Below are 233,347 nucleotides of genomic sequence, written 5' to 3'. Positions count from 1 at the left end.
GACAGGCCCTCCCCACCTGTGAGGGACATATCCACTCAAAAACTGCCCCATGTTCAGTGGTGTGCTGGAACCAGCTGTCAGAGCCAACTTGTAGGTTTTCAGAAATCCTGTAAGTAGGTTGTTAAACATAGTCAACTAATAAGAATCAAATTATATAAATTTACAATGAAACAAATTGTATTAAAAATGAAGGTAATCAATACTCAAAACTTATCGCTTTCTAATAATGTTACTACATTTTACTGTTATCTCTGCTCTTGAGGTTATTTAGATCTGTTGTGTCTGAATGGCATAAATTCTTTACAGTGTTATGCTTCTGTACATCCATTTCCAATTCCATGTTCAGCGATGTCACATTGGAAACTTGAAGTCAGCCAGGGAAATTAGCTAATGCGACAAATCAGGGTTTGATTCATTGTTTTGTTGATTACCTAGTTATAAGACAGTGATGGAGAAAATGCAGAATACAAATAATGCAGATTAAACTTAAGAGCGTTCATGTATCTAGTTAGCACACTGTAAATAGCAACAAAATATTTGAGGAACTAGTCAACCAGTTTTTAAAAACTATTATCCAATTCGACAAAGAAGTCACTCACGTCATTGGCAAGAGTGTAAATTCTAGCATACACCTTTAATGTTTCGTTCTTATCATTAACATAAATGAAAATACCAACCAGTATTCATGCTGAAACTGCATTATTATCAATGGCAACCATAGGCTGGCCACAGACTCAAGAGTCAGGCAAAAATCAGTGAGAGTATGTTGTGATAATCAATGGGCTATATGGAATTCACAATAAAAAAATGCCCAATATTTTAATATTACTTAAAAATTATGTGCTACCGATCTTTTATATGAGCAGAATTTATAATAAATTTAATTGTTTCCAGCCCTGGCTGGTTGTTTCAGTGTTAGAGAGTCGGTTGGGCGTGTGGAAGTCCAGGTTTCGATTCCCAGTCAGGGCACACAGAAGAAGCAACCATCTGCTTCTCCACCTTTCCTCCTCTCACTTATCTCTCTCTCTCTCTCTGTGTCTCTCTCTTTTCCCCTCTGCAGCCATGGCTCAATTGGCTTGAGCGAGTTGGTCTTGGGCACTGAGGATGGCTTTGTGGCCTCTGCCTCAGGTGCTAAAAAAAATGGCTCAACTTTCAATGGAGCAACAGCCCCAGATGGGCAGAGCATTGCCCCTAGTGGACTTGCCAGGTGAATCCCGGTCAGAACACATGCAGGAATCTCTCTTTGCCTCCCCTCCTCTCACTAAAAAATAAATTTTTAAGAGAAAATTTTTAATGTTTTCATGTGTATATATGTGATGCATTTTTTCTTGAACTCAAGCAGAAACAGCCATTACACATTTACTCACATACTAATTCCCAGATTCACCAATTCTGCATTTAACAATCCCATTGCAAACAGAAACCTCTCTTCACAACAGCTATCTATCAGTCCAGAGGAAGACTCTGATGGGGTCTGCCTGTGTCACATGTCTACAGACGCACCAAGAACAGCTACAAAGGGGTACAGTACAGGAACTGATTCAGCCTGGGGCGTGCTGAGCACTACCGCATTTGAGAATCTCACTGACCTTGGAGACAATCACCCAAAAAAGAATAAAGATGCTGAACAATAAAAAACAAGAGACAGCCACATCAGCACATACTCAATAAATGGTAGCCCCCATTGGGCAAAGCAGTTCTAACCTTTAAATCTCAGAAAATAAAATCAGCAACAGCTTACTCTGTAGTGCATCTAATATTCTAAAATTAAGTAATCTCCAACTCTTTTCAATTTTCTCCTTGCCCCAAGACATCAATAGAATTCTAGCCATTAGCTGTTTATTATTCGTCCTTTCTCTTAACCAAGGTTTCTTGAGCATCTACTTTTTAAGGAACTGGGTTATATGCTGTGGACCAACCTAAGTTTACTCTAAATTTGATAAATGGTAATCTAGCCTGATCACAAGCCCATCTGTTGTATCTCAAACATCCTATTCTGAATATGGTACCACTTCTTTAGAAAACAGTTTATGCCACCTTAGCTTCAGTAGACTAATTGAACCAAACATGTTCAAAGAAGCGAACTCTAAGAATAAATCCCCAAATGTCAGCCCTGTCTAGGCGGAATGAAGAAGCATATGGGATCCCAGCCATTTTTCAAATTATTCATGCCAAGGTGTCTGAAGGGGGCTGGGCTCCAGAGAGCAGCTTTATGCCTTCAGGAGAAGTCATATGGTCATGTAATTCTAATTGTAACCTTGAAAAAAAATTATGCATTTAAAAAGTCATCGCAAAACAGACTCAAATCATAAAGGGCCATTGTGTTACATTCCATTGAGAGTATAAAACACTGTTATAGCCTTAAAATTGGGCAAAAAATGTCCCCTGGTACAAGAACATCTTTTGCACATGAATGTGTGAATGCCATCCAACCTGTACCACACCTCGGAGATGAAGCCAGCATCTTCTCTGGAGATGACTGCAGGGGTCTTTGAAGAAACTATGGCATGCATCTTACATTCAAAAGTGAACAAATGGCTCTCATGCGGGAAGGAAATAGATCAAAGTGGCTCAGATGTGTAAACCAGAGGCAGTTGAAAAAAGAGTTTTTGTTTAAAGGATATGGGCCAAAAAGAAAACAGAAACTCAGAAAGTTAAAGAAGTCAGCTCAGCTCAGATCAAGAGAGAAAGAACAGCCTGAAATAGCCCATGCAACTCTGTGGACACTGTCCAGAATCTGCCTCATGGGCTAACGGGATGGGAGAAAGAAGCTTGGAACAGCAGGGCAAGAGCTGTCAGGGTGGTGAGGAGGCTCAAGCACTAGGATCCACACTAGCTGCTCATCATAGGCAATCACCGTTTTTCAAGACAGATATTACTTATGCCCACATTACAAATGGTGAAACTGAGACTCAGAGAAATCAGTAACGTGCTTAAGGTCACTCAGCTAATAAGCATCAGAATTAGAATTCAAATTCAGAACTATTTAGCTACAAACTCCTCCTTCCATAGGCTGGCTCTAATGAAATTGGAGGGCCAGCAGACCAAATCCGAATATCCATAGGGACAGTGGTGAGCTTGATTCCAGTGCAGGCTGCCGTTTATACCTGGGAGAGAAAGATGGCAGAAAGCTCTAGATAATGGTGATATATGTTGTCAGGTGAGTGAAGCAGGCAAGGAGGGATAAGAGGACAAGTAGAGAAGGACTCTACCTAATTAGAGACAGCACCCCAGCCAATGGCTGGGGAGGGAATGGGGAACAAGCCAAATTCCAGGAGAAGGGCTGGGATGGCTATTGTCAAGGAACGATCAGTTCTAGCTGGCAACTGAAATTCAAACTCAAACCGGAGGCAGGAGCCTCATCATAAGGAATAGGTCCTGGGGGAGGGGAGATGGAATGAAAATGGCAGTTCATTAGGCTGCAGGCACCTAGCACTCATTCCAGAGTCACTGCGCCTTGGCCGCGAGGCAGCAAGACTGCATCTGCTGGCGATGTGCTTCTGCCTCAACCTCTGAGTCGAGTTAAACCTATAGGCTGAATGTCTTCAGCACTGGTGTCCAACCATGGCTTCCAGAAGAAGACACAGACAAGGAGCCAGACAACCAAATGACAAGTAAAATATCTTCAAGTCAAAGAAGATCTAAGAAAGAAAGAGAGAGAGAGAGAGAGAGAGAGAGAGAGACTGAGACCAAAGAAAAAAATAAAGGGGGACACACTTTAGATTAAGTGCTCAGAAAAAGTCTCTCTGCGGAGGCCACCTTTAAGCTGCAAACTAGGGGAAGGAGAGAAGCCAGAAAGGAGTAGAAGGAAGAGCAGTCCAGATGCAGGGGACAGTTCACATAGCGGGCCGCACGTGGGGCACGTTTGGGATGTTAAACCCTGAGAAAGGGGGGTTGGAGTGAAGTGAAGAGAGGGAGAGGGATACAAAGCAATATAAACAACGAATGATATATAAAACATGTCATTTATTTATTAGAGAGAGACAAATTAATAACAATATTGATATGAACCCTCCCCCCCGAGAAAAAAAAATCTTTGAGAAAGATATACACCAAACTTTGAATGGCAGTTGCTTTCAGTGGTGGGATTCTGGGTTTTACTCTCTTTTTTATACTTTAATGCATTACCAGATTATTTTTACTATGGACACACATTTGTGTGTCTGTGTTTACATCTGCCTTTATACTCAGAAAGAACAAAAAACAGCCATTGCATTTAGAAAAAAGCAAACAAACAACAGTCTGAAAACTTCAGGTGGAAACCAAAAAGAGACAGGCTGGCAGCCAGCTGCCCGCCACTGCTGGCATCAAAACATAGTTTGTGTTTATTCAGTTCAGTTCAGCAAACAACTGCCCAGCACCTACTCGGGGCCAGACTCTGCTCAGATAATGGGGAAGCATAGTTGCCTCCATCTTATTCCCTGATCCCAGTATACTCACAAAGAAATAACCTGATAACCTGGCTTTAGATACACATTTCTAGAAGGTTATATTACTTGGCTAGGATTGCCATCACAAAATGCCACTAACAATTTATTTGTTCATAGTTCTGGAGGCTAGAAGTCCAGGTGAGCAAGTTTGGTTTCTCCTGAGGCTTATCTCCTTGGCTTGCACCTGGCCTCCTTCACCCTTTCTCCTCACATGATTTTTCCTCTGTGTACACACATCCCTGGTGCCTCTATGTGTCCAAATTTTCTTCTTTTTTTTTTTGTATTTTACTTAAGTGAAAAGCAGGAGGCAGAGAAACAGACTCCCACATGCGTCCAACCAGGATCTACCCGGCAAGCCCACTAGGGGGCAATGCCCTTCCCATCTGGGGCTGTTGCTCCATTGCAACTAGAGCCATTCTAGCTCCTGAGGCAGAGGCCATGGAGCCATCCTCAGCGCCCGGGACAACTTTGCTCCAATGGAGCCTTGGCTGTGGGAGGGGAAGAGAGAGACAGAGAGGAAGGAGGGGGGAGGGGTGGCGAAGCAGATGAGCGCTTCTCCTATGTGCCCTGACCAGGAATCAAACCCAGGACAGCCGGCTGACACTCTACCACTGAACCAACCAGCCAAGGCCAATTTCCTCTTTCTTATAAGGACAGCAGTCAGATTATATTAGGGCCCACCTTGAGAGCCTTTTTTTATTTATTAAATTTTTTAGTTTCTTTGTGTTAACATGGATTCAAGTAGTCCACTCAGTATAACACCCTCAACTCCCAACAATGCCTTGAGGGCCTCATTTTAACATCATCATCTTTTTCAAGACCTTATCTTTAAATATAATCATAATTCTAAGATACTAGATGCATGGATTCAAGTAGTCCACTCAGTATAACACCCTCAACCCCCAACAATGCCTTGAGGGCCTCATTTTAACATCATCATCTTTTTCAAGACCTTATCTTTAAATATAATCATAATTCTAAGATACTAGATGTTATAACTTTAACATATGAGGTTGGAGAAAACACGACTTAGCCCATAATAAGAATCCACAAAACTAAACCTTTAATAGTAAGATTTCTATTTATTTTGTGATTTACTGTTGAGGCCTTTTAAATATTCTTTGTGAAATCTGAACCACATATTCAGAAATACCTTACAAAATAATAAATATTAATCAAATAAATAAATATAAATAAAATTACTCTTGGATGACGTCAGAGAAATGATGCCGTAAGGAGTGATACTGATAAATCTCCCCAAAAATTCAACAAGATTTTCAACCAGAGACATAAAAAATCTATCCTTGGAGCCTCCAAAGGTTCCATACTAAACACAAAGGTATGATTGAGCAAAAAATTTACTAAATATATAATCAACCCTGAAGGAAATACAGAGGAAAAACACTCCGCCTTCCTCACGAACCTAAATAAGGGCTGCTTTCACTGGGAACTGAGAGTATAGGAACTAAGGCAGACATAGGGTGTGAATAGAACCAGACTGCAGCACAAACATTTGAACCAGGCTGTGGCACGGACATCCAAGCAGAGGAAAAACTGTGCTTGTGGCAACCCAGTCAACACAAGTTAACGCTCACGCCAAACCCAGACAAAGAAAGGCACTTGGGACAGCCATCCGCCCCGATCTCCTGGTCGGTGCACGCAGATAGTGGGTGAGAGATTCCTCCTAGAGCCCCGGGAGTGGGCACCCGTGTTACCGGACAGAGAGGCAGGGTCAGAGGCCTTTCTGTGGGCCGAAACCGAAGTCTAGGGGTCACCCCTGTGCCCCGAGAAGCAGCACATGGGGAGTGAGAGGGAGTGAAATTTCCTATGCTGGAACTTTTCCATGCGGGCGGGGTGCCTCACTCGGAGTGAGAGGCAGCTGGCCTGATATCCTGGTCAGTGAGCACGGATAGTGGGCAAGAGATTTCCCCAGGAGTGGCCACCCGTGTTCCTGGACAGAGGGGCAGAGTCAGAGGTATTTGTGTGGGCCGAAGCCCGGCCTGATTATACTAGCGGCTCTAGTATAATCTAGATGCATGGATTCAAGTAGTCCACTCAGCGGCTCTGACTGACTGAGCCTTACCGAGAGCCCTGCGCTGGGTGGGAATAGAATGGGGATTTGCCAGCTCTTTGAGCCTCTTACTCTCCAGGCAGAGGCAGCAGCAACCCCATAGCTGGATTATCAGGCTACTTCCGGGAATACGGACTCTCTCATTGGTGGAGCCTGCAAATGCTAATGAGCCTTGACTGCCAACGAGACTGAAGCCCAATATATGACATTGCCATAGAGACTTATCAACTGCAAACCTCTACCTAAGCGTGCCACAGGGGCAGAACCTGGGCTACAGAGTCACCGACCAGGAAGAGGGAGAGAAAAAAAAAAAACACAAGAAGATAACCTCCCAAAATCAAGAATAATCCACAAACTTTATAACCTATCCCATTTTATTATATTTGTTCATTTGTTACTCTCATCTTCTTGTCTTGATTATTTTCTTCCTCTTCCAATTTGGGCATTTAACTCTCTGCCGGTCTTACTCTCTCCTCTCCTTGCACTACACTACCCATAAGTGTTACATCTCCCATTATTTTTTCTTTCTTCTTCCTTTCTCTCTATAAGGGTTGCACTCCAAAACACTTAACTCTCTCTCTCTCTCCTTTTATTCTTTTTTCTTCTTTTTGTGTTTTCCTCTTTCTTTTCTTTTTCTCCCTCTATATTAGTTTCTTCCTTTCTCCTTTACTTTTCCTCTCATTCAATCCTCAATCACAAACAAATTACTTTACCTGGGACTCAAATTTGTCTTTGTGGCACTTTGGGGTTTTTTTTACTTTGCTTATTTAACTCACTAGCAGTGCTCCCAACCTTGGCTCTCCATTTTATCTAGTTCTTGCTCCATTAAATACAATAGTAATTTTTAAATTTTTTCCCCTTTTTCCTGTTTCCCTCTTATTCCTCTCATCATATTTCTTAGTCAACCATCACCTAAAAGCAAATCATTTTATTCTTGACTCAAATTTTTTCCTTTTTTGCATTTTGTGGGTCCATACATCCTTTTTTGCCCCTTTATCACTTCTCCCCAACTCAGGCCCTACATTATAGGTAGTTTTTGTCCTATTTAGCACAATATAATTCACAGTTCACCACAAGATTTTCTCAAGAAGGAGGGGAAAGGAGAGGAGAGGAAAAAAAGGGGGGAATAATAAATTTTTTATTTATTCTTTTTTATTTTTTTAACTCTTTATACTTTATTAATTCTCATTAATACTACCAACAAAACCACCCTCAGATGCCATTAAGCAAAAATAAATCAAATATCATGGATACAAAAGACAGAGAGGTAGCACAGATAGATGAGAAAAAACCTATGGAGAAAAAATTTAATATATTGGAAACCTTGGAGCTAAATGACAGAGAATTTAAAATACAAATCCTAAAAATACTCAGAGATATACAAGAAAACACAAAAAGGCAATTTAGGGAGCTCAGAAAACAACTCAATGAACACAAAGAATATATTACCAAGAAAATTGAAACTATAAAAACAAATCAAACAGAGATGAAAAGGCTGAAATTCACAAGCTGAAAAATGAGGTAACAAGCTTAGCTAAAAGAACAGGCCAAATAGAAGGTAGGATTAGTGAAATAGAAGACAAGCAACTTGAGGCACAACAGAGAGAAGAAGAAAGAGACTCAAAAATTTAAAAAAAATGAGAAAGCCCTACAGGAATTGTCTGATTCCATCAAAAAGAATAACATAAGAATAATAGGTATATCAGAGGGAGAAGAGAGAGAAAATGAAATGGAGAACATATTCAAACAAATAATAGATGAGAACTTCCCAAGCCTGTGGAAAAACTAAAGCCTCAAATTCAAGAAGCAAACAGAACTCCGAGTTTTCTTAACACCAACAAACCTACTCTAAGGCACATCATAATGAAATTGGCACAAACCAATGACAAAGAAAAAATTCTCAAGGCAGCCAGGGAAAATAAGAGTACAACATATAAAGGAAGGCCCATTAGATTATCATCAGATTTCTCAACAGAAATTCTACAAGCTAGAAGAGAGTAGACCCCAATATTTAAAGTCCTGAAAGAGAGGAACTTTCAGCCACGAATACTATACCCATCAAAGCTATCCTTCAAATATGAAGGAGAAATAAAAACATTCACAGATACAGAAAAGATGAGGGAATTTATCATCAGAAAACCCCCACTCCAGGAATTACTAAAGGGGGTTTTTCAACCACATACAAAGAACAAAACAAAACAAAGCCACAAGTAAAAGCTCCACCAAGAACACAATAAAACCAAATTTAAATTGTGACAACAACAAAAAAAAGGGGGGGAAGAGGATGGAGATTAACAGTACAAAAGGACGATGGAGTTCAAAAGTACTCATAAGATAGTGCACTACAATGAACAGGGTAGGAACCCTTTTCATTACTTAATGGTAACTACCATTGAAAAAATTACCACAGAAGCACATGATTTAAAAAAAAATAGCAACAGAGGAAAGATGTATGGAATACAACTAAACAAAAACAAAAGATAGAAAAACAAAAGAGAAGAATCAAACAAGACACAAAACTAACAGAAAGCAATGTATAAAATGGCAATAGGGAACTCACAAGTGTCAATAATTACACTAAATGTAAACATTGAACTCACCAATAAAAAGGCACAGAGTAGCAGAATGGATTAAAAAAGAAAATCCAACTGTATGCTGCCTACAGGAAACTCATCTAAGCAACAAGGATAAAAACAAATTCAAAGTGAAAGGCTGGAAAACAATACTCCAAGCAAATAACATAAAAAAAAAGCAGGCATAGCAATACTCATATCAGATACTGCTGACTACAAGATAGCAAAAGTACTCAGAGACAAAAAAGGTCATTTCATAATGATTAAGGGGACACTGAATCAAGAAGACATAACAATTCTTAATATATATGCACCAAACCAAGGAGCACCAAAATATATAAGACAGCTACTTATTGACCTTAAAACAAAAACTGACAAAAATACAATCATACTTGGAGACCTCAAGTCACAGCTGACGGATCTAGATTGGTCATCCGATCAGAGAATCAATAAAGATATATTGGCCTTAAACAAAACACTAGAGCACCTGGATATAATAGACATCTATAGGACATTTCATCCCAAAGTGACAGAGTATACATTTTTCTCCAGTGTACATGGATCATTCTCAAGAATTAACCATATGTTGGGCCACAAAAACAACATCAGCAAATTCAGAAAAATCAAAGTTGTTCCAAACATATTTTCTGATCATAGGGCCTTGAAACTAGAATTCAACTGCAAAAAAGAGGAAAAACACCCACAAAAATGTGGAAACTAAACAACATACTTTTAAAAAATGAATGGGTCAAAGAAGAAATAAGCGCAGAGATCAAAAGATATATACACACAAATGAAAATGACAATATGACATATCAGAATCTCTGGGATGCAGCAAAAGCAGTGATAAGAGGGAAGTTCATATCACTTCAGGCCTATATGAACAAACATGAGAGATCCCAAGTGAACCACATAACTTCACACCTTAAGGAACTGGAAAAAGAAGAACAAAGACAACCCAAAACCAGCCAAAGAAAGGAGATAATAAAAATCAGAGCAGAAATAAATAAAATAGAGAACAGTAAAACTATAGAAAAAATTAATAGAACAAGAAGCTGGTTCTTTGAAAAGATCAACAAAATTGACAAATCCTTGGCAAGACTTACCAAGGAAAAAAGAGAAAGAACCCATATAAACAAAATCCAAAATGAAAGAGGAGAAATCACACGGACACCATAGATATACAAAGAATTATTGTAGAATACTATGAAAAACTTTATGCCACTAAATTCAACAATCTAGAAGAAATGGATAAATTTCTAGAACAATACAACCTTCCTAGACTGAGTCAAGAAGAAGCAGAAAGCCTAAACAGACCAATTAGTAGGGAAGAAATAGAAAAAACTATTAAAAACTTCCCCCAAAATAAAAGTCCAGGTCCAGATGGTTATACTAGTGAAATTTATCAAACATTCAAAGAAGACTTGGTCCCTATTCTACTCAAAGTCTTCCAAAAAATTGAAGAAGAAGCAATACTTCCAAATACATTTTATGAGGCCAACATAACCCTCATACCAAAACCGGGCAAGGACAGCACAAAAAAAGAAAACTACAGACCAATATCTCTAATGAATACAGATGTTAAATTCTAAACAAAATACTAGCAAATCAAATACAACAACATATTAAAAAAATAATACATCACAATCAAGTGGGATTCATCCCAGAATCTCATGGATGGTTCAAATACATAAAACAGTTAACATAATACACCATATCAACAAAACAAAGAACAAAAACCACATGATCTTATCAATAGATGCAGAAAAGGCATTCGATAAAATACAACACAATTTTATGTTTAAGACTTTCAACAAAATGGGTACAGAAGGAAAATATCTCAACATGATAAAGGCCATATATGATAAACCATCAGCTAACATCATATTAAATGGCACTAAACTGAAGGCTTTTCCCCTTAAATCAGGAACAAGACAGGGTTGTCCACTCTCTCCACTCTTATTTAATGTGGTTCTAGAGGTTCTAGCCAGAGCAATAAGACAAGATAAAGAAATAAAAGGCATTCATATCAGAAAAGAAGAAGTGAAGGTATCATTTTTTGCAGATGATATGATCTTATACATCGAAAACCCCAAAGAATCTACAAAAAGATTACTAGAAACAATAAGCCAATACAGTAAGGTCTCAGGATACAAAATTAACATTCAGAAGTCCATAGCCTTTCTATATGCCAACAATGAAACATTGAGAACGAACTCAAAAAAAAATAATCTCCTTCACTATTGCAACAAAAAATAAATAAAATACCTAGGAATAAACATAACAAAGAATGTAAAAGACTTATATAATGAAAACTATAAACCATTGTTAAGTGAAATCGAAAAAGATACAATGAGATGAAAAAATATTCCTTGTTCTTGAATAGGAAGAATAAATATAATCAAGGTGGCCATATTACCCAAAGCAATATACAAATTTAATACAATTCCCATCAAAATTCCAATGACATTTTTTAAAGAAATAGAGCAAAAAATCATCAGATTTATATGGAACTATAAAAAAACCCAAATAGCCAAAGCAACCTAAAGAAAAAGAACAAAGCTGAGGGCATTACAATACCTGACTTCAAACTATATTATAGAGCCACGACAATCAAAACAGCATGGTATTGGCAGAAAAATAGGCACTCAGACCAATGGAACAGAATAGAAAGCCCAGAAATAAAACCACATATATATGATCAAATAATTTTTGATAAAGGGGCTAACAACACACAGTGGAGAAAAGAAAGCCTCTTCAACAAATGGTGCTGGGAAAACTGGAAAGCCACATGCAAAAGAATGAAACTCGACTACAGTTTGCCCCTTGTACTAAAATTAATTCAAAATGGATCAAAGACCTAAATATAAGACCTGAAACAATAAAGTGCATAGAAGAAGACATAGGTTCTAAACTCATGGACCTTGGTTTTAAAGAGCATTTTATGAATTTGACTGCAAAGGCAAGGGAAGTGAAGGCAAAAATAAATGAATGGGACTACATCAGACTAAGAAGTTTTTGCTCAGCAAGAGAAACTGATAACAAAATAAACAGACAGCCAACTAAATGGGAAATGATATTTTCTTTTTTTTTTTTTTTTTTTTTTTTTTTTTGCATTTTTCTGAAGCTGGAAACAGGGAGAGACAGTCAGACAGACTCCCGCATGCGCCCGACCAGGATCCACCCGGCACGCCCACCATGGGGCGACGCTCTGCCCACCAGGGGGCGATGCTCTGCCCATCCTGGGCGTCGCCATGTTGCGACCAGAGCCACTCTAGCACCTGGGGCAGAGGCCACAGAGCCATCCCCAGCGCCCGGGCCATCTTTGCTCCAATGGAGCCTTGGCTGCGGGAGGGGAAGAGAGAGACAGAGAGGAAGGCGCCGCGGAGGGGTGGAGAAGCAAATGGGTGCTTCTCCTGTGTGCCCTGGCCGGGAATCGAACCCAGGTCCTCCGCACGCTAGGCCGACACTCTACCGCTGAGCCAACCGGCCAGGGCGGAAATGATATTTTCAAACAGTAGCTCAGATAAGGGCCTAATATCCAAAATATACAAAGAACTCATAAAATTCAACAACAAACAAACAATCCAATAAAAAAAATGGGAAGAGGACATGAACAGACACTTCTCTCAGGAAGAAATACAAATGGCCAACAGATATATGAAAAGATGTTCATCTTCATTAGTTATTAGAGAAATGCAAATCAAAACTGCAATGAGATACCACCTCACCCCTGTTTGATTAGCTATTATTAACAAGACAGGTAATAGCAAATGTTGGAGAGGCTGTGGAGAAAAAGGAACCCTCATTCACTGTTGGTGCGAATGTAAAGGAGTACAACCATTATGGAAGAAAGTATGGTGGTTCCTCAAAAAACTGAAAATAGAACTACCATATGACCCAGCAATCCCTCTACTGGGTATATACCCCCAAAACTCAGAAACATTGATACATAAAGACACATGCAGCCCCATGTTCATTGCAGCATTGTTCACAGTGGCCAAGACATGGAAACAACCAAAAAGCCCTTCTATAGAAGACTGGATAAAGAAGATGTGGCACATATACACTATGGAATACTACTCAGCCATAAGAAATGATGACATCGGATCATTTACAACAAAATGGTGGGATCTTGATAACATTATATGAAGTGAAATAAGTAAATCAGAAAAAAACAAGAACTGTATTATTCCATACGTAGGTGGGACATAAAAGTGAGACTAAGAGACATTGATAAGAGTGTGGTGGTTACGGGGGTGGGGGGAGAGAGGGGAAAAGGGGGAGGAGGAGGGGCACAAAGAAAACTAGATAGAAGGTGACGGAGGACAATCTGACTTTGGGTGATGGGTATGCAACATAATTGATTGGCAAGATAACCTGGACATGTTTTCTTTGAACATATGTACCCTGATTTATTGATGTCACCCTAGTAAAATTAATAAAAAAAAAGAGTAAAATTAAATTTTTTAACACAATTGAGCTTGTTAATCTATTAAAACTCCTCCAATCACTTTGTCTTATGTACGAAGAGGTGAATCAGGCTCAAATAAAATGAGAGATTAAAAAGTTGGAACCACCTATAAGGTTTAAAATCATTTTTCCATATGTCACATTTAAAAATCCCACTCACTTTCTTCAGGAATGCTCAAAATCTATCCTGTCTTAAAGTATATTCTATATGGAAGGAAACAGAAAGTATTTCCTACTGGAGGAAAAAGCAGCTTCCTGAGGTGGCAAACACCTAACATAACGTAGCTGCCCGTGATAACAAAAATTAAATGAAAGTCTCTATGCTGAATTACAAGCAAGTTCACTCTCTCTCAACAATATTCAGGATAATACCAGCAGTACATCCTCCATAGCATACTTGAGAAAAGAACATCCCCTTCCTACCCTCTCTGCATTCTCTTTTGCCCAAGACTCTACCAGTCAATTGAGAAGACAGCCAGCAGGGCTGCCAAACAAATGGCAGCATTTCCTGTCACAGTGCCAGGTACAGAGCGAGTCCTCAGTAGATGTACAGTGTGTGTTTGTTCGTTCCTTCTCTAAAATGTATTCCTCTGGACCCCTTTCCTTTCTCAGTTGTACCCTGAGCTCCTTCGGCAGCATCCATCTCCCAACCTCAGTCACATGGGGTGGGCTGTTTTGACTGCACTGTGCTACCAATTCTAAAAGAAGGGTCGATTTAGCTTCAATCAGCATTCGCTATCCACCTTTCCATGATGACTGGTTTAAAGATGACCACATTACTTCAAACTGAAGAGCTGTGAAAAGACTTGACTGAACACTCCTGAGAAGAACAAGCTTTCTCTCTCTCACCTAGTTGGTAGATTATAAGGCCTAGAATTAAAGCAGCAATTTTGGTACCTAAAAGGGAAGGAAGGAAGGAAGGAAGGAAGGAAGGAAGGAAGGAAGGAAGGAAGGAAGGAAGGAAGGAAGGAAGGAAGGAAGGGAGGGAGGGAGGGAGGGAGGGAGGGAGGGAGGGAGGGAGGGAGGGAGGGAGGGAGGAGGGAAGAAGGAAGGAGAGGAGGGAGGGAGGGAGAAGAATCTCAGAGTCTTGTGCAAAGGTCTGGAAAGAAACAACCTGCTCTCTGTTGTTTTCTGCTTCTAAAACCAAATAGCTCTGGAAATCTTAACTCAGGTACCTTGTGGTAGTACTGTCAGTGATAAATGTATTCCCTTTATTACCTGCTCCAGTTATCATATTCTAGAAGTAAAATCATTTCTAGTTATTATGACAGCATAATAAATTATTCCAAAACTTAATGGCATAATACATTTTATCTGCTCATGGATCCCTCAATAAATTCAGTTTAATTAATTAATTTATTTTAATTTGCTCATGGATCTGTAATCTGAGCAAGTTTGGTAAAAAACAGCTCATGACTTCACTGGACATCAGCTAGGACAACCTGAAGGGCATTGGAATCATCTGGAAGCTTAGTCAATCACTTGTCCAATGGTTAATGCTGGCCGTGGACTGATACCTTAGCTGGAGATATTGGCCGGACATTGGAAATATGTGGCCTGGCTTCCTCACAACGTGGTCACAGGTTTTCAAGAGTGAACATCCTGAGAGGGTTGGAGAGACAAGAGGGAGGGAGGGGAAGAGAGGGGAAAACAGGCCTAGAGAGGCCAAGAGGGAGAGAGGAGGTGAGAAGAGTGGGGAGAGAGAGAGAGAGAACCTGTCACAGGCCCTCAGATTCTTTTGGTGTTCCTTCCAGGAGACACATTCCAGATCTCCATCTCACATCAGAGGCCTTCAGGTGAATGTAAAAGTGGCAGAAATTCATGTGGGTGATAAAATCAAATGCCAAGTGCTCTGGTTAATTTGTTATAACAACTAACAATATCAGAATGGAGGAGAATAGAATCTTCCACTAATACATAATCAATTTTGTAAAGATTTAATCACTAATTATACTGGGAGAAAGATTATATTATGAAAAGTGAGAAAATTGACAAACCTCCAGGCCTTTATTTATCCCATAAACTGTATTATGATTGTCCCTGATTTATAAGAATATTAAAACCTAGAAACAAAACCTTTCTAGAGATACTGTTAGCTTTTATGATTATGTTTATTTTAATATGAAAGATATACAAATCACTGAGATCTATTCATATTAACACATTTTATTTATGCATAAATACCCTAGGAAGGCTGAAACTCTCTCTTAATTTGTTGGTTTCATGTATTGTTCATTTATTCTATGTTTGGTAAATAGGAGAGTTCTCACAAAAGATTTGAATTAATTAAAATGTAGAGAATGCCAAATAAGCATAATTATTCCTATACACTCTCTTTTATAAAGATAAAAGAAGAGAAAATCTTTGTGTTTCCTAGTGGCCATTCCAAGAAACTCAAAACTCATTTAGACATAAAACCATCTTACTATTTTATCATAATGAATTTAGGGTTTGAATTTGGGAAAGGCAAAATCAGGAAGACGTGTCAGAAAAGGCAAGAACATAAGTCATTAGACAAAAAATAGTTACATGCCATATTTTTTTAAAGTAACTATAATTATTAATATTTTTACTTAAAAAATAAGTAAACTTTTCTTCAAAATAATTTAAGAGTATTCAAAAAGCAGAGAGTTAGAATAATTTATTAATAAAATAAATCACTTATCTGAACATAGAATAACTTTAATACATAAGAGAAAACCCAAAAAACACCCCTGTAATTCTCATTTTAGTCTTAATTAATTTAATCTATGTAACAATTTGCAGAGGGGATGTGTAAGCTTTTTTTCCTCTATGTGTAAATCCATACAAATTTTTTAATTTCTCAACACTTTTCTCATTGCTTTTAAAATCATTAGATGCAGGCATTACAAACTTATAATATGCCCTCAAATTTGTCTTTAGCTTTATCAAGATCTACATCTTTCAGAAACATAGTTACAAAATTTTTTAAAAACAACTAGCAACTAAAATCCAGCAAAACATAAAAATAAAATTACTACATGACCAAGTGGAGTTACCCTAGAAATGTAAGTTTGGTTTAACATTCAAAAATCAAATAATGATATTCATCATGTTAAAAAGAAATAAAAGAGAAAAAGCACATAATCATTTAAAACAATGCAGAAAAGCATTTAAAAGAATTCAATAGCTATGCATAATAAATCTGCAAATGAGCAAAAGAAGGGAAATTTCCTCACATAACAAGGGGCATCTGAGATACCTAACATCATATATAATTGTGAAACATTGAATGCTTTCTCCCCAAGATCAAGACCAAGACAAGAGTTTCTACTCTCACCACATTTATTCAACACTATATGGAGGTTGTTATTGCTAAATGGCAGGATTACAGCTATTTTTCTTTTCTATGGTTTGTTTATTTAGTATTGCTTTTGCACAAAGAAGTGATTTCAAATAAATGTCAACAAATTAATTCTCAAGTTTGAACTGAAATAGTGTGAGATTCAAATACTGTGAGATTAAAGAGTAAGTCTCAGAACAAATCTGCTTCTTGGAGAAGCTATCATTCCAGTGTATTATCCTCCCCTTCACACATTCATTTTTGTCATTATGCCAAAAGCTGGTGAGATTGGTTGTCACTGATATTATCCTCCACTTCACACATTCATTTTTGTCATTATGCCAAAAGCTGGTAAGATTGGTCGTCACTGATCAATGAGAGATAGAATCTACTGATCAAATATCCATGTACCAATTTTCAAGAAAATGACCATTACATTCCAGCAACCATTCCATTCATAACTTCCTCACAGCCCTGCGCTTCCAAGATCAGGTGCCTGAAAGGGCATGTGCATTAACCGAAGCAAATGGTCTGCAGAAATGTCATATCCAGGCTTTATGCTGAGACCTGAAGAACCACAGAAGACATCCTAGGGCCTTCCTGCTCACTGCTCCTCTAAGAGTTCAGCAGCCCTGGCCACAACTGATAACATAAAACATGTGCCCCTGATTGGAGAGCAGCATTTCACAAGTTGGTCAGGGACATGGGTGGAACCTGAAGCAAAGAGGTGAGCTGATCCAAGGTGCCTCTCTGAGAAATTTTAATTAGGCACTATTAAGATAATAAGGCTGCCAACGTGAGCAAAAGCTAGAACAAAGCCATGAAATCTTGTCAGGGTCATAGTGGGTCATGGAAAGTCGATGTTATGAGGCAAAAATCTCACAGTGAGAAACAAGACTCCATGAGTTGAGAGATCATGGCAGACCAGCCATGAGGATGGTGGAAGGTTTCCTCAAATCTCTAAGGTGACCTCAGTTCTTGGCTGCTTTCCTTTATCAGCTCACAGACCTCTTCATATAAACCTGGGGTGAGCAGGGCTTTGAGTGAACCTCCCAATTCCTTTAATCAAAAGAATTTCACATGCTCTCCCCAACTCACCACTGAGTAACCAGATTCCTTCCACACTCAGTATCTCTTAGGAAACAAAGTGGATTAATTCTCCAAATTAATTAAGCCCTAAGACAAGGGGCTAGAGCGTGCTTCTTCAGTGTACTCTGAAAGTGACAGTGTCCCCACTCTAGACTTTAAGGCCCTGAAGACAGCAATGTAGACCCAGCAAGATGCCTGCACACAGACCCTTTCACAAATATATTTTGAATGGAGGAATCAACAAATCATCTAACTTATTTTATTTCCACAGCAGCCCAGTGAGATACTTCTCTCTTAACCATGGCTTATTACAATGCAGTTGTTATGCATTTGTCTACTGGCCTGTGTTATACTAAATGTTTTCAGTTTCATCTGAACTGTTAAAGTCAAGAGCAAGAATAATACTAACTTTTAGTATTTCAATTAGTCCTTATAGTCATAAAAAGGGAACCAAAATAAATCTCTTGCTTACCAACAATGTGCTAAGCCATTTCTGTTCATCTAATTTTATATTTCCACCAACCACATGAAATAATATTACACTCTCACTTTATAGACAAAATCCAAGGCATAGAGGACTTACATAACCAGAGAGGAATGAAGCCAGAATTCAAACATAGGTCAGGTTTTTACATCTTAGCTCTTTCCATTTATCCTGTGCTATTTACAGAGGTCGTAGAGATCCTCTGAGTTGCCCTTTTGTCTACATGTGGGGAAACTTTTAGGAGTAAAAGCAGAACTTCTGATTTCCAACTCTTTGAGTTATGAAAATATGGATATCATTGTTCTGTAGATGAAGGACTGTGAGTACAAAAGAGGCTAAGGCCAAGATAATTCCTTATTAGAGTCACTGCAAGTTTCAAGGACCTTTCATTTCTTATCCAGGTATTAGTACCCCTTATTTCATTTTACTATTACTGTTGTTAATTTTTCTAGGTTACACGTTAACCGATAGACCAATGGGTCTGCCTCTCCATCTTTCAATATGCATCTACAATTACCCCTGCAGAGGAAGTTATTATACTTGATAGGATCAGTTCCTCTTCATTCAAGCAAAGGTAGATTTAAAATAATTTTGTAGAGTCACACGTTGTCCAGGTTATTTTATCTACATATCACTTTACTAATTTGGAACCATTAAAAAGCTTCCATTCCCCAAGTCCCTGTTTATTAAAATCTTCTGTGTAAAATCTGAGTAAGCAGGAAAAGGCCTAATCCTGACATTGTTATGCACTCATAAATCTTATTGCTTTCCAGAGAGAGATAAGTGTAGACCATTTCCAACACTGGTTCCCAAGTGCTAACTTCTAAAACTGTCTATAACTAAACCAATGGCTTCATCTCATGCTGATTACATTCACTTTATGTACTTTAAGTCCCATGGTGAATAAAAGTCACAACAGCAGGACAGAATTCCGTGGTAACTTAGACTTTTCTAAGTTCCAGTTTGCATTCTTTAGCAATGATACCCTTGCACTAGATGTCTGCAGAGGAAAACACCTTAAGACAAGTTCTCTGCTTCCAAAGTCCTATAAGGAGAATAATGCCCATTCTGGCTAAGCAGCAGTATGGACAAATGGGCAAATGTTAGACTATGTCCAAGTTTAGGTTCCTCAATGGTGTTATTGAGACATACTCAGGTTCTGAGATGCCTCAAATCTTTACTTGCAAGTTGGCAGCCTATAATCAAATACACAAACTAGATTTATACACACTGTGGTAATTTACTATAACTTGATTTTTTTAAAAAAAACATTCTTACCACAGATGGTATATTAGAAAGTTCATAAACTTCAAAGTCCAATATCTAAATTCAAATCCAAGTACTGTCATATACTAATTTATTTATGGTTCTGCTGAGACATGTTGCTAAACCTCTCTTTTTCTTGTCTTTTTTTTTTCCATTTGTATAATAAGAAGAATAATGCATTTCCTGTGGATTAATAAGATAATGTAAGTACTGCATCTAACACAGTACCTAGTACCTAGTAGTACTCAGTGAATGGTAAGCCCCTTCATCTAAGAAAAATAAAAGGCACTATGAAGTTCACAAGATATGACTTCACAAAAGTAAGCAAGCCACAGCTCATATTTGAAAAAATACTGAAGAATGTATGGAGGCAACAACATATAAGCACCTGCAAAACCACAGAGAATACTGAGAAATTCAGAACAAAATGATCTAAAGTTGAAATAACCCCTGGGTATCTTCCTATGAAAATAAATTCCAAGTTTCAGTTTCAGGTGTATCTTTCCTAGGAATTTATCCCGTTAAGGCATGGATTTAAAGAGTTCGTATTTCATCAACTTGAAACCTGTAGCATTAAGGACCTCTTAAATTCCAACAGGAACACACGAACATTATCTGTAAAACATTTTTTACAGATAAATCAACAAGAGACACTGTTCTATGAACTCACAATATTGAACATAAAAGAAAACGATGAAAGAATGCGATGGTGTTGTGACGTGTTTTATTTTCCAGTTAAGGATGACATTCTTTAGAGGATCATATAATTGTTAGGCCAGGCAGCGTCACCAGGTTACTGTGAATCTCGCTATGCCTAGGCCTGGAGTGACTTAAACCACGTCAGATAGATGGGGCCTCTATCATTTTAAAAGAGCATTGTTGTAACTGTAAAACTTCTAGAGGTTCACAAACTGAAATCATAGCACAAAATTCATAGAACAAGCTTCTTGAAGATTGCCTGAACCTGGGTGAGGACAATTGAACAAAATAAAGCAACTAGTACTGGTATAGGCATCTTTTAAAGGCCATTTTTCCTGAAAATAAATTCAAGGGGTAAACCAAGTTTAACCTTCTTGGCAGATGACTGACTTGTGCCTTTGAGGAGCTTTCTTTATACAGTGAGTACAGATAAGGGCAAATATGCTACATGGGGGACCACTTAAAGCACACAAACTTGAATGTGAAACCCATCAGTGCGGTAAAATGACAGTTTTCAAAGCTGTCAGTAAATGTAACGTCTTAAATCCAAGCTGGAGTGTTGATGATGGATCAAGTCAAATAAACTGGATCAATTTCATAAAAGTAAGCAAGTGGTTGGCATGAAGGTCACTTATTAAGAAAGATGTTTTGCCTGACCAGGCACTGGTGCAGTGGATAGAGCATTGGACTGGGACGTGGAGGACCCTGGTTTGAAACCCCGAGGTTGCCGGCTTTGGGCTCATTCGGCTTGAGCAGAGGCTCACCAGCTTGAGTGAGGGATCACTGGCTTGAGCCCAAAGGTCCCTGGTTGAAGCCCAAGGTTGCTGGCTTGAGCCCAAGGTCTCTGGCTTGAGCAAGGGGTCACTTGCTCTGCTGTAGCCCCCGGTCAAGGCACATATGAGAAAGCAATCACTGAACAACTAAGGAGCTGCAACGAAGAATTGATACTTCTCATCTCTCTCCCTTCCTGTCTGTCTGTCCCTATCTGTCTCTCTCTCTGACTCTCTGCCTCTGTCTGTCTAAAAAAGAAAGAAAGAAAGAAAGAAAGAAAGAAAGAAAGAGAGAGAGAGAGAGAGAGAAAGGAAGGAAGGAAGGAAGGAAGGAAGGAAGGAAGGAAGGAAGGAAGGAAGGAAGGAAGGAAGGAAGGAAGGAAGGAAGGAAGGAAGGGAAAGAAAGAAAGAAGGAAAGAAAGAAAGAAAGAAAGAAAGAAAGAAAGAAAGAAAGAAAGAAAGAAAGAAAGAAAGAAAGAAAGAAAGAAAGATGTTTTCACAAATCTGGACACACAAAAGGGCTGACGTGACGGGATGGGTCTTATAGTATGTGGAATAACGTAAGAGCTCCTCTTCGCTCAGACCCTTCAGTGGTGAGATATCCCCCTGAGATATATAAAGGAAGCTACCTATCGAAGCTCACACTAGAAACCAGTACTTTTTACACTGTGTGAGTTTGTTTTGTTTTTTTGTAAACATTCCATAAAGTTCAGGTAGAACTGTTCTAAAAACCAGACTGTTCAGGGAATGATAGGAACATTTAAAAAATCATTTAAAAAACTGTATTTGAATTATGCTTTAAAAACTATTTTATGTGCATAATCTCCTTTTTTTTTTTTTTTTGTATTTTTCTGAAGCTGGAAACGGGGAGAGACAGTCTGACAGACTCCCGCATGCGCCAGACCGGGATCCACCCGGCATGCCCACCAGGGGCGACGCTCTTCCCACCAGGGGGCAATGCTCTGCCCCTCCGGGGCGTCGCTCTGCCATGACCAGAGCCACTCTAGCGCCTGGGGCAGCGGCCAAGGAGCCATCCCCAGCGCCCGGGCCATCTCTGCTCCAATGGAGCCTCGGCTGCGGGAGGGGAAGAGAGAGACAGAGAGGAAGGGGGGGGGTGGAGAAGCAAATGGGCACCTCTCCTATGTGCCCTGGCCGGGAATCGAACCCGGGTCCCCCGCACACCAGGCCGACACTCTACCGCTGAGCCAACCGGCCAGGGCCCATAATCTCCTTTAAACTTCCCATAAACTTCATACATTAAATGTTATTATTTGTAAAGCCAGCAGCCAGGGCCAGGGCCACTATCACAGCCGCCTGGCCCATGCAGGTTTGCATTGGATTCGGACAGTCGGTAAAGAAACAGAGGAGCCAAAAACTGATGGGCCATAGTCTTTAATTCTAGCTTGCACCCGGCAGGCAAGTAAAAATACACACTGGGCTCCAAAACCCAGTCACATTCAGTGCTCACAAAGCCACTGACTTATCCGAGTTTCCTAGAATCAAAGGTTTCTAGCTCACCAGACTTATTCACCTCTGTTCCCCATCTCCTTCCTTCTCCCTGCACAAACTCTACACAAACTGGCATATCACTCAGCACTCCACCATCTTGGCTGCTTCTCCTGGCCTCCTCCACGTGGCCTTTCTCTGCTCTCCTCTGCTCTCTCTTCTAATGATAATCTCAGGAACCAAGAGCGAGCTCCTGTTCCACCCCTATTTTATAGTGTAGAAATCCAAACCTTTAATCCAATACACAAAATAGGGAAGTCTCTAATACAAAGTCACTTCTCTGAGGCATGATTGGATTGTACCGCCCCACATCAAAAAGGGTAGGAAAGGCTTAATCCCAAAACCAAGCCCCAGGCTACAACAATCCTGCCTGCCCCCAACACACATTAATATCACCTGGGCGACGGCCTCCATATTTAACAAAGTGAGCATAATACATTTTATCTGCCCAACATTATTCTTATTTCACAAAGAAACAAAAGTACAAGATGGTAATTAACCTGACCAAACAACACAACTGGTAAATGGCTCAGCTAACATTTCATGTTGTTCTCTGGTCCCACAAATTTATTTGAATAGCATATATAGGGCATGTTTAATAATCTCATTTAAAACTATCATAGACTAAAAATTAAAATCACATATGAAAACCCAAAAGTATAACAGAAGTACAGAGATCCTCAGTTCTATGGAGAATCATGGCCATGAAAGGCCAGCATAAGACAATTATTATTACTCATTAAGGAAAAAATAATCATCCCCTAATGATACTTCATTTACTATGATATTAATAAAGCTTTAGAAAACCTAAAGCATTGTTTATTTTGTGGAAGCAGTACACATTGCTCAAAACCAAAAAGACACTGGGAAGCCTACTTGTCTTGGTTGCTTGGCGTTTTTTTTTTGTTTTTTTTTAATTCATTGTTTTTGCTTGGCCCAGGAATTATATCTTGAAGTTTCATAGCACAGTGAAGCTAATGTAGCAAGTAAGCCAATTTCAATAGGTTTTTCACTGTTTCTCATAAAAACATGATTTGCAATTACAATGTTTTCCTTCAAACAGTGCCTTCAGTGAGCAAATTCTCCCTTCAAGAAAGAAAACAAAATCAGCCAAATTGCCACATTCTTCACCTCTACCACCACTCAAGACGTCTTATTTGCATGTTGTGATAAAGGCTTTTATTTGGTTTTATTTTTTCTTGAATCTAGACTATTTTATTGTGATCTTAAAATAAAAAGACATAATATCTCTAATGCTATGATTTTGATGATGCCCATTCTGTAGAGTTAGTGATAAGTTTGACACTTTGCCATTTTCTCAAATTACACTGTGGGACAATTTGCAAGTATTTTTTTTAAATGATTCATTTAACAAGTTAAAAAATACAGTTTTTCTCCAATACACAGCCTGAGCACCTAATGGAGCTTCTTTCTGTCTGAAATCAGTCACCCTCCCTTCCTACCTAACCAATGTAACCAAGATTCCACAATACTGAGTAGACTCATTCAAATGTAAAAGACTTATTACAAAATGAAGTGTTTTAACAGGCTGGGTAACATCTAAAGGAATGAAAAAATGCAGAAAAGAACATTTCCAAAGAGAGTTAGGGGAAAGCATTACACACACACACACACTCACACACACACTGTTGGCCTTCTCATCCTTGAGCTGAGCCTTGGAGATGCCTAAACACCAAGAAGAAGTTAACAGAACTTAGAAGACAAAAAACCATGAGAAACCTCTGTGAAGATAGAATTCAGGACCCAGGGGTGGTAAGAAATGGCCTCCAAGAGCAGCAGTGGGCACCATGGACAGAAGACAGGCTGTGGCAAGCCATTCTCCCTGGCAGGCCCTGGGAGTTCAATCAGCAGGGTCAACTGGAGATCAGCCAGCTGCAGTAGGGACCCAGTCATCACAGGGTAGGCTAGTCCTTCCTCACACCTCCATCCAACAAGCATGTGTTAGAAATGCACAGTGCCTGAGACAAAGGTGAGGGGGGTGCCCTGAGAGGGCCAGATGGATTGGGATGAGGTCTGGTGGAGGGAGCATCCCTCTCCGACAGCCAAAGGACACAGGAAGGGCTATATTGACCAAGGAAAGTTCTCTTTGCTGCTAAGTGCCCATCTTTGCCTTTTGTTTCCTTTTTTTTTCCCTCTCTGCTAGTAAGTAACTCCTTACCAGACAGAACTACCTCCTAACTTCATGTCTCACTCTGGGTCAGTGTCAGTGCAGAGCAGGGAGCACAGATGATAATGAAGATTTTAAGAAGAAGAAGAAGAAAGAAGAAGAAGAAGAAGAAGAAGAAGAAGAAGAAGAAGAAGAAGAAGAAGAAGAAGAAGAAGAAGAAGAAGAAGAAGAAGAAGAAGAAGAAGAAGAAGAAGAAGAAGAAGAAGAAGAAGAAGAAGAAGAAGAAAAGAGGGGAGAAAAGAAACAGGTAAGCCACCACCCACGATTCTTCCTGCCTCAGCTCTAGCACATCCTGCAGTTTAAGTACAGAAACCCAATCTGCTGACATTAATATAAGGTACCATATACTGGATAAGTATCATGTATCAGATTAAGTGCCACTTGCTTGACAAATAGTATATAATTCAGTACAACACCTTGGGGAAAGTATCCTTGCCCTTAATTCATAGGTGAAAAATCAAACTTTTTCTTAAAGTCTAAGCATTTGCTCATAGTCATATGGATTTCATGTATTTTCAGATCCAAGATTCAAGCCCAAGTCAGAGTGGCTCTAAAAATTATTCTCTAAGTTTAGTCTTCATCATCATTTCTAGAATTCCCTTTGAGAATGCCTAACAAACAGGAATCTACAACCGAGTGTAACTCAGATGCACCTGGAGATTACAAAGACACTCTTTCGATCACTGTCTCCCACGCAGTCAAAGGGGGCCCCTGCCCATCCTTGCCAGGGATTCTCCATAAGTGAGGCAGGACTGGGAGAGGAGGAAACAGTAAAAGAGGTTGCTTTTGTCTTTTCTAGTAACACTTACTCTAGTAACCCTTCCTGTCCTGTGTCAGAGAAAGTACGCAACCCCTTTTCTTTAATGTCTACCCAAAACACAAGGCATGAAGATCGAGTGCCATGTACACAAAATCTGAACATTAGGTATTCCCCGAAGACTAAGGCTTCTCTGTTCCCCAACTCTCCACTTCCATGAATCTTCTGAACAAGACTCAGTCCCCCTCTTTAATTTGGAAGACACATTAGCTCTCTGCTCCCTGTGACTTGGCTGGGATATAATCACTGATTTTTTTAAGATTAATGTGCTTTGCTGGATAAGGAACCACCTTCTCTAGGTTCTTTGTTTTATGTGCCCAGGGAGGACCAAGGCCCATTTTCTTCTCTTTTCTTTCCCTCTCCATCATCAGTTCCCAGATAGAGGTTTATTTCTCTCACCAATATAAATTATTCTACTTACATTAAAAGTAAGTCAGGCCTGACCTGTGGTGGCGCAGTGGATAAAGCATCAACCTGGAAATGCGCTGAGGTTGCCAGTTCGAAACCCTGGGCCTGCCTGGTCAAGGCACATATGGGAGTTGATGCTTCCTGCTCCTCCCCCATTCTCTCTCTCTCTCCTCTCTAAAATGAATATATAAAAATTAAAAAAAAAAGAAAATGTTATACAAAGACTTTGACTTTAGCCTGACCAGGCAGTGGCACAGTGGATAGAGCATCGGACTGGTATGCAGAGGACCCGGGTTCAAGACTCTGAGGTCACCAGCTTGAGTGTGGGCTCATCTGGTTTGAGGAAAAGCCCACCAGCTTGAACCGAAGGTCGCTGGCTCCAGCAAGGGGTTACTTGGTCTGCTGAAGGTCCGCGGTCAAGGCACATATGAGAAAGCAATCAATGAACAACTAAGGTGTTGCAACGCGCAACAAAAAACTAATGATTGATGCTTCTCATCTCTCTCTGTTCCTGTCTGTCTGTCCCTGTCTAACCTTCTCTCTGACTCACTCTCTGTCTCTGTAAATAAATAAATAAATAAGTAAATAAATAAAAATTAAAAAAAAAAAAGACTTTGACTTTAAAAAAATAAAAAAATAGCCCTGGCTGGTTGGCTCAGTGGTAGAGTGTCAGCCTGGCGTGCAGGAGTCCCGAGATTGATTCCCGGCCACGGCACACAGGAGAAGTGCCCATCTGCTTCTCCACCCTTCCCCCTCTCCTTCCTCTCTGTCTCTCTCTTGCCCTCCTGCAGCCAAGGCTCCATTGGAGCAAAGTTGGCCCGGGCACTGAGGATGGCTCTGTGGCCTCTGCCTCAGGCACTAGAATGGCTCTGGTTGCAACAGAGCATCGCCCCCTGGTGGGCATGCTGGGTGGATCCCGGTCAGGAGCATGCGGGAGTCTGTCTGACTGCCTCCCTGTTTCCAACTTCAGAAAAATACAAAAAATAATAATAATAAATACATAAAAATAAAAAAAATAATAAATAAATAAACAAACATTTCTGCTCCTTTTATAAAAGTAAGTCAGATGTTGCTCATTGTAATTGGGGTTTTTATTTTTACAAAGAAACTGTCTTTTGCTAACAATTTAATTATAGGTAACTTACTAACACTTTAATTGCACAGAAAACACCTGTCCTTTTTAATAGAGGTGGCAAGAAGTGCTCTTATTAATTTTCCAGAGCCACTGGCAGGCCAGTACAGTTTCTAAGTTGTAACATTTTAGAGAAAAAGTATTATATTAATCCCAGACCATGCTATTAATATACTGAGTTAATACTTTCCCACAAAAGCTTTAGCAATAACAATTTACCAATGGAAGAACTGGTGTATGTTTTAGTTACATGGGATGGGAGGGGTTCTAGAACCCCCTAGTGCAGCACTGTAGGCAGTAAGATGGCCCCAGGACATGAGGGCAACTCAGACGTGTGGCTGGAAACTGCCCAGACCCTGATTTTCAGGTTACACAGAAAGCTCGGGAAGGGGAACGAGCTCCTTTGAGAGTATAGGGCAAAGCCTTGGGGTGTCTTATTTCACCGATGCAGGAAGAGCTAAAAAAATATTTCTACTACTTCTTTTTTCTAAGTTAAGTGATTCCTGAAAATAAGATCAATGTTTTATGTAAGTTCAGGCTTCGTGGCTGCTGGAGTTTTATATCAGATATCTGTTTTCCTCCAAGTGATGTTCTTGGAACATTTTCTGAAATCTCGAAGGTCAAAGATAGAGGCAAACCAGGACCTCCAGCATTTGTTAAAAATGTTTTGTGTAATCCACCCCAGTTTATTCTGCTCCTGGGCTGACTGGTTTTAATCCTCATATGCAGTCCATTCTGACCCTCTGCCCACAAAGATAAGAGGAGTAAAGCTTTTACAATAATGGAATATCATATCTAAAAAGGATTCCGCAAATCCCCCTGTAAGATTCGTACAAAAAAATCCAATTTAGCAAAAGCTTTAAACACACAGACACACACACAATGCAGTGTACCGCCCGTCTTATATATAAAGCTCATGGTGAACAAGGGACAGGTGAGAAACAAAACCTGTATTCCCAAAAAACACACCATTCACAATGCAAGTCTTATTTCTGTGTTTTTAAAAAATGGACAAGAACTAGTTATTAGATAAATATTAAGATCTTTAGACCATCTTTTTCTTCATGCTCATTCTAAATCTGAAGATTATCGAAGTATAACATTTCTCTTTTACATTATGAACCTCCTAATTTTTTTCTATCAAAATGGCTAAGTTTGACAAAGTTGGTTTTGCTTTTTCTTCTCCTTTGTGATGCAGTGCTACGAGATTTCAGAGTAAATTCAAAAATCTTTCTTAATTTTAAGCTTGATGCTCATAGTATTATCCAGATTTAATGGAGAATTAATAAACAAACAAACACAAAAATCAGCCTAATGGTCTGCCAACCAACAGATAAAAAGCAGTTTGTTTCCCCTGGGCAGATTTTGACCAACATTATCACAATATCTTTATCCTGTAAAGTAAAGCAATCAGCTTACCCTAAAGCAGCCACCCAACTAACTACCTACTCCAGCTATTAATCTGTTTTCATTACCTACTTCTTATTCTTCTCTGCGTGTGCCCCCACCTGTCTTTGGGTTCATACCATTACAGGCGCAGGAAATGATATGTAGCAGTACAGTCCTGTGCATAGAAGGGGCGAAAACGCTAGTGCCATGTGTGGGGAGCAGACAGAAGACCTGTTTCGTATAAGAGCTGTAAAGTTGTAGAAAGGAAATTTATTAAATAAAATTCTCTCCTGTCTTTGAAGAGAGCACCTACTGCGTATCTATTCCATGGTGAGTTCTTTCCTACAACCAAGTATTATTTGGTAAAACACAGTTAACCTTCCTCTAATTCACCTGTTTTAAATGCAAGTCTTCATTGTTGGATTTCTTAGAGTGACTTTCACTTGTTTACAAATTTGGTCCTGGTCCCTTTCTGATCCCACCACATGCTCTGTGACAGTCTCAGGCCTTTCCTCGTCTTTGCACAGACAATAAACTCACATACATAATTACAAAAGCACTGTGGGTGCCTCTCACTCTTCGCTCCCATGCCCCTTCCCCGAGCATCCTCGTTCCCCACATCTCCCGACTGTAACGTCCTCTGGCTCCACATTCCACCTGGTACTGCTGTTATTAGCTTGCATGTCTCATTTGCACTACCAGATGATCATCTCGAAGGTCAGCGCGAGTCTGGCCTCATTTTTATCACCCAGAGCTTACATAATGGGTTCTGAATAATTATTTGTTGAATTTAAACTAATGTATTTCTCTCTCATCATTACCCAAGCTTCTTGTGACAGGGGTTCAAGCAAACTTCCAAGTTTCCTCTGACAGGGGTTCAAGCAAACTGAGTTAGAGCACAAAATCTAAGCACCTTATGTAACATATATGATTTACCATATACTTGCCCCTGAATCAGCCTTGTTTCTAAGCATTAATCCCTTCCATCCACCCCAAACTACGGGCCCAACCCATACCTGTTTCAAGCCACATTAATTAAGTAGCAATGTACCATATTATTTTAAAGGAACTAATTGTATAACATTTAGCAGATTATTTGTCACTGTATTTTTTCAGTGACTAATTCTATTCGGTTAATGCTAATTCCTCTTTCAATTTTTTTTTCCTCAAACCAATACCACCTTAAGCATCTGTGCTTTTGCATATTCTCCTCCTTCTCAGAATGTTCCCTGCCCTGACTACATCCCACAATATTGCCCCATTTACTCACTATTCTATGGCCACATTGTTTCTATCATAACATTCCAGGATGTCAGCTCCATCCCTGTTCCCTTCTCTACTGTATCCGCAACACCTGGGCAGTGCTTGGCACATACATGTTCAATTGCTATTTATTGAATGTAACAAAGAATAAATGGGTTTTGAGGATCATCACCTTTATACCAGAGAGCAGCTGAATCAATTATGATCCTTTTAACTGCAAGTAATGGAGGATCCAACAGCTGAGTTCTAGAAAATAAGGAATTTTATTATATCACAAAACTAGAAGAAGACCAAGGATAGGGCAGCTTTGGGTCAGCTTTGGGTCAACTATTTCAGGTACAGAATATCATCTTCAAGACTCCAGGTTCTTTCGTTCTCTCTGCTCTACATGCTCAGCACGCGTGAGCAGAAGCATCCCCGACGGTCACAAGATGACTGGAGCAGGTCAGATATCACAGGTAGATGTATAAGTACCACGTGCTAACCAATTGCATGACTGGAGCTCCTATCTCAGGGAGATGAAAACATCCAGCTAACAATAGGACTATTTCCTCTTTTCAGCTCTTTTCATGAATGAGGAAAAACTTTCCCAGGAGCTCCTCAGCAAAATTGCCTTCAGTTCTCTAGGCCAAGACTGAGTTACACGCCCTACCCATTCCTAAACAGATCACTAAGAAAGGGAGCAAGACCAGCTCAGTTAGACCAAATTACCATTTATGCCTTGGGGCTGGGAAGAAGTTCATTTTTCTTAAGCAGTAAAAGGAAAATAATAAAACAAAAACAGAGTTCTGTCAACAAAATAAAAAGTTGAGGGATAGGGAGAAATGCAATTGACAAGGAAAAGGTAACCAACGGTGTCTGCCATGAAAAACAAAACACCGTTATCATCATTATCATCAAAGTTCAGAAACACTGCTGGCCAAAACACATTTTCTCTATTTAAGTGAGTTATCAGGACTTGGGTCTATAAGCAAAGATTTAAGATTAATTCTAAAACATTTCTGGGGGAGGTAACATGATATATAAGAACACAGGTTCTGTTTACATCTGACCCAACTTCAACCAGAGCAGCTTTTTTCTGTTTAATATTTTGAGGTTCCACAAAATATTTTATTTGAGAAAAGGGTTCTATGGATAAGAAAAGGGGGAGTGGAATTTAAAAATTACTGATCTACCTGATATTTTCCAAATGAGCACCTGAGTCACAGAAAGATTATGTGATTTATTTAAGTTATATATTGACCAAATATCCCGGTAAAACAGAACATCTTTAAGAACTCAAGTCCCAAGGCAAAATGAGACACCAGATTGAAGACATCAATAACCAAAGATAATAATGATGCTTAGTAACAATTTCCTTGAGCCCAATTTTTTAGGATGGCTGGTGTTAAGATGGCAGGTGAAGCTATCACCTGGTCAGACAGCTTTGTTCAAGGATTGAGATAGGCAGCTGTTGGGCAGATAAAATATCTTATGCTCACTTTGTTAAAGATGGCACTGCCCACGTGAAAGCCTGTCACTCAGGTGATAATATTAATTGCCCTTCTTGCTAGGGCGTGATTATATTAATGTGTGTTGGGGGCGGGCTGTGGGCAGGCAGGATCCTTGTATCCTGGGGCTTGGTTTTGGGACTAAGTTTTCCCACCCTTTTCGATGTGGAGTGGTGCACTCTCATGAGGAATCCCATTATGCCTCAGACAAGTGACTTTGTATCAGAGACTTCCTTGTCTGTATATTAGATTAAAGGTTTGAATTTCTACACTATAAAGTGGGGCAGACTGGAGCTTGCTCTCTCTTGGTTCCTGAGATGAGTATTAGAGAGAAGAGCAGAGTAAGGCCACGTGGAGGAGGCCAGGAGAAGCAACCAAGATGGTGGAATGTTGAAGGAGAAGCCAGTTTGTGCAGAGAGGAGATGGGGAAAAGAGGTGAATGGGACTGGTGAGGTTAGAAACCTTTGATTCTAGGAAACTCAGGTAAGTCAGTGGCTTTGGGAGCCCTGAATGGAAAGGGAAGTGTTTTCCCACTGTGTGTATTTCTTGCCCATTGGGTGCAAGCTAGGATTAAAGCTAATGGCCCACCAGTTCTTGGCTCCATTGTTTCATTACCATCTGTCCAAATCCTGTGCGAACCTGCATGGGCCAGGTGGCTATGATGCTGGCCGTGCCTACTGGCTTTACAGCAGCAATTGTCCTATAAACCTTTTATAAAGCTTACAGCCTGTCCCCCACACCCAATGCAAACTATAAGCAAGCAAACATATATATCATATTTAAAAACTTATTTGACCAACACCTTGGTTTTCCTCTTCTCTCTAACATCCCTTCTCCACCGGTTTGTGGCCTCTTCTACATGTTTCTTAAATATTAATGTACCACAATCTCTTCTTTCTATACCTTTTGTCTCCTATGTTTTCTTTCTTCAGCTTTGACTATGAATTTTATGCTAATGAACAGAAATTTCTATCCCCAGCATTTCTCCCCCACTGCAGATTTGAATTTGCAACCACTCACTGGTGATCTCCAACTAAATATTCCACAAGCACCTCTAAATCAGCACCTTTAAAATATCACATCCAGGCCTGACCTGTGGTGGTGCAGTGGATAAAGCATCGACCTGGAAATGCTGAGGTCGCCAGTTCGAAACCCTGGGCTTGCCTTGTCAAGGCATATATGGGAGTTGATGCTTCCTGCTCCTCCCTCCCTTCTCTCTCCTCTCTCTCTCCCCCCCTCTCTCCTTTCTAAAATGAATAAATAAAAAAAATTAAAATATCACATCCAGCATCTACTGTCTCTCGCTCACTATACTTGCTCTCCCTCAGTTGTTCCCTACACCAGTAAGATATCTCCCCACCCATAAGGAACCCACGTCAGGAAGTTGGCCAGTCATGTGCCGCCCTCTTTTCCTCACCTACACATCAAAAAGTTGCCAAGGCCCTGGCCGGTTGGCTCAGCGGTAGAGCGTCGGCCTAGCGTGCGGAGGACCCGGGTTCGATTCCCGGCCAGGGCACACAGGAGAAGCGCCCATTTGCTTCTCCACCCCTCCGCCGCGCTTTCCTCTCTGTCTCTCTCTTCCCCTCCTGCAGCCAAGGCTCCATTGGAGCAAAGATGGCCCTGGCGCTGGGGATGGCTCTGTGGCCTCTGCCTCAGGCGCTAGAGTGGCTCTGGTCGCAACATGGCAACGCCCAGGATGGGCAGAGCATCGCCCCCTGGTGGGCAGAGCGTCGCCCCATGGTGGGCGTGCCGGGTGGATCCCGGTCGGGCACATGAGGGAGTCTGTCTGACTGTCTCTCCCTGTTTCCAGCTTCAGAAAAATGAAAAAAAAAAAAAAAGTTGCCAAAATTGTCATTTGCAACAACTAAATCTTTCTAACCTACTCCTTTCCACTTTGCTCCCTGCAAACAACCTTCATCACTTTTTGTCTAATTTTGTTTTTGTTTTGTTTTGTAGTAAATCCTTTGATGGTACATCTTCCACCATAGTCCATCCTCTTTCCTACAACTACAATAATATTTCTAAAACAAACCTCCAAAGTTATTTTCTTTCTTCACAGTTTTTTCCACAGCTACAGGTGGAAGTTTAGCTCCTCAGGGGGCCCAGAAACCCCATCATGATTTGTCTCTCACTTCCTCCAGACTACAAGTTATAGTCCGTACTATATACTATTTACAAGTATCTTGCAAAAGTTTTCAAAGAGGTGTGTACTCTTGCTTCCCTCTTCTTGTTTGGCTATTCATTTAGTAATCCTTGCCTTTCAGGAATGGCAAACGAGCCAACTCCAAACCAGTCTCTGTTCAAATGATATGTTATTGGCATCTAAATTAATGAGATTTGTATCTTTTTGAAAAACACCACCAGTTTAGTAGCCAACAATATTATGGGCTGGCAAGAAAAGTGATTCAGTAAAATGAGTTTACTGAGCTGGTGGACCATGCCTAATTGTCTCTACCCAGTGTTCTAAAAATTTCTGCTGCATCTCTTCTCTTCAGAGAAGCTAACTACAAACTTCAACTTTTTTACTTTGAGTAATAATTGAGAAGCTAGAGGCCCAGGTACATTGTAATAAGGACACGGCTTCACAGCTTTAATATGATGTGTGAACTGTCCATGTGCATGCTTGTTCTTTAGGGTGCCTGAAATATAGCTGAGGAGAAGCTTGCCGAATGCCAACCTCCTTGTCAGGAGTGGCAGGTGAGAGAAGCTAGGAGACACCGAGTGTGTGGGACTAGCGGCTTTCTGAGAAGCACACTGCATGGGAGGTCAAATGCAATCTACCAACCGTATATTGTTTAAAGTATTAAATAAGGACAACTTGATTTAAGAAAACTACACACAAAGTAAAAAATATTGCAGAAGTGAGTCAGTGAACCTGGTGCAAGGTAGGTTTAATTTGGGCATAAGAGGCAGGCAGAAGGTGGAGCCCAGGGCTAGTAATGCTGTGTTGACTCTTGCATCACAAAGAAGCGGGTTTTTTGATGCTTCTTTCTGACATAAACCAATTCCGGAAATCAAGAACATGGCTTCCTTCCCCTTTCGGTTACAGCTGGTAAATGTTTAATAACTAGCTCTCTGGTTGTGGTTCTGACATAAATTTTAGTTGATGTTTTGTTTATAATTAGTGAGTAAGACCAATGTAAAACAATTAAAATGCTGAAATTTCACATTTGTCACTTATGTGAACAATTTTGTTGAACTAGATGATAATTTCCTACCACTGAAAGAATATTTTCTCAATTTTTGTGCTATTCACAATGAAACAGATAAAGATGCCACACAGTTCGGTTTAATCTGAATTATTAGCATTTTCTCTATCACTTCTTTAAGTCTAGATAGACAATCAACAAAATAATAACTCTAGCCTTAATTTATAGTGTTTACTGACTTTTATGGTATAAATACTTCCACCATGGCCCCTTCCAGCTACCAACATGATATCCTTTAATGCAAAATTGGGAAGAGATACACAGTAACCTCTATTATTTAATATTCACCATACAGATTTTTTTTTACAATAGAAAGGGGAAAGAGAGAAAGAGAAGGGGGAGTTGCTTCCCGTATATGCCTTGACTGGGCAAGACCGGGATTTCAAACCAGTGACCTCAGCATTCCAGTTCGGTACTTCATCTACTGCACCACCACAGGTCAGACTATACAGTTAAAATAAATATAAATAACATCAAGAACATAGATAATAATTACAGAGTAAAATAAGAAGTGATTAGTTTTCAGTATTTTTACCTGTATTTTTAATGTAATTCATTTTATTGTAAGTTTACATAGTTTACTATTTAATTATGGTTTCATTTAATAGCCAGCTTGCAAAATTCCTGAAAACTTAACAACTGACTCTTGGGGGATAGAAGAGCTGGCTCCAACCATCACACCTCAGTCATGGCCTAAATATATAAAATACATTCCTGAGTAAGAGTAACATACAATGCACTAGTACCCTTGACCATGAGTACATGTGAGCTTTAGAGACTTCAGAGAACATGGCACTGTTGGAAAGAGGCCAGAGCCAAAACCAACCAAAAAAATTTTTTTAGAGAATATTAATAACAACCAAAAGATACAGGAATAGGTACAAGGCAGCTGGTATGTCAGAAAGGGTTGTTCCATTAAGGGTTCCATAGATGAGACTCTCAGTTACATATTCAATCCATATCTGTTTCTCCTTATAGATGAAACAGCCAGCTGCCTATCCAATACCCATTCTCCCCTTCCTTCTTACTAAAAGAACACCATTATTAAGAGGACTCATATACCCAATTAAGAAATTGTACTTTGCAGCCTTTGCAGCTAAGGGTAGCCACATGACTATTTAAGCCAATGAGAAGTAAGTGAGAGTCATTCAGTAGAGCTTCCAAGAAGGCTCTCCCAAAGGACTCATGTAGCTGGCACATGATATTTGTTTCTTGGTCTTTTTCTACTCTGTCTGGGATTCCATATCAAGGTCCTGAGTCCTTAAGACTGAGAAGCCATGTTTGAGATACTTGAGCAGAGAGACGGGTCCCTAATGACACCCTGCCATGCCTACACTCACCACCTACGTCCAACTCCATATCACATGAGAAAATAATAATTATTATTATATTGAGCTACTCTCACTTGGTTTTTCCATTACATGTAGTTAAACAAACAAAAAAGCCTAATTAATAAGGGATCAACATAACACAACTGGGAAAGATTGTCAAATGAGAATAAGATAAAGCCTATCCATCAGCATTACCATTCCAGTTTAAAAGGCATGTAAGAGTCCTTCATTAACACGCACTTAGCCTCCCATTAAATATTTCCAAGGACCAGAAAAAGAAAATTAGGGCTGACTGTTAATGTATTCTAAGAGTTTGGAAGGAATTTCAAATAATGGTTAGGTTGTTAAAGTCGAAATGAGAAATAATTGGTGACTCATGGGTCATGCTTTGTTACCAGAAGCACAAGAACTAGACTGAAAACAATGCACAGATACTTTGCCACAAAAGCTTCTTTCTTTCCAAATAAGAGAAATCCAACTCAAATTCGAATAAAAGTTCAGGTGAAGATTAATCTAGAGGATTGTATCATATCATTAAGACTCAAGTCCTCTTCATATTGTAACTGCTTTTCTTGTGTTCGCTGACTTGAATAGATCTCTGGCTCCATGTGGTGCCTCCTAGCAGCTCCAGGAACATTTTCTCTTGGGCTTAAATGCAGAACAAAACATCTATTGCTTTCTCAGCCTGGGAACATTATGTGCCATTGGCTCTGCCTTGGTCACATCCCATCTTTGAATGAATTACTGCAACCAGGGGAACATGCAATGCTCTGATTTGCCATGTCACAGCTATCTGCCTCCTCCCTAAACCTACGGGAGAGAAACTCCTTTGAAAGCGCAGAGACAGTGGGACAGCATCACTGATTGCCAGGTTCTACCCACAGGGAGAGTGAGAATATACAAAGCTACACCTCAGCCACTTTCTCAATAGATCCAATTTTCTGAGAAGGCGTAATTTGGGGAAAGTGTGCTCCAGTGAAATAATTGCTTCCCTGTTCCCACAACCTGTTAGCCCTGGAGAATAGAGTAGGGGTATTACTTTCAAACAAAATACTAAATTTGATACCAGAAAAAGAAAGACTACAAACAGGCTGGCAAAACTATGTCCACTATACCCACGATTGATTTCAGCTCAAAAATTCAGATTTTTGTGTTAATAGGAAACCTCGCAAGTCCATCTCCCATGGTGGTCATTCGCTGAGAAACCACTCTGCAGATTGCTCAAACAGTCCTGCATCTCTGTCCACACACAACGGGAGGCTGCAGCAACATCAAGGAAACAACTAGCTAGGAAGGTAGGGGAAAGAAGCATGAGGGGAGCATACTTCATCCCGAGAGGTATAGTCCTCAGTGCAAAATGTTGGAGGGTGGCAGAGAAAGGAAGGGCTTTCAGGATGAAGTGGATGCTGAGGATTATAATTTTGTATGTGTCATGGTGATTCATGAAGTCACAGGTGGCAAAAATACAATAAAATCCTGCCTCGGCAAGGCTGGGCCACATCACATGAATGCCTACCAGACACCAGGAATCAAACAGGGGGGCACTTCATGTCAAAAATAAGAGGATGAGGACGTAGTTTTCAGATATACAGAAACACAAAGTAAGCCGGGGATGCATACCCATTACAGGCAAAGACTAAAATAGCACAGAGACAAGTTTATGTTGACAAGAGAAACAAGCTACCATAAATCTTTATACATCGACTATATAGAACACTAAATAGTGTAAGAAGAAAAACTGATCAAAAATACCATTTCAAAGAGACAATAACAAAAATAAAATCACCACATGTCAAAACTTAAAGAGTAACGCAGTGTTAATATGATATAATAGAGTGTTGTTTCAGTCATTTATTCATTGAAGATACAAACTACCCCAAGACAAACATTTTAACATCATTTCTCTCTCTCCTTTTTATTATCCCAAGCAGCAACCTACCTGAAACTGAATAGTCTTGAATGCTTCTGTATTTTCACCGAATGGACTTTGTTCTACTTATTGAATTCTTTTCCTCTTCACTGACTCTTAGGCTACATTTTACTGCCACCTATCCAATTTTTTATTTAATATGACATTGTATTGACCTATTGTTTTGACTTAAATACATTTACTTTAAGGAGGGACTAGTGAACAGGAAAATACAAGACAAAGATAACAGATAGAAAGGCCCCTGTATAGGAATTAAAGGACAGGACAAGAAATGCCCTAAGAGGCAAATATTGGAAGTATACTAGTTTGACAGGGTTTTTGTAACGAAGTACCAGACTGGGTAGCTTACATCTTCACCAGCTGTTGGTTCTGTCCCCAATGGGATATCAAGGTACCTCCAGGTAACAGATATACAATAAATGTTTGTGTTTTTTTAATAACTGCTATTGGATACTGAGCATTTCGTAATGTCACTTCTTCCACACCAAATCAAGGATCAATACCCCAAAAGTACACCTTCCTTTAGACTTACATCACTACCTTTCCATCCATGTAAAGTCTTATTTCACTCTCATGTGCAAATCCCTGGTTTTTATTGAAATAGTGAGTCTCTCCAGACCAGATCAAGTATGTTGGCCCTGGTCAGACACTGCCCCCATCATGTGTATTATAACTATATTTTATGAATTAGTAGAAATTACTCAGTCTTAAAATTTAAAAAAAATGATTGAACATCCTTCAAGTCATTTTAATATCTCCTTCTCTTTAAGTCTTAATATTTTCATAAATCAAGACCTATCTTCAGAGGATCATTCCAATAGGGTAATAGGAGCCTGTGTAGTAAAGGGTTAATGCAGGCCAGATTGCTCAAGACCTGAGTTACAATGCAAAGAATAGCCTGATCTCAAGAGGAACAGCCTTTGTCTGAGACGACAACCTCTGAGCCCTTAGAATAGCCTGCCTGATAAAAAGTGTTTTGATATTCCTGAGGCCTTGGGCCAGGCTGCATCCATTTGACCAGATGATTTATGTTAACAGTGTGATAAACACCCTTTTCTGTATGCCTGAGGTCCTGGGTCATGCTGTATCATTTTGACCTCTGAGATATTGGAAACAGCAGTCACTGAGGTCAGTCACCTGGGTGCTGCATGCCTATCAGACTGATCAGAAACATAAAGCTAAAAGCCTATGGCACTGAGGCTCAGGTGCGCCCCCTGGCTAGCAGCACCTTGCACGTGTTATTACATAGCATCGCTGGGAGAATGAAGAACATCTGTAAGACTCCACTGGGAAAAGGCAACTTCAAGCATACTTCCCCAGGACTTGGCCCTTTTGCCTGTTACCTTTGCTGATTTTAAACCTGTATTCTTCCCTTGTTTTAAACCATAGCTGTTAAGTATGACAACTTTTCTAAATCTTGAATGTCTCTCTAGCAAATCAGCAAGTCTGAGTACAGTCTTGAGGAACTCTGGTTCAGAGCCTCTTTGAGTAAATAATAAAATGATTAAACGAAGCCAATTATTTTAGTTGCTCTCTACCTGTAGATTTTTGGTATTAACATTCAGGCCTTTTACATAGATCTACCCCGTTACTTCGGTTTTTACCTCTATATCAAATCCTCAAGAAGAACTGATTATACCTCGGAAAATTATAAATGTCTAAAGGCATTGACCAAAAAATTTAACCTCTCCAGATTTAGCAAAAGGAAATGCTCACAGATGTTTACATGGATAGGTATATTCATTCTAGTATTAACCTGTAAGCAAAAAATTAGAGGCAATTATATGCCCTTAAATACAGAAATGTTACACTATATAAAAAAAGTTCTTACTATGTACTGTTATGTAGCTGGGTACTTACATGGAGCACAATCCAAAAAATATTACAGAGGATAAAAAATCAGATATGCAGAATACAGCTTTATTTTTGTAAAAACAAAATAAAATCTTAACTCTTGCTTGTCTACAGACAGAAAAAAACTGGACTCTCATCATTCTGATGCCAGTGAGTGGGTACCAGGGAGCAAAGAAGGGAGGATAGAATTAAAGATTTCTTTGGTGATACTTAAATGATTTTTAACCATATGCCATTCTTGTAATTTTAACATATTTTTTAAACACCAGACACCCAACTTTTAACCACTTTGCTTATATTTATAATGCCAAAACCACCTGGCACTAGTGAGCAAAATTCAGCAATGTTAGAACTGGTGTGGCTTTTACCTCCACTCCTACACCTGGGGAAATCCCACCTAAGCTATGCTCCTGGTTTAGAGATGGAATCAAGTTCACCAGATGTGAGAACAGGTTATTGGAGGGGAACTGTCAGACACCCTGAAAGAGAATGAGGTGTCTTCATAGGTACTCATTTGACCTACTGTATCTTGTCATAAATTCTAAAAGTATGAATGCCCTAGTTTCCTTAGGTGGTAGAATATCTAGGCAGGAAGTCCTCCCATCAACCCTTTCTCTATACCCTGAGGGGATAGGGGAACTCCCTACTGTTAAAGAGCAGCCTGAGCACAGAATGTAGGTAGTGACCATTAGGAGGTGCTAATGAGCAGCTTTCCTGGGTCTATTCCTCATCAGCCAACTGTTGATAGGCCCCCATTCAAGTCCACTACTTCTTGAAATCTCAGTTTTTCTCGTCTGCACATTAAGAATCACAAATAGATCATCTCTAATGTCTTTTAGCACTTCCAGGTCTAACTCCACTATCATAATAAATTAATTCCCTTTTCTTTCACCTGGACACACCTTCACATGGCTAATACTTCCAACCTAATATTTATACATTTCTCATTCCTATCAAGAGAAGGAAAGATTAGGCTTATATAAAAGAAAACAGTGATTCTTACTGGGAAAGGATCATCACCCATCACACAACTCTTCATGTAGCGTGAGAATAAAGATTACTATATAAATTTTCACATATTTAAAATAAGGCTAGCCACTTCACAGTAGTTGTATCATAGAATTCTAATTCTCACCAGCAATTTATGTATTTTGAGGTCTATGAAAAAGATGAATTAAAACTTTGATTAATGAAAAGTACATGCTTCATATTTAAATGTCTCTTTAATTTTTTGTATGAATAAAGAGGGAACATTAATCTCTGACAAAAGAGGAAGCCTCAATGTGGAGAGACTAAGGAACAGGCTTCTGAGCTTGAGATCATTTTCAACCTCTAGGACCAAAATCCAGATATCCCCAACATTTATTTTTGTCTCTCAATTTGAAGTCTTATCAGGAAATTCAAAAAGAAAAATATTCATTTATGGTCCTCATTTCCAGAATAAATTGAGTTTCATTATAAAGCATCTACACTTTTCTACTGCAATTAATCTGCTCACAGGAAGGTTAATGATGAAAGACTAATGGAACACAAATGAGGGCTGCTTGGCATGGCAGAATGACCATCGCCCTCACCCTTGTCATGACACCAAACGACCCAGGTGCCTAGCTCTTCTATAACAGGTTGCCACATGCACACTGCACCAAGAACTCTGTCTCCAAAACAGCGTTATGAGTTTCTGAAATTCAATTTACATTCCATTTCACTTTTGCAATTATAAATGCCTGAAGTTAAAGGTCATGAGAAAATGTCAATGAAGTCTGTTCCATCACACTACAACGGCGATTGATATCAATGATGTGCGTAGCGTCCTTGGAGCAGCTCGTGTGCTTCAGACTGTTTGCTGGAGGAGTCATTTCAGGTTGGACCAATGACATCTGAAAAAAACAACCTTGAAAAATTGTACAGAAAGCAACCAAAAGGTGATATTACATGAAGCTATGATTTAGCTAGTGGGCACTTCTACGGAATAGCTGTGAACCAATAGATTCTGTTAGGATCTGAAGTGGGCGCAATAGATGACAAAGTCCTTTTCTTGAAGAAAAATATGCTACATGTGGGACCCAGAACATGAGTGATGACACTGTCATTTGGAAAAGAAAGGAATAGAGTAGTCTGAAATCACATTGAGAATGTACATACTGACAGTTATCAAAGGAAAGTGAGCAACAAGCCAGAAAGTGTTAACCATCTATAGCCAGCTACTCAGAGCAACTTGGTTAGGAGGAAGAAGCAACAAATGGAAGCAATTTTACAACACAGTAGAAAAATGGCAAAGGCTCAAGGGTGGAGATAAAAAAATTTTAAGAGGCAATAGGAATTTCAGATAGAAACATAGATAAGCAACTTCTCTTTTTTTTTTTTTTTTGTATTTTTTCTGAAGCTGGAAACGGGGAGAGACAGTCAGACAGACTCCCGCATGCGCCCCGCCGGGATCCACCCGGCACGCCCACCAGGGGTGACACTCTGCCCACCAGGGGGCGATGCTCTGCCCCTCCGGGGCGTCGCTCTGCTGCGACCAGAGCCACTCTAGCGCCTGGGGCAGAGGCCAAGGAGCCATCCCCAGTGCCCGGGCCATCTTTGCTCCAATGGAGCCTCGGCTGCGGGCGGGGAAGAGAGAGACAGAGAGGAAGGAGAGGGGGAGGGGTGGAGAAGCAGATGGGTGCTTCTCCTTGTGCCCTGGCCGGGAATCGAACCTGGGACCCCTGCACGCCAGGCCGATGCTCTACCACTGAGCCAGCCAGCCAGGGCCTGATAAACAACTTCTTAGTAGAATCTTTCTCTCATTAATGGTTTTTGAGTCAGTGCCTGGGACAATAAAAGATTAGGATGTTGTCAAAAATACTTGGACCAGATGATAGAAACAAAGATAAGGATACTGATAGTAAGTACTTGTTCTATCAGAAGATTTCAGAAACACGTAGAGTGCTTGGGGTATCCTATGTGCATATTCATCTTTGAGGTTCAGCTTTGGACACTCTAACCACTGAAAATGTAACACAACCTAGACAAATTTAAAAATAACTGCAGACATTGAAGGGGAGTGAGTACAGGGAGGATTTGAGGGGCTTTGATGAAGAAAGGAAGAAAGAAAGAAGAAAGAAAGAAAGAAAGAAAGAAAGAAAGAAAGAAAGAAAGAAAGAAAGGGAAGAAAGAGGGAGGGAGGGAGGGAGGGAGGGAGGGGGAAAAGAAAGAGGGAGGGAGGGAGGGGGAGGAAGGAAGGAAGGAAGGAAGGAAGGAAGGGAGGGAGGGAGGGAGGGAGGGAGGGAGGAAGGAAGGAAGGAAGGAAGGAAGGAAGGAAGGAAGGAAGGAAGGAAGGAAGGAAGGAAGGAAGGAAGGAAGGAAGGAAGGAAGGAGAAAGGGAGAAAAGAAAGAGGAAGGAAGGAAGGAAGGAAGGAAGGAAGGAAGGAAGGAAGGAAGGAAGGAAGGAAAAGGAGGAGAAAATGCCCGTGCGTCTTATGGAGTGAAAAATATGGTATTTTATTAAATATTTTAACACACCATTTGGTTCAGAATATTTTTTTCTTATTTTCCTCCTTAAAACCCTAGGTGTGTCTTATGGTCAGGTGTGTCTTATGGAGCAAAAAGTATGGTACATAGCTCTGATCAAAGAAATCAAAATTAGGTTAAAAAAAAAATCTAAATAAATGAAAAGAGCAACACTGTTCCTGGACTAGAAGCCTCAATAATTGTCAGTTTTCTCTAAATTAGTCTATAGATTCTACACAATCCCAGTAAAAACTCCTAGCATTTCTTTGGAGATAACAACAAGCTATTTGTAACATTTATATGAAACATAAAGGAACTAAAGCAGTCCAAATCATTTTTTTAAAGGAGAGCACTAGAGAACTGTTACCTGATTTCAAGACAACACCAAGCTCTAGAATCAAGACAATAAAGAACTGATGAAAGGACCAACAGAGACCAAAATAATAAAGTAAAAGTTTCCAGAAATAGTATCATGGAAATATAGACTTGACCAAGATGTTAAGGCAATTCAGTGAAGAAGACATAGTTTTTTAAACAATTTGTTATGTGTTTATTTTGGAAATAAAATACACTCAAAAAAACTAATTAAATTTCCATCAACAGTGGAATGAATAAACTGTAGTATATTCACACAATTGAATATTACATAGCACTAAAAAGAACAAATTACTAAATACCCAAAAAAATTTAATTTCACAGATATAAGTTAGAAGCCCACATACATAATAGCCTACATTCTATATGATTACATTTTTTATGAATGTCTAGAAATAGGTAAAACTAACCCATAAGAATAGACATCAGCCTGACCTGTGGTGGCGCAGTGGGATAAAGCGTCGACCTGGAAGTGCTGAGGTCACCGGTTCGAAACCCTAGGCTTGCCTGGTCAAGGCACATATGGGAGTTGATGCTTCCTGCTCCTCCCCCCCTTCTCTCTCTCTGTCTCTTCTCTCTCTGTGTCTCTCCCTCTCCTCTCTAAAATAAATAAATAAATAAATAAATAAATAAATAAATAATTAAAGGGCAAAATGTTAAAAAAAAAATAGACATCAAAATAGTGATTTTCCACCTGATCAGGTGGTGGTGCAGTAGATAGAGCATCGGACTGGGATGCAGAGGACCCAGGCTTGAGACACTGAGGTCGCCAGCTTGAGCTCCGGTTCATCTGGTTTGAGCAAAGCTCACACAGCTTGGACCCAAGGTTGCTGTGCCACAATGAAAAATTGATGATTCTCATTTCTCTCCCTTCCTGTCTGTCTGTTTCTATCTATCCTTCTCTCTGACACTCTCTCTCTCTGTCTCTGTCAAGAAAAAAAAAATAGTGATTTTCTTTTAGGAATACTGACTGGGAAGAGAGCAAAGGGGAGTCTTTGGGGGTGTTGATAAATTTCTATAACTTGATCTGGTAGTGGTATCATAGGTATGCATACATATGAAAAATTCAATCAGTATATATATATATCTCAATTTTAAGAAAGACAGAGAGCAGGAAAGAGAGAGGGAGACTTTACATACTTACATGCTGCTATGGTGTGATGTGATCTATAAGACATATTTACTGTCAAGTGGAAAGTCAAAACAGAGAACTATATTTATTATATGACACCTTTTATCTAAGAATAAAGGTAGGGATAAATACATATGTGTATTTACACAAAAGCAACAATTAATGAATCCACCAAAAATGATTAAAGTGTTACCCATAGGAGAGGATGAGAAAGGGTGCGAGCAGCCGGGATGAAAGCTACATCTCTGAATGTACTCTGGTTATTATTTTGATTGAGAACTACAAAGATGTTTTTACATAATTTTTTAAAATAGATATATAAAAGCATACTGTAAAAATAACAAAATAAAAGAAATCTAAAAGTATATCAGATAGTAGGAATAGATCGAGAAAAATTATTTCAAGTGATTCTAAAACATTATACTTTGAGGGTATCTTTCTCTGGGAATGCATATGAAAGACAAAAAAAACTGTCATGAAATTACAAACAGCACTTAACTGTATTATTAGTGGAAATGTTGCCAGTGTTACTTTTTAAATACAGTAAGTAAGAAATGTCACTAGGAAGTAATATCTTCAGCATAAAAGAGATATAAACATAAAATCAAAAATAATGTGTTAGTCCCAATTGTTATCCCAACATTTCTTCAAAACAACTGTTATTCATCATCAGCTGTGGCCTGGCAACAAACTTATAGGTCTGGGAAGTGGGCATTCAAGTCTGTGACCCAAATGAATCTGAGGACTAAAAGCATCCCATGTATTGATTGTGATTCTAGTGAACCACAGCCTAGAAGAACTCTGAGTCTGGTAAGTACACAGCTGCAGCTTAGTTTAGAATTTTCCTACCATAAAGAACAGCAAGGAAAATGAAAAATAAACTCATAAATTTTATTTTCAATGAAACTAGGAGACAGAGAAACCAGAAAACTTCACACTGCAAATAATTGCTGCCCAAGGATGGAGCCAGAAGAGAGGGAAGAGTGCAGAGAAGGCCTGAGGAGGGGTCGGAGAGCCAGCAAATGTAAAAATCATAAAAGCGTGAGCTGCCATGGAAGGCTTTTTGATTTCCATCTAGGTGAACCCAAGACTGGTGAGAGAAATAAGATGGGACTACACAGGAGGCTATACTTTATAAATCTTTTGCTAGGGCAGCCGAATAGAAGGTCCTTGAGCTGTGAAGCCTAGAAATCTACCCCAGCCTCACACTTCCGCAGGACCTGCTGCTAATCATCAGAAAAACCTATCATCTCATAAAATATGAGTAACAACAAAGACGTAGTCACTACATTCACACAAAGGTGCTGCAAGGAAAAATTAAAAAAAATGAAAAGACCAAGAAAGCCTTCTTAGAGACAATGAAAACACCAGAAAAATATTGACACAAAGCATGTGAAAAGGATAACCTCACATTCCAACTGAGAATTTTAAACCTTTATGCAGCAATGGGGACTATAAAAGAGAAATACCAAAACTCAGAAAAGAAACAGAAGAAAAGCCATTTCAGAAATAAAAACTAAACGATAAGGAATAAAGGAAGAATAGACACTATACAAAGTACAGTAAGGATATGGAAGATAGAAATGAGAAAATTGAAAATGCAAAATAATATAGAGTGAGAAAAGGACTACATAAAAACATCTTTTTAAGTCAGAACTAGAAGGTTATACAGCATTGTACTCACAGCCAACAGCATAGAACTCACGTTCGAATAAAGCTTATCTAACATGTATTTTCTCTATAAGGTACTTCACAGCTTTCTTGCACTTAAAAACACTAAATAGTAGTTCAGCACTATGCTTAGGGACCATTAAGTGAAACCACCAACAAAAACACAAAAATATGAAAAAGATGGTGCTAAATAGACTATAGGATGAGAGCTGAAACAAGAAGGCCAAGCGTTGTGTTGTTTGCTCTCGGTTGGTTGAGATGTGTGCATCAGGTGACAAACTGTCCCACACTGCACATCCACCAATGACTTTAAGCCACTACGAGCATGGGTTTTGCTTTACAAATAAATTTTAGCAAGCAAGCAATTCTCAAATATAGAACCTGAAAACAAGCAGAATTGGCTGAAGTTCTGAAGATTCTAAAGTTCAGGAAATACTGTTCACATGAAAGTTTCCTTAGGAAACCTGTAGAGGGCAAACTCCAGCAAACTGAAAGTAAATTAGGAAAGTGACGTCAGAGAAATGGCACTGTGAGGAGCGCTCCCGATACTCTCCCCAAAATTTCAACAAGTTCTACAACCAGAGACAGAAAAATCTATCCCTGGAGCGTCTGGAAGTCCCACACACTGAACAAGAAGGTATGATTGAGCAAAAAGTTAGCTAAATATATAATCAACCCTGAAGGAAATAAGATGGAGAACGGAACACTCTGCCTTCCTCACTAACCTGAGCAAGGGCTGCTTTCACTTGGAACTGAGAGAGAGTGGGGGCTGGGGGCATGGAGGAAGCCAGGCTGGGGCACAGACGTTCAAGCTGAGGAGAGAGTGTGCCCACGGCAACTCAGCCCACGCAAGCTAATGCTGGCGCCGGAATCCGGCAAAGGTGGATGAGCGGCAGCTGCCACTACCCCTGATATCCTGGTCGGTGAGCATGGACAGTGTGCGAGTGGTTCCTCCTAGCGCCCGGGGAATGGGTGCCCATGTTCCCGGACAAAGGGGCAGAGTCAGAGGCCTCTGCGTGGGATGCAACTAGAGTCTCAGTGTAATCCCTGCTCCCCAAACAACAGCGTGCAGGGAGTGTGCGAAAGCGGACTTCCCTACGCCTGGACTTTTCCGGGTGGGCGGGGTGCCTCACCCAGCCATTCAGGCTAACATCTCCGGGAAGAAAAAATACGGAAGCGCTAGGGGAAGGGCCTTGCAGGCAGCTTGCAGATTGTCTCTGGATCATATCTGCGGATCCAATCGCTGAAAGTAGCTTAACCCACAGTCTGCTCACTGCCCAACTGGCTTATGCAGCTCTAGTTGACAAGGTCTCTCTCAGATCAGTGATCTAAGCCAAGAGACATGATATATTTTTAGTGCCTCTTGCTCTGCATGTAGGAGCAGGGGCAACTTCCTGTCAGCCAAACAGGGTGAAAAACACATTCCTATGGAACAAACCTCAGAGAACACTGCAGAAGTTAGACAGGCTAGGCTGTAGGCTTTTTAACAAGGAAGAAGCCTGCAGAAAGCAATCCCATGGAATGCTAAGGCAAATTTAAATAGATATACCTGGGGAACCGAACAGAAGTCAACACCCCCACACACACTTGCTTAAGCTAGTGGCTCTAATTGGCATAGCTTTCATACTCAGGGCTGTGCACTAAAAAGAGGGACATGGCAGCTTTAAAGATCTCCTGTTCTGCAGGCAGTGACTAGGGCATCTTCTTCCCAACCAATACAGGTTACAAAGTGCAAAAAGCCTCAGGAAAGTAGTCCCACAGAGTGCTGAGATATACTGGACACGCCTGGAGGCTCATAGAAAAACACCTTGAGAGCAACTGGCTCCCAGCCCTGCCTGATTATGCTGGTGGCTCTGACTGACAGAGCCTTACTCAGGACCCTGCACTGAGTGGGGATACAGTGGGGATCTGCCAGGTCTTTGAACCTCTTAATCTCCAGGCAATGGCAGCAGCAGCCTCATAGCTGGATCATCAGGCCGCTAATTCAGGAAGGAAAGACTAGCAGAGAGACTCGGGGAAAATGGAGTCTCCCATTGTTGAAGCCTGCAAATGCTAACAAGCCCCAACTACCAACGAGACTGAGGCCTAGTATATGACATTGCCATAGAGACACATCAACTGCAAATCTCTACCTAAGCATGCCACAGGGGCAGAGCCTGGGGTACAGAGTCACCGACCAGAAAGAGGGAGAGGAAAGAAAAAGGAAGAAGAGAATCTCTCAAAATAAAGAAAAATCCAGTCATTAACAGTCTTTATAACTTTTTCAACTTTTTTTTTTTGTTTCTTTCATCTTCTTATCTTTTTTTTTTTTTCAACTTCTACCTTGGTTCTTTTAGTCAATGCTCATCTTATTCTTTTTTTATCATCTTGAACTACATTACCCATAAGTGTTGCATTTCCCATTTTTTTCTTTTCTTTTTTCTTTCGCTTTATGAGGGTTACACTCCAAAATCCTTAACTCTCTCCTTTTTTTCTTTTTTTTTTTTCCTTTTTATTTTCTCCTTCTTTCTTAGTTTCTTCTTTACTCCTTTACTTTTCCTCTCATTTGATCCTCACTCATGAACAAATTATTTTATTTTGGATTCAAATTTTTTCTTTGTGGCATTTTGTGTCTTTATTTCGCTTTTTAACTCATTAGCATTCCACCCAACCCCAGTTCTCCATTCTATGTAGTTTTGGTTCCACTTAATACAATAGTATTCTTTTTTTTTCTTGTTTCCCTCTTATCCCTTTCACTATATCTCTCAGTTGACCATCATTTACAAGCAAATTATTTTATTCCTGATCCAAATTTTTTTCTTTTTTGCATTTTGTGGGTCCCTACCTGCTTTTTGCCCCTTTATCACTTCTCCCCAACTCAAGCTTTCCATTATAGGTAGTTTTTGTTCCATTTAGCACAATATAATTCTCAGTTTTTCATGGTATTTTCTCAGAGAAGGAAAGAAAAAAAAGAAATAATAATAATTTTTAATTATTTTTTTTAATTTTTTTTAATTTATTCATTTTAGAGGGGGGGGAGGAGCAGGAAGCATCAACTCCCATATGTGCCTTGACCAGACAAGTGCACGGTTTCGAACCGGTGACCTCAGTGTTCCAGATCGATGCTTTATCCACTGCGCCACCCCGGGTCAGGCTAATTATTTTTTTATTGTCTAATTTTTTTACTTTTTATTATTTATTAATTCTCAAGAGTGGTATTAACAAAACCACCCTCAGATGCCATTAAGGAAAAGGAAATCAAATATCATGGATACAAAAGACAGAGATTTGGTACAGATAGATGAGGAAAAAATCTATAGAAAAAAAATTAATAGATTGGAAACCTTGAAGTTAAATGATAGAGAATTTAAAATAGAAATCCTAAAAATACTCAGAGATATACAAGAAAACACAGAAAGGCAATTTAGGGAGCTCAAAAAACAACCCGACAAAAACAAAAAATATATTAACAAGAAAATTGAAACTATGAAAACAAATCCAACAGAGATAAAAAAAAAAAACTCAATTAATGAACTGAAAAACAAGGTAACAAGCTTAGCTAATAGAACAGGTCAGATAGAAGTGAGGATTAGTGACATAGAAGACAGGCAACGTGAGGCACAACAGAGATAAGAAGAGAGAGACTCAAGAATTTAAAAAAAAATGAGAAAGCCCTACAGGAATTGTTTGACTCCATCAAAAAGAGTAACATAAGAATAATAGGTTTTTAGAAGGAGAAGAGACAGAAAATGGAATGAAGAACATATTCAAACAAATAATAGACAAGGACTTCCCAAGCCTGTGGAAAGAACTAAAGCCTCAAATTCAAGAAGCAAACAGAACACCGAGTTATCTTAACCTCAAAAAACCTAGTCCAAGGCACATCATAATGAAATTGTGACAAACCAACGACAAAGAAAAAATTCTCAAGGCAGCCAGGGGAAAGAAGAATACAACATATTAAGGAAGGCCTATTAGATTATCATCAGATTTCTCAGCAGAAACTCTACAAGCTAGAAGAGAGTGGACCCCAATATTTAAAGTTCTGAAAGAGAGGACCTTCCAGCCAAAAATACTGTCCCATCAAAGCTATTCTTCAAATACAAAGGAGAAATAAAAACATTCACAGATACAGAAAAGATGAGGGAATTTATCATCAGAAAACCCCCACTTAAGGAAATACTAAAGAGGGTTTTTCAACCAGATACAAAGAACAAAACAAAACAAAACCACAAGTAAAAGCTCCACGAAAACACAATAAAACCAAATTTAAACTGTCACAACAAAAACAAAAAAAGAAGAAAGGATGAAGATTAAAAGTAGCAAAGGATGATGGAGTGCAGAAGCACTCATCGTAGATAGTGTACAACAATGAACATGGTAGGTACCCTTTTCATTACTTAATGGTAACTACTCTGAAAAAACCATCACAGAAGCACGTGACTTAAAAAAGGTAGTAGTAGATGACGTCAGAGTAATGGCGGGGTAGGAAGCAATACCGATAAATCTCCCCCAAAACCCAACAAGATCTTCAACCAGAAACAGAAAAACCTATCCTTGGAGCTTCCAGATGTTTCGCAATATACCCAAAGGTATGATCGAGTGAAAAATTGGCTAAATATATAACCAAACCCCGAAGGGAATAGGGAGTAAGAAATGCTCCGCCTTCCTCACTAACCTAAACAGGGCGGCTTTCACTGGAAACTGAGAATATAGAAACTAAGGCGGGCAAAGGGGGTGAATAGATCCAGGCCGCGGCAAAAACGGCCGAACCAGGCTGTGGCACGGAGATCCAAGCCAAGGAAAAACTGTTCCTGTGACAACCTGGGCAATACAGCTAACACTCGTGCCAAACTCAGACAAAGAAAGACAAGTGGGGCAGCCATTTTACCCGATCTCCTGGTCAGTGCGCGCAGATAGTGGGCGAGAGATTCCTTCCAAAGCCCCGGGAGGGTGCGCCTGTGTTACCCCACAGAGAGGCAGAGTCAGAGGCGTTTGTGTGAGCCAAAAGCCTGCAGGCCACCCCAGCGCCCTGGGAGAGCCGCACATAGGGAGGGAGCGAGAACTAATTCCAATGCTGGAACTTTTCCGTACGGGCGGGGTTTTCAGTCAGAGGGTGAGGCCGCTGGTCTGATATCCTGGTCTGCGCATGCAGATAGTGAGTGAGAGATTCCTCCAAGTGCCTCGGCAGTGCCTGCCCGTGTTATCCCACAGAGGGGCAGAGTCAGGGGCCTTTGTTTGGGCCAAAAAGCGGAATCTCAGGCCGCCCCAGCGCCCTGAGGGAGCCGCGCACGGGAAGTGAGCGAGAGCTAATTCCAACACTGGAACTTTTCAGTGCGGGTGGGGGGTTTCACTCAGAGGGAAAGATTTCCGGACTGGCATCCTGGTCTGCCCGCACAGAGAGTGGGCAGGAGACTCCTCCCAGCAACTCGGGAGTGGGAGCCCGTGTTGTCCCACAGAGGGGCAGAGTCGGGGGCCTTTGTGTGGGCCAAGGGCGGAGTCTCAAGCTGCCCCAGCACCTTGAAAAAGCCGCACACGGGGATGGAGTGAGAGCCAATTCCAACACTGGAACTTTTCAGTGCGGGCGGGGGGTTTCACTCAGAGGGCGAGAATTCCGGTCTGACATCCTGGTCTGCACGCGCAGATAGTGAGCGAGAGTTTCCTCCAAGCACCCCGGAAGTGGGTGCCCGCCCGTGTTACCGGACAGAGTGGCAGAGCCAGAGGTCTTTGAGTGGGCGGAAAGCCTGCCCGATAATGCTAGTGGCTCTAACTGACTGAGCCTTACCCAGAGCCCTGTGCTGAGTGGGAATAGAGTGGGGAGTTGCCAGCTCTTTGAGCCTCTTACTATCCAGGCAGAGGCAGCAGCAACCCCATAGCTAGATTATCAGGCTACTAATTGAGGAAGGAAAGACTAAGAGAGAGGCTCCAGGAACACGGACTCTCTCATGTTGGAGCCTATAAATGCTAATGAGCCTCGACTGCCAACGAGACTGAAGCACAATACATGACATCGCCATACAGACTTATCAACTGCAAACCTCTACCTGAGCATGCCAAAGGGGCAGAACCCGGGGTACAGAGTCACCAACCAGGAAGAGGGAGAGAAAAGAAAAAGCAAGAAGATAACCTCTCAAAATCAAGAATAATCCGCAGACTTTATAACCTATCCCATTTTATTATATTTGATCGTTTGTTTCTCTTATCTTCATCCTTGATTTTTTTTTTCTTCCTCCAATTTGGTCGTTTAACTCTCTACCGGAATTACTCTCTCCTCTCCTTGAACAACAATACCCATAAGTGTTACATCTCCCATTATCTTTTCTCTCCTCTTCCTTTCTCTCTATGAGGGTTGCACTCCAAAACCCTTAACTCTCTCTCTCTCTCTCTCTCTGCTCTTTTTTCTTTTTTCTTCTTTTAGTGATTCCCTCTTTTTTTTCTCTCTCTCTCTCTTTCTTATCTCCATCTATATTAGTTTCTTCCTTTCTCCTTTACATCTCCTCTCATTCAAACCTCAACAACGAACAAATTATCTTATCTAGGACTCAAACTTATGTTTGTGGCATTTTAGGGGGTTTTTACTTCATCTTTTTAACTCACTAGCTGTGCTCCAATCCCTGGCTCTCCATTTTATCAAGATCTTGTTCCACTAAATACAATAGTAATTTTTTAATTTGTCCCACCATTTTCCTGTTTCCCTCTCATTCCTCTCATCATAACTCTTAGTCAACCAAAACCTAAACACAAATCATTTTATTCTTGATCCAAATTTTTTCATTATTTGCTTTTTGTGGGTCCATACCCCCCTTTTTTATTTTTATTTTTATTTTTTATTATTATTTTTTTCTTGCCCCTTTATTACTTTTCCCCAATTCAGGCCCTCCATTACAGGCATTGTTTGTTCTATTAAATACAATATAATTCACAGTTCACCACAAGATTTTCTCAAGAAAGAGGGGAGAGGAGAGGAGAGGAAAAAAGGAGGGGGGGAATAATTTCCTTTTTTTTAATTTTAATTTTATTTTATTTTTCTTTATTTCATTATTAATTTAAAAAAAACAAAACACAACTTTTTTAGATTATTTATTTTTTTAACTTTTTATTCTTTATTAAATCTCATTAATACTATCAACAAAACCACCCTCAGATGCCATTAAAGAAGAGAAAATCGAATATCATGGATACAAAAGAAAGAGAGGTAACACAGCTAGATGAGGAAAAATCTATGGAGAAAAAATTAAATATATTGGACACCTTGGAGCTAAATGACAGAGAATTCAAGACAGAAATCCTAAAAATACTCAGAGATATACAAGAAAACACAGAAAGGCAATTTAGGGAGCTCAGAAAACAACTCAATGAACACAAAGAATATATGTCCAAGGAAATTGAAACTATAAAAACAAATCAAACAGAGATGAAAAACTCAATTCACGAGCTGAAAAACGAGGTAACAAGCTTAGCTAATAGAACAGGCCAGGTAGAAGAGAGGATTGGTGAAATAGAAGACAAGCAACTTGAGGCACAACAGAGAGAAGAAGAAAGAGACTCAAAAATTTTAAAAAATGAGATAGCCCTACAAGAATTATATGACTCCATCAGAAAGAATAACATAAGAATAATAGGTATATCAGAGGGAGAAGAGAGAGAAAATGGAATGGAGAACATACTCAAACAAATAATAGATGAGAACTTCCCAAGCCTGTGGAAAGAACTAAAGCCTCAAGTTCAAGAAGTAAACAGAACTCCGAGTGTTCTTAACCCCAACAAACCTACTCCAATGCACATCATAATGAAATTGACACAAACCAACGGCAAAGAAAAAATTCTCAAGGCAGCCAGGGAAAAGAAGAATACAACATATAAAGGAAGGCCCATTAGATTATCATCAGATTTCTCAGCAGAAACTCTACAAGCTAGAAGAGAGTGGACCCCAATATTTAAAGTCCTGAAAGAGAGGAACTTTCGGCCACGAATACTATACCCATCAAAGCTATCCTTCAAATATGAAGGAGAAATAAAAACATTCACAGATACAGAAAAGATGAGGGAATTTATCATCAGAAAACCCCCACTCCAGGAATTACTAAAGGGGGTTCTCCAATCAGATACAAAGAACAAAAAAAAAAACAGAGCCACAAGTAAAAGCTCCAAGAAGAACACAATAAAACCAAATTTAAACTGTGACAACAACAAAAAGAAAGAGGGGGAGAAGATGGAGATTAACAGAAGCAAAGGACGATGGAGTGCAAAAGTACTCACAAAATAGTTCGCTACAATGAACAGGGTAGGGACCCTTTTCATTACTCAAAGGTAACCACCATTGAAAAAACCACGACAGAAGCACATGAGATAAAAAAGATAGCAACAGAGGAAAGATGTATGGAATACAACCAAATAAAAACAAAAGATAGAAAAACGAAAGAGAAGGATCAAACAAGACACAAAACTAACAGAAAGCAATCTATAAAATGGCAATAGGGAACTCACAAGTATCAATAATTACACTAAATGTAAACGGATTAAACTCACCAATAAAAAGACAGAGTAGCAGAATGGATTATAAAAGAAAATCCAACTGTATGCTGCCTACAGGAAACTCATCTAAGTAATAAGGATAAAAACAAATTCAAAGTGAAAGGCTGGAAAACAATACTCCAACCAAATAACATCCAAAAAAAAGCAGGCGTAGCAATACTCATATCTGATAATGCTGACTACAAGACAACAAAAGTACTCAGAGACAAAAATGGCCATTTCATAATGGCTAAGGGGACACTGAATCAAGAAGACATAACAATTCTTAATATATATGCACCAAACCAAGGAGCACCAAAATATATAAGACAGCTAATTATTGATCTTAAAACAAAAACTGACAAAAATGCAATCATACTTGAAGACCTCAATACACCGCTGACGGCTCTAGATCGGTCATCCAAACAGAGAATCAACAAAGATATAGTGGCCTTAAACAAAACACTAGAGTACCTGGATATGATAGACATCTACAGGACATTTCACCCCAAAGTGACTGAGTATACATTTTTCTCCAGTGTACATGGATCATTCTCAAGAATTGACCATATGTTGAGCCACAAAAACAACATCAGCAAATTCAGAAAAATCAAAGTTGTACCAAGCATATTTTCTGATCATAAAGCCTTGAAACTAGAATTCAACTGCAAAAGGAGGAAAAAAATCCCACAAAAATGTGGAAAGTAAACAACATACATTTAAAAAACGAATGGGTCAAAAAAGAAATAAGTACAGAGATCAAAAGATATATACAGACTAATGAAAATGACAATACGACATATCAAAATCTATGGGATGCAGCAAAAGCAGTGATAAGAGGGAAGTTTATATCACTTCAGGCATATATGAACAAACAAGAGAGAGCCCAAGTGAACCACTTAACTTCCCACCTTAAGGAACTAGAAAAAGAAGAACAAAGACAACCCAAAACTAGCCGAAGAAAGGAGATAATAAAAATCAGAGCAGAAATAAATGAAATAGAGAACAGTAAAACTATAGAAAAAATTAATAGAACAAGGAGCTGGTTCTTTGAAAAGATCAACAAAATTGACAAACCCTTGGCAAGACTTACCAAGGAAAAAAGAGAAAGAACTCATATAAACAAAATCCAAAATGAAAGAGGAGAAATCACCACGGACACCATAGATATACAAAGAATTATTGTAGAATACTATGAAAAACTTTATGCCACTAAATTCAACAACCTAGAAGAAATGGATAAATTCCTAGAACAATACAACCTTCCTAGACTGAGTCAAGAAGAAGCAGAAAGCCTAAACAGACCTATCAGTAGAGAAGAAATAGAAAAAAACATTAAAAACCTCCCCAAAAATAAAAGTCCAGGCCCTGACGGCTATACCAGCGAATTTTATCAAACATTCAAAGAAGACTTGGTTCCTATTCTACTCAAAGTCTTCCAAAAAAATTGAAGAAGAAGCAATACTTCCAACCACATTTTATGAGGCCAACATAACCCTCATACCAAAACCAGGCAAGGATGGCACAAAAAAAGAAAACTACAGACCAATATCTCTAATGAATACAGATGCTAAAATACTAAACAAAAATACTAGCAAATCGAATACAACAACATATTAAAAAAATAATACATCATGATCAAGTGGGATTCATCCCAGAATCTCAAGGATGGTTCAGCATACGTAAAATGGTCAATGTAATACACCATATCAACAAAACAAAGAACAAAATCCACATGATCTTATCAATAGACGCAGAAAAGGCTTTCAATAAAATACAACACAATTTTATGTTTAAGACTCTCAACAAAATGGGTATAGAAGGAAAATATCTCAACATGATACAGGCCATTTATGATAAACCATCAGCTAACATCATATTAAATGGCACAAAACTGAAGGCTTTCCCCCTTAAATCAGGAACAAGACAGGGTTGTCCACTCTCTCCACTCTTATTTAATGTGGTACTAGAGGTTCTAGCCAGAGCAATCAGACAAGACAAAGAAATAAAAGGCATCCATATCGGAAAAGAAGAAGTAAAGGTATCACTTTTTGCAGATGATATGATCCTATACATCGAAAACCCCAAAGAATCCACAAAAAGACTACTAGAAACAATAAGCCAATACAGTAAGGTTCCAGGATACAAAATTAACATACAGAAGTCAATAGCCTTTCTATATGCCAACAATGAAACAACTGAGAAGGAACTCAAAAGAATAATCCTCTTCACAATTGCAACAAAAAAAATAAAATACTTAGGAATAAACATAACAAAGAATGTAAAGGACTTATATAATGAAAACTATAAATCATTGTTAAGAGAAATTGAGAAAGATATAATGAGATGGAAGAATATTCCTTGTTCTTGGTTAGGAAGAATAAATATAATCAAGATGGCTATATTACCCAAAGCAATATACAAATTTAATGCAATTACCATCAAAACTCCAATGACATTTTTTAAAGAAATAGAGCAAAAAAATCATCAGATTTATATGGAACTATAAAAAACCCCGAATAGCCAAAGCAATCCTAAAGAAAAAGAATAAAGCTAGGGCATTACAATATCTGACTTCAAACTATATTATAGGGCCACGACAATCAAAACAGCATGGTATTGGTAGAAAAGTAGACACTCAGACCAATGGAACAGAATAGAAATCCCAGAAATGAAACCACATATATATAGTCAAATAATTTTTGATAAAGGGGCCAAGAACACACGATGGAGAAAAGAAAGCCTCTTCAATAAATGGTGCTGGGAAAACTGGAAAGCCACATGCAAAAGAATGAAACTGGACTACAGTTTGTCCCCCTGTACTAAAATTAACTCAAAATGGATCAAAGATCTAGACATAAGACTTGAAACAATAAAGTACATAGAAGAAGACATAGGTACTAAACTCATGGACCTGGGTTTTAAAGAGCATTTTATGAATTTGACTCCAATGGCAAGAGAAGTGAAGGCAAAAATTAATGAATGGGACTACATCAGACTAAGAAGTTTTTGCTCAGCAAGAGAAACTGATAACAAAATAAACAGAAAGCCAACTAAATGGGAAATGATATTTTCAAACAACAGCTCAGATAAGGGCCTAATATCCAAAATATACAAAGAACTCATAAAACTCAACAACAAACAAACAAACAATCCAATAAAAAAATGAGAAGAGGACATGAACAGACACTTCTCCCAGTAGGAAGTACAAATGGCCAACAGATATATGAAAAGATGCTCATCTTCTTTAGTTATTAGAGAAAAACAAATCAAAACTGCAATGAGCTACCACCTCACACCTGTTAGATTAGCTATTATTAACAAGACAGGTAATAGCAAATGTTGGAGAGGCTGTGGAGAAAAGGGAACCCTCATACAGTGTTGGTGGGAATGTAAAGTAGTACAACCATTATGGAAGAAAGTATGGTGGTTCCTCAAAAAACTGAAAATAGAACTACTTTATGACCCAGCAATCCCTCTACTGGGTATATACCCCAAAAATTCAGGAACATTGATATGTAAAGACACATGCAGCCCCATGTTTATTGCAGCATTGTTCACAATGGCCAGGACATGGAAACAATCAAAAAGCCCGTCAATAGATGACTGGATAAAGAAGATGTGGCACATATACACTATGGAATACTACTTAGCCATAAGAAATGATGACATCGGATCATTTACAGCAAAATGGTGGGATCTTGATAACATTATATGAAGTGAAATAAGTAAATCAGAAAAAAACAGGAACTGCATTATTCCATACGTAAGTGGGACATAAAAGTGAGACTAAGAGACATTGATAAGAGCGTGGTGGTTATGGGGGGAGGGGGGAAAGGGAGAGGGAAAGGGGGAGGGGGAGGGGCACAAAGAAAACTAGATAGAAGGTGACAGAGGACAATCTGACTTTGGGTGATGGGTATGCAACAAAATTGAAAGATAAGATAACCTGGACTTGTTGATCTTTGAATATATATATCCTGATTTATTGATGTCACCCCATTAAAAAATAAAATTATAATAAAATAAATTAAAAAAATAAAAAAAATAAAAAAGGTAGTAACAGAGAAAAGAAGTATGGATTACAATCAAACAAAAACAAATGATAGAAAAACAAAAGTGAAGAATCAAACAAGATACAAAACTAACAGAAAGCAATATATAAAATGGCAATAGGGAACCCTCAAGTGTCAATAATTATACTAAATGTAAATGGATTAAACTCACCAATAAAAAGACACAGAGTAGCAGAATGGATTAAAAAAGAAAATCCAACTGTATGCTGCCTACAAGAAACACATCTAAGCAAAAAGGATAAAAACAAATTCAAAGTGAAAGGCTGGAAAACAATACTTCAAGCAAATAACATCCAAAAAAAAGCAGATGTAGCAATACTCATATCTAATAATGCTGACTACAAGACAGCAAAAATAATCAGAGTCAAAAATGATCATTTCGTAATGATTGAGGGGACACTGAATCAAGAAGACATAACAATTCTTAATATATATGCACCAAACCAAGGAGCACCTAAATATATAAGACAGCTACTGACTGACCTAAAAACAAAAACTGACAAAAATACAATCATACTTGGAGACCTCAATACACTGCTGATGGCTCTAGATTGTTTATCTAAACAGAAAATCAATAAAGAAATATTGGCCTTAAATGAAACACTAGAGCAATTGGATATGATAGACATCTATAGGACATTTCATCCCAAAGTGACAGAGTACACATTGTTCTCTAGTGTATGTGGAACATTCTCAAGAACTGACCATATGTTGGGCCACAAAAATAACATCAGCAAATTCAGAAAAATTGAAGTTGTACCAAACATATTTTCTGATCATAAAGCCTTGAAACTAGAATTCAACTGCAAAAAAGAGGGAAAAAAAACACAAAAATGTGGAAACTAAACAACATACTTTTAAAAAATGAGTGGGTCAAAAAAGAAATAAGCAGAGAGATCAAAAGATATATACAGACAAATGAAAATGACAATACGACATATCAAAATCTATGGGATGGAGCAAAAGCAGTAATAAGAGGGAAGTTCATATTACTTCAGGCCTATATGAAAAAACAAGAGAGAGCCCAAGTAAACCACTTAACATCACACCTTCAGGAACTAGAAAAAGAAGAACAAAGACAACCCAAAACCAGCCGAAGAAAGGAGATAATAAAAATCAGAGCAGAAATAAATTAAAGGGAGAACAGAAAAACTATAGAAAAAATTAATAAAACGAGGAGTTGGTTCTTTGAAAAGATCAACAAAATTGACAAAACCTTGGCAAGACTCACCAAGGAAAAAAGAGAAAGGACTCATAAACAAAATCCAAAAGCACCACAGATATCAAAGATATACAAAGAATTATGTAAAATACTATGAAAAACTATATGCCATCAAATTCAACAATCTAGAAGAAATGAATAAATTTCTAGAACAATACAACCTTCCTAGACTGAGTCATGAAGAAGTAGAAAGCCTAAACAGACCAATAAGCAGGGAAGAAATAGAAAAAGCTATTAAAAACCTCCCCAGAATAAAAGTCCAGGTCCAGACGGCTATTCTAATGAATTCTATCAAACATTCAAAGAAGACTTGGTTCCTATTCTACTCAAAGTCTTCCAAAAAATTGAAGAAGAAACAATACTTCCAAATACATTTTATGAGGCCAACATAACCCTCATACCCAAACCTGGCAAGGACGGCACAAAAAAAAAAAAACTACAGACCAATATCTCTAATGAATACAGATGCTAAAATACTAAATAAAATACTAGCAAATCGAATATAACATATTAAAAAAATAATACATCATGATCAAGTGGGATTCATCCCAGAATCTCAAGGATGGTTCAGCATACGTAAAATGGGTAACATAATACACCATATCAACAAAACAAAGAATAAAAACCACATGATCCTGTCAATAGATGCAGAAAAGGCTTTTGATAAAATACAACACAATTTTATGTTCAATACATTAAACAAAATGGGTATAGAAGGAAAATATCTCAACATGATTCAGGCCATTTATGATAAACCATCAGCTAACATCATATTAAATGGCATAAAACTGAGGACTTTCCCCCTTAAATCAGGAATAAGACAGGGTTGTCCACTCTCTCCATTCTTATTTAACGTGGTGCTAGAAGTTCTAGCCCAAGTAATCAGACAAGATAAAGAAATAAAAGGCATCCATATCAGAAAAAAAGAACTAAAGGTATCACTTTTTACAGATGATATGATCCTATACATCGAAAACCCCAAAGACTCCACAAAAAGATTACTAGAAACAATAAACCAATACAGTAAGGTCGCAGGATACAAAATTAATATACAAAAGTCCATAGCCTTTCTCTATGCCAACAAAACATTAGAAAACGAACTCAAAAAAATAATCCCCTTCATGGTTGCAACAAAAAAAATAAAATAACTAGGAATAAACATAACAAAGAATGTAAAGGACCTATATAACGAAAACTACAAAGCATTGTTAAGGGAAATCAAAAAAGATACAATGAAATGGAAAAAATATTCCTTGTTCTTGGATAGGAAGAATAAATATAATCAAAATGGGCATATTACCCAAAGCAATATACAAATTTAATGCAATTCCCATCAAAATTCCAATGACATTTTTTAAAGAAATGGAACAAAAAACCATCAGATTTATATGGAACTATAAAAAAACCTCAAATAGCTAAAGCAATCCTAAGGAAAAAGAATAAAGCTGGGGGCATTACAATACCTGACTTCAAATTATATTATAGAGCCACAACAATCAACACAGCATGGTATGGTATTGGCAGAAAAATAGACACTCAGACCAATGGAACAGAATAGAAATCCCAGAAATAAAACCACATATATATGGTCAAATAATTTTCGATAAAGGGGCCAAAAACACACGATGGAGAAAAGAAAGCCTCTTCAACAAACGGTGCTGGGATAACTGGAAAGCCACATGTAAAAGAATGAAACTTGACTATAGTTTGTCCCCTTGCACTAAAATTAATTCAAAATGGATCAAAGACCTACATATAAGACCTGAAACAATAAAAGTTCACAGAAGAAAACATAGGTACTAAACTCATGGACCTTGGTTTTAAAGAGCATTTTATGAATTTGACTCCAAAGGCAAGAGAAGTGAAGGCAAAGATAAATGAAGGGGACCACGTCAGACTAAGAAGTTTTTGCTCAGCAAGAGAAACTGATAACAAAATAAACAGACAGCCAACTAAATAGGAGATGATATTTTCAAACAACAGCTCAGATAAGGGCCTAATATCCAAAATATACCAAGAACTCATAAAACTCAACAACAAACAATCCAATAAAAAAATGAGAAGAGGACATGAACAGACACTTCTCCCAGGAAGAAATACAAAGGGCCAACAGATATATAAAAAGATGCTCATCTTCTTTAGTTATTAGAGAAATGCAAATCAAAACTGCAATGAGCTACCACCTCACAACTGTTAGATTAGCTATTATCAACAAGACAGGTAATAGCAAGTGTTGGAGAGGCTGTGGAGAAAAAGGAACCCTCATACACTGTTGGTGGGAATGTAAAGTAATACAACCATTATGAAAGAAAGTATGGTTGTTCCTCAAAAAACTAAAAATAGAACTAACATATGACCCAGCAATCCCTCTACTAGGTATATACCCCCAAAACTCAGAAACATTGATATGTAAAGACACATGCAGCCCCATGTTCATTGCAGCATTGTTCACAGTGGCCAAGACATGGAAACAACCAAAAAGCCCTTCAATAGATGAATGGATAAAGAAGATGTGGCACATATATACTATGGAATACTACTCAGCCATAAGAAATGATGACATCAGATCATTTACAACAAAATGGATGGGTCTTGATAATATTATACGGAGTGAAATAAGTAAATAAGAAAAAACTAAGAACTGCAGGATTCCATACATAGGTGAGACATAATAACGAGACTAAGAGAAATGGACGAGAGTGTGGTTATGGGGGGGAGGGAGGAGAGGGAGGAAGAGGGGAAATGGGAGAGGCACAAAGAAAACCAGATAGAAGGTGACAGAGGACAATTTGACTTTGGGTGACGGGTATGCAACATAATTGAATGACAAGATAACCTGGAGACGTTTTCTTTGAACATATGTACCCTGATTTATTAATGTCACCCCATTAAAATTAATAAAAATTTATAAAAAAAAGAAAGTAAATTAGATTAATTAAGATTAGAGGGTGAACAGAAGGATAGCGGATGAGAACAGAGATTAATTTCATTACTTCTCATGTATTACCCTGTTTCCCCGAAAATAAGACATCCCCCGAAAATAAGATCTAGTGCAATTTTTATCAAGCCTAGAAATAAAATGCCTTACCTGAAAATAAGACCTAGCACATCTTCAGGAGCAAAAATTAATATAAGACACTGTCTTATTTTCAGAGAAACACAGTGCTAGTTATTGTTTTAAATAAGAGGAGCATAAGAGTATCAGGCATGGACAATCCATGGATTTCAAATGAAAGCTTTCTAAATATTAAGGGGAAAGGGCTATAATCAAAAAAGCAAAAAAAAAAAAAAAAGTACATGTAGTAAAAGTTTTTAAAACTTTTATAAATAAACCAGAAAACGTAATGTGAAATACAGAACTAAAACTAAACACACATATTCTATCAGTACCTGTATGCCAACTTAAGTTATTAAAAGGAAAAGAACTTCAGATGGAATCACAAAACAGGATCCAATTCTGTACCGTATACAAAGGACATGCCTGAAATTAATTCTAAGCAACTAAAAATAAAGGAAAACACACACACACACAAAGCAGAGGCTGTGACAGCAATATTACATGAGGTAGAATCCAGTTAAAGCATCAAAAGAGACAAAGAAATATGGTACTGTATGGCTAAAAGGGTACAATTTACAATGAAGACATAACAGTGACATGTTTTATGCCCACCAACCATGTCAGGTTTATTGACACTGTTGAAATAAGAAAGGCCATACGGCAAGTGTCCTAGTAAGTTATGCAGGGCTTATTAAGGATTGGAGGCTGTTAGGTGATTGGGAGAAGGGTTTAAGAAAGTATGGGTTAGCTTTGGATGGGTGGTATCTTCAAGTGGGAACAATTCTATGACCAGGTATCTTAATGATGTTCTAGGAGGTAAGAATTCACAACAGGGCTAAAGCTTTAATTGGTAATTGTGATGGTTAATTTTATCTGACTTGATTAGGCTAAGGGGTGCCCAGATAGCTGGTAAAATATTATTTCTGGATTTATGTATCAGTGAAGGTATTTCGTAAGGAAATTAGCATTTGAATCAGTGAACTGAGTAAAGACGACCCCCCTCACCAATGCAGGTGGGGATTATCCAGTCCATTGAAGGCCAGGATAGTATACAAAGGTAGAAGAGTGAACTTGTTCTCTGCTTCAGCTGGGACACACATCTTCTCCTGCCCCCTGACAGTGGCACTCCTGGTTCTTGGGCCTTCAGACTCAGACCTGGACTTACATCAATGGTCCCCCAGTTCTCGAGCCTGCAGATTTGGGCCAGAACTATACCACTGGCTTTCCTGGGCCTCCAGCTTACAGAAGATCACAGGACTTTTCAGCTTCCAGAGTTATGTGAGCCAATGTCTCATATTATATCTCTTTTTATACATATATCTTATTGTTTGTTTCTCTGGAGAACCCTAATACTACAGTAATGAAGCAGCTCTCACTCATGTTAGCTGGGAGGGACGGACAGGGGTGGTCATTTTTCTGATTTGTACAATGTTCTTATTTTTGCCTTTGTTCACACATGATTATGGGGTGGTCTTGTTTGGTCTTATTCTATCCTATCATGGTCAACATGTGTCTGATGTTGATATTCTGTGAAGTTGTGTGAGTACAGCAGTAGAACATCATTGCCTCGCTGTAAGAGTCTGGCCAGGTACCAACTACCAGCTATCGAGGGCGGCTTCCCCTCCCCCAATTATCTGCTCTTTTTTTCCTCAATACTTATATACATAAAAAAAGCAGAGTATCAACTTTCATAAAACAGAAAGTACAGAAGAATATAATGAGATACTAACAAAAGGAGATTTAAATTTGTTTCTCTTTGTCTAAGATCAATTTGTACAAAAATAAAAACACATAATACCTAAACAACATAATCAATAATGTACATCTGATTGATATATTACCAAACTTTGTATCTGAAACCTGAATACATATCTTATCTTCAAGTGCCCATATAACAGTCATTAAAATTGATTACATGTCCTTCTATAAGAAAAATCTTAATAAATCCTTAAGAAGTAAAAAAGAATATAGATAATTTAACTAATAATAATGAAAGAAAACCAGAAATTAATTACAAATTTAGAAAATAAAGACTCTTCTACCTAGAATAATTTCTGATCTCATAAGACAAATGGGTAATGCAAAGAGACACTATAGAATTTCTAGAAAGCAATAGTAATAAAAACACTATGTATCAAACCCTATAGGCATAATTAAAGTTATGAACAAAACAAAACTTCTGGTTTTAACATACTTACATCATAAAAACATGGAAATAAATTATGCATAGTGCTCAAAAACTTGCTTTCAAGGATGACTCAGTCCTGGTATGAATTCAGTTTTCATACCTCTATGTCTCTATTATTGGAGGTAACTCTGAAAGAAAAAGGGTTCAAGATAGTGTTATCTTGAAAGTGGAGAGAAAATGTAACAAGTACAAATAAAATGTACAAGCACTTTAGTATTTAGGTATTTGCATTGAACATGTAATTGATTTTTAGAAAACAAAGCTACAGGAAACCATTTCTCCAAGTCTCAGCCCTGTCATCAAATAGTATAGAACAAGGGGCCCTGGCTGGTTGGCTCAGTGGTAGAGTGTCAGCCTGGCGTGCAGGAGTCCTAGGTTCGATTCCCGGCCAGGGCACACACAGGAGAAGCGCCCATCTGCTTCTCCACCCCTCCCACTCTCCTTCCTCTCTGTCTCTCTCTTCTCTTCCCGCAGCCAAGGCTCCATTGGAGCAGGGTTGGCCTGGGCGCTGAGGATGGCTCTGTGGCATCTGCCTCAGGCGCTAGAATGGCTCTGATTGCAACAGAGTGATGCTCCAGATGGGCAGAGCATTGCCCCCTGGTGGGCATGCTGGGTGGATCCCTGTTGGGCACATGTGGGAGTCTGTCTGACGGCCTCCCCGTTTCCAACTTCAGAAAAATACAAAAAAAAAAAAGAAAAGAACAAGGGTCAGCAAACTTTTTCTGAAAAGTACCATATAGTAAATATTTTCAGCTTTGACAGCCATATGGTCTCAGTCACCACTACTTAACTCAGATGCTATGCTCTAAAAACAGCTTTCAGCTGAGAACATTGTTGGAGGAAATTTGGAGGTATCTATTCCAAAAGAGTTCATTGTCTACATTAATTCAAGGTCCACAAAAATGATACCTGTATATATCCTATACCACATCCTCTGCCTCGGGTGGCATATCACATAACCTGGAAAGACTTATTCATTTTTATTTCTCATTATAAATTTGTGTCTACAAAATCCTTGCATCATAGTCATATACTCTATTTCCCAGGCAATGTAATGAAAATGTAATTTCAAGAGCCACTCAATTGGGTTTAAATCCCAGCTTTTTCACTTAATAACTGCATGACTTAAAGGGAGTTTGTCCAATTTTGTAAACTTAAATCCTCATTTGTAAAATGAAAAAAATGACAAGAATATTTACAGAGTCATTGGAAAGTGGAAGGAAATCTCATATCTAAAACACCTAGGGCAACACTCAGTTCCTTTTCCTCATTCTGTTTCTAAGTTCAAAAAATATTTCAGAATGACATCAGAGTAATGGCGGGGTAGGAAGCGATTCCGATAAATCTCCCCCAAAACTCAACAAGATCTTCAACCAGAAACAGAAAAACCTATACTTGGAGCCTCCAGATGCTTCGCAATACACCCAAAGGTATGGTCGAGTGAAAAATTGGCTAAATATATAACCAAACCCTGAAGGAAATAGGGAGTAAGAAATGCTCCGCCTTCCTCACTAACCTAAACAGGGCGGCTTTCTCTGGTAACTGTGAATATAGAAACTGAGGCGGGCAAAGGGGGTGAATAGATTCAGGCCACGGCACAAACGGCTGAACCAGGCTGTGGCACGGAGATCCAAGCCGAGGAAAAACTGATCCTGTGGCAACCCGGGCAATACAAGCTAACACTCGCGCCAAACCCAAAGAAAGAAAGACAAGCGGGGCGGCCATTTTACCCGGTCTCCTGGTTGGTGTGCAGTTAGTGGGCGAGAGATTTCTTCCTAGGCCCCGAGAGTGGGTGCCCGTGTTGCCCCACGGAGAGGCAGGGTCAGAGGCCTTTCTGTGGGCCGAGGGCAGAATCTCTGGGCAGCCCCAGCGCCCTGGGAAAGCCACGCACGGGAGGGAGTGAGAACTAATTCCAACAGTGGAAATTTTCTGTGCTACTGGGGGTTTCACTCAGAGGGAAACGCGGCCGGCCTCATATCCGGGTTTGCGCGCGCAGATAGTGAATGAGAGATTCCTCCGAGTGCCTCGGCAGTGCGCGCCCGTGTTATCGCACAGAGGGGCAGAGTCAGGGGCCTTTGTGTGGGCCAAAGCGGAATCTCGGGCCGCCCCAGCGCCTTGCAAAAGCCACACACGGGGACGGAGCGAGACTCAATTCCAACGCTGCAACTTTTCCCTGCGGTTGGGGGTTTCACTCAGAGCGTGAGACTGCTGGCCGGATATCCTGGTCTGCGCGCGCAGCCAGTGAGTGAGTTTCCTCCAAGCGCCCCGGAAGTGGGCTCCCGCCTGTGTTACCGGACAGAGTGGCAGACAGAACCAGAGGTCTTTGAGTGGGCGGAAAGCCCGCCTGATTATGCTAGCAGCTCTGACTGACTGAGCCTTACCCAGAGCCCTGTGCTGAGTGGAAATAGAGTGGGGAGTTGCCAGCTCTCTGAGCCTCTTACTATCCAGGCAGAGGCAGCAGCAACCCCATAGCTGGATTATCAGGCTACTAATTGAGGAAGGAAAGACTAGGAGAAAGGCTCCAGGAACACGGACTCTCTCACTGTCGGAGCCTATAAATGCTAATGAGCCTCGACTGCCAACGAGACTAAAGCACAATATATGACATTGCCATACAGACTTATCAACTGCAAACCTCTACCTGAGCGTGCCAAAGGGGCAGAACCCGGGGTACAGAGTCACCGACCAGGAAGAGGGAGAGAAAAGAAAAAGCAAGAAGATAACCTCTCAAAATCAAGAATAATCTGCAGACTTTATAACCTATCCCATTTTATTATATTTGTTCGTCTGTTTCTCTTATCTTCATTCTTGATACTTTTTTTCCTCCTCCAATTTGGCCGATTAACTCTCTGCCGGTCTTACTCTCTCCTCTCCTTGAACTACACTACCCATAAGTGTTACATCTCCCATTATCTTTTCTCTTCTCTTCCTTTCTCTCTATGAGGGTTGCACTCCAAAACCCTTAACTCTCTCTCTCTCTCTCTCTCTCTCTCTCCTTTCTTTTTTCTTCTATTAGTGGTTCCCTCTTTTTTTTCTTTCTCTCTCTTTCTTTTCTCCCTCTATATTAGTTTCTTCCTTTCTCCTTTACATCTCCTCTCATTCAAACCTCAATAACAAACAAATTATCTTATCTGGGACTCAAACTTATGTTTGTGGCATTTTGGGGGGGTTTTACTTCACCTTTTTAACTCACTAGCAGTGCTCCCATCACTGGCTTTCCATTTTTATCTAGTTCTTGTTCCACTAAATACAATAGTAATTTTTTAATTTGTCCCCCCATTTTTCCATTTTCCTCTTATTCCTCTCATCATAACTCTTAGACAACCAACACCTAAAAGCAAATCATTTTATTCTTGACCCAAAATTTTTCCTTATTTGCTTTTTGTGGGTCCATACGCTCTTTTTTTTTCTTTTTCTTTTTTTTTTTATTACTTTTCCCCAATTCAGGCCCTCTATCACAGGCATTGTTTGTTATAATTCACAGTTCACCACAAGATTTTCTCAAGAAAGAGGGGAGAGGAAAGGAGAGGAAAAAAGGAGGGGGGGAATAATTTCCTTTTTTAAAAAATTTTTATTTTATTTTATTTTTCTTTATTTCATTATTAATTTTAAAAAAAAAAAAACAACTATTTTCGATTTTTTATTTTTTTTATTATTTTTTTAACTTTTTATTCTTTATTAAATCTCATTAATACTATCAACAAAACCACCCTCAGATGCCATTAAGGAAGAGAAAATCGAATATCATGGATACAAAAGAAAGAGAGGTAACACAGCTAGATGAGGAAAAATCTATGGAGAAAAAATTTAATATATTGGAAACCTTGGAGCTAAATGAAAGAGAATTCAAGATAGAAATCCTAAAAATCCTCCGAGATATACAAGAAAACACAGAAAGACAATTTAGGGAGCTCAGAAAACAACTCAATGAACACAAAGAATATATGTCCAAGGAAATTGAAACTATAAAAACAAATCAAACAGAGATGAAAAACTCAATTCACGAGCTGAAAAATGAAGTAACAAGCTTAGCTAATAGAACAGGTCACATAGAAGAGAGGATTAGTGAAATAGAAGACAAGCAACTTGAGGCACAACAGAGAGAAGAAGAAAGAGACTCAAAAATTAAAAAAAAAATGAGATAGCCCTACAAGAATTATCTGACTCCATCAAAAAGAATAACATAAGAATAATAGGTATATCAGAGGGAGAAGAGAGAGAAAATGGAATGGAGAACATACTCAAACAAATAATAGATGAGAACTTCCCAAGCCTGTGGAAAGAACTAAAGCCTCAAGTTCAAGAAGCAAACAGAACTCCGAGTTTTCTTAACCCCAACAAACCTACTCCAAGGCATATCATAATGAAATTGACACAAACCAACAGCAAAGAAAAAATTCTCAAGGCAGCCAGGGAAAAGAAGAATACAACATATAAAGGAAGGCCCATTAGATTATCATCAGATTTCTCAGCAGAAACTCTACAAGCTAGAAGAGAGTGGACCCTAATATTTAAAGTCCTGAAAGAGAGGAACTTTCGGCCACGAATACTATACCCATCAAAGCTATCCTTCAAATATGAAGGAGAAATAAAAACATTCACAGATACAGAAAAGATGAGGGAATTTATCATCAGAAAACCCCCACTCCAGGAATTACTAAAGGGGGTTCTCCAATCAGATACAAAGAACAAAAAAAAAAAACAGAGCCACAAGTAAAAGCTCCAAGAAGAACACAATAAAACCAAATTTAAACTGTGACAACAACAAAAAGAAAGAGGGGGAGAAGATGGAGATTAACAGTAGCAAAGGACGATGGAGTGCAAAAGTACTCACAAAATAGTTCGCTACAATGAACAGGGTAGGGACCCTTTTCATTACTCAAAGGTAACCACCATTGAAAAAACCACGACAGAAGCACATGAGATAAAAAAGATAGCAACAGAGGAAAGATGTATGGAATACAACCAAATAAAAACAAAAGATAGAAAAACGAAAGAGAAGGATCAAACAAGACACAACACTAACAGAAAGCAAGATATAAAATGGCAATAGGGAACTCACAAGTATCAATAATTACACTAAATGTAAACGGATTAAACTCACCAATAAAAAGGCACAGAGAAGTAGAATGGATTAAAAAAGAAAATCCAACTGTATGCTGCCTACAGGAAACTCATCTAAGTAACAAGGATAAAAACAAATTCAAAGTGAAAGGCTGGAAAACAATACTCCAAGCAAATAACATCACAAAAAAAGCAGGTGTAGCAATACTCATATCGGATAATGCTGACTACAAGACAGGAAAAGTACTCAGAGACAAAAACGGCCATTTCATAATGGCTAAGGGGACACTGAATCAAGAAGACATAACAATTCTTAATATATATGCACCAAACCAAGGAGCACCAAAATATATAAGACAGCTAATTATTGATCTTAAAACAAAAACTGACAAAAATACAATCATACTTGGAGACCTCAATACACCGCTGACGGCTCTAGATCGGTCATCCAAACAGAGAATCAACAAAGACATAGTGGCTTTAAACAAAACACTAGAGCACCTGGATATGATAGACATCTACAGGACATTTCATCCCAAAGTGACTGAGTATACATTTTTCTCCAGTGTACATGGATCATTCTCAAGAATGGACCATATGTTGGGCCACAAAAACAACATCAGCAAATTCAGAAAAATCGAAGTTGTACCAAGCATATTTTCTGATCATAAAGCCTTGAAACTAGAATTCAACTGCAAAAAAGAGGAAAAAAATACCACAAAAATGTGGAAACTAAACAACATACTTTTAAAAAATGAATGGGTCAAAGAAGAAATAAGTGCAGAGATCAAAAGATATATACAGACTAATGAAAATGACAATATGACATATCAGAATCTATGGGATGCAGCAAAAGCAGTGATAAGAGGGAAGTTCATATCACTTCAGGCATATATGAACAAACAAGAGAGAGCCCAAGTGAACCACTTAACTTCCCACCTTAAGGAACTAGAAAAAGAAGAACAAAGACAACCCAAAACCAGCCGAAGAAAGGAGATAATAAAAATCAGAGCAGAAATAAATGAATTAGAGAACACAAAAACTATAGAAAAAATTAATAGAACAAGGAGCTGGTTCTTTGAAAAGATCAACAAAATTGACAAACCCTTGGCAAGACTTACCAAGGAAAAAAGAGAAAGAACTCATATAAACAAAATCCAAAATGAAAGAGGAGATATCACCACGGACACCGTAGATATACAAAGAATTATTGTAGAATACTATGAAAAACTTTATGCCACTAAATTCAACAACCTAGAAGAAATGGATAAATTCCTAGAACAATACAACCTTCCTAGACTGAGTCAAGAAGAAGCAGAAAGCCTAAACAGACCTATCAGTAGAGAAGAAATAGAAAAAACCATTAAAAACCTCCCCAAAAATAAAAGTCCAGGCCCTGACGGCTATACCAGCGAATTTTATCAAACATTCAAAGAAGACTTGGTTCCTATTCTACTCAAAGTCTTCCAAAAAATTGAAGAAGAAGCAATACTTCCAAACACATTTTATGAGGCCAACATAACCCTCATACCAAAACCAGGCAAGGATGGCACAAAAAAAGAAAACTACAGACCAATATCTCTAATGAATACAGATGCTAAAATACTAAACAAAATACTAGCAAATCGAATACAACAACATATTAAAAAAATAATACATCATGATCAAGTGGGATTCATCCCAGAATCTCAAGGATGGTTCAACATACGTAAAACGGTTAATGTAATACACCATATCAACAAAACAAAGAACAAAAACCACATGATCTTATCAATAGACGCAGAAAAGGCTTTCAATAAAATACAACACAATTTTATGTTTAAGACTCTCAACAAAATGGGTATAGAAGGAAAATATCTCAACATGATAAAGGCCATATATGATAAACCATCAGCTAACATCATATTAAATGGCACTAAACTGAAGGCTTTCCCCCTTAAATCAGGAACAAGACAGGGTTGTTCACTCTCTCCACTCTTATTTAATGTGGTACTAGAGGTTCTAGCCAGAGCAATCAGACAAGACAAAGAAATAAAAGGCATCCATATCGGAAAAGAAGAAGTAAAGGTATCACTTTTTGCAGATGATATGATCCTATACATCGAAAACCCCAAAGAATCCACAAAAAGACTACTAGAAACAATAAGCCAATACAGTAAGGTTCCAGGATACAAAATTAACATACAGAAGTCAATAGCCTTTCTATATGCCAACAATGAAACAACTAAGAACGAACTCAAAAGAATAATCCCCTTCACGATTGCAACAAAAAAAATAAAATACTTAGGAATAAACATAACAAAGAATGTAAAGGACTTATATAATGAAAACTATAAACCATTGTTAAGGGAAATCGAAAAAGATATAATGAGATGGAAGAATATACCTTGTTCTTGGCTAGGAAGAATAAATATAATCAGGATGGCTATATTACCCAAAGCAATATACAAATTTAATGCAATTACCATCAAAACTCCAATGACGTTTTTTAAAGAAATAGAGCAAAAAATCATCAAATTTATATGGAACTATAAAAAACCCCGAATGGCCAAAGCAATCCTAAAGAAAAAGAATGAAGCTAGGGCATTACAATACCTGACTTCAAACTATATTATAGGGCCACGACAATCAAAACAGCATGGTATTGGCAGAAAAATAGACACTCAGACCAATGGAACACAATAGAAAGTCCAGAAATAAAACCACATATATATAGTCAAATAATTTTTGATAAAGAGGCCAACAACACACAATGGAGAAAAGAAAGCCTCTTCAACAAATGGTGCTGGGAAAACTGGAAAGCCACATGCAAAAGAATGAAACTGGACTACAGTCTCTCCCCCTGTGCAAAAATTAACTCACAATGGATCAAAGATCTAAACATAAGACCTGAAACAATAAAGTACATAGAAGAAGACATAGGTCCTCAACTCATGGACCTGGGTTTTAAAGAGCATTTTATGAATTTGACTCCACAGGCAAGAGAAGTGAAGGCAAAAATTAATGAATGGGACTACATCAGACTAAGAAGTTTTGCTCAGCAAGAGAAACTGATAATAAAATAAACAGAAAGCCAACTAAATGGGAAATGATATTTTCAAACAACAGCTCAGATAAGGGCCTAATATCCAAAATATACAAAGAACTCATAAAACTCAACAACAAACAAACAACCAATCCAATAAAAAAATGGGAAGAGGATATGAACAGACACTTCTCCCAGGAAGAAATCCAAATGGCCAACAGATATATGAAAAGATGCTCATCTTCTTTAGCTATTAGAGAAATGCAAATCAAAACAGCAGTGAGATACCACCTCACACCTGTTCGATTCGCCATTATTAGCAAGAAAGGTAATAGCAAATGTTGGAGAGGCTGTGGAGAAAAAGGAACCCTCATACACTGTTGGTGGGAATGTAAAGTAGTACAACCATTATGGAAGAAAGTATGGTGGTTCCTCAAAAAACTGAAAATAGAACTACCTTATGACCCAGCAATCCCTCTACTGGGTATATATCCCAAAAACTCAGAAACATTGATACGTAAAGACACATGCAGCCCCATGTTTATTGCAGCATTGTTCACAGTGGCCAGGACATGGAAACAACCAAAAAGCCCATCAATAGATGACTGGATAAAGAAGATGTGGCACATATACACTATGGAATACTACTCAGCCATAAGAAATGATGACATCGGAACATTTACAGCAAAATGGTGGGATCTTGATAACATGATACGAAGCGAAATAAGTAAATCAGAAAAAACCAGGAACTGTATTATTCCATACGTAGGTGGGACATAATAGTGAAACTAAGAGACATTGATAAGAGTGTGGTGGTTACGGGAAGGAGGGGGGAATGGGAGAGGGAAAGGGGGTGGGGAGGGGCACAAAGAAAACAAGATAGAAGGTGACAGAGGACAATCTGACTTTGGGTGGTGGGTATGCAACATAATTGAACGACAAGATAACCTGGACTTGTTATCTTTGAATATATGTATCCTGATTTATTGATGTCACCCCATTAAAAAAATAAAATTATTAAAAAAAAACAAACAAACAAACAAACAAAAAAACATTAATGTCCTCTAAAATTGTCAAAATATGCATCTACCCTTTTTTTTTTAGCTGTATAGTTCTTTAAAATTGTGAATCTTCCCATTCTACTGGACATCAAAAATCTCTTGAGAATTCTCATCACCAAACTGGAAAAAGCTAAGGAAAAAATATCTCTGGACATTGAAGAAACACTGATATATGGACCTCATAGCCAGTTACACTTGCCCCGCTATTCTCTCACTTGCCCCTGAGACCTCAGTATTAGAAGACAGAAGGATCTGAAGTCAGACTACCTCTGCTCAAATCTCAGCTCTTCAACTAGTAAGATAAATAATCCTGGGCAAGTTTAGCAACCTTCTCTGTGCCTCAGTTTTCTCATCCATAAAATGGGACGGAGGATAGTATTATTTCAACGGAAGGCTAATTGTAAGTACTAAATGTTCATCTCAATTTGGGTGTTCCCAAAGAAACAGAGCGTGAGACAGGATTCAGGTTTAAGCAACCTGTGTAGGAGGTGGTCCCAGGGAGCAGGGAGAATGAGGCAAGGGAGGGAGAAACACCAAACCAACCAACCATACCTCGTTGACTGGGCAAAGAGGGCGTACTCCTGCAGGGGGCCTTCTGAAGTACCTTAGAGAATGACCCAGAACTGTGCCTCTGAAGGACAGAAGCTTGAGGCATTTATCTAGTAATGCCAACTGCTCATTTGTTGAGGTTCACTCTTGGGGGCTTTAACTTCTCACACGTGGCTGGCTTGTTCACTGGCCAGCCAGCCTTCTCAGCTTCAGAGGAAGCCCTGAGGTGGGAAAGTGGAAGTGTCCTTGAAGGGAGATGAGGCAGCAAGCACAGGACTCTCCTATAGCTGCACTAAAACCGCCCTCACATAGGCAATGTGGCACGGATGCAGAAATTATCTGGTATAAAGTATAAAATGCTAAGCACAATATGTGGAAAATAGCAATTGCTTAATAAATCATAGATCTTATTAATACTAATTTTTATCAGAATCTATTCTGTGGCCCTGACTGGTTTGCTCAGTGGCTAGAGCATCACCTGGTGTCGGATGTCCTGGGTTCAATCCCAGTCAGGTCACACATAAGAGGTGACCATCTACTTCTCTTCCCCTCCCTCTCCCCCTTATTTCCCTTCCCACAGCCAGTGGCTCAGTTGGTTTGAGCATCAGCCTCAGGCACTGAGGGTAGCTCAGTTGGTCCAAGCATCGGACTCAGATGGGGGTTGTCATGTGGGTCCCGGTCAGGGCGCATGCAGGACTCTGTTTCACTATCTCCCCTCCTCTCACTTAAAAAAAAAAAAAGAAAGAAAGAATCTCTGTGCTGTAGGGAGACAAACACCACTCATTTTTTGGGTGCTGAATACTGAATAATGACACATACTCAGACAGGGAATGCAGGCAAAGTGCAAACCGCAGAAGGGCACAAAATAATGAGCTCAATTAGAATTCCACGGGGTGCTGGGTGCCTGCAGGATATCGTGGTGGAGCTATCTAGCAGACAGACAGGAATTTTGGTCTGGCACTCAGGAGAAAATGAGTGAGAGCTGGAGATAGAGACTTGGGAACCACCAGTGTCTACATTAGAGTTCAAATACTCTTGTGACTGTGGAGGAAGACAAGGTACATGGAGAAAAGAAGGCTAAGAGTAGGCCCTCAGGCCACCATCGTGTTAAGAGACCATGAAAGGAGGGTGGCACTGGAAAGCACACAAAAAATAATCCATCAGGGAAGCAGGAGACAAGCAGGGGAGGGTGGAGCCATGAAAACCAGAGGAGAGGGAAAGAAAAGATTCTAGAAGGCGGGAGTATTTAACAGTGTCAAACTCTGTCAGACAAACATGAAAACAATTGGAAAATGCATATTATAAAATGCATGCATATTATAAAAAGATGTATTTGTATTTAATAAAATATAATTTTAGTTGGGAAAAGTAAAAACAATAAGAGCAATTTAAAATTTGAGGCACAGCAGGAGCTCTCAAATTCAATTCAATAGGTGCTTTTATTGAGCACCTACAGTATACCCAGAGCATAACTGAAACTGATTATCTGAAATTCATATTAAAAAATTTATGTACAATGAATAATTAGATATTTTTAAAAATCTCTTCTCATCTCTCTCTGTCCTTAAAAGGTGAGTTTTAGGGTGTGACTATCTGATATTATGAAATTGGCCTCAAGCTTAAATTCCATTTGTATCACTCAATCAGCAAGCATTCCTCACTGTTCTGTCCCACTAGAATGCAAAGCATGTCATCTGGACAATGGACGCTATGCAAGCCAACCTAATTACCAACAAGCCCACTGGTTTTTCCAAACATGTGTGTAAATATCTTCTTCATTCTAGGATTTCATAGCCTGATATTGCAAAACAAAAAAACCTCACTTGTTTCCTTGCCATAACCGATTGTCTTAGCTTTGTGGCTGGGAGGCACTGGCCACTAGGTGGAGAAAGATACCCAGTGACCCCCTAGGCAAAGGCACAAACTGAATTTTTAGTTACCGGGATTCCCCGAGTAACTTCTTGATACTGAATCGAACAGTAGGTTGGATTCAGTCCTGAACAAAGGAAATCTCTATGAATGGTGATGCCAAGTATTCCATGCGCTTCGGGTCATTGCTCCCTTCCCTGGAATCTATGTATTCACTCCCCAAGAATGAGTTCCCTGCCCTTTTGATCAAGATAACCTCAGAATTCGAATTAACAAGTCATTGTTCTGCCTCTCAGTCCTGAGCCTTCTACACAGCTCCTGGTAATAGCCGTCTAGCTACACTGGTGAAAGAGAGGGGATTGTGCCCCGTTGTCTCCTCCTCTAGTCCCTGCCTTGACCTCAAAAAAAAAAAAAAGAAACATAAACGTCCAGAAATATCTGCATTTTTACTGGAGACTTCAGAAGATCTTCAAGATCTAAAGCAGGGGTCCCCAAACTACGGCCCGCGGGCCACATGCGGCCCCCTGAGGCCATTTATCCGGCCTCCGCTGCACTTCCAGAAGGGGCACCTCTTTCATTGGTGGTCAGTGAGAGGAGCACATTGACCATCTCATTAGCCAAAAGCAGGCCCATAGTTCCCATTGAAATACTGGTCAGTTTCTTGATTTAAATTTACTTGTTTTTTATTTTAAATATTGTATTTGTTCCCGTTTTGTTTTTTTTACTTTAAAATAAGATATGTGCAGTGTGCATAGGGATTTGTTCATAGTTTTTTTTATAGTCCGGCCCTCCAATGGTCTGAGGGACAGTGAACTGGCCCCCTGTGAAAAAAGTTTGGGGACCCCTGATCTAAAGGGATAAAGCTCGTAAGGGTGAAATGTGAGAACCATGACTGCATACCCTCAGCCTACCCTAAGATCTGTCTTGATCTGGAATCATAGTAAATTTCCCACTATGTTTGAATACCTTGTATGAATAGTATTTTAGAAGGAAATCTGTTTCTTTAGCTAAAAGATATTCTTATTCACGTAAACTAAAGAAATTAGCTCTATTAAATACCTTTTGCTATATTCTTTATCTCTCAAACTTTTTAAATTACAGCAAAATTTTTGTTATTTTCTTTCTGTTTTCCTGTGAATACATATCTCTCCTATTTTTAATACATTAATCACTTTCACGAAGACTTTAAATATAGACTTTTCATTTTCTCTTTAAAAAAAAAAAGTTATACACTTTTTTCTCACACCTCATCTAAACCGTTAAGCATGTCCAAATATAATATGTGAGTTATTCACTGGAAAATATTTTCCTACTTTCCAACTGATCACTGTTGGTAGAGAAAAACAATAAGAAATCGTGACTGATTCATAGATAGGATTTTTATCTTATCCAAGGATATTCTAGCATCTGTTGTTTTAAAACTCATATTAATATAAATTTTAAAAAGTAAGAGAGGAGCCTGACTGGGTGGTGGCGCAGTGGATAGAGCTTTGGACGGGGATGAGGAAGACCCAGGTTCAAGACCCCGAAGTCACCAGCTTGAGCGAGGGCTCATCTGGTTTTAGCAAAAGTTCACCAGCTTGAGCCCAAGGTCACTGGTTCGAGCAAGGGGTTACTCGGTCTGCTGAAGGCCCACAGTCAAGACACGTTATGAGAAGGCAATCAATGAACAATTAAGGTGTTGCAATGCGCAAGGAAAAGCTAATGATTGATGCGTCTCATCTCTCCATTCCTGTCTGTCCCTATCTATCCCTCTCTCTCTCTCTGTCTCTGTAAAAAAAAATAATAATAATAAGAGAGGAGATCCTAAGAGTTATCATCACAAGGGAAAATAACCTTTTTTCACTTGTCTATGAGGTGATGGGTGTTAACTATTGTGGTAACCATCTCACAATATATTTAAATCAAGTCATTACATTATATACCATGAACTTATAAAAAATGAAAAGTCCAAAGTGGAATACTGGACAGTCAAAGACAGGTAGAGAGGAACATAGACCTAGAGAAGACACCCGGTGAGAAAATAGATGAAGTGAGGGCTGAGTGGGAAACATCTGATGGGGTCCTGGGGTTGCGTCTGAACACCTACCCCAGACCTGTCCCTTTCTAACTGTGGGTCTTTCCATATTTGATTCCTGACTCCTTTTATCTCCATATTTACTGCTTTCCCTGATGTTTTAGATCTTGTGAAGATGCCAATAGATCTAAAGATAAGCAGTAACTGATTATTTCAAGAAATCCTTATAATTATCCTTGTGATTAACTACCAACATATTACCTTTTATAACTACAGTAACTTGGTTGGTCTGAAGATTGTGAGATCAAATCTTTCACTCTGCTGGATCATGTCAGCCATTAAATGTGCCCTGCCCTGTGCACACAGGCAAATTCCTTGCGCCTACGACAACACAGAAACACAAAGAGGAGACCTTAGGAAGACCTCATGCTAACCCTTTTGTTTGGATGACAGAGCACCGAAGCTGAGAGGAGAAGCACCTCCCCTGTCTCCTAACACTGGCCCATGGAGTCAAATCTCCAGACAGGGCTCCTCTCTCCTAGCCCAGGGCTTGCCCCACCCCACAATTTTCCTGACACAAAGATGAGTTCATTTGTATGTCCTCTATTAAAATTAAAAAAAAAAAAAAAAAAAAAAGATGACTTCAGCCTAAACCACGAGTGTTGGTTATGCTGAGAGGAAAACAGCAGACACTCTGATTTCTACCAGCAGAGACAGAACAGTGGTCTGTGCAGCCCAGATCTCTCTGTCACTCGGGGTTTATCACATGAGGGCCTCCGAGGGCCATTAGCCCAAGCTTCAAATTTAGATTTTTCACCTTATTCCCAAACAAGGTTAAACATTCAGTTATAGAAAGACACAAACAGAACTGAAAGACATTCCCCACACAACTTTAAACTTGGGTCCCTTCCAGACCACCCTGTAGGACACCGGAATCGTATGAATAACAGAATCATGTCAGATGATGACATGTGTGTGTGTATGTGCCTGTATGTGTGTTAACAGCATTGATTTGTTAAATGTAATCGTGTAAGCTATATAACTACTTATGTATTTCACATCTTCATATACCAGAAGATTCAAAAGTGAAAGTGTTCTGACCTCTTTGGACATCCAAGAAACTGCTGACAAGAATACCAGGTTGTTTTGTGGGACAATAGGGAATTGCTCCAAAAGATAGGCACCGTTTATAAACCCTCCTCTGGACATTCTATTGGGAGTGTTGTAGCATCATACCATGTAAGAGCATGAGTCGGCCCTGGCCGGTTGGCTCAGCGGTAGAGCGTCGGCCTAGCGTGCAGAGGACCCGGGTTCGATTCCCGGCCAGGGCACACAGGAGAAGCACCCATTTGCTTCTCCACCCCTCCGCCGCGCCTTCCTCTCTGTCTCTCTCTTCCCCTCCCGCAGCCAAGGCTCCATTGGAGCAAAGATGGCCCGGGCGCTGGGGATGGCTCTGTGACCTCTGCCTCAGGTGCTAGAGTGGCTCTGGTTGCAACATGGCGACACCCAGGATGGGCAGAGCATCGCCCCCTGGTGGGCAGAGCATCGCCCCTGGTGGGCGTGCCAGGTGGATCCCGGTCAGGCGCATGAGGGAGTCTGTCTAACTGTCTCCTGTTTCCAGCTTCAGAAAAAGAGCATGAGTCCATACAATCCTCACAGTACCCTCTGACAGTCCCCAGTTCACAGATGAGGAAAGTGAGGCTTAGGCTAAGTGTTCGTGTACATACAACTAGTAAGAGGTTGAACCAGGACGAGAAAGAACCTAGTCCCGGCTGACACCAAAGTCATGTTCCAACCATTCTGGATCACCACCTTTTAGGGTTGGTAATTTCCACAAAGCAATCCTAATGCTTCAAGAAAATCACCTGAAGGTTTTCAACCCCTACAGAGTGACCTGTCAATCAGGTATCAAGTTCTTCCCATCAGGCTGTCCTACCCCTGTTAATATGGAGGAAGTGAGGTGTTGTAGCATGTCCTGGAGAGAGGAGCAGCTGTGTAAAGGTCTGAGTGTGTATATTACACTCAAAGTTTAATGTGAGTGATGTGCGAACTAATTGTATTTACCTCTGATCCTGCTTCCTTTCCCTGACCTTTATTCCTAACTCATTCCTGACACTAGCCAAGTTTTGGGTCCCTATTTTACATTATAATCTATAGAATCAGTGCAGTTAGGGTTCATTCCTCAGTTTTTCTACCCACTTCCAAATAATACCCAAATCCTGTTTCTGTTTCTTTCTCCAGTGACCCTAAAGGACAATGTTTTTGTCCAATACTCTCTCAACGCCCAATGATGTTCCAAACCACAGAAGCCTAACCTTATGCGAGCTGCTATCCCAGGACTGGGACCAGGTGAAGGCAGAGAAACGAGGTAAGTTGTCCCCAGCACTTACCCGTACTTGTTCCCCGTACAGGTCTCTTCGGTTCTGCTCTCCTTAGAGCTCCCATGCCAGCCTGCTATTCTGGATTCTTACAGTTAAGAAAGATAATGACATTACTAATTAATGGCCATAGGTGTTTGTAACTGACCAGTCACTGTCCCTTACCCTTACAGAGGACTCCTGGAGGGAGCAAAGTCTTTGGTAACAACTTAGACTCGGTGTACCCGGTAGAGAGCTATTTTTAGGAAGGAGTGTTCATTATAACATAGAAGTGGTTGTTTGCTCACATAAAGTTATTCCCTCCCGGAGCTAAGTGCTACTCCTCAGAGGATGGCCAGGAGGTATGAGCCCTCTTCCCTGAGCAGGATGAAGCAGCCTAGGAAAGAAAAAACGTTGAACCATACCTACCCAATGGAGAGAACCAAGCTTCAAGGACATGTTCAGCCCCAGAAAAAGAATACCGCATCCATAAGATTTAAGTCAACAGAGTTAGGAAGTGGTTCAGGCAGCTCTCGACTTCCAGAACATTACACAAATTGACAGAAGCGTCCAGACAGGCAAGTGGAATAAGGTGGAGCTTCAGCCTGGAGAGGGTCACCTTCTGAGATCCAAGCAGAAAAGGGGTTGGGGAAACTAGGAGCATCAACTGGTCTGGGGACAGGAGCACTGTTGAATCCTGGCATGGGCTCACCAAACTGAGACTGGTCCCTAGCTCTAAAGGGATCAAACTACCAGGCATGTATGTGAGATCTCAATGTAGCTCAGAAAATAAGATGAGAATTTATCTCTTAAACATAAGTGGGGAGCTTGGGTCTCAGGGCAAAACCTCTCTAGTCAGAACTGATACTCTGAGCCCTGGACAGAGTGCCACAAACTCTCTCTGGTTTGCAGTCAGGATGGAGCCCTCCTGGAAAGTGGGTGCTGCTAGCCCAGCAGCTGAGAGAGCGGTGGTCCCAGTTTGAAGGCCTGAGATGGGGTCAGGTGGGGCGATAAGTCCATAAAAACGCTATATAACACTAACTGAGGGGAAGGCATCCATCTACACGAAGGTAAACCTGGGAGCACAGTGCTTGGCAAGTGGACAGCATCTTTGTATAATTTATAAAAAGATGCCCCTCCCAGGTGAACACAGGCTTGTGCAGGGCACAACTTAGTGTGGGGGACAAAGGCAAGATTCCAGCCTCCTCCTCCTTCATTACTCAGCCACCCTGGCGCAGTAAATCCCTGTTCAACCATACACAGCAGATCTGGAAAGTACAGTGGCACAATAAGAGAAGGTTTATTCTGGAATGGTCTAGAATCTGGGGCAAGGAAAGGGTTTTTCTTCTCTCCTCAAGCCTCCTCCTCACACCCTACGAGACATAAAAAGTAGAATCAAGCAGAATGTGTGTTAGCAGCTGATCAACAGACATTTTTCCTCCCAGAAAAGACATTTCAATATGAATTCAAGCTAAGAAATCTGAGAAACTCCAAAATAAATGCTTTGGCAAAAACATATATCATGACTTTCTTTTCATTGTTGAGTTATGTTCCTTCTTTGTTTTTTTCCAGGCCTTCTTAGCAGAGTTTTCATTATCTATGACCAAGGGGATGAAAAGTTGGACAGATGCACCATTCAGAGGCCAAGTTTCACACAGCAATTTTTTTTCTAGAAGTAACATCTGGCTCTAAAGCTCTGTTCCCCTCGGAGATTCAGCGGCTGTGGACGTGGCCGGCTGCTTGGCTTGGTTCCCGGCTGCGGAGCTGCATCTTGAGTTGCTTCTGGCAAGAGCTGCCGCTGGCCATCTGACTTCATCCCTTCACAGTCACCCCCTCCTCTTTCACGTGACGCCCACCCCAGAGGAGGAAGGGCAAGGTTCTGTAGTGTGCCAGCACTCTGGCCATAGGCACTCAGTAGCCACTGGAAGTAAGACATGCCTGTGTGGGGACCAGCCTTCTGTACCGTGTTATTGTCTAGGAAAAAGGTTAATCCTTTCTGCCAGGCTAGACCTGGTGGGGGTGGGGTGGGGTGGGGTGGGGGAGAAGTTTCTGTTCACAGGGGAGGTAAAGTGAAAAATCCCTTTGGAGAGTAGGGACTTTTCTGTCGGAAGCCTGAAGATAAAGAAGGAAAAAGAAACAAGGATGCTTGCTTATGAGAGAAAAGAGGCTAATTGTGCCTAAGGGTTCCAGAAATACCTTAAAATTGGAAGGACTTCAATTTGGTAATTTTTTTAATACTGTTATTTTCCAAATGATACATATTCATTAAAGAAACTATTGAAAAAGAGAAAGGATAACCCATACCTAGAGAGAATTGTAATTCTTCCATCCAAACGCAGCCCATTTGAGGCATTTCCTTTCTACCCTTTTTTCTTTGTATATAGGATGCTGGCGATAGGGGTGAGTTCCCCTCTGGATATAACCATACATGATGTGTTTTTATATTCACGCTTTACACGTTTTATATATTTTGCCATGTGAACACTTCTTTTTTTTTATTTTATTTTTCAATTACAGTCAACATTCAATATTATTTTATATTAGATTCAGGTATACAACACAGTGGTTAGGCATTAATCATATACTTCTTACAGTTTTTAAAGGCTACATCACTGAGTAGTTAGTTTTATGAATTTTCTAAATCACTCTAACACAATTTAGATTCAGTGGACACTTACACATTTCAAAGAGGAAACAAAATCAGTGAGAAAGCCCTGGCCGGTTGAGCGTCGGCCTGGCGTGCGGGGAACCCGGGTTCGATTCCCGGCCAGGGCACATAGGAGAAGCGCCCATTTGCTTCTCCACCCCCCCTCCCTCCTCTCTGTCTCTCTCTTCCCCTCCTGCAGCCAAGGCTCTATTGGAGCAAAGATGGCCCGGGCGCTGGGGATGGCTCCTTGGCCTCTGCCCCAGGCGCTAGAGTGGCTCTGGTCGCGGCAGAGCCACGCCCCAGGGGGGGGCAGAGCATTGCCCCCTGGTGGGCAGAGCGTTGCCCCTGGTGGACGTGCCGGGTGGATCCCGGTCGGGCGCATGCGGGAGTCTGTCTGACTGTCTCTCCCCATTTCCAGCTTCAGAAAAATACAAAAAAAAAAAAAAATCAGTGAAAAAAGATTGGATCTGGGCAGCGTGGAGGAAGGAAGAAAAGGTTGATGCAAACTGCGAGATACACACATCCTGGGAAATTGGCAGGATGGGGATATCAACAGGGGAGACACTGAAGCTAGAGGGGCCTTGAGGTTATCTAGCTACTCAAAGTGTGGTCCGTGAACTGCCAGTATCATCATCACCTGGAAGCTTGTTAGAAATGTAGGCTCTCCCCCCCAGACCTACAGGACCAGAATCTGCATTTGCAAAAGACCTCCATGCCATTCACATGCACATTAAAGACTGAGAATCACTGGTTTAGAACACTCCCTTCAGGTGGTGGCACAGTGGATAGAGCGTCGGACTGGGATGCGGTAGAACACTCCCTTCCCCTAACCAGAATGGTCAAGTCTGGCCACAGTCACTCAGTTATAAAGGGGCAGACCTGGTCTCTGCTTCTTTTTACTAAAGCAAAATTTAACATCTTTAACTAATAATAATAATGGATGATATTTACAATGACTGTTTAAGGAATTATTCTAACTGCTTTTTATCTAATTATTACAACAATCATATTAGTGTCACTCTTTTACAGATCAAAAAATAAGTTTTTAAGTGACTCATCCAAGATTGCCATAGTAACTAGAAGAGCTGAGACTGAACCTTAGCTCCAGTATTTGTCTTCCTAACTAACTGGATGGATGGATGGATGGATGGATGGATGGATGGATGGATGGATGGAGGAATGGATGGATGGATGGATGGATACAGAAGAATGGAGACATTTGCTGTATTTTAGTCCAGCTTATCTGACAAGCATCACATTTCAGTATGTTAGGAACATACTTCAGTATTCCCTGCTTATTATATTTTCTATCATTTTTTATTTATCCATTGATTTCTTCTCCCAATTCACTCATTCACTGTAGTCTTTATCATGCCCATTTGTTCTTTATTAGCTGTTACAGCCCTGCTTGGGAGATTATGACTATCAAACATTCTCTGCCCTCACAGAGTTTCAGAGTTTGCAATCTAGAAGGGAAGACAGAGATTAAATAAATAATACATAAGAAAATATTTAACTTCAAGCAGTGCTGTGAAGGAAAAATACCACTAGCTGAAAAAACAGGGGGTCATGACCTCACCTTGGAGTCAGCCTTATTTCGCTCTTCCCCCTCCCTGCAATTTCACATTTACTTTGCCTTCTTGTCCCTCCACTCAAACATCAAACTCATTTTGCTAACATCTACATTCTTCCAAATCACATACCTTTACTTCCTAACTGCCCCCACCATTAAATTTGGCATTTGTATTAATTTTCTACTGGAGCTATAATTAATTACTATAATTTTAGTGGCCTAAAACAAATTAAATTTATTGTCTTAAAGTTCTGGCAGTAAGAAGTCCAAATGTATCTGCCTCGCTAAAACCAAGATGTGGGCAGATCTGCATTACTTTCTGAGGCTTTAGGGGAGACGTGGTTTCCTTACCTTTCCCAATTTCTGGAGGCTGCTCCCTGCTGGCCAACAGCTGCATGGCTCTGACCTCCACTCCCATTGTCACATTTTTTCTGAATCCCATTCTCCTATCTTCCCCTTTCACTTACAAGGACCTCGATGATTACATTGAACCCATGCTGATAATTTCCCTATTTCAAGATCCATAACTTATCACATCTGCAAAATCCCCTTTGCCATGTATAGTAACATATTCACAGGTTCAGGAGATTAGGATGTAGATGTCTTTCAGGCCATAATTCTTCCTACCACAGCAGGCTCATTCAATTTTCCTTGCCCTGTTTCTAGACAATGTCTCTATCTATTCCCTTCATCCTATTAGCCACTTTCTCCTTCTCATTCTTTCCCCCATAATGCAACCATGTAATGATTCCAGTAACAGTCAAACAGAAAGTAGGAAGCATAGTGGGTCAACCTGAGCCATGAATTTTTCACTGGAGCATAACCTTTCTTTTTTCTTTTTCAAACAACACTTTTGTCTTGGATCTGATTTTCTAAAATCCAAAACAACACATCTCCTGGTTCAAAATGTGGCTACAAAACAATAGAAAGACAATCATTTTTCCAAGTAACTTTTATAAAGGAAAAAGTTACACTGAAACAGTTCATTATATTGCTACACACACTGGGAAGATCAATTAGTATATATCAAAGGGAACTCAAGCTCCAGAAATCGACACTAAAAATAATTAGGGATGAGTACAAAGATGTGCATTTGTTTATAATGATGAATAGAGAACAACCTAAATATTCAAGATTCAGGATTGAATTATTATGTTTGTATAGCAGTTCACTATGTAACCTTTAAAGCAGGGGTCCCCAAACTACGGCCCGCGGGCCGCATGCAGCTCCCTGAGGCCATTCATCTGGCCCCCCCGCTGCACTTCCGGAAGGGGCACCTCTTTCATTGGTGGTCAGTGAGAGGAGCATATTGACCATCTCATTAGCCAAAAGTAGGCCCATAGTTCCCATTGAAATACTGGTCAGTTTGTTGATTTAAATTTACTTGTTCTTTATTTTAAATATTGTATTTGTTACTGTTTTGTTTTTTTTACTTTAAAATAAGATATGTGCAGTGTGCATAGGGATTTTTTTATAGTTTTTTTTATAGTCCAGCCCTCCAATGGTCTGAGGAACAGTGAACTGGCCCCCTGTGTAAAAAGTTTGGGGACCCTTGCTTTAAAGTAACAGATAGTAAAGTGGTATATACTAAGTGATATGGAAGTAGAGCAGTGATGTCAATTTTTAGAACACTACAACATGACTGGCTAATGCATATGATTACGCTCAGAATTATATAAGATAACCACAGGACTTTATTTTTATTATTCTTTTGGCTTAATCTGTGGTTTTCTAATTGCTCTACAATAAGATAGATTACTAAGCAATAAAAAAGCACAATTATTACTAGTAGGGTTTACTGATAAAACACACAGATGTTTAATAATTAAAAATAATAGGAAAAATAATCAGCATTTCCTTATTTTCAGTTTGCAAAGCATATTATCATGCAAACTTTGTATGCATAAAATGATCTGGACTCTAGCCAGGAATGTTTATATTCAAAACAATCCATGAAAATCCACAGAGCATAAAGAGCAGCTACAACATTCCCCTTGTTTAGTCCTTTACCTTCTAGGCCAGTGGTAGTCAACCTGGTCCCTACCGTCCACTAGTGGGCGTTCCAGCTTTCATGGTGGGCGGTAGCGGAGCAACCAAAGTATAAATGAAAAGATAGATTTAACTACAGTAAGTTGTTCTATAAAGATTTATTCTGCAGCCTGACCTGTGGTGGTGCAGTGGATAAAGCGTCGACCTGGAAATGCTGAGGTCGCAGGTTCGAAACCCTAGGCTTCCTGGTCAAGGCACATATGGGAGTTGATGCTTCCAGCTCCTCCCCCCCCTTCTCTCTCTCTGTCTCTCCTCTCTCTCTGTCTGTCTCTCCCTCTCCTCTCTAAAATGAATAAATTAAAAAAAAAATCCTTTGAAAAAAAAAAAAAGATTTATTCTGCCAAACTTAGCAAAAATCCGACATAAAGTACTTGGTAAGTGATTATTATTATATGCTTTAACTTGCTGTAACTCTGCTTTATAAATTTTATAAAGTAAAGTTACTGTCCTACTTTATAAATCACCATTACTGTGGAACCGGTGGGTGGTTAGAAAATTTACTACTAACAGAAATACAAAAGTGAGCGGTAGGTATAAAAAGATTGACTACCCCTGCTCTAGGCTCTTATCACACATGCCACACTCATTGTCACTTTAGAGCCTGTACAGTGGCCGTTCCCTTTGCCTGGAACACTATTCCTACAGATCTTCACATAGTGACTCTTTCTTATCATTTTTTTCCCAAAGTTAGAAGTAGGGAGGCAGTCAGACAGACTCCCGCATGCACCCCAACTGGGATCCACCCAGCATGGCCCCGGGCGGAAGCCATTCCAATGCCTGAGGCAGATGCCATGGAGCCGTCCTCAGCATCTGGGCCAACTTTGCTCCCATGGAGCCTTAGCTGTGGGAGGGGAAGAGAGAGATAGAGAGGAAGGAGAAGGGGAAGGGTGGAGAAGTAGATGGGCGCTTCTCTTGTGTGCCCTGACCGGTAATCAAACCCTAGACTTCCACACGCCGGGTGATGCTCTACCATTGAGCCAACTGGCCAGGGCCTCTTTCTTATCATTTAAGTTACAGTTCAAGTGTCACCTACTCAAAGAAGCCTTTACCATTTGAACTAAAATATTGTTCCCCTCTCCCCTCTTCTCCCAGTCACAGTTTTCTTCATAGCACATAACCTGAAATTATCATGTTTATCCATTAAGTTGTTTATTCACTGTTTTCTTCTCCCCCCACCCCACCCCCACACATTCTTTACCTCTGCTCAGATGTAACGCCTATGAGAGCCAGGCTACTCTGTCTATGCCCTGTTTGCCAGTTCCTAGAACATGCCTCATTCACAGGATGTAGTCAATACATTTTTGTTAAATGAAATAAATCACCAGACCAAGTTAAAGTTGAAGAAATTCTATCTATTGTGTTATAGAATGTGGGCTACAAGAAAGTTTCCTCTTCTTTTTCTTTGTACGTTAATAATTCCTTAGTGTGATTCTGTTTTCTTTCATTGAATTATCACGACACACAGTGAAATGCAGAGATATTAAGTGTACATTCTGATGAATATTGACAATTACATAAGCCAAATAAATCAAAGTCAAGATATAGAGCATTGCAATCACCCTAGCAAGTTTACTTTGCCTCTTTTAGTCATCTCCTAGTGGCAATAATTATTCTAGTTTTCGTCACTGTAGGTTAGTTCTCCCTGTTCTTGAACCTCACGTAAAAGAAATAATACAGTACTGTGCTCTTTTTTGGCTGGTTACTTTCACTCAGCATGATATCTCTAAGATTTTCTCATGTTGCAATTAGCAATAATTCACTCATTCTTATTTCTATGCAGTAGTTCATTGTATGAATACTTTTCTATTTCATTTTTCTATTCTCCTATTTATGGAAATGTGGTTTATTCCAGTTTAAGTTTATAAATACAGCTGGTATAAACATTCTTGTACAAGTCTTTCTGTAAACATACATTTTCCCTCCTCTTGGCTAGTCACCCAAGAACAGAATTACTGGGTCATAAGGTAGTTATACATTTAGCTTTATTTTTCTAAAAAACTGTAAAACTGTTTTTCCAAAACTGTGCTCTTTTACATTCTCAGGAGCAAAGTATGAAATTTCCAGTTGCTCAACATTCTCATTAACATCTGATGTTGTCAGTCTGTTTTAATTTAGCCATTCTATTGAATAGTAGGTGTGATGTGGCATCTCATTGTGGTTTTAAATTGCGTTCTCCTGATGATGAATGATATTGAGCCTTTCATGTGTTGGCTATTTTTACATCTTAGTACAATGATTAATCAAGTCTTTTGTCCTTTTTCTTATGATAGGTCTATATAGATCTTATCACAGATCCATTTGTCTATCCTTAATTTAATATCAAGCCATTTTGATTACTGTATCTTTATAGTTAACTATAGTCAGGTAATAAATTTTTTTAATTTTGTTTTTTATTTTTTAAGAACTATTTATAGTTTCTATTCCTTATGAATTGTGTCTTTTAAGGAATTTGTCCTTTTCAATCATGTTGTAAAATGTCTTAGCACAAAGGCATTTGTGATAGCCTCCCATTCTTTTAACGATCTGTTATGTCCAGTCTTTCCCTCTTACTATTAAAAACGTGTGGGCAATTTTAACTTTCCTAGAAGATCGTCCACCTTATTAATCTTTGTAAAAATCCAATTTAGACTTTGATTTTTCTCTATTGTTGGCTGGGTTTTTTTCTGGTTACTTTTAAGGTTTTCTCTTTATCACTTGTTTATGGCAGTTTGATTCAGATCATCTAGGTGTAGTTTTAAGGTTTGCTAAGCCTCATGGATTTATGAGTTGATGATGTTCATCATTTGTGAAAAATTCTTGCCCTCATTTTCTTTCTTCTCTCTTCTTGTACTCCAGTAACATCACTATTGTGGATTGCTTAATATTATCCTAAAGGTCACTCTTTTGAAACCTTTTTAAATCTCTCTGATTTACTTGGGTAATCTTTATTGATATGGTTTTAAATTCATTGATCTTTTTTTCTGCATGCCCAATCTAGTTTAACTCCATACTGGTTTGTTTTTTATTTTTCTGAAATAAAATATTTTTTTAATTTATTTTTTAAATTTAACCATTTTCATTTGGTTTTTACTTAAAATTTCTATTTCTCTCTTACAATGCCTTTTCTTCACATATTATATACATTCTTTTCTGCAAATAATTTTAACATATTTATCATAAATGTTTTGATGTCTTTGCCTGCTAATTTCAATAACTAAGTCATATATTAGTCTGTGTCTAGTAGCTCTGTTTTTTTCTTAATTATGCATCAAATATTTCTGCTTTTATTCATGTCTCAATTTTTTATTATATTCCAGACACTGCATATAAAAAAGTGATGACTAAATATATTTTTGTTTTGAGTTTACTAGAAAGTCCTTCACGGCTCCCCATGCTCACTCCTCTTCATCACATACACAAGAATAATTTTCATTTTTCTGGGTTTTTACTTGTTCTTACCATCAGAAAAAGTATCTTTCCTATTCTTCTATATTATAACCAGAGGAGAAAGTTTTCTACCCTGATTCTAATATACACCCTTTCAGTATAGCATGTAGAAACTACAAAGACAATTTAGACAAAAACTCAGGGGCTACATCTTGTTCTTGAGTATGTGTGTCTAAATTTAGTACAACCATACAGAACATTTTGATATAATCAACAAATTTTAAACACTAGACATTATACTTGAGAGCCAACTAACAGCTGTTAGCAACACTGCTCACAAAAAAAAAAACCCTACAGGGGATTTTAGTGTCTCTAAAATGATAAATCTCAGAGACAAAAGTGGGAGAAAATTTAGAAGTTAGATTTGATAACAAGCATAAAACTAAGAACAAAAAGGAATGTAGAATTGATGCTAAGAACAATAGTATCATATTGACGGAGATTTCAAAATGTGGAACTAGTTGAAAGTCAGTAATTTGGTACAACTGGAATCATCTACCTTTAAGATTTGGGAATTTGGCTATACAGCTTACTGAAACATTTTTTAAATGCCCCACTGTTTCATGAATTTGAATTTTGCTGAGAGTCAAATTATATTCTATAAGAGCCCATGAATGGGCACCAAGAGACTGTATTTTCTGTCAGATCAGAGTCCATAGCAGAGAGGTACCATGGCTCTTTAAGCACCACTTCCCACAAAACAGGCAAAGACAAATCCCCCCCCCCTGATTTTCCATCTATTGCACCACCACCTGATCACCCCCCCCCCAATTTTCAAAATCACAAATTCTGAACGTTCACTACCAACTAGCCTCCTGGCCTTTTTGTTAAAAAAGTGGGACCTCTCTTGTAGTAGAGAGCCCACTACTACAAGACTTAATGAGTTATATTAAGTATTAATTTTATACTTCTTCAGTATAAAATTACTTTACTATAATAAACATTTATGAGTATCTAACACATGCCTAATTTGGATGTGAGGATAAATGGGAGACACTCACTACCCTTGAAGATTTAATTTCTTTATTGACTTTGAGAGAGAGAGAGGAAGGAATAGGGAGAGAGAGATACAGAGAGAGAGAAAGAGAGATATTGATTTGTTACTCCACCCAATTATGCATTCATTGGTTGTTTCTTGTACATGTCCTGACTGGGGGTGGAACCCTCAACCTTGGCATATTGGGATGATGATCCAACCAACTGAGCTACCTTAAAGATTTCAGGAGTAACTTATTTCTGGTTTCCATCTGAGGTTTTAGCTCTTCTCAATCTCTTCCTCTTCCATGCTCCCAATCCAAAATAACTCCCTTGCCTATCAGCCCAATGAATGTTACTTCCCACTGCTGACTGCCTTCCAGATCCTTGACTCCTACTTGAAACAACTCTGGTCCCTGTATTTTGCTCTAGAGAGGTTCCCTGCTTCTTATAGACTTTCCCTGTGAATTCAGAGGCATCCTAGCCCTAAGATTCAGGTCTTTTTATTCAAGGAACATTTTTCTCCTGGTTATACCCCAGATGAATTCCTTCCCAACCTCAAGTGCCCTCTAAGAACAAAACTAACATATGCCCACTTATTAAGCCTCCTAGTACCTTGAACACACCCCAAAACACAACACATTCTGCCATAGGAAGCCAATGGTATGTATCACCCATTCAAAACCATTCTTTTTTAGTCTCTTAATCTATCGCTGCTTGCTTTCTGTCATGATCTTCCCTTAGGGCAGAATGAAAATGGAAAGACTACAGATCTTATGCATCTATTATGTGAATTTTACAAGTGAATCAGAGAATCCCTTGGACTATAATTTCCCTAAGCACTCTCCAGTCCTAGATTTTTAGAAGTGCAATTGCCTAGTATTTGTTGTTAATTGTTTAGAAGATGGTCACAACAGAAGTTCCCATCCCATATACCCTTTACAGTCAGAGTTTTCCGCTACTTTCACAAAGTGTTAGAGCCTCCCCTTACATCTACATTGGCTCTCTGACTTGATTCTATTACAAGAATGCAGTAGATGTGAAGATGTGTGACTCCAAGCAATGCCAGCCTTTCAGAGAATCTATAGCTTCTATTTCTAGACATTCCGTATTGGAATGCTTTCTTGAGAATACAGTGCTGTAAGGAAGCTCAAGCTAGTAAAGAGAAAGCCACAAGAAGAAAATCGAGAGGTCCCACTTGAGCTCCAGTTGAACCCAGTCTTGACCCAATCTGCCAGCTGAATGTAGCCACATGAGTGACTCTATGCAACAGAATAACTACCCAGCCAACCCACAAAATCATAAAAAATAACTACATTTTAGGGTTCTTGTTATACAGCTTTGAAAACTGAAATAATATTTAAGAAAAATATTTAAAGAATAGGACCACTAGGGTTTGAATCCCACTTACTCTTCTACTTACTAGCTGTGTGTCCTTAGGGCTTCTCTGTGGAGTTAGATGTCTACCCCTTCTTCCATAGTAATATAGTTTGCCCTGTGTACAGGACTTTCCAGCTAGACTACATTTTCCAGCCTCCCTCACATTTACTAACCGTATGTGAACAGGATAAATGTGTGCCATTTCTTGGTCTGGACCTTAAAAACAATGGACTTTCATTTCTTCATGCTCTCTTCCCTTTCTGAAGAACTGGAACATGGATGTGCCCACACCTAGCTTTAACCAAGCAAAGATAGACAAGATCCTAGAAAATAGTGGAGAAACCAGATAAAAAGAACGTGGTTTCCTGAATACATACATAGAACCAACTTGTCTACTATTGATTTAAAGAGATTAGAGATTTGAGATCTGAGCTTACGTGCATAATCATAGCAGTTTCTAAGGGTAATGACTTAGACTCACTAGACTACAGCACAAAAGAAGTACATTTCTGCCTGACTAGGCGGTGGCACAGTGGATAGAGCGTTGGACTGGGACATGGAGGACCCAGGTTCAAGACCCTGAGGTAGCCAGATTGAGCACAGGCTCATCAGCTTGAGCACAGGGTTGTTGGCTTGAGCATGGCATCATAGACATGACCCATGGCTGCTGGTTTGAGCCCAAGGTCACTGGCTTGAGCAAGGCATTACTCGGTCTGCTGTAGCCCCCTGGTAAAGGCACATATGAGAAATCAATCAATGAAGAACTAAGGAGCTGCAACGAAGAATTGATACTTCTCATCTCTCTCCCTTCCTGGCTGTCCCTATTTTTCCCTTTCTCTGACTCTCTCTGTCTCCATCAAAAAATAAAAAAAATCATAAAACAGAAATGATAGAAACATTATAAAACTATTAGGGTCTTTCTATATTCTCCTATAGAAGTATCTTGCTGAAATTGAACACTATGACATATGTTGTACAAGAAAATTTCCTATAATTTATTATAAGATACAATGTATCCAAGGCTATGAAAAAAATATTTTATGCAGTTGTGATGTTAGTTGAAAAGAATTCTAAGAGCACTCAAAGCATCCAACCTACTATTGGGCTAAGATTAGCTGCTCATGTTAGCAATGTATACATATTTTTGAAGTTTCTAATTTCAATTTTTGAACAAATGAGGTGAGGTTCCTGCTTCAACTTGGATATTCAATATTTTTTATTTATTAATAGTAAACAAGGTCATTTAATTTTTATCAAATTTGATACATTATTTAACAGGATAAGCCATACCTTCTATTTTGTGGTTATTCCATTACTTTGGGGGCCAATTTTGAAGACAACATGATTAAATGGAATAAATTTTCCTTATTGTCTATAACCCAGTGGAGAGTTCATATGAGTGTTAAATAATTGGAAACATGGGACTAGAAAAGCCAATTATTGTGGAAGAGAATTAAGCAAAAATGTTTTATTTAAATATTTATGCTTGAAAGGAATTCTCCCTGAAATCTTATTCAGAGATGTCCTTATACAGCAAGAATTTCGGTAAACTTGTTGCAAGCTTTGAGCAGATGTAGAACAAGGCAAAATATGTCCCAGTGTTATCAAAATCTGAAAAATCACAGAATTGTACTATTTTACACTAGTCTGCCAAAATTTATGCTGGATGACTCATTAGAAGTTTATAAAATAAAATGGATGAAATATGCATAAAGCCTTACACAACTACGTTGTTTTTTTTTTTTTCATGTTTTCAATGGCTGTTCCAGAATTTGTGTAAAAACTGATGACAATAGGTCTGAGAGAATAATAATTTAATTCAAGAATAAAATAAGAATAAGCTCAGTTGTATATTTCCTCATGTTTATATGAGTAGATTCTTGATATTTTAAGGTCTGTTTTGGTGTTCTAAGATTGATAAGTGTAGGAAAAAGAGACAAAAGAAAGCCAATAACCAATTTCAGGACATTAAGAATATTAGAATCCATGTAAAGTGGGGAGGGAAATAAAGCAATGGAAATTTATGTAAAATAATTTGGGTGCATATTGAATAAAAATCAGGCAACCTTTAGACTGGTTTTTGAAGGAAAGTAAGGGTGGTTCAAAGACCAGATGGGTTCTCTTCTGTCTAAGAATGTGCTGGAACCACATCATGATTATGATCTTGTACCATCACCCTTCCAACTTAGCCATATGGTGTGGCTGAGAGATCTACATCAGAGTACTAGAAGCTGAACAAATTAACATCAGCCCCTGGGCCAGATTTCGTTAGCTTGTGGCTGGGTTCCCAATGCATCTTCCAACCAGGGATGTGGTAATTAGCAAACCAGATCTTAAGTTGTAGATACAGCTTTTAGGGAGAAATTTTTACCTTAAAATTTAACTTTTAGATTATGTAATATTATAAAAGAACAAATTATAACTTCATGATGAGGAAACCTGGCAAATACCACTATAACCAAGAGATCAAAGTTAACATCATCGCTAATCAGGTAAACTGGAATCATTTGCCTCCTGACATAGTAAGATGGGAACAGCATGGTCCTAACTTTTAGTATTCCTACCAAAATGCATAACCTGAACCTGGTCCTGGGGAAACATCAGGTAAATCTAAAGCAAGGAGCATTTTACAAAATGTTAATCAATATTCTTCAAAACTTACATCTTGGGAAACAAAGGCTGAGAAACTGTACAAATTAAAGATTTAAGAAATCATGATAACTAAAGGAAATGCTGGTTCTTAGGTTGGATCCTCTATTGAGGGTGAAATTGCTATGAAAAACTGTGGGGTTTGAGAGAGTATTTTAAATAATTTTTTATTTTTTAATTACAGCTATTTAGAAATTTGAATATGAATTATAAATTGTTAAGATGTTGTATTTCCTAAATTTGATAAATGAACTCTTAGGAAATACATGCTTAAGTATTTAGAAATAATAGACTATAATGTCTGCAACATAGTTTCAGGAAAGGCTGTGTATATATAAAGAGAGAAAGCACAAGAAAACAAATGTGACAAAATGTGAATAATTAGTGAATCTGGATAAAAAATTTATAGCGATTCTTTGTACTATTCTTGTAACTTTTTTTAAATTTAACAAATTTTAAAATGTTTAAATGCTACTCTTAAAGCATAAAATTATTAATACTTAAAATAGAAGTTATTGTTTTCAATACCATCTTGATTAATAATGTTGGTGAGGTCTAGAACTTTTTTAAAAAATGATGTTTATGTCTTAGCAAGCTAAGAATACAGGTCATTAGAGCTATTCATTAAACAGTTTTAAATATTCATGCACGTGTTTGAAATAGAGATTTTGCAGAGTGCTTTCCTTTCAGAGTAAGTTCATTGGAAATATCTGAGGAACGAGACTGTTCTGAGTGGACATTATTATCACTTAACATCCAGAAAGCTGAACTTGGGATGTCAGGAGTCCATATTACAATACACGGTGTACTCCAAATCCAAAGACCCACGTCTCCTCTACAGATTCATTCCTTCAACATATTACTGGGCTCCATTATATATCAAATACTGTATTCCTTGTGGGACAACTCAAAGCACAACTGTAGTTTCTAGTAAACTTCCAGTTCCCAACTGGCTATCTCCAGCCCAGAGCCTTCTCCTGAGCTGCAGTGTTACGTGAGTCAGAGCTGACTATACATCTTCACTAGAATGCCTCACAGGCGTCCTAATCTGGATGTGCCGAACTGTACTCTTGAGTTTCGCCTCCAAACCTGTATGTCCTCCAGTCTTACTCTGTTTTAATAAACACTGAACCCTGCTAATCAATTCAGAGAGAAACATGGAAGTCTGCATCATTCACCTTCCTCATCACCCACAGCCAATCAGAGATCAAGTCCTCTTGATCTTATCTCTAATTTATCTCTATCTACTTTTCTCATCTCCATCTAAGAGAGGCAAGTTAGTTTAGTGACTAAAGTCATGATTTATGGAATCAGATTACTTGGATTGAAATCCAAGCTCCAATCTCATAGTTGTGTGACCTTGGATGTTATTTTGCCTCATTGTGCCTCAGTTTTCTCATCAGCAAAATAATGTCCAATCTGACCAATAACGGTATCTGTTTTATAGGAATCTTATAGTAACTACTCAATCATTGTTAAATATTATTGTCTACCTTGCCTCCACTGCAGTCCAAGAGACCATCATCTCTCAATAGACCAGCCTTGTATAGATCTTCCTAATTCTCTACCCAGCAAAACAACTGGAGGATCTTTATTAAAAAACACTAACAAAAGCATGTCATTAATGCCCCATGTTCCAGTGGCTTCCCATCGCCCATCAATACATTCTAAATATTTTTCCAAAGACAACATGTATGACTTAACTTAGTGTTTCCCCAACTTTTGACAGCTAAAGACTTCATGATGGGCAGTTAGTTGATACAGGGCTATGAATTTTAGGTTAAAAAAAGGCTTATCCCAGTATTAAATAATAAAAATATAATGTATGTATAAATGACTAGAATATTGTTTGCAATTTTCACCAAAGCATCCAACTCCATGTCAACTTAGATCAATTTCCATCCAGATATAGACAGCTTATTTTTTCATATTTTGTTTCCAGTAAATTTTAAAATCCTAAATCACAATTGTGACATCAGACTGCCACAAATGGCAATCTAAGATGGATCTTTCAAAGAGCTCATAACTGGATTAAGCAGAGGATCTAAAAAGTATAGCATGGTTTTTCCCTGAAGATCACTTTCAAAGCTCTATCATATGCTAAGTCAAGGAACCTATCACACATAAAAGCTGAAAGGTTAGTGATTTGAACCAAGTCTCAATCCACTCTGACAGCATCCAATTCTGACAGCATTTCTTCCGGTTCTCCTAGAGCACTTAGTTGGGGTTTTCCAATATACCCCAATAATACAAAATCTTTTTTCTTTTTATTTTCTTTTTTTCCTTTTTTTTTTTTTTTCTTTTTTGGCTGGGACCAATGAAGAACATCATTATGTGCTGGGAAAATATCAAACTCTTCGTGATGAAGCCTTTTTCACTGTATATCATTCTTTGTCATAAATCCTGTCATTTTACCCTTAACAGTAAAAATCTTGATATGTCAGCTTTCAAGTAATGGATGGCTATTTGAGATTCTGATATCACTAAAATACACCACTTGAGCAAACCACTTGAAAACACTTCAACAACACAAAGCTGTCATTGTCAGATCATCATAAAGAAATATTTGTACCTCTTCCCTCATTGCAAAAACTTATGAACACCTTTCTACTCACCCACAATTCTACCTCTATTTCTTACGTCAATTTTTTTTTCTTTTATTTTAGGTCATTCCCATCAGCACAAAAATTGTGCTATTATTCCAGCCTTTAAAAGAAAAAAAGTCTTCAATTTCTCTGATTTCTTTCTTAAACTCCTCCAGTCAGTTTTTTGTCCCCATCAACTCCACCAAAAACACGCTTGTCAAGATCACCAGTGACCTTCACACTGCAAAATCCCACAGTCAGTTGTCAGCCCTCTCTTACTTGAACATCAGCAGCATTCGGCACTCTTGCTAACTCTTTCCTCCAGAAAACGCCTTCTTCAATTGGCCTCCTGGACACCACACTCTCTCAGGTTCCTCCTTGTTTCTCTTCAATCTCCTTTGTTCCTCTTACTTGAAGAGGTTTCTCCTTTCTCCAGGTAAGCAAATCTAGATCTCCAGCCTGGCTCTCCCTTGAAATTCGGTACCATCTATGTCCCTATTTGCCTAATAGACACGCCATCCCCAAAACTGAAATCTTGGTCTTTCTTACCCCAAATCTCCACTCACAGTCTCAGTTAATGGAAGTTCCATCTTTCTCGGTGCTCAGGACAAAATCTTTAGTATTCCCCTGTGATTCCTCTTATTCCCTCTTAACTTACATTGAATCCTTTCGATCATTGCTTTACCCAGAATATGACCTCTTCTCCCACTTCTGCTCTGGTCCCAGCCACCACCATATTTCACTTGGAATATTACAATTGAGCTCCTTGCTTTCCTCCTCCTTTCCTTCCCAGTCGACAATCTTGACAGAAACCGGAGTGAGTCTTGTAAAATACACCTGATCGTATCACTCCTTTGCTCCAAGCCTTCAGTGGCTCCCCATTCCATTTGGCCAATGTCCATACCATGACCTCAAAGGCCCCTCAGCCTGACACTCTGCTTCCTCTATCACTATCCTTCGCTCACTCTGTTTCAGGCACACTGGAGCACAAACATTCTAGGGATACCCTCACATTAGGGCCTTTGAACTGACTAGTCCCTTAGCTAAAATGCTCTTTCTTACATATCAGATATTCTCTAGTAAACATTCAGTCTTTGAGAACCTACCCTTCTTTTCTGGCTAATTATCCTTATCTTGCTACAGTTTTTTATTTTCCCATAGCACTATCACCTATGAAGATAATTTACATGTTTACTGTGTCCATTGTTTATCACTTACCTCCTCCTACTAGAATGTAAGTTCCACAGTTTTATTTCTATTTGATTTGTTCACCACAATATCTCCAGTACCTGGTAAGTGCTCAATGAACATCTGTTGCAGAATTTAATAAATCCAGGATAAACTGTACTTCCAGTCATTTCCCCAAACCTATACTGTACATTTAAAACCATATAAACAATTGATTATTAACAATGGTTCTAAAAAGGCTTGACAAGCAAGTGTGATATGGCCTTCTTGAATTCTTACTCCATCACTTAACTTACCACCCCTGTGGCTTTGGACCTGAGATTATTTTCATTTAGGAACAATGGAAATCATAAAAGCCACCACTCTGATTATTGAAAGGATTGAATGTAATTAAGTGTACAAAATTTCTTAGCACAGTGCCTAACGTATAATAGTTCATTAAATGTTAGAAGAGTCATCTCCCTTTTCTCCTTCTTCCTTGATTATATAGGAAGACTTATTTTCTGTATCTGGTGAAGGGTGAGCAGGGTTAGAAACGGATTTTATTTTATATGCCAATCAGTCTGCGACAGACACCTGGTGCACAGGTTTGAGAAGGAGTCAGCGGCCATGTTCTCATTCAGCTCACTTGTGTGCCATGATAACATTTACCCTGGCATTAGAGGGGAGCACGTGGCATCTGAACAGAATTTTCCACCCTGGATGTAATGCCTTATGCTACTGCCTCATAGAAGACACTCTGCTTCTCATATTGCTAATTTGATTTTTCTAGCAGAACTGCGAGAAACTATTGCATATATTACATGAGTATCAATTGTAGAATTATTTCTGAAGTTAAGGAAAAGCTTAAGGGGTGAGAGTCCCTGATAGCAATGACTCATGCCCCCCTAGGGAGGGACAGTTCCCATCCAGGCTAGTTCTAGGACAGACTGTTAAGTTTTAGCAGTGTCCCAACTGATCCTGAGGTTTAGGTCAAGTGGGAGATTTAGGTCAGATCTCCTACAACTAGAAGCCCCTCCTGCCTCACACCATGCCCAATCCGGGCCTGACTTCCATAGTGGCCGCAAGGAGGGCTTCTTCTAAATGGGGGGTGACTCGTGACTGGGCTGGCCATCCGGAATCACAGTAACCACCGCACACCCCACATTCCTGAGACGAGAGTTAAAGCAGTCTCCTAGGCAGAGGCGAACCCAGAATCAGAGGATCTGATCCAACTGCAGTACTTCCCTGTGTAGCTTCAAGTTCCAAGCACAGAAGAAAGAAAAATAGAGGAGAAAAGTCTGGGTTCTCTTTTTTTTAAGTCACATTAAAACTGGAAGCAATCAGAGGAGTCAGAATTGTATGCAAAAATGTGCTGTTGGCACTTGGTAAAATTCATGTGAAGCCAAAGCTCAGCGGACAAGAGGGAGCCAAGGAATTAAGATCTCTCAGAAAAAGCAGGAAATACCGCCCAACAGGACTGCACTATGTACTGGTAAGTTTGTGTAAACTTGGTGCTTGAGGTAAACCAGATAATTAATGGCTAGGAAACCACTACTCAGTCATTTACATGGCCCAGGATCCTAAAGTACAGGCATCTGGCAAAAAATATTTTAGCAAATGGTGTTCGTACCACTTCTAAATTCATACCTATAAAAAAAGAAAAAACAAAAAAGAAAATAAAAATAAAAAACAAAAATAAATAAATAATAATTTATATCTATAAACCTTCGGAATTAAAGTATATTCAATCCTATGAACTCATGGACCTACGAGAACCATGCTGAATTGTCCTTTTTTTTTTTTTTTTTTAAGGTTTTGTTACTCTGCTTCAGGTCTATCTTTCAAGATTTAAAAAGATTTATTCACACATGGATAAAGTGATCCATATAATGAGCAGGATATTAAAATTTTAACTTTTTTGCCATTTTTACTAGAATGTGTCAAACATTTTTTCCTATAAATATTTAATTAGGGGGAGCAGTAGGAATAATGAATCAAGTTTATTTTGAGAAATATAGCCAATGCTCTCAACAGCCTTGACCCATCTTTGCATACAATCCAATCTGGCAGATGTACCAATCCCTTGATTTAGAGGTAAAGAACTTGTAACTGGTTGCATCAAGCCTCTTAAATGTCTCGTAAATTGTGGTCCACATGGCAATCAGCATGAACTTAAATATCTGTGTCTGATGGCACAAGGTTTAGATTATACAAGGACATAGCAAAATCTCACCCAATCCAATTTCTCCATTTTTTCCTAGACCAACTGTGCAGTGGGTCGAGGAATTACCTGTCATGCAAGAACACAGCTGGGCAGCCATGTTTGAGAACTCCACATTTGAACGGTCCACTTATCCCTTGTCACATTTACTGCCTGTTCTCAGGGACAAGGTCAAAGGCAGAACTCCTTAAATGGTCTTCCAAACACATAACACACTGTGCTCAAAGTGGTCTTGTGCAGCTTCAGGATAGGGTTCTGGACACTGTCAGTCACTCCTTCACCTGCACAGATTTATTTGGCTGCCACTTCCACCCTTGAGTCTCTTTTCTGGAAGAAAAACATAAGTTTTCAAATTGCAATTTTATTACCACATATTCCAGATGTTTCAGGTACACTAGATGAAAATACAATTATATAAATCACATGCAGCATTGGGTGCCTTCAAATGTTTCAGAATGGCACTAAGCATAAACAATTTAACTTTGGCACTGCTAACGCAACCCCAGCTAAATGATCTCTGGTTTTCTAAACCATTCCTAATCTATTCAGGCTGTTCATCAATATTTAGTTCTCTCCTTTCTGGTACAGGGTAGGATTATACTTCTGGCCCTGTTGAAACTAGCATGGGTATATGACTTGCTTTAGCTAGTGAATGACAACAGAGTGTCACCTCCAGAAGGACGCTCTAAGAGCCAATACCACCTCACCACATTAATTTCTTCCTCTGCCACAGTGATCATCAATGTTCTCCCTGCGGCCACTCTACCAACTTAGACCACAGAATGAAGGTGACAAAATACACAATACAGATATGTAAGCAAGAAATACACTCATCATTCTAAATCATTGAGCACTGGGAATTGTTTGTTATGGCAACATAGCCTAGTAGATATACCAGCACCTGAAATACTAGTCCTTTATAGGAAAGATACTGGAACATTAAGCACTATGGTAAATGTTACTATAATTCAAAACGGAAGAAATCGGTTTCTATCTATCATACAATAGCATATATACGTGGTTACATATAGAGAGAGACTTCTCTCCCAGCCTTTCTACACACACACACACACACACACACACACACACACACACAAGAAAAAAAACACCTCCTCAAACCAATTGGATAATCTGAATTCTTACAAATCCACGCTCAGAAATCTCAAAGAAACACAGAGTTCCTCCATCAAAAAAGGACTTGACCTGTTTGTCAAAATCATTTGCAGAATTCCACTTCTAAGATGAAGTACATTAATCAAATGCAGAGCTTCAAAGGGGCTTCATTTTGAATGATCCAACAGACAAATAAATTAGCTGCCAATGGCTCCTTTGTAAATGAAGAGAGCCAGGCTGACCCAAGGGAATAGGACTAAATCAAAAAGGGAACCATCCAAGTAAAAGCAACATTTGGGGCCTAAAACAAATGGATAGAGCTGTCCCACACTCTCGTTTCCAAGAGTAAGGGTGAGCCAAGCACGTGTGTTTATTCACTAATAAGAAGATGCAAATGTCTCACATCTGGTTGATTTCTTATGTGCTACAATCATAAAAAGTGTTTGTATCTGGAACACACATTTGTTTGAGCGCTGTGTTCAACTGTAGCAACTTTATAAACCTGATCGCGCACAATATACCTATGATCTACGTTTCCCTTTGAAACTGTAATTTGAAAGATCTTTTACTTCATTGCAGGGAGGAACTGCTTCAAGTTTCTCACTTAAGTCTGTGAAGAACTGTCCAATTTTAATTTACAGAGCTTTTAACTGGTGACTCAGTGAGGGATGATGTCATATGTTATCCTACAAACGACTGGTGTGGCTCTCCCAGCTCGCTGAAACCATCCCCCCGTTTCTGTGGCAGACAGGACTCCCCAGTTTCCACCCTTTCGTCAGCTTCTTCCCAGCCAGCCACAGGCGAACAGCCTTCCCAGCAGTGGACGAAACAGGAAGTCTGACAGCTTGAGTCTGCAGTGGGACCCCTAGTGTTTTCCCACTCCGTGTCCTGGCAGCGTTCCCCAGAAGTACAAACACACACACAGAGCTCCCATTGTTGCAGCTTTCCCCAGCCCACTGATCCTAATATGGAATGCAGCAGGAAACCCATGATTTCCTGACACTAGGCAAGCTGGAGGAAGCAAGGGAAAAACTCCATTAAAAAGCCCCGCTCTTCTCCATGTTAGATGTGAAGTGGAAAATGGGGGAGATTCAGCAAAATTCCACCGTGTCCTCAGCCAGCCTGGAGAGAGGAAGAGCAAAGTGAAACCCTCAGGCTGTTGAAATTGCCAGACTAGCCAGGAAGCCCCTAGAACTCGGAGATGATGAGGGTTTCTGAACTCAAACTGACAGGGAGAAGGGACAGACCCTTTTAAGAATTCTCCCAAGTGTGTGTTACCTTTCTTTACCGGTATGGTTAGCAAGAGGGCATATGGCAGCTGCCTCAGACCAGTCTGTGTGATCCCGGGTACCCAAAGTCAGGCCAAGTGATCTCAAGCCTGGCACTGGCTTCCCACCGCTCCGTGGGCTCTGAGAGAAGAAGCAGGGGAAGCAACAGCAGCAGCCCAGTCACAGCAGCCGGAGCCGCCAGGATGAACTGCAAGGAGGGGAATGACAGCAGCTGCGGCTGCGGTGGCAGCGAGGAGAAGAAGATGTTGAAGTGTGTGGTGGTGGGCGACGGCGCTGTGGGCAAAACCTGCCTGCTGATGAGCTACGCCAACGATGCGTTCCCAGAGGAGTACGTCCCCACCGTGTTTGACCACTACGCAGGTAAGGAAAGGTGCAAGACCTGTCCCTGCATACAGGGCGAGTGAGGCGGGAGGAGACACCCCAACCGCACAGGGGCCTGGCTGATTTCTAATGTCAGGGTAGGTGCGGCCTGGCAATACCCAGGTACCTTAGGATAAGCTACAACCAAGGACCCTGCTGGAGTCATTAGAACTATTCGTACATCAGTTTGTATTGTAAAACTTTTTCCCCCTTAAATCAAATGAATACTTCTGGGGAAATACCCTGAAATGTCCCGTAGGCTTAGGGACCAGAGATTTTACTCAACATGTGCCTGAAACTCATCAACTTTTTATTGTGAACATTATATATATTTTTATTGTGAATATTTTAAAATGTAGTGTAATTACATCACAGATTTTTTTTTACAGTAAAATCACCACTAACCACACAACTAGAGAGAGAAGTATTCTTGCCACTTCTGCTATATTCACTGCATGCCATTCATAAACGGGAATGCTAAGATTAATAAACATTAGAGCTTTCATTTTTCTATAACAATTGATGCTGTACTACTACTGTATTTTTATTTTCCTGGGGTTTTGGGTTGTGAGGGGAGTATTAAAAGGGTTTAAATATCTATCAGGCAATCTGTGAAGAATTTTAATTGATACATTTTTTAAAAAGTAAAAATAAAGGTAAAAATAAAATTGGAAACATTTTAAAGTATGTCCCCAAAAGACTATTAGGGATAACATATTTTAAAGTATGACAATTAACCTACTGTAGTCACAACTTAATTCTTTCAGGTAGATAATATTTTTAAGTGTTCTAAACTTTGTAGTGTGATAGCTATCAGTATGATTTCTTATCTAATCTAAAGTTTTCCATTTTACTCTTTCCTTTTCTTCTAATTTTCAAAACAAATCTTATTAAATTTTTTAAAAGCAAATTTATGAAATCCTTTAGAAATTCACAAGAGCCTAGATTTTATAACTTTTTTAACATAGTGATCGGCTTGGGGAGTTATCAGAGAGTTGAGATTTTGCAAGAGGAAATTTTCCTTTACCATGGCTTTGGGTCGGATTCAGCAAGGGGAAACAGCCCACAGGAAACCTGTGTGAGTGTTGGCTTTGTTACGGGGCCATTTCAAATCCTCTTTCTGCAGGAAGTAGCTTCTTTTCCAGAGCTAAACAATCACCTACGGCCCCTCCTCCCCCACTTCCATGACTGATGACAACGGTACATGGTAGACCAGGAGAGAACCACAGCGTCCATTTCCCAGCAGGTTTTTCTGTATTTGTAGAAATTAAGTGCCAATTTGAATGCTGGCTCTCTTAAGCTTTTCTGAAAATATTATGACTATGCCCAGGGAAGAATACTTTAATCAGAATAGAATTAAGAGAAGAACAGATAGGTTTGCACCTTGAGAGAAAATAAAAAGAATTATGAAGTTAAGGAAGTTACCAGGATAGTTGACCTGTAAATGTTTCAGCAAAGCTTATTTATTCTGCACCCTCTTTCTGCCAGGAGAAAGAAAGGAAAGAAAAAAAGAAAGAAAGAAAGAAAGAAAGAAAGAAAGAAAGAAAGAAAGAAAGAAAGAAAGAAAGAGAGAGAGAGAAAAAGAAAGAAGCTAGCTGTAACTCATTTCAAAAACTTTTAGATCAAATGTGGAAGACAAAAATCTACTAAAGGGAGAGGTTTCAAGTGCTTTTGAAAATCATGTATCCCACCCCCATCTATTGGGTGAACTAGTTACTGTGTAGTGTCAGAAAGAAAGAGAATAGAACCACCCTTACAGATAAAGTCAGCCTATTAAAAAAAAATAGAAATCAAAGGCTGATTTCACGATGGACAGATTATTTTATATTTCAGTTGTGTACACACTATTCTTTGAGCATCAGTGTATCTTAAAGATTATGACTATTCAATGATGTTAGCTCTCAAGAAATCATAGTCACTATAACCAAACAATAATTTGCACATAGTAGGCATCGCCAAACATTTTTGCTTCAATTTACACTTTGTACCTTGTTAAGTATGCAATGTTTTTATGTGCTTTCCATTGGGTTTTAAAGAAAATGAAGACATGAACCACACCTAGAATAGTAATGAGGAGAACATTTCCATCAATAGAGGGATCTCCTCCATCTCAAGGACTCCTCCATCTCAAGGACTCTAGCTCCTTTTACCACCAACCTCTACGTATAGATGTGAGCTAAATTCTTACATAGTCATGAGAATCTACAACCAATTGTAAAAAAAAAAAAAAAAAAAAAAAAGTTGCTCTACAGAGCAAGCCACACTGGGTCCTCTGGCTGGAGGGTATTTATCTGGAGGTCCCAGGGGAGGATCCCAATAGAAAGTCATCAGTCTTCCAGATGTGCCTTTTCGGGGTTGTGGTCTCTACTGATTGGTCAGTGCCAGGGCAGGAGGTCATCAGTCAATGAATCTGGTCCTAATGTCAGCCATGGTGTTGCTTGCCTGGTTTGGCTGCTTTTCTGGGCCTGGAGCTGAAACATAACTGAGGCTTAGATGTACTTGATGCAAGTCAGAATCTCACTGTCCTGGAAGCATAATGCTTAAGGATCATTCTCCAGTTCTTTTGTTTGTTCCCCTCTAAGGGGGAAACATGACTTGGTAGGAAGGTCAGGGGAGGATCTAAACCACATGACTAGCAATATGCTCGGGGAGAAAAGGTCACCCTGGGGCCAGGTCCTTGTTATCCTAGGTGCCCATTGCTAGGCACCTGGGGCTTTCTGTCCTGATGATCTTCTGTACCTGGCCCATCATCCTTGCTCTCCTCATGTCTGTCTCACTGCCTACCATAGTTCGAGTCAAAGAGAGCCTGTTCCTTGAAGGCATTTCCCTAATAGATGCCTATCCCAGAAAGGTAGAGATATAACAAGATATAACAATAATTATAGAATTATAGTATACTGCTCAAAACGGTAAGCTCTAACGCCAGACAGCCCAGTTCTAGCGCTGGCTCTGCCATTACTGTATGGCCTTGAGCAAATTACTTAACCTCTCTGTGCCTCAGTTATCACAAATGGAATAAAACGGATAACAAAGGTATTAGGATTGTTTTTGAGAAAAATATAAATTAATATATATAGTTCTTAGAACAGTATCTTACAGTTATAGGTGTGAGGTACATCATAGTTATTATTATTAAAAATAGGGTTTCTATATTTATACACAGCTATAAAAGGGAATTTAAAATATTATTTAAAAATAAAGACTATAATAAGGAAAAATATAATTTCAAGAATAGCCTCCAATGGAGTAGGGTATGATAGAGTATGTTTACTGTTCTTATAGTTATCATGTTTATTGGTAATCGATAAATATGTCTACATGGAGTGATAGTAGTAGGATATTCACTTGGGAGAAGAAATATTAGTTTTCCATAAGTAATTATAGAAAAATCAACAACCAACTAGAAAAAAAATTTTTCAGTCTTATGAATCTTAATAATTTCCCTTTCCTCCCACCTATCAGAATCTGAAAGTACATCTTCATATAGCTCTCCTTGGATCTCCAAGGTGAGTTCCTTGCTCTGTCTCCAGAAATCTGTTAACACATCTAGAACTGCCACACTGGATAACAATTTAGTTGTGTCCTTATTCTCCAACTGTCACTGAGCTATGAGCTCCTGAGGAAAAGGCTCGTGTCTTGCCAAATCCAGTGTTCAATTCTCAGTCCTCATCTGCCTTGGTCTCTTGGAGGTTTTCTTATAGTTTATTACCCTCCTTGAAACACTTCCTTCACTTGGTTTCAGAGACACCACATCTTCCTGGTTTTCATTTCCCCCATGAGCAGATCACACTCCCTCTCTTCTGCGGCTTTCTCCATCTCTTCCCAGACGCTAAAGGCTGGCATACCTCAGTGCTCCTTGCCTTGGCCTCTTCTCTCATTACGTGCATGCCCTGTATCTTGTCTCATAACTTTTCTTTAATATACACTGATGACTCCCAAATTTATACCTTTACCCCCAATAACCTCCTAAGACCCGGACTCACATGTTCAACTGTCCATTTGAATATCTAATAAACATCTGGAACTTAATCTGTCCAAAGCAGAACTCTTTAATGCCTCTAATCTCCTCCTTGTGTGGTCTTCCCCATAGAAGTATATGAACCCGGTTGTTCAGAACAAAATATTTTGTACTCTTCTTAGGTCCTTTCTTCTTTTGACAATACCCCCCCACTCTCCATTCAAACCTACTACCAATCAGCTCAGCATTCAAACTATATCTCAAACTTGACTACTTCTCCCCACCCCTGTGGCCTTCACTCTAGTCCAAGCCACCATCATTTCTCACTCAAACTACTATAAATTGCCTCTAGATTTCTTCTAATCTTGTCAGTTCTAATAGTCAGTTCTCCACATAGCTGGCAGAGGTACTATCTCCACAGCCCCAAATTCTGTAGTCCCTTCACACTTAGACCCATAGTTTATCATGGTTTACAAAGCACTCCCTGACTCTGTCCCTGGTATCTCTCCAACCTCATCTCCTAACTCTCCTCTTCAGTATTTCTACACTAGGCACAGCAGCCATCTTGATATTTTTCAAACACATTCAACTACTTCTTCCCTTGAAGACTTTGTATCTGCTCTTCCTCCAGCCTGACACTATTTCTTCATATCCTTCTCAACTTCAATTGACTGTGCTGTTTAACACATTCACACATACACAGAGTCACTCTTTAACCTCTTATCTTGCTATATCTTTTTTCATAGCAGTTAACACTACCTGGCATTATACTTTATTTACTTGCTTACCATTTTTATCCCACACTGAAATGTAAACTCCATAAGGGTAAGGACTTTGTCTTGTTCACTGTTCTACCTCCCACTTCTAGAACAGAGCCCAACATAGACTGTCAACAGATAGTCATTGAATAAATAAATCAGTATGTCTCAATTATCTTAGGCCCTCCAGTGCTGAAATAATTCCAAGTCCATTGAAACTTTGATGAATAAATAAAAAAAATTGCTGGTCCAAGAGCTAGCTATCTCTCTAGACATGAACATATAAAAATACTTAATACATTTAGTATATTTTTGAACTATTTTATTCACATATTAAATAAATATGTTATATCCCTTAGAAATATATCATTGCATTTTCTTGACCTAAGTGGCCAATAACAAATCTATCAGATCTGTAGCTCTAAGTATATAAATTTCATTTGGTAACAAATGGGATGTACTCATCTATCCAAAAGTCTGCCTAAATTTTGGATGGCACACTTGCTTAAGTTCTCATATAAACAGTATGTTGCAGAGTAGCTCCAAGTTCAACTAAGGGCTAGGACTAAAAATTGGGGGCAGTAGGATGACAGTGGAAAAGGTCCCTCACTGAGAAAGGACAATCAGTTAACATTTCACATGATGACAACAAAAGGATAGCACTTCCATTTTGAGTTTAGTCAGACTGCATGCTGAGTCACGGACAGAGTCCGTGGCTTGTCTGTCTGTGTGTATGAGTGTGGAAGGTAAGCCCACTCAGGTGAAACCTGGGCATGATGGACCCCGTGCACCATTCTCATCACCCTCAGAATTTGCGTTGACTTTGTCTGTGGCTCTTTCTTCTATCACCTATTCCTCTTAGAAATTGTCAAAAAGAACACCTGTCTTTGGAAACTCATTTTAAGTCATTATTTGTAAACCCAGGCTGCCGATTCAGGAAATTAACACAATTCAAGGAAAAGGGGGTTAAAACCTAGTTGCTCTATTAACTGAGTGATATGTAAAAGGAAGTTTCCACAGAGAGCTGAAAATCAATTCTTTTTCCATCTAATTAAATGATGATCGGTGCAAGGTAGACTTGATCACAACCTTAATGGCCAGAGCAGAGGGGGAGTCCAATCAACAAGGGGAAACATAACACAAAAGAGTAAAAAAGGAAATAAAAACAAAGCTCCAGGTCTATAAAGGGTTGTAACATGGTTCTGCCCATTTGGAAATATTTACTCAGTAGTTTCTCTGTTTCTCTTTTGTTCTTTCTGAAGACACCTGGGAGCCTCTAGAGAGTGGATGAGATTCATTTTTTTTTTTTTTTTTTGTAAGCCAAAAGGAAACCTAAAACAACTCTCATGGGACTATGAAATAAATCACCAGAATTTTAACTTTAGAGAAAAACATAAAAGGATCTTGTGAAAGAGGAGACAAGAATGGGATAGTGGAATCATTCACTCTATTCCTTCTAAATGCAATGATGCTCAAAACCCAGACTCATAGGCATCCAACACCCAGTATTTCTTTTTTGAGGTAGTGTGATGTGTCTAATACTTTTTCTGGACTCTTGGTCCAAAGGTGTAGTGACAAAAATTATATGGCTATTTTCTTCCTCAGTCTACACAGCAATGCTTGTGAGAACAATCCTGTTCAGAGACTCCAGGGGTATAAATTACACTCAGAAAGCAAAGGTATACTGCAGAGGTGGGAAGTTGTGAGCTGCTTCTCTTAGCAGTATAAAAGAGGAAAAGGGAAAATTAAGTATCTGATCAGAGTAACCCAAGAAAAGCCATGCTCCTGGGTTTGGAAACTGCATCTGCAGTTCATAACCCTCCTCCGAGGTTTAACTGGCCACAAACCAAGGATTGCAACTAACTCCGGCTTCAGCGGACAGTCTTTCACTGACCCAAGGCATTTAGTTCCACAGGGCTTGGCTCCCTTCACTGTCCAAACTAGGAAATGTTTCATAAATTTTACTACTTATCTGCCTATTAAGGTTGGGCTTTGGGTGTACAGTATTTTACTTCTGGGACAGCTTTCTCAAAATCTGCTCTCTCTCTCTCTCTCTCTTCTTGTGAGTCAAATAGCAAATTTGGCTCAGAGATGGCTCAGTACATTGGCTGTCTATGTTTTTGGATACAGTTAACCTGTTCTACAAAGGCGGCATGAAGGTAGACCACAAGCATTAGGCCTCTCAGGAAAGGACAGGGGATAAAACACAACAGCAACTCTCCCCCTCATCGACCACAAACACAAGGTCACAGGCTTTATAGAGGTCCTGCTTTCTGTGTGAGGACACAGGTTCTGCTAAGAGGGAAAATTGACTCCCACAAACAGAAATCCTCACCACTCCCTGGGTCAGTTAGCAGAATCCAAACAGTTAATTTTCTGGGTGTAACGCAGTCAGGATAAATCCCATCATGAATTCAATAGGGAGCATCTGTGAGTCATGGAGTGGCCTGGCACCATTCCTGAATATGCTGAACTTTTTGGATGGGCCCAATTTTCACAAAACAAAAAGAGCTGATTCATGTGTATTCACTCAGCATTTTGTCTTAGTTCATAATACAGCTTTTATTCAGGGTGTTCTTCGTTCCCAATCTCAGTGGTAGTATTAATTACAAAACTCAAATGCCACAAGAATGTGTATTAACAATGATAACAACAGCTATGCAATGCAGTAGTCCTTCAGTCATACTTGTATTTTTATCCATCAATTCATTGCCTTCTCACGATGATCTTACACGGTGCTATTATTTTCCCAATCTTACCAATGAAGAAATCAAGGCACAAAGATATTTACCAATTTGCCCAAGGTCCGATACCTTGTAATGGAAGAGGTGAAGGCCGTGAAACAGTAAACAAACATTTAAGCAGTGTATATGCGTTTAGCCAATAACATTAAATAAAAAAGTGAATGTTAGCTGGGGTACACTATCTGCTATAAAAAATAGACCCAAACGTGTAAGGGATTAACACCACGGCAGGGTGTTCCTTGCTGACATATGGTCCCGGGAAGGTATTCAAGTCAGTGGAGCTGCTTTCTTCCACGTGGTCATTTAGGAACTAGGGATCCTATCTTGTGACACTGCCACCCCCTAGGATCTCACAGTTACTTGCATCCAACCATCCTAATGGGAACAAACGTGGAGAAACCTGGATAGGAAGTTGTATGGGCTGGGTCTGGAAGTGACAGGCCTTCTTTCCAGTCACATTCCATAGGAGGCAATTTAGTGACCAGGCCACACTTCACTCTACGCAACGCTGAGAAATAAAGCCCACCTACGTGGGCCAAAATAGGGAAGAATGGATGTTGAGAGAAACCACCTATCTCTGCCTGCATCAGACTCTCCAGCCACCAAATATCCTGCACACTTTTTCCCACATGTACACAAATTCAGCCTTTTCTTAAGAGGAACTGTTCAGCGTCCCTATTCTGTCACTGAAGCAGATCAAAGTCCAGCATCTGCAGGTGATGCACCGTCCTTCCCATTTGATGAAGATGTGGATCCTCATGATCCATCAGAAGACTGATTATCTGCACAGTCACCCCTTGGACAATGATGGAATGAGGATGGAATGATACTCAAATCCTCTTTCAGAAAAGGGAAGAAGGGGAGATACAGCAATAACAGACCCCTGGTGACAAACACAGGAAACACCCCTTGCCCTGACAGTGATGGAAGTTTCTTGAATTGATCCCAATGCAGTCCTCTGGGAGGAATTCCTTCATCCATTCTTCGCTTTCCCTGGCTAGGCTGTCAGGGGTGGGGTGGGGGCGTCCTTCCTCATCCATTTCCTCTAGGACTCACATCTGAATTGAGCCGTAGAGGATATGTCTTCCTTGGGGGCTGCACAACTTCAGATCCTCTTTCTTACTTGTGCAATTTGGGTTCTCAAGTGGTTTTTGTTTTGTTTTTGTTTTTTTAGTCATAATCATATTTAGTCCAAGCTTGAAGTTTCCTTCCTTTCTCCAAAACTTACTGGGTTTCGGGTAAGTTCTATGTGTCAGCAACCACATCAAAGACTGAAGTATGTCTTTCCTAGACATATTTCTTAAACATACTGTATTGTCTGCTCCCTCTAGCCAATGCCTTTTGCTCTCAAATTAACAGCAGCTACCTAGAGGCCACATGAAGCAGCATGCTCAGATGGGAGGGCAATGCACTAGACCTGACCTTAGACACAGAGATGATTCTCCTGTTTAAATGGAGAAATGAACAATTGTTGCTCAATTCCTTTTTTAATTGTATCTCCTATTTGTGGAATCCAAAAACAATCAACTCTATGAGGCCATCAACATGTGTACTATCAAGCTCCGCTTAATAAACAACAGCTTCAGCTCTTTTCCTTCTTGTAACACCTTGCTAAACACAATAACAATTCTGGCATTTCCCAATTTTTCTTTGAGTGCTATGGACTCTGTAGGAACTAAGTTTACCTTCCAGTTTTACAAACAAGAGTTTTGCAAAATATTTTGCCACTGTATAACATAAATCTTTATCTTCCAGCCTGTTCTGTTTTTTTCTTTAGCATCTACCACTTAATGGCCAAGCCAACACTGTTTTTACGTTTTATAAATGATGGCAGCACACCAGATAGGATAGGCTACTGTAACAAACAGACTCAAATACAGTGTGTCCGTAAAGTCATGGTGCACTTTTGACCGGTCACAGGAAAGTAACAAAAGATGATAGAAATGTGAAATCTCACCAAATAAAAGGAAAACTCTCCCAGTTTCATACCTATTCAGTTCAGTTTGATGTGGGCTTATGCACAGATTTTTTAGGGCTCCTTAGGTAGCTATCCCGTATAGCCTCTACAGACTCGTCACTGACTGATGGCCTACCAGAACAGGGTTTCTCCACCAAACTGCTGGTTTCCTTCAACTGCTTATTCCACTGAGTAATGTTATTCCTATGTGGTGGCGCTTCGTTATAAACGTGCCGATATTCATGTTGCACTTTGGTCACGGATTCAAATTTAGCGAGCCACAGAACACACTGAACTTTCCTCTGTATCGTCCACATCTTGACTGGCGTGGCTGTGGGCTGCTTTGCTGTATACACAGTGTTACGTCATCATCTGCGCATGTGCACATGCTACCACATCATCCTACAGAAACTGGGAGAGTTATCCTTTTATTTGGTGCAAATTTCACATTTCTATCGTCTTTTGTTGCTTTCCTGTGACCAGTCAAAAGTGCATCATGACTTTATGGACACACTGTGTATAGTTATTTAAACTATTAGAATTCTATTTCTTGCTCATGTAACAGACGTGAGCAAGTGTTTACATTGGTGAGATGGTTTGTTCCATGTGGTCATTCATGGATCGACATTTTCCCATCTTGTGGCTCTTCCATTGCCTAAGACCTTGATGAAAAGATAGAAGAATATGAAGGAGTGAAGACAAGGAGTGATAGGTGGGCCAGGTCCACCATTGGCATATATCAGTTCTGTTCACATTTCATTGGAGAGTAATTAGACCTTCAGCCATACGTAATTGTAAGAGAGGTTAGTGATATGCCCAAAGAAAGAGCAAACAGATTTTAATAGACTTTACATTGAATAAAATAAATCCATATAAACAATATAAACTTCCCTAAGCATCATACTTCGTTAGGTGTTTATTCAACTACAAATGACACAACTGTATTTTTTAAGTTTGCATAGTCATCAGAAAAACCTGCTGGTTAAAAATACAGATTCTGGCCCTACCTAGTTGGCCCAGTAGAGTGTTGGCCCAGCATATGGACGTCTCAGTTTCAATTCCTGGTCAGGGCACACAAGAGAAGTAACCATCTATTTCTCTTCCTCTCCCTCTCCCCCTTCTCTCCCATAGCCAGTGGCTTGATTGGTTTGAGGGTTGGCCTTGGACACTAAGGATAACCCAATAGGTCCAAGAGCATTAGCCTCAGGTGCAAACAATAGCTCAGTTCATTCGAGCTTCAGCCCAGATACAGGTTGTCAGATGGATTCCAGTCGTGTTGCCTGTGGGAATCTGTCTCACTATCTCCCCTCCTCCCACTTAAAAAAATATAGATTAGTTCATGCCAGAACTGCTATACCAGACCCACTAAGAAAAGAGCTGTAAATATAAATTTCTAGAAGTATCTTTGGCATTTCTGATTAGATGAAACCTATGAAATTCCCATATTATAGTTCAAAGCCATTTGGATATCATAAGGTCATATAGTTTGATCCAATGTAATTTAGCAGGTTCAGAAAACCCTTCTTTATGCTATAAAGGTGCCTATAAATCAGGTTAAGAGAAACAGTTCTATAATCAATCATCAGTCAGTAAAAACTCAATTAAAATATATTATTTATGTGCATACACACACACACACGTAATTATGTGTATAATTTCTGGGCTTGGTAGTTTCTAACAGGAGAAATTGTATAAAACCAGAAGAAGCCTTCAGAGCTGCTCAAAAACAGCTAGCAAATTCCTAGATGAGGAGTAAGAGTGCTTGCCAAAAGATTCTGTACTTAAGCTGGGGCATAGCAAGACTCTGGAAGAGAAAGAATAACAGGCTGAGAAGCAGGAAGTGTTAGGAGAAGGCTGGTGTGAGGTGGGGAGAGAAGCCTCTGAGACTCAGAACAGAGGTAAGTGAGAACTGTAAACCAGCTGTAAGGAGGCTAACTGGGCAAACTGGGGTGCAACAAGCACAAGCTGCTGGGAGAAAAGCCTGGGTCATGATTAGTAAAGACCGTAAGTATGAATGACTGTTGACTGAGCCTGCTGTCTATAAAACAACAATCAGCATGACTGTAAGACCTTCAGAGGGGAGACTGAGGGAAATCAGAGAACATCTACTCTCTAAAGCCAAGGGCTGTTACAAAACAGGAAAGAGCTTGGAATCCTTGGGCTGGTTTGGTGCATCTCTTGTCTTGGACGCTTGTTGTCATTCTTCCATATCCATCCAGCTCTACGATTATGAAATGAACAAAAACATCTGTTTTCCTTCTGCAAATCCTTCTGTTCCTCTTCATGCTTTGCCCTAACACTTGGTGAAAAGGAGGGGAAAAAAACAAAAATGGAAAGTTGCCTAAAATTCAATTTCTCAGAGTCCAAAAAGTTTCTACTTGGACTAGAATCTGGTTCCTAAAAGAGATATCGTGTAAGTAATGGAGGAGGCAGAAATTTCGTAACTGGGACTCAGTCGCCCTTATCTGAACAGCCAATTGACAAACACTCTTACTAGTGGGGACCAAGCCTCCTTTTGGAGTCTCTCCAGCTATTTGAAAATGTAAGTCAGGACTTAGAATATGATTCTGTTTGTCAACAAGAGAGAAACAATGTTCTCTGTAACTGAAGCCTAATGCACCGTAATGAACAAAACTGCTTCCTGATCCTTTTGCAGGGATATTTATAGTTTATTTTTTAATAGTAATTAGCTAATTATTTAATGTGTCAAGCCCTGTGTCACCGTTGCTATCTTTCTTGAGCTTCATATTATCTCCCAGTAATAGGTCTCTTCATTTCACAGACAGAAAACTGAAACTCAAAGAAGTAACTTGTCCAATATCACATGGCAAAGTGGCCGATTTGATATGCAAATCTACCGGGTTTAAAATGTTACCTCCTCAGTGAAGCCAGACCACCCTGATTAAATTGAACTTCCTTTTCAAAACCTGCTTATTTCCTCTATAGTTATCTTGTTTAGTTAATTTCCCATTGCTTGTCACCCCGTAAAATATATACTTCAAGAAGGCAATGTTCTTTCTGTCTCATTTACTCTTATGTCCCCAATCCTGAGACTGAGTCCACAACACGATAGACACCCAGAAATATCTACTGAATAAATGACTGATTAATTAAATTAATAAATGAATGAATAACATCCAAGTATCTCAGTCTTAACTACTACACTACACTGAAGTCAGCACCCTGTATGAAGTATCAGAATAATTTTCTATGTTGAATTTGACCCACATCCTAAAAGGACATATTCTAAGCATCATGTACATACACTCAGAAATATTGTATTGGCTTTGTCTAAAATATATAAAAAAAAAATTTAGGCCCTGGCCGGTTGGCTCAGTGGTAGAGTGTCGGCCTGGCGTGCAGAGGTCCGGGGTTCAATTCCCGGCCAGGGCACACAGGAGAGGCGCCCATCTGCCTCTCCACCCCTCCTCCTCTCCTTCCTCTCTGTCTCTCTCTTCCCCTCCTGCAGTGAGGTTCCATTGGAGCAAAGATGGCCCGGGCGCTAGGAATGGCTCCTTGGCCTCTGCCCCAGGTGCTAGAGTGGCTCTGGTCACGGCAGAGCGACGCCCCTGGAGGGGCAGAGCATCACCCCCTGGTGGGCAGAGCGTCACCCCCTGGTGGGCGTGCCGGGTGGATCCCGGTCGGGCACATGCGGGAGTCTGTCTGTCTCTCCCCATTTCCAGCTTCAGAAAAATACAAAAAAAAAAAAATTATTTTTCTAGGAAAAAAATTCCAAAAGGTTTTGCTTCCAGTCCAATTTTTTAAACTTGTGAATTCTAAGTGATTTAACTAGGCAAAAAGTTTTTTTCTCAATTATATTGAAGACTTCTGTTCCATTTGACGGGTGGTAGCACAGTGAATATAACACTGACCTGGGACACTGAGGTCTCAGGTTTGAAACCCCGAGGTCACCAGCTAGAGCATGGGCTCACCAACTTGAGCACAGGGTCACCAGCTTGAGCATGGGATCATTGGCATGACCTGATGGCCACTGGCTTGAGCCCAAAGGTTGCTGACTTGAAGCCCAAGGTCACATGCTTGAGTCCAAGGTCACTGGCTTGAGCAAGGGATCACAGGCTCAGCTGGAGTCCCCAATCAAGGCACATATGAGAAGTAATTGATGGACAACTAAAGTGTCGCAACTTCAAGATGATTCTTCTCATCCCTCTCCTTGTCTCTCTCTCTCAAAAAAGAAAAAAGAAAAAGAAAAGGATTTCTGTTCTATATATGTTTTTCAGATGGCATTACTACAGGCAAAAAAGAAAAATTTCATCCTTAAAGTATGTACTGCATAATTTTTTTTCTTTCAAATATGAGGTGAACTAAGAGAAAAAGCAGTAAGTCAATAATCTCCTCAATGTATATCAGGTATAAACCTCTTAAGAATTATGAACTGCGTTTATAAATTGTACCACTCATTTGCTAGAAAATGTACTATTTTTCAGCTGATATGTTTGCAAGAAATTCAATGAACATATCCATATATATTAATAATGGGGCACTTTATACTTGTCAAAGTAAGAGTTGTTAGGAGAAAAATGACTACTTTCTCTCCTCTGTGTTCATATTGGGTAAGCTTGCACTATAAGCCCTAAATGCCTCTTCCTGCAACTAAAATTAATTCAATATGACACCTGCAATAGTTTAAAATGGTAAATAAGAACCTTAAAGAATTTTCAATAATATATAGGTTTTAACCAAACTTTTCAAAAAAGACAGAGAGTAAATGTTCAATCTTAAGTGTTGATATTAGGCACAGACTTTGCTGTAGAACCTTTACTTTATTCATTTAACTCATTTACCTTCCTAATAACTCTCCATACATCCTCCCTTTTAGGTAAACTGAATCTATTAGGCTGCACATCAAAGCCACTGTCTCTCACTCAAGTTCAGCAAAGATGGAGAAATCTTCATTATCATCCTAAAATTAATGGGTCTTAATGTATTTAAAGACCAAGGATATTTTCATCCTTGTCGTCCTCAGATAATATACACATCAGATCTTTCCAATTCCCATTAAGTATTTGACCTAGCCTGTCCCCATTTTTAATGGGCAGTTTTTCATGAATTCACTTCAAGTCAGTCATAAACAACCTGTATTTCAAATCCATTGCCAGCGTGTATTAGCTTTTGTCATTCTTTTCTGTTAGAAATGGGCATCTTGTCAACATGCTTAGGTGCAGTCTTAACAGGATGCAGAAGTCTAGACTAAATAATCTTTTTGATCACCACTATCTTATGTTTCCCCCCTTGTTACTAGGAAAACAATGTGTTCTTAGGTTGCCATGTGTTTTGGCATTACAGAAAACATGTCTGTCCCCATGATGCCATTGATCACTGTGTTTTATAGTACTGAATACTCACTCTGCCATTGTAACAGATAAGCTGGTCTTGCTAGGATTTAGTATGTGGTAGGTTACAAATCATCCTGAGTGACTTTCATGCATCATTCACTTCTTACCAGTTAACACATTCAAAGCTTCCTAAGAGTAGTGCATGTCGGCCAAACATCCTATTGAACAACCTCACCAGTTACCACAGATTGAATTTCAGTTTCACAGAAAGAAATGTTCCAGGGTAAGCTAGAACTCAGTGGATTTTTTTTTTTTTTTTTTTTTGACACAAGAAATGTTAGGTGCCAGGCTATTAACAAACCCTGAAGTATCCACAAGAGGTCATAAGTTATTTCAGTCCCTCCTACATTGTCAACTAACCTTAAGTATAGTAATTTACTCAGTAAAAGAGATTACTTCAACATTGTGTCTATTTATATATGTGGGTCCTGAAGTGATTTTCAAAATTTCAACCTATATCCAAGTTTCAGAGCTTACAGTCGTGGGGAAGCTGTAAGAGGGGGTCAGGAATATAGATTAATCCAGTGGTTTTCAACCTTTTAACACTTGCAGACCATGAAAATAGGAGAATTATGTTGGTGACGCAAAGGCAGAAATCACCCTGAGCATAAGCAAATTCAACTAAGATCATTGGATCTATACTCTTACTACACCATCAGGGCAGTTAACTCTTTCGCAGAACGGCACAAAATTTCTGGCAGACCAATACAGAGACTGGCAGTTTAAAAACACTGGACTAATTGATACACAGCTTTCAAAGGATCCATGCAACACATTTAGGAAAACACATTTTTTTTTTTTTTTTTTTTTTTTTTTGCTTTCATTGTAACAAGGAGCTAGGAAATCCATCACAGTTTTCCTTTCTGATGTCATCATGGCCTCAGATTTCCCATCATTTCCCATGTCATGACCAGTTTAGAAGCCTATTGCTTATTCAATGAGGGAGAGAATTTCTATTCCACTGACAGAGACACCTAGTTCCACTTTCACAGCCAACATCTGGTTACTTTCACAAACTCTGCAATTAACTCAAAGCCTAGAGAAAAAGAGTACTGAGTAAAGCATTTTGAGGGTAAGAAGAATAAGCCCACAGAATGATCCATTTGGTTCATTAAAAATTGTTCAGCCCTGCCCAGTTGGCTCAGTGGTAGAGCATCAGCCCGGCATGTGGAAGTCCCGGGTTCAGTTCCTGCCAGGGTACACAGGAGAAGCGCCCATCTGCTTCTCCACCCTTCTCCTTCTCCTTTCTCTCTAGCTCTCTCTTCCCCTCCTACAGCCAAGGCTCCATGGAGCAAAGTTGGCCCAGGTGCTGAGGATGGCTCCATGGCCTCCGCCTCAGGTACTAGAATGGCTCTAGTTGCAGTGGAGCAACGCCCCAGATAGGCAGAGTATCGCCTCCTGGTGGGCATGCCACATAGATCCCCAGGCAGGCACATGCAGGAGTCTGTCTGCTGCTCCCCACTTCTCACTTCGGAAAAATACAAAAATAAAATTGTTCACATTTTTTTATTTCTTTGTAAGACAGCACCATAAACCTTTAAACTAAGTAACTGGAAATAGTGACTTCAGAAGACTTAGTGCGCAATTTTTTTCTTTTCATGGTTCGTAAAATCAATAATCTGCTCTTGAAAGATGTGTGACATATTCAAGAAAGAACCTCACTAAAATTACTTTTGTTCTTATTTAGTCTTTTCATGTTTTCCTACTTCTTTTCTTAAGGATCCTAAACTTGCTTTGGTATGTACCTGAGCCTTCCTGCCCCTCTGAGCTACCTTTACCTGGTGAGCTCTACATGAAAGGGAGACCCCTCCTCTAAGAGAAAGGCAGTGGTGTGTTAACTAGACAAGCAGCTCCTTATTAGCCAAATTGCCTGCTAATAACATTTAAATGTTATCCTTTATGAAGGAAAAAACAAATATTTTAATGGTATATGTGAGAATCATAGACACTCAGTTATAATATTTACACTGCACTACGAGAGGAGGGAGGAAGGGCTGACTATTTCTTCTGTGGTGAGTTAAGTAGCAACTTGAAAGGAGTAATGCAAGTTTACCTCTGAGCAATGTCTATCAAATCTATGCAAAGAGAAAATTAAGTCAAGTTTTTCTCTGTGCTTTTTCAAGGACAAGGTTATTTCAGCCTCAAATCCTTATACTTTTCCCACTAGGGTCCATAAGGATGCTTCTTCAGGATAGACAAATGATCTTTCTCTAAAAGCCTCCAAATTTCTGCTTTTTTCTTGTTTTCATATCAAGTCTCAGAAACAAGATTCTTACATTCTAGGGATGAAGACCAGCAGAGGAAATAGCTTTGTCCCTGGAATCCCTGACTAGGTAACTGCACCTCACTTCCCAAGAGAGGGGCTGTTTCAAAGCAGGATCTGCCTGGAGTCCTGTTCCATTAAATCAGCGTAGGCATGTAACATGAAAGAGCTGGATATTCTTAGAAAAGAGGTGTGTGTGTGTGTGTGTGTGTGTGTGTGTGTGTGTGTGTGTGTGAGAGAGAGAGAGAGAGAGACAGACAGACAGACAGACAGACAGAGACAGAGAGAGAGGCAGAGAGAGAGACAGAGAGACAGACACAAACAGAAAAATCTGACTCCCTCTCAATAGGAAAAAGAACAAAGTACATACACGAACGTACTCCTCAAGTATTGCCCTTACACACTCTGCTTTTCAAGATTAGGGTTCAATCTCATCCTTACAAAATGACTTCCACACGTTTTGTTTTTAAGAGAAAATGGTATTACCCATAAACGCTATTTAAAAGTTCTATAGTTTCATTTTATAGTTCAGTTTTACTCCACCTGGAGTACCTCTAAAAAATACCATGCTGAGCAAATTTATTACCACTATAACTCTCTCTAACATGTAATTTTGCATTGAAACCAGGTATCTAGGAAGTAACCTGTGTTCTTGATAACAGTGTTGTGAGGTTCCCAGGCAATTAATCTGTGGTAGCCAGACAGCCTTGGGAAATTACAAATTATATAATGTATGTGAAAGCATTTTGTGTGCTGGAAGACACTATCAAATGTTATTTTTTCCTTTTAATAATAAATCACTTTATTTATTGAATGTGTAGAGTGACATAAGATGTAATTAGCCACCAGGTACAGCAAAGGCATAAAACCATACATAACCTCTTTCCCCAGGACCGTGTCGCTGGGAATGCAGGTTACCCATATTTGTTTCTTCACACGTGTCTCAGCGATATGAATGCGTGAGTGCCTAAAACAGGGCTCAGCGTCAGAGGTCTCTGTTTTGGATACTGTAACTCGTGCATGCAGGCTGCTTGTTCCTCTTATGGGTGAAAATGCCTCAGAACTGTTGGCATTATCTTGGCAGCAGATGAGGGAAGGGGGTGTGGTGGTCCCCACAACCCAAATCATCCAGCTGCAGTACTTGCAAAATCGTTGCTAATCAAGCATGTAAATCCACTTTTATTACCTGAAAAAGGCGCACAATAAGAACATTTGGATGTTAAAACAACTGTTCTAAAGGCATAATTGTAATTTACTGTTTACTCTTGGTAGTGTACCTCAAACAATTTATTGCTTAGTGAAAAATCCAGGCCTACATTACACCAAACTCAGAGCAGTTAATATGTGCAAGTAGTCCCTACCGAGATAGGCCCAGAAGTTGGTTTTTTGGAAGGTTTTTTCTGCTTCTTTCCTGATTTCCCTAATATTCTCTGACTTCGCAAGTGACCCTTATCCCACACTCCCACCCGGGGACCTCTCCCTACCTCCCAGCCTGTTCCTTCTTAGCCCTTCAACCCTGTCAAGAAAAAGTATTTTTCGCCCTGGCCAGTTGGCTCAGCGGTAGAGCGTCGACCTGGCGTGTGGGGACCCGGGTTCAATTTCCGGCCAGGGCACATAGGAGAAGCGCCCATTTGCTTCTCCACCCCCGCCCCCTCCTTCCTCTCTGTCTCTCTCTTCCCCTCCCGCAGCCAAGGCTCCATTGGAGCAAAGATGGCCCGGGCGCTGGGGATGGCTCCTTGGCCTCTGCCCCAGGCGCTAGAGTGGCTCTGGTCGCGGCAGAGCAACGCCCCGGCGGGGCAGAGCATCGCCCCCTGGTGGTGGGCGTGCCGGGTGGATCCCGGTCGGGCGCATGCAGGAGTCTGTCTGACTGTCTCTCCCCGTTTCCAGCTTCAGAAAAATACAAAAAAAAAAAAAAAAAGAAGAAGAAGTATTTTTCGCCTGACCAGGCAGTGGTACAGTGGATAGAGTGTTGGACCGGGATGCAGAGGACCCAGGTTTGAGACTCCGAGGTCGCCAGCTTGAGTGCGGGCTCATCTGGTTTGAGCAAAGCTCACCAGCTTGGACCCAAGGTCGCTGGCTTGAGCAAGGGGTTACTCGGTCAGCTGTAGCCCTCCCAGTCAAGACACATATGAGAAAGCAATCAATGAACAACTAAGGTGTCACAACGAAAAACTGATGATTGATGCTTCTCATCTTTCTTCATTCCTGTCTATCTGTCCCTATCTATCCCTCTCTCTGATTCACTCTCTGTCTCTGTAAAAAAAAAAAAGAAAACAAAACAAAAAGCATATTTCCAGTTGCATCCAACTATCACTTAGCTCCTATTACTTATACAATTATCAGTTATACATTTTTAAGCTATAGTTGGAAGTTGAGGGAGGAGAATCATTTTCCCTAGAGCAACATAAATTGCCTCTAGCTTTCCAGGAGAGGGTTGTGTTTGCCACCAAAGAACATAAATAATTAATATCATAATCTCATCCTTAGTCCCATAAATACTGAAGTCTTTCAATTCTCAAGCAATTTTAACTCGAATGTGTTTATTGAGAGTTTGTAAAAAGAAATTTAATATTTATATATTTACTTATATAAAATTAATAATATTTCATTGGGACTTCTGATATAACCTTAATTCCATAAATCCAAAAGAAAAAATGGAAAACAAAAATACAAACTATATTTTCAGTAAAACCAGGACATATACTTCAAAATATTTTTAAAAGAATGCCAAAAACAGCAGAATTCACAGAAGAAATTTGGGAGGAGACAAAACCTAGTGGCAATAGGTCTCATAAAATGCCAACAAAATATACTTTTTGAAGAAAGTGAGGGACACTCCTGGGAGAGAAAATATCTATACCCCAAGTGTATAAAAGAGTCCAGAAAACAGAATAATCTGAAGGTGTTAGAAGCCTCCACAGACCTGGTTCAGATCACAGAAGCTAAGGACCTCATCAAGAATCATATAAAGCCATGTGCAAGAGAGGTTTTTGCAAGTATTTATGGATAGTTCAATATTAGAAAATCTATTAATAAAATTCATCTGACTGATAGGTCTCAGGAGAAAAATTATATGATAATCTTCATGGAAATTGAAAAAGCATTATAATAATCATTACAATTTGATTTAAATAATAACAGTAAAATAGGGAAATAATGATATGATAGCCTCCAAAGATAACTACTGTTAAATTTCACCCTTGCCCCTATAAATATGTCATTCTCCCCTTAAGAGGTGAAGTTCATTCCCCAACCCTTGAATCTGGACTGGACCTATGACTGTCTTGACCAAGAAAATGAAGAGAAATTGATTTTCTGATACATTGAAGTTCAAGACTTCCCTTCTCTTAGATCCCAGCTGTCAATGCTGTGAAACCCAAGCCGCATGGGAAAATCAAAATGAGAACTAAAACACTCTGGTCCACAGCCCCAGTTAAACTCACTGACAAGTCAACACCAACTACCATATAGAAGTGGGCTATTTGGGAATCTTCAACCACATCAAACCCCTCGAAGACTGCAGCCTAACCTGACATATTGTAAAGTAGTAAAGCTGCCCAGACAACTCCAGTCAACCCATAGAAATATAAGATAATGATTACTGTTTTAAGTCACTAACGTTTGTGTAGTTTCTTAGGCAGCAAGAGACCACTTAAACGCCTGGATATTTTGTTTATATCTATATCTATCTCAGTCCCAAAACCAAGATCATGCTTACTTGAAAATGGCTAGAAATAGTTCCACTAAAGTCAGCAATAAGGCAAGGATTCCAATATTACAATTGTTATTTAACATTTTATGAGAAGTACAAGATGATGGACTTGGATAAAAAATATATATTAGTGATATTTAAAAAGAAAGTTTACTCTCCTTCACTCATTCTGGTTTCTTTGCTGTTCCTTGTAAATAAATTTCCCTTTCCGAGACTTTACTGTTCACACTGCCTAGCACTCTGTCCCCAAAAGCCATATGGCTGACCTGCTTATTTCCTTCCAGAAGCTATTCAAATATCACTTAAGTAGCAAAGTCTTCCCAATCACTCTGTATAATAACTACTGCTGCTATCCTGCTTTATTTTTCTGTAGAATTTATCACCACATATTATATTGCACACATACATGCATGCACTCACACAGCACACTTCTTTGCCATCTGTCTACTAAGGGAAGGGGCTATATCTTTGGCACTCAATAATTATCTTTTGAGTGAATGATTAAAGCTTACAAGCATATAATGCTTTCACTTTCTTGTTATTTTTAAAACTTAGTTCTTCCTTAATTCCAACAAGTTGTTTGTATTCATCTTTATCTTTTCCCTCTGATTTTTTGAGACCTTTATAGTGGATATTAGAGAATACTTGTTAATAAGCACAGAAAATTTAAACAGTTTCATAATTTAGTGCACCCAACCATCTGGCTGGGTGACAACAGCAACTCAGACAAATCAAAATTACTTTCTTAAAACATGCCATACTGGCCCTGGCCGGTTGGCTCAGCAGTAGAGCGTCGGCCTGGCGTGCGGGGGACCTGGGTTCGATTCCCGGCTGGGGCACATAGGAGAGGCGCCCATTTGCTTCTCCACCCACCTCCTCCTTCCTCTCTGTCTCTCTCTTCCCCTCCTGCAGCCAAGGCTTCATTGGAGCAAAGATGGTCCAGGCGCTGGGGATGGCTCCTTGGCCTCTGCCCCAGGCGCTGGAGTGGCTCTGGTTGCAGCAGAGCGACACCCTGGAGGGGCAGAGTGTCGCCCCCTGGTGGGCAGAGCATCGCCCCTGGTGGGCGTGCCGGGTGGATCCCGGTCGGGCGCATGCGGGAGTCTGTCTGACTGTCTCTCCCCGTTTCCAGCTTCAGAAAAATACAAAAAAAAAAAAACAAAAAAAAAACATGCCACACTTGAACGGTTGTTTTTCCTGGTTATGTGGAGAAAGAACTAGTTGTGCTTCTACAAAATTCTATCTTATGATTAGGTTGTATAGCCCTGGCAGGAAAGGATGCACACACATGTTGAGTGGTCATGAAGTTGTGCTTAGGGTCAAATATGCCTAAATGAGACACTCAGCTCTGACTTTCAGTGGTAGTTTCATCATGGCCTTGCCCTCACTTAAACTCTCTAAGCTATAGTTTTTTTCATTTGTAAGATGAGGATATAATAGGACTTACTTCATCAAGGACATATGAGGATTGAGTGAGCCAATGTGTCAATACAGGCATCAATGTTGCGTAATTGCCAGTGGCTTTTGCTGTTGTTGTTTTTATTCATGTGGGAGAGGTACTTGATCCAACTTCTGTGTCCTTCTGTAACATCTGTATTTTCCCTGACTATGGTCAGTTCCCAACATCCAGGATAGAGTACACAACACAAAATGTCCACAAGTTAAAACCGTGATGCGAGTTGGTTTGGTTAATTAGACACTGAAATAAGGATGGGAGTTATGGAGTGTGCATACATGAAGATCTCTTCATAAAGAGAACAGGAAGTCATGATATAGAGGTGGTTAGGATATTGACATGCCTGAGGCCGTGGATGCTAGGAAATGACTTCCTGGGGCCCCTTCAAGAACTACATTTTATTTTTCTTAATAAAGCCTTCCCACAGTGTGGGTTTCATGAAATCATTTTCAACTGGAGAATTATTACTGCCTGTCTCAAGTAAATTCTTACAATCTTGGGTGTTTGGGCTTACTTTCTTCCTTTTTTGACACTTGAAAGGATTGGTTTTTATAAATGTTTATTAAATTTAAATTCTAAGTAAGAATAGCTGTCTTATTTCTCCAAAACCACACTTTGCTATATTTATTACCTCAAGGAGTATTCAGACAACAGCAAAAGGGAGAAAGACACATAAGGTACCTGGGAAGTCGGCAACAAGGAAAACAAACACAGACACTTCACAGCCTAACTGCTTAAGAACGTTTGCCAAAATGTAGAGCCTATGGTTCCCAGTCAGCCCCTTATAGGCAGCTCTTCAATGCAGTCTATGTCCAAACTCAATAAACCATAACTGGTTTAACACTAAGTCAGATTATCATGATTCCTGCAAAACATTGAGAGAAAACATGACTTCTGTAATTATAATAATTATATAAATGATTACACTTTTCATGTAGTGAATCTTACTCATGTGGCTGAGTGATTAACCTTTTGAGTAGTGAGTTTTTTTCATGCTCACTGACCCCCGAGAGTGAGGTTTTTTTCCAGGAACAGTTTTATTAACTTAAAATCATGTTTGTTTGATAACCAATTTATGGAAACAAGAAGAACATACATTTACCATTTTTTAATGTTGCCTTACACATTTTTAAAATAAAATTTTTTTAAATGGATGTGGTCAGGAGGCATGAGGACGTACATGAGTGTTCATACTACTCAAAGGTTTAAACAGGACTCACTTTCAAAATGGAGTTTACCACCAACCCTATCTAAGGGACATGGAAGCAATAAGATTCTTGGTCCTCCCACCTCTTGATAGCTGTCAAGACTTAAGAAAGACATATTTTCATGCGTTTTCTTCATTCTTTAAACAATGAGGCCAGTAGCCAAAGGATAGGTCAGCCATTCTAAGTTGATGAAAACATGCAGGTTATGAAAATGGTAGATAAAAAATAAATAGGAATGTCACCTGATAATTTTTTTTAAAAGGGTGTTTTGTATTCTCTCTCAGCAATCAAAAGCATGGCTTTTGAACTCATATAACATGGGGTATGAAATAAGTTATTTTTTGCCAAATCTTCAGTTTCCTTACCTGCAAAAGAGTTAAATACCTACCTCATGAATAGATCATAAGGAATAAAGGAGCTAATGTATGTAAAGCATCTAACAAGCATTAATGCATGGAAATATTATTTCATAAATTTATGATTATTTAGAAATGGCATCACTACTGAAAAAGTACTTATTTCTCTCTTTCTGAGCTCTTACACAGCTCTAACTAACTGTACCTTCTTTGGAACTCTATAGTCTTCAGAGGGGAGAGAATCTTAAAAGATTTCTCCATTTCTCAGTCCACTCCCAATTTCTTGGCTCTAATCATGAGCAAAAGTGAAGGTAGTAGCCAGTCACAGAAGACAACAGTTGTATGATTTTATTTATATGAAATACCCAGAATAGGCAAATCCACAGAGACAGATAATATATTGGTAGTTTCCGGGGCTGGGAAAAGGGATAATAAATAGGGAGTGATGGTTAAAAGACACAACATTTCCTTTTAGAGTCATAAAAAATAATCTAAAGTTGATTGTAGTAATGGTTGCATAACTCTGTGATTATACTAAAAAATCATTGAATTGTGCACTTGTTTAGAATTGTACACTTTAAATCGATGAATTCTATGGTATATAAATTATATCTTAATTTTAAAAGCTATAAAAAATGAGAACAGAAAAAAACTATAGGAATTGATGTGATTTCTTTGGATAATAGCTAGTAACTAAAATAACATGAGGGAGATTATTGTTTCTACCCCTTAGAAAAATTCACCAAAGTTCTCAGTTCTTAAACGTGTGTGCAGAGTTCCACTTAATAACTAGAGTAACAACTGGGTACTAGGCTAAATCATTCTTGAATCTGTCCTCATCTCCATTCTTCACGTCACTGGTTTCATTGTCTCTTCCCTGGATTATTGCGAGAACCTTTTAACCAGCCTGTCTTCTTCCTTTCAACTCATTCTCCATACTAACACTAGAGAGGTTTCCCAAACAATAACAACAAAAACAAGAACGTCAATACCCTTCTTAAGATCATTCAGTGATCCCCAATCATTTCCAGAACAGAGTTAGGACTCTCTATACAGGCTTAAAATGCTTTAGTTTTCTGTATTGTGTCTTTTCTTTTCAATCATATCCCCTGCACCAGCACCCCATGTGAACCTCTGATTGGGCCAAACTGAACTGTATATAGTCCCCACACTTCTGCTTCCATGATCATGCAAGTCACCTGTAGGACCAACTATCCTTGTCCACTTGGAAAACTCCTGTACCTAATTTAAGACAGAGCATATACTCCACCTTCTTCTTGCAAACTTCTCTTTCCCCAAATTTTCTTTTGGGTGATTCTTATTCCATGATTCCTTCACTCATCCATTTATTCAACAAATACTTTAACTGTCAAGCACATAGTACCTTGTATGTCCCTCTATTATACCAAGTCTCACACAGCTATAATTTATGACATTTCTGTCTCCTCCACTAGATGAGAAGAGGGATCATGTTCAGTTGTACACCTTTGCATCCCTGTCCCCGTATACTGTTTGACACTTCGTAGATGCTTACTAATTCTTTGGACAAATGAAAAAGGAGAACTCAAGAGATGATCTGAACATTGTCAACATTATTCACAAACCATCCTTTCACTTCAATATAAAATACATGGAGGTATATTTTATTGGTATTAATAACAATAATGCCAGTTTTATGGTTGTTCAGATCTAAAGTTGTTGGATATGTAGTATATATGCACACACACACACACACACACACACACACTTTCATATGTGAACATAAAAAAGTTTAGAACAAATTAAATAAACCATTAAAATGATTTTTCTCACATTTTTTTCTAAAAAGTGTACGTAAACCTGTATGTACATGTGGAAAAAAAGGTGAAGCTGCCTGTCCCCACAGATCCCCATCTACCATACAAATAACTGTTTTCTTGAACCACAGCTTCTCCTGCAGGCTTCAAACTGATGCTCCTAGCCCTTTGCTAAACATATCCACTGAGGAACGATGACCTGGTAAAGAAATTAGTTCCCTTTCTTTAGACTGTAGAATATTTAAAAACCAGAAAAGTTGAAAACATTGTGATCCCAAAATACTATTATGTTTCCTGCCAAATTTACTCTTTCTTATCTAAATCTCCTGGGGTTTCTATACTGCGAAAGCATTCACCACTTTGATAATCATCTCTTTACTAACATGCTAAAGTAAGTTTTTAGGCTGCTTCTTTTGTGGTTCTAAATTATTAAAAAGCATATCAAAACTATTACTAGTTCCAGAACATGATACTTTCCACACACAAAAAATTTTTTTAACTGGCTTGGACTCTTATTTGCGAAAAAAAAAGGGGGGGGGGAGGACAAAATCATAGGTAGGGAAAAAGGTAGAGAGAGATACCTCTCTAGATTAAATGCCATGTTTTAACCTGATGGGATCCTGACTATTAAAAAAAAGCATATTTTATTATGAATTACTTTAGATTCTATGAGGAAATTAATGTTAAGTTTCTTGGGGGTAATAATAGTGTTGCGGTTATTTAAAGAATGTCCTTATTTTTAGGAGATGCTGCTAAAGTAGTTATCGGCACAATGTCACCGTGTCCACAATACACTTTCAAATTTTTCCGGGGGGCGAGGAGGAACCGTGTGCCTAGAGAGATAAAGCACTTGTGACATAATGCCAACACTGTTGAATCTAGGTGGAGGTGGGCAGTCCTCATTCTTTCAACTCCTCAGCATGTTTCAAAATTTTAAAAACAAAATATCGGGATAAAATCCTTTTTAAAGGAAGTATTTTTTAATGATAATTGTGCCCTCGGCTACAACACACATTTTCTCAAATTTAGATGGCCATTTGGCATTAGACATATGTAAGTGTGTTGTTTGAACTGACACTACAGAGGTGGCTTATTTCTGGTTATTATATCTAAATGTGTATTTAAATTAGAAGATTAAGTTCTCTAACCCTACTCTAGAATCTACCAAAAGACTTGAACTTAGAATTATTTTCACAAAGAAAGGAAATGTCAAAATACAAATTTATTACTTTCCTTCAGATAGCCTCTCTTTTTTGCTTAAATAAGTTCACAGGAGAAAAGTGTGCATATGGTACACACGGAAGAAATTTCCATTCATAAACACATGATTATGCATAATTTCAATGTTTTAAAAGCACTCACAGAGTTTAAATCATTTCTGCATTTCTCTACATACATCAGATCTCCCCTCTATGTCCTTTCTCCTTACTGTAACTCCAGGAAGTCTCTTAAATGACCATCAAATTTCAAGAGAGGCTGTAGATTCTAATATAGGATGCAACTTTTGTCAATCACCAGACATAGTACCTTTGCTTCCAACAAAGGCTTGTCAACAGAACTTGCTCTGTGAACCAGCTGTGGTGGTGGATGACCCAGCTGAATGCCTTTTGGGATATTCTTTCCCAAGTCCGTATGTGGCATGGAATGTTTTGCAGTGGCCAAAAAGCAGTGAAGGGTCCGGAACTCTCTCTTTGTAGAAAGAAGTTTGAAACACACACACACACACAGTGGAAAACTTTATTTCAATGAACATTGAGTAGACAAAAGAGGGTGTTTCATGAGATATAGTTTGCCTATAAAAATAAGAGAAAATATGAGCAAGAGGAAAAAAAAACGGAGTTTCTCTATTGTTAAGAAAGAGCTTGGTGCTGGCAGGAAACAAGATGACATAACCTCCCAAGTATGATCTAACAAAACACTAACCAGCTCAGTTTATCTCCTGAGAAAAAACTTTAAAACTTAAAAAGAATCATTTCTCTTAGTTTCCAAAGTACTCTACACACTTGAAACAGTATGAATGTCAGATTAATATTAGTTCCTGGAAACTTTTCATTTTAAACATCAAAACTTATCTCCTCTTGAGAGTCATTATTATTTCTTAAATTCTCCTGGTTTCCCTCTAAAGCCAATAGCAAGAGAGTAGTGTGTGACATTCAATTAGTAATCAGTCAAAAAAACTCCAATTACACACTGAAGTTTCAGCTTAATTCAGCTCCAAAGGGTAATGTCTTGTTCAGTTTTCCAAATAGTCCCCAAATATGGTAGAAACAAGAGATATAACTAAGAAGTGCTGATGGAAATGTAGGAATACATGTTATAAGTCAGATTTGATTAACAACTGCATTTGAAGGTTAGGCTGAATTAACTGATGTGGATCATCGGACGATCTCCATCACACCTGGTCTTGTTATCACAGCACAGTGAGATCAAGGGATATTTTACATGCTTCTCATCCTTTAGCAAGTACAAGTCAGGTGTGAACGGAATTTGCCTTGTCACTTAAGCCTGGCTGTTCCCCCATCGTGTTCCGTCCTACTGGCCCCACATCACCAAGCAGTGTGGCAAGCTTCAAACTGTATTCAACACATTTTAAATTCACTCTAAATGGGTCCATCTCTTGGTCTTGGATTCCACCAGCAGCAGATCATGACTTAACATGACAAATCTTTCATGTTCCAGGAGCATTTTTTCTTGATAACTCATAAGTAAGACATGAGGGGGGGGAATTGCAGAGTTTGGGTATATTTAGAAAGCTGAAGTCAAGTCCATCTTGGAGGTGTTATTAAAGGCAATTCCAATATTTTCTTGTTTATTTGCCTGTTTGTTTTCCTCAGACATAGGAAAAACATGTAGTTCAGAAAAGACCAGTTTTGGAAACTGTGGAAATTGTTAAAGCAATGTCAGCATCGGCACAGTATAAAATAATTTTCAAAAATCAGAGGCAGGGAAAGTCTTGAGCTGTGCACTTTCAGTGATTCTTGGAATGATAACACAATCATCCTGGAGTTTATGGAGCACTGCTACGGCTTCAGGAACTGTGATGAGGGCATTCATGTTCGTCAGTCCATTTTCATGGCAATCCTGGGAGGTAACTGTGATTTCATCAGTTCTGGAGATGAGGACAAAGCAACACAACTAAGAAGCATGTCCATGGCCACATCACACATGAGAAAGCAGCAGAATTGACATCTCATCCCTTGTTCAGACCATAAAACCACACTGCTTATCACCCCCTTAGTCTGGGTGCTGGGGTAACGGGAGCCCAAACTTGGCCCATGGTCTTTCTACATCATTATACACTGCTGATCATAATGTATTCAAAAGAATAACAAATCATTTTAAAGTAGAAATAGAAAAAAGAGTTCATCCAACAAATGTGACCCATGTTACCAGAGAAACTTGAAGGGGGGGGGGGGGAGCCTCAGAGAATTTCCATGGTTCCCATGTCATTCTAAGACCATTAGAAGTCAGCTGTCCAAATCTTTTTACTGACTCCGTTGGGAAATTTAAATAGCTACCAGTTGGTCCTAAAAGTTACTTTGACTAGAACCACTAATGTAGTTATCAGAACCTGACCTCCTGCATTTGCCAAGGGCTCTTCTCTATTTCAGGGGTTAAGAGAGCTAAGAGAGTCAGGTCGGGGTGCCTAGGCTGTGATTTTGTGATGGTCACTGCTGTCTACTTGCAGAGATACATGGATGAGCAGAGGAAGGGAATGAGAAGATTATTTTCCAATCTGTGTGATATTTTCAGGAATTAGGGGCAGCAGAAAATGGAGAGGATCAAGCAAGCTGGCTCTACACTGAGAGACTAGATGTGAAATTCTGAAGACCCAAAATAGAAACCTTTGTGGCTATCGGAATGTCACTGTTTCCAGTCCTCAGGGGCAATAGCCCTGACCCGCATTTCCTTTATATAAAGTGTCAAAGAATTTTATATTTTTTTCTGTATGGTAAGTGCTCTGAAAGTATGGTAGGACCGTTGAGAAACCCGAAAAGAGTTAGATTTGGTTAATAGGAAGTCATAAAGACTGAAAGGTTACTCACAGTTAAACAAAACCATGAAATGTTTTAATATTAAGAGTATGTAAACATACTTTCTTTCCAGAATAGTCTAAGTATAGTTGTGTTTAAAAGAAAGTAAAGATCCTATCCTTTTCTACAATATGTATTTATTATTTTCATCAAAACCATTAAGTACTTTTTGGCATGAAATATTACTGTATTAGGTGCTATGTGGAGCAGTTTGGACTGAAATCTTGCCCATTCCTTTAGAAATTATAGCTTAATTCTTGCAAAGCCTGCCACAGCAACAATATAACAAATAAATACTTGCTGGTTGATTGACCTCAGAGGGGGAGAAAATGATAGGGCTGGAGATGTAGACGGCTCCAGGCAGCAGAAGAGAAATAGTGAACAGACAGGAAGACATTGGCACATTCACACTGAACACATGGCAGAAGCAGCGAGGGAAGCAGCAGATGATCATGGCCCAGCAGCAGCTGTCAAGAGCACACACAAGCCCTCAGACTACCGGACCACTTTAGAATCTTGCTGTTAAGCTTCACAGTGGATACTTCATAAATACCTACCAGCTTTACAGAACAAGTAACAGTAATGAAACCACGTTAAATCAGGACGTTCTCCAAGAAATTAGAATTTTCAAAGAAAATTATTCAACTCATTCAATGTATCTAAGATATTTAGCGCAGAATTCCACTGTGTCTGCTCTTGCATTTGTGCTAACGGTTCCATGAGATAGAAAGTGTATTGTTAAGAAGGTGTTTAACAGTGGACTAAGGATCTAAAGCTTTTGATTTCCAGTTCAAGCCATGGCAAGTCCTCTCTCAATATTTCACTTGCTTTCTTCCCAGAGTGCTCATGAAAAACAATGAATGATCTATAGAAACTCCAGCTATCAAGGACATTGCACAGGGAAGTGCCTTTGAAGTTATTATCAGTTCTACAATGGCTTGCAAAATGCTACACAGGGACAGGTCAAGCTGAACAGGAGGCCACACTGCACATGCACTTGTTCTATGGCTGTTGGATGTCTGCATTATTTTCTTAATGTGGATTTTAAACAGCAAATCAAAAATGCAATGACATCTTAATACTATTGATCTTCTACCACCTAAGCTTCTGGAAAAGTAAGGATCAAAAATCATTAGCATCCTCCCACGTCTTTGATACCATCATAAATACTCAAGAGAAAGAGAGAGAGAAGAGATTTCTAATCTCATCAATGACTTGCCAGCTTTGTTTTTATATTTTAACAAATACTCATTCCCTTCTCCGTCTCTGGACACACATTCAGAAAAATGACTTGCCAGTTGTTTTTGGTCACTTCAAATGGGGTAAGGGGGGTTAGTATTTATTGATATAAAGAAAAGCAAGGACAAGCAAAAGATACTCACATTAACTACCTTTATGTGCTTTCTGTAGCTTTGTCGGTGACAGGGACATCAATACCTAGTTAACTTTGCAGAGCAGTTAGTTAGGTTGTTAAGAGTTTAAGAGGGAACAGTTCAGGCTGGTGCCCAGGGCCAAGTAGGAAGTCGGCCTCAGACCTGCAGGGGGTCTGCAGGAGGAGGGGACAGGTTGAATCAGTAGCTAAAATCAAGCTAATTTATATTCTATCCAGGAGAGTCCATGATATCAAGACAAATGAATAAATGGTATAAGGACATTATTTTTTTACGATTTTAGTTATTAATTTTTATCGGGGGTGGGGGGACAAGAAGTAGTTGCTTCACTCTAGCTGTTGATTGGTTGCTTGTTGTATGTGCCTTGACTGGGCAAGCCCGGGGTTTTGAACCCAAGACCTCAGCATTCCAAGTCAGCACTCTATCCACGGCACCACCATGACTGCATTACCCTCATGTGAATTAAAGGGTCATAGTAGAGTCACTAGTACCTCTCAAAATTTTCCACCAAATGTAGTCTTTTGGTGGAAATGACTCTAAAGTACAGTAAGTCCTTCAATGGTAAGCCCAAAGTTGAGGTGAGCAACTTGGAAATGATAAATGTTGGTGGTGGAAGGGTAGGAGAAGGATTTAGGGGAGAGCACCCCAGCAATGGCAAGTAAAAAAATTTCTCTGAAGTTCCACAGTTTATCTCTAATATCTGTATGAATTTGGCATTCTCTCCTATAATGCAGCCTTCTTTGCTTTAGTGTGAAAATGAAGTGCTTTTGGGTTGTTTTGCTCGAAGTTGATGCTGTCAGAAGAAGTACCCCTTGCCCTGGCCGGTTGGCTCAGCGGTAGAGCGTCGGCCTAGCGTGCGGAGGACCCGGGTTCGATTCCCGGCCAGGGCACACAGGAGAAGCGCCCATTTGCTTCTCCACCCCTCCGCCGCGCTTTCCTCTCTGTCTCTCTCTTCCCCTCCCGCAGCCAAGGCTCCATTGGAGCAAAGATGGCCCGGGCGCTGGGGATGGCTCTGTGGCCTCTACCTCAGGCGCTAGAGCGGCTCTGGTCGCAACATGGCGACGCCCAGGATGGGCAGAGCATCGCCCCCTGGTGGGCAGAGCGTCGCCCCATGGTGGGCGTGCCGGGTGGATCCCGGTCAGGCGCATGCGGGAGTCTGTCTGACTGTCTCTCCCTGTTTCCAGCTTCAGAAAAATGGAAAAAAAAAAAAAGAAGAAGTACCCCTTTCTCTCTGTGTGAGAAGCCTGGCCCTGATGGAAAGGCACACATTAGCAATCACCATAAGTTTCTCGGCATAGTCCTCTTTCAATAAGCCATTCCCCGCTCACATTTTGTGAGAAAAATCTATAAGCTCTTATCCAAAGTAAATATGACTGTCCACAGACCCGTGCAAACAGCTATGTTATAGGTAGTTATATGAGAGAGATAACTCAGAGATGCAGAATGAAATTGCCACAATTATTTGCCACATACATTATTTTTATATAATTGAAAAACCCTGACAAATAATTTAAAGACAAAGGTTCATTTTCTATTGAGTTTTACAGTTCAAATCAATAGAGGGCATATGCAGTGTCATCCACATCCCCAAACACAGAGAACACACCGGATTCCAGGGAACACGGGAATGTACACTGTGGGCACAGAAATATTCAAAATGACAGGGTGGCCAAATGGAGAACTAGAGTATTTGTACCTTCTCATAATTTTTATTTAATTTTTTAAAAAAATTTAAACTAGCCCTGGTGGGATAGCTCAGTTTGTTAGAGCATCATCCTGAAGCATAGAGGTTGCTGGTTCTATCCCCGGTCAGGGCACATACAGGAACAGATCTATGTTCCTCTCTCTCTTTCTCTCTTGCTATTTCTCTCTCTCTTTTCCCCTTCCTCTCTCACTAAAATCAATTTTTAAAAGTATTTTTAGTCGCCAGTTTGAAACCCTGGGCTTGCCTGGTCAAGGCACATATGGGAGTCGATGCTTCCAGCTCCTCCCCCTTCTCTCTCTGTCTCTCTCTCCACTCTGTCTCTCTCTCTCCTCTCTAAAATAAATAAATTAATAAAAAAATTTTTAAAAAGTATTTTTAATTTAAACTAAAAACAAATTGAATAAACACTTCCAAGGAAAAAGGTGATAAAATATACCTTCAGTCTGTCCTCATTCCCAATCTGAACATGCCCTAATAAAGCCAAGGAAAGAAAAGTATTTCTTCCCTGTGTGCCTTGAGGTAACCCAGATGACCTCATTAACTGGCCTTTCCATTGGAATGACCCACACATGAGAACCAAGGCTAGCTTCTCCTATTCCCCTGCTCTTTGGAATGACCTGCTGGCATGAAACTTAGTATTTTCTGATGCACCAGCAAAGAATCTGACCCAATGACTCACATCGTATTTTGCCTAAATAGCAAGCATACCCTGAAAAGTAGTGCTATAAAACAACTCCCCAGCAAAGGAGGAAGGCTTAACTCATGACTCCTTAAAACATGATGTGGGGAACACAGCAATGACGGCAACTATTCTCAAGTGGTGATCTTCGTTTGAATTAGGCTTTGAGAGCTAGAGTCTTCTAAGACAATAGCAGTCACTTGCATAGCTGCATATAAGGTGCTACCACTGATGTGATGCTAAAAGGGTAGCATGATTACAAGCATGTTTTATAGATGAACTCCTACAACTAACATCAACTGATTAACAGCACCTACTCCTACTCAGAACACATATAGCATTAATTTCTGAAACAGATGGCTCTATTAACTTCTCATCCTCAGTCTCATCATCTCTAACCTAGGGGTGGGTAGAGTTCTAACTTCATAGGCTTTGGGGGAGAAATATATGAGCTACAACACACTCAGAAAAAGTGCTTTGCTATTAGCACATTACAAGGCTGCAATACATTTTAGCTATTATTGCCATTATTATTGTCATTGGTGAAACTGTTGGAAATGCAATCAAACCAAGGTAATGCCCGCTTAGAAATGTGCAGCTTTGTAACTTACTAAAGGCTCCCATTTTTGAACACGTGTCAAATCTCAATTAAGCATTCCATTAGTATACACATTGTCTCTAATCCTTACAACAACAACACAAAGGTATTAAGATCCCAATTTCAAAAACAAGGAAACAGACTCATACATTAAATTTCCCAAGGTCATAAAACTCCATAAAAATTAATTTTTAACAAATAAAGGAGTTTTCAAGCATGCAAAGCCTTAGTTTTGATGTCATTATACTCGTCTCAGATTGAGTCCAATCACACACAGGTATTTGTGTGTACACAAAAGCAGCACAGCTCCTTGAAAATAACATGAGCGTTGGAGTCAGGCAGACAGGAACTTAAACACAGTGCCCAGCATTTACCAGCTGTGTGACCCTCTTTGCACATCAATGTCCTTAACTACAAGTTGGACTCATACAGACTTTATATCTTGCAACCCTCTTCACATTGACAATGGAAACTGCGGACCGAATTTATGTCTATCTCTCCTGAGACTGTATACAGGAGCATAGATGGTGTATTCTGTATAACATCTTCTTTGCCTTCACTTAATTTTTTCTTCATTTATTTTATTTTCACCCTGATTCCCTCACTTTAAAAAATCTTATATTTTTTTTAGCAAATGCCTTTGGACCCTTTCTGGAAAAGTATAATATTGAACACATAAAGAACAAAATTGAATAATGTACTAATTATTGATAAATAATTGTTCCAGCACAACATAATATTAAGTCAGGGAGTAAATAAAAGCAAAACATTTCTTCATCACCTCCATCACATTTCTATCTAGTTCTAAAGAATTCTGTATGTGTTAAGGTACTGAAGCAACTTAAACCTTTCCACTGCTGCTGTTTGTCAACATCGCTTTGCCTTGCCTTTGAGTCATCAGAGTGTGAACTCAATAATAGAAAAAAGGTCGAAGGTTTTGCTTCACTGAAAAGAAAGGCAGAAGACTCAATGGCTACTTTAATACACAAGGTATATCATTTAGAAAAATATATATATTTAAACTGTCCAACCTGACTTAAGTGTAGATCAGTGTATAAATCTGGGTCTGTGATCTCTTCATGGGTAAATACTGACAAAGAGAAGGGTCCTGAAAATGTAAGATTCATAACCCATCAATGGCAGGAACCTCATAGACAACATCCAGATATCCACAGTCACACACAGTAGCTCAGACCATCAGAGACATCAAAAGAAGGACGTGGTTAGAGCCTAGCCTTTGACTTTGTACTCACCTGCATTCTAATTCTGATTTTATCACCAATTAACTGTGTAGCTTATCCTGACCAAATAGTTCAGTTGGTTACAGTGTCATCCCAAAGCACAGAGGTTGCTAGTTCTTTCTGAGCCAGGAAACATACAGGAACAGATCCTTGTTCCTATCTATCTATCTATCTAAAAAAATTGATAAATTTTTTAAAAACTGTTTTATCTATGTAGCTGCCTGACCAGGCAGTGGTACAGTGTATAGAGCATCAGCATGGGATGCTGAGGACTCAGGTTCAAAACCCTGAGATCGCTGGCTTGAGTGCAGGCTCATCCGGCTCAAGCGCAGGCTCACCAGCTTGAGCGTGAGGTCTCTGGCTTGAGCGTGTGATCACAGATAGAACCTCATGGTCACTGGCATGAGCCCAAAGATCACCATCTTGAAACCCAGGGTCGCTGACTTAAGCCCAAGGTTTCTGGCTTGAGCAAGGGGTCACTGGCTCGGCTGGAGCTAACCAGTCAAGGCACATATGAGAAAGTAATTAATGAAAAACTAAGGTGCCTCAACTATGAGTTTTTGCTTCTCTTCTCTCTCCTTTCCTGTCTGTCCCTATTGGTCTCTCTCTCTCTCTCTCTTAAAAAAAAACTGTATAGCTTCTGTTACTATTAGATGATATATAACCATTTCATAAACACGAAGGAGACCCCATAATTAGGATGCCCCATTTTTCAAAGACCCAGCTTGGAAGCATCTTACACTTTTCTTCCCCCTTCCCTCAGCACTCTCTTGGCAACAACCAAGGAACTGGGCTGGACTCCAGCGAAGGGCCCAACCCCACGTCTGTTTACTGTCACCTTCTCAAGAACTCACTTTCCCCTCCTGCCTCCTCCTCACGTTCTGACTTCTCACCCCTCATCGCTAACCCCACCTTTCATCTTGGTCTTCAAAATATTTCTTCCATTTCATGTGTAAGCTTAAAAGCATAACATGCAATAAAAAAAATCAAAAGTCTTGAGTGTTTAGGAAAATTGGGCTTAATAATAAGCCAGTGATATCAAGAGCCTGGTAAGTTTCCAGACTTTTCTTCAGAGTCTCCACAAAAAAAACCATATAGTGGATAAAGCCTAGGCTTTGAAAGCAGACCAACCTACATTCCACTCCCTGCTCTGACTCTTACCACTAGTGTGTTCTTGGAAAAACAGTATAGCGTGAGGCTTTTCTCTCCTTGACTGTTAAAGTGAGAAAATGAGATAATTCAGGTAAACCACTTTAGCACAGTGCCTATCTGGCAAATATGCAAGGAATGTTAGCTAGTATTCATTCTGTTATTGTCTTCCTCCTACTTCTTGCACCTAGATTTTATTTCACCACTAAGATTCAAGGTACATTTTTAATCATTTTTTTTTCTGTAACAGCACATAAAGTAAGAAGATAGAAGAGGGTTGTTGGGCGGATAAAATGTATTATGCTCACTTTGTTAAAGATGCCGTCGCCCAGGTGATATTAATTAATGTGTGTTGGGGGCAGGCAGGATCATTGTAGCCTGGGGCTTGGTTTTGGGATTAAGCCTTTCCTACCCTTTTTGATGTGAGGTGGTACAATCCAATCATGCCTCAGAAAGTGACTTTGTATTGGAGACTTCCCTATTTTGTATATTGGATTAGAGGTTGTGAAGCTACAATATAAAATGGGGGCGGAACGAGATTTTGCGCTCTTGGTTCCTGGGATGATTAGAGGAAGGAGGCCACGTGGAGTAGGCCAGGAGAAGCAGCCAAGATGGTGGAGTGCTGAGTGAGATGCCAGTTTGTGGAGAGTTTGTATCTGGGATAAGGAAGGAGATGGGGAACTGAGGAGAATAAGGATGGTGAGCTAGAAACCTTTGATTCTAGGAAACTCGGATAAGTCAGTGGCTTTGTGAGCACTGAATGTGATTGGGTTTTGGAGCCCAGTGTATGTTTTACTTGCCCGCCGGGTGCAAGCTAGGATTAAAGACTATGGCCCACCAGTTTGTGGCTCCGTTGTTTCTTTACCGACTGTCCGAATCCAATGCGAACCTGCATGGGCCAGAAGGCTGCTGTGATAGTGGCCCTGGCCGTGGCTTCTGGCTTTACAAGGGTAAAGAGGAGATAAATAGAGATGGAAGGAGACTTGACTTGGGGTGGTAAACAAATACAATATACAGATGATATGTTATAGAATTATACACCTGAAAACTATATCATTTTATTAAGCAATGTCACCATAATAAATTCAGTTTTTAAAAAAATTTCCTACTGGGCCTTGGCTGTTTGGCTTAGTGGTAGAGCATCGGCCCAGTGTGTGATACCCTGGGTTTGATCCCAGCCAGGACACACAAGAGAAGGAACCGTCTGCTTCTACACCCCTCCTCCCTTTCCCTTCCCTCTCTCTCTCTCTCTCTCTCTCTCTCTCTCTCTCTTTCTCTCTCTCTCTCTCTCTTCCCCTCCCGCAGCCATGGGTCAATTGGTTTGAGCACATCCACCCCGAGCACTGAGCATGGCTCTGTGGAGCCTCCACTTCAGGCTCTAAAAATAGCTCCGTTGTAAACTTGGCTCTAGATAGAGCATTGACCCCAGATAGGGGTTGTTGGGTGGATCCCAGTCAGGGTGCATGTGGGAGTCTGTCTCTCAATCTCCCCTCCTCTCACTTGGAAAAGAAGACAAAAAAAAAAAAAAAAAAAAAAACTTTCTACTTTTTGTATATACATTCATAAAAATTCAGCTTTCTGTGTGCTATTGTGGGCTAGCCTAAAAACCGAAACTTCAAAGACAAGGGAGAATATACTCCCAGTTGCAAATTCAGCTTGACAAATTCAGACCACAATCTGTCTACAGGTTTATAAGAGAAGACTTAGAATCAGCCCTAGTAGAAATATACGGATTAATTTCTTTTAACTGTTACGTGGTTTCTACCAAGCTCCCTGTCACAGGTCTGGAGACAGAATTAGAAGGAGATGAGGAACAAGGCTGGGATCAGAAAGAATTGGAGATCATCAGGGAGGCTCCCAGTAGACAAATGGCTCTTGGCCCTTATTTTTAGACGAAGTGAGAATGGAGTAGCCAGATCAAAGATTAAGCAAAAGTTTGTGTAACTGTGTTGAAATAATACACTGAGATTCTCTTAGAGTAGATACTCATAATTATATTGTCTCCTTAGACCCCCAACAAGTCTCTTAAGCAGTGGACTTACCAAGGTACATTCTGTAGCTAGTACATAGTTGTAAAAAGCATCTCCAATGGTAGTTACCTGCTCACCAAATGTATCTGAATTTCCAAAGAATGAAATTTCACAAAACTTTAACTTTTGCAGACTCTACCTGCCTTTTTTTTTTTTTTTTTTTTTTTTTTTTACAGAGGCAGAGATAGGCAGGGACAGACAGACAGGAACGGAGAGAGATGAGAAGCATCAATCATCAGTTTCTCGTTGCGCATTGCGACTTCTTAGTTGTTCATTGATTGCTTTCTCACATGTGCCTTGACCGTGGGCCTTCAGCAGACCGAGTAACCCTCTGCTGGAGCCAGCGACTTTGGGTCCAAGCTGGTGAGCTCTTTGCTCAAGCCAGATGAGCCGGCGCTCAAGCTGGCGACCTCGGGGTCTCAAACCTGGGTCCTTCCGCATCCCAGTCCGACGCTCTATCCACTGCGCCACCACCTGGTCAGGCTCTACCTGCCTTTTATCATTGTTTCTGCTTCCCCTTTCCTGTAGGCCTAGAATCTAGTGTGCTGTAATGTATAGGTTAGAAACGAGAGAGAATGAGAAAAAAAATTAGGAAGAGAAGAAATGATATTTTCATTGATATTTTCATATTGTCTGGGAAGAGACTATGTAAACTTCTACTGGCAAATACAAACTATCTATTTTTCCCATTTTTAAAAGTGAATTGTCTCTCTCATATCTGAATATGCCCTTGAGTAAGTATCATCAGACAGGTTGCTGGTAGATCTCTTTTGCCATTTTCTCATCCACGTGTTATGTATGAAATAAGACAGATTTCTTACATGAAGTATCTTTGTAGCCCCAAATAAAGTATCATAAAACAAATTATGATGTAGATCATTGATTGGGTATGTTTATCTTTTGATTAATGTACTGAAACACATTGAACATATTTTCATTCATGATATGGTGATTCTACAAATTCAAATATGGGCAAAATGTTAATCATTTAAGTCAAGGTAAAGGTGATTAAATGAAGTGAACCATTTGGAAAGCTAAGGAAATAATCAAATACTTCAGTTCGGTAAGTCATTGACATACATGTTTGCAATCTGAGTCAGATGTCCCTCGATACTGGGGTTATGGAAAAGGGATCTGCTCCTTCCCGTCCATCCCACGGCCAGATTTATTATTTATTACTGCTCTTTTCCACATTCACGCCCTTTGTCATTGTGAAGTAATCACAAGGAAATTCCATATTTTGCTATTTTAAGTAGATTTCAGAGTCAGAAAAATAGTGAGACTTCGGGTTTTTAGATAATGGTCTTTTCTTCTGCAATTACATAAATTCAATACTGATTCTTCTTTCTTAACATTTTTCTCTTTTTTATTTTCACCATTCAATCACTTGACAAACATTTATTGTCATCCTGGAGCCACAGTGCACAAAGAAGTCACGGCCCCGATATTGTTGCCGATTCCAGGGATAGTCTTAGCTTCCGCTGGAGCTTCATACACACAAAACATCTTCCATCCCTGCCTTCCCAGGACCAACTTTTCTTTTTTTTTTTAGATTTTATTTATTCATTTTTAGAGAGAGAGAGAGAGAGAGAGAGAGAGAGAGAGAGAGAGAAGGGGAAGGAGCAGGAAGCATCAACTCTCAAATGTGACTTGACCAGGCAAGCCCAGAGTTTCGAACCAAAGACCTCAGCATTCCAGGTCAACACTTTATCCACTGCGCCACCACAGGTCAGGTTGAGAGATTTCTTTTCACTGTTCCAAGATGGCTATCAGCAGCTCCTGGAGCTCCCTCTGTACCCATTCACTTCCAGCCAAAAAGAGGATCCATTCACCTATAGCTCAAATAAAAGACCTGGAATTGAGTCTTGTTGGTCCCAATTGGTCTGACATGGGTCATGTGCCAACTCCCAACCAATTCGTGTGACCAGAGAAATATATGATAGGCTTGCAGTAATCACAGCTCACCATTATAACCAGTCAGAGACTACTGCATAATGCTGAAAAGCTCAGGGCACTTTTAGGAAACAGAGGAAGGCGTAAAGTTGAGGCTGGGAGGAACAAGATACATACACTATACTCCCTGCTCTTACAGAACTAATATCCCCTGAAGAATTGGTAGAATGACAGGTACCCACCCACTCAGTGCATGCATGAATCATTTCTGATATGTGAAGGCTAGCAAGTGTGTGGCCCTGAGAATCTCTCCATAGCAACAGGATGCAGGCTGACTGTTCTGTTAAAAACTGCCACTGAGTAGCCACCATATGCTCAAAACTGTTGGCCTCTGGCAGCAATTTATAGATGAAACCTTTCATATCCAATCAGTCCATACTTTGATTCATCCAGGGACTAAAAATTCATGTTTTTTTTTTTATAAAACTCAAGGTTTCAGGTAAATTTGAGCAAGAGATGCTGAAATATAGTGTTTGCAAGGATGTCAATTTCCTTGGCTAATTGTGACTTCATTTTCCCCATGTAGAGCTGGTTAGAGAAAACTGTAAATAGTTGGCTCCATCCAAATCTCGTGTTAGTAGAAATATTCCTTTTCCACCTTCTTTACAGCCTTGAATGTTGGATTTAATTCTAACCTTGCATGTCACACTTCATCATCAATCTAATGTTCTCAATCAGTGGCCCTTAACCTTGGCCACACAACAGAATCACTCGGGGGACTTTAGCATATATATACCTATACCTAGGCCTCAGCCCTAGAGATTCTGTTATCATTGGTCCAGGATGTGGCCAAGGTTGAGAACCATTACTCTGAGGAGAAACTTGTTAGAGATGCAGATATGACTCTCCTAGGAAACATGACCAACTTGTATGTACAACTCATCCAAATGCCATAGTCAGCTCAAAAACAGTTGAAATTGATTTAGGATGAAATCAAGTTAAAAAAAAAAGAGAGTAAACGTTCTCTAGATCAGTGGTTTTCAACCGCCAGTCCACCAAAAATGTTGTACCAGTCCACGAAAGAGTTAACCACCCTGACATTGTATGAAGATAATAGAGTCTAAAATCATTGGGTTAAAAACCTCTGCTGTGGATCAACAGCAAGCCACCTGTCTGTGCATGCTTTTGTCCCCACCACCATAGATACAACGCCACATCTCTGCTGCTACCACCTGGGCTAAGCCACCATCTTCTCCCTGGGCCACTGCAACAGTCTCCCAATTCTCTCTTGTCTGCTGTCACACAGGAGCCAGAGGTTAGCTTCTTAAAATATAAATTATAACATCTCATTTCTGGTCTCAAACACCTTCCAAGGTTTCTTCCTGCTTATGTTACAAAATATACAGGCTCTTCAGGACATCGTCTGCTCGCTACCACCCCCATCATTAGGTCCATGTTAGCCACATTGGCCTTTCATTTCCTCCACATCTTTTCCATCTCAAGGTTTCTGCATGTGTTGTTCCTAGAATGTTTTATACACACACACAGCACCTGATCTCTTCCCACTACACACATAAACATTCTTTGCTTTGCTTGCTCACTTTGCTTATTGCTAAGGCCTCAACTTATATTTCACTTCTTCAAAGAGATTGTCCTTGACCCCTAATTTAAAGTGAGTCCCACTTTCTTAGTACCTGATTTTAAACCTTTATAGAATGGCATTACCAGTCTGGTATCTGGCTCCCCCTGAAGATAAGGACGATTCTGTTTGGCTCACCCATGTATGCCCCAGCACCAACCCTGCCCCAACCCAGAGTAGAGTCTCCACAAATTTTCAATGGAAGTGGAAGAAGTGTTATTATTGTACCATTTACTTACACTGTGGAATACTGTCAAGAAAAAGCTTATGAAGTACATAGCCCTACTTATTCAAGGTGACTACTTCTCTAAGTGTTCTCTTTACAAAGACCCACAGGAGAAAGTTTTTCACAGTCTCAATTCTAGGGAGAATTATGTTTTTCTTGAGTAGGCAGTTGGTGTTTGACCATCATATTTCATAAGTCACTTGATTTTGATTCTATAATTATTCTACAAATCATCAACCAATTAGACTTTCCTCTTTGCTTTGACTGGTAAGTGCAGAGCCAAATGTAAAACATCCCCAAGCTTACCCCCATACAGAACACTCATCATACATATTCTGCATTCCAATCTCACTCCAGTTTCATCTAATCAATCTTTCCTTCATTTCTCCTCTGCTCCTCATTTTTCATTATAATGTGTTTATAAGCCATCTTAAATATTCTCTAGAACTAAGCAAAACATGGTAAATAAATTAAATGATGACAAATAAGTTATTCAAGGAAAAGAGGGAATATCTATCTGATGAGTTGTGTTTCAAGGATTTCAATAAATAACACTTTTTTCCTGCTTAAGAAAGAGAAAGAAGAGTCAAACAGAAAAAGACCAGGATGGGCTGAGGGACCATGTGTACATGCAACTGTAGACTCTCTAATCCATCACAACAAGCATTGAAAACAAAGGCCTATGTATCCAGAAAGATACATAGCAGACGGATTCCAAAGGGAAAGGGGGAGAGGCTGAGCAATGCATGCTCAAGTACTGTCCCCACATCTACCAAGCAGACCATTCTCCATTGTCCCCACTCCCCTGGGAACAGTCAGGTCCAGAGTGTTAATACTAAGTGATGCCCTTCACATGGAAACATTAAGCCAAGTGTTAATACTAAGTGATGCCCTTCACATGGAAACATTAAGCCCCAAACATCCCCAAAGCATGTATTTCAGCTAATAGATATTTTATAACAAAGTTTCCTGTATTCATTTCCTACCGCTGCTTTAACAAATTACCACAGCTTGTTATCTTATATTTCTGGAGGTCAGAAAAGTATCTCACTCGGCTAAACTCAACAGGTGGGCAGAGCTGAATTCCTATAGGCTCTAGGGGACAGCCTGTTCCTTGCCTTTCCCTGCTTCTAGGGGTTATTCCTCATGCCTTGGCTCGTGGCTCCCTTCACATCCCTCCAACCTCTGCTTCCGTTCTGACCATCAAGTAGTCTAGAATAATGTCCCCAATTCAAAATCCTTAATTTAGTCACATCTGCAAAGCCCCTTTTGCCACATAAGGTAAAGTATTCATAGGTTGGGAGAACTAGAAAGTAGATGTTTAGAGGTGCCATTATTCTGCCTACCATTGTCACACTAAATAATTAGATGCCTGTGGAATGCCAAGGTATGAGTTTGGAATGTGTTTAAAACAATATCAAAGAACTATTGCCAGTCTGGTATTATCCACTTAAGCCAATTCATGTATTCCAACAGTTCAGTACAAGAACGTGATATAAAATACTTCTTCAAGTAGTCCAAGGATACTTCTAAAGCTGATTTTAACCTTAGGAAAACTATCACTGCTTCCTAAGCAATAGCCCTCAAGCATGGAGCGTTGATGAAAGAAACTGTTTTACTATTCCTCTTCTCTGGAACTCACCACCTTCTCTGTGGTATCCCAAACCCGTCCTGGCCATTACAAAACACACACACACACACACACACACACACACACACACACACACACACTCCTAGCATTTTCTACCTTCTCTTCAAGCCTCCAATCCCATCCTGATAAATGCAACAGCCCCAGAACAGGGACATGAGGAAGGGATAAGAAGTATCTCTTAAGCACAGGAAGGTGAAGAGGTAATATTTGACAGAGAAATTAGGAAATCCCCTATAACTATTTAAGAAGCATTTGGCTGGGTTTTACACAATTTTTCTAGCCCCACTGCTAGCTCTACATTTTATATATATATATATATTTTTTTTTTTTTTTTTTTTTTTATTTTTCTGAAGTTGGAAACGGGGAGGCAGTCAGACAGATTCCCGCATGCGCCCGACTGGGATCTACCTGGCATGCCCACAAGGGGGCGATGCTCTAACCATCTGGGGTATTGCTCTGCTGCAACCAGAGCCATTCTCAGCGCCAGGGCAAACGCTGCTCCAATGGAGCCTTGGCTGCGGGAGGGGAAGAGAGAGACAGAGAAGAAGGAGAGGGGGAGGGGTGGAGAAGCAGATGGGCGCTTCTCCTGTGTATTCCTCTTGCCTTTCTTTACACTTGACCAGAAGGTCAAGGCCACTATAATTCTCAAGGTGAAAGCCCTTCAGAATTCAGGTTAGTGTCATGCAAAGAAAGCAACATGCAGTAAATACTTTTTTGTTATTAATCATGTGCATCCAGCTGCCATTTGCTTGAGAATGCCAATTCTTAATTCCCTCATCTTCTATAAAGGTACACCCCCAAGCTTGGATACCCAATCACAGATCAAAAATACTGTTTTCTATTCACAGTTAGTTGAATCCCTGAACACGAAGGGTTGACTGCAGAGTCAAAAGTTATATGCAGATTTTTTAACGTGTGGGCATCGGTGCCCCTAACCCTTGCTGTTGTTCAAGGGTCAACTGTTCCTCAAAAGCACTTAGGTTTTAGATATTTTAAATCAGTTGCTTAGTGTTTTCATTCCCTGGTGTAGGTCACTGCCCCCTTCTTGCCTATCTCCGCTTTCCTCCAGCCGTGTCTATTTTTACAGGGTCAGCCCTTATTGATGGGCTGCTCCCTTCCCACTCTTCCTGGAAGCATAGAGCAAAAGCAGCTGGTTACAAATGCCCTACCTCACGGAGAGCCAGAGGACCTGACCCTCAGACCAAAGTTGAAAAGAGAAAACTTTTTGTTGACCACTCAAGGGTCAGCCAATGTGATGATTTAAAAAAAAAAAAAAAGGGCAAAACTAGATTTGATTTATCTGAAGAGGTATACTTAATGTTCATTTATTCTCACTAATTTTTTTTTTAAACTGAAACGTAATTACCAGGTGTGTTTTACTCTCTGTTGCTTGACTGGGAAGTCAGATTTGGAAGCAGTCTACAGCTCCTGCTCCGCTCCCCACAGTCACCCCAAGCGACATGATGGTTAGGGTCAAGGGCTCGGGCTGCTCCCCACTACACTCCAGCCCTGAAATTGACACCCTCAGTGACTGTTTTTGTCATTCAAGACTGAATCGGGGTTGTCTCAACTGTCAGTGCTGGGAACTAGCCAAGGATTCCATCACTGTCTATCTATCCTTGGAGTATGTGCAAGCCATGGGCTCAATAACTTTCCTTGTTTTCAAGAATTGATCACTTTCAATTCAACAATTGTGCCACCTAGAACCCATACCAGAAAGTAGCATGAGGACTGCCTGTTGTGATTTCCTGAAAGCTAGGAAAGTTGCTAGACCACAGACTCCCCATCAGCCTACCAGCTGCTCCTGAGATCCCAATTAGAGCTTGTAGCAGTTTGGTGTGAGACTTAAAAATGTATACCATCCATTAGGGAGGGGGGACATCTAATGCTATCCATTCAACAAGTACTCATTTATTGAATACCCACTATGTTCAAGACACTAAGCTGGCTTTAGAAATTTGTCTTTGCATTTAAGGAGTTCACTGCCCAATTAGTCATTAATCACATGCAGAAGCTTGGTGTGTGGGGAAACGCAGAGCAGATAGATTTTGATAAGGGTGCAAGAAAAGGTGGATGCCAGTTACAGCGCCAGAAAGGAGAGAGTAGGCTGCAGGAGTTCACCCGAGATGCTAAGCTAGTCTGACCCCACCAGCTGCTCCGAAAGCCATGTCCACACTGACCTGTATGAAGGCCAGAAGGACAAGCAACAGTCCATACTTCCTAAGGTCCAGAAGCACACTTTTGTAAATTAGGTCACAGAACTTCAGAAAGAAACTCAGAAATCCCCATATAGAAGAAAGCACATTAGTCTTTATTATGCTCCAAGCTGCTGGGTACAATCTACTGAAATATTGAAATAAATGGCTGAGAAAATCAGTCCTTTTTATGGTCCCATTCGCCCAAATTGCCTGCCTTCCTCCCTTTACTCATGCGCGCACATTTTGAGGTCACTTTCCCCTCAGCAATGACCCAGGGGAGTGAGACAATATTTTCCAGGCCTCGAGATTACTTGTTTATAATTTCATCGTTTTACGGTCCTCTTTTTTGGCCTAAGTCCCTTTTAGGCCTCAAACCTCCACTGAGGAAACAGGCAGCGCTCCCCTGGGGCTTCCCCGAAAGCAGATGCCTCGGCTTTGCAGGACTTGCAACGTGATTACACCCCACCCCCCACCATCCTCTTAATTTCTGAAGACCAGTGAGTGGGAGGTTAGAGCGCAAACTCCAGCTGCGGTATGGACTCTGTTCCTTCCCGCACTTCTTTAGTGGAGTAGACTTCTTATCCGTCAACCACGAGGGGCGCGAGCCCCATTTAAGGAAGGAGAGCCTTGTTACCTAAGTGGGGACCACAGAAGAGTAGCAAGGGCACGACCTAGAAGCTTACTAGAAATGTAGATTCTCCAGCCTCACCCAGATCAGTACCGAGACTACAGTCTGCAGCCGGGGGTCGGCAGGCTCAAGACACAGGAGAGCTGATGGCGCTGATGGGAGTCCAAAAGCAGTCTGTTCGTGAAGTCCCTGGTATTCATGGGAAGGTCAGTCTCCCCCGCCCCCATTCAGGTCTTTAATCTGCTATGCTCTCCTATTAAAATGTTAATGTCATCCAAAAACACCCCCACAGAGCCACCCAAAATAATGTTTGACCAAATATGTAGACACCCCATGGCCTGGTCAGGTTGACACATAAAATTAACTATCACAGTCGTTATTAGAAATTCATGACGGGAAGGCAGGGAGAGGAACCAGCATCACAAGGTGGGTCACTAGAGTTGCAGTAAAGGTTAGACCAACACTGCAGTCTTCTGCAACATCTTTGGTCTACCATTCTCCCTTTACCAATGCCCTCAGGGAGGACAGGACTCGGTAGCATACCATTCCACGAAGAAAAGAACAGGCTAGAGCAGACTGAAGTGACCAGAGCCTCTTTACCACCTAGTCCCAGGCTCCGCTGACAGCTATTCACTAAAGAGCCGAGCCCAGGCCCAGTAGCTGTTCCTGCCTGAGCCAGCTCGCATCAAGACTAATAATCCTTCAGAATAGGGTTAGATTTTCCCTTTGAAGGGCTGTAGGTCAAGACTGAGAGAAGTATAATATATAACGAGGCCACAAGTCAGAAAGAAATCTGGATGGCAAGACCAGTTTAGGGCAACTCTAGAGATATTGAAAGGTCCAAGCTAGATTCAAATAGCTAGATATCTAGACTAAACCAGCTCCTGGAATCTGCCCTGGAGTGGAACCGACACTGGGCTTCCAACGACTGGTTCTGGTTAGAATAACCTAGCCCCTCCTCAGCCCCTTTTCTTTCTTCTCCATCTTCTTTCTCACTCCCATCACGATTTTTGTTTCCAGCAAACCTGACTTCTTTTTCTCCTCTTTTTTTTTTTTTTTTTTTGTATTTTTCTGAAGTTGGAAACGGGGAGGCAGTCACACAGACTCCCACATGCACCCGACCGGGATCCACCCAGCATGGCCACCGGGGAGCGATGCTCTGCCCCTCTGGAGTGTCACTCTGTTGCAACCAGAGCCATTCTAGCACCTGAGGCAGAGACCACAGAGCCATCCTCAGCGCCCAGGCCAACTTTGCTCCAGTGGAGCCTTGTCTGGGGGGGGAGGGGGAGGAGACAGAGAGGAAGGAGAGAGGGAGGGGTGGAGAAGCAGATGGGCACTTCTCCTGTGTGCCCTGACTGGAAATCGAACCCGGGACTCCTGCATGCCAGGCCGACGCTCTACCACTGAGCCAACAGGCCAGGGCCTTTTTCTCCTCTTTGATTTTACAATTTCTCTGTGGTTACTGGCAAAGTCACTGAATAGTCCTCCTCCCTGGCTCTACTGCCATGTGAGGGCCTGAAGGCCTAACTTCACAAGAGTCATGCTGGTCTAGTAATTCCCAGGTCTACACACATGCTGCCCCATCCCACATCCACGTGACTTCCACTGGTACAAGCTCATTATTTCTTCTGACCAATTAGTGATGACTCAAGAAGATCATCATCTTGGCTCTAATTCCCTGTTCTACTCTTGACCCTTTAACCTTCTGGTCTATCAAGGACTGCAGCGCCAACTACCTGGTGTGTCCTTGACAATATGGTAGTTTAAACTGCTGAGTGTCTGTAGGTTCCAGGAGGAAGGCATGATGCTAATATCCTAAGAGAGTTTGGCAAACACCCCTTGACCTGTGAAACAACTACCTGCATTAAAATGTGTCAGAAACACAAGAAAGGGATTAATTTATAAATGTCTATAATCCTTCCCTTCTCCCAAACCCTCTTCTATTCTGCTGAAGAGAGAAAGTGTCTTTGGCTACTCAGTTTTCCTTTCTTCCAAAGCCCAAAAGGAAAGGGTTAGTCAAGCCTTAGGCTTTCTTGTGTGGGCAGAAAGAAGACTAAAATATTTATAGAAGGTGTGCTGGTGAAGAATGGAGGGTGAGGGCAAAGCTTCACAGCTAGGTTAGACTATGAAAAAGACTGAGAAGAATGATTTTTAAGGAACAGTGCTATGGTTTATAATTTAATCCCTCTTTAGTGTCTTGATCTTTCACTTAAAGTCAGAATGGCTTACAAGGACTTTGAGCTATTAGTGTTGTGTGTCCTTAAATGTGAAACCATATTGAGACCATACCACACGGTTCCTCACTTCTCTGTGATAGTGTTATATCTTTGAAAACGCATAGAAATTCTACTAGATTAATTGTACCTCAGCTAAAACCTAACAGAAAAGCCTCAGATTGCTAATTCATTGACCTAGTTGACCACAGGTGCCAAGCACTGCATGAAGTCTTCTAGTTCAGAGTGACAATTCATACCTAGGTTCTGATGGGAGCCAACACTCAGTGCGTCCCTTCGCTGGCTCTCCTTAACAGGACTGGCTAGTCATGAACCTTACACTGCCAATAAGCATCCCAAAATTATGTCTCTATTTTTAGAGGTTTGGGGAAGAAACAATTGGTGGGAAAATATGTGAACAAAGACATAAAAATAGTAGATGTTACTTTATACAAACTCTGAGAAAATACTTAATAAAGTTATAAGATAGTCTTCTAGAAATTCACTGCAGAAAGGATCCAAAAACTGTTTTAACTCAAATTAATATATATAATATATATATATATCCTTCTTTAATCATAACTAACCAGCAAATATTAGTATTTCTTGACAGTTGTTAAGAAGGAAAAATAATAATAATAATAATAAAAGAAAACTTATTCTGGTTAGGGATATTAAACTAAGATAGATGAAATAAAGGGGTAAAACTCACAAATACACAAAATCCTAGGATCCTGAGTAACAATGATGCATACAAGTAAATATAATCTAGGACAACAATCACGCTCAAAAGTAAAAAAACAGAAAAATCGCCTCATGGTTATCCTATAATATTTTGGAGAAGTTATTGAGAGTAGAACATACACTCTAAATCAGGGGTAGTCAGCCTTTTTATACCTACCGCCCACTTTTGTTTTTCTGTTAGTAGTAAAATTTTCTAACCGCCCTCCGGTTCCACAGTAATGGTGATTTATAAAGTAGGGAAGTAACTTTACTTTATAAAATTTATAAAGCAGAGTTACAGCAAGTTAAAGTATATAATAATAATTACTTACCAAGTACTTTATGTTGGATTTTCACTGTTTGGCAGAATAAATCTTTATAAAACAACTTACTATAGTTAAATCTATCTTTTTATTTATGCTTTGGTTGCTCCGCTACCGCCCACCATGAAAGCTGGAACTCCCACTAGTGGGTGGTAGGGACCAGGTTGACTACCACTGCTCTAAATATTCACTTGGCTTGTTCATTTTGCTAGGCCTTGACTTGTCAATAAAAGGTTATATATAGAACCAACTTACTGCTGTTGTCTTTACAGCCCATATACTTCTTTCAGTTCACAGTGAATATGTTTTGGCATATTCTAGCACCTTCAAATGCACAAGATTTTTCTGATACCTTTGAATAGCAAGTATAGGTAGAGAATTAGTGGTTCATCATAATTCTCTGAAAAAGATAAGCAGGGCTGCATTTCACAATGTAGAAAGCTCCCCTGCAGCAGACCAATTCATCATGTGTTCCTACTCATAAATATATCAGCTTGGTCTGATGGCCTAAAATAAGTCTGGAGAAGCCTAAGACAAAATCAGAAAGTGAACCAAGAAGAAATGGCTGAAGTTACATGATGGGAGACAACTCTGATAACATCAATCCAATCTGTACATAACAGTAATAATAACAACATAACCACAATTTTTGCGCACCCAAATATCTTTTCTCGAGTTTACATGTTCTTGAGAACAAAGCATGGAAAAAATTAAAAGTTTTTTCTATAAATTTTTTTATATAAGCAATCTTACTATCTAGCATTATAGCCTCAATATTTTATCATATTTCTCAATATATTTTTAAAATTTACATAGTAAGTTTGCTCCATAACTGATGAGAATTAATCCTCAACTATTGAACACTTAAGTTGGTTCCAGCTATTAGCTAATTTGAACAGTTGATGAATAGCCTTTGTATGTATATATTGGTGTGCACGTGTATGATTATTCTTGAGAATACAATGCAGAAATAAGATAGCTGAGTCAGAGATAGACCCACATTTAGGCATTTGATCTTTACTGCCAAATGGCCTACCAGAAAACAGAAACCAATTTTTATGTTTCCTGTAGCAGTATATGAGTACCATGTCATCATGTGTCCACAAATACTAGGTGTCATTGTCTTTGTCAGTTTGACAGGCCAACAATTGCGTCTTGTTTAATTTGAACTTTTTTTTTTACTCCAGTATTCCTTGACCCTTTGTTTATTTATAAGTTGCCTATATTATTTATTTTCTTTTGCATTATTATCCTTCTTAACTAGAAAGTGCCCTCGTGTATCAAAGATAATCACTTTGTCATGTTCCCAACTCAAAAATCTTATTGAAATCACTTTAAACTTATTAAATTAGGTAAGTGTGACATCTTGACAATATAGAGTTTCCCACCCAAGACCATGAACTGTTTGCTCATCTGTCTTCTTTTATGTGTCTTAACAAAGTGCTTCCTGTGCTGTTTTTCATACAGATCTTGTACATTACTAGACACATTATAGAGTTTGTTGTGGTGGTGAAAATAACATATTCCATCATATTTCCTAAGTAGTTAATAGCTGGTACCCGATAGAATTTTTATGAGCCTAATAATTCTTTGAACACTCTCGATAGGAACACACTATTCCACTTTTCCCATCACCCAGGTGTCTGAATTTCCTCTGTGACTATTTGCGGACATGGAGGGAGAGTGTTGTTACAGCCTGCCTAGTTCCCATATTCTGTAACAGGTATAATCCAGAATATCTGGGTAGGATTTTACACATTTTAAATCTTTTTCTTTACATTACTTCATCTATTATTCACAAAATCTATCAAAGTGGATGAGATACTAGGGAGTAATTGAGTTATTGTTCTCATTTTAAAGATGAAGGAACTGAGGTTCATATCTAAATTACTCACCTGGAGTTTTTAACTTGCTCCGCCTATTGGCCGTCATGAAACCTTTAGATCACCACGTCACAGTCAAGCTAAAACTGAAAGTTCCTGCCTCTAAATTGGATATTTATTCCACCATACTTCATTGGCAGCTTGATTCTTGTGAGTTGCTAGTAATATATGAGTATGACTCAAGGAGCTAACATTTTTTTAAAAAGCATTTCTTTATACAAGGGATTCTGTGAAAAGTATGCTCTTGTTTGCCCACCACAAGCCTCCATGTGCAGGCTTCATTTATAATTCAGTCACTTCTTTCCAAAGTCTTAATTAGAAGACAGCTCCTCTGTACTCTGGGGCTAGTTCCACAGAGCCTAATTTCTGTACCTGCACAGCTGCAGTAAGCCTCAGGACCTGGCAGGGGCCCTGCCTCACTGGCCTGGAGTCCGGCAGCCCTGGAGCTGGTGAAAGTTGCCTAGAAAAGTGGAAGAGCACGCCAAGTACAGATGCCACCCGGGGGAACCATGTTTCCACGGCATCCACTCACAACAGGCAAGCCAGCTTTAGTGCAGAATGTCAATGTTGGTGACTCTATCCTGCCACTTAGTGTTCAGGAAAGCTCAGGGTGACCCTTTGGAAAATGCCATAGCCTAATCCAGAGAGAATAGATGCCTCAGAAAAAACCCTCCAGTTTGGTTGGAGTTTAATACAATGTTCAGTCACACAACCAATGTTTATGGAGCTACATGTCAGGCTCATTCTAGAAACTGATACATGCACATAAATAACACACAGCACCTTAAGACCCAGTGGGCAAGTGAGCATAAAAAAAAGAGGCTCAAGGTATTTGGTGGACATCAAGGAGGAGTTACAGAAGTGAGTTTTCCAGGTTCTTGGAGTCTTCCACGCTGACAAGTGTAGGGAAAGCATTCTAGAATTTCTTTCCTGAAATTCCAGGGTGAACAGCTTATGCAAAGGTGTCATGAGTGTGATAGATTGATGTAAATCTGGATTGTAGGATGGTAAACAACACAAAAGATCCGAAAGGGTAAACCAGAAGCGAGACTACTAAGAGTTCATACACTCTCAGACAGTATTGGAAGGAACTGTATCCTGGAGACAGTTGGGAGCCATGGCTGCATGGACTGGTGGCAGAGAGAAAGAAGCAGCACAGAAGACGGAGCCTGGGGAACGGAATGTGGATTAGGTGCCATTTGCCACTGACAAGGTTGAGGGTGAGCAGCTGCAATGAGATAACTACAGGGATGGGGAAGAGGAGTTTGACTCTAGAGATACTTAGCAGGTAGAATTGGCAGGACGTGGAGACCGAAAAAATGTTGAGGGAGGAAGGGTGAGTCCAAGCAAGACTGAAATTCCAGGACATGGACGTCGTGGAATCATGGCTCTGTCTTTGGTTTGGCCCCATCCCCAGTCAGTTCCAAGTCCTTCCCCTTCTCTTTTTCCCACCCGCCTCCCTTCTCATCTTCCATCATCAAACAAAGATATTTCCTGAACAGCCACCCCACACCCAGACCAGTGTAACATTACTCCAGCAAGCTCTATCCCCAAAAGTATCATTATCTAAGGAGTTCACTGATGCTGCCTTACTTTTGTGTTAGCTTTGATATACAAAATTTCCATATCCATGAATTCCTTGGCTCCTCAAATAAGTTGCATTTTGCCAGTAAGGAAAAAAAAAATTCGAGACACCAGAAAGTTGTGGCTTGTTCAGGGGCCCAGAATTCTTGCACAGTAAGTCAAGTGCTCCAACCAGTTCTTCTGCCTTAAAACTCGAGGCACTTAGAAACTAAGTGCCCTGTCACAACACGTATACCTAACAGACAAAGGAAACATGACCAGGGATGGAAAATGCATAGCAGATACATTACCCTGTTCAAATGAATTCTCATTACTATAGGGTGAATATACAGACCTCACCAAAGCAAGCCCTCAGCTCAGAGTCCTAATAGATTTTCAGGAAGCTTGTGGATTTTTCTCCTCAGTCTTTGATCTACAGAAAAAGGACCTAATGCCAACACATCAAATCAGATACTTTCCTGACCAACTTTTATTTCACACAGACTCAGACACACACACACAGTCTGCTACTTAGGAAACAAAAAGCATTCTTTGCAAAGACAGGAAACAAGCCGGCTGAGGTGAGCAGTGCAGATGAGTAAGAAGGGTTTCAAACCACATGAAGGGGATCACGTATGTGGGAAGGATGAAAGCTCACCAGGAAGAAATTGACCACCATTCATGTTTATGATAATGTATTGTTTATTTCTAGTTTCATAATGTTTTCAAAAGTTGTTTTAATTTGAGCAGAATCTCATCCCAGATGCTTCTGAGTTGGTGCCTTATACAACGTACAGGCACATTTGCAAGGTTCAAACCAGGTCACCAACACAGACACACTGCCCCCAAGAGTGGACACTGGAGCTAGGTGAGTCACTGTCCCAGACAAGATATTCTAGAAAGGAAGAGGAGCAGGGAATGAGGATCAGTTTGGAGGGGGGAGGTCAGTGGTTGCTGCTGAAGATACCCAGTCAGCAAGTGTGATGAGGGTCAGAATGGTGAATTTCCATGTAAACTCCTCATTTCTTGCAGCCCCTGGACATAGACAAGCTGCTGTGATGATTACCCTTAACTTCTGAAAGCTTATAAAGAGTTGTTCTGTCCCTTTAAGGCATATATGATTACTCCTTTTTCAGGTGAGAGAGACATACAGAGTTATCCAACATCTCACCAAACAAGTAGCAAAGTCTGGACTTGAATTAAGAATTGGAGAAAAATTATCTGAAACTTGTATATAAAGCAAAGAACATGCAATTGTCTTTTCAATGTCATGATGGGGCAGTGTGTGGCTCTTCCACAAAATACCGCGTGCGGGCACTACCTCGATAAGGAATGCACCTACCTATATAGTTTACGTTGAAAAACTTTGGCTCTCAAAAGAAATTTCATTGTACTGTCGATATTTGGCTCTGTTGACTAATGAGTTTGCTGACCACTGATCTAGGGTAATAGACCTTCATTTGATTCTACTGTTAACTAAAAGCTTAGACTTTCTGAAGTTGCATGTAACTTGTAAATCGTGTTGGGTAGAGATGCAAATAATTGCTATTTAGTATAAAAGAAAACATCAAAGGCTATCTTTTCCATAGGACAATCACTAGTTTTCTATCGAACATAGTCATTGTGTTCTACCATGTTGCTCTTTAAGTACCTATGTATGCCCACTTCCTCAAAATGCTCTTTAAACAAGATTTATTATTTTACTGGTTCTCTCATTAGTGACTTAATAAATCTTTGACATACTCTCATTCTGTATTTACAGGAGAGCCATGTCACTAACTTTTTTAAAATTCTATTTCTCATGATGCCTATAATCTAGTATTTCCACACACTTAGTTAGGTCTGCCTCAGTCTACCTGTCAAATAGAACACACTCAGGTGAGTGATGCAGACAGCTGGCTATGTGCTGGGAATGGAAGGACTCTTGGAGGCTTCTTCCTAACTGGCCTAACATTTGCACCATCCAAGTTCTCAGGATTCACCATATAGTCATAAAATTGAGTTCAAAAGACCGCTCTTGGCAGCTGAGATGGCCAGCCCACCACCCAACAAAGAAGGGGCTTTGAACCAGGTTCCTAGTGCTGCCAGTAGACTGAGCTGGTTAGCAGGGAATGGCCAGCATGTCCTCATCCAGGTTTGCAAATGACACACAGTTTTGTGAGGCGACTGAAATGCTGAGGGGAGTAAACTCAGGTCCTGCCTGGGACATTTTCTCTCTGGGTGAAACTAGCTGACCTTCAAGAAATCAAACCCATGATTTAGACTTCACTCCCACTCACAAAATTAGCCACTTCTATCCACACAAAGAAGAAACACGCAGAAGCCAAGAGTTAAGGGATTTGGCCAAGAAGACTTTCATTTTACATACTTAACAGATTGCTGACAACTTCTCACACTTCATGGAGAGGCCCATCTGAGCCATTAGCAAGCAGGTCATTTGACTCACTCTCTTTAAAACCTCTCTAAACTCAGACAACAACTCTAATAGCTCTGAGAATAGAAGGTGATCTGGGATTTCAGCCTAACCACTGTCTGCCAGGCAGATTTGCTGGCTGCAGGCGCTTCCCAGCAGTTCGCATCCTGCCAGGGAGCTTCAGGCTGCAAGTCTGCACGTTCTGAAGGACTTGCCTCTGCCTGAGCTGCCCCTGGTACTCTGTTTCTGTGCTATGCATTCAGCACCTACTGTGTTTGCCCGGATCTGTGCTGCGAACTATATGGGACTTGGGGTATGGAAATCCCGTCCTCGAGGGTCTTCCTGTTCAGTGGGAGATACAAGACAAAGATCTACATAGCTATCATTTAGGGTAGGAAGTGACTAGCAATTCACAATTATTAAGATCCCGCTATGTTCTAGCTAATAATGTACCCTGGGTATGCAGTGGGGAGCAAGACAGACTGGTCCTTAGAAGAGGTTCCATAAGCATTTGCTGAAGGAGGGAAAGTAACCATTGCTCAGCACCCACTGCAGGGTGGGCTCTATGCCAGGCATTTTCTCATTTAATTTCCTCCTCACAAGTACTCAGGGTGGAAGATATGTTATCCCCATTTTTAACAAATAAGGAAACAGGAGCTCAGGGATGTGATGTGACTTCCCCAAGGTCACTCAGATAGTGGATCTAGCAAAGATAGGATTGTAATGAAGAACCATCTGATTTAAAAGACCCTGCTCTTTCAACCTCACTCACTACACTTACTATTATATGTCAGGGCATACTTGCCTTCTGTGCTGTTATAGCTGATTTGTTTTCAAAGTGAGAGGCTGCAAAGGACATTGCAGCCTGTTGGCAATAGGGAGGCATCCCCTGCTAGTCCAAGATAAAGGCTCACGAAGCCATTTGGACAACCCACAATCTGCGATTAACACTTGGATTGGTCCCTAGATGTTCTCTAGCATCCACTGTGTGATCCACTTATCTTCCTTCTGCTAAAATGGGAAAATAAAAGGGCAGAGAAGAGAGGATAAAAGCGATACCCACAGAGAGGGGCACAAGCTCTGCTCCCTCCCTTTCTCTTCCTCCGGCAGAGCTGGCCACACACACAGCATAGGCAGCCACCAGACAGCAAAGCTGAGAGCCCACACGGCTTCCACCCCAGCATGTCACCCTCCCGCCTTCCGCCATTTGCCATAACCCAAAGAAATTATTTTAATTCCTTCTCTTTCACTTTCCTTGGGAGAAAGAAGAATTTGGGACTGTCGATGCTGAACAAAGCCTTCAGAATAGTCTGCATTAATGAGTCAGCACAGCCCGACCCTGCATGCCCACGCCTTCTGCTCCATCTCCCCTGTGCACCCCAGGTAGCTATGAGCCACCCAAGTCCTTTCCGCCAGTGCACCTTGGATAACTCTTGGCGACCCTGGGGTTCCGCTCAGAAACATCCTCCGGAAAGCCTCCTCTGACCACACGCCAGCAGTGCGCATTCGCACACGCAGCAGTGCCCCTGTAGTGTTCCCACGCCCCCAGCACGCACTCACGCACGCACACACGCACGCACAGCCACACCCTTACTGCGAGCTCCCGCCCCTTCACACTGCTCTGGCTCAGCATTCACTACATTGCACTGTGTCCAGGCTTGCAGAGCTAGCCTCTCCTCCCCATGCTCTGTGACAGGAGTCTTGCTATTCCTGGTACCATGTAGTCCAGGAACTCAATAAACCCTGGAGGAAGAGAAGGCCAGAGGGGAAAGAAGGCTTTCAGCCCAGAGCTCATCCTTCTTGGGCTGGCACTGACCTTGGGCCTGGTTCAGTTCCTTGCGTTCAAAGCTGCCATGGGGAGAAAAGGTTGAAACCTGAGGACCAGCAGGCTGGGGGGAACGTTGTTCTCTAAGAACACTGGAACAGGAGTTTCGGGGCTCCAGTGACAAAGGTCAGAGCCGTCGCTTAGGGATACATATTTGCAGTGACCAGTGGAGCCGTGAGGGTGACTCTAGTGCTCGCTCCACAGCCGGCTCTGGGCCTGTGGGTCGTGGCATGGTCCCAGCGGGTCTCCAGTACAGCTGCCCCTGACTTGCGTGTACTGGGCTCGCTAGAGACAGGAAATTCCATGTGTAATGGCTGGATGTCTTCCCTTAATTCCTGACGCATGACTAGGTAGTGAACTAGTCCCTAAAGAAACCATTTAGGCAGATTTAAGAACTATCTGGCTGGACTTAAGTAAAAGTATGCAGGAAGAGGAAGGCAGAACAGAACAAGGAGCTCTGGGCCCCACTATATCACCTTCATATCTACTGCTAGCCTCACATTTAAAAGGAAGTAAACATAGAGAGCAGGCTGACAGCTTGAGGTGGAGGAGACATTGAGCAAAAAAGGAAAAAAAGACAGCCCTGGCCGGTTAGCTCAGTCTGTTAGAGCATCATCCACAAACGACAAGGTTACACATGGGAAGCAACCAATGAGTGCACAACTAAGTGGAATAAGGAATGAATGCTTCCCTTTCCCTATCCCTTTCTCTCTCTGTCTCTCAAAAAAAAAAAAATTAATCAATCAATAAAAAATGGATGGAGAGCCATTTGGTTGGAGCGTCTTCCCAAAGCGCAGATGTTGCCGGTTGGATCCCCAGTCAGGGCACGTACAGGAGCAGCTAAGTGTTCCTGTCTCTCTGTCTCTCTCTCCGTACCTCTCCCTAAAGGAAGAGAGAGAGAGAAACTCATGGACACCGACAACAGTAACAGCGTGGAGATTGGGCGGGAGGGAGGAAGTAGGCAGCATGGAGAAAGGTCCGGGGGGATAGATGGTGATGGACAGAGACTGGACTTGGGGTGATGAACACCCAGTACAGTGCACAATTGATGTGCTGTGGAACCGTGCGCCTGAAACCTGTATAATTTTATTAACCAGTGTCACCCCAATAAGTTCAATAAAAAGGAAAAAACAATTCCCCTTCTCTGACAGCATTGTCACCAGGGTTGGATGGAGCCAGGTTCACACTTTAAGATAAACATGTAAAAGCATCTGAGTGTCTACAGCCATTGTTAGGAAGCGGAACACATGTTGATCTGAGCAGAGAGAAAACTTGTTCCCAGTGTCTGTGGAGGCAGTGCTTTCAAACTGGTGCTTTGCCAAGAATGAGCCATTAAGAAGTGCTTTGCCTAGCCCATGAACCTGAAAACTAAAGTAAAATCAGTCCCAAATCAGCAACTCTGAGCAGCAGACTAGAGCGTTCGGCTGGCATATGTTGAAGATACGGTTATAAAAGGTTGCTAATTCAGTTTATCTTTCATTTCCTAAACAGCTAATGGTAGGAGGCATCAAAAATCAGCTTTACATTGCATTTGCACAGTTTTTAATCAACTAGGAAAAATCACATTCTCCTTTATCATTTTACTTCCTTTTTCTAAAAAGAGATGAATTTTTTTTTTTTTTGGAAATTTAAATTTGCTCTTTCCACTCACCAAGGGAATTGTATTATTACTCTTGCATTCAATCTGTTCAATCTCAGTTTAGTTTCAAGTTGAGACCTTATTTCATTTCCAGACATGTACAGAGTGGTTGGTATTCCTTTATTACTTCTCACGTTCAGCTACAATTGCCTGGCAAAGCAGTAAGCCTGCTGGGTAAATCAAACTCTCCACTTCTCACTCTATGTGCACCCATTAGGTATATGAAACCGAAGCCGTACAACGTGTCCTCCTACAACTAAGGCTCAACATTGTAATGAATTAGTTGAGCTAAAGCACAGGAATATTCCATTTTTAAAAAATCTTTTTAAAATAAATATGAAGACCATCTTGTTTCACTATTTGCTTTGCCTTGTAGATGATAAAATATGCAGGTAGGTGAATATTCTTTGTTTCCAGGGTTTCACTAACATTTCAAAGAAGGGTTAAAAACAGAGATTTCTAACAGAGAAATTGCTTCCACAATTGTATCCTTAACAGTGGCTCAAACCAAACAAATGGAGAAAATAACCTAACCTAGAAAGAGTTCAGCATTCTCTTCCTTTGGGAGCTTGATAGTCTAGGGTCCAGTAAGGATCCATGAGCAGCCTACAGAGTGCCACAGTGGCAACAATCATATTCATCTCATTCGAGAAATTTGGACTTGGCTCAACCCATCTAGCCTCACTGCAGCCCAGGGTTGTCTTTCATTTTGAAATCATGCTGTCAACTTGGTTTAGAATATACAGGGATGAGGTATATGCTTATCCTCACTGCCCAGGGAGATGTTGGCATAGAGGAATACGAAGGCTCCTGACTGAAGCTTGCATTTATGGACCCTCCTCTTCTCTTCTTCCCTAGTTACCGTGACAGTGGGAGGCAAGCAACACTTGCTCGGACTGTATGACACCGCAGGACAGGTACATTTTTATCATCTTAATTTATTATTATCGACTCATTTTTATTATCTTGATTCATTCAATAGATATTAGCTCTTCTGATCATTGGGGGAAATTTTATTATCTACCTAAATGACAACCAAAGTACATTCTTAATATCTTTAAAATATTTATAATTACAAAAAAAAATGAAATCATCACATGATTCAAGGTGTTGATAGGCAAATAATGATTCACTCATTGATTGATGACTCACAATAATCAAAATAATATATACAGTGTGTCCGTAAAGTCATGGTGTACTTTTGACCAGTCACAGAAAAGCAACAAAAGACGATAGAAATGTGAAATCTGCACCAAATAAAAGGAAAACCCTCCCAGTTTCTGTAGGATGATGTGGCAGCATGTGCGCATGCACTGATGGTGACATAACACGGTGTAAACAGCAGAAAAGCCCACAGCCATGCCAGTCAAGATGTGGATGGTACAGAGGAAAGTTCAGTGTATTCTGTGGCTCACTAAATTCGAATCCGTGACCAAAGTGCAACATGAATATTGGCGCATTTATAACTAAGCACCAGCACATAGGAATAACATGACTCGGTGGAATAAGCAGTTGAAGGAAACTGGCAGTTTGGTGGAGAAACCCCGTTCTGGTAGGCCATCAGTCAGTGACGAGTCTGTAGAGGTTATACGGGATAGCTACCTAAGGAGCCCTAAAAAATCTGTGCATGAACTGCACTGAATAGGTATGAAACTGGGAGAGTTTTCCTTTTATTTGGTGAAATTTCACATTTCTATCGTCTTTTGTTGCTTTCCTGTGACCGGTCAAAAGTGCACCATGACTTTACGGACACACTGTATTTGGCCAAGACTTTCAATTTTTTCCTACCCATACCAATTCCAGATCCAGAATTACTGAGTCGATTTCATAAATTTGAGTTTTATCCATTATTTATTTCCTGTTAAATTCTTTGCCCACCCTTCATTTGAATTGCCTAGGAGGCTGTGAAAAGGTCCAGAGAGAGGGGTTGTGGAGTGGGTGGTAGGAAGAAGATGGAGTAAGTGTTGGGAGAGGAAAAATGCCAGGATTAGATGTTTTCCACAAGTAAGGGTCAGCCTCTGAATAACTAGATATTGACTCTAAATTCTCTAAGATGTTTTTAAATATAATCACTCTGTCAGACATGTTTCTTCAAGTTGGAAAACCTGGCCAGCCAATAACATAAGGCAATGAACTAGAACTCTCCACACTTACTCAGTCAGCACATGCTCTACTTGGGTGAAAATGCCCCCTTATCTTTTTTTACCTCACATTTCACACACCATTATGAAAATTGTCTAATGTTTTAAGTTCATGGGTTGGAAATGAAATGGTTAAACAATTAATAGCTGTGGGTCAATTTCTTCGATAGCTTTTGTTACCATAAGTCTTGGGTCATTTATTTAGGTCAAAATCAGCGGGTTGTTTAGTCTTACATCTCAAGTCCTTTGGAGTGAATGTCTGACTATGGCCTTTCCCACTGTGAGTTTCCTGGTAATTGTTATTTGTAGTTATGCATTTGTCTAGGTCTTTCTTTTTTTTTCCACAATTATCTGGAGATATGTCTTTTTGTTCAACTTGAAAGCTCTATTCTAGAAAAAAATATAGTAAATGGAATTTTTTTCCTTCTTTTCCAAGGGAGGGGGGAGATAGAAAGACAGACAGGTGGTCCCTTTTCCTGTGTGCCGTGACCAAGAATCGAACCCGGGATATCCACTTGCCAGGCCAACACTCTACCACTGAACCAACCGGCTAGGGCCATAAATGAGATTATTTGGGGGATTTCTGTATGCATTGGCAAGGAGCACTTCATGTACATCTGTGTGACATCAAAGGTTGGTGTTGAGCAGGTCTAGGAAATGGAGAACCTAAAAAATCTAGCCCCAGACTCAAGGCTCCTAAGAGCAACCAGTTTCCCATTATCAGCAGATGGCTGTTTGGGCCAGCTACTCTCAGGAACTAGGGAACTCACATCAATACCAAGACACATGACTAGAAAAGGATGCTCTTGGATGCCCAATATGGAATAATTGGTTTGGCTCCTCTGAGCTAAGTACAAGGGCCTCAGTGCAGCTCATACTTGGCTACTCCTCTGCCAGAATGCAGTCCAGCAATAAGGGTACACAGCTCTATGGGCTGGAGTTGCCTAACTCAGTCACAGAATCGTTGGGGTATCTTCACTCATCAGGGACGTACAGTGTTAAAGAGAGAGGCGTTTACACCTGTCTCCCCTATAGTGAGAGTTTATAGATATGAGATCCAGTTTGAAAAGTTGAATAGCAAGAATTATTTCCTGACTCTGAAACCTCTCTCTGTGTCCCTTACCTTCTACTAAGCTCTCTGGGCCTCTCGTGGTTATCTGGTGCTCCCCTGTTCTATAGCAATCCGTGGCAGTTGTTAGCTTCTCTGTTAATTGCCCTCAGAACAACCTCCCCAGGCCTCTATTTAATTTCAAATTCAATAAAATGGTTTAAAAGTCCTTGTAGAGTTTAATTCTTCCTTCCCACTGCTCTGACCTTTTCAGAAAAAAAAATTTTTAAATAATACTAGTATGTGAGTTGAAGCTCTGAGACAGTGTCAAAATAACTTTCAACTCCAAACTGAAGAAAGCAGGATGGCCCAAACCTCTAACACAGGGGAGAGTGATTAGCACCGATAAAATATAACAGCAAATGGGTTACAGGTATTTCTTCAACTTAACTTTCACTTTAATCTTCTCTAGCAGCTACTTTGAAAGCTCAGAGGTACACAAGGTTTGTAAGGCAGCATAAAATACGAGGCATAGAAATCAGAGTATGTCTTATCTTTTCTTCCATGCCTCAGATTCTATGATTAGGACCTTTAAAAGATGACTCCAAGAACGCCTACAAGAAATGGAGTAATTAAGCAAAATGATTTGAGGCCAGACCTAAGGGAGACCTTTCAGCAGTAAAGGACTATTAAATGCTGGAATTCACCACACTGAAGGATGACAGGTAGTTCATTCTGTAGACCAGTGGTTCTGAAACTTGAACAGGCATCAGAACCAACTGTAGGCCTTGTAAGAGTTTCTTATTCTACAGGTGGGGCCCAGGAATTTGCATTTCTAACAGGTTTATTGGTGAAGCTGCTACTGGCCTGTACACCATATTTAGAGAACCACTGTTCTAGGACCTTATCATCAAAGTATAGTCCATGACCAGCAGCCTCCATGTCGCCAGGGATCTTATTAGAGATGCGGATCTCAGGCCCCATCCCAACCTACTAAATCCTAAAATTTATTTGAGAAGACCCCAGATAATTCATATGCACATTAAAATTTGAGAAGCACTACTCTAGAAGTCGTTAGTGGGTAAAGCATGGTTCCTAATATTAGAAGGAGGTGGCAGAAAATATTGCCTGAGTTAATTCTCATGGTTCCATGACTCTGCCAGTAAGTCTCTACAACATATTTACTGTATATTTCACTCCATAAGATGCACTTTTTTTCCCCCATAAGTGGAGGGGGAAATGCCCGTGCATCTTATGGAGTGAAAAATACGGTATTTTATTAAATATTTTAACACACCATTTGGTTCAGAATATTTTTTTTCTTATTTTCCTCCTTAAAACCCTAGGTGTGTCTTATAGTCAGGTGCGTCTTATGGAGCAAAAAATACGGTAATTTAGAAGCATTGTCCCAAAAGTTCCATCCCTGAATCAGGTAAAATAGTCCACTCTCCTTAGTTATATTCTAGTAATGTTGCTGCAACCACATTACCTAACTAACTCAGAAAACACTCATTTGGCCAGTCACTAGAAAGAAGGAAATGTGATCTGAAACTTGATTGTTCCTTGAACCACAAAAAGGAAATCAGCCTCTGAACCCGGTTATAGAGTTCTATCTTGTTGTGAATAATTAGATGTCCTTTATGAATAAACCAAGGAGCAGTGTCCTTCGTCTTAGTCTTGAGCTAACTGTGGGTCAGAATTCATGAAATCCATCCTCAGGAAGAACATGTGGCCTGACCAGGCAGTGGCACAGTGGATAGAGCATCAGACTGGGATGCGGAGGAACAAGGTCCAAAACCCGGAGGTCGCCAGCTTGAGCACAGCTCACCAGCTTGAACGAGGTGTCACTGGCTTGAGCGTGGGATCATGGACATGACCCATGATCACTGGCTTGAGCCCAAAGGTCGCTGGCTTGAGCAAGGGGTCACTTACTCTGCTGTAGCCCCCTCCCATCAAGGCACATATGAGAAAGCAGTCAATGAACAACTAAGGAGCTGCAACTATGAGTTGATGCTTCTCATCTCTCTCCCGTCTGTCTGTCTGTCCCTCTCTCTGACTCTCTCTGTCTCTGTCAAAAAAAAAAAAAAAAGAAGAAGTACATGTGTTCTGGAAGGTATAGTGTTAGTAACTCATTATTAATGCCCTCAAAATCGTCCAACTGAACAAAATCGTCCAACCTGATTCCCATCACTCGGCCACACCTCATCGGCTGTGGGCACAAGGGCAGTCCCACGGCCCCCTGAGACCCACTCCCAGCCCTTCACGAGCCAGTGAAGCATTTGCCAAAGACATCGTCTAATGAAGTCACACTCAGGCACTGCCACACAGGGAGCTGCTCCTAAACCTGACCTCTCTCCCCAAAGCACTGAAACAAAATCATATTTGGACTTTGAATGGAGTCCTTTAAAGACAGAGTCTTCTGTTAGGTAGAATGCCAAACGTTAAGTTAGGGCGGCAATGAAGTGAGGAGGGTTTTTTCACAGGGTGACTCTGTGTGTCACCCCTCAGCTCACACTGGGGAGGCCAGAAGGCCAGGCCTGTAAGCCAGATCTCTTTAGGTCTTGCCAACTCGTCCTGTTCGGCACATGCCCCTCAGAGTACGTTACTGAAAGTCTCTCTGAAAGGGATCTCTAGAGTTCAGATCTTTGGCTCAGCTACAAAGAGTCCCAGAGCCGACTTTTCCATCACGTGTTTGCGGCCGGATTGTTTCGAGTGCGTCATGAGAGACCACGTGGAGAGCGGGATGGTGGATGGCGGGGCGGGGTGCTGCCCCCAGGCCTGGGCGTCCCCGGGCTGAGGAATGCCAAACCGGGAGAGGAGGCTCTCCCAGGGCATGGCTCCGAGCCCGGCGTCCTCCCAACCCCTGCCCGCCACCTAGAGTGGAGCCAGCCACGCGCTAAGACATCTCGCCTCCTCTGAGTGGGCCCTGGCTTACATGAGCAGTGTGAGCAAAGCCCTGCTCAAATCGTAGCCTCTCTGGCCCAACTCCAAGAGGAACATATCTCAAAAGCAACATTTGCAAAAGTGGCAGTTAGTGGCATTGCCAGGGAGGGACAAGAATCCTTTTTTTTTTTGTCGGGAGCCTGGTTTGTCAGCAGGGTAAACCCCTGAGTTTTCCACACACAAGCCCCGCAGGACTGGCATGCGGCAAGCACAGAACGGTGCCCGTCACTGAGAAGAGAAGCCACAGCCCACAGCGGCTTCGCTGTCACCAGGGACCATGGAGCGTGGGAGCAGGAAGCTATCAGCTGCACCCCTCAACCAGGGATGCTCACTGCACACTTTCACGGTCCTGGATTTCTGAACCCCTTTTCCCCAGTGGGCTGAAGAGCCGTGGGCCTGGGCAGGGAGGCAAGCACAGCTGGGGCTCATTAACGGTGACCCCGGGTCTGCCTGGGAGGAGCTGGTCTTCCCCTTTGCTATTGGCTCACCCGCTGGGGCCATCTGGAGCTCAGAACCTGGCCTCCATCCGCTATGGAAAGTTTTCCTGAAACCTCAAAGTAAGTGTTTTTCCTCAATGAGCAACTCATCCTTTCTTTCTCACATACATCTGAATGTACGGTTTTAGAAGTCTTCAAAATGGGGGTTAGGAAGCAGTTTTGCCCACATGACAAGTTCTTGGTAAAAGTAACCTTAGGACACGATCTTAGTTCTCCCCAAATTATGAAAAATGGATCTGTAGGGACATTGATTCAGAGGTTCAATCAGAGCATGTAAACAATTGGGTCTAATTACCACTCTGTTTAGGAAACGTTCACTTCAGATTCAGGCCCGATCTCCAGTGAGGATGAGGACACTGCAGCTGTCACAGCCGTGGGACGGAGCATAGACTCTTAAACACTAAAGAACTTAGTATGTTCAAGACTCTGCTCTAAGTGGTCTACACATATTAACACATTTTATACTCATAGGAGTCCAATGAGACCAGTGCTATTATCCACCTCATTTTACAGATAAGGAAACCGAGGCAGGGAGAACTTTCACAAGATTTCACAGTAGTCACCAGCAGGGGTAAGATCTGAACCCAAAGCATGTGCCTCCTCAGCCCACGCTCTTAAGTACTATGCTCCATTCCCATCCTGGGTGTGTTGCCCAGATGTTCAAACCAAGCCTGACAGATATGAGTGTGTTTATGGGATAATATGAAAAAGAGACATGTGCTGAAAATGGGATAAATGTCTAAACCCAAGAAGAAGTGGAAGCAGAGTCTATTTCCAGTTGACTTAATATTGGGGACAGGGAGGGGTGGGGGGAGTGGACAGTGCAAGTCTCCTTGCCTCTCCAAGTGGGGTCCCTGGACCAGCAGAGGCATCATGACCTGGAAAACTCACTGGAAATGCAAACTCTTCGGCTTCATCCCAGACCTGCTGCTGAATAAGAATCTGCAAGTTAACAAGATCCCATGAGATTCAAATGTACATAAATTCTGAGAAGGGCTGGTCTAATGGTTTCACTCACCACCTGTGCCCTTGGATGCTTACGGCTGTCCTTGAACTTTTCTAATAGTCACTCATAGTCATCCCAGAACACCAGATTTGCCCTCCAACCAAACACTCTCCTGCCTTTGGAGACAAGATGGTTGGGAGATATGCAAAGTCTACCTTGTCCCAAGTACTCCCTACACCCCTTCCTCACCCCCACCAGCCTCTTTCTCCATTGTAACCCTCCAAAGCCCCACTGAGTTGTTCTTTCAGAATTAAAGTTGTCTCTTCAAGAAGCACTCAAGCACTGGTCTTGCACTCTCAATTGCAAATACCAGCTAGACTCTTGATCCACTCCTAGTAGCCCCTTTCCACCATCTCAACCTCCAACCAAGTCTCAAATGTGTTCCATCAAAAAAAAAAAAAATTGCTTAAATTCAGCTGGTACAAATTCAAATCCTTCAACCCTCCCCCCCCCACCCCACCCCCACATACACTGCCCAGCTCTCAGTCCCCAGGGGCTGGATGCTCCCTGCTATTAATTTTCAACCCCCTGCCACATTCCGTAGCTGTAGCCAGTGGCAAATGAGGGTTGAAAGGAGCCCAGCCAGCCCAGGTGGGAGGCTCCTTTAAAGGTAAGTTTGCTGTGTAGTCCCAATGCAATCACTTAATCCGTCTAGGCTTTGGTTTCTTAAAGTAGAGAACTGGCTGAGCGGAAAGAGATGCACAGTAACCTGTGGTTCTGACACTTGAGAGGCAATGGAGTCACCGGGCTGGGACACAGATGGAACAGCCCTCGGCCCCTTCCCCCAGAGCCTCAGCTTCAGGAAGCCCGGGCGGGCCTGGGAGGGAAAAGCTCACCAAGCTACCCCGTGATGCCAGTGCTGCTGCTCAGGGACCACACTTCTGGGAGCCACTGTACCAACTGAGCTGTAAGACCTCTTTCACTCTTGAAATTGTATTTTTTCAATTTGGTCAAATAAATATTCTATTATCAGAGAGCAAACAAAAAAAAAAAACACAAAAGAAAACAAGAAAAACTTCACCTGTCTCACTTCCACACAAATTGACTTGTTTGCCATATTTTCATTTCTTTCCCCCCACTGGATTGCCAATTTTTATCCACCTTATATAGTTCATTTTGCATCCTTAATAGTGTTAGACATTCAGGAGTCAATTAATATATCTTTTTAAATGGAATAACATAGCAAGACTAAGGTTTCCACAGAAGAAAGATGCAGAATACAGCCCCGTGAAGGCCACGGTAAGAAGTCACTCAGCTGAGGGACTCCTTTGATAGCTTCTGGGTAAAGAATCAAATAAACATTATCCTTTCAGACTACCAGTTATTTGCTCCTACCTCATCTAGTTGTGACATTTTTCCCTATTGTTTTTCGGTTTTGAGGTTTTAAATATACAGTGTCTGCTGCCACCTGGTGGTATTTCCTAACAGATGCAAGCCATAAAATAGATGCTCTACATATATACCCTGTGGTCTCTAAATTTCTTAGATCCCCAGGGTAAAGCATGAGTCTATATTAAAAATCCTGGATAACTAAATTTTTAAGAAAATGCTTAATCTGCCACTTTAAGTTCTGAAGCAAATAATATGGTCACAATTAAGAGCTAAAGTTGGATTTAGGCTAAATTCCCCATCCTGATATTTAACAGTTTTGTGACATTTGTCCATTATGACTTCTTTTAAGCTTAATTTTCTCTTCTTTGAAATGTGAATATTGATGGTACCATCTTTCCAGTGGTGAGGATTCAACAGGATAATTCATGTAAGTGCTTGAAACAATGCCTAGCTCTTAAGAACAAGCCCTTGATATATCTCCAGTTGATGGTGAAGATCATGATGATGATAATGATGTAAATCCATTGTTCTCAACTCCAGACCAATGAAGTCAGAATGCCCAGAAATGCAAGCCCACTCTCTGGAGATTCTGATTTAAATGGCCCCAGAGCAGGAGAGTGGGCAGAGGCAGATAGTCAGCTAACAGGGCATCAGGATATTCTCAAAACTCCCCAGTTGTTTCTACTGCAGTAAATGACCCACAGAAAAGCCACATGTTTTTTTGCAGGTCACTGAAGACCCAGTGTCATTTCATCGGTCAACAGCATTTATGGAATATTTGCTGTGGACAGAGTTCAAGTGGGGCATGAGAAAAAAATGAACCTGGTCCCTGTTCCATTAGTGACATCCCAGAGGGAGGAGTAAGGAAGTGGCAAAGGGCAGGTGGTGTCATAAACAGCTGCAGGCTATGGCCTGGGAAGGAGAGCTCTTAGCATGTGGGCTTCATGGCTATTCAAAGATAGAAAATCTCAGTGAGAGAGAAGAGAGGGAGAGAGACCTTGGGAGAGAAGGTGTGGTTTTCAGGGCTGGTTGTATACAGAGAAGATGCTGGTAACTACAGACAAACGGTCCCCTTCCCCCACCCCTTATTGCCACTACCACCACACAGACACACAGACTCAGCTCTGCTGAGATGCAACCCACAGGCCCAGCTCAATTGCCTAGTGTGACCAATGCTAATTCAGCAATGAACCCAACTTCACTTATCTGCATTCACAGAAATAATGTAAATGGCCCAGAAACTAAATTTTTAAATTCTTTTGGTTCATTTTTAGGATTTTAGGATTTTTAAGCTTCCTTGCCATCTTGCATTGCATTTTGTTTAAGTGCTTGGGTTTTATTAGCACTAGCAGTAGGAATAGTAGCAGACAAGGGTACTGAGCCCCTGTGTGGTGGGTGCCTGGAATATCTAAACCATAGATAAATGCATGCCCACTGACCTTAACCACTCCGAACAAACTAAGGGACTTCCTTCCAGTCACATGTATATGTACATATACAGGGGTAGGGAAAAAGAAGGTTTACAGTTATGAGTATGCAAAACAGTTTCTTCTTGTATGGTTATTGTATTATCTTCCATAGAAACAACTGTAAACCTATGTTTGCCCCACCCTGTATGTGTGCACTGCCTTCTTAAAAAGGCATTAATAGAATCAATAGAAAGATGGTGACATTGCTATTTTTAAATACCCATGACATTTTAAATTTAAAAAACGAGTGACAAAACAATACAAACTATATAATCAATTCATTTTTTAAACTAAATACCTATACTTTATATATGTATATAAAACCCTTGGCCCATCAATGGACAAGTAGATAAAAACAGCTGTGGTACATATATACAATGGAATAGTCCTAGGCCATGAAAAAGAATGCAATCTTACCATTTGTGACAGCATGGATGGTACAAATGGACAGCATAGAGGGTACGATGCTAAGTGAAGCAAGTCAGAGAAAGACAAAGACCCTATGATTTCACTTATATGTGAAATCTAAAGGCAAAAAAGAATGAGAAAACAAAATAGAACAGACACATAGATATAGACAGTTAGTTGCCAGAGGGGGAGGAGGACTAGGGGCAGGATGAAGAAAGTGAAGGGATTAAGTACAAATTGTTAGTCGCCAGGATGTAAAGTACAGCATGGAGAATATAGTCGATAATTTTGTAATACCTGTGTACGCTGCCAGTAGGTGAGTACTTGACCCATTGTGAGGGAACCATTTTGTTAAAAGTATATGCTTGTTTAACCACTATGCTGTTTATCTGAAACTTCTACAAAATAATATTGTATGCAAACATTCAATAAGAAAATAATTGAATTATAATTGAAAAATAAAAATAAATGTACACAAGGCAAAAATGTATATGTAAAATACTGGGAAGGATACTGTTGAGAAGCGGCTTCCTCTGGAAAGAGAGGAAAAACTATTAGAGGTCACATCGGGGCTGAAAACAAGTTTCACTTCTACGCCATGTACTACTGGAATGTTCAAATTTTTGCAGTGAGCATATATGAGTTTGATAATATTTTTAAGTATTAGGAATAGTAGGCAGGACCCTAATAAATGAATTCATATGTTGCCCATGTCTACATACAAATGTATGCGATAAGTGTGAGCATATAGGTTTGGTGGCACCTATGTATGCGTAGTGTATATGAGTGGTATATAGCATGTATACATACATATGGTATTGTGGTATGTGTGAACACATATGTCATATTGTGGTATGTGAAGACATGTAGGTATGCATAGTAAATACATATATATAATAAAAGAATATACACGGACTCATAAAATTACTTTTGGTTTATGTGTTACTAAATTCTATGAAAACATTTAAAATCTTCTATTGAAATAGCAGATTTTACCTTGGAAGCTCCCAAAGCATTTTATATAAGGTAAGAGGTACTTGCTGATGTTTTCCAAAGTTGAGATGATCCACTGTTGTACTTTGTCTTTATCATCTCCCGCTAAAACAGCATATACAAAACGTCTTCTATAACCAGGAGCTCTTCAACCAGAGCATATTCCAGTCTGAAAAGTCTTTGGGGAGATAATAATTTAGCTGGCATTTTATTTATTAGGCCACACAATGGCCTTTAGGTAGACTTAGAAACAAATCTCAAATCCTGAGCACTAAACCCTCACACAATGTATTTCTTAGACTACTGTAGTGTCTGATTTTGCAGCAGCTCTTTGTTTTGCATTTTTGTTAGCATTTTTAACTTTAATTTGAATGTAATTTTTTAAGTTGTGTAAGGAGAGAATTTCTGTCTTGGCCAATGGCCTACAAATTGAGATTCATATTCAATTCAATACCGTTCCAATGTGACAGTAGCGTTGCAACAATCCTTATTGAATTATACACACTAAACGGGTGAAGTTTCTAGTATGCAAATTATCTCACTAACTAAACTGTTAAAAGTATTTTTTTTAAAGTTCATCTTAAAAGGGAGCAAATTTATAACCTCTATACATAACAAAAAGGTGTTTTCCTAACTGATGGTTCTTTTATTTCTAGTAATAAAAGCACCAGATTCCCAGGAAGGGGATGGAACAGGGTCACAGTGGAATCTTGTCAGTGTCACTCCCTGAACCACATGGGACCCACCTTCCCCAGGCTGTACAAACTCTTTGCTCTTCCCACAGGAGGACTACAACCAGCTGAGGCCTCTCTCCTACCCCAACACTGATGTGTTTCTGATCTGCTTCTCGGTCGTAAATCCTGCCTCTTACCACAACGTCCAGGAGGAATGGGTCCCAGAGCTGAAGGACTGCATGCCTCACGTGCCCTACGTCCTCATAGGGACCCAGGTTAAACAGAAGGCGGGCTATGGCAGGGTGTGGGATTGGGCGGTGGTAGGCAAAAAGGGGAAAACCTTTAGATGTCCCTTGAATATCCTATTCTATCAAACATTAGAGAAAAGGGTCTCGGGGATTATCAATCCTCCGAACAGCCATTCTTAAGATCTGCACAATTTTTTAGGCATGGTCGAAAAGACAATAGAGTTATTTAATGTGAAGCAGGAAGTTCTGATACGATTTTTCTAAATTAGTCGCTCGGCTTTTTATTTTTAAACAACGAAGTAATTTTTGAAATAAGCACCCTTCTCCAGCCCTGAGCCAGAGAAATAATTCAAGTGGGATGTCAATTATACTTATCACCTAATACATTTTATATCTAAACTCCATGACTGTTAAAAAGCCACAAAATAGGTGTGCATGTCAAAATGACCTCAGAAAGCAGAATGGTCTCATTATGACAGGAACTCCTCAGTAACATTACTGGAGGAGGAATACAGAATTCACCCTCTTCTATTCCCTCTAAGCTCCTTGGTCTTCCGTACATCAGAACAGACATGAAAACAGGTATACCAGATAAACAAAACTGAGACTGTAAAACCCATTAATGTATTTTGGAAAGCTAATATAGTTCCATTATTTGAATTCCTAACAGTAATTGCACGAAGGTGTTAAATATTGTTACAGCTTTTTCTAGGCTTTAAATAGATTTTGTTCTTTGCTATATTAAACCCAAATTTCTATCCCAAAGACATAGAAATGAAAAACACTGAAAGGTTTTGTGCTTTCTGTTTGATAGCCTGTTGCTTTCTATTTCTCACTGCTTGACAAAGAGAAATTTTTTAAAAAACACATAAAAAATTATTTCCTAGAGAAGATACAGACATATAATTAACACATCCATAAATCATAGTATAATTGATGCTTCTGCTCTGAAAGTTATTTGTTTATTTATAAGAAGTTCCACGCCTCGTCGGCCTAGCGTGCAGAGGACCCGGGTTCGATTCCGGGCCAGGGCACACAGGAGAAGCACCCATTTGCTTCTCCACCCCTCTGCCGCGCCTTCCTCTCTGTCTCTCTCTTCGCCTCCCGCAGCCAAGGCTCCATTGGAGCAAAGATGGCCCGGGCGCTGGGGATGGCTCTGTGGCCTCTGCCTCAGGCGCTAGAGTGGCTCTGGTCGCAACATGGCGACGCCCAGGATGGGCAGAGCATCGCCCCCTGGTGGGCAGAGCGTTGCCCCATGGTGGGCATGCCAAAAAAAAAAAGAAGTTCCATGCCTCGATTCCAGGTGATGATATTTGACCCTATTAGATGGAGTCCAGATATTCTGCTGCCAGAACATGTGGTGGGACATGTGAACGTCTCTATGATTCCAGCACTAAGTGGAACAACGAAAGCCAAAAATAAAAACAAAAAATATACACAACATTAGTAAAGCTGCACAATGTGCTTTATAAATGGGACCCCAGCATATGAGTATACTGGTTTTTATTTAAAACACAGGCCTGCATGTGCCCACATTCACACCCATCCATGGGTTCTCACACAGTGAGCTATTAAAGCAACTAAAATAGTTAATTAAATTATAAAACCTATCTCAAATATACATGCTATTTTCAGAGTAGTTCTGCCTTATTCCTTGAGCAAACCCTTTGGAAATTCCTCTTTGGGACTTCCCTTCAGAGCCCACAGGACGGTCATTCAAGTATCCTCACAGGTGGCAGATCTTCATCCCTTTGAGGGGAAAGATTTGGTGTAGAAAGGCCAAACAATATCTCTTTTGCCTGGAAATAAACTATTTAATAATGAGTAATATAATTTGGGACCAATATAATTTGGGACCAATAATACTGTAAGGTATTATTATCTTGTATGTCCTATAAGAAGGCCCTAGAAATAAGTAGGAAATTTCAGAAATTTATGAGACAGTCACAGAATCGTTAGAGAAAGTTCTCAGCTCCCCGGGTAACTGCATTGGAGGGGAGAGGACAAGGAAAGCCTGATGTGTACACTTACAAAGAAGTCACCTTAATTTTTAGGCATGTGTATGTACTTCCTTAAAGGAAGTTTGGCAACTTCATGGATGGTCAAGGGCAGGATTGGGAGGGACTCTCTATTATGCCACAGTTTAAAATACTTGGTCATGCCTAAAAAGAAGAATGAGTTTATCACGTGTGTTTTTTTGCCAGATCGATCTCCGTGATGACCCCAAAACGTTGGCCCGTTTGCTGTATATGAAAGAGAAACCTCTCACCTATGAGCACGGAGTGAAGCTTGCAAAAGCGGTACGGTCAGATTTTAATCGAATTTTAAATGTATGCTGATCAGAGTTTGGCGGATGCTTTGGAATGTGTGCGCTTATGTAGGCTTTTGCTTTTCAAGTGCATTGTGTTCAGAATCTTCTCTCTGCTTCATAGTCTCCCTTCTGCTCCAGTCAGGCCAGAAGGGACCATTTGGATAGCGTTCTTGTCAGCCAGCATTATCTGTTTTTCATTAAGAAAGAAACTTGGTGAATTTCAAACAGCTGGGGCACTTAGCATTTGATTTAGCAACCTCTACAGTATCCACTTGCCATATTTAGTATGAATAAAGAGAGTCATTAGATATGTATTTGTAAATCTCACCGCTTATTATCGGTGTAACTCACTTAAATGACCTCATAAAAGGCATTTTGTGGTTTTCTTGGGAGAAACTTAGGTAAAGCATCTGGCAGGGTTATATTTGTTCAATATTTCTCACCACATAATGCATAGCCACTTAGAGAGTCTGGCTTATGTCACAAACAGCGTCTAGAAGGGTAACATGGACCAAAAGGTAACTAGCTGGAGAATCCAAGCTTCAGATAATAGCAACCTGCTCACAGCTGGAATTGTTTTCAGAGACCTGTCTTCATTCCTGAGAGTTTATCATGAATAGTGATTGGGGGGGGGGGGGGTACTTTAAAGATTATTTGCTAGACACCAAATCTTTGTCCCCCAATTACCACCAAGATGTGTGCAAAAGTAGACACAAAAATACACAAAGGGGATGAGGTACTTCATGCAAGGGAAGGATTATAAATTATTTTTCATAACCTGAATCTTCCCTTTGTTGATTTAGCCACAAATCCATCAACCCAGGCTAGAAGTTTCAGACATTTCTTTTACTTTCTAAAGAAACTAACCCTGCAAAATGCACGCCCCAAGCAGAGTTAGAAGGCACTCCTTCAAACTGGTCGAGAATAAATTAACTACAAATGCTTCATTCACAGAAGTGTATGCATTTCTCTTATTAAAACTTTCCTATTGATCAGTGTCACCCCATTAAATCTAATTTTCTAAATAAAAAATAGGAATATTAAAAATAAAATAAAAACTTTTTTATAGGTACCAAAACTAAGTACAATATACTTGAATAGAAATCAATTTAATAAAATTATGTGTTTATGGGTGTGATACATGAAGACATCTCACAAATACACAAGAGACTGAATGCTTCCTGCTTCGGTGAATAGTAATGTCAGAATTACCAGTAGGAGCCTTTCATGGACTTCTTGGTATGCTATGTACTTTACCATTTCTGCCTCACTTCAGCCGCATGGTAACTCTCCTAAGCAGAGAGCATTTGTCTCATCTTACAGATGAGGAAACAGAGTCTTAGAAAGATACCCGTGTTTGATTCATGCAGCCGATCATAACATAAACACTCTATTCTAGCTCCGAGGACATCATACCTGTGCACCTGACCATTGCATAAACTGTCTCCTCCAACCTGTAAAATGGGTACATGTGTATAGGTCCTTCTAATATTTTCCTCAAGCTGCAATCAACTTATGAAGGTGCATAAATATATCCCTCCATAACTAATGGCATCTGATCCCCAGCTATACATTTTTCACAACAGGCAGGTCCGCGAGGCTCAGCACCAGCTTCTTGCAGGAGCGTGGTTTCTGTTCGCCTTGCTGGAAGCCTATCTCCCACCATCATCAACATCCTAGCCTGACCTCTCATCTGGGAAGTTGTCTTTTCCCTCCGAAAGGAACACGTTCCAAAGCCTCCCATCTCATTTCATACTTATTTTAGGAACAATGGCTGAGTTCGCCGCTTTATTGCCTTTTGCCTGTTTCTCCTAGCAACTGCTCTCAGATACAGAAGAGAATCGTGTTTTGCTAACAAAATCCAATTTAGAAGAAAACCAAGCAAGAGTTTAACTTGTTTCATCACAATTCGTGTAATTATAGAGATGCTTTAAGTTTCTCTTCTCCCTGGCTTTCCTGTCAAGTCGTTTATAAAAACAGCTGGCATTTATGGAGTGTTTGCAGTGTGTATGCCTGGCTCGGTGCCGGGAGCTTTACATGCCTCGTCTTAATTAATCCTCATAGCAAACCCCTGAGGTGTGCATGTCATTATCTCCACTTTCCGAGAGGAAACTGAGACTCAGGGGAAAGTCACACCATACAAGGTGGCAGAGCTGAGGTATGATAGTGGGCTTTTACCCCCCATCTCTGGAAAAGAAACCTTAGGCTTGGTGCTTCTTTTTTATACACTGAAGCCCATATTTTCATGTGCGTATTCTCCCCATAACTTAAACACTTTGCCAGTGCAGATGTTTCATATCCAATTCCTTTCGTTCAGTACTTTTCAATTTCCAAAGCATTGCTGATCTGTTATCTCTTTTTGCTCTCAAATGGCATTTCATTTTTAAAGGACATCTTTATATCAGTCATATTTTACAATTCTTTATACTTCAGAGTCAACCACATTTCCATAAATCTTTTGTATCAATTTATAATAAACATTCATTGTTACTCCTGGACTTGTTTGATCCTCCCTCTTCTTCTCATCATTGTGTTTTTCAAGTCTTCAGCCTACTTTTCCCATTCTTCACTCATTTGTTTATGTCCGTATTGCTAGATTTATTCAACAGTAATTGACTGAATACGCACTATGTGCCAGGAGCTTGTCAACTTTAGCTCTGAGGTTATCATTCTTCGTGCATGCTCTTGTCCAGTTCCATCTGACACAACCTAAACATAATTTTCGAAGTTCAGACTTCCTAAGGCAGGGGTCGGGAACCTATGGCTCGCGAGCCAGATGTGGCTCTTTTGATGGCTGCATCTGGCTCGCAGACAAATCTTTAATTAAAAAAAATAATAACGTTAAAAATATAAAACATTCTCATGTATTACAATCTATTCATTTCCTACCGCTCATGTTCATGGTTGCGGGTGGCTGGAGCCAATCACAGCTGTCCTCCGGGACAACACCAAATTTTTATTGGATAATGTGTAATGTACATGGGTCGTTGTATGGCTCTCATGGAATTACATCTTAAAATATGTGGCATTCATGGCTCTCTCAGCCAAAAAGTTTCCCGAGCCCTGTCCTAAGGTATTTATTGATAAGAAAAACACTTTAGCATTTTTCCTTTCTTCAGTCTTTGGCTTCTTTTTGCCTTCTCCTGCCATCTTCTTCACCCTGTGCCTTCTTTATTGTTGTTCTCACTTCCTTGTTTCAGCACCTGTTTCTTGCAGGATTTATAATAGGCACTGGTGGGGTTTAAAGGGGCAAAATTGCTGCAAAAATCCTGTAATCAGTGTTCAGCTATGTTATTCAACTGTAGTCTTTTCATCCTCCCCTCCTGACTGCAAAGCTTACTGTGACCCCCCGGGGTTTTTTACACCAACCATTTCCTTTCTCTCCTGTTGTCACTGAAACCTGTTCCTTCATCGCAGAGATGAGGGAGAGATGGCCCTGCCCTCAAAAGGCACAGAGGCCAAAAGAGGAGATAGGCAAACAAAAGCATGCCGCCTGAATAAACACAGCACTAAATACAACACTTGTGGGGGGTACCAGAGAGGAGGGAGTGATGGATCCATTCAGGGGAGAAGGATTCAGAGAAAATGTCTTGGATCAGTCAGCATCTGAGCCAGGTTTAAAGGAAAAGGATATTTGTCAGGTGGACAGAGTTAGGGTACCGGAAGAAAACTTTCAAACGGGGCCCAGGATGTGTAAAGGCATCCTGTACAGCCTGAGGAGCACAGTGGCAAGTGGTGGGCCAAATTTCACCTCCAAATCTTTTGATCAGTCCACACAGGTATTTTTTTATGTGATTTAGTGGCCAACATTGAACAATTTGGAAACTTTACATAAATATACATATCTTTGGCTTCTAAGAAAAACCAGGCTGGAAAAACTAGCCTGCATTTCCAGATCAGCTACAACTTCTAAATGGTCTTTTAGACAAGCTGTGCAGCCGTCAGTTTGCCGCAATCCCCACCCCTCCATATTACCTACACTCAAGCAATGCATTTATTTTATCCATCCTTGTGTTGGCAATCTCTTCTCTATAGTCTTGAAAAAAAATCAACAGCAAATCCATCCAGCTTAGAAACGTTTTTCCTCTCTCAGCAATTTGGTCATAACACTGATTTGTGCAGATGGATTTTCTCATACAAGCCATTTGGTCCTCTTTCCTTTTCGTGGCTCTCCAGTGGCCCTCTCTGTGTACCTTTTCTAATTCTCAAATAAGGGATAAAGAACTTCCCTGCTAGTAGTCATTTCTTTAGATCCCAGCTTACTCTGTTCATTCCACTAACCTCTTCTCTTCTCTCCATTTATAGGAAATGCCTTACTTTTCCTTTCCTTCTCCATTTGTTCATTACTTTTGCTCTTTCAGCCACATTTCTCTACATTGCCTCGAGACAGCCTAAGAGAGTGGTTAAGACTAGCTCTGGAGACAGCAGACGAGTTCAAATCCCTGCCATTTTCTTAGTTGTGTGGCCTGTGAGATGTTACCTAACTTCTCTGGGCATCAGTTTTCTGAGCTGCAAATGAGGATGGATGGTAATAGACTTACTTTATAAGGTCCTTGTGGACGATTACATTAGCCAATTTAACACGAGGTTTAGCTCAGCGAACTATAGATAGTAAATCTGTGTGCCCTCTCCGATACTCCCACAGCTGGAAAAACCTCTTTGCCTCTGTTCCTTCAGTTACACATGATCTTGTTTGGTAACCTGTCCCCCCCTCTGCAAGGGCAACCTGAAAGAAGTACTAAGTTTTCTTCCACTTGATTAGTCATTGTGGGTTTGTTTGTTTGTTTGTTTTTAATTTCTTCTTGTCAGCTACGTGTGTGTTCTGCACACCTCTGATAAATTTCCCAGCATTGGGACAATAAACTATAGCGATTATAAGGTTATTAGAAAAGTGTTCTCCCAGTTTACATTCTTTAATCTCTATCTTTTTCTTGAAAATAAATTATTTTGGTAAAGCATGTTCTAGATTGCTAACGTGTATCGAACCAAGGATCTGCAAATCCTGAGCTCTTACAGATTGCTTCTAAATATTTGGCTATTGCTTCTAAATAGGTCACTTTGCTGCAAGAGGCAGAGGAAGCAGCTGCTATAAGAAAAGCTGCATTTCTTTGAGACAGTGTTCCATGTCACATCTTTGAGGGTGCAAATGGGTTTTTTGTTTTTTAGAAGGTTTTCTGGAAAACTGTTTTTTAGCAGTCCTTATAACATGGCTGTGACTTCTCCCTGCGCCAGGATGAATTCTTCTCTCTGACCCTCAAGGCACCTGCTGCAGAGTTTATAATACTCACCTTCTAACTGTTCTGTTTTTCACACACATTTCTCAAATCCCAACTTGCTACTTTTCCTGGAACTATGAGTACAAAATAATGTTATAGTAATCCAATTGCGTAGTAATTCCTTGATCTACTATTTCATTATCTTTAGGAATGTCTGAGTCAGGACTGACAAGTTTGGGCTCCTCCTGCACCATCAAAAGGCAAACTGTGACCCAGCACGCTGTCAGCAGCACTGTGGGGAGGAGAGGAGTGCACTGGCCCGTCTTTTAGGACCAAACTGTCTAGAACCTCGTGTGTGAGCTGAACTCAGCCCAGCTCTCCTGTGATTTCCAGAATCCACTGAGGCTCGTGATCATTAGTGGGGAGGTGTTCCAGAAAGAATGGCCCACAGAACTTCCTGAGTATTTTTTTTTTTTTTTTTGCAGGATGACTGACAAGAGCTAGCGTATTACAAATATTCATTCAGTTGACACGTTCACAAGAGTAGTGTGCTTTTCACACGTGTTCATATCAAGCATTGAACACAATCCCAAAATGGAACAAATGACATTTCATGACATTATTAGCAAAATTTTCTCTACCTTTTATCCCTCTCTTGTATCTAACTGTTTTCCATTATTTAAAAAAAAAAAAAAAAAAAAAAGTGATGTTCTAAACCACAGGCCAAGCCATGGTAAAATGAAAGTCATAAGATAGATCTTCAGGATCCAATAGCCTTTCTTTGGGTGTTTTCCTTTTAGCTCCCACAGTAACCATTCTTTGCACCCTTTTCCAGAAAAAGTACCTAATATCTGGACCCAATCAGAAAAATTTTATTTCATGCTCAGTTTTTATATTGGTGGGTTTTCAAATGAATGAACAACCTCTTTTCATTAATTTTCTGCTTGACCAGCTTCCTGCAGAGAAGCTAAGGGATAAAGGTTCCAGTTACTGTCATAAAAGAAGGCAAAGAATGCCTGATCAGGTGGTGGCGCAGTGGATAGAGTGTCAGACTGGGACACAAAGGACCCAGGTTCGAGCCCCGAGGTCACTGGCTTGAGCGTAGGCTCACTGGCTTCAGCGCAGGGTTGCTGGCTTGAGCGTGGGGTTGTAAACATAACCCCAAGGTTGCTGGCTTGAGCAAGGGGTCTGCTGTAGCCCCCCGGTCAAAGAACATATGAGAAAGCAATCAATGAACAACTAAGGTGCCTCAACGAAGAATTGATGCTTCTCATCTCTCTCCATTCCTGTCTGTCTGTCCCTATCTATCCCTCTCTCTGACTCTCTCTCTCTCTGTCTCTCGCTTAAAAAAGAAGGCAAAGGACATGCAGAAAAGAGACCCAGATTCTGGGTTTACTTCTTTTGTTTTCTATTCAAATATCCTTAATTCACGTTACCTTCTCTGCTGTTCCCACTCTATTCTAATTTCTTTGATCCACAAATTTCTTTAGTCCACACATTACAAACTGGCTGGCTGCTGCCAAAGATATCCCACATCAGTTTTTGATTTGGCCCTCAGAGTATTTTTTTAAATTGTTAATTATTAACTAAAAATCTAAATGTCCAACTCCTCTCGAAAAATACAAAGCTGGGCAGCAGTGAACCACCATCCCTGTGTGGCAACGATTGTCTAAAGCTGAGCAAGACTGCCAATTCTGGGGAAGGAGGGCACTTCGCAGCCTGCCACGGTCCCACCTCCCCCTGTCCCTGTCCTCTGGCAGCAGCCCCACTTTGCTCATTTGCATAAGCTATGGCCTTGACCCACATGTGGTTCTGCTACTCTGGCCTAGTCATTGCCCTGATATGGTCTCCAGCGCACCATCCAGACACCCTCTTCAGAACCTCTTTGAATTCTTCCAAGTTATTTTTATAAGGTGAAGGCTACAACAGAAGCATTTCTCCATACGTCCTTCATATTAAAAGGCCCACATCAAACTGTTGGCTCATACTGACTTGGGGAGTACCTAAAACTCGGGGTGTCCTTCTCGTGAATTATCTCATGAAATTGACTCTGAAACATGGCCTGGTCTGTCCTACAGTTTTTCTAATGAGGACCTATCGTTCTGGCCTGAATTTCAATATTTCTCATCGGGATTTGGTGGTTATCAAATAGACCATAGTATGAAATCATTAAAAAGCTTCAAAATAAAGCCCTAAGCAAACACAAAATATTTTATTATTTAAATATGCACAGACTATCTACTGACAAGGAGGGTGCCTCTGTCAATAAATACATTTTATGATGTATTTTTGCTCAAACCAGATGAGCCCACCCTCAAGCTGGTGACCTCCGGGTCTCGAACCTGGGTCTTCCACATCCCAGTCCGACACTCTATTTTTATATGCTGTGGGTTTTTTAACTGCTTAAAAATATGCCTTTTAAAGTATCTTAAAACCAAATAATAACATCAATTGGATATTACCTTGCTGAGAGATACCTTATTGGAAGTGCATTTTATTCAAAAATGACCTGTAGCCTGACCAGGCAGTGGCGCAGTGGATAGAGTATTGGACTAGGATGTGGAAGACCCAGGTTCGAGACCCTGAGGTCGCCAGCTTGAGTGTGGGATCATCTGGTTTGAGCAAAAATTCACCAGCTTGGACCCAAGGTCACTGGCTCAAGCAAGGGGTTACTCGGTCTGCTGAAGGCCCGTGATCAAGGCACATATGAGAAAGCAATCAATGAACAACTAAGGTGTCACAATGCGCAACGAAAAACTAATGATTGATGCTTCTCATCTCTCCGTTCCTGTCTGTCTGTCCCTGTCTATCCCTCGCTCTGACTCTCTCTCTCTGTCTCTGTCAAAAATAAATAAATAAATAAAATGACCTGTAAAACCAAATCATCTGCTCTCTGTATGCTTGACACTTTGCCTTACCACTTACAGACAGAGATGGATACATGTTACTTATACCAAATTTACACACTCTACGTACAGGTGAGAGCTAAAACCAACATCAGGTCTCCCTGTTGTTTACAAAATATATTGAAACCATATCATTCCTTTTGAATCCTCTATTAAGTTCCATATTTTTACATTCTTATATTAGGAATAAATGGCTATGGTTCCTTTTCAGAATTTATTGCTGGCCAAAACTGATCCATGAACATTATTGTTAGTGGCAGAAAGTAAGCAAATATCTATTTTTTTAAAATATCATGATAGCAGAGGCAAAATGGAACGCAAAACAAAGCAAGCGTAATCCCGCTCGCCCCCAGGCTGTCGTCCGCGGCAGAGCGGCAGCCGGCTGGGCAGAGGCCGGCACCCTGCGCTTCTCTCTCTGTTTGCCGCTCACGCCTCCCTCTCTTTTGTGTTTAAGATCGGAGCACAGTGCTACTTGGAATGCTCGGCCCTGACTCAGAAAGGTCTCAAAGCGGTGTTTGATGAAGCCATCCTCACCATTTTCCACCCCAAGAAAAAGAAGAAACATTGCTCTGAGTGTCACAGCTGCTGTTCCATTATCTGAGGCAGCTTGCGACCCACCTCCACCCCACCTGCCAGCGAGAACGGCAGCCACCCTCTGCGACCAAGCTCAAGCCAAGAAGGAAGGCATGACCAGAGAGGCAGTCCCTTCACACAGAGGCTTCTTCTCCGTCCTCGTGAGCCCTCCCAAGCACAGCCCACTAGCTAGCCAACTGCCACGTCCTCCCTGCCAGCCGGAAGCATCCACATTGCACACTCCATGAGGTTGCTGAGCCGGGGTTCCAGCCAGGGCCGCTGCTGACCGCGTTGGAAACCAAGTCAAAGCCTGTCTTGCCTCTCCCCTCCCATGAACGTGAAACTGATAGGAAATCATCGCAGGAAACCCAAAAAGGCACTGGGATCCTGCACTGGTGGCCTTACTTGACGTCTTTTACAGAACACGGGGATACAATACTAGCCTCTTCTTCTGAACCTGCTATTCTACCTATGGGTCTTACGTTCATCTGTATAATTTTAAGAAATTTACTAATATACCAGTTTACTCAGGCCTTACAATCATACCAAATTAGCCTAAAGACAAAGTATTTTATATTCATTTCTATGTTTAGCTTGTTGCTACCAAAGCTATTAGAACCAGCTTAAACCTCTGAATGCCTGGCTATAAGAAGATACAAGAAAATGTTAAAACTTTTGGAAATTTCAGAGCCATGATTTTTGAACCTGGATGAAAGAAAATGCTATCTAAATTGTTGCAGGTTACATTTTTGCCAAAGATTCACATCCCCCCTGGAAATGCTTGCATTGATGCGTAGCTTTCTTTTTTCTGTATATATATGTCATGGCAAATGAGGAATGAACTGTGTTTAAGAAAGTGACATTTTTGCTTTTCAATAAAATTGATTGAGGGGGGGAGAATACAGCAGACATATTTTCAAATATTCTTGATTCAGCAGAGTGAACTTTCCTACTCCCTCCCTCCCCGTGTGTCTCCTTTATCGCCCTTGATTTCACACTTCCTCCCATGCCCAATAGTAACCTGGCCTAAACAAAGGGTCTGGCCATGGGGCATGAAAAAGCATTTAAAAGTCCCCAAAAGTTAAGCAAAGCACCTCAATTTTTCCTCTTGCTTCTACTGAAAGCACAGTTGCCCCCTCCCCCTTTATCTGTGGTTTCCCTTCCTACAGTTTCAGTGACCCGTGGTCAATTGTAGTCTGAAAATATCCAATGGAATATTCCAGAAACAACGATTCATAATTTTAAAATTTCGTGCTGTTCTCAGTATTGTGATGAAATCTCGCACCACCTACTCCCTCCCACGCGGAACATGAATTACTCCTTTGTCCAGCGTATCTGCAAGGCATGCTATCTGCCTGTTAGTCACTGAGTAGCCATCTCAGTTATCAGATCAACTGGCCAGTATCGCAGTGCCTTGTGTCCCAGCAACCTTTATCTTACTTAATAAGGGTCCCAAAGCGTGAGAGTAGTGATGCTGGCAATTCAGATCTGCCAAAGAGAAGCCGTAAAGCGCTTCCTTTATGTGAAATGTTGTCTATGCATAGGAAACAAATTTGGCTTCAAGGATCCACTAGGGGGATTTGGAACTTAACCCCTGCTGATGGGGGGGGGGGGGGGGGGGGAGGCAGCTGTACTTCTCAGCTTGCCCCGTGTAAGCTCCCATTCCATTTCAATGACATTTTCCAAATGGTACTAGAATACTGCCTCTCCCTGTTTCCCATACTCATTGTCCCATATGTGTAGTCAGGGGCTAGATCTGTGAGTACCCAGCTCTGGACCCATTTATCCTCACTTTTCAAAAGGAAGTGCTCCGCAGAGCAGGGACTTTGGCGTTGGGGAAGTAAAAGCCCCCAAGAAGGTTCTGTGTCCTTTCTGTATGACTTTTCCAAATACCCAGGGATCTGTTAGCACAGAGTGAGTTACTTCCCAGCTTTTAATTACAGACTGAGAAGGCTCCTAATTAGTCTCATTTTCTCACAATTACCCTAGAAACACCCAGGTAGGCACTTTATTTTTTATTTCAATTGCGTAAGCAAAATGCCTCTTTGCAACATGAAATTACACCGATTTTAGTTTAGGAATTTCCAGATTCTCACTGCTTCTGTTAGAAAAACCCAGTCTATCTAGGCCCCTCCGCTCCTGGAGAAAGCACGTAAAAACAGAAGCTTATGGTGCAGGTCTTTTCTGTTAAGACTTTCCATGACACCCTGTCCGTGTTTTGGGTTTTTGTTTGTTTCTTACAATTTCTGAAATGTGTTTTCCCTTCTTCCACATTTTAAATTCTGTTCCCTTCATCCTCCATCTAGTTGCTAAACATTCTTTTAAATACACACACACACACACACACACACACACACACACACACACACCAAACTAAAAGTAAACGGAGTTTTGTGAGTCAAAGCTTGACGAGAAAACAAGGATTTTCTGCTTTTGTAAATGGAAATAAATCTTGTATAAACCGTAACTCTGCAGAGGTTATGAATTCATCCTTTGCAAACAATAATGAGCATTTAGTCCTGTAATAAACAAAGTACTGTTAGCCAGTTTTGTTACATTATTGCATAGTTACATCTTGCTAGAGGGCCACACCTCACTTTTCACTGGTGTGGATAAAAGATTGAGAACCATATGTTTGCTTGGCCAAGGAGAATTGTCCAGATGTGTACATTACGGCTCCCCAGGCAACTGCCTCCCTAGTGGGCCACAGGGATTAACTGGTTCACAGTGGGAAGATCACTCTTTCTCTTGGAACTAGAGCCTAAAGACACAGGTTGTGTGAGGGTGGGGCACAGGCTCCTAGAGGTCTTATGAGCTAATTATTCAATAAAATAATGAAAAACAAAGCAACCTCATAAGTTAATGGCATTGCACCAAATACATCACTTATCCATTTCATGGTGAGATGTAGTTCATTTCACACACTTAAAAATATTTTTGCCATAAGATTGAATACAGTTATATCCTGAAACCAAAGATAAAAAGGGACATAGAAATCTGAAGAAGGGTCCTTTAATGGTCTATGCCATTTTTCAAAGTCAAAAAGGACAACTGATCTCCATTCAACAGTAGAGTCTTAAATTTTCAGAGCTAGAAGAGGCCTCAGAAACTATAGTCCAACCTCCTTATTGTACAGATGAGGAAACTTAAGGCTAGATGTGTTAAAGAAGACATTTTGTGACAGAATTGGGGCAGATCTCAGCGTTTCTACTTCCCATCCATTGCCCTTCAACTCCATGCTATATCATTACCACATATATTAAGTTGGACTTTTTTTTTTGTATTTTTCTTAAATGAGAAGCGGGGAGGCAGAGACAGACTCCCACATGCTTCCCGACCAGGAACCACCCAGCAAGCCCACTAGGGGGTGATGCTCTGCCCATCTGGGGTGTTGCTCCATTGCAACCAGAGTCATTTTAGCACCTGAGGCGAGGCCATGGTACCATTTTCAGCACCCGGGTCAACTTGCTCCAGTGGAGCCTTGGCTGTGGGAGGGGAAGAGAGAGAGATAGAGAAAGAGAAGGGGGAGAGGGTAAGGGGAGAAGCAGATGGTCACTTCTCCTGTGTACCCTGATCAGGAATTGAGCTCAGGACATCCACACGCCAGGCCAATGCTCTACCACAGAGCCAATCAGTCAGGGCCTAACTAAGTTGGACTTCTGTAGGTATATTACTAGAATAGCATCTGTTTTTCCTATAGCTCCCAGCCACATTTCTAACACATGACTTAGGCCATTATAAGTAAGTCAATCCATCAAACTAGTAGTATTAGCTTAGAGACAAAAATTTTATTGATATATGATGTGCCTGGAATCCACAGTGTACAATGTAATATAATCTCAATTCAATTGCACAGTATACCACAACATAATCCCACTCTGATGGTTCAAATAACTAGTTGTCAGATTCCTTTTTTCAATCAGATGGTTGGTTGGTTGGTAGATGGACTATTTGGGCTATTTTAGAAACACAAAAATACTGAGACACAAGACAAAAGCCATGCCAGTAGTAAGAAATCTGGGTTAGTTTCTGCCTAGAAAACTTATAGTCCAAGAACAGTCACTGAATAACTACAATAACTACAGAAACTATAACCCAGCAAGCACTAAACTGAGAAATCAAAAAGTAAACCTTACATATATGACAAGAAGGGAGTTTTAGTCATGAGACTTTAGTAACAATGTGTCTGATCATGATGTCCATTTGAAAGGTTCTGGTCCCTAAGTGTCAGACAAAATGGATATAACCATACACAATTTTCATAGAACCACCAATAAGGAAATAAAACTTAAACAGTAGTAAAGAAGCTATCATACCCACATTCACAATTTTAGGAAATTTTTTTTAAAAAGTTAAACCAAGAATTTGAAGCCAAAATGTCATTATTTAGTGTTAAGTTCTTGTGAGTAATAATCTTGCAAAGTGGATAGATTTCAGGGAGAAATATTTGACTTGAGGTAAGCCTTTAAAGATGCAGTATTGCATTCACAGAAGCAAACTCATCCATGAGTCCAAAGTGATGGAAGAGTAGAAATTGAAGTGTTGCTCTAAAGGAATGTTTGATACCATGCTGGAGATGATTATCTAACCACAGACATCTTTGGTTTTAAATCTACCCCTAGGTAAATGCCGGAATGCAAAATGTGCATTCTCTCTCAACTGAGAAAACCATGAGTCACCAGCTATTCTCTTAAGAGTCAATGAATAGGCTGCCCAGTACAAATCAGAAAACTCAACAAAATATTTTTATTTCAAGGACCATTAGGAACACAGAGGAAAAGAGCAGATCAGGTAAACCGAGTTTCCTAAAAGAAAATTAAGTAGTTTGTTAAAGGACACATTCGGAGAATAGAGAGAAACCTGTAACCAAACACAAGGTAAAAACACACACGTGACAGTTCTCCCAGAGAATTCCTCCTTGTTGCCTGGTCTCCTGAGGCATAGGGAATAGAGGACTGCTAATGTGAAGAGCATTCCGCATTTCTCAGTATTTCAGCAGAGTCAACCAATACGGTTAATTGTGTGACAGTCCTAGATAATTTCACCTCACAATTCATTAAAAATGGATGAAATGCTGAACGATACTATGTGGGGGGGGGGGGTAACAAGGGGGTGGGGGCTCTCTAACAGTAGTGCAGGTTATCACCCTCACACTCTTTCTACTAACGCAGAACAGGCAGTCAAGAGAAACTTACCAAGAGTGTAAGTTATTTTGAAAGTTTCCTTGAGAAAGAACATGACTTAAAACCTGAAAAGGATGACTTTGGGATATCTGGACAGTTCCTTGTATGGATGATATTTAATCATCTTCAGTGAAATATATCTAAATGGAAATGTTTCATTTAAAACATACAACAGCAATAATGGAGTACAAAAATATGAGATAAAGCAACAATTCATGGTGCTTCGATGGCCAACAAAGACCAGAAAGGAAATTAAATCACCAAGCTCTACAGGCACTCCAGGCATCAGAGGCTTGGCCCTGCCTCTTAGAGAGCTCTCTGGGTTAGGGCAGGAATGAGTCAAGGAGGGTTTGGCTCATCTCTGAATTGTGGGAGGCAAGTTCAACAACAGTTCTTGGCTTTCAATTTCCACTGCAGGAAATTAGAGTTAAAGATGAATGATTAATCTTGGTCACAATCTATTATTTTTCTCCTTCGGGAATATTATATCACAATCCAGAGTTGTTTTGTGCATATGTTTTAAACATGTTCTACCCTGGTAATTTAATTTTGTTCTCAGTTCTTTGGTGACTCAGAAACTTCCTGACGCTATTTAGCTGAAGTCATGTTGTTGCATTTTCAGCCACAACCTCCAAGCCTTCCAGGCGATATAGTTATCCTTGATGAATAGGTTCTGACCAATGTTTTAGGGGATATGTCTGGAGCAATCTGAGGACAGGGTCCCCAAGGCCCAGAACTGAGTCCCACCTAGAAACCATAGTAGCACAAGCCTCCCAGGGATCCTACACAAGTCAGTCTTTTGAATTTATGGTAATTCTTTGGAGGAAAAAAAAATCCTCCCTCATGGCAGAGCTATATGTTTGTGGCAGCTTTGTAAATCCACACCAAAAAGTGTCACCACCTACATTTTTTTTTTTTTTTTTTTGTATTTTTCTGAAGCTGGAAACGGGGAGAGACAGTCAGACAGACTCCCGCATGCACCCGACCGGGATCCACCCAGCACGCCCACCAGGGGCAACGCTCTGCCCACCAGGGGGCGATGCTCTTGACCCTCCGGGGCGTCGCTCTGCCGCGACCAGAGCCACTCTAGCGCCTGGGGCAGAGGCCAAGGAGCCATCCCCAGCGCCCAGGCCATCTTTGCTCCAATGGAGCCTTGGCTGCAGGAGGGGAAGAGAGAGACAGAGAGGAAGGAGGGGGGGGTGGAGAAGCAAATGGGCTCTTCTCCTAAGTGCCCTGGCCGGGAATCGAACCCAGGTCCCCCACTCGCCAGGCTGACGCTCTACCGCTGAGCCAACCGGCCAGGGCCCACCTACCATTTTTTAAGTCAGTTTTTTTTTTAAGGATTTGGATTTTTTTCTCCCTAGAAGAGCCATCAGCCACAATGTAAATAAATTCTACATTCTTCTCATCGCCTGGCTTAAATTGGGTTTTGTGCCTGACCAGGCAGTAGCGCAGTGGATAAAGTGTTGGACTGGGATGCAGAGAACCTAGATTCAAAACCCTAAAGTCGCCAGCTTGAGTGTGGGGTCATCGGCTTGAGCGTGGGATCATAGACATGATCCCATGATCACTGGCTTGAGCCCAGAGGTCACTGGCTTGAAGTCTAAGGTTGCTGGCTTGAGCCCAAGGTCACTGGCTTGAGCAAGGGTTCACTGGCTTGGCTGGAGCCCCCCAGTCAAGGCACATATGAAAAAGCAATCAATGAACAACTAAGGAGCCACAACAAAGAATTGATGCTTCTCATCTCTCTCCTTTCATGTCTGTCTCTCTGTCTTTCTCTCTCTCTCTCAAAAAAATGTGTTTTTCTCTGAGTAAACACTGTGTAAGTACCTCTCAGCAGAATTTTACCCCAACTGAAACAGTCTACGTTTCTCCCTGATTGATATGACAAGGGAAGGACAGCCAACCTGCTCACAACTGATTTTCTGCAATTTGCTTCTTATGTGATGACTCTTCTGTGTACACGTATCATAATTAATGGAATATTATTTCATACACTCTTTAGCCTTGCAATTTATTTTGTGCCATATTCTGAATTTCAAGTTGTTAGTCTTTTCTCCTACTCTCATTTCTGGGTTATCTGCGGGTGTCTCCAGCAGCTCCTCCAGGAAACTGCCTTCCCAGGCCTCTGTTAGAAGGGAAATTATCTAGCCCTTTACTCAAAGTGTGGTCCAGGAACCCACAGCATGAGCATTTCCTGGGAGCTAATTAGGGCCATATAATCTCAGGCCCAGTTCAGACCTAAGGAATCCAAGTCTTCATTTTTAATAAGACGCCCACGTGATTTGTGTGCACATAAAAATTTGAGAACCAAGTTCATCATTAGTCTTTACACCCAGATGTGGAGCTGCCTGATGAAGAAACCCTCAGCTTCACTTGACTTTGGGCATTCCTTAGGCTGATGTTTTAGTTGTTCACATTTACTGGATGGGTAAAAAGGTTTTCGGAAGCCCTTTTTCTTTCTTGTCATATGCTACCCAGCTGCGGAAAAGGGAAAGGCATATTTTGGAATCAAAAGAGAAAAGCAGCATCTGGTTTGAGCAATCTGCTAATTCTCTGAAGGACTTCTGTCCTGAACATCTTTCTAGTGTTTATAAGGGAAAAAAAAGTTTCCCTTAGAATGATTTTCCATGAAGAAATAAGAAAGATTCATACTGCATGAAGTTATAAGATGAAAATAAAACAAATTTCTGAGGCATAAAACTTTCGATGACACTTCATTAAGACAAAGTGCTCTTGATGCCAAATAAGGATCGACTGCCAACAGCTTGTCCCCTAAGCAGGGTGTTCCGCAGATTTCTGTGTGTATCACCCTGAGCTCAGACAGAGCTATAGTCACTTACTTAATATGTTTTTACTAAACATCACCAGGAACCACGCTTTGTTCTCTCTGCCCACACCCCACCTTGTGTACGAGAGTCCTTTAAATGATGTACATGCGTGCGCGAGCACGCGTACGCGCACACACACACACACACACACACACACACACTGAAGCTTATCGCCTAATTCAAGTTCCACTGTTGCTAAAGACATTCTGAAGGCAAATCATACCTACCTTCAAAACAAATAAAGAAAGAGCACAGGATAACCACTTCCTTTGACCTGAAGATGGCAGAATAAGGACCAGAGGTCCTTGCCCACATACAGTCCGTAAGGCATCACCCGCTCTGTAGAGGCCGCCTCTGCCTCCTGCAGCAGCAGCCCTTTGCACTGGCAACAGTTCTGACTGTGGCGATTTCCACCAGGTTTCTTCCTTCCTGCACTAGGCTACAGGAGCCCACATGTGTCCAAAACACCCTTAAACCCGTGTCGGGAGTCAGCCAGTTTACACCGGTTCAACAGAACCGATACCTAAGTTTTGGTTGAGTTTGGCGAACCGGTTGTTAAACTGGCGCTTGCAATCAGGGTTCTCTCTAAGGTGGGTGCCTGGGCAGCCGCCCAATGTGGAAATCACAAATTCACATTCCTTACTCTTTTTTAACATTCATCTGTGCAACACAGTATCCTAAGTGCCTGTAGTCATGTTCATTCCATCCATAGGTAAAAACATTGCAAGTGAGGACACCAATCAAGAAGCAATATGGAAATAACTCAAATAACAGTTTTATTGTTTTTTTGTCAGGTATTATTTAATACATTTTCATTACTGTTTTAAAACTATTATAACATAATCCAGTTTTGTATACCTCTTTTATTGTTCTTATTTAAGTGTTAAATGTATGAAAATAATAAACTACCTTTCGGTATATCGTTTTTTTTATACTTGCAGCGGTCATTAGGGCAGAGAACTGGTTGTTAAATTATTTGAATCCCACCACTGCCTTAAACCTAAGAGCTTTAAAACTGGGACAGCTTTTACAACTGGGAGTAGCTCCGCTGCCCAAAGTGGCTAGCATTCTCGGAAGGGTCTAAACAAATGCAAAAACAGAGTCTTACAAAAGATTATTTTCATTACTGCAAACACATCCCTGATTTTTTCTCATAACCACTGGTGCAAGCTGCCAAAAAAGAGTTTCTTACACCAGGGACTGCCTGTCCTCCAACAGCCGGCCACAGCCCTGCACACCCACACACTCACTCTCCTCCCCAGGCCATAGAATAAAGTCGATCTTATCTTCTTCGTAAGAAACAAGTAGGGCAAGAAAACTGGACAATAATCAATCTCTCTTCAAGAGTCCATTTACTTGTAGTTTGTTTTAGAGCGAGAGAGAGATGAAGGGGGGGAGGAGAGAGATGAGAAGCATCAACTCGTAGTTGCTGCATTTTAGTTGTTCATTGATTACTTCTCATATGTGCCTTGATGGGGGTGAGGGGCTCAAGCCTAACCTGTAACCCCTTTTTCAAGCCAGCAACCTTGGGCTTCAAGCCGGTGACCTTGATGCCACACTGAAGCACTGACCCTCCTCTCAAGCCAATGAGCCGGCACTATAGCCAGCGACCTCAGGGTTTCAAACTGGGGCCCTCGCACAGAAAGGCAATTTAGGGAGCTCAAAAAACAACTCAACGAACACAAAGAATATATTACCAAGGAAATTGAAACTATAAAAACAAATCAAACAGAGATGAAAAACTTAATTCATGAACTGAAAAACGAAGTAACAAGCTTAGCTAATAGAACAGGCCAGATAGGAGGTAGGATTAGTGACATAGAAGACAGGCAACTTGAGGCACAACAGAGAGAAGAAGAGAGAGATTCAAAAATTTTACAAAATGAGAAAGCCCTACAGGAGTTGTCTGACTCCATCAAAAAGACTAACATAAGAATAATAGGTATATCAGAAGGACGAACTGGGGCCCTCGGCGTCCCAGGCCGACACTCAATCCACTGCACCACCAGGGGATTTGATTCACTATCCCTCTACTGCAACAGTAATGTGAAATCCGAGTTCAACACATCTGAGAGCCTCCCTTCATTTGAATAAAAGTGTTTCTGCTGAATGAAGCCCGTTGAAATAATTAAGTGCTAAAGAAGGGAAACCCTCTGATCAGAGCCCACTTGCTTCTGTTCCCCCCCCACCACCCTTGTCTGCAGCTTACAGCATAGAGACTGGCCTGAGGGAATTGATGCTACCTTGATTCCTTTTGGCACTGTCCTGAAGTTGGCTTGGATTTTGTTAATGCTGAAATTTGCAGCTGATTTCCGTTGGACTCTGTTTCTCGTTAATTGGTGCTTAGGTTTCAAATGGGGAGATGTTACAGCATTAGCCTCTAAGCTTGCTCAAGCAGAACCCAAAAGCTGAACAAAATCTTCCTCTTAAAAACATTTCCAACATATTTTAAAATGCTGGTGTCTTAATTCCACTCAGTAACATTTGTCCCCCAAAATATTTTTATTATGATATGCAGATTCCAAAAGGGAAATGGAAGATGGAAGTTTAAAACAGCCTAGAAGCTGGCTCTGGCCAGATGGCTCAGTGGATGAAGCATCATCCGGGTGCGCTGAGGTCATGGGTTCATTCCCAGTCAGGGCACAAACAGGAAACAATCAAAGAGTGCACAACTGGATGGAATTGACTAGATAGAGTGGGTGAGTTGATGCGTGAGTTGATGATTCTCTCCCTCTCTCTCTCTCTCTCTCTCTCTCTCTCTCTCTTCCTTCCTCTCTCTCTCATTTAAATAAGTGGAAAAATTTAAATAATAATGATAATAGAAACAGCCTGCCTAACCAGACAGTGGCACAGTGGATAGAGCATCAGATTGAGATGCATAGGACCCAGTTTCGAAACCCTGAGGTCGCTGGCTTGAGCGCAGGCTCACCAGCTTGAGCATGGAGTCACTGGCTTGAGCATGGGATCATAGACATAACCCGATGGTCACTGGCGTGAGCCCAGAAGTCACTGGCTTCAGGCCCACGGTCACTGGCTTGAGCCCAAGGTGGCTGGCTTGAGCAAGGGGTCACTCACTGTGCTAGAGCCCCCTGGTCAAGGCACATATGAGAAAGCAGTAATGAACAACTAAGGTGCTGCAACAAAGAATTGATGCTTCTCATCTCTCTCCTTTCCTGCCTGTCTGTCCCTATCTTTCCCTCTCTCTATCTCCGTGGCTAAAAATAATAATAATAGTAATAAGCATCCTGGAAGCTTAGATCACCTTCCTTTGAAGGTATACCTCAACATGTTGTAGATGTATCAGGAATCTATACAATAAACACAGTAAGGCCCAGAAAGATTGATCTGCTCATGTTTCCTGTAGAAAGAATTTGCAAACTAACAGGATTAAATTTATATTTTAAGTGCATAATTCTGCATGTATACATCCTCAAGATAATGACTATTTATGATGTCCCTATATCCTTTATTATGTGTATATAGTATATTTTAAGTGAATAGATGCTCTTTCAAATGGTTTTAAGTTGTATAATATTATTTGTGACTCAGAGATATTTACATTTATTCCTTGCTGGAAATCCTATCTTCAACATCACAACTAAATAAATAAATAAATGAAGTTACCATTCTCATGTTGGTAATATTGATATTCTTTGTTAAAACAAAATGTTTTCTTTTTCTTTCTTTTGGGGAATGTTGTTTGGCTGGTTGGTTTACTTTTGGGAAGTGGTTGTATTGGGGGTTTGAATGACTTTCCAGAAGCCCCAATTTAAAAAAAATTATTATTTATTGATGTTAGTGAGAGAGAAGGGGCGGGAGAAAAGGAGACAGGAACATGGACCTGTTCCTGTATATGCTTTGGACTGGGATCAAACCGGCAACCTCTTCACTTTGGGATGGTGCTAACCAACCGAGCTATCCAGCCAGGGCAGAAGCTCCAATTTTTTTTTCTTAAGTGAGAGGTGGAGAGGCAGACAGGTTCCTGCATGTGTCCCAACTGGGATCCACCTGACAAGCCCCTACTGGGCAGGTGACACTCTGTCCATTTTGGGCTGCTGCTCCATTGCTCTGCAACTGAGCAGTTTTAGCGCCTGAGGTGAGGCCATGGAGGTCACTCAGGGCCAGTTTGCTCGAAACATTCCAGCCGTGGCTCCAGGAGATGGTGGGAGGGAAGGTGAAGGAGGAGGTGGTGGAGAAGCAGATGGTTGCTTCTCCTGTGTGCCCTGACCAGGAATTGAACCCAGGAATTCCACACACTGACGCTCTACTGCTGAGCAAACCAACCAGGGCCTGCAGCCCCAATTTTTTAACAATTGATTCTGTAATTGATTCTGTGTATAACGAAGCCTTTTTCTGTTAACTCAATTATTCAGTCTGCTAACGAAATGGCACAGCTGGAGGAACCTCAAGTCAAATATAAAGTCAAAGAGCTTAGGAAATGTTTACTTTACTCCTGATAATGAGGACCTGAAACAGAGAATCGAATAATCCCTTGACGTCTTTAGCATTGGAAGCAAGTCTCTGCCTTACCCTACCAATCACAGTGCTTGCTCGCACACTCCTCTTTTTCTCATCTTCTCTCTACCTATGGTTTCTTTAATAGACGTATCACCTCCTCAGAGGTCATTAGCACTCCCTTCACACAGGCCAGGATAACAACAACTAGCCATTAAGCCTAGATCTCCTCATTCCAATGCCAAACAACCGCATTCATTAAAACAAAGGAGGATCATGGTAAAAGGAATACCAGAAGACTCATCTTGCAAATAAGGATCAAAACTCTTCAAATCCAGTAAACTGTTTCACCAGTAGAAAATTTCAATAAAACTTGCGGAATTTGCTAAAAGAATGGTTTAAAGGTTACTTCTTAATAAGTCAGTGTGTTGAAGAAAACCAAAAAGGATAAGGCGCACATTATTTTTAAGAAAACATCTCTTGAACGAGGGAGGCAAGAACTCCCCCTTGGAAAACTTAATGAAATGACAGTTTGTTTTACCAATGCTACATTATTTTCAGTTAGAGATACAGTTCATTTATCTCAGGGATGCTTTTTATTGTATTAAAAATCTAATTATTTTGTAGAGTCAATTGGGTCACTGCAGCAGAATTTGGTACCTTCCTGGTACCTCATTCATTTTCTAATCAATGGATGAAGGGAAATGGGAATTGCTGTTTTAATCAATGGATCTAATAAACCCCAAAGTAGAATGAGCTGTGAGAATCTATATTCTTCCTTTAAAAAAAATATTGTCACAAGCGGGAAAAAATCAGGGAAATTCACCATCTCCTTACCGTTTATTAATTGCAAAATCAACATACTTCCAAGAGTAAGAAGTTGCTGGGAGTTCGTTTTATCCAGAGTCCCCCTAAAAGGCTCTGGGCCATCATCCCCTTGCTAGTGCTCACAAACCTTCATCTCTGCAGCTGCCTCTTTAAATTTCCCTTTGAGGCTCCACTCCTTTTCTCCCTCTGTCTCTCCTAATGGGAGCTTTAACTTGAGCAACAACAGCAAAGCATCGTCTTCCTAGAGCAGGGGTTGGGAACATATTTGGCTGAGAGAGCCATGAACGCCACATACTTTAAAATGTAATTCCGTGAGAGCCATACAACAACCCGTTTACATTACGCATTATCCAATAAAAATTTGGTGTTGTCCCGGAGGACAGCTGTGATTGGTTCCAGCCACCCGCAACCATGAACATGAGAGGTAGGAAATGAATGGATTGTAATACATGAGAATGTTTTATATTTTTAACGTTGGTATTATTTTTATTAAAGATTTGTCTGCGAGCCAGATGCAGCCATCAAAAGAGCCACATCTGGCTCACGAGCCATAGGTTCCCAACCCCTGTCCTAGAGGTTGTACAAGAAACTAGAAAAGAATTGCAATCTCCATCAAGTGACTCAGGTCTTCACTGAGAGACCTCCAGAAGAAACTGCAAGCATGCTAATCAATGGTGAGAGAGAGTCTGGCATCAATAAATGTAAAGACTTCTCCAGGCAGGGATGACTTGGAAGGAGCACTCCAAAAAGGCATCGTGCTCCCATGGAAAGTTTGGTTCCGGGTCAGAGAAACCTGGCGCGTGCTGTCCATCAGCTGTCTATACTGGGGCAAGTTACCTGGCCTTTCTGAGCTTCGGTTTCATCATCTGAAGAATGGTAATAGCAATGCCTCTGAGTGTGATTGACACAAGAATTACAAAAAATTAACGCAAAAGGTCTTGCTTATAGTCAGAAATCCATAAAAGGTTGCAATGTTTATATCTTTGTTTCCCAAAGACAGTGCCTTGCACAATTAGAGTTAGTAAAGATTGTGGAAGTGAGGGGAAGAGAGAAATGTGAGAAGATTCGAGTTTAGCACTGGCAGGGATAGTCTCCTCCTTTTAATGAGTAACTTTTCTGATTATAATTTGTATTTATTGTAGAAGTGTTTTGTTTTTTTTTTTTATTTATTCTTTTTTTTTTTAGAGAGGAGGGAGAGAGGTAGAGAGAAGGGGGGAGGAGCTGGAAGCATCAACTCCCATATGTGCCTTGACCAGGCAAGCCCAGGGTTTTGAACCGGCGACCTCAGCATTTCCAGGTTGACGCTTTATTCACTGCGCCACCACAGGTCAGGCCTATTGTAGAAGTGTTTTTAATACCATGGACTAGGAACAGCCCCACAGACCCTGCAGATCACAGTGGTCTGGTTGCCAAGCGAGTTCTCTGGTCTCGTGCAATAAGTCCACTCTAGAAGACCCACTTTTCTGAGCCTTTTGCCCTCAAATACTCTGCCAAGACAGTTCTTGCATCTTCTCTTCATTACCATAAGCTACTGTTTTCTCTGAGCTTTAAGGAGTTATCCAACAGCACCTAGGAACAAGATCCTTGTAAGGCTGTTAGGTCCTGAGTCGTGGGAGAATGTCCCCATGTGAATAAAGTCTTATATTCTGCCACCCGCCCCTCTCTCGCCTGGTCTGACACCTGCAGACCCCTTCCCAAGCCCATTCTACTGATTCCTGTCTACACTCGTCAAGTTGTGAGGCAGCTTCAATGGAGAATCTCTTTCCTCCCACCTCAGAAAAAGCCAGTCCCCACCCCAGTCATCCTGAGACTTGACCCTAATTGTTGGCAGTGTTTGAGGAGGCAAGTGGTCCATTGGCTGGGGCCTCTCCTGGGACGGGGCCTCAGCCTGGTCTCCAAGCAACGGATGCTGATCTTCTCCCACGAGGAGGAGCGGCCCCTTCTGTGAGGGAACCTCAACCTCATCCACTCGTTGTCCCCTTTCCAGGTCTCTGTGTCCCACTCCCGCCCCATGAAGCCCTTAACTTACAGACATGAGACGGCTAGCGTGGTGGGTCCAGCTTTCTCAACAATGCAGCGGCTCTCCCGGCCAGGCCTGAGTCCCAGCACCACCGGCCCTCCAGCTTCGGGAGCAGAGAACCTCTCCAGTTCAGCTCTCACACCGCGTACCAGGCCCACAGTGCTCTGGGTGCTCCTAACCAACTAACCCCACAGTTGGTGATCACCGTAATTCCCACACCTGTCAAATGCTGTCGATATTGTATTAGCCAGTACCTGAGTTTCCATGTGTATCCCATCCTAATTCATCACAGGGAAGTCTTTAGTCATTGTGATGCTACTGCGTGCCTTATTACTCCCACAGTACCGCCTGGGGCAGGCCGGCCAAGCTTGCCGAAAGAGGACTTCCCTGGATTTCAACCATTTGTCCCTCAGATCCACTCTCTACCCTCTGCACCCTGCTTCCCAGGAGGCCAACATGTGTGGACTGAATCAACGGGCTCCCTCACTCTCTGCCTTCCCAGTTGATTCGGCAGAAGATGCAGGCACAGGAGCAGAGTGAGGTGGGGGTATTTGCCAACAACCTCCATCCCCACCAGGGCTCAGCTGGTGATGGCTACATCTTCCTATGTATCCCTCTCCTTCCGTTCTCTGTGGGACCTGATGATCACTTCCTCTTCTCCATCCTTCAGCCTACGGTTGCCCGTTGCTTCTAAACAAGAGTTTAGAAGTGTTTCATAGCCTTGTTGGTTGCCCTAACTCTGCTCAAACTCTCCTCAGTAGCCACTGCATGTATCATTTGTTTCTGGTCAGGACCCTTACTGATACTGTAGTCTTTTCTCACATTCTAGCAAGCCCTGACTACCTCTTGCTTTTCTCCCTAAGTTTCCTTAAGAAGCAGCTCTTTCTCTCAAAAAAAAATCCTGAGGGATCCTGACCAGGCAGTAGTGCATGAATAGAGTGTCGGACTGGAACACAGAGGACCCAGGTTCAAAACCCCGAGGTAGCTGGCTTGAGTGTGGGCTCATCTGGTTTGAGCAAAGCTCACCAGCTTGAGCCCAAGGTCGCTGGCTTGAGCAAGGGGTCACTCGGTCTGCTGTGGCCCCCCAGTCAAGGCACATATGAGAAATCAATCAATGAGCAACTAAGGTGCAGCAACAAAGAATTGATGCTTCTCATCTCTCTCTCTTCCTGTCTGTCCCTATCTGTCCCTCTGTCTCTAACACACACACAAAAAAATCCTGAGGGAAGTTCTTAGGAATGGGTTGAAACACTAGAATGGTGCCACCCAGTATTATTCTCAGTCATCACTCACTGTCCCAACACAAGCCCCAAGCACTTAACTATGGTAGAGGTGACTTTCTCGCCTACCAAAACAGACTGCATTGAACAGGGGTGTGGGTTTTATTCGTGTTTTCTGTTCCCAAATGTCCACCTCAGCATCCCCAGTCCTTGCCTCACTGATCCCTCTCTCCTCTCTCTCTCTCTCTCTTTTTTTAATTTCAGAGAGAGAGTCAGAGGGAGGGATAGATAGGGACAGACAGACAGGAAGGGAGAGAGATGAGAAGCATCAATCATCAGTTTTTCGTTGCAACACCTTAGTTGCTCATTGATTGCTTTCTCACATGTGACTTGACTATGGGCTTTCAGCAGAGCAAGTAACCCCTTGCTCGAACCAGCGACCTTGGGTCCAAGCTGGTGAGCTTTGCTCAAACCAGGTGAGCCCGCGCTCAAGCTGGCAACCTCAGGGTCTCAAACCTGGGTCTTCCACATCCCAGTCTGACGCTCTATCCACTGCGCCACCACCTGGTCAGGCCCTCTCTCCTCTCTTAAGGAGGACTCCTGGCTCCCAGATGTGATACATTAGGGGTAGGAACACAGATGGAGCCACTTTGGGGGTCTCATGATGCCCAGCCAGCTCTGCGTGTCCCTTACTGAACATGACACCCTAAATTAACGTGTACATAAAAATAACCTCATGCTTCATTTTAAAGAGGGCTTGTAACTGTTATTCCAAGGGCATTAAAGACTATTTTTTCAAAAGACCAAAGACATGCTTTATTGGCATTAATAAGATTCTCCCAGCGTATTGTGGAAAAGGAACACGGTTATTATCAACCCTCAAATGTCAGAATTAAAGACACTTGCACAGCATTAGAGTTTTTGTGTGAGTCACAGAGAATCAGCAGCTATAAGGTTTCAGGGAGGGCAAAAGCAAGACAATCACAGACCTTCCTCTGAGCCAGCAATGCAGCCTTCCCCCTGACAAACATGTAAAATTTCTGAGTTTAAAAAATTCCAATTTCAACTTAAAATAGTCTGAATGGGAAAGCCTATTTGAGATTCATCATTTTGGGTGTAGCTTCAGGTGAGCGTCACATGAGTCTAAACACATGAGTTTAATTTTGTTAGCTAAGTATAGATGTAAGTTAAGTGCTGTAGTTACACATGTTTTTGAAATTTTTATTGAGAAGGGGCCTCTTTATTAAGAATCAGATGGGAATACAGCTTGGGAAAAGAATCACCCAGATCCAGACTCCTTTCAATTTGAGCTACCATTTCCCTACTTTTCTGTCATCTGAGCAGTCTCTATTTCCTGTGAACATAATCGCTCAGGTAAAAGAAGGGAGCACTTTCTCTAAGGAAGCCTGCAGCTGGATTTGGGGTGGGGATATGAGGACTAAAGCAATGGTTTTATTGATTTCTGCCCCGCCAAATCTATTTGGCGACCAGTCGCTAAGGAGGACATGAGAATTTCAAGACTTTCTAGCCTCATTCCCTAATGACACCCAACGCATTTAAACCATCGGCGTATTAGAAATCCCAACTGGAGGGCAATGGTGCTTGCACAAATTATGTTCTGAGCTTCAAGGTAAAGAAGAATTAATTTGCAAATGTGTGAGCCAGAGAAATTGTTTTTAGCAAAGGCACAAGTATCAATTTTGCATTATTAACATAAGAACGTTGCCTCGGGGCCTTGTGCCGGGGCTGGACCTAAGAGGGACAGGTGAGTGACCTCCTCCACACGTGTGGTCCGAATTAAACAGTCCTTGCATGCAGGGGGTAATAGCTGCTTGTGCTGCCCGTGCCGGTGGGTCTGTGAGGCTCATGGGCCGCCATCTGCTTTCCGCAGGCCACGCCGGCTTCAGATGGTCTCGCACTCGGTGGTGGCGGTGGAGCAGGCCCCGCAGTCGCAGCGGACAGCCACGGGGTAGGTGTAGAAAGGGTCAACTCCGGGGGCACAGCTGGGCAGCTTGATGGTCACCTGTTTGGTCTCGTTGTAGGTACAGACTCGATGGTGGGCTTCGATGTAGGGGGGCTCCAGAATAGGCTTCTGTCCCCACAGGTAGAAAACAGGAAACCCGTTAGAACAGCAATTTTCAACCAGAGTGCCACAGCACGCTGGTGTGCTGCAAGAATGTTTAAAACATGCAGTACCTGACTATTTCGTCAGGGGCACTGACCTCTTCCCCCTTAGATTGTCAAATTAAAAAAAAAATGACAACAGCCAACACAATAGCTTTTTGGTGTGAATGAATCAAAATTATATCTTTTTCTGTCAGATGGGCAAAAAATATATTTTTTGGTATGCCACAGAATTTTAGTAATCAGTTTATGTGTGCCATGAGACGGAAAAGGTTGAAAATCGCTGCATTAGAACATAAGTGTCCTGCTTCATTTTCTTGCTATCATTTATTGCTATCAGAAATCAATTTGTTTTTCATTTGTTTACTTGTTCATCTGTCCCCCCTCTAATAAAAAGCAAGTTCCTGAAAGCAGGAAGCTGATTTTGTTTACCATATTCCAAGCTCTCAGAAGAGCCCATGGCACACAGTAAGTGCTCAATAAATACTTAGCAGAGGAGGCCCTGGCCGGTCGGCTCAGTGGTAGAGCGTCGGCCTGGCATGCCGGGGACCCAGGTTCGATTCCCGGCCAGGGCACATAGGAGAAGCGCCCATTTGCTTCTCCACACCCCCCCCCCCTTCCTCTCTGTCTCTCTCTTCCCCTCCCGCAGCCAAGGCTCCATTGGAGCAAAGATGGCCCGGGCGCTGGGGATGGCTCCTTGGCCTCTGCCCCAGGCGCTAGAGTGGCTCTGGTCGCGGCAGAGCAACCCCCCGGAGGGGCAGAGCATCGCCCCCTGGTGGGCAGAGCGTCACCCCTGGTGGGCGTGCCGGGTGGATCCCGGTGGGGCGCATGCGGGAGTCTGTCTGACTGTCTGTCCCCGTTTCCAGCTTCAGAAAAATACCAAAAAAAAAAAAAAATACTTAGCAGACGAATAATCTGGATCATTGCGAAGCTTTCTAACTGGTCTCCTCTCTTCTACCATTACCCCTACAGTCTATTTACCACAGGGCAGCCCCCGACCCTGTGAATCTCGTAAACGAAGTTAGATCGCAGCCCCCTCTGCTCAAAGTCCCCGTGGTTTCCCAAGCCACTCAGTGAAAGCGAAAGCCCTTACGACCACCTAAAAACCCTGCATCATCTTCGCTGCAGCGTCGCCCTCTTATCCGCCTCCCGCGACCCCATCTTGCTGGCTCCCTGACTCTGCTCCAGCCACAGCAGTCTCCTGACTGTCCTCAGTCCCACCAGGACTCGTGCACCCCAGGCCTTCGCCCTGGCCGTTCATGCTGGCCAACTGCTCTTCTCCCTTGCCATTCACTCCTACACCAGCCAGAGGTTTTGACAAGGACAGTACAGAAAAGCTGAATTGGACATCAACTGCTTCTCCTACTTCTCAGGTAGCACTTTACTCTTCCCCAGTTTGCTTCACGTCCTCCTTCCCTCAGTCATCTGTAATTCATATTTGACTTTCAAATAAACAACAAATTATTTTAGTATAAGTTTGTCCTGGCTCTGGCTGGTTGGCTCAGTGGTAGAGCGTCAGCCCAGCTTGTAGATGTCCCAGGTTTGATTCTGGGTCAGGGCGCACAAGAGAGGTGACCATCTGCTTCTTCACCCCTCCCCCTCTGCTTTCTCTCTCTTTCTATCTTCCCCTCCTGCAGTTATGGCTCAATTTGTTCAAGCACATCGGCCTGGGCACTGAGGATGGCTTCATGGAGCCTCTGCCTCAGGCTCTAAAAATAGCTCAGTTATGAGCATGGCCCTAGACTGGCAAATCATCAACCCCAGACAGGGTTGCTGGATTGATCCCGGTCCAGGCACATGCAAGAGTCTGTCTATCTCCCTTCCTCTCACTTAGAAAAGAAGAAACAAAAATTTTTTATTAAAAAAGAAAAATGTTGACATTTATGTTCAGTGCATCATGGTTTTGTTCTGTTTTGTTTTATTCTGTTTCAGGGTTTTTTGTTTTGTTTTGCTAAATCTGAGAACCCTAAATGTAGCCATGAGCAAAGGCTGTTTTCAGCAACAGTTCGACCTTCAATGTAAACGCAACCACATTCTCATCATGAGCATCCTATTTTCAGATGTCCTCCCCAGTTAAGTTACCAAAAATAAGTGCTTTATATCTCAGAGACTTTCAGATTGCTGGGAAAATAAATATCATTCCTTTATTTATTTTCTATAAGTAACCTCCTTTTCACAGCACAATAAAGGCATAAATAAAAGCTAGCTAACAATCAGGAGAATCTTGTTCTCTGATGGTCTTGCTGCTTCCTTTTCTCCAGTGAGAACACAGTCCCCGACCTCCTACCAGTGACCATGATCCAATTAAAGATATTCATCGGTTAATAAGGAGAAGAGAAGATAGACTTGAAGGATATGGTGGTTTGAGACTTGAGCCCAGAAAGAGGTCCAAACAGCCCCAAAATGCACTTCAAGCAGGAGAAGGCACCACCAGGCCAAGCCCTGAATATGAGAAGGTGACAAAATTCCCTCTGAGTATGACTGATGTCAAGTCACAGCCACAGAATCTTTAGCAACTAAATTTTTATTTGGCTACTAGGTCTCAAGCCCCCTACATGATGCAAAAATAAAGTTAATTTAGTGGCTAGTTTCTTTTAATTTGGAGGTTTCATCAGCATAACCCAGTTTTATTCATGGGGCCATAATGGTATCTAAGTGATAGCAGATTGCTCTCTATGTCCCTAAATCTACAGAAGGATATTTATTTTTCCTAACGGCAGTGTCCTTGCACGGTGCTCAAGGGCTTCTAAGTTGCTGCCAATTAAGCTCGAGGATAAACATCACAAGTCCAGGTAGAGGTCAGCCCCATAAAACTCAATAGGCATTTACAAATGCCAGATTCATGCATGATTTTGACAAGCGCTGGAAAAGGTGCAAGAATTTATCTTTGCCCTGCAAAAAACTTCAAATCCAGAGTAGCATGGTGGGCGAGGAAGGAAGACACAAGGGAGAGCCGAGTTTCGGGCTGACCAGGAGGTCAGAAAACCCTTGGGAATGGAGTCAACTCTGGAGACAGGGCTCAAAGAATAAATTTGATCGTGACAGGTGGAAATGAGAAAGGATACGGAAAGAAGCAAAAGTGAGATTTCCTGAAGGGCGTTTAATAAAAACTTTAGAATCCATCTGACAAGGCCAGAGCTCGGAATATGTAGAGTCGCTGAGAAAACAGGCAGACGTCATACTGCCGAGGACCTTGAGAGCTGGTTATTGAATCTGCAGAAGTGGGTGCTCAGAAGAGATTTTTGAGCAGGGAACAAGATCAGGGCTGGTACTTCATTAGTAACCAGTTCAGACCTCAGTGGGGAGAGTCAGCAGTCACTTGTGTTGTGATCTGATGGGGCGTTGAAGGGCCCTCTTTCTTCTCGCCCAGGAAACACATCCTTAGCACAGCCCGATAGGGTTCTAATTTTGAGATTTTTATTCCCATTTTATATGCAATATCTCTGAAAAGGCTGACTATAATTCAATGTAAAGGGAATTGATCGGTCAGTTATCATCGCTGAGGCCCCCAGGAATTGGGGGGTGGAGCAGGGTTGTGGGAGAGGCACTGAAGGAGGGGCTGAGATGTCACCCTCATCTGTGACACAGCTCAGGGCCTCTCTCTTGGCTGGCTTTGTCACAGGCAAAAGGACACAGGGAAGAACTTTGGTTACATGCTTGAACCAAGAATATATTCCCACCTTTCCACTGTGAGAATAAATATGACTCTGCTGTCACTTACCCCTTGAATTCCTCCACATCATCTGTAAAATGGGTAGAATAATAGCACATCCTAAGAGATGAATCCCAAACACACAGATACTGTGCAGGTAAAATTTTATCAATGCATCAACAGAGGGGCAAGATTATGTTTCTTTCAGATGTTTTTTGGAGTCTGCCAAATAATTGTTTGTTTGTTTTCATCTGCAGGAAAAGGCAGATGCCCTGGCTTTACCTCATTTCATCAAAAAATTTTAGGAATCAGGCCAAGTGGATGGCCCCGAAGGCATCGCCACCAGGCCTGTGTTGGGACTCACCTCCCAGGTTTCACAGCGGCCCCAGCAGGCATCAGTGGTGATCCGAAGGCCTCTGCAGCCCGGCTTCTTGGCCAGGAAGGTAAACTCCCTCACGGCACAGCCCACAAAGGTGCGCAGGTTCCCGCTGGAGGCGCTCAGAACACAGCCACAGCCGGCCAGCAGCAGGAGAGCCATGGGGCCAAGCAGGAGGTGTGCCAGCTTCATGCTGCTCTTCCAGAGAGGGGAAGGAAAGAGCGTTTACTCCCAGATCCAGCTGCCCTCCCGCGGGGCCACCAACAAGGCTGCTGTCAAAGGGACCTTGCTCTTAGTATGATATTTCAGAAGAAATAAGCCAAGAAATTGCAGATGCCCACAAACTCCAACCCAGGTGCCCAGAGCTTCCTCTAACTGACCCTGGTATGGATCCCATGGACCCACTGTGCTCACTGGACCCCCAACCTTCCAACGGCCTCCTCAGGCTTTTCCTGATTGTGACCCAACTGCCAGACTAGACTCGGGTGTTATAAAAGCCACTTGGCTTTTTCCAGTGGTCTCTTCAAGATAAACGCAAAATAAGAGTCACACCAAAAGTAATGCATAGCCTAGTACAATACATGAATGCACACAAGTTATTTTTATTCAGATCCACTGTATTTGGTACCATGTTACATGTTTGCTCAAAATTATATTTTCAGTGTTGTGAATGGGGAGTCAATGTGGGGAGATAGACAAATAATCATTGCGCTTGACTGGCGGTGGTGCAGTGTATAGAGTGTTGACCTGGGACACTGAGGTCTCAGGTTCGAAATCCCAAGGTTGCCAGCTTGAGCATGAGCTCATCAGCTTGAGCACACAATCACCAGCTTGAGCGTGGGATCATAGACATGACCTCATGGTCGCTGGCTTGAAGCCCAAGGTTACTGGCTTAAACCAAGGTCTCTGGCTTGAGCAAGGGGTCCCTGGCTCAACTTGAGCTCCCTCCTCCATCAAGGCATATATGAGAAGCAATCAAAAACAACTAAAGTGCTGCAAGAGTTGATGCTTCTCATCTTTCTCCCTTCCTCTCTCTCTCTATCTTTCTCTCTCTCTCTCTCATAAAATAAATAAATAAATAATAATAATAATAATAATAATAATAATAATAATTGTATGCCTGTCTGAATTGTTACTAACCCAACCCTCTACAAAGCATGGATATGCTCAAGATATTATGAAACCTGGCACCTGACTTGTTGGCCATTCATAAAAATGTATCCTACTCACTACAAAATGCCTGTGCTCTGTGACTCTGCTATAATGGCACCTAGCTGTGACTTGATTTAAATCCAAATAATAAAAAAGATCGGCAGTGTTTAAAATATAATTCTAATCTATTGTTATTTGGGGGGGGGGGTATTTTTGTTTGTGTGTGTGTGTTTGTTTGCTTTTAGTGAGAGTAGGGGAGATAGAGAGACAGACATGGTCCCAACCAGGATCCACCTGGCAGCCCCCTGCTGGGGATGATGCTCTGCCCATCTGGGGCCATGCTCGCAAATGAGCTATTTTTAGCACCTGAGGTGGTGACTCCATGGAGCCATCCTCAGTGCCCAGGGCCAATGCACTTGAGCCCATTGAGCCATGGCTGCAGTTGGGGGGGGGGGGGAGAATGGGAAAGGGGAGGTGGGGAGAAGCAAATGGTCACTTCTCTTGTGTGCCCTGACCGGGAATCGAACCTGGGACTTCTATACACCAGGCCAACACTCTGCTGCTGAGCCAACCAGCCAGGGCCAATCCCAATCTATGTTAACGTCTATACTCTCTGGGTTTTGGTCATTTCCTCCCCTTTTTTAGGAGCCAGAATCACTCCCTTCATGCTCAACCCACCAGACAGGACATACCTGGATATTAAAGTGAGGGTGGACATCGCATTTAGGGGACACACCGATCATTAGCGCTTCAAACAGACTGAATCTGATCTCCCAGCTCCTACTTCTGATCTGTCACCTTCCCAGAAGTCTTAGGACTTCCCCTCAGGAGCAATAAGGTTACAAATATGGAGACACACCTACCTGATCTTGTCAGAAAGAACTCTTCTTGTAGAGCTCACACTTGCACCCAAGGTCTCAGCAAGCCACGAGGAGTGGTAGACGTTCGTGCTGGTAAATGTCTCTACCCTCTGTTTCTGGGCTGCTTGACTGCTCAAATATATAAGAAAGGTCTTGTCAATCAAGACAAAAGAGACAGATCCTTACAGGAACTACTGAACACTTCAAAGGCCTGGGATATAAAGCAGGTCTCTATTTTCCAAAACTGATTAACTTAAAGGGTGTTGTTTTGTTTCTTAACATCACCTACTGAAACAAAAAGTTACCTTGGTAGGTGACATAATCTTAGGGAAACAGTCAAAGGCAGTTCACCTGGGTCTCGGGAGAACAAATGCATTGGGGCAAGATGGATTAAACTTTCCTTCTTGGTAACCACAACTTTCCTTCGAAACAGGAGTCAGTCACTAGAAGCTCATGGCAAACTCCCTTAACTCACAACACGTCTCAATACCTTGAAAGTAACAAAACAATAATGCTTCCTGGAAAGAACATGGGATCACTAAATGAAAGGATGAAAATCACTGTGAGAAGAACCATTTTGAAAGTCTTAAAATTAGTTAAGGATTAGATAATATTCATAGCACTTGAAAATGAATCAGATAGGAAAAAAATACTAAGATGTTCAAAGTGATTTGTCTCCAGCATGGGAATTAATGATGACATTTCATGTCTTCTATGTAGTTTTCAGCATTTTTCACATTTTCTATATTGAGCAGCCTTTTGTAATAAGAAGTCAATTTATATTGATACTTTAAAAATTAGAATAAAGCAAGAAATATATGTTTGTGCTACGTGTAATGATATGATTTCTGATTCTTCAAAGTCTAAACTTGAGTTAAATAGTATTCTTTATGAGTATTCTTTATGAGGTGGTGACTCAGTGGAGCCATCCTCAGCGCCCAGGGCCTGAGATTAATTCTAATCTGCAATAGCATCATACAAATGGATTGAAAACCTCATGTTCACAGCATTATTCTGGGTGCTCCACAAAATCAATGGAGCAGATATCGGCCTTGCCCTTTAGAGTTTGCATATCATTACAAATAATGACATAGTGGTGGCTCAGTGGATAAAGTGTTGACCTGGAAACACTGAGGTTGCCGGTTTGAAACCCTGGGCTTGCCTGGTCGAGACACATATGGGAGTTGATGCTTCCTGCTCCTCCTTTCTGTCTGTCTGTCTGTCTCTCTCTCTAGAAAAAAAAAATGAATAATTTAAAAAAAAGTAATTGCTGTCTTTACAAATAATGACATAGCCAGAAACATTTAAGATGCACATTAAATGGATAAATTATAATAAATACAGAACTTTAAATATTCTCATTTTCTGCAAAAAAAAAAAAAAGTATTCTTAAAATAAACATGCTACTTATTAAAAGTTTGATCTTTTTTCAAAACGTATAACAACCCTCAGTGAATCCATCACTATAGCATCAATATACCTGTTTCTAGAGTCAGCTTATTACAGGGTTTTATAGAAAATTGAACGAGGCTTGGAATGAAAGACTTTCTTCAGCCCTTCGGCCTGTGAGTAGCCCGGCCAGCACTGGGGGCCAATGGGGACAGACTGCTTACCTGGTGTGATCTCCCCAACTTGCTGGGTCTAGCGCCAGCCAATCGGCAGTGAGCTGCCATCCTCAGGTGGGTTTCTGAAGAAAAGTGTTTATGCCTCTTAGATGAGACCTGAAACGTGTAGATTTGTGTCTGCATTGTCACAAGGCAAAGAAAGATAGCCAAGAGTACCATTCTTCCACAATCCCTAAACTTCCTTGTAATGCTGTATGCATCGTGCCACCCCCCCCCCATCAGCATTAACCTGATAACAATGACAATTTATAGTCACACCTATGTCCAGGCTCCATGGACTCTAATGTGCTTTTACATGTATTATCTCTAAATCTACAACAATCCTATGAATCAATGATTATTTTCTTTTCTTTCCACTGGGAGAAATGGAGATTCCCAGTTTTTGTTTTGTGATCCGCGTTTGGTGACACCGGGAATGGCAGATAGTTTTGTTTCATCCCTAAAACCAACTGCAGTCGATTGAAGGTGCTGTCAGGAGCACTGTGTCAAAGAGGCGTCTGAATCCACTCCCAGTGCGGAGGACAGTGGCCCGCCAGCTTCGCCGGGGGTGTGGGAAAAGGGAGCGGTGCGTGGGTGCCAGTCCTTCCACCAGGCCACGCCACTTGCCTCTCTACAGGCAGAGTGAGCCGTTGCTGTGTGAGTCAAAGGCTACCTGAGGCCCCGATGCCTGTAGAATCCCTTGTCACCATAGTCCGGACATCCGCCACTTTCCCTTCCATCTCCACTGACATTCCTACCACGCAAGTCACTCTCTTCATGTAACGAAGATGTGGGCAATGTCTCCAAGCACAGGCCCTGGGGAATCTCCTCTCACCTTGTTCCATTATCATCTTCAAATAGATCCTTTGTCACTTTGGAGGATGAGTCACAAGATACAGGTGCACTCGGCATAAGGAGAGGAAAGAAGGGGCATGGCTGAGCAATTGTCTTGAGGTCTGAAGGAGCAAATGAGCTCAGAGCCAGAGCCTCAGTGAGAGGACAGGCCCCCGAGGCCTGGTCGGGGAGGGCGGCCCAGAGGGAGGGCTGGGCCGTGCACACTGCGTGCTGGAGATGGGACACAGCGAGAGCCTGGAACTCTTCCCCCCTCCTCCCCGCCACTCGGCTGTGCTGATTCTCCTGCCACAACTTCCTCTGTGACTCCCGTGAGAAAGTCACTTCTCTCGGCCTCAGTTTCCTCATCAGTGACATGATGGATTGGACCGTGTGGTCACAAGGTCTTTCCTAGCACCAGAATCTAAAGGTTTGCAAACTATTTTTTTTTTTTTCATTTTTTTTTTTTTTTTTTCCATTTTTCTGAAGCTGGAAACAGGGAGAGACAGTCAGATAGACTCCCGCATGCGCCCGACCGGGATCCACCCGGCACGCCCACCAGGGGCGACGCTCTGCCCACCAGGGGGCGATGCTCTGCCCATCCTGGGCATCGCCATATTGCGACCAGAGCCACTCTAGCGCCTGAGGCAGAGGCCACAGAGCCAGCCCCAGCGCCCGGGCCATCTTTGCTCCAATGGAGCCTCGGCTGCGGGAGGGGAAGAGAGAGACAGAGAGGAAAGCGCGGCGGAGGGGTGGAGAAGCAAATGGGCGCTTCTCCTATGTGCCCTGGCCGGGAATCGAACCCGGGTCCTCCGCACGCTAGGCCGACGCTCTACCGCTGAGCCAACCGGCCAGGGCAGGTTTGCAAACTATTTAATGAACATAACAAGCTAAGGGATAGTCAGATGGAGAGTCCGAAGGTTCATATTACCATCAAGCCAGCCTGATTTGTGTTCCAATCTCAACTCTGACCCTTGCCAACTTGTGATCTTGGATGAGTCTCATAACCTCCTGAGTCTCAGCTTCCCACAAAACTGAAAGTGCCTCCTTCACAGGGTTCAGGAAAGGATTCTATGAAATAACGTCCATAAGTTGCTCGTCTTGTTGTAAGGTACCAAAAAGCTGAAAATGGATATTGATATTCTGGGACGAAAGGTCAGGCTTTCCTATCAGGCTTTCCTGTCCCGTCCCTCCTTTAGGGAGGGGAGGGAGAAGAATGTAGAAGTTTCTGACTTGCAAGAACAACGAGTCATTCAGCTTTAAATCTAAAATAAAGGTTAACCAAGAGACTTCTTCTCTTTCAATAGGAGGCAGAATTTACATACCACCTTGCATTGATTGTAGTTCCTCCCCCTTCCTGGAATCTTGAGGGTAAAACACCTCTAGGCTAGTGAGGGAAGATGAACCCTGAAAGATTTATAAACATCTTTAATTGTATTACCTTAAAAGTCTTAATGTTTCTGTGTGTCCCCTAAACAAATGTTGCCAGCTTGTACCGTGAAGTCATGCTCTCCCCGGCCCATGTGTAATCAAGGGTATATAGCAGCCCCTGAACTATTTTTGGGACTACGATTTGGGCCTGATGCCCCGTGTCAGCCATATGCAGCCAGCATACTTAATAAATCTCCTCCTCTAATAAAATTCTTCAAAATTCATCTGGACTGGGTGTCTCTACGTGAACTCGATGAAATGAGGTACAGTGCCTTTCAGAATCTGGGTGCGGTACTTTATAACAATCTCAGTGCTTGATACATGATAAACAGTCAACAAAGGCAGTTTCTCTTTTTCCTTCCTTCATCACTGTGTGTACCTTCAAGAAATAAAAAAGTTGCCAATAAAAAATTATGTCACACTACTAAATATTAGGCATATCCTGACTTCAAAGGTATTAAACGTGGAGTGTCTCAGAATAGAGGAAGCAGAGTCACTGGGGGCAATGAGAGCTTACCAACATTCTGAGACCAGAGGACATGGGTGGGCCTCCATCGAAGCCAACCTGTGGGGCTTTGATCTGCCACTGCAATGTTTTGCAGTAGGAAAAAAGTCTGAGGTGTTTGATTTAATTTTTAGGTTCCAAATCACATTTTAGAGATAATAAGGTTTACCATAGTTCCAAAATTCAACATATATATTACTAGAACTTTATGACTACTTTGAAACCATTTCAGTTCTGACCAATAACAGAGTCAAACTAACGGAGCCAGCCAGCACACCCTGAGTGCCCTCTCTGGTCCACAGGCACCAAGTCAGGACCCGTCGCACTAAGCTATCTGCTGCTCCCCTTACTGTGATCTCCTGAGAGCTGAGAAAAGATGTGTGTCCTTTTGAATGCTTTCCCCATTGTGCTCTCAGAATATACATGGCTCTGATTACAGGTCAAAGTTATCAGCATTATGCTTCTTGTGGCTGAGTAAAAAAGCCACAAATGAAGCTATGTGTCTCAAGGAAGTAATAAAGTTAATGATTTTCTGCAAAAAGATACAAGAAAGGTCAGCCTCGGATTTTACAAAGTTGTATGTTGCTTGTAGTATCCCTTATTGATGGAGGTGGGGGGGAGTCAGGGATTACAAATGAAGATGAATAGTGAAGTCTTGGAAGAAATTAATTTTACTGAAAAGTCATTTCTTCCTTTCAAAGCACTGGGTATTTGTGGGACATCTCCTCTTTCTTGACTTAAAGGGATAACATTTGCCCTAGATGATAGTACAGTTGCTATGGTGACTTCTTTTTTTTAACGAGACTAAAAATAATGAAGCCTGTGTCTGATTTACTAGGACAACTCAAGCCTTTCTCCACAACTATCTGAAAGAAGTATCTGTCAATTGTCACAGATTTATTTCAGATTAAGGGCACAGGGTTTAGGCACTGAAGTGGAATGTTTTTATTTCCGCCTGACTCTTCCACTTTTGAATGTTATAACTTTGCAGGGCATGGCAGACACATGCCTAATAGAGAGGAACAGAGAGGAGCTTAATGAGTCACAAAGAAGCATTCTTTATTTCAAGTGCATCCTGTATTCGCATTGGAATGAGTCCACAAAGCCGCTGGATCCCCAAATCCTTCGTTTGTAATTCCCCCCAGCAGTGGCATAGACAAGGCCAAGGTTGTTGTTAGCTAAGCTCCGAAGCAACAGCACTTCATTTGTTAGTTAATGGCTTTGTTCTAGAAAAACATTCCTAGGATCATGGCCCCAGCGTGCGAGCGTCTGCGTGTGCTCGCGCTTGTGCTTGAATGAAAGAGCAAGATGATGGGAGGGGGAGAGTAGGAAAGTAAAGCTGTTCTACTCTCCAGTGTACTTATTACATAATTTAACACATACTTATTCAGCAACCACTGTGTACCAAGGCACCATCTAGCACTGGGGTCACTAGATTTATTTAAAAAAATTAAAAGATGTTATAGGGAGGAATGGGTGTAGGGTAGCTAACAACTGATGGCAATAATAGATATCTTTCGTTTTCGTTCTTCCCTTTCTTTTCTTTGTCTCTTCTTTCTTCTTTTTGTCCTTCCATGTTTTATTGAGTGTTGCCATATGTCAGATACATGCTAAGAACACGTGATGCCAATGTGAATAGAGGCAAGAACCTACCCTCAAAGAGTCAAGTCTATTGAGGAAGATTAATAAACCAGCATGCGTATGACCCAGAAATTGTACTATTAGGCATTTATCCCAGGCAAATGGAAATGTGCGTTCACACAAGAACCTATACACAAATGCTCATGGCAGCCTTATTCATAATAGCTCCAAACTGGAATCAACTCACCCATCCTTCAACAGGTGGATGGTTCAAAGAACAGTGCACATCCATGACATGGAATACTACTCAGCAGTAGAAAGCAGCCAACACACACTGGCGTGGATGAATCTCCAGAGAATCATGCTGAGTGAAAAAGGCCAGTCTCAGAAGTTACATTCTGTATTATCCCATGTATGTAAATTCTTGAAATGACATAGTTATAGAAATGGAGAACAGACTAGCAGTTGCCTGGGGTTGAGGAGCATCGGGGGTAGAAGGAAGCGGGTGAGGTTATAAAAGGGCAACATAAAGGATTTTCGTGATGATGGAATTGTTCTGTCTCTTGACTGTGGTGATAGATACATGAACAAAACATCATAAAATGGCATGGAAGCAAAATGCACACACAAATATAAGTAAAACTGGATAAATCTAAATAAGATGGGTAATTATATCAACATCAATACCCCGGTTGTGATAGTGCACTATAGTTTTAAGTATAAAACAATCATTGAGGGAAACTGGATAAAGGTACATGGATGTCTCTATATTATATCTTACAACTGTATACAAATCTACAATTATCTCAAAATGAAAAGTTTGATTAAAAAATAAATCAAAAAGGGGCCAACAACACACAATGAAGAAAAGAAAGCCTCTCAATAAATGATGCTGGGAAAACTGGAAAGCCACATGCAAAAGAATAAAATTCAACTACAGTTTGTCCCCTTGTACTAAAATTAATTCAAAATGGATCAAAGACCTAAATATAAGACCTGAAACAATAAGTTACATAGAAGAAAATACAGCTACTGAACTCATGGACTTTGGTTACAAAGAGCACTTTATGAATTTGACTCCAAAGGCAAGGGAAGTGAAGGTAAAGATGAATGGGACTACATCAGACTAAGAAGTTTTTTCTCAGCAAGAGAAACTGATAACAAAACAAACCAGACAGCCAACTAAATGAGAGATGGTATTTTCAAACAACAGCACAGAAAAGGGCCTAATATCCAAAATATACAAAGAACTCATAAAACTCAACAACAAACAAACAATTCAATAAAAAAAATGAGAAGAGGACGTGAACAGACACTTCTCCCAGGAAGAAATACAAATGGCCAACAGATATATGGAAGATGATCATCTTCATTAGCTATTAGAGAAATGCAAATCAAAACTACAATGAGATACCACCTCACACCTGTTAGATTAGCTATTATCAACAAGACAGGTAATAACAAGTGTTGGAGAGGCTGTGGAGAAAAAGGAACCCTCATACACTGTTGGTGGGAATGTAAAGTAGTACAACCATTATGGAAGAAAGTATGGTTGTTCCTCAAAAAATTAAAAATAGAACTACCATATGACCCAGCTATCCCTCTACTGGGAATATACCCCCATAACTCAAAAACACTGGTACGTAAAGACACATACAGCCCCATGTTCATTGCAGCATTGTTCACAGTGGCCAAGACATGGAAACAACTAAAAAGCCCTTCAATAGATGATTAAATAAAGAAGATGTGGTACATATATACTATGGAATACTATTCAGCCATAAGAAATGATGACAGGATCATTTACAACAACATGGATGGACCTTGATAACATTATACGGAGTGAAATAAGTAAATCAGAAAAAAATAAGAACTGTATGATTTCATACATAGGTAGGATACAAAAAAGAGACTCATGGACATGGACAAGATTGTGGTGGTTACCAGGGGGAGGGGAAGGGAAGAGAAGGAGGGGGTGGGAGGAGGGGAGGGGCACAAAGAAAACCAAATAGAAGGTGACAGAAGACAATTTGACTTTGAGTGATGGGTATACAACATAATCAAATGTCAAAATGACCTGGAGCTATTTTCTCTGAATCTATATATGTACCCTAATTAATCAATGTCACCCCGTTAAAATTAATTATCTAAATAAAATATTTTTTAATTTTTTTTAAATCAATATTTTATTTAGGGGGTGAGTAACATGGGTAAAGGTGGTCAAAAGGTTCAGACTTACAGTTATAAGATAAATAAGTCCAGGGGATATCATCTGTAGCATGTTGACTACATTAATACTGTATAGTATATCTCTGAAAGTTGCTAATAGAGTAGATCTTAAAAGTTTTCAACACACACACGCAAAATCTTGTAACTATGTGTGGTGAAGGATATTAACTAAACTTAATTTGGTAATTATTTTACAGCATATACATATAACAAATCATTATGTATTATAGCTAAAACTAGTACAATATAATATGTCAATTATATCTCAATTTTCTAATATTGTTTTATTGATTTGAAAGAGAAAGAGAAACAGTGATTTGTTGTTCCACTTATATTTGCACTCATTGGTTGATTCCTTTATGTGCTTTGACTGGGGATTCAATCTGATTGAACTATAGTACCTGGCCAGGACATATATCTCAATTTTTAAATGATAAAAAAAATAATTATTATGTATTAAGAAAACCAAGATACATTTATTTTTAAGCATTACTGTTGAGAAACTAAATTTAAACAACTAGAAGCTTAAAAATAAATAAATCAACATAACATTAAATGGATAAACACTATGATGAAATGAAGGTAGGATGCTATGAGAGCTTAGACAATGGGGGATTGTCAGGAGAGACTTCCTAGAGAGGTGACTTCCATGGGTTGGGAGAGAATTCATTCCAGGCAGAAGAATCCACACTCTACCACTGGAATTCAGAGCAGAACCTTTGGCTTGTTCACCCCAACTTCCTCAATGCTTAGAACACTGATGGGACCACAGATAATTATCAAAAACTGTTGAATTAGTGACTAAAGACATGGAAGAGGATGTGGTGAGTTTGGGAAGCTCAAGGAGTCATGGTGGTTAAGCACAGAGTGTGTTCAGGAAGAGAGATTGGGATGAAGATGGTAACAGCAGATGGGTTGTGGGATGGGTACACAGAAGGATGCAATCTTTATTCTAACGTAAAGTAGGAGTCAAGTTTGTTTAGAAAGACCCTGTGGGCAGCGTGAGGAGATAGAATGGAGCAAAGACACCAGCTGGGGAGGTTGCTATGGCAGTGGCACTTTGCTTACAACCTCAGGTCTTGGAAGCCCTTCAGGATAAGCCCTACATCCAAAACACAGGTGTCCAGTAAAAATGAAATTCAAGTCACATATGCAATTTTCAATTTTCTAGTAGCCACATTAAGAAAGCAGAAGGAAACATGTGAGATTAATTTTAATCATTAATCCTAGTGTGATAAGTGCTAGAAATAAAACAGATTATATTTAACCCAATATTATCTAAACTGTTTATATTTCACCAGGTAATCAATTTAAAAGATTATTAATAAAATATTTTATATCCTTTTTACATTCTCTTCTTACACTAAGTCTTTGGGTCTGACCTGTATTGATAACAGATATAATTGACAACCCATCTCAATTCAAACCAGCCACACTCCAAATGTTCGAGAGCGACAGGTGGTGGTTGCCATGTCCGACGGTGCAGGTCTAATGCATGGATGGTCCTGACCAGTAGAAAGGAGGAATTCTTTAAACTCCTTTTAGCCCTTTTTCATGTGGCATGCCAATTAATTCTTTCAACAACATCCTATGAAGTATTATTTCCTACCTTTTATGATGAAGAAACTGAGACCCAAAAAGTTAAAAAATTGACTAATCAGGATGAAGGTAGGATTCCAAAAGACTGATTTTTTACTGTGTTCACCTGCTATAGCCATTTGTACGCTCTTGCAGTGAGAAACCTTGGTTTAAAAGGAAGGAATCATTAGATTAAACTCATAGACTCCCTCTTGCCAGCTGAGCCCATGCAGCTGCTGCATGTGAAGTTTCAAAGCAAGAGCATACAAATGCTTATTTATCCTGAACCTGATTTCTGGTCTGCTGAGCCTAATTATGTTATCTGAAGGTCTCAATCTTTAGAAATATGCGGTTTGCCTGACTGAATCACAGCCTCTTACTTAATGTCACTGAGGGGCCTGCATCAAAATAAGGCCCAGGAGGAGAGATAGCCTTGACCTTTAGTGAACAATGAAGCTAGGACAGTAATCAGGTCCAGAGAAGGGAAGCTAATATAATCAAGGGGAAGGCGGAATGTCATCATAAAGGATAGGCTGACCTAAGCCCTACTTCTCTCTGTAGTTATGGCCCCTGGGGCCTGGGTATCTCTTGGGTCCTAGTGCCTCTTGGAACCACTGACCCCCCTTTGCAAAATGCTGGCCAAGAATTAAAGATGTAGTTTGAGACTTCAGAGCTGAGAAAAGTAAAAGTCTGAAAACCATGATTCTGAGTCAACAAGCCATGCGTAGAAAGTAAAGTAAGCTGAGAACATAGAGCTGAAACAGCTCTATGAATATTACCATAACATCTAGTGGATTCCTCCCTATCTACAAGACGTCCTCACCTGGATGTCACAGAAACACCCCAATTTTATATCTCAAACAAAATTCATTATCCTTCTCTCCAGGCTCTTCCCCACCCCCTTCACCTAGCATGCCCGCCTCTGAATGAAACCTGTGGGACTCATTCTGGGCACCTCCCTGTCTACCTCCATCTCCCCCCTACAATTCTGTCACTTCTATCTCCCAAATACATCATGATTCAGTCTCTTCATTCAGGAAGATCCTTCTTACGGACGCCTCAGACTCCTCCTCCTCTGTTCACGGTAGCTGGAACGGTCCTTTGTGAATGCTAGTCTAACCCTGATTTGTATGTTGTAGTTGAAACTGGGCACTGCTCCTCAAGGCACCCGCGATAAAATATAAACTCCTGGCCCTGGCCAGTTGGCTCAGTGGTAGAGCGTCGGCCTGGCGTGCAGGAGTCCCGGGTTCGATTCCCGGCCAGGGCACACAGGAGAAGCGCCCATCTGCTTCTCCACCCCTCCCCCTCTCCTTCATCTCTGTCTCTCTCTTCCCCTCCCACAGCGAGGCTCCATTGGAGCAAAGATGGCCCAGGCGCTGGGGATGGCTCCTTGGCCTCTGCCCCAGGCGTGAGAGTGGCTCTGGTCGCAACAGAGCGACACCCCGGAGGGGCAGAGCATCGCCCCCTGGTGAGCATGCCGGGTGGATCCCGGTCAGGCGCATGCGGGAGTCTGTCTGACTGTCTCTCCCAGTTTCCAGCTTCAGAAAAATACAAACAAAAAAAAATTAAATAAAATTTAAAAAAAAATTAATAATATATATATATATATATAAACTCCTTAACAAAGCACGCTCCTGAACCCCCGCCGCTCCCCAGCCCCTCCACATTCCCACTCCAAGCTCAGGACTTGTAGGCTGAGCTAAGCACCACCCTCTCTCCCATCAGCTCTTTGCACTTGCCTTCCTCCCTCCCCCTCCAAACTCTGCTTCGCCCCCTACGCATCTTCTAAGACTTGGCTTAGCTACTGCATCCTCAGGAAGCCGTCCCTGATCCTCCCAAGTCTGAGGTGGGTGCGCAAGACATGTGCATTCATCATGCCTGGTGCCTGCCTATTGTTAGGTTCGGGGAGGTGTGCTGTGGCTGCCAGAGTTTAACTCTTGAAGGAGCAGGAACAGGGAAGTGCTGATAGGGTCCCTGTGAGGCTGAGAACAAAGAGATCAGCACAAAGCTGGGAAAACATCCTGCATTCTCTTGGTTAGAGACCCTTATCAGAGTTTATGTTTGAAATTCTACACTAAGCTAAACCCTTCCCCTGTTGCTATACTGCACGCAACCTCCCTAGCGAATAGCTAACTGCCACATCTGCTTCTGTATAATGAATGCTTGCTCACTTAGGATATATAAGGACCTAGTTGTAAGCGCCAGGTACGACTCTCATTTGCAGCCCCTTGAGGGTACGGTGTCTCCGGACAGCTTGAGAGTTCGTCCCTGCGCAGGTTAAACTTGGCCAATAAAGTAAGATCTAAACCCCTGAAAGTCTCCGACGTTTGTTCTCGCGCTTGGTGAATGCAACACCTATCACAACTCCTTTCACATTGCGTTGTCACTGACAGTTTGCTCATCCTCACGCCACCAGATGTCAGCTCCACGTAGCTACTATGCCCTGCTCTCCTGTTCACCCCTCTGTGCCCAGTGCCTGCACGTGGTAGGCAATAAACGCAAGTTAAATGGCTGAATGATTGTGGAGAACACCAAATATCACTTATTTCCATTTTCCTCCAACTCAAAACTTTGTTGGTCTCCATTAAAGTTTGGCAAAAATAGGCACTAGCTGGTTGGTTCAATGGTAGAGTGTCAGCCTGGCATATGAATGTTTGAGGTTCAATTCCTGGTCAGGGCACACAGGAGAAGCAACCATCTGCTTCTCCACCCTCCCGGATCTCCCTCTTCTCTCTCTCTTCCCCTCCCACAGCCAGTGGAACGATTGTTTCAAATGCATAGGCCTGAGCACTGAGGATGGCTCCATGGAGCCTCTGCCTCAGGTGTTAAAAATAGCTTGGTTGCGAGCATGACCTCAGATAGACAAAGCATGAGCCCCAGATGGGGGTTGCCAGTTGGATCCCAGTTGGGGTGCATGTGGGAGTCTGTCTCTCTATCTCCCCTCCTCTCACTTGGAAAAAGAAGGGAAAAAATAAAAATAAACTTTGGCAAAATTATCCAGAAGAGCAAATAGTCAATTCAGTAAGACTTGCCTTCCCAAATCTAGGTGAAAACCCAGTGAGTCTGTGCAGGCATCGTCATGAAATGCCTCAAGCTTCATGTTAGTGCAGTGTGGGGCCCATGCATGGGGGCGTGGACTAACCCAGGCAGGAAGCAGTCCCGGAAACACTAGGCCCACGGAGCAGGGTCATTCCCCGTTTCTTCTTTCCCATCACAGGACACTAAGCCTAATGGCTTCCGCCCGCCACCGATTTGAACAGACTCCTCCGTGTAAGTGGTGAGGCAGGGCACATCTGCTTCTTGGCACTGCCTTGGCACACTGGTCTGGTCGGGTTTTATGACTAACTTCAATTATGTGGATGGAGGAAAAACATTTTCCCTTTTTGCAGCTCAAAATATCTCATCAAAGAAATGTGGAGAGTATGGAAATCAGATTTGATTGGCAGACAGCTATTCACTTTGATCACTTCTGTTATTCTGTAGCTCTCTTTGGAAAAAGAAATTTGGGCTTTTCTGGCAACCCGATGGGTAATGACATAAGTTTTGTTTTTTGTGTTTTTTTTTTGTTTTGAGAGAGAGAGAGAGAGAGCAGCATCAACTCGTTGTTCTAATTAGTTGTTTCATTTAGTTGTGCACTCATTGATTGCTTCTTGAAGTACATTGCCCCGACCTAGAATTAAACCAGCAACCTCAGCATGCAGGGATGATGCTCTATCCACTGAGCAACCCAGCCATGGTCATGACATAATTTTAACAATCCTTTCCCCTTGGGGTCAAAAGTGAAGAAGAAAACTTCATAATGAAATTGCTGTGCCTCAGAGATGTATCACTAGATTCATCATTTTTGTATTGTTCACATCCAGAACTCTGGAAACAAGATGCACGATGCGTATTTCAGGCCTACTGAACTCTGTGGTTGACGCTCTGCTTTCTGAAGTGCCTTGTAGACCCACGACGCCTACAACAGACTGAGCCAAAGGAGTGATGCTTTACAAGTGCTATCAGAATACACACACACACACACACACACACACACACACACACATCTCAATCCAATTGTTTTGCACATAACATTATGGGCTCAATTTTTCAATTTAAACAATTACAAGATGCAAGATCCTTTCATTTTTAGATATCAGTCTAATCCTCTCCTCCCCATGTTATGACCAGGGTTAGTCATAACTTCACTATAGCGAGCAAGAGAAAAAAGTCTGGATGGGACACTCAGGCCTCTGTCTCTCTACTCCACACTCTTGCCCTCTTAGCTGATTGATTGATGAAATTGATAAATAAACATGGTGACTCAACAACTCAGAAGGTCAGAATTCAGGTAGATTAATCAGTTAGGATGGACTGGACTGCAAATAACAAGTGCGACCCATTGTAGGTGGCATGAATGTGCTTACGCTTAAGTGACAGGAAGCCCTGAGCCAGGGAGATCCAGCATTGGCATGGCTCTGCCAGTGTCACCAAGGACCCAGGTGCTTCCTATTTTTCTGAACCGCCACCCTCAGCATGTCGGCATATCTCCCTTCATGACCTTCCCAGCTCCAAGCTTAGTGCCCTTCAGCAACAGTGCCCAAAGTAGAAGAGAGAAAGAGGAGAAAAGTATCTCGCCACAAGCATTATCACTTAAGAGAGAAGAGGTCTTCCAGAAGTTTCCTGCCCATTTCCTCTTTCATCACAGTGGCCAGAACCCTAGCTGTAAGGAAGGCTTGAAATGTGAGCCCCAAGCATTTGCAGCATCTACAGTGGAAGACCAGCTCTGCTGGCAAGGGAGAAAGGCAAGGACTAGCCATAGAGTCAAACGTGTTGGTTCAATGCAAAGCAAAAAGCCATTTGACTCTAGAGCAAGTAGAGCTCTCTAATTTAACTTCAGTAAGAAAGCCAATATTTTTACCTCCTGCTGTCAGATTTCCGTGTGTTATTTTTCTGCTAGTTCCCAGCTCAGAGCAAGAAAAAGGTCATGATTACTTATCACCCCCAAACATTAACAACTACCTCCTGGAGCATTGTTGGCTATAGGAAAATCTATCACTGTCACCCTTTGGACCTCAGTGCCTTTATCTGGAAAGCTAGAAGGTTGGCTGAGAGCATTTTCAAAGCCTCCTTCCAGCCCTGACAGTCTGTGGTTCTATGACATTCAAATGCCTCGAAGCGGTGAATCAAATCACAGCAGCCTAAGCAATGTTATGGAAGAAAGAAATTTGACTCACATTGACTCCCGCTGGCCTTAGGAAATCAAAACTGGTATATGACCACCTAGCATATGATGAAATAATGATGAACTTTGAAGCTAGTGTCAGATTAATAAAAATAGGAACTTGTGAACATGTGAACGCACCCCAGGCATGTCATTGAGGGTAGCCATGTAATAGGCTTACGAAAGTTTAGGAAAATTGCTGTTTCCTTGAAATTGAATTCTGTAAGACAAGGAGAATGACAAGACACTAATAATTCCTAATGTCTACAAGGTACAGCTCAAACACCTTGACATAGCTTTTAAATGTCCTCCCCAGTCAAGCATCAGTGTACACCTATACATACTGAATAATAATAGTAATAATAATAATAATAACAGCTAATATTTTTGTCTTTCTCTGTGACTAATTCATACCAAGCACTTTACATTTCATTGTCTATTTTCACCCTCAGAACAAGAATATTGTTATGATTATCTTCATTTTACCTATGGAGAAACTGAGGTTAAGAGATTTACCCAAGGTCTTACATCGAAAGCTGGTGGAGCCGGCATTTGACTTAGGCGGTCTGTATCCAGAGCCCATGCCTTTAGTCACTATGTTACATTTCTCTGACAGTATTTAAAAAATATTTTTATATTTTTATATTTCTATTTCTATATTTTTATTCTATTTCTATCCACAGGGCCATTTTTTCTTCTATGTCCTAGTATTGTATCTGACAAGTAATAGACACTGAATAAATACTAAATGGATGGATGGATGGATGGACGGATGAATGAATGAATGAATGAGTGACTTCCTGTACAGATTTCTCACTGGCCTGCACGCTCTATTATACCACCGTCCCTTAGATTATACTGCTGCTGCTCCAGAGATGTGCTCAGATATCAGACCCTTGCTGTGTTCTTCCCATTCATCTTCCAAAGAGAAAAACAGGTCACGTGGAAAACAAGCCATGTAAAAAGGAACTAGAATCAGAATGACATAGGATTTGTTTATTAGTCCAGGTCAAATATCAACAGCTCCCAATCTCAGTGACTACACACAATAAAATCTCACAGAAGAAGCAGAGAGACAGGCTCTACAATCAGTAAGGGACGGAGCATCCATCTTGTGGTGCTGCCATCCTCAGGGTGTGGGTTTAAAACAGCCATGGAAGGTAAGAGAGAGCCCGGAGGACTGAGGAAGTCTGAAGGGGTTGCATCATTTCCACCCCCATCCACTGGCCACACCTTGGTCTGACAACCCTGACCTCACTGCAAATGAGGCTGAGGTTCGAGGTTGCCCTGCATGCCTGAGCAGGTGAAATAAGCTGGTGAACATAGACCGTTGTTTCCATCACAGCTTCTTCACAGGAATATGGAACAATGCCTTCAAAACTCTAATTAAAATTACTTTCATCTTGGGAAATTCTATACCCAGACAACTTTTCAATCAAGCATGAGAGCAGAATAAAGAAATATTCAGACATGCATGATCTTAGGAGGCTATCAAGGAATGTTAACAAGGAAGAAAAGGAAAAAGAAAACATTAAATCCAGGAATCAGGGCCTGACCTGTGGTGGCACAGTGGATAAAGCGTCGACCTGGAAATGCTGAGGTCGCCGGTTCAAAACCCTGGGCTTGCCTGGTCAAGGCACATATGGGAGTTGATGCTTCCAGCTCCTCCCCCCTTCTCTCTCTCTCTCTCTATCCCTCTCTGTCTCTCTCTCTCTCCTCTTTAAAAATGAATAAATAATAAATAAAAAAATATATATCCAGGAATCAGGAATCCAACCCAAGAGAGTGTGGAAGAGAAGTCCAGAAAAAATAGCAGTATAGAAGGCCCAGACTGGAGCAGAAGAGACAGGAAACTGTATGTGATAGACGTGGAGGAGGGAGGGGGCTGGAGGTATGTGTGCTCTATCACAGTGGTCCCCAACCTTTTTTGGGCCACGGACCAGTTTAATGTCAGAAAATATTTTCATGGATCGGCCTTTAGGGTGGGACGGATAAATGTATCACATGACCGAGACAAGCATCATAAGTGAGTCTTAGATGGATGTAACAGAGGGAATCTGGTCATTTTTAAAAAATAAAACATCGTTCAGACTTAAATATAAATAAAACAGAAATAATGTAAGTTATTTATTCTTTCTCTGCGGACCGGTACCGAATGGCCCACGGACCGGTACCGGTCTGCGACCCGAGAGTTGGGGACCACCGCTCTATCATACCACAATGCCGGCTTATACAGCCCCTCCTCTGCCTTAATTCAAAGTCAGTAAAGATAGTCTGAAATGTATAAATCTAGAAATAGCAGTATAGGCATATGAATTGGAAATGGAGACATAAATTACAGAAGAAACTGCTATAAAAAAGTTGAAAATGGTTGTTGCAGGAGAGCTGAGCTTGCAGTGGAGTGGAAAACACCATTCTTTCTTACAGCCCTCAGTGTACTATTTGACTTTTTAACCATGAACTGCATTTTGCTAAAAATTTTACTGTTTGTTTGTTTTTTTCAATAAAGAGGAGAGAGGGAGAAAGAAATTTTCATCAACTTTTCTTTTCATCCTGCACGAAGTTCCCAGCTAGGACCTTCTGATGGCCTCAGAGTGTCAAGGAGGGAAGACTGGACAGGGCAAATGTGCACAGATGTGGCACGTCCTCTGAATCCAAAGCAGAGTGTCTTCTCTTTCATTTCTCTTGCAATCAATTCTTATTAAAAATACTGGTCATTGGCTCCACATTCCTGAATAGTTGCAAGGGAAAAAGAGGAGGGGGCTAAGAACAACAGACGGGACCATAAACAGAGCCCCTGAAATATCACCAGTGACGACCACGATGTTCGGTCTCTCCTCCGTCTTGCCAGAAAGAGAGGTGAAATAAGACATTTAGACACTTATGAAATCAGTATGCTCTGTATCCTCCTTATCTACTGGCTTCATAAACCTCTCAACAATTCTTTTTTTAGTTTGGCCTGATATTTTTGTGAGCTTGTGCTGATCACCTGGAAGTAAAATGCATGTACACCTATCAAGCTTACCTAATTTCAATAACTCACTCTTCTTCTTAATTTAAGCAATATTTGCTGATCTCTTCACCCTTTTGCTGTCTTCCATGTTTCCAAAAGATCACTAGCAATGTTTCTGCTCTCAGTTCTCTAAGATCTATTAGAATGTCATTTACTTGGCCCTAAATACTTGACCACATGTTTTTTAATTTTGTAATGTCAGTTGTCTCTTCAACAACATTTATCCTGCATTTACCAACTGAGCACTATTTTAGGTATTGGGGACCGAGATGAAAAACATATTAACAGTTCTTGCCATTAGTCTAGAGCAGTGGTAGGCAAACTCATTAGTCAACAGAGTCAAATATCAACAGTACAATGATTGAAATTTCTTTTGAGAACCAAATTTTTTTAAACTTAAACTATATAGGTAGGTACATTCCTTATCAAGGTAGCGCCCACACGTGGTATTTTGTGGAAGAGCCACACTCAAGGGGCCAAAGAGCCGCATGTGGCTCGCGAGCTGCAGTTTGCTGACCAGGGGTCCAGAGGAACGGACTGAAAACTAAGTCAATAATTTCAACAGTGGTAAGGGCTATGGATAGAAATGCACAGGGACTCCAGAATAGGAGAGAACCTTAACCCAACCTGAAGGAGAAAGGGAAGGCTTCCTGGGACGGTCCTCTGAGCATGTGAAGGACTTAGGACCAAACATGTAAAGAGAAAGGTAAAGAAAGGGCGCTCTTGGTAGAGGAAAGAGCATGAAAACGCTCAGAAGTGAAAAAGAACTCAGAAGGATCAGGAAATAGAAAGTCGTTTGGGCATAGGGACAAGTGACAAGGAAATGGAGGGTGTGTCCAAAGGGGAGCAAGGGCCAAGTTTTGCTAGGGAGACACTGGAGGATATTTTCAGAGGAGAGATATGATCAGACAGGAGTGGAAAATACATCCTTCTGAGTCAGATAACTGAAGTGTATGTTGTAGGGGAGGGAGGGTGAGACTGGAGAAAGGAGTCTCTACCACATATGAGACCATTGAGATAAAGAGGGGAGAAATCCTGAGAGTGGGGACTAAGATAATGGAGGTGTGGATAAAAGAGAAGAGAGAGCAATTAAATTCTATTTTGAAGATTACCACACAGGACCCAGTTATAAAGAATGGAGGGGAGACATCTCAGATAGCCCAAGTGTCTAGCTTTGTTGACTCAGTAGATGGTGCTACCATTGGCCAGCAGGGGAATCTGTGGACATAGGTTTGCAGGCAAGTGAGTGCACTTTGTGTTGACTTTAAACTATCTGCCAGATATTTGAGTAGAAACATCTGCTCACAAGTGAACACATGGGTCTGCAGTCCAGACAATGATCAGGGCAATGAAGAAGACAATTGAGTCATCTGCACACAAGGGTAGTGAAACCCTTGCAGATGAACAAGATCTCCCAGGAAACATGTGTATAGAGAAAGGGGGCAAGAAGGCAAATAAGGAGCCTTAGCTCATTTGAACCAAAGTATTTATCTCCTCAGGGTTCCCACAGCAACTCGACCTAACAGCCATTATTTCTATGTCCATGTGCTTTTCCCCTCCCCTTTATTAGATACAACTAAGTGGAAGATAAAGACAAAATCTTATTTGAATCAGTATCCCCAGGATCAAAAACACAACTAAGAATATTCTACATGTTTATTAAATAATGATTGATACTCATTTACAAAAAAAGGCAAAAAACATAGCAAGTCTGATGGCCTTCAGATTCAGGAAAGCATCAGGCTCTAACATATCACCTTGAGATGAACTTTTCTTTTTTTGTATTTTTCCAAAGCTGGAAACGGGGAGGCAGTCAGACAGACTCCCGCATGCGCCCAACCGGGATCCACCCAGCATGCCCACCAGGGGGTGATGCTCTGCCCATCTGGGGCGTTGCTCTGTTGCAACCAGAGCCACTCTAGCACCTGAGGCAGAGGCCATGGAGCCATCCTCAGCACCTGGGCCAACTTTGCTCCAATGGAGCCTTGGCTGCAGGAGGGGAAGAGAGAGACAGAGAGGAAGGAGAGGGGGAGGCGTGGAGAAGCAGATGGGCACCCCCTCCTGTGTGCCCTGGCTGGGAATCAAACCCGGGACTCCTGCACGCCAGGCCAACGCTCTACCACTGAGCCAAGCGGCCAGGGCCCTTGAGATGAATTTTAATCTAAGAATGTATCCCTTCTCTCTGCCCCTCATTCTCTTTACTCACTTAGGAGCAGGAGTCCAGTTTCTAGACTTTATCATTTGTTTCCTTTTATCACCATGAAAACAGGAGTACGTTATTTTTCTGAATTGCCTGGGGCTCATTAGTTAAACTAAATTCAAAAGCTGTAGAAATTGTGTCAGTAGGCATCTAATGTCCAGTTAATCCTGCCCTGTGCCTCTGACAAGGGGGTGAGATCGGGCTCCCTCCTGGAGACGCCACCCCTGTGGCAATCCCAGCTCGAGGAAAAGTGGGCATGGTTATCCTACGTGAGGCTTTGTACTCAGAACCTCTCCCTGGGGACAGTTTACTGACATTGGAAATTCGTCATGGTTACAAAGTACTTTGATTTCACAAAAATAAGAGGTCTTCTCTGCTGAGGTGGCAAATGGTGTTTTGTTTTTTCTAGATTTAACTAGGTAAGAACCACACGTTCAGTGACAAAGAGCCAAGCTTTTTTTTCTCCCCTCCCTACGCCAGCACCAGCTTACTCCAGAGATAGTGATGAGCGTTTATAGTCACCGAACTTGAGCATTTGAGAGGAAGTGACATGGAAGGTGTTCTGTCTTTGAAAGGAGGCCCCCAGATGCAGGCTCTTACTCCGTCTGCCTGGGGAAGTCCTCATGTTCCCAACCATTGTATCTTGCTTGGTAACTAACTAAGCAAATACAGTTGAGACTCTGGGTTTGACATATTGTAAGAGCTCAATCAATGTTAATTAAAAAGCAAATCAAATAAAGACAA

At 40.8% G+C, this 233,347-nt stretch overlaps 2 protein-coding genes across 2 annotated transcripts; one reads left to right on the top strand and one right to left on the bottom strand.

Moving 5' to 3' along the window:
* The first annotated feature begins 104,127 nt into the window (after positions 1–104,127).
* RHOJ (ras homolog family member J) lies at positions 104,128–190,194 on the top strand. The gene is made up of 5 exons (XM_066342513.1): positions 104,128–104,759; positions 164,821–164,879; positions 176,584–176,748; positions 178,926–179,021; positions 187,609–190,194. The coding sequence occupies exons 1-5, from the start codon at positions 104,582–104,584 to the stop codon at positions 187,753–187,755; spliced, it is 645 nt and encodes a 214-aa protein (XP_066198610.1). The 5' UTR covers positions 104,128–104,581; the 3' UTR covers positions 187,756–190,194.
* Positions 190,195–206,167: 15,973 nt separating this feature from the next.
* Positions 206,168–212,489, bottom strand: GPHB5 (glycoprotein hormone subunit beta 5). Its single transcript, XM_066342802.1, has 3 exons — positions 212,432–212,489; positions 210,405–210,609; positions 206,168–206,356 (listed from the first exon to the last, which is right to left on the bottom strand). Exons 2-3 carry the CDS (start codon positions 210,606–210,608, stop codon positions 206,168–206,170), a joined length of 393 nt encoding a protein of 130 aa, XP_066198899.1. The 5' UTR covers position 210,609; positions 212,432–212,489.
* Positions 212,490–233,347: the final 20,858 nt, after the last annotated feature.

The sequence above is a fragment of the Saccopteryx leptura genome, chromosome 6 (assembly GCF_036850995.1).
Source record: "Saccopteryx leptura isolate mSacLep1 chromosome 6, mSacLep1_pri_phased_curated, whole genome shotgun sequence".
Classification (NCBI taxonomy): domain Eukaryota; kingdom Metazoa; phylum Chordata; class Mammalia; order Chiroptera; family Emballonuridae; genus Saccopteryx; species Saccopteryx leptura.
Note: the sequence above shows the minus strand (reverse complement) of the source record. Positions and strands in the feature narration are given on the sequence as shown.

What these genes read in the sequence shown, in the direction of transcription:
- GPHB5 (XM_066342802.1), bottom strand. Translation starts at nt 210,608, where the DNA reads ATGAAGCTGGCACACCTCCTGCTTGGCCCCATGGCTCTCCTGCTGCTG. An exon ending in GCCGCTGTGAAACCTGGGAG is followed by an intron (nt 206,357 to 210,404) that starts GTGAGTCCCAAC and finishes CTGTGGGGACAG; the next exon opens with AAGCCTATTCTGGAGCCCCC.
- RHOJ (XM_066342513.1), top strand. Translation starts at nt 104,582, where the DNA reads ATGAACTGCAAGGAGGGGAATGACAGCAGCTGCGGCTGCGGTGGCAGC. An exon ending in CGTGTTTGACCACTACGCAG is followed by an intron (nt 104,760 to 164,820) that starts GTAAGGAAAGGT and finishes CTTCTTCCCTAG; the next exon opens with TTACCGTGACAGTGGGAGGC. An exon ending in GAGTGAAGCTTGCAAAAGCG is followed by an intron (nt 179,022 to 187,608) that starts GTACGGTCAGAT and finishes TTTGTGTTTAAG; the next exon opens with ATCGGAGCACAGTGCTACTT.